Source organism: Enoplosus armatus, chromosome 1 (assembly GCF_043641665.1).
Source record: "Enoplosus armatus isolate fEnoArm2 chromosome 1, fEnoArm2.hap1, whole genome shotgun sequence".
NCBI classification, from domain to species: domain Eukaryota; kingdom Metazoa; phylum Chordata; class Actinopteri; order Centrarchiformes; family Enoplosidae; genus Enoplosus; species Enoplosus armatus.
Genome location: NC_092180.1, coordinates 8,832,049 through 9,120,406, shown reverse-complemented (window position 1 = coordinate 9,120,406; position 288,358 = coordinate 8,832,049). Strand labels below are relative to the sequence as shown.

General features: G+C 40.3%; 20 protein-coding genes across 26 annotated transcripts; 7 read left to right on the top strand and 13 right to left on the bottom strand.

Moving 5' to 3' along the window:
- Positions 1-9,067: 9,067 nt before the first annotated feature.
- On the bottom strand, positions 9,068-15,471 carry stk16 (serine/threonine kinase 16). 2 transcript variants are annotated; one of them, XM_070902628.1, is made up of 8 exons: positions 15,378-15,471; positions 14,906-15,030; positions 14,330-14,549; positions 14,110-14,243; positions 13,134-13,221; positions 11,901-12,029; positions 11,629-11,750; positions 9,068-11,058 (listed from the first exon to the last, which is right to left on the bottom strand). In XM_070902628.1, the coding sequence occupies exons 2-8, from the start codon at positions 14,989-14,991 to the stop codon at positions 10,920-10,922; spliced, it is 918 nt and encodes a 305-aa protein (XP_070758729.1). In that variant the 5' UTR covers positions 14,992-15,030; positions 15,378-15,471; the 3' UTR covers positions 9,068-10,919. The 2 variants fall into 2 exon arrangements, with proteins under 2 accessions (XP_070758729.1, XP_070758719.1); XM_070902618.1 differs by having other exon boundaries at positions 15,397-15,469.
- On the top strand, positions 9,451-19,620 carry LOC139282766 (PEST proteolytic signal-containing nuclear protein-like). Of its 4 annotated transcripts, XM_070902655.1 has the most exons (6): positions 9,451-9,460; positions 16,702-16,755; positions 17,418-17,644; positions 18,159-18,233; positions 18,327-18,382; positions 18,525-19,620. In XM_070902655.1, the coding sequence occupies exons 1-6, from the start codon at positions 9,451-9,453 to the stop codon at positions 18,634-18,636; spliced, it is 534 nt and encodes a 177-aa protein (XP_070758756.1). In that variant the 3' UTR covers positions 18,637-19,620. The 4 variants fall into 4 exon arrangements, with proteins under 4 accessions (XP_070758756.1, XP_070758740.1, XP_070758749.1 ...); XM_070902639.1 differs by lacking the exon at positions 9,451-9,460 and having other exon boundaries at positions 16,693-16,755; positions 17,421-17,644; XM_070902648.1 differs by lacking the exon at positions 9,451-9,460 and having other exon boundaries at positions 16,707-16,755.
- Positions 19,621-21,687: 2,067 nt separating this feature from the next.
- On the top strand, positions 21,688-24,762 carry LOC139284663 (PEST proteolytic signal-containing nuclear protein-like). 2 transcript variants are annotated; one of them, XM_070905017.1, is made up of 5 exons: positions 21,688-21,736; positions 22,401-22,627; positions 23,101-23,175; positions 23,269-23,324; positions 23,467-24,762. In XM_070905017.1, exons 1-5 carry the CDS (start codon positions 21,688-21,690, stop codon positions 23,576-23,578), a joined length of 519 nt encoding a protein of 172 aa, XP_070761118.1. In that variant the 3' UTR covers positions 23,579-24,762. The 2 variants fall into 2 exon arrangements, with proteins under 2 accessions (XP_070761118.1, XP_070761126.1); XM_070905025.1 differs by having other exon boundaries at positions 21,691-21,736; positions 22,401-22,633.
- A 2-nt stretch (positions 24,763-24,764) lies between these two features.
- LOC139284654 (interleukin-18 receptor accessory protein-like) lies at positions 24,765-36,448 on the bottom strand. The gene is given in 13 exon segments (XM_070905005.1): positions 24,765-25,149; positions 25,151-25,366; positions 25,962-26,077; positions 26,168-26,311; positions 26,395-26,505; positions 26,930-27,067; positions 27,983-28,137; positions 28,304-28,433; positions 29,615-29,686; positions 31,496-31,664; positions 31,754-31,910; positions 35,917-36,127; positions 36,355-36,448. Coding segments are annotated over 13 exon segments (1,839 nt in total). The 3' UTR covers positions 24,765-25,023.
- A 2,754-nt stretch (positions 36,449-39,202) lies between these two features.
- LOC139288250 (interleukin-18 receptor 1-like) lies at positions 39,203-44,376 on the bottom strand. The gene is made up of 10 exons (XM_070909525.1): positions 44,316-44,376; positions 42,304-42,547; positions 41,439-41,622; positions 41,046-41,190; positions 40,886-40,951; positions 40,676-40,799; positions 40,393-40,538; positions 39,930-40,073; positions 39,665-39,817; positions 39,203-39,586 (listed from the first exon to the last, which is right to left on the bottom strand). Exons 1-10 carry the CDS (start codon positions 44,368-44,370, stop codon positions 39,216-39,218), a joined length of 1,632 nt encoding a protein of 543 aa, XP_070765626.1. The 5' UTR covers positions 44,371-44,376; the 3' UTR covers positions 39,203-39,215.
- A 3,163-nt stretch (positions 44,377-47,539) lies between these two features.
- Positions 47,540-52,131, bottom strand: LOC139285316 (interleukin-1 receptor type 1-like). Its single transcript, XM_070905869.1, has 10 exons — positions 52,074-52,131; positions 51,024-51,270; positions 49,769-49,952; positions 49,484-49,628; positions 49,331-49,393; positions 49,104-49,227; positions 48,822-48,967; positions 48,262-48,405; positions 47,995-48,147; positions 47,540-47,901 (listed from the first exon to the last, which is right to left on the bottom strand). Exons 1-10 carry the CDS (start codon positions 52,129-52,131, stop codon positions 47,540-47,542), a joined length of 1,626 nt encoding a protein of 541 aa, XP_070761970.1.
- Positions 52,132-53,650: 1,519 nt separating this feature from the next.
- Positions 53,651-61,603, top strand: LOC139288125 (coiled-coil domain-containing protein 81-like). The gene is made up of 16 exons (XM_070909389.1): positions 53,651-53,726; positions 53,891-53,952; positions 54,042-54,195; positions 54,455-54,639; positions 54,744-54,818; positions 54,919-55,090; positions 55,935-56,049; positions 56,660-56,753; positions 57,325-57,471; positions 58,398-58,496; positions 59,232-59,401; positions 59,498-59,576; positions 60,128-60,238; positions 60,868-60,977; positions 61,111-61,236; positions 61,465-61,603. The coding sequence occupies exons 1-16, from the start codon at positions 53,651-53,653 to the stop codon at positions 61,601-61,603; spliced, it is 1,914 nt and encodes a 637-aa protein (XP_070765490.1).
- A 17,653-nt stretch (positions 61,604-79,256) lies between these two features.
- On the top strand, positions 79,257-81,276 carry LOC139288043 (serine protease 23-like). Its single transcript, XM_070909292.1, has 2 exons — positions 79,257-79,282; positions 80,068-81,276. The coding sequence occupies exons 1-2, from the start codon at positions 79,257-79,259 to the stop codon at positions 81,251-81,253; spliced, it is 1,212 nt and encodes a 403-aa protein (XP_070765393.1). The 3' UTR covers positions 81,254-81,276.
- Positions 81,277-85,122: 3,846 nt separating this feature from the next.
- Positions 85,123-90,971, bottom strand: tmem39a (transmembrane protein 39A). Its single transcript, XM_070906924.1, has 8 exons — positions 90,859-90,971; positions 89,184-89,406; positions 88,449-88,532; positions 88,169-88,323; positions 86,760-87,117; positions 86,467-86,654; positions 86,211-86,331; positions 85,123-85,362 (listed from the first exon to the last, which is right to left on the bottom strand). The coding sequence occupies exons 1-8, from the start codon at positions 90,969-90,971 to the stop codon at positions 85,123-85,125; spliced, it is 1,482 nt and encodes a 493-aa protein (XP_070763025.1).
- Positions 90,972-96,669: 5,698 nt separating this feature from the next.
- LOC139284152 (immunoglobulin-like domain-containing receptor 1) lies at positions 96,670-103,820 on the bottom strand. Its single transcript, XM_070904340.1, has 9 exons — positions 103,719-103,820; positions 102,861-103,031; positions 101,452-101,601; positions 100,617-100,736; positions 100,238-100,384; positions 99,544-99,666; positions 99,246-99,427; positions 97,810-98,442; positions 96,670-97,646 (listed from the first exon to the last, which is right to left on the bottom strand). The coding sequence occupies exons 1-9, from the start codon at positions 103,762-103,764 to the stop codon at positions 97,608-97,610; spliced, it is 1,611 nt and encodes a 536-aa protein (XP_070760441.1). The 5' UTR covers positions 103,765-103,820; the 3' UTR covers positions 96,670-97,607.
- Positions 103,821-109,857: 6,037 nt separating this feature from the next.
- On the bottom strand, positions 109,858-129,235 carry LOC139287595 (immunoglobulin-like domain-containing receptor 2). Its single transcript, XM_070908708.1, has 10 exons — positions 129,118-129,235; positions 125,158-125,544; positions 121,631-121,750; positions 116,858-116,914; positions 114,114-114,260; positions 113,826-113,990; positions 113,253-113,381; positions 112,480-112,825; positions 111,099-111,834; positions 109,858-109,893 (listed from the first exon to the last, which is right to left on the bottom strand). The coding sequence occupies exons 1-10, from the start codon at positions 129,233-129,235 to the stop codon at positions 109,858-109,860; spliced, it is 2,241 nt and encodes a 746-aa protein (XP_070764809.1).
- A 1,250-nt stretch (positions 129,236-130,485) lies between these two features.
- LOC139283270 (cell surface A33 antigen-like) lies at positions 130,486-136,247 on the bottom strand. The gene is made up of 7 exons (XM_070903260.1): positions 136,096-136,247; positions 135,227-135,387; positions 134,826-135,042; positions 134,256-134,420; positions 133,352-133,468; positions 133,087-133,213; positions 130,486-132,014 (listed from the first exon to the last, which is right to left on the bottom strand). The coding sequence occupies exons 1-7, from the start codon at positions 136,133-136,135 to the stop codon at positions 131,597-131,599; spliced, it is 1,245 nt and encodes a 414-aa protein (XP_070759361.1). The 5' UTR covers positions 136,136-136,247; the 3' UTR covers positions 130,486-131,596.
- A 6,417-nt stretch (positions 136,248-142,664) lies between these two features.
- Positions 142,665-149,781, top strand: LOC139287554 (gastrin-releasing peptide receptor-like). Its single transcript, XM_070908632.1, has 4 exons — positions 142,665-142,972; positions 148,236-148,587; positions 148,821-148,934; positions 149,500-149,781. The coding sequence occupies exons 1-4, from the start codon at positions 142,665-142,667 to the stop codon at positions 149,779-149,781; spliced, it is 1,056 nt and encodes a 351-aa protein (XP_070764733.1).
- Positions 149,782-156,359: 6,578 nt separating this feature from the next.
- On the bottom strand, positions 156,360-161,173 carry vegfd (vascular endothelial growth factor D). The gene is made up of 8 exons (XM_070909304.1): positions 161,066-161,173; positions 158,525-158,726; positions 158,318-158,438; positions 157,782-157,851; positions 157,524-157,651; positions 157,308-157,423; positions 156,964-157,129; positions 156,360-156,581 (listed from the first exon to the last, which is right to left on the bottom strand). Exons 1-8 carry the CDS (start codon positions 161,171-161,173, stop codon positions 156,563-156,565), a joined length of 930 nt encoding a protein of 309 aa, XP_070765405.1. The 3' UTR covers positions 156,360-156,562.
- A 1,112-nt stretch (positions 161,174-162,285) lies between these two features.
- Positions 162,286-187,031, bottom strand: pir (pirin). 2 transcript variants are annotated; one of them, XM_070920024.1, is made up of 10 exons: positions 187,015-187,031; positions 177,477-177,555; positions 177,274-177,366; positions 173,756-173,836; positions 170,277-170,483; positions 168,050-168,134; positions 166,417-166,461; positions 164,523-164,605; positions 163,160-163,226; positions 162,286-163,040 (listed from the first exon to the last, which is right to left on the bottom strand). In XM_070920024.1, the coding sequence occupies exons 1-10, from the start codon at positions 187,029-187,031 to the stop codon at positions 162,922-162,924; spliced, it is 876 nt and encodes a 291-aa protein (XP_070776125.1). In that variant the 3' UTR covers positions 162,286-162,921. The 2 variants fall into 2 exon arrangements, with proteins under 2 accessions (XP_070776125.1, XP_070776045.1); XM_070919944.1 differs by lacking the exon at positions 187,015-187,031 and adding an exon at positions 178,746-178,858 and having other exon boundaries at positions 177,477-177,589.
- On the bottom strand, positions 179,470-183,499 carry LOC139284849 (uncharacterized). Its single transcript, XM_070905193.1, has 12 exons — positions 183,422-183,499; positions 182,958-183,019; positions 182,885-182,898; positions 182,309-182,493; positions 182,009-182,224; positions 181,286-181,403; positions 181,016-181,234; positions 180,654-180,775; positions 180,309-180,548; positions 180,006-180,167; positions 179,731-179,820; positions 179,470-179,648 (listed from the first exon to the last, which is right to left on the bottom strand). Exons 1-12 carry the CDS (start codon positions 183,497-183,499, stop codon positions 179,478-179,480), a joined length of 1,677 nt encoding a protein of 558 aa, XP_070761294.1. The 3' UTR covers positions 179,470-179,477.
- Positions 186,588-190,481, top strand: LOC139297212 (uncharacterized). Its single transcript, XM_070919821.1, has 7 exons — positions 186,588-186,669; positions 186,782-186,900; positions 188,043-188,139; positions 188,657-189,020; positions 189,107-189,229; positions 189,399-189,538; positions 189,895-190,481. The coding sequence occupies exons 1-7, from the start codon at positions 186,658-186,660 to the stop codon at positions 190,111-190,113; spliced, it is 1,074 nt and encodes a 357-aa protein (XP_070775922.1). The 5' UTR covers positions 186,588-186,657; the 3' UTR covers positions 190,114-190,481.
- Positions 190,482-191,377: 896 nt separating this feature from the next.
- Positions 191,378-202,610, bottom strand: ace2 (angiotensin I converting enzyme 2). The gene is given in 19 exon segments (XM_070907429.1): positions 191,378-191,480; positions 191,576-191,776; positions 192,691-192,807; positions 192,920-193,017; positions 193,166-193,224; positions 194,347-194,525; positions 194,752-194,874; positions 195,734-195,832; positions 196,037-196,181; positions 197,321-197,547; positions 198,188-198,360; positions 198,489-198,586; positions 199,795-199,900; positions 200,024-200,139; positions 200,461-200,604; positions 201,848-201,941; positions 202,126-202,284; positions 202,402-202,592; positions 202,595-202,610. Coding segments are annotated over 19 exon segments (2,448 nt in total).
- A 4,473-nt stretch (positions 202,611-207,083) lies between these two features.
- nhsb (Nance-Horan syndrome b (congenital cataracts and dental anomalies)) lies at positions 207,084-252,245 on the top strand. Its single transcript, XM_070906323.1, has 13 exons — positions 207,084-207,363; positions 244,035-244,187; positions 244,281-244,417; positions 244,753-244,800; positions 245,096-245,140; positions 245,238-245,282; positions 245,659-245,721; positions 246,019-246,211; positions 246,558-246,689; positions 247,364-247,516; positions 247,896-251,078; positions 251,330-251,453; positions 251,618-252,245. Exons 1-13 carry the CDS (start codon positions 207,084-207,086, stop codon positions 252,243-252,245), a joined length of 5,184 nt encoding a protein of 1,727 aa, XP_070762424.1.
- An 8,370-nt stretch (positions 252,246-260,615) lies between these two features.
- Positions 260,616-279,540, bottom strand: scml2 (Scm polycomb group protein like 2). Its single transcript, XM_070904364.1, has 13 exons — positions 279,458-279,540; positions 279,266-279,331; positions 278,270-278,340; positions 277,568-277,802; positions 276,693-276,781; positions 276,063-276,306; positions 264,780-265,096; positions 264,330-264,459; positions 263,972-264,178; positions 262,962-263,135; positions 261,850-262,065; positions 260,990-261,144; positions 260,616-260,741 (listed from the first exon to the last, which is right to left on the bottom strand). Exons 1-13 carry the CDS (start codon positions 279,477-279,479, stop codon positions 260,616-260,618), a joined length of 2,052 nt encoding a protein of 683 aa, XP_070760465.1. The 5' UTR covers positions 279,480-279,540.
- Between the last annotated feature and the right edge of the window lie 8,818 nt (positions 279,541-288,358).

Genomic DNA, 288,358 nt, shown 5'->3' with positions numbered 1-288,358 from the left:
GCACTAAACTTGAAGTCCAGCTGAAGTTTTGGAAGTTTTCATCACGAAGCTGAAAAACAGCTGTTTTCATGAAAGGTTGATACGTGGTTCTCACAGGACAGCGGTGCTACAGTCATATGATCTTATGATGTGTTGCTGTAGATTAAACTACCCACCAGTATATAAAGTAGTTAAACATCTACAGCAGTAAAATGCAACAAACACATTAATGCAGCAGTAATGTTAATCCAGATACATCATATAATAGTAAAAGGCAATTTCTGTGCAGAATGAGTATTTTTACTTTTTGCTGATAATACTTACATACTTTTGGTTTTGAATGCAGGACTACTACTTGTAGTGGAGTATTTTCACAGTGTGGTGTTGATACATTTACTTAATTAAAGGATCTGAATACTTCTTTCACCACAGGAAACTGGATAGATGAACAGAGGGATGCCGAAGCTTCCAGTAATACTTACTATCTCTAAGAGTTAGATGAGGAAGTGAACGTGTTTATGAGATCTCACAGTTGGACACAGAGCCAGGCACATCACCTTAAATCTGATGTGATGGTAGTTTCAAATATAAAAGCACCCTTTCGATGTCATGGTGCCAGATGTTTCTGACCAATCAAACACTTAACTCTCTATCTTTTAGGCCAACTCACGTATAAGACTTCTGCAAAACTTGATGTCGCTGTGTTTGTCTGAGTGCAACGTATCAGAACAGTATCTGTATCTTCATCCATTTTGTTAGTATCATATGGGCCTTAGACATTCCCTCTCTACAACACAGGTGTGTGTGTACGTGTACAAGTGTGACTGATCCCATTTATCAGGCCAGTTAACCCTTGGCAGCGAGCAGTAATACGGAGCAGGAGACCAGAGGGGGATGCAGGCACTCGCTCTAATTAAATCCCCCCCTCCACCTACCCACCCACCCACACCTACACAGACTGCCTCCCCTCATCCGGCAGGAGAGACACTGACCTTCCAACCCAGCCTCCATCCTGCTGCCTGCATCTCCCGCCTCAGCTCTGCAAACTGCAAAGTGACACATGGGAACAGTTTTTGGTCCTAATGAGAACCCATACGCTGTTTTCATCATAAACTACTGCTTTTGATTAAATTAAATTACTAATTTGTTACATCACACTATGCTTGATGAAAGACAGCTCTTGTCACTGCTCCGTGTTAATACATGAAAAGAAATTATGTTTACACATCAATTTAAGTCATAAGTCCCCATATAAACACATAGTAAGCGCATTAAAATCACTACAATCAGATTAGAAATAATCATCATTGTGATTGTTTTTTCTATAGTTATAATCGTGAATGATAAAATAGTCTGAAATTATGAACACTGAATATGTGTTCATTCAGCCATGCTAGCAGCATTGTTCTATGGATGGCAACGTCGGTTGGTCCATCATCAGCCAGGACCTCCGGTGAGGGAGCTGATGTTCAGCTCCCTCATCAAGAAAGCCCAACAGAGGATGTACTTCCTGAGGCAGCTGAGGAAGTTTAACCTGCCACAAACAATGCTGGTTCACTTCTACACTGCCATCATAGAGTCCATCCTCACCTCCTCCATCACCGTCTGGTTTCTTCCCCTCTGTAGTCAACCTGACGAACTTACATTGACCCCCCCCGAACACAAACACTACTTATACGTTATATTAACGTACATCACCCCTGTCCCCCCTGCGTTACATTAACGCACCCACCCCCTACTGGACACTTTACCTAGACACTTTACTTTATTCTGGTCACTGCACTGTTGTTATTTATCTTATCTTATTTTTATTTTTATTCTTATTCTTATTTTAGCTTTTATATTCTACTTATTTGTTATCAAAACAATAGCACCTTCAGACCACAGCAAATTCCTTGTAATGTATGTTACTTGGCAATAAACAGTTTCTGATTCTGATTCTGATTCTGATGTAAAGAATACAGCGGGGTGATGATCTACTTCTCTGTTTCATTCAGCAAATTAATCCATTTAAATTCTATGAAAAACTGTGTAATACTCTTCACACATTGATCGATTTCATTTTTTTGTTGTTATAACTGTATTTGCTTTCCCAGGGCTGTTGAGCTAATCAACATATGATGATGATGCTTTTCCCCTTTCAACCATGTATGCCTTCACTGAGCTGTTGATCTTTTCTAATCCAGCCTGTTTTCATCATGAGTGGCATATGATCTTAATGCTGACTCAAAATAAATGTGGGCTTCCTTCACCTGTGAAGTAATGACAGTGAATAAAGTGGCATTAATGTGTTTGCACTGGTATGAAGGCACACAGCTGGCTTTTGAGTGGCACGCTGGGTTCAAAAGAGGGTTAAGAGCAGGGTAATCTGTCTGGCTGACAGCATCAAAGCGGCTGGCATCATTAATACAGTTCCAGGCCGAGGCGTAGTCACAACGGCTCCATCCACTGTTTGTGAAGGTTACACATGAACTTGCGTGTCCGCATGTGGGTACAAGCAACCTGTGTTTGTGTGTGCACAGAAATATGCACAAATTAAGAGACACAATCCAGCCTTAACTGTTTAACAATATATATATTTTTAGCTAATGGTGATGTTGCATCTCTGGGCTTAGAGTTTGGTAATATTTGAAGCACAGATATATACTACAGTGAAATACAACCACAGCATTGTGCATTGCAGCTGTTGCTTGCCCTCGAAAACCCTCACTCTCTTACTATGCTATAACTAACACAATTTCAACCGATACGGTGGGTGCACTGCTTTAGCTCTTGCCAGTATGTGATATCTTGTGTCAAGTGCAGGGAAAAACACTTTTGGAGTGCCGGCAGCAGGTATTATGTTTAATCTTTATCAGCTAAAGATCAAACAGCAGCAGGTAGAGCAGCAGAAGGTGTGGAACCAACTACCTATGTACTCACAAAAATAGTTACCGGGTAGAACAATCTATTAAAAACACTGTTTAGGTCTACATGAAACACTTTTTGTTGTGTGAGATCAAGCACACCTTAAAACATCAAGTTGAGTTGGCAATGCAAGCCGCTAGCTTTTTATATTGATTTGACAAAATTAAAAAAGAGACGAAAAAAAAAAGACCTGGATTAATTCAATTTAGATATGTTGCTTTCAAAAAAATCTCTTGGATGTTCTGGATGTGCAACCAACAAAAACGTTACTTGTAACAGAAAACACAATGGATGCAGGTCATTTGCTAGATTTGTATTCTATTTACATAAAACTAAAGAGATACCAGTGTGTGTGTGTGTGCGTGTGTGTGTCTGCATGCATGCATACATACATATAAAGGGTCACGTCAACATCTCATTTATGTAATGGCTCCACGTTTATCGCACCCTGACATGACTGACAGGTGGAAATGACATCACTAACATTTAAATTGTTGTCCTTCTCTCTGCAGAGTAATACATCCTAAGTGATGCATATTCCACCAACAAGCTACTTCTACGCTCATCTGATTCATTTTTACTCCAACTTTCTCAAACACACACACACACACACACACACACACACAGGACATGCTTTAATCCCTCTCTCACTTTCTGTGTTTCATTGTCCCCACAACCTCACAGTGTCACTGCGCTATCCAATTGGCATAATTGAGTCGGGTCAAATGATGAAGAGACCTATAACAATCAATGCAGGTGAAATAAAAAACAGCTCCCAGTTATTACTTTTGTCCTTTTGCAACGTCAATCAATGCCCCTCCCCTACACACACATATCAGTTTAACAGACTGGGACTACCGCGTTTATTTGAGGAAAAGGTTGACATATCAGAAGGAGCAGTGAAGAGACACGAGGAGGTGAAGGCAGAAGAATAGGACGAGGAGGAGGAGGAGGAGGAGGTTCAGCAGTATCCGAGCTGAGATAGATGAGAGGTGACAGGCTGCCACTCTTCTCAACACCTTCTCATCAGCATGACACAGCTGTCACAGCCCTATTTCAGGAAAATTAAACGGCCTTACGGTAAACTGGCCTGCCGGAGGAGGGGGGGCGAGGAGTGTGTGTGTGTGTGAAAATGAATAAGCTTGTAGTATGCAGATGGGCTTTCTGCTTCTCTCCTCCCCCAATCTGTTCCCCTCCTTCAAGCACCTTCCTCTCCTTTTGACATGGTAATGGCTCCAAATTGATGAAGACACTTCACTCATTCAGTGACAACTCTACTGGCAAGCGACATAAACATTTCCTCCACGCCTCCTCATCCATCACTCATGAAGCCCCTCCCTTCTGCCTGCTTGGCATTGGCTGGGCGGGAAGTTGTTTAATCAGCTAATTTGCTCTTCTTTGGCCACCGTTAATGACCGTGCCACCTCTGGATTATCCTGTCATCCCACCCTCTTAATGAACTGCTCATCAAACTATTAACCTCCTTTTTGCCTTTGCCATGCCTAGCAAAGGTTATAGGCCTGTAATTAAAACCAATCTGTTGGGTCACATTGCTCTCTTTAATTGGCAGAATAGTAGCCATTTCAGTAGCATTCCTATAGCAGCCGAGAGACCTCAACGCACTGTAAACTAAGAAAACATCTTCACAACTTTGTCAACACATAGGCAGCATTTTAAAAAAAAGAAAGAAAAAGAAAAGCAAAGCGCAGCAAATAAATAAAACACAAGCAGCATAAAGGATCTGTGCCACAAATACTAAAGCAAATAGAGAATTGCTGCACATTCACTGTTTCCCCAAATGCTGCTTACGTGTGGTCCAAGTGATGAAGATGTTTTCTGTGTCTATATGTCTATGTGTATCTTCCTCATAAACACACTAGAGTACACTACAAACCAGAGTTAAATTCCTGTTTTCATTTCATTGCATAATAGACGGATTATTTTTCTGTTTATAAAATTAATTTCTAATCTGGACTAAAGGCATGAAGAGGCGTGAAAAATTGGTAGATTCCTATCCTTCCTTTACATCTGTAATTTTAACAATACGATTACTAATATTTGTGAGTGTCACAACCCTCCAAATCCAAATTGTCATGTTAACATAGAGGTGAGATGGTGAATTTTTCTTAATTATATGTTATTCCAGAAGCAGAAGAACAGCCTATTATTAAATATTACCTATTAGCATTTAGTTAGAAATATATCAGTTGTGATTCACTGCTGTTATGCTTCTCCCTTACCTAAGGCTACATAATAATAAACTATTACACCAGCATTAAAGTTTTTTGCCTTCTGAGAGCATTTTACCAATGAGACAGTTTGAAGCGCACACAGACGGAAATAATTAACAGAAACAAGAGGATGATGTGAGCAAAAGTCAAGGTAAAATTCACAATTAGTAGGGATGCACCGATCAGATACGCCGTATTGGTATCAGTGCCAACACTGTCATTATTATGCAGATCTGTTACCAGCCATGATGCAACCGATCAACATCAAATACAGTTTCTTTTACAATGTCGTTAGAAGAATTCAGTGTTTCCACTATCTGTTACATCCAGTCAGTCTTGCAACCATATAACCTAAATTCAAGTATCAGAATTGGTACCAGGAGAAAAAAAGTTGGCCTGATGCATCACGAGAAATCATGTATTCTCTGTACCTGCCTTAGCTCACCGAGCCCGCATGATGGCCACATGGATTTTATCCAAATCTCGGCTACGTTGATCATTTTATGCAACAATATGTAATGTTTTGGGATGTCGATTCTTCATTTTAACATAGAAATACTTCCTGTTACCCTAGAACAGGAGATGGCTCACCCTGTGGTTTTCTGGTAAACTATAATATAATTCACTGGGCAATACATTTTAAGTAAAACATTTAAGAGAATATAACTAATACAAAACAACGCAGGCATCTTTATAGTGTGTAGCCAAACCAATAGGGGACTCACAAGGTTTCTTTCCAGCACTGTGAAATACAGTAGATTCACAGGATTAAGAGCAGAAATGAAAGAATCATCTATCTCTATGTGCTGGTTTGTGTGAGTCAGGTAAACTAGACCCATCCGGTCTGTCGGACTTTTGTGCTGAAGATCTTGTCCGAGCTCCCTGTTTAAGCACAACCATGCAGCACTTTCACTGTAGGTAAAAGACTTGTGATGCCTTTAAAAGAATTCATAACATCCAACCTGTACTGACCTTATACGGCAAATAAAAACTATCGACCCTCTCGCCCCAACTCCCACTTTAAAAGACTTATTGTGCAGCTCCATTTCATCTAATCACTTGGCAAAAGAGTCCAGGGTCTAAATAAAGAAAGAATAAATAAAAAACTCCCTGGGCCAACGTGTTGCTCTCACCTTTGCAGATGAAATTACCCGAAAAGCTGTTACAAATCAATATAATCAATGCAATCAGCTAACTGACACAGGCAATCTCCTGCCAGTAAGTAAAATACCCCCGGTGGAGATCTTTCAATCTCTAGTGCCATAATTGCCCCCAAGGGCGACGTTAGGGTGTAGCATTTTGTACACTTAATTAAATTAGTGAGCTCTGTGGACAGGGTGGGTTGCTGATCTCACAGAGAACGGATAGGTCTGGCCCTGAGCCAGTAATTAAGGCAATACCTTTCTTGATTACGCCAATCCCCCTTAATGAACTCATTATGCATTTTAACCCAAACACTCCCATGAATTAATGAGCACAAAGAAAGCCCCTGGATGGAAAGAATGCCTCGATCACGAACACAAGTCATAACTCATCCACTCAACGGGGCAGACGTAATGTCCATATTTCTCCCTCTTTCAGCCGCAGCCAAGGCTAATTTGGACTTGAGTGACAGCAAAAGTTCTGGGTCTGTACATATAAAGCTTTAAAAGAAATAGGATCGCTCGTCTGGCAAGTAACAACAGAAACTTTACAAGGTCCCACTGGAATCATATCTGAATTCATTCTATATAGAAAACTTTTGTACGGTCATTTTGCACGGATAACACTACATGCTCACGACGACATGGGGTCCAAACATATGTGTAAAATGATTTAAAGAGACCTAGGAACACTGCAGGGTGGGAGCAGCTCTGCGCTGACCCATAATGCTTTGCTAATTAAATAATTCACTAATTGATTCATCGCCAAATCAATAAAGCCTGCAGATGGTTTATGGTGTGAGAGCTAAAGTGTGTTTGTGTTTGAGGACTGGGGTTGGGTTACAAATGAAACACACACACACACACAGGATCCAAACGGCCAATGCATCCCCCAAACTGAATGATAAGCAAAAGCGCATGAAATTGGTGCTAAAATGTAGGCGAACACTGAGTTGACCTTGAGCTTGTGTTGTATGACATCATTTCAGCCCCTCGCAGGCAGATGATAGTGAATATAAAAGGTGGGGGCAGAGTGTGACAGTATGTGTGTGTGTGGGAACATGTTAGACCCATAAACACAGTTCCATCCTGAATCCAGACCCAGGGGAGTCTGAGGTTTGCAGGTGGGCCGGAGGCAGAAATCAGTTGGGATATCATTAATTCAAGTGTAATGAATCCTTAGGGTGTTTGTGTATAAAAGGGCATATGCACTGTAAATATGTGGTATGTTATGTATACTTTATGACTGGTCATTCGTGTGTGTGTGTGTGTGTGTGTGTGTGTGTGTGTGTGTGTGTGTGTGTGTGTGTGTGTGTCTGGTAAGGTCGGAATTACCTTTGAAAGTAATCGGGACAGCAGTGAAGTGCGACATCCCACTGGTCTGAGTGGACGCAAGGGTTGTAAATCCTGCCGAACGAGCAGTTTGATATTTGCTTCCAAGCATGTGCGCACAAATATGCACACAAACACACAGAGAGACCCAGAGAGCGGCCACCGGTGCTCTAAATACTGTCATATGAAGGTTGTGCTCATCTGCCATGGGACACGATTCATCTAAGACTGAGTCAGTTTAATTAAAAAACTACAATATTTCTCATTTAATGTCAAACTGCAACACAGATGAAGAACGAACTTGTTGTTTTAAAAGATCTAAATGAACAGTGTTTCACCTAAGCGACTCAGAAACATTTCACACATATGATCGTATTCCAATATAAGTGTTTTACAAAAGGTTTTGGAACCTGGCAGCAGAGATTTGCTCCCAGCGCCACCAGAGCATTAGTGAGGTCGGGTACTGATAACAGATGGACTTCAGGACTCTGTGCAGGCGCAGAAGTGTGGAACTTGGTAGAGAGTATTGACAGGTTCTACTTCATAATGTGGAACAGCAATCACAGCGGATTGGGACAAATGTAGCAGGCAGTGGTGGAATGAAACAAAGTACATTTACTCCAGGACTGTATTCAAATATAAATTTGAGGTACTTGTGCTTCACTGTACTGAAGTGTTTATAATTCTACAAATATTATTACAGGAGTCCTGCTGTACATACCTACAGCGTACGTTTAGATTTTTAATTCAGAGTTGGATTTCACCTGCTGATGGCACCCCTACAATACTAGACGGGCGTATCCTACATGATCGAGCAATCGTTATGTGGTATCTCCGTAGCCTATGGCGTAGCTTCAGATCCTATGTACATAGCCACTGTAGGTAAGGTGTAACCCCAAAATGCAGAAGTTTAAAATAAGCTTTAGTTAATGATTACTTTACAGATTAAGAATTTACATACAAAAGATGTATTTAGATTAAACTACCCAACAGTGTATAAATTAGTTAAATTAACTCCCCCTTGACCAACTACAACTACAAAATGCTACTTACACATCAATGTATCAGTAATAATAATCCAGTAATATAATACATAAGAGTATAACACTCAACATAATACTAAAATACTCAATTACATACTCACTTAAGTGACATTTTGAATGCAGGACTTTTACTTGCAATGGATATTTTTATATTGCAGTATTACTACTTTACTACTACAACACTGATAGCGAGGCAGGAATTTGATTAACTGACTTATAGGAAAGCATCCTATGACACCGACATATTTTACTGCAAATATTTGTCAATGGACAGCTCACAGCTGTATGCTTGATTCTATGCAGCCAAGTCGACTAATTACTAGTGGCCATATTGTGAACATCATGCTGACTAAGTAGTACAGGTAATTGTATTTGAGTATCGATTCACATACGTTTCTTGACCGACTACTTTTTAATGTAGGATGCCGTTTTATTTCACAATTATAATAAAAACTGTATACAGAGTGCTACATATTTAATCTTTATTTATCCTTTACTGTGCAGTGAATAAGAGATTAAACATAATTTCAACAGAATTTTCCATAATCAAATAACACACTCTTACTTATTCATATCTGTGAAAAATCCTTAGTTTACCAGCGACGTGAAAACCAGTATTAGTTCTCCATTAACAACCAAACAAAGATTCATAGTCATTTGACATACCCAAATTTAGCATTAAAAAGATAATATATTTAAACATTATGCCAATTACCATTCCAACAATTAACTGTATTACTATCAAGGAGTTTTTAAGTCTAATATGGTCCAATATCACCACATTACAGAGTCATAAAAGCACTGGTCTTAACTTAAATGCCCAAAAGTATTATTTTATCTATAGTTTAAATGTACCATTTAGGTCTACTACTTTAGACTGTCAGACCCTTTGAGATGTGGGTGAACCCTGAGAGAACAAAAGTGTGAGACCACATTCACACATGACAGGAAATCAAGAATTTAACACAAGCATAGCTGAAATGGAAAATACTGTTTAAAAACACAATACAGATAAAGATGAAGTTAAGGTTGAACTGCAAAGGCAGATATGACAATGACTTACAGTTAATTAAAACATTTCTAAGTCATTCTCTAAACTGATTAAAAGCTCATTTCCTATTGTTTAGGTCTATAACAGTAACACCTGACCCCTTCTCCTTAAAGTTTTTTTCTTCTTTTTGTGTGAGCAGACACTTTGTTGTGTTTTACAAAGAGCCCACTCATACATGATCAACCGTACAGACAGAAACATGGTCAGTCACCATATCAGTAGGTGGAGAAGAGGACTGTGATGGTGGAGCACCTCTGTGTGTCCAAATGCAGCATTGCAGGTGAGGAGCACTCTGCCTCTTAATTTTTCTCCAGTAGAGACAAACAGTGCAAGTGAAGGTGTGGAAAAAAGCTGAAGGCGAAGTTGTATAATGATGATTACAGCACACGTGTAACCACAAAAAAACAAAGTGTACAATAAAAAAAATTAAGGGAATTGGACCATATTTTGTCTTGGTAGGGAATGAAATCTGATATGTATTAAACTCAGGTAGCTTTCATCCTCTGGAAAGTTTGGCAAAGCCTGTATGTTGTCCCTTTTCTTATTAAAAATACAAACTACAATTCTAAAACTAACATGATTATTCTATTTTATTTTTTTAAGGAAAATGCAAGAAATATGCTTATTTGCTACGGCTACACCCAGCAGTCAGTTAGCTTAGCATAAAGTGAGAGGGAAATAGCAAGCCTGGCTCTGTCCAAAGGCAACAAAATCTGCCAACCAGCAACTCTAAGGCTCACTAATTAACACAATCTATTTGTTTAATCTATACGAAAACCGTTTGCCAATTCCCCCTCTTTCCAGTCTTTATGCAAGGCTAAGCTAACAAGCTGCCGGCTCCAGCTTCACATTGAACAGACACAGTGTGTTGTATCAATCTTCTCATGCAACTCTCTGAGAAAGCAAATAAGAATATTTTTCAAAATGTCAAACTATCCCTTTAAGATTACAAGAGGAAGCCACTTCATTATTAGAAACAATATTTCACATTGCAGAGTCAAATTTCATTACCTTTCAGATTCTTCATATTGATTGGTAAGTTTATAAGGATTACAAGAATCATTTCATTCAAATAAAAAGCTTATGCTGTTGCCAAGCTCCCCAAGCTGAGTGAAAGTCGGTACCTAGGCTTTTACACTTAAGTCAATAAATAAAAGAAATAGCTCAGAAAAGACAGAATTCATTTATGTGTGCAAAGCTCTCCAAGACCCCACATCCAGTGCACCGTGCAAGATCAGACCATGTTGGTTTGGGTGTTGGGGCTGCGACTCTGCAGGTCCTGTACCTGGTCAAGAACCCAGTTGATGTTTGGTCTCTCCTGGGGATTTGACACCATTATGGAGCTCAGCAGCATCTGCAGGCCTTCCGAGTAACTGTAACAAACAGACACCAAATTAGATCAACTTAAGTTTCATATTTAGTTATAAACCCTTAATAACTGTCTTTTGAACTTAAGCACAAGCATGCATCATTTACACCACTCACAGGATCATTATTAATGTGAATTCTGTTTATTTTGCACAAAATAGAACAAATGGAAGTGAGGTTTCCAGGACAGAGCGGAGTTCATACACAACAAAAACAACCTAAAATAAAAAATCTTTGTTCAATTAAAGAGGGAATTCAGCTGCATTTGTGAGTATTGCATTTGATAAGTTAGACTTAGCTGCAGACGAACAATGGCTATTAGTGGAAGAAAATCTTGGTCTGCAATGGTATTAAATAATTAGGAGGTTTTTACTTGTTAATGGAGTTAGTTTTGTGGTTGCTATACAGAATATCCTTAAAATCAGTTACACTTAGTTAATTTGGAACTATAACATGCTTTTCTTTTCCTAAACATTTCAACGGATTTTTCCTAACACTATTAAGTATTAGACACTTATACCTCAAAGGGAGACTTTCTCCAAGTTACAAGATTATGTTTCAGTCTGAAGACTGACCTGCAAGACTGTGGGATGGCCACTGGATTCTGGACAGCCAGGGCAACACTGTCCCCCTTCTGAAACACCATGTCATACGGCCCTTCCAACATCATCATGCAGTAAAGCACACAGCCAAGTGACTGGAGTGGAGGAGTATGGGAAGACAAGAAAGAGAAGTAGTCAGTGAAGGATCGACAGTAACATTAGCACCTGGTTTCAGAGACGTAGTGATGTCACTTAAGAAAACAACATACACAAGCCAAAAAGGGATGAAGAATACGAGTCTTTACCCAGATATCAGTGCGCTCATCTATAATGCAGTGACTCTCTACATTGAAGAGTTCAGGAGCCCTGTAAGAAATGGTGCACCGCTGGGCTGCCCAGTCCTGTATGGTCATGGCTTCTCTGGTTCCTCTAACCTGAAATAAACTCAGTTTTATTAAAACCATGACAGGGTAAGGATCATTTAGAGGACCTAATGTTTAGAAGATATGCCTTTAACAACATAGAGAGCTGTAGCTTGCCTAACACTGAAATGTTATGCAAATACTTATTCTAAAGCAACATGTGACAAACTCTTCCTGTTGCAATTATGTCAGTTGTGTCGAGAGACTATAAACAGCAAAATGCCAAATGTCAAATGTTTCAAGGGGCACAGTCTGTGATGGAGGCTCCAACACCACAAATGTGATTATGTAAACTTCCTGCAGTAATATGTAAAAGACCGAAAAACAAAAAAGTGAGCCAGGGAACATTGTTGGAGGCATTAAAGAAACATGAGAAACTTCCTCCAGGAAGCAAAAAAGCCAATCTGACAATGACAAAAACTGTGGAATTTATTGTGCTTTAATATTAACACCCAGTAATGTCAGTTCTTGCTACATGTTGTATTGAATTTTAACATTGGTAAGACATCCAGTAAATTAAAAGCTTTCTGAGTAATGATAGATAATATGTGACTCATTGGCATTAAAAAAGTTAGTCTGCGATCTAGAGGTGGAAACCTGGGCCTTCTTTCTAAAACAATGTCAAGTAATGCAAGTATTCACTCTCATAATATTATCTACACAAGTACTTGATGAGTTGCCACCAAATGTTATGTTGTAGTATTTGGAGGTTAGACATCAAACTATTTGTCTAAGCTTGCTTGGATCGCTTTGTCTTAATTTTAAGATCCCTTTCTTGAAGATAACATAGATACTGTCATACAATTCAATACATATTAGACATATCTTAAACTTCATAATAACTCAGCAACATTTTACATCAATGTTAAAATTACTTTTTAATATCAACATAATAATAATAATAACAATAATGGAAGTGGTGGTGGCTCTGCACTCTGTCCAACCTCACAAACCAAACAGTATCTAGCTTTCCATGCTACATAAAGAAAAGACTGTGGTGACTGACCTCAGGCTTCATTTACACTAATTTGGGGTCGGGTGTTTGGCCAATAGTATCAACGCTTATAAAGAGATCAGTAAAATCTTACAAACTCTTCATATACTCTGCACTCTTACCTCAATCCTGGCACGGTTCATAGAGCCCAGGTCCATCAGAACCGGCCTTTCATCCTCATCCAGAAGCACATTTGTGGGCTTCAGGTCTCTGTGAAATCATAGCAGACAGATAGCATGTGTTCAGATGTCTGCAATTTTGTTAATGCAAAAAAGGAACACACAAAAGCTGCAATTTGGAAAAGTAAGTCAACGATAACATGAATGTTAAAAGATGGCCAACCACATTGTGCAGAATACCTTCATTGTCATATAAACTGTAATACAGTATACTCAGGCAAACTAGGTGTTCTACAATAAGTGCTGACTGGCAAGGTGCCCAAACTTCTCCACATTACACATTCATTTTTTATCCCAAAGCATAAAATGAAACAAATCAAATGTAATTCTGCATTACGGTTTACAAAAATATGCCATTTTCACTTGATCAATAATAAAACACAATATAGCAAAGGGCTGCCAAACGTTTAACATATAACTGTAAATACCAGGACAGTGTAAAGTAAAACCTTAAAACTAAAAAAAGTACAATTTTTACAATTATGATGTTTTTCCCTTTCTGATGGTGTGCATTTTGATTCATTTGACGGAAATTGGGCTTAGTGCCATTATTCAATGTTTGGAGGTCCATTTGAAGCACTAATTGGTACAATAATAGCTCTGTGCATTTTGTAAAGCCGTTCATTAGATTTTAGGCAGTTTTTCATGATTATGTTTCCCGATTAGAGAGACTGAGTGTCAATAAAGAATGCATTAAAATCATCAGGTATTTCCGTTTCGGACACCTTTATGAGATAATACTCATACTATCCTGTAGAGATGCTGGTGTTGCTGCACCGGTGTCCACTGCTTCTTCATTTTGTGACAGCATTAACAAGCAAAAATAGTTTGGGTGAATCCATGTAAACTGAGAATTAATTACCCAAATAGCTGAGTCATGACGCATCATATTTGTTGTATGTGTGTGTGTGTGTATTACCTGTGTGCATAGCCTTTTTCATGAATAGCCTTGAGTCCAGAGCAGATGCCACGCAGGATTTGCAAAATCTGTTTTTCAGGCATTGAGCTCCCCTTGTCTCTTAGTTTCTCCAGGACAGACCACAGACTGCCTTTCTGGTCACACAAACACACCAACATATCAGAATCAGATCATTTTCCTCACGGTTATTCTGGTCATACCAACTGCTGCATCAACTTACTCTAATATAAGGCAGAAGTAACCAGGCTTCAGTCTTGCCTCCACGATCAACAAAGGTGTGTGCAACCAGGCTCAAGATGTTGGGGTGATTAAACACCTGATGCATCTCGATCTCTGTCTGAGCCTCCTGACGGCCTTCACGATCATGGCAAAGGATCCTCTTCAGGGCGTAGAAGCGCCCATCCTTTACCCCCTCTACCAGATCAACATAACTGAACCCACTGAAGAAAGGACACAGAGATATTTGAGTTCGGGAGGAGCTTACAAGTCCAAAAGGATAAGGCAGATGATACTTCCTATTTTTGTTACAGTCAAAAAATCCCATAAAAAGACCAAAATCAACAATGCATTAGTCCGTCTCTCAATACTTTCTGATTTCCCCAGACTGTTTGGACAACAATGGAGGTCAGTGCAATAAGCTATATCAGGCTTTGGCCCCACAGACAACACTTGTCAGCCAAATTAATTATGGGCTTTAGTCTTTGTTGACAAACAAATATAAAACATCACCACACTTGACCTTAAAAGGTGGAGTTAAGTGGAGTTAAAAACATACAATGTCAACATGTTAACTCACCCTTCGTCTAGTTTCTGGACAAAGTAATATTTTTTGTTATCAATGGTGATGGAGCCACGGGAGCATAAGCACAGGGTCTGCCCCATCTTAACTGGTACATTGTTTAACGCCAAGCTTTCAAGGGCCTCGGAGAAATAAGACAAATAAAAGTTAATTGAGAGAGATAGTCAGAGGAATACAGGCAGTGATGTAATGCTACTTACTAGCTAACATTCATTATTGAAAGAAAACTGCGTGACAACGTATTGGTCCGTTGTAGGAAAACATATGTTAGGACGGAAAACAAACAGTCAGAATTACGTTAGCTAACACAGCACATCACCAACTTCCAGGTTACAACAGCCAAAATGCGACATTAACGTCCATTTTTAACGTTAGCCCCTATGCAATTTGAATTGACTACCTGACACAATGGCCAGCTAAACATAACATATCAATGCTATAATTGGTGACGTTACGTCTTTATTCTTACCAGCTAGTTTTCTGTTTACCATGTTAGCTTGCTGTCATTTTTCTGCATTCTTCTTCTTCTTCTTCTTTTTCTTCTTTTTCTTTATCTTCTTCTTCTTCTTCTCTTTGGTTTTTAATGGCGGTTGGCAACCAGCGCATTAGGCGCATTACCGCCACCTTTTGTTTCGGAGAGGAAATCCTGTTTGTCTGATTAACTCAAAAGAAACTCTATGGTTCACTACTGTTTTTATAAACTCCACCACTCAAACCAGTTAGATGCTTGCTATTTATATTGGAATGACCAAGTTTTATTCTCCTGAAAATGGCCTCTTCTTTCCTTGACCTACCCATGTTTCTCAATGTTGAATTCACATTATTATTCAAATTGTACAAAAACTTCACCCTATTTCAGTGTTCCACTGCTCTTGCCACTCTTCTACTGATTTACTCCAAACTATTCCCTTGACCTCTGATTTGCTTGACGGGACTTGTACATCTACAGCATTTCTCTGTAGAGGTTGTTTTGCTAACCTGTCCACCTCCTCATTTCCCATCAGACCTACATGTGCAGCAACCCACATAAACAGAAATGACTGGACTCTCTGACGGTGGTGACAGAGAGGAGGATGCTGTCCAAGCTGCGGGTCATCTTAGACAGCGTCTCACATCCTCTCCATAAAGTACTGGTCAGGCACAAGAGCACCTTCAGTGGGAGACTCATTTCTCCCAAATGTACAACACAGCGAAACAGGAAATCATTCCTGCCTGTGGCCATCACACTGTTCAACTCCTCCCTCTGAGTGTAAGACACTCATAAACAGACTGGAAATCTGGACCTGCCTCTACATATACTACCTCATTATTATTTATTCTTTAAATGTCAGTGCAATACATATATATATATATATATATATATATATATATATATATATATATATATATACACACACACACACACACACACATATACATGTGTATACATAATGTATTTATTTTTTTGTAAATGTGTATATATATTACTTACTTACTACTACTACTTACTTACTTATTTTTTGTATTTTGTACATACTTTTATTTCTAAATTTATGCTACTTTCTACTCTTTAATGGGAGCACCGGTACGGTATAATTTCCCCCGGGAATCCATAAAGTATTTCTGATTCTGAATCTGATTCTGATACTCTCCCTTGTGGGGTCTCATCAAATTCCCACCACTCATCGACTTGATTTATTTGAACAATTCTTCATATTTCTTTTTTTTCTTCTTCTCTTATAAAACATGTACGAAGCTTGTTTGGCACACAGCGCTGAAAGAAGACTAGCGGTATGAGCTGGCAAGTGTGAGAGGAGAAATGATGGCGGATTACGAGCATAACAGAAGGGGTATCGCCGACGATGGAGGTGATATTTGTGCTGTTGTAACGTCTAAAATATGGTCGAGAAAAAAAAGCAATGTTTAGCGTTAGTTAGCTTGATTTGCTGCCGATATAATACAACCGACCCTAACTAATGTTAGACCGAAGAAACGTTCGTAAAACTTCACTAAGCTAACTTAACGTGAATGCTAATACGAATAACAGTTAACGTTAGCATTGTATTTGCTATTTAGCTATGGGGATTGAGCTGGCTGTAACTACTTGGCTAAAGTTACTGCTAACGTTAGCCAGGTAATAAAGCAAGGGCTTGCTTGCAGCAGACGTGTCTCTTGTTAGCTTGCTACCTGGCGTTAACCAAGCTAGCGTGCAAATAGCTAACCTAAGCTAGTTAGCACAGGTTAACACCATATAAATAAATAACAACGTTATTATTATCTGCTGTCAGATCCCTTAAGTTAACTTAACCCCTGGTATTGTAGGTAGTTTCTCCACGCACAGTCCCTAGGTGGACTTCTACAGTAAATTAAATAGTAGAATGGAGCCTAAGTCACCTTTGCTTGGATGATGATGATGTTGATGGCTAGAAACGTACCATAACGTTAGCCACACAGGTAAAGGTGATAGCTTTTATTATTCTCCAGTTCCCAGGAAACTGTTGTTCACCTTGGTGAGTTGTCTTGCCTCAAGCAGGGCCGCAGGAGGAGGAAGGCAGAGTGAAAACTAAGCCTGTCTCTTGTAGCACTGTGGGAGAAGGGACAGCAGTCAAACGCACGTCCCAGCATCTCACATCTGAAGATGAGGAAGAGTCCTCAGCAGACCCACCAGCACCCCGCAAAGTCTCCAAGATAGGCTTTAGCATGAACAGTCAGATGGGGAAGAAGTCCAACCCCATATCCATCAAACTTGGAGCAACAGTGAGTGTGTAGCAAAGCATATTACTTCTACACACATACTTCTTGTAGGTCTTGTGTAAAACAAGTTTGATATTTGATCTAGTATTTGTATTGTAATTGCATTGATGATGGTGGCACACCTGCACGGACAGTTGCACCACATTGTGAAAGTTAGGGTACAGATATGATGCTACTAAAAGTGTAAGTAATTCTCATAACACACTGCTCAGAGAGGCCCATAAAAAGATGCAGGCCAAATTCCTCAACAGTTATAAACACACCCTGTTTGAATGTAACCTCGCTGTTAGTGGTGTTGAAACAATTAGCATTATTCATGAGTCGATATATAGAATTAATCATTTAAGTAATTTCTCAAGTAAAAGTGCCTTACATTTGCAGGTTAAACCGTTAAAATGTGAGGACATTTGCATGCTTTTCTTTTGCATTTTATGAAGAGAGTTCAGTGCATACTTGTGATGCTGCTAGGTTGTGTTTTATTTTGTTTCCCTAAATCTTGTGTCTCCAACCCGTCTAGAAACCCAAAGAGCCCGTCCCATCACTTCCTCCAAAAAAGGCAGGGCTGGTGTCTGTTTTTAACGAAGACGATGATGTAAGTGTACTCACACACAGTAATGTTATGGTTGTATAAATCCATAAACAACAAATATGCAGAGGCTGACTTTAACCTTCTCTTGCCATGTAGAGTGAACCGGAGGAGATGCCTCCAGAAGCAAAGATGAGGATGAAGAACATTGGCAGGTATATACATACACAGCTTCTGCTTTTATCAAAACATTCAGCTTTTGAATCTTGTTTAATTAAATGCTACATTTAGTTATTAATCTTACCTAATCATCTAACATGTTTCTGTTTGAGTTTGACTAATCTGCTATCTTTTCAGGGAGACGCCAACATCTGCGGGACCCAATTCCTTCAACAAGGGCAAGCAGGGCTTCTCTGATCATCAAAAACTTTGGGAGAGGAAGATGAAGGCCCAAGCAGACAAATTGTAAATGACTACTACAGTTTTTGTCACTAATGGATAATTTTGTATCGTTTAAATCATGTCAGAGATATCTATGAAGGCTTAAATGATTCCTCACTGTAGCCTCGGGCTTGACAACTTTGTGGACGATGAAGAATTATTTAAGCCTTCTATGATACTCTGTGACTGAACTCACAATAACGTTTCTAACCACTACCGGCTGATGCTAACTGAGAGGAGAGGCACCAGAGTGTGAAGCTTCTGTGAGGAGAGGTGTAGAGTGGGGAGATGGGATGAGCAAATTAGCCAGAATGTTGTTTAAACTGTGTGAAATTTGCTACAGTTGCTTTCTGCTGACTAATGACAAAGTCTAGCATCTTAGAGCCCTCATGGCCCTTTTGTGACATGCGTGTTCCTGTCTGAAGCTGATTAGGTGTGGTCCTAAGCAAGCTCTCAGTGTTGCTTGTCTAATATTTGTGTAAAAATGTACAAAGAAGTGTGATAACGTTTTATTTTTAAGTCCACAAATGGGAGTGTGTGTTTGAGTGTTATGTTAATGTGCGTGTGTGGGGCATAGACCAGAAGTACAGATGGATTGTTTTGTTTCTCAGCATCAATGTACAACCCTTTTGTTTTCACCAGCTGTGCCACCTCATAGGCGGTCTTGTTTGATTTTTACGTTTTGTGCCAGTATTTCAGTTTTTGATTACTCAACACTGTATTTCTGTCTGCTTCATTGAATCTGGCAAAAAAAAGAAATGTGGCTGTGATCATTTCTATGTTCACAACGGAAGGACTGATAAGGTATTTTTAGTTGACAATTGTATGAAGACTCATCATATAGCCGTGACATGGATAACAGGGTGCTGGTAACAGCCTTAATGAATGATTTCTGTGTGGTTAAAATATAAGTTAGCAATGAGTAAGGCACACAAACAAACTCCTTTCATCGCTACTTTCACATTAGAAAGCCCACGCTTCAAATAAATCCCCGATCTTTTTGGTTCTAATACATGTGGTACCTCAGTGGTTTTCTGGACAATCCCCTTGATCAAAAGTATAAACTATGAATTATCTGTGGGTTATCTTACTGTTGTGCAGATTTTCACCAAATTACCACTTTTAGTACCTGTTTTATCAAACAACTCTCTTGAATACATATTTAAAAGCCAGTCATTACAATAAAACATTTGGTTGGTATGTAGTGTGTCAAATGTTTATTGCTGACACGTCTGCTGTAACAATACACAAACTACACCTCACAACATAAGTTTGTTGTAGTTAAACTGATACACAAACAGTCATATAAAAGCTAATTGATTAAGTTTAATTGTTAATAGCATCCACTTGTTTTGTACATTTAGTTGTTTGTCAATGTACAAGTACAAATCTTTCATAAGTAATTGATTATTTTGCACTGTTTAACTGAAATAGTTTATTCTTAGTACAGATGAAAACTGGACCCTGAGCATGGCACAAAGGGTGACTCACCCCCCCCCCCCCCCCCCCACATTTGAAAACAATACATTATGTTTTGGCATTCCTACCATCATGGAAAATCCCTTCACACATTTGTTCATTTAAGTCTTGCATTTGCATGCAAACAGTTTCAGTGAATAATGTAGTAACACAAGCTGCATGGTGAAATAAATATGCTGTACATCATGTTAGGAAAAACAGACTTAAATCACTGGTCCTGCATGAGTGAAACCAGCTTCTTGCTGTGATCAGGCATGGCCTTCCTCAAAGACCTCTGTAAGTTGCTGGTGGCTCTGGCAGGTTTGCCTGAGGTCCAATCCAGACTGGGTTGCACCTTCAAGGCCCTCTGGACCAGTGTGGGCAGCGGGGGGTCCGGCTGGATGAGGGATGCTGAGGCTCTACTGGTCCATATTAGCAGGAGTTTGAAGGTAGAGTTTTGCAGCAAAGCCTAAAGATAAGGATCAAGTAGCAAATCATTAATTGAATTGTTTTTCAGAGTGAACCTCTAAAATGGTGGTTTAAAATAATTTCCTTCTGTTTTGGAGAAAATCTGATTAAATCAAAATTTGTCTGATTAAATCAAAAGAAACTCTACGTTTCACTACTGTTTTATCTTAAGAGCCTGAATTCCAGCCTTCCTGAGATTTTCTTGCATACGTTGCCTTTCTTGTTCATACATACAATCCATGATTGCATGCAGGACAAACTCCACCACTCAAACCAGTTAGATGCTTGCTATTTATATTGGAATGACCAAGTTATTCTCCTGAAAATGGTCTCTTCTTTCCTTGACCTACCTATGTTTCTCAATGTTGAATTCACATTATTATTCAAATTGTACAAAAACTTCACCCTATTTCAGTGTTCCACTGCTCTTGCCACTCTTCTACTGATTTACTCCAAACTATTCCCTTGACCTCTGATTTGCTTGACGGGACTTGTACATCTATAGCATTTCTCTGTAGAGGTTGTTTTGCTAACCTGTCCACCTCCTCATTTCCCATCAGACCTACATGTGCAGAAACCCACATAAACAGAAATGACATACCTTATTGAATAAGTCTATAACGTACTTGTAACACTTTGAATAAAATTTCTTGACAGCTGGAATTGAAGGCTCCTGAGAACTGAAACAGAATCAGCATAAATTAAGGCGTTTCCTGTTCTGGATCTTGGACCCATCAGTAGTGGTGCTTCCTTACATGAACTGAAAAAGCTGTTAACTTCCCCAACAAGTACATGTCTGTCCCTGGTGTTGTGTGTCTCCATGTCAGCTTGATATTAATAACTTTTATATTACACTATAGACTACACTGTATTCAAGAACAGACTGAATCATTGCTCAACCATCTGCAAAAAAACAGATCTGCCAAAACCTAGTTGTTCTTGAGAAATTGATCATTACTGAAGAGATGAATGGACTTACTACTCTACCTTGTGGGGTCTCATCAAATTCCCACCACACATCGACTTGATTTATTTGAACAATTCTTCATATTTCTTTTTTTTCTTCTTCTCTTATAAAACATGTACGAAGCTTGTTTGGCACACAGCGCTGAAAGAAGACTAGCGGTATGAGCTGGCAAGTGTGAGAGGAGAGATGATGGCGGATTACGAGCGTAACAGAAGGGGTATCGCCGACGATGGAGGTGATATTTGTGCTGTTTTAACGTCTAAAATATGGTCGAGAAAAAAAGCAATGTTTAGCGTTAGTTAGCTTGATTTGCTGCCGATATAATACAACCGACCCTAACTAATATTAGACCGAAGAAACGTTCGTAGAACTTCACTAAGCTAACGTAACGTGAATGCTAATACGAATAACAGTTAACGTTAGCATTGTATTAACGTTACCTATTTAGCTATGGGGATTGAGCTGGCTGTAACTACTTGGCTAAAGTTACTGCTAACGTTAGCCAGGTAATAAAGCAAGGGCTTGCTTGCAGCAGACGTGTCTCTTGTTAGCTTGCTACCTGGCGTTAGCCAAGCTAGTGTGCAAGTAGCTAACCTAAGCTAGTTAGCACAGGTTAACATCATATAAATGAATAACAACGTTATTGTTATCTGCTGTCAGATCCCTTAAGTTAACTTAACCCCTGGTATTGTAGGTAGTTTCTCCACGCACAGTCCCTAGGTGGACTTCTACAGTAAATTAAATAGTAGAATGGAGCCTAAGTCACCTTTGCTTGGATGATGATGTTGATGGCTAGAAATGTACCATAACGTTAGCCACACAGGTAAAGGTGATAGCTTTTATTATTCTCCAGTTCCCAGGAAACTGTTGTTCACCTTGGTGAGTTGTCTTGCCTCAAGCAGGGCCGCAGGAGGAGGAAGGCAGAGTGAAAACTAAGCCTGTCTCTTGTAGCACTGTGGGAGAAGGGACAGCAGTCAAACGCACGTCCCAGCATCTCACATCTGAAGATGAGGAAGAGTCCTCAGCAGACCCACCAGCACCCCGCAAAGTCTCCAAGATAGGCTTTAGCATGAACAGTCAGATGGGGAAGAAGTCCAACCCCATATCCATCAAACTTGGAGCAACAGTGAGTGTGTAGCAAAGCATATTAACTTCTTGCAGACCTTGTGTGAAATAAGTTTTATATTTGATCTAGTATTTGTAACTGCACGGACAGTTGCACCACATTGTGAAAGTTAGGGTACAGATATGATGCTACTAAAAGTGTAAGTAATTCTCATAACACACTGCTCAGAGAGGCCCATAAAAAGATGCAGGCCAAATTCCTCAACAGTTATAAACACACCCTGTTTGAATGTAACCTCGCTGTTAGTGGTGTTGAAACAATTAGCATTATTCATGAGTTGATATATAGAATTAATCATTTAAGTAATTTCTCAAGTAAAAGTGCCTTACATTTGCAGGTTAAACTGTTAAAATGTGAGGACATTTGCATGCTTTTCTTTTGCATTTTATGAAGAGAGTTCAGTGCATACGTGTGATGCTGCTAGGTTGTGTTTTATTTTGTTTCCTTAAATCTTGTGTCCCCAACCTGTCTAGAAACCCAAAGAGCCCGTCCCATCACTTCCTCCAAAAAAGGCAGGGCTGGCGTCTGTTTTTAACGAAGACGATGATGTAAGTGTGCTCACACACAGTAATGTTATGGTTGTATAAATCCATAAACAACAAATATGCAGAGGCTGACTTTAACCTTCTCTTGCCATGTAGAGTGAACCGGAGGAGATGCCTCCAGAAGCAAAGATGAGGATGAAGAACATTGGCAGGTATATACATACACAGCTTCTGCTTTTATCAAAACATTCAGCTTTTGAATCTTGTTTAATTAAGTGCTACATTTAGTTATTTATCTGACCTAATCATCTAACATGTTTCTGTTTGAGTTTGACTAATCTGCTATCTTTTCAGGGAGACGCCAACATCTGCGGGACCCAATTCCTTCAACAAGGGCAAGCAGGGCTTCTCTGATCATAAAAAACTTTGGGAGAGGAAGATGAAGGCCCAAGCAGACAAATTGTAAATGACTACTACAGTTTTTGTCACTAATGGATAATTTTGTATCGTTTAAATCATGTCAGAGATATCTATGAAGGCTTAAATGATTCCTCACTGTAGCCTCGGGCTTGACAACTTTGTGGACAATGAAGAATTATTTAAGCCTTCTATGATACTCTGTGACTGAACTCACGATTACGTTTCTAACCACTACCGGCTGATGCTAACTGAGAGGAGAGGCACCAGAGTGTGAAGCTTCTGTGAGGAGAGGTGTAGAGTGGGGAGATGGGATGAATTAGCCAGAATATTGTTTAAACTGTGTGAAATTTGCTACAGTTGCTTTCTGCTGACTAATGACAAAATCTAGCATCTTAGAGCCCTCATGGCCCTTTTGTGACATGCGTGTTCCTGTCTGAAGCTGATTAGGTGTGGTCCTTAGCAAGCTCTCAGTGTTGCTTGTCTAATATTTGTGTAAAAATGTACAAAGAAGTGTGATAATGTTTTATTTTTAAGTCCACAAATGGGAGTGTGTGTTTGAGTGTTATGCTCATGTGCGTGTGTGGGGCATAGACCAGAAGTACAGATGGATTGTTTTGTTTCATTTAGTTTCTCAACATCAACGTACAACCCTTTTGTTTTCACCAGCTGTGCCACCTCATAGGCAGTCTTGTTTGATTTTTACGTTTTGTGCCAGTATTTCAGTTTTTGATTACTCAACACTGTATTTCTGTCTGCTTCATTGAATCTGGCAAAAAAAAGAAATGTGGCTGTGATCATTTCTATGTTCACAACGGAAGGACTGATAAGGTATTTTTAGTTGACAATTGTATGAAGACTCATCATACAGCCGTGACATGGATAACAGTGTGATGATAACAGCCTTAATGAATGATTTCTGTGTGGTTAAAATATAAGTTAGCAGTGAGTAAGGCACACAAACAAACTCCTTTCATCGCTACTTTCACATTAGAAAGCCCACGCTTCAAATAAATCCCCGATCTTTTTGGTTCTAATACATGTGGTACCTCAGTGATTTTCTGGATGATCCCCTTGATCAAAAGTATAAATTTAGAATTTTACGTGTGTTATCTTACTGTGCAGATTTCCCCCAAATTATATTAAAATCCTCTTTTAGTACCTGTTTTATCAAACAACTCTCTTGAATACATATTTAAAAGCCAGTCATTACAATAAAACATTTGGATGGTATGTAGTGTGTCAAATGTTTATTGCTGACACGTCTGCTGTAACAATACACCTCACAACATAAGTTTGTTGTAGTTAAACTGATACACAAACAGTCATATAAAAGCTAATTGATTAAGTTTAATTGTTAATAGCATCCACTTGTTTTGTACATTTAGTTGTTTATCAATGTACAAGTACAAATCCTTCATAAGTAATTGATTATTTTGCACTGTTAAACTGAAACAGTTTATTCTTGGTACAGATGGAAACTGGACCCTTCTTTTAAGTCTTGCATTTGCATGCAAACAGTTTCAGTGAAGAATGTAGTAATACAACCTGCATGGTGAAATAAATATGCTGTACATCATGTTGGGAAAAACTTAAATCACTGGTCCTGCATGAGTGAAACCAGCTTCTTGCTGTGATCAGGCATGGCCTTCCTCAAAGACCTCCAGAAGTTGCTGGTGGCTCTGGTAGGTTTGCCTGCGGTCCAATCCAGACTGGGTAGCACCTTCAAGGCCCTCTGGACCAGTGTGGGCAGCGGGGGGTCCGGCTGGATGAGGGATGCTGAGGCTGTATTGGTCCATATTAGCAGGAGTTTGAGGGTAGAGTTTTGCAGCAAAGCCTAAAGATAAGGACCAAGTAGCAAATCATTAATTGAATTGTTTTTTAATGTGAACCATTAAAACGGTGGTTTAAAATAATAATTTAAAGCTGATTTGTCATCAAAGACAAATAACACAACTTAGAAGTTTAACTGAATCTGAGGATACCAGCGATTTAGCTTGTGGCTTATACTAAGTTAAATTTTTAGACTGATGTTCCTACCATCCACGCAGCCACTGGTTTCAGTTTATGTCAGGAAATCAGTAAAATGAAACCAGTGGGGCTATCTGAGAGCTGCATTAAAGATTTATTTTGCTGGGAACTGAAACCCAGAAGACAATAGTTTCTTGTAATTCAAATGGGGGTACTGCGTGGTCACACTTTACTAAAAATAAATGGAAAACAGAAGAATAAGTGGTTAATTATTTTTTATATAATATCATTTAATAAGTATTAGTTAATTGTCAAAACTCATAAGTCCTCTAATATTGTCTTAAATGTCTTAAAAAGCATTCAGTTTGCTCAGATCCTGGTCCTGATCCTGGTCGCATTAAAGGAAGTAATTATATCATTAGGAATTATTGTTATATACTGCTGGGAAGTTGTAGGCCTACCTGAACTCCTGATTGCAGTACAAACACAGCATTGCTGTTGGAGAGGTAGTCAGCTGACAGGAGACAGATAAGCATTTGGCTTCTCTTTATTGCAAGGATCACATCGTCTATATATGCTGCAATACAAAATGTAAACCATCGGGATCATTAGCAGTCAACACACACACACACACAGATAGACAGACAAACAAAGTTGATCCTCTCACCTCCTCCAGGAATCACATCCCTCTCCAGCAGACAGAGGCGATACCCCCACCGGTCCTCTAAGACCTGGGGCAGCAGCACTTCCAGTGGTCTCTGGGTGGCTATACCCTCCTCAGAGTTCAGCGGGTCCATGCTGAATAAGCATGCTGCCAATAAAAGTAATTGTTCATTTACTTTACCACATGAAAATGAAATGCAGATACAGATATCGTTCACTGATCATGCCTACCTTCCTCATCAGTGTCAGGTCCTGAGCGGGAGGAAAGCGTCAAAACTGCCTCCTCCTCTGCTGATGGAGGGCTCCACACATACGACAGAAGCACATCAAACTCTTTCTCATCTAATTGGTGGAGGTAGATGTGAAAGACAATTGTGACACCAAAAAACACAATCTGGGTTCTTGAATGTTTTTTGTGGTCTACATATGGCTGTAGTAACACTTTGAACAAGCAGCAAGATTAGTTAGTGATAAGATTGACACCTCGCATTTTGTCCCCACTTCATTAAGTGCAGTGTCATAGTGTGACACCTACATCTTTCAAGTACATGCACTATTTCAAGGTATCATCATAATGTTTCAATTAGTTTATTAATGTAATGTTTTGAAGGCTTAAATACAAAATAAAAACTGAAAAACAATCTTCTTTTGGTGGTAGGATTTTATCTAGAAGTGAAGCCACATCCTGTGAAGAGGAGCAGCTGTTGCGGTATACATGCAGGCTAAAGTTTGCTCTGCTCTGTATTGTGTGTGTCTGCATTCTGACCTCCATCATTTTTTCCATTTTGGAAGTGGGACCTGTAGATAAGCTGTATTTCCAGCCATTTCACATGCAAAACGATTCCCAGCCCAGCTACCAGCAGCAACGACACAATGGGATACCCAACCAGCGACGGCCATTTTACTGAAACCCAGTCCAAAATACACTCATTAGATTGTACCATTATCTTTAAAGCAACAATCATTGACTTGGGGGCAGCAGAAACAAGCTGTAAACACATAATTGACATATTATCACCATATAAAATTGATAAATTTGCAAATTTATTAGCAAACAGTTGCTTAGTAACACATCCAGCAGGCACGGAGCAACATTAGCATTCATTGAGGAGTCGTGCTTGTGTCCACCTAAAGATCTGTTTTAGACCCCCCTTCACCACTTTCTTCTCTAGCTAGTTGCTAACTTTGCCTGTCTGCCGTTGAGGGGTAGGAAGTGTGCAATTGGTTTATCTGAGCTTTTTGCTGAAAAAAGCTGTCTGCTCCAAAATGGTGCTGATGAGAGCAGAAAGACACAAAACCTACTCTTTCAAACTGACCACTGATATCAGTGAGTGGACGTGACCGTGAAAATGGCTGTAGAAATAAGCTGCCTTACGGATGGTGTCACCATAGAGTTCACTGGATTGAATACATAACCTATGAAATCCCTATCAAAATGGGTCAAATGCTGCCCTCTTTCCGACCGCAGGACTACAAATAGGGTTTTTCTGGCAGCCCTCGGGTTCATATCTTTGAACACTGATGTATGCCTGCACGGTGACACATCAAGCTGCCTCTATCACTGGGTCAAAGCAGCTTCCCTCCACCGGCCTTCACCACCTCACCTTCTACTCGGGCTCCTGTGGTGTAAAACATATCTTCTACTTTCAGTTGTGCACATCCAGTTCGAAACCTGCAGGGACTTTCCTTTAGATGTTATTATATACCATAATGTATTATCATTTAATGTTGATATTTACAACTATAATGTAACAATGTTAAGACAAAATACAGTATGAATGAAACAAAGACAAGAAGGTGACATCAGAAACAATAGTACCTTTGATTTTCTCCTTGAGCTTGATGGTGACACTGCTGTTTTTGACAGAATTACTGGTGATGCAGGTATATGTGTTGTTCAAGTGTTGTAGGGTCACCTTTTTTATGATGGCTTTTTGTGTGACCTTGAACTCTTGAAGTGTCACTCTCTCCTGTCTGAATCAGGGCAAAAAAATAAAAAATCATCTCCCTTGCATCTTTATGAAAGCTTATCATGCAAGCCAAACTGAATCATTTACTAAATTCTAGTGAACACTGGCACTGCATGAAGAAACCTTCTGGCAGAAAAGCAAACATTGACTAATGGACTGCGGTGACTCACTGTTGCTCCTCCATGTGTAGTGGAGTCATATTCTTCATGTTGCCACCGTAATGCATGTACCACTGCACCTCTGGAGAAAACTTTATCTCAAAAGGAAAATGCACCTCACATGTCAGAGTATGAGACCGACCTGGAACGAGTACAAAAACATGGCCATTATAATCTAACCCTTAATCTAATCCTAATAAAAGTGATAACATAATCCAGTGCCTGACTTTCATACCGATTTATAGGACGCATAAATGAGTCTGTGACGGCCCTTAGATGGCCGACACCATATAGTTTTAGTAATTTGCTTTTTTTTTCATTTCAGTACAAACAAATAATTGCCAAACACAATTTTTTTGGTTAAGCATGTTTATTTTTATTCTGGTTTACAATAATGCATTATGTTTCTAATTTATGCGCACACATTTTGGTTAACATTTAGTGCTTATCAGAGTGGTTTGGAATTTATTGTATTGTACCTGGTTTCCTCTTTGTTTCTTCACATGCTCCTGCTGGGTCGTCTGCCCAAAGTTTGGTTTGAGGCAGCTTTTTATGCCAAAACAGGAAGTGGAAGAAGCCAACTTCCTGTGCTGGGCAGTGGTGCTCTCAACCACAAAATACTTTCTTAAAGAAATGGCAGCATGTGGATATTTCTTTTGGGCTTTGGTGGTATTAATATTTTCACTTTTTAATTGTATGCAGTTATATTTCCCCCTATGTGTTTGTATAGGCTAGCCTATGGGTATATATACCCCTCTTTTTCTGTCATGCGTTAGCTCAGGTTTGTTCAGTTCAGGTTTCTGTTGCATTATTGTTTTGTTGACCTCAATGTAATTAAAGGGCCCAGATTTAGTAGTATTTTGCTACCTCTTTGCTTATGTGTTTTAAGCATTTGTAACTTTGTCTTTCCTATTGAATGAATGTTTGATTTGGCCAAATAAAGCCTTGACTTTCCAAAATCATCCTTGCTTGGTCCCTGACAGAGTGATTCAAACAAAGATGAGACCATTAAGTAACAGCAACGTGTTGAGTGGGTTAGGGTTAGGTAAAGTAAAGTAAAAAAAAAAAAAAGACATGTTAGACAGTTTCAAATCAGTTCTGAGTTAACATATTATAACTAAAAGACCTAACTTTGAGAACACGCTGGGATGTTTGCTGTATACAACATTTTTAGGTTGATTATAGTGGCAACAGTGTTATCCTTTGAGTGATAATTACTTTTTTTTCGTTCACACATCTGATGTGGCTCTGAAAAACCATCTGAATGGGTGATTAACTGTGTTAGCTGAAGCATTATATCATTGCACATTTCAATACACTTACCAAGCTCCACTTCCTCTGTCGTGTTGCCATCAGGATACGTAATCCTGGGAGAGTTACTTTGTGTGAAGTGAGCTGTTTTGGCATGGAAAATAAATAGTTCTGTATTTTAATCTCTCTAGTTAACTGTGTGTCTGAAAAACAAACATACTGCATAAATTAGATCTGAGCTCTACTTATGTGGGGGAAAAAAATATATATATATATTATACAGATACATAGAATACATAAAACAAAATAGCAGAAAACCTTATTCTGGAAGAACAATTACAAGGAGGTTATGCTCTCACTTTTCTCCATTACATTGTTACAGCTTTTCCAATGGTTTACCTGATTCACCATTATACAGAAAATTGGTGTTTTCTTTTTTAAAAGTGGTTACCAGTGGTGGCTATGTTGTGGCTGTGTACAAGGCCACTAAAGAACTGCTCTTATGATACCCTTTGATGTGTTTTGTCATCTATTGGTGCCCCAGGAAAACAGGATATTCCAAGTTTTAAATAACAGTAGTCTTTCTGTTTATGAAATATCTAACTTCAGGGTATTATCTCCGTGATTATCTCAAACATGCATTTCTGCACAGTAGAGTAATGATTGCAGTAACCACACGGACAGCTAATCACCTGCTGTGGAGGAAGCCTGGTGGTTAAACTGAGTGTTCAAAGGTAAACAGAAGGTGGTGAAGAAAATGTCTCATTGTGCGGAATGACAAGATGGTGTAAAGGCCTACTATAATCCCAGATTAGCCTCTCTGAGGTACATGATGTATTGAGTTTCTCTGCAGGCTTATTTCTTTGTTTTTTAGTACTTTGAATAGCTTTTTGAAGTTCTCACAGATTGGTCTTAAAGGTGTTTGTAATGACAATAAACAAATGGTAGATTGTGTTACAGGGTATTGGTTTCCATAAGAAAGTGGAATGTAGTCATCCCTCATTGTATCTACATATCACACACAAGCACATACACATATATATATATATATACATGTATATATATATATATATATGTAACTGTGTGTATTTCCTACAACCATTGCTTAGATCTATGAAAACAGTTTTGCCTTTAATTCCAAAGAAATGATGCCTAAAATGTTTAAATACTAATTAAAGAACAAACATATATTCTTCTGAAATGGCCCAGATCCAACAAATATAATTGATATACATATATCTTTTCAAATACACAATTTTGTGTAAGAATGGGTGTTGTTGACAGAGATTGCTAAATGCTAACACCTCTTTGACATATAAGTGTCTCTGAGTATGTTACAAGATCTTAAAACGTGCAGGTTAAATGAATAATCTAAATTATTGTGTTGTAGTTTTATTTTCTTTCATTTTATTAAGTTGAGTGACTTGGGTCCTCTCATCTCTTGAATTATACAATGGCCAAGGAAAATACTAATTACTGGGCCATGACTGATGATGTTTAACGAGAACAAATACAGACAAGAATTGAGCAGATTGACTAAAGAGGCTCATCTTATTTGTTAGCATACTAACATTTGCCAATTAGCAATTGCTAATACATTGCTATACAATTTCCACAGCAATCCATCCAATAGTTGTCAAAAACACAAACGTTAACCTCATAGTGGTACTAGAGGTACTGGCCACTGATGTCATTAAAATAAGTCACCTGGCAACCATTAATACATAAACATTTTTTTGTGCCAATCAATGTTGTCGACGTAGAGATATTTTAGTGAATAAGTGAAAAATTTGACCTGCTGGTGGTGTTACAGGAAAGGTCAGGGGATCATGGGCAACATGGATATTTATACAAAATTTCACAGTTGTTGAGATATTTCAGTCTGGACCACAGACCGACCGACAAGCCATCACACGCCACTGGCATTGCTAAAAAGTGTGTGTGTGCACTTACGTATGGCTGTGAAGTTAACAGTTCTCCTGTAGATCCATTTGACTTCTTGCTCAATTATTTGTCTCTCACAGAAATATACACCAGTATCAAGTTCACTGACTTTGCAGAGGTGTAACACCCCACTCTTCTCACAGGAGTCTCTGCTCTGCTCAGACACAGCTTTGTCATCCTGTAAGAAAGCACACTTGTCTTAGTTTTAGCTGTGATTTATATGTTTCCATTGTGAAATGGATAATCCTGTTCATGTGAGTACTTCACCTTGTACCAGGTGACATCTGTGTTGTCACTACAGTTGAGACCTGGGCAGGGGACCTCCCCACCTGCACCCACGACCCGCATTACACTGCTTTCCAGAGGCTGGAAGCACTGACTGTTTTTCTCCACCACCTGTAGATGGAAGAACACCTTGCTGCCACTGGACAGCAGAGACCTGAACACTTAATAGAAGTCCGGTCACATGCAGTCTACACACAACAAAATCATTTCAATTTTCTTTGTATGTTAAATAAAAGTATTTTGGGGATGGTTGGGAGTATTTGTGCCAATAACCATTTATTTATTACTTACTAAAATGTATGGCTGCAAGCTTAAGAACTTATTGTAAGTGAAAATATGGTGGCATATTTCCAATGCCACCCAACTGCTGCAGCTGCCCATGTCCTGGAGTTCATTTACATTCAAATACAGGCCAAACACTTCACTACAGGGACCAGTATATGCCATGTGGACGGTGGAAGTTGGACGGAAATGGTGCTAATCGGAAATTGGATATATTTCAAATTGTGCATTGTTTACACACTGTACATGTTTATAATCAGTCTTCTACTTCCCTGCCTTTGTTGCTGCATTGCTGAATCTTTTGGTGCATTTCAGCGCAATAGTGTGAAACCACTGGTAGGACTTGCTCACAAACAGAACAAACAAAACGGGGACACACTCATAAAGTCATGGCTCCACAGCGCTACCAGTGGCAAAAAACTCCACAATGTAAACAGACTTGCAACTCGACTTTGACCATACAAGTTATTGACTTCACTTAGACTGTAGCCTTTTATGTAGCTAATCAACTGTTTGTTTTCCTGACAACAGATATACTTTGAATCTTTCCGATAGCAGCAAATCAAGTCACAGGAGGGAAAAGTGGGTTTTGGCATCATAGCCAAAACACCTTTTATGCTCCTTTTGAGCTCCTCAACAAAGAGTCACACGACACGTCTAACCCGTGTCCAGAGGACCGGCCCATGTCAGTTTCCACAGCAGATGTGAAAAGAATCCTGCTGAGAGTGAATGTGAGTAAAGCAGCTGGGCCCGACAACGTCCCTGGCCGTGTACAAAGACAATGTGCCAACCAGCTAGTCGATGTCATTACATTACACATTTTTAACATATCACTGTCACAGGAGAGTGCTCCCACCTGCCTCAAGATAGCACCATTGTCCCTGTACCTTAAAAGACCAAGCGACTACCACCGCGTGGCACTCACCACCATTCTGATGAAGTGCTTTGAGAAACCGGTTCTCCAGCACCATGGACCCTCAAAAGTTTGCATTCAGAGGCAACACATCCACATCTTGAAAAAAGCAGCACCTACATCTGAATGTTGTTTGTTTATTTCAGCTCAGCATTCAACACAATCCCCCCCATGAAACTGACTGGCAAACCTCGCGCTCTGGCCTTGACTACCACACTTGGATACTGGACTTCCCGGATATTGGACATCACCACCATTGTTGGCTGGATTTCAAACAACGATGAGACTTCATATCGGGAGGAAATTAACAATCTTGCAGCGTGGGGCACGGAGAACCACCTACTGCTCAACGTCAGCAGAAACCAAGGAGCTGATTGTTGACTTTAGGAAAAAGGAGGCAAAGATACACACTCCTGTCTACATCAGTGGAGCTGAGGTGGAGCTGAGGTGGAGCAGGTGAACAGTTTTAGGTTCCTGAGAATCAGCATCACAGAGAACCTGTCATGGACATCACACATCTCAACCCTTGTAAAGAAACAACTGTTTATCTTAACGAAACTCAAGAAGGTAAACTTCCTGTGCCAAGTTCTTGTTAACTTTTACAGAGGATCGATAGAGAGCATCCTGACTGGAAACATTACAAACTGGCATGGGATGTGCACGACCCAGGACAGGAGGGCTCTGCAGCAGATCATCATTGGTGTCTGCTAACGACCGACGCCTCGCCAACAGCCTCAACAACTTCTACTGTCGCTTTGAAAGACAATGGGACAGTCCTGACACCATCCGCCACACCATCACCCACCAGCTCCAGCCCAACAGCCCCAACCCCCTCATCACACCTGGGGCTGAACTCTCACACCTCCTACCACCACAGCTGCCCCCCACAGTGCCCCCCCCTCCTCCAGCATCGACACCTCTGTCTGTCCTTGAAAGAGATGTGAACAGGCTCTTCAAGAGACAAAACCCCCGGAAAGCTGCTGGACCAGACTCCATCTCCCCATCCTGCCTGAAGCACTGCGCCAATCAGCTGTCTCCAGTGTTCACGGACATCTTCAACACCTCACTGGAGACATGCCACGTGCCAGCCTGCTTCAAGGCCTCCACCATCATCCCTGTCCCCAAAAAAACAGGGCCCACAGGATTAAATGACGACAGACCCGTCGCCCTGACCTCTGTGGTTATGAAATCATTTGAACGCCTGGTCTTGTCCCACCTCAAATCCATCACCGACCCTCTGCTGGACCCCCTGCAGTGCGCCTACAGAGCCAACAGGTCTGTAGACGACGCCGTCAACTTGGCCCTACACTTCATCCTCCAGCACCTGGACTCCGCAGGATCCTATGCTAGGATCCTGTTTGTGGACTTCAGCTCTGCCTTCAACACGATCGTCCTGGCTCTTCTTCCGGACAAGCTCTCCCTGCTTAACGTACCTGACCCCACCTGCAGGTGGATCACAGATTTCCTGTCTGACAGGAAGCAGCACGTGAAGCTGGGGAAACACGTCTCAGACTCGCGGACGATCAGCACCGGCTCCCCTCAAGGCTGTGTTCTTTCTCCTCTACTCTTCTCCCTCTACACCAACAGCTGCACCTCCAGTCACCAGTCTGTCAAGCTCCTGAAGTTCACGGACGACACCACCCTCATCGGACTCATCTCTGGAGAGGATGAGTCTTATTACAGGTGGGAGATTGACCACCTGGTGACCTGGTGCAACAGCAACAACCTGGAGCTTAACGCTTAAGGACTCTCCAGTGGACACTGTGGAGTCCTTTTGTTTCGTGGGCTCCATCATCAGCCAGGACTTCCGGTGGGAGCTGAACATCAGCTCCCTCATCAAGAAAGCCCAACAGAGGATGTATGTCCTGAGGCAGCTGAGGAAGTTTAACCTGCCACAAACAATGCTGGTTCACTTCTACACTGCCATCATAGAGTCCATCCTCATCTCCTCCATCACTGTCTGGTACGCTGCTGCCTCCACCAAGGACAGACGCAGACTGCAGCTTATCATCCGCTCTGCAGAGAGGGTGATTGGCTGCAACCTCCCATCTCTTCAGGACCTGTACTCCTCCAGGACCCTGAGGAGAGCAGGGAAGATCGCTGCCGACCCCTCCCACCCCGGACACCATCTGTTCGACCCCCTCCCCTCTGGCAGGAGGCTGCGGTCCATCAGGACCAAAACCTCCCGCCACAAAAACAGTTTCTTCCCCTCTGCAGTCAACCTGACAAACTTACATTGACCCCCCCCCCCCCCCCCCGGACACAAACACAAGTTATATTAACGTACATCACCCCTGTCCCCCCTGCGTTACATTAACGCACCCACCCCCTACTGGACACTTTACTTTATTTTGGTCACTGCACTGTTTGTTATTTATCTTATCTTATCTTATTTTTATTTTTATTCTTATTTTACCTTTTATATTCTACATATTTGTTGTCAAAACAATAGCACCTTCAGACCACAGCAAATTCCTTGTAATGTATGTTACTTGGCAATAAACAGTTTCTGAGTCTGATTCTGATTCTGATTCTGAGCCCAAAGGATACTAAAAGATAGTACCCACCACAGCCACAGCCTGTTCACCCTGCTGCCATCTGGCAAGCGACACAGAAGTATCCGCTGCCGTACCACCAGACCACAGAGCAGCTTCTTTTCTTAGACTGAGACTCCTCAACTCATCTTCCGCATTCCACCATAAATAAATGGCATTGCACATACTTTACATACTTTCTGGGTGTATACGTGTATAAGTATATAAGTAGCTGTATGTATTGTCTTATTCTATTTTATTTTATTCATTGAAATTTAAATATTTGTATATACTGTGTGTTCTTTGTATGAGGACATGAATCTTAGGTGAATTAGCTAAAACTGCTTTTTAAAGTTTAATCAGAAGCATTAAACAGAGCAGAGGTAACGATGGGGATAAGAAACATGAATATTTACCTTGTGAGGCATGTGTACTTTCCAGAATGCTTTGCTTCAGCTAGGAACTTCCTCCCACAGTCAAAGGATGGGCGTTCATTTCCTTCTCTGGCATCTCCAGTCCTGGGCCACAACACCTCCATGTGCGGGTTCACACATTTTATGCACGGCATCATGAAGATTTCCCCCTCCACAGCTCTGTAGTGATAGTGTGTAGTATTCTGCTGAAAACCTAGAGACAGTCGGTACAGAGTTGTATTTCTGTTATATTTTACTTGTAAAAATTGTCTAAAAATGTCTAGGAAACCAGTAATAATCACATGCATGTCTCACACACACAGATTAAAAGAAAAGTTCAGCCCTATGCACCAGCCTTTGTAATGGGAGTGACTGACTGACACAATAAAATAAAAAGCACAGTTTTTCAGCTGTAATGTTAAAATACAATAAATAAAATACCTGTTTTTTTCTTTTGACGCTTTCCTGGACAGCATCCCTCCAACAAAATAGGAAAGAACCACAAGAAAAAATTCACAATGTATCCACTCTGCATCCTGTATCTCTAAATCTGTCACGATGCTGATGAAATCTGTCTTCCTTACATTTTAGCGTTTTTTCTAATGTTTACGCAGATGTGGAGTTCTTGGTATTTTGTCTTCATCGTTAATGTTCCACTCTCGGTGATGACATGAGGTTCAACATGTAGATGTTGTAGTAGGTGGTATTGTACAGTTTCCTGTTTGGTTGTGTTTGAACATGAATTTCACCAGAACCTGCTATAATATTAAGTTCCCGGTAGTTGCTAGCCACTTCCTATGTGAACTGCACAAGAACACCTTTTAGTAGTGTGTAATATTTTACTGCATTGTAAAAGAAAACACAAAGTGTGACGAAACCTCTTTTGAGATTTTAAGCTTAAAAACATACATAATACTATACTAGCAGACTGCACTGACAATGGGAGACACAAAAGTAGATGATATGGTACCTTAGAGCAACAGACGTAATATGTTTTATGTAATACAGATTTGCATACAAGACATGCTTTTTAATATAATAAAATTCAGATTCACAATAGTAAAAGGAGACTCAAACACAGTTTTCTGAGAGTAAATTTAGTTACCGAAAGCAGGGTGCATGTGGTGGTTAAGACACCAATTTTCTGGGGCACACCTGTACTGGCCTGGTTTCTAATCCCACCGTTCATTCTGGTCTACCTCCCCTCCACCTATATCTGCTGTTTCGCATTGTGCAATGAAGTGAACTTCTATTAAACCCTATTTACTAGTTACTACTAAGTTTGGACCATCTTTACCATTTTCCACATGATTTAATTGGAATTAACCTGTTTGTTAAACCACTCCCCCAAACAGTGATTGTCCAATCATAGCAAAGCAACTGTAACTTGGCAGCACAGATTACCTCATAGCTGGCTACAGCCATGCTTATGTGAACAACTTAGCTGCGCAGTAACTTTATCTACTGTCTGCTGGACAGGTAGACAGTTGGTTTACCAGAGGCCCTTTTGCTGGAAACTGCAGACTCAACCATATGTGTGTTATTGTGCTGAAAAGTAGCACAGTCAGTAACTAGAATTACTGCCCCATGGTTGTTTGCCTCCGCCAACCAGTTTAGTTGCAGTTTACAACTAAACTGCAACTAAACTGTAAAGATGCATTGGCTAAACAGGTACACATATACTTGATTACATGTAAAGATGAATTCTTATAGAGTATAGCTACACAAACTGTGGTGCTTTTGTTTTCTCCAGGCACTTTTAGATGCAAAGCCCCTCTATGAGCTGTCGGTGAAACTCACTCACTCACAGGATCATGATTAGCCCATACGTTGTTTTCGGCCATGTGATTGCGATGTAGCTCGAAATTCAGAATGAGGCAGGAAGTGAAAGGCAGAATGGACGAGATGGAGGAAAGCCCATACTGTATTATTTTGATGTCACAATGACTTTGACCTTTGAGTCAAAAGTGTCACCTATTCATGGTCTTAATTTCCCCTTCTGTTCCTAAGTTATGGGGTTGAATAATGACCAAAAGTGAGTGTAACTCACTAAACATCTGTGTCTGGTCATAATTACTGCATTAATTCTGTAGTTTGTGAAGTTCATTTTGAGGTTACAGTGACCTTGACCTTTGACCTTTGACCACCAAATTCTAATCAGTTCATTCTTGTGTCCAAGTGGAAGTTTGTGCCAAATTTGAACAAATTCCCTCAAGGCGCTCCTGAGATATCGCGTTCACGAGAATGGGACAAATGGACGAACAAGTCGAAAACATGTTAAAGCTTTGTAGAGCTGTAGTCTAGTTCTCAGTGGACTTTAACATAAAAATATTGATTAACGCAGGTATAAAATACAATTTATTTTGAAGTACATTTCTAACATATTTTGCCATAGGGCATCAGGTATTAGGTAAATTTTTCCCACAGAAGACATACACACATACAAGACAGAAAATCTAGTTACACCCTTTAAATGTAAAACAGGGACTGGAATTCACGATCCACTGTTAAAACAACAATTCAACTGTAATGAGTATACACAAGTTGGATAATTTTGTATATGTCAGTAGTAACAGTATAAAGGTGGATGTAATAACAGGAAGCATTTTTACATCACATTCCTACTTACATTACACGTCTTTGCAGCTGATTCTTATCTCAGCTGTCATGCTAGTGTGGTGGAAAGTACATTTACTCAAGTATTGTACTTAACTACTACTTACTTGACTATTTCCATTTTCTGCTACTTAATACTTGTAGTCGACGACAGTTCAGAGGGAAATATTTAACTTTTTACACATTTATCTGACTTCAGATTCAGATTCATAATACAAAATATAATCAACAAATAAATGATGACATATTGTTTATTGATTAAGATAACACATTTATAAAGTAGTTAAGATCAGCTCCACCTTTACCAGCTGCAACATTAAAGTGATGAACACATTAATGCATCAATAATCCAATAATATAATTACAACATTACGTTATTCTAAAATGGGCCATTCTGCATAATACTTCCAACAATACTTTTACTACAAAAAGTTGAAATTATGAATGCAGGAGTTTTACTTCTATTCAGGAATACAAGATGTTATATAGACAAATTAAGACACTAAAGTTAAATGTTAAATTAAGTTCATTATCAATTCTGTATCATAAATAGAATAAATGCTGTTGATGACCAATAAATGTCTTTGCCAAAAATTAATTTTTTTCAATGTACTGTATTTGTAGTATACATATATGAAGTCATGCGCTGAAAACAGGTATGATACAGGCTATTCATTCTGACTTGGCTAAACATTTTCCCATGAAGTAACACCCTTGACGGTCTGAGGTAAAAGCTTTATTTTCGGTGCATGCTGCGGGGCAGGCAGGTAATAACGTAGCTGCTTCCAGAAGGAGGAGGAGGGCGGCATTGAGCGTAAGCCCCTCCAGGTGACACACTCTCCAGCCTTGGCAAGAAGCTGTAGAGCCTCTGGCAATGAACCTGATTTTGACTCCTCTGTTGTCTCCGTTTTGATGAAAACCAAGCGAGTCTGCCGCTCCACAAGGGCTGCGTGGATGGCACTCAGCAGGCCAGACCCTGGACCAGGATCTGGGGAGGTGGGAACCAAAACCACCGTCCGGCTCCGCTCTATGCAGTCTAACACTGCCTCTGCCACAGCTGCGAGAGAGTTCAGATTATACATTCATTTATTCTGAGTTTTAGGAAGATTTTTAGGTAGATATCTTAAATACGTACTGTTTCCTGGTAAGACGTCGCGGTCATAAAGACAGAGACTGTAACCAAACCGATCCTCCAAAACACTATTCAGCCAGTTTCTGTCATAAGCATTCAGTCCTGCATCTGTGTCGCTCTTGTAACACATCAAAAAGGCATCATAGCTTTTTCCATCTAAGCACATAACAACAAATGACAGCTTTGTCACTACTGTCACATTGTTCACTGTCCAAAAAAAGCACAAATATGTGAAAAAAAAGAGTGAAACAAAAAATATGACTACTACCTGATGTGCTTCTGTGGCAGCCAAGAGTGTCTCTTAGGAAAAGAATGATGTCAATTTTGAACTTCACATAAATAACTACTGACACAACCATCACCGCCATCATGCAGACAATACCGACAGCCAGGGAGACATAAGAAGGGCGAGCTGCAGGGAGATTACGGAATATTAGCGAATAAATGTATTATATAGCAATTCAAACACTCATTAATGGCAGCATACTGAAAGACAACAGTCACTTGAGTGCGTGAATGAAAGCTGGCTCAAATATAATACTGAAATGATAAGTTAATCGACTAATTGATAGACAAAAATAATTATTTCCAGGATTTCTGACCTTTTTTATTGATTACTCCAAAATTAATGAACAGAACACAGACAAAGTACAACTAGGCAAGATGATTGACCAAGTTGGAAATTTAAGGCAAGGTATTGAACATGAGATCTATCCATCCATCTTACGTACGTTTTCGGACCAAGATGATAGTGACAAAGCTTGAGTATTGGTGGTCAGTGTCTAGTTTACAGGTGTAATTTTCTGATAGATCCTTTTCTGACACTTGTTTGAAGACTAGAGATGCTGTCATCTTTATCTCTTCAGTATTCTTTTCCCTGGAAAGGAAAGGAAATGGCGAAGGATTAAGAAAGTTTATGTTTTATGTGTGTGTTGAGTGTTTATGTGGCCATGTGTCACATCTGTACTTCCAAATTTTGTTGTAAGAGCTGGTACATCTGCATGAAGTGTTTACTTTGTATAATTGTAGAAAACTGGTAAGTTGTTGTTCGTTCCCACAAACGAGTTTCCACTTAACCAGAAGACCTCATCAAAGTCGGAATACAAAACAGCTTTACAATCAATCACCACTGTTGAGCCTAGAAAAAGCAGAGTTTACACAAGATTTAAAAGTAGTCATTTAGAGATTGTAGTAAATGATTACATGAGTATCCAAAGTACTCACCCAAATCTACGTGACATTTCTCAAAATTGCGTGGTGAAATGATCACTGATGATTTCTCAGATTCTGCTGTGCAAAAAAAGGAGAAAACACTTTACATCTTCTTTTTTTTAAACATATGAACTTCTATGAGGATAAACATATCCAAAAAGTGTTTTTTTACCCTTTGGTCGGACATCAAGCTCCACTGTAAAGGTCATGTTATATATTTGACCATGATACAGGTAAGACCTGGTACAGGTGTAGACACCGTGGTCGTTCTCCTCCGCGCTCGAGAAGTGACTGTCTCTTGGCAATGATTCACCCTCCTACAAGATGGAAAATTAAGTTGAATTTTAAAGCATGAGGTGAAAACCTGCCTTAAATGTGGGAAAACAATCTAAATTCCCCCAAAACTAAAGGCACTATGTATAAAAAAATATATAGAGATTTGTAAACCAAATGGGTTAAAACATGCAGTCAGAAGTCCCCACCAGAAGGATCACCTGACCACACCTTCCTAGCTTCTTATCATATAACCAAATCTCATTCACACAAACCTGCTGTGTTTAAATACCTTGTTCCATATAATGCCGCTGCTGGTAATATCAGGGGTATTTACAGCAGGCATATTTACATCAGGGCAATGCAATGTGCAGGACTCCTGCGTGTAACATGTCACAGGATACTTGGTCCTCTCTTCATACTCTCTCTGTGTTGTGTATACCGTCAGCCTGAACCAGGACTGGCTGCTGGCATTCCTGTCATGTCATTAAAGAAAAAGTTCATATGAAGGTTACAGCCACTGACTATGAGTATGAAAGTAAAGAAGCATCCGTGTGAAAGTAAAGAAGGATCCGTGTCCAAAATACAAATTTAGTATCATTTTAGTATCATTTGACAACATCTGTAGATGTCCAGAAGTTAAATTTATAAAAATAAAAATTATTTCCAGAATTCATGACACAGTTACTCAAGATAATTGCCAATGAACAGTTTCACATTCTCCAACTTAAGGCAAAAGACGCATTTGAAGAAACCACTGATATGCAACATGGGATCGGGCTATTGCCTGACATTACCAGCTAGCCATCCAGTACTGTAATCTCACAAAGCATCACTGCTCGGCTGATAAAAACAAAACTTTATGTATTCACTGTACGTCCATGTACTTGAATGTGTCCCTCTGCATGTCGACAGACAAAGAGTGTCACAAATAGCCAAAGAGTGGATGTCTACTGCAGACATCTCCAAAGCACCAAATAGCAATACTATCTGGATTACTTGTCTGGATGACAAATGCATACAAAACTCATGCAACTCATGCCACACAAGTACATTCTTCTGCAGTGTCAAACTGAAATATGGAAGCCTACATGTAATTTTAAGATATTAGGATATAAAACAAAGTCAGGATCATTGCAGGACTGACTGAACTTTACCCCAGAGAGCACGAGTAATTCCCCTGATGGTTTACAGAAGTACTGAGAATCACAAGGTTCCTCTCATGAACCAGCACACCATTCTGCCTCAGCTCAGCTGATGACATGTTGGTCAGATCCATCTCCTTGGTGGTGTAACTGGTCCAGATCCGTTTGGCATCACCATGACCTCTAAGGGGGCACTGCAGCGCCACCATCTCACCTGCATTGACATATATCTGTCTGGTTCTCAGGGAACACACACCTGCGGATAGGTGTCACACATTTTAGTTCATTTAAGTGTGTGAAACTGTAACATGAACTGGCTTGTGGGTAGCTGGAACCGAATGTCAAAAACATCATTATTGCATTGTATCACACAGAAATGTAGCTGAACCAGTGGAGAGCCAGCGTCCCGCCCTCTGTTCAAGTGCACACAACCTGATTGGTCTATCGTGCTGTCAATCAATATATCAATAGCCATGGTCCTTATGAGCAAAATGAGTCAGATACTTGTTGTAACACCCTCTTTGCATGTTGTTGTGGAGATCCATCAAAGTTTGGTTGTGTCACATTCTCTGTAATGAGGGAAGAGGCTTCAAAGAGTTCCCCAAATAGTCGCCAATGTTATTTTAATGTGAAGTATTCAAGTGTTGACCTTTGACCCATTTGAAGTCAGAAAGGTTAATGACTTGATTGACATGATTTGAGTAAAACCTGAGTAAAAGTTACTTTGAGTGAATCTTTATATTTGCACTAGTAGGCAAGTTTTGCCTGCATTATTTGTTGGTTATGAGGCCGATTATAATCCCATTGTTCCTGTCAATTCCACTAAAACTCTCAGATTACATTGATGAGCTGGATGTATTATATAGCATATATTTATACAGCATATATTTATACATATAATTATACAGCATATATTTCAAGCTAATAAGAAACATTCAGAGGCACAGGAAGTACTGGACTGGAAGTAGGACAACAAAAGTTTTTTTTGCCTGGGACTGAAAGTGTTTTAATCTGTAATCCAAATGTATTTTAATAAACAATTTACTGCTGTCAACCGATCAGAGAATTCCTTCAATTAGGAGAAGAAGTTACATTTCGATAACGCTCGCTGAGATTGGTGGTAGTGTAGCTCTTACAGGGTCATTTGTGAAACAGCATGGGTTTGGCAGATGCAACTGTTATGAAAGCACAGTGGGGGTTCTTAACCACATCCTAATTCGTTGGAGTCTACAAGTCTTGTGATTTCACGGAAAATGGGTCAAGTCAGCACTGGTCAGCGCATTACAGAGATGTGCTAATCTATTTCAAATGTTAGTATATGTAATACAATGTAACGTATATGTAACAGTCTGTGCTGTTATTATAATTTGAATTAAGACAAATTAACATTCAGTGGTTTTACCCTGTGTACTCTGTTTAAGCACAATTAAATATTTCCACTTTATGCTATTTTATACGTGTACTCCACTACATTTCAGAGGCAAATATTGTACTTTTTACTCCACTACATTTATTTGTTAACTTTAGTTACTATGCAGATCTATATTGGCTGAGATAAGACTTCATTGATCCCCCAGGGGGACATTCACAAGCTGCCCAGCAGTTAACTGGATAAAGTAATTAAAATCAGCTGCAACATTAAAGTGACATTAATGCATCAATAATTATATTATTATGCTGATACCTATGTGTTACTTTGAATGCAGAACCTTTATTCGCTGCAGATTATTACTATTACATATTATTGTAAGTAAAAGATCGGAGTCCTTCTTCCACCACTGGGAACACATAATGCTGTGTTACATGCAATCTATAGTTGATTATGTATTTCATTCTAATGTTTTCGGATGTCCATGTCACCTGTTGGATCTGTGTTTCTTTTGGTTCCCTTCGGTTTCCTTCTTTTTCTTCTTCCTCTATTTTTCTGGCTTTGTGCACAGGGAAGTGCATTCTGTGTTTATCTTTTTATGAAATCAGATCTATGAATTCTCACCCTTAAAACGCCACTAAGAGCATTTGCTTACCTGTCAATGATACAAGGAGGACAGACAGAGGGACGAGAAGTACTTTCACCATCATGACAACCTGCAGCCCCGCACAGCAAACATTCAGGAGTGTCGTCAAAAACTTACTCTGGCCGAATAATTCTCAGATGCAGTTCCGCTGAATTACAGTGGAACATTTCCCCAATCTTGTCAGATTGTGTGATGACGAAGAGTGAAACTTACGGTAGAGCGTTGTGTTGTCACTGCGATGTTAACACCCCCTGAATCTCCCACTGAGAAAATATTTCTATAATAATAATTATTATTATTACGTATTTCTGGACTGATGATTTTTAAATATCTTCCGTGATATCGATCTTTTCCCTCCATGATAAATGATTAAAAAAGAAACTTGAACTCCTTCAGCCTCCTTTGTTGTAGTTTCGTGTCATCCGCAGTGACAGAGGCTCTGGAAACTGACAGGGAAACCCGCATTGTTGCGTGCCCTGCGCGGGTGTATAAGAGCAGTTTCAGCTAACCAAAGGAAACAATGACAGTTACTAATTTGTCCCTTGACATAGGGAGTCCACCTGGCAGGACTGGGGACCTTCTCAGAAGTTGGACATATGGAACAAGTTCACAATGACTAAACGACTAATCTTCCTTCTGGCTAAGAATCAAGTCCAGTCTCTGAGTTTAAAGCAGGTCAGGCCACTGAGCTGCACGTGTGACCAACAAGGGACACTTATGAAGAATGCATAAAAGACAAAGAGAGCAGGGTGAATGAATAAAAGAAGAGGAGAAGCTAGACAAAAATAGCTGCACCGATAAAAAAAAGAAATGAGGATGAATCTTATGGCAAAGTGAATCAGAAAGAAGTTAGTTTTAGAATTCCTTCGCACACATCAGTGGTGGAAGAAGTACTGATACCTTTTACTTAAGTAAAAGTAGCAATACCACAATGAAAAATACTCCATTACGCGTATAAGTCCTGCATTCAGAATATGGCTCAAGCAAAAGTACAGAAGTAATATCAGCAAAATATACAAGTTAAAAGATACCACTGACGAGGGCTTGCAAGTAGGCATTGAAGGTGTGACAAGCCAAAACTGCTGCTTTAATGTAGTCTAGTTATACAGTATTGCACTTCAAACAGGGGACTTATGAGAGACAGATTTATTTATAAATAGTAGTTTATAACATTGCAGCATTACATAACCTGGAACATCAGCCATAACCACACAAACACACACACCACCAGCAGCATTAAAGCGGCTAAAATTAATGTTTTTATAACAACTATGCATCAAATGATGACATGAAAACAGTGTGACAATGTGAAAGGGTTCGCTTGTAGTGAGAATTATCACCTGAATCAGCAGCTCCCCTCGGCCTTACGGAGCTTTATACCGAATTTCAGCTCATTGTGTCACTGTCCAGCAACTTTACTGTTTTGGTTCTCTCTCACTGCTCTCATAGTGTTGTTTTTGGCTGCAGCAGGCAGCTGTTTACAGTGAAAAAGCTCTAAAAACCCACTGTACACTACCTGCTCAGCACCAAACTGTAGACAGACACTCATACAAACCAAACATATTTCCTGCTGCTGCTTTTTATTAAAAGAGGCCAACAGGTTAAACTCAGGGTGGCTTGTATTGTGAAGAAGTCACAGGAAATGCAATGCATTTATCTCTGAGGTTACCGCTGAGTACAATTGTCCATCTGCATCTTCAGCAGATTCATTTATAACAGTGAGCTGTTTGATTTGCTCCTCAGCGAGGAAACAAAGTCTTTTTAACATGCTCTGCTGTTGTGTGGAAAACTACTTGCCTCGTGTACAGATACACCAGTTGATCTTCTGTTGTATTCATGACCAAGTAGCTGTTCAAGGAGTGAACACAAAAGTTTGATCACAACAAAAATGGCAGCAAGGCCCACCCGCAGGTACGCTGCCCACAGTTATTCTTTTCCTGCCTGTTTGTCACCACGGCAGGACAATACAGTCTACCCTCACAATTCTGCCGTGACGGCAACATTAGGCTTAGCTTGACTACATCAAGTGAGGAGGGGGGCTGAATGTGCTCAAACCTCACTAACCTTCATTTACAATAGTTTGGACTGTTTTGAGCCAGATTGAAGTTGTGACAGTTTAGTATCCATGACAACAAGTATGCTGTGATAGAGGAGATTCTGGTGTATCATTGAGCAGACTTTGAAAGCAAAAGGTTAATCTCATGGCAACGCAGTTTATTCTGTTTCAAAGGGGATCCATTCTTTGAAGCTGCACTTATGGATTTTCTTCCACTAGGTGGCAGAAAAAATATATTTATAAAAAAGCTGACAAATAAACTGACCTCATCAGGTCACCTGCTTGTCAGGGTGTTCATTAATGAGCAAACAATGGCCTGCTTATTCAGCAAACATGGAGCAACAATGTGTTTCCAGCCACCGGATGAATAGAAGTCCAATATTCACTGGCCTTTTGGCTCAATTGTGGTTTTCACTAAGTCTTGAGAAACATTTCTGAGTTCTTAGCTGATAAATGTTTTACTTTCTTCACCGGTCAGTTGAGAATTGTTTGCTATTTGGTGCTGAGTGGTGCTTAACAGAGCTAACCCTTTCAAATTACACATATTAATTCCATGTTGTTAATATCAAAAGCATTTATTGAGGCAGGTTTAAAAGTACTAGCACAACAGAAAAGACAGAAGTGCATTTTTTACATTTCATTAATATTCAGTTTAGTCCACAGGCGTAAATAATAAAATGAATGATGCCCATGTAACCTGAACCCTAACATGACCTGTGTTTTTTTCATAATTGTCACAATGTCTGCTGTGACAAACATCTATATGCTCAATGAGATGTGTTCAACCACGCAAGAGCTGCTCATGTGTGGGGAGAGAGATATGGAAGATATGCAGTGCTGGGACTCACCAGGAGAGGGCACCACTACACCAAAGCATTGCCTTTTATGATATATGGAGATGTATAGGGGAAATAAATGATGCATGTAAATAGTGAATCCCTTGATGATAGCTTCAGAATACATATATATATATATATATAAATATATATATATATATATATATAGCAAAATACAAATGATTAAAACAATGAATTAATGATGTTAACAGATTTAAGTTAAAAATAATTCTCAGTTACAAATTGTAACCATCTTGCAGTGTGACTGGCTTGAAAATATACTTAAGTCATATGCCAAAAACATTGATATGATATATTAATTCTGACTTTTGGTAAATATTTTAACTGTTATCATCCTGGGTAGTTGTCTGAGATAAAAGCTTTATTTTCGGTGCATGCTGTGGGGCAGGTAGGTAATAACGTAGCTGCCTCCAGAAGGAGGAGGAGGGCGGCATTGAGCGTAAGCCCCTCCAGGTGACACAGTCTCCAGCCTCGGCAAGAAGCTGTAGAGCCTCTGGCAATGAACCTGATTTTGACTCCTCTGTTGCCTCAGTTTTGATGAAAATCAAGCGAGTCTGCCGCTCCACAAGGGCTGCATGGATGGCACTCAGCAGGCCAGACCCTGGACCAGGATGTGAAGAGGCGGGAACCAAAACCACCGCCTGGCTCTGCTCTATGCGGTCTAACACTGCCTCTGCCACAGCTGCAACCAACCAGAGTTCAGATTATACATTCATTCATTGTGATAATTCTATATTCTAACTATACATTATTGATATTTATGAGTACACCATACCTTTCCCTAGTAAGAGGTCACCATCATAAAGACAGAGACTGTAACCAAATCTCTCTTCCAAAACACTCTCCAGCCATTTTCTGTCATCTTCATTCAGTCCTGCATCTGTGTTGCTTTTGTAGCACATCAAAAAGGCATCATAGCTTTTTCCATCTAAGAAAACAACAACGACGGCTTTGTCACTGCTGTCACATACTGATGCAGGCAGACACGACATGGCTGCCTTTGTCTTGAAATTACAACAACAGCTAAAACCATAATTCAAACCTGAGGTGCTGCGAAAGCAACCAAGAGTGTTGCGCAGGAAAAGTGCGATGTCCATTTTCAACTTCACATAAACAACTACAGTCACAACAATCACCACCATGATGCCCACAATGCCGAGAGACAGGGAGAGGGAGATGGGAGAAGCTGTAGGGACATAACTCTAAAAATGATCATTTATTCAAAGTAGCAGATGCCAGATGAAACTTCCCTGTAATTTGAATGTGTGGATTAGAGATGTGCTCAATAAGGATCATAAACTGAACTGCTTCGAGCTATATCAGAATCAGAATCAGGTTTATTGCCATGTAGGTTTTCACATACAATGAATTTGCTTTGGTATTTTTGGTGCAGAGCAATAAACACAGTAAGAGAAAATAAAAAAAGCAAGTACTACAAAAGTCAAGAAATATAAAAAGAAAATAGACAAATTGACAATAAAAATATGATAGTGATATATGATGATATATGACAGTAAATTGACACAACACTGCTGGAAACAACCATGTACAACAGCAACAATAGTAAAGCCAACATTCTATCTATTCATCCCTCTTGTATACCTTTTTGGGCCAAGGTGATGGTGACAAAACTCGAGGGTTCAGATGCGGATTCCAGTTTACAGCTATAATGTTTTGATAGATCCTCAGCTGACACTTTTTTGAAGACAAGAGATGCTGTCATCTTTATTCCTCCAGTATTCCTTTCCCTGGAAAGGAACGGAAGGAGGAAGATAAAGAAGGACAACTGTTAGCTATAACGTGTGTGCGCTCATGTGGCTACATAACATTGGCACTTCCAAACCTATTTGTGAGAGCTGGTACAGCTGGTACATCTGTGTTTACCATGTGTAATTGTAGAAAACCGGTAAGCCTTTGTTCGTTCCCACAAACGAGTTTCCACTTAACCAGAAGACCTCATCAAAGTCTGAGTTCATAACAGCTTTACAATCAATCACCACTGTTGAGCCTAGAAAAAAAAGAATTTATACAAATTTTACAATTAGGTAATTCTAAAGCTGTAGCCAAGTGTGTGTATGTGTGTGCATCTACACAATAACACAGAAACTCACCTAAATCTACAGGAAATACATCATTTGCGCGTGGTGTAAGTATCACTGATGCCACAGGTTTTTCTGTGCAACAAAAAGAACAAACAAGTAACACTTAAAAAAACATATTAAAGTCTATGAAGATGAATGTATCCAAAAAGTGTTTTTTTTTACCCTTTGGTTGGACATCAAGCTCCACTGTAAAGGTCATGTTATATATTTGACCATGATACAGGTAAGACCTGGTACAGGTGTAGACACCGTGGTCGTTCTCCTCCACGCTCGAGAAGTGACTGTCTCTTGGCAATGATTCACCCTCCTACAAGATGGAAAATTAAGTTGAATTTTAAAGCATGAGGTTAAAACCTGCCTTAAATGTAAAAAAAATCATGCATGATGCATCTTCTTATTTTACAATCAAATCTCGTTCACACTCACAAACCTGCTGTGTTTAAATACCTTGTGCCACATAATGCCGCTGCTGGTAATATCAGGGGTATTTACAGCAGGTGTATTTACATCAGGGCAATGCAATGTGCAGGACTCCTGCGTGTAACATGTCACAGGATACTTGGTCCTCTCTTCATACTCTCTCTGTGTTGTGTATACCGTCAGCCTGAACCAGGACTGGCTGCCAGCATTCCTGTCATGTCATTAAAGAAAAGGTTGATGTGAAGATTTAACATTTAGATTTCATACATTTTACTCTGAATGTGAAAGTAGAGATGGCTTTAGGGATCAGTCTCCAAAATACAATCTTTCCTCTTAGCCAGTGTGTTATTTTTACATCCAGACAGTTTGGGTATCACTTGGCTGCTGCCACCACATTACAACAGACCTTTAATTGCATTTGATTTACGGTTGACAAGGTTTTGTGCTGCAAAGAACCAAAACTATCTGGATGGAGAGATAAAGCTCTGGATAAGAGACATTTTTAACCACACCAGTTTTGTACAGACATTCAGGATTCCCAGAGGATGAATCATTATGACTTTGGTGATCCTCTGACTTTTCATCATGTGGTTTTTGAAGGAAATGTCTGAACAAGTTTTGGATGATGGATTGCTTTATTTATTATTTATCTATCTATCATCAGATCAGATGTTTTGGTTTATGACTAAATACCTGCAAAAGTAATGACACTCCCATCAGCCTCAGCTGTACTCTGTGCTTATTGCTAATCAGCAAATGTTAGCAGGCTAACATGTTAAATTAAGATGGTGAACTTGGTAAACATCACCTCCTAAACATCAGCATGTTAACATTGTCATTGTTATCATGTTAGCATTTAGCTCAAAGCTCAGCTAAGTACAGCATCATCACAGAGCTGCTAGCATGGCTGTAGACTTTTAGTCTCGTTTATCCTTCAATCCGAAGCTCACCAAGATGACGAGCAATGTTAGATACAACAACTATCATCAAAACACAAGGTAAAATGTTCTTTCAGAGTATGACCTCTAATACTGTCTAATAAAGCAAATATATCTTAATTAAGATATAACTAATAGAAATAACTCATGTGAAACCTCATCCATCAGTAATCTTTGTAGCTTATAGACAAACTAATTCCTTAGGAGTGAAATGTGTTTACATGCCTGAATTATTTATGCCACTTTTAGAAACGAAAGCCTCTGCAGCTAAAGTGTGTTTTCTGGGGATATTTGCTCCCTTGTAATAGAGGAATGCTGTTTATATGGGAATGTTAGTAATTTACCCCAGAGAGCATGAGTAATTCCCCTGATGATTAACAGAAGCACTGAGAATCACAAGGCTCCTCTCATGAATCAGCACGTCCATCTGCCTCTGCTCAGCTGATGACATGTTGGTCAGATTCATCTCCTTGGTGGTGTCACTGGTCCAGATCAGTTTGGCATCACCATGACCTCTAAGGGGGCACTGCAGCGCCACCATCTCACCTGCCTTGACATAATAAATCTTTCTGGCTCTCCGGGAACACACACCTGCGGACAGGTGTCACACATTTTAGTTAATCTTACTGTGTAAAGCTATAACATGAACTGGTTTGTGGACATTGAGAATGAAATGTCAAAACCATCATTATTGTATGCTCTGAAGGTCGCTGTAATGTGGCTGGTTAGTCTTTTCATCAAAGCATTTGTGACTTATGTGCTTACAAGAGAAGAGTTAGACCTGAAGATTGACACCACTCTTGTGTAGCTGTTAAATTCCGTGTTCATAAAGTCTCAAATCTCATAACCACGTGGATATATCAGAATGTAGGCTTGTTTATATTGTGTGTATACTTTAGTAACATTGGCAACAGATTTTGAATTCAACGTGTTATTTCTTCTTGATATTGTCATATTATATATTATTATATTATAGTTTGCTGTTGACCTCTTAACCCCTTTTCGGCTTGAGCACAGAGTCACAAGAGCAATCAGCCACTGTAGACTTAATTTGATGAAGAAGGAATAAATGACAATCTTCCTGAAGATGTGTTAATGTCAGATATTTTATTATTGAGCCTTGTCTCTGTCACATTGACATTATTATCACTTATCTTTAGGTGTTATTATTACATTTGTATTATTATAAACGTATATACTCTGATCATGTGAGAGTAACAACTTAAATGTACACACACACACTTACACAACAGTAACATTAACGATTTTTCATTAAAATATGTATTTCACAATTGGAATTACAGGAGGGACCACACGCCACTGATTTACACATTATTCACCCTGTCTAATTGCCATCTATGACATATTCTGTAATGAAGTGGTCATTCTCTTACCTGTCAATAATGTAAGGAGGAGAAGCAGAAGAGCCAGGAGTATCTTCATCTTCATCATCATAACACCACCACCACACATCAAGCATCCAGAAGGGGCTTCAGTGTCGTCTCAGAAGAGACGCGCTTTATATAATCAGCAAGTACAATTCAGTGGAAAACCAAAGGCTACAGACGAATCAGATTTACTGGTGGCTTCATAACTGAAACTGAAAGAAGAGACTAGATAAACATTTCCTGTTTTTATTTACATTAGACCTAGTTTACACGAGCTGTGTTTATTAAGCACTTGTAAAAACCCCTATACCCTAAGTGAACTTAGCACGCATGCATGATATCCGCTGTCCTATTATCCACATGTGGCAGAGAAAGTGCTGTTTAAGTGTTATCAGTCTGGAAGTTGCTCGGCGTCTTCCCGGATCCATTTTCCTCGTCTGTCTCCTTCGGGATCCCTTCTCCGTAGCTCTTGATTCTCCCTGTTTTCACCCGTTTTCTTTTTTTAAGGAGCCTCCTGTCAAACTTGTGATAGGTTATGTGACAGCAGGCTATAAATAAAATTGACCTGAGTGTAAGATTGTAGAAACACTGAAGTCACGAGTCCAAGTCTCCCAAAAGCTCTTTTTTTTTTTAACTATTTCAATTTTTGATGTTATTAATACCGTTGACTATTAAATCATATTTTTGGTCAATTATATTTCCCAACATTGAGGTTGAGATTATTATTACCCATGCAGCAGGGTTTTGTTGTAGCTGGTTGAGGATGAGCTCATTGCCTTTATAGGACTGCAGTTGACGATTATTTAAATTACAGATTATCGATCTCCTGATTGTTTTCTCGATCAATCCAGTGGTTTGTAAAAATTCAGAAAATAGTGAGAAACGCCGTCACAATTACCCAGAGTGACGCCTTCATCATGCTTGTTCTGTCCAACCAACAGTCCAAACAGACAGTCCGGGCAAATTGATTAATGACTAATCATTTAAGCTACTTGAATTTACTGTTGGGTAGTTTTATTTATGACAAAACATCATATGTTTGGAGATGGAGATTGGAGATGGAGATGGAGATTTTTGCTCACAAAACATATGATGTCACAAAACATATGTTTTGTGAGCAAAAATCTCCATTTGCAAAGTAACTAGTAACTAAAGCTGTCAAATAATTAGAGTGAAGTAAACAGTGCAATATTTCCCCGTCAAATGTAGCCTAGTGGAGTAGAAGTATGAAGCGGAATGAAAAGAAAAGACTTAAGTGAAGCACAAGTACCTCAAATTTGGACTTAAGTGCAGTACTTGAGTAAATGTACTCAGTTACATTCCACCACTGCAGCTACAAGATGAAACCTGAACTCGTAAAACCTCCTTTGTTGTCGTTTCTTGTCATCCGCAGTGACCGAGAGGCATTGCGACTCACCGCTGCGCACTGGAAACCCTGCGGGGGGGCATCGCCAAGGGCAACCGCGGCTCTCAGGTGCTCGTCTTGATCTCTGGCCGTTGCAGCCGAGAAGGGAAAGACCCTTCTCAGAGACACGGTTTTATAAGCTTCATCCTGTGAGGATTTATCTGACTGTTTGACGGAGATGACTGATATACTGCGGCTGGTGTCAGAAGCGGACAGACGGACTTTACCGACTCTCTCCCGGCTCTCTCAAAACGGTCCTACAAAAACTCTTTTTTTTAAACCAGTGGCAGTGTGGTGAACTGTTCACTCAGCTGCTGGTGGTTTATATTCTGTGTATATACTGATCATAAAGTGGGCATGTGTGTCATTCAGGACGTCTCCATGTCGCCATATAACCAAACTTCATGTGTTTTTTCAGATATTAACAGTATCTGGGCTGATGTGTCCTCCTACATTGAACGTCAGATGACCTTACAGAAGGTTAGCCTATCTATCTATCTATCTATCTATCTATCTATCTATCTATCTGTCTATCTGTCTATCTGAAATTGATTGATCCATTGTGATAGGGGGTCCATCTGGCGGGACTGGGGACCTTCACCTTCTCTCAGCAGAAGTTGGACATTGGAAACAAGTTCACAATGATCCAAAGACCCATCTTCCTCCTGGCTGGGAAACTAGTCCAGTCTCTGGGTTTAAAGCAGGTCAGGCCGCTGGCTGCAGGTGAGCACATTTCTAAAGGAAAGCCATAATAAGAAAAGCAATATGAATGTATGTTGTGATATAGTATAATATCATAATACATATACATTTTTTTTATGTTATAGATAAATACTTACTACAGTTAAAACTGAGTAAAAGCAAAAAAGAGATACAAGATTTACATTTGAATCTTAGCGGGAAGCGGGATGGATAAAAAAAACATTGTTTTTGACACATTAACGAAAGAATAAGGATCTATGTGTGTGTGTGTCCCTTGCAGCAACACACCTACCAGTGGTGCAACTGAACTTCGCAGCCGTGTCACAAGAGACTCCGTTCAGTCGAGACGTAGTGGAGGGCTGTGTTAGAGAAACTCTTGTGCTCCTCTTCAGAGCTCTGGCCTCTGAACAGAACGTATCTCTCACCTTACAGGGAGTTGGAGTTTTGTCCTTTAAGAACAACAAGGTGGCTCGCCTGCTCATACTGTTATTTCTTATGCTGTAATCCACATTGTTGTGGATTATGACCACTGGTTTTCTTTTAAATCTAATCTCATCTGTTATTCGAAGGTGCGGATGAAGTTCAACAGAGATTTTATTAATGCCATGGATGGAAGTGGCAGGCTGCTGTTAGCCTTTAACAACGTGAGTATAAAGAAGTGCATGCGTGTTTGCATGTTATATTATATCATGAATGTACAGGATATGTTATTCGTGTATATCATTGGTACTTTTGCCCTTCCAGAGACCTGGGAGTAGTGTCTCTTTACTGTCTGGTGGCCTGTCCAGGCTTCAGAGGGCACAGACTGCCAACCCCATCACCCTGCCAACTGTCTGCTCTCGTCAGCCAGACGACAAAGCTGGTGACAAAGATCTATGGTGCTTGTCACCAGCTCCAGACCAGAGGAATGCAGGAGGTGAAAGGACTTTTTGCACAAGGCTTGATAGCATTTTAATGAGTCTAAATTAAGTATTGAATCAAATCCAAATCCTTTCAAATTTCTTATCAACTTGCTGTAATGGAGAATGACATTTGTTCCTCACAGTGAGGCTGAGCTGGAGGTGCAGTGGCAGGAGAAAATGAAATAAACATGATGTGGTGGAAATTATGTTAATTCTCATGTATCATATTTGTATTAATAGCTTTACCAGTTTGGAGGAGTAGTTCGCTGACTCTTGTTTCACAAGTTACATCTCGTTTGTACAAAAAAAATGACGTGTAACAATGACAATTTGTGGTTTCTTGGTGGGAGTAGTGAAGTCCTTGAGTCTTGGCTGGTTGCCTGGCAACCTCACGGTAACGAAAAAACTCGAGGAGGTTTTTGTACATACAGGCTAGCTGTTTTCCCCTGCTTCCAGTCTTTATGCTAAGCTGCTCTTCAGCTTCACATCTATCGTACAGACATGAGATAGAGTCATATCAAACTCATCCAACCGGAAAGTGATTAAGTGTTTTAGTGTCAAACTATTCCTTTAAGCCGTGTCGTTGCACGTGAAGAAGAACTGGTTGCACCTGCAGGCTGAGGTGGAGCACTCGTTGTCACGATACACAAAATGACACAAGCTTTTATTTTCAGTTTGGCGGACGATGGGCAATGCTTAAGAATGAACAGCTCTAATAAACAGCTAATAATAAAAGACTGGAGATGCAATTAGTTAGAGCTTAATGAGTCTAGGCATTTTACCAACTGGAACTGGCTATTGAAACCCATCTCTATTAAAAACAGAATTAATGGGGTAAAGTGTTGTGTGTCTCTACAGAAGTTCCCCAACAGAGAGAATCTAAATCCCATCAGACACTGCAGCCGGCCAAGATGAAAGCTGTCAGCCTGTCTGAAGAACTGAATCCAGAACCCCCTATGGAGGCCACAGACAAGTACTGCACACACAAAGACACAAAAGCACACAGACAGACAAGGGCACACACTGTATGGAGAGGCGCACAGAGCTGTTGTTTGCAGGTAGACGAGTCAGTGAGAGCTGAGAGCTCAGTGGTGGTCTTATATTGTTACTGCCCCGGGGCAACTTCCAGCTCCATCAATGATGCACAACTACCTGTGGGACAGATTCCACTTCTGTCATCATGTCCCTGCACTGTCAGCATCCACACACACACACACACACACACACACACACACACAGACACAGTGTCTGTAATCTGGGTTAATTGTCATGGTTTCAAAGGTTTCAAACGATTCCACTGTTATTTTATATCTTGTTGCAAGTCCACTAAGACCCTCTGTGCACCAGCAAGTGTTAGCTGCTAGTCAGTGTCATTACAGATGATAGTACTCCTAAGTAGGGCCACTCATTCTGTTATAATATCCCCAGAAACAGTTGGAGTCCCATTCACACCTAAAACACATCAATCGTGCAAAAATAATCCACTTTACCGTAATAAGATAACACCAAACTGCACATGTGCAGGGGAGTCATCCTCTTTGATGTACAGTATGCAGCAATACAGAATCTGTTTCCACTCCCAGGCCCACCACCTCCGTCTCACCACCAGAGGCCGCTCCCAAACTGGAGGAACCTGGTGTGGATGCCAGCTGCTCTGGCCACACTCGTGCTGGACAGGTGAGTGTGTAGGTGCGTTCATGTACCTGTGTACTGGAGGTGTGTAAGTGTAGATCGAATCTGGTTTTTATAGTGGCCTCTAAAATTCAAGGTGAGGGTTCAATGTGGCTTCACTTTCTTGGTGGAGTGACTGGGAAGTAACACTGACATTAGATGTTATTTCTAGGGAATTAGGTTTTATTGATATTACTCAATGAGTACAATATTGGCCTGGGAGAACCCCGCCGTTCACCCAGTGTTTTCCAGCCCTCTGAGACCATGCACAGGATAAGTAGTTTAGAAAATGGAGGGATGGAGAATGAAATTACATTAAAAATAACTTGGGAGAGCTTGACAATACAATACCAGATGTAAATGTATTGTAAATGTACCAGATGTATTTCTTTTAACTTTCTTGTGCTCCCCACAAGGGAGCTGTGGGGATGTTCCTAAACCTGAATATAATATAAACCACTAATAATTTCTACAAATGATTTATAATCGAAAGCCTGTGAAGAAAATCACTATATCTTTACATTACTATTTAATTACAGTGTATAATTGTCAGCTTCCTGTGACCTTGTCCTCATAGGAGCTGTGCTACCTGTGTATGCAGCGGGCCCAAAGAAATGTCCCCGTCTACCTGAGAGAGCAGCAGCAGGCAGAGGAGAAAGCTCAGGAGAAGCTCTTACTGCTTAAAGAACAACAGAGAGACAAGCAGTACATGGACCAAGAACAGGTGTGTGCGTGTGCAGGTGTTTGTGTGCATGCCTGTGTGTACTTGTGAGTTGTTATGGCAACAAGACTAAATGTGTGTTCAGACAAAAAGCGAATAACATTTTTCTCTTTCATTCATGCAAATTTGAATGCTGGACCCCGTTGACTCGGCACAAATATCCAATGTAACGACTGCACAGACGTTAGCTGTAAGCTTGCTTGAAACAGGCGCATCAACTGTGTCGCTGTTAATAGCAATCCATCTAATAGTGATCCCAACGGCCGTACCAACAGTGCCATCCCCAGAGCCACGCTGCTAGTGTGGCTAAAAACTATGACTGTGCTGGCCAAGTGGGAATAAATAAATATACCCTTTTTTATATTCTATAAATTATATCTTTTTAAATACCAATTACATATTGTCCACGGCAGGTTACTGAAGCTGATTTGTGTAAGTCCCCTGGGGATTTATTTGTGGTTTCTAGTCAAAACTAAAAAAAAAACCCAACAGAAAACAACACAACACAGACTGTTTGAAACTGTTTGATCCAAATGGCCAAAGGCAGAAGTAAGAAACAACTCAAACCATTATGTCAAGAAAAAGTAAAAGCTGCAATAAAAATGTGTAAAAAAGGAAAAAGAAAAACACATCTCAACAATTGAGGAGTGGTTCCAGACTAGTCGGGGCCAGAGAGCTGAGAAAACAGCTTCATCCTCTTTACAGCACTGGGCAAGAAGTGTGGGACATGTGGGATATTAAAATTCAATATGAAACAACATTAAGTGCCTTGCATATTGTTGTTGCCAACATTATATCATAGTTCAATTAAATGGCCTCTAAAACCGATCACAATGTCCCTCAGAATTGATTAAAGGGCCAGATAAACTTTCAATGTCTTTTTCAGTCAATACGATGATAAAAGGTGTTTCTGTGTGTTCATCTGGCAGGCAAAGCTGAATGAGCAACGTGAGCATGCGAAGCAGGTTGCCACATTCAACCTGCGACGGTCAGAGAAGAAAGAGAAGACGTACTGTCCTCTCTTCCCTGTGAGTATAACCTGGACATTAAAGTTGTAATCCTTATGATTTCTGGTAGGCAACACTCCTTGAGCAGCTAGATTGTAAGAAATACAACAGAAGAGTGACTGTCATATCCGTTTACAGTGCAGCCAAACAAACTTGTGTTGTTTTAATAAAGAAGTCACTCTCAAAGTCTACCTTCCTGAGGGGTTGGAGGTGTGCAGCCTGACAGCTCACTGTGCTTTCTCCTTCCTGTTACAATACTTCCTGCAATGTTTAAAACTGATCCGTTGTGACATAATACAGAAAATGTCCACGTCTTGTTTTGTAGACACATTTCTGATGAACGATCATGGTTAGCGCTAACGTCTATGGCAAATACGTTGTGTTTCCTGTGACTGCTTCCCAATAAAAAGCCACCCCATGTTTTGACAGTGGAACGCTTTTAATTTGAAGCAGCAAACAGTAAGACGTTCGGTTTGCATGAGAAGTAAAATAATGTAGTTCTGATACAACTGTGGCAGAGAGAACAGTAAACAGTAAGGCTGATATTAATATTAAGAGTTAAATTTACGCTGTGAATTTCCTGTGAATCCTTTGTGCAGAGAGGTAATTACTGAATATAAATACATTGAATGGATAAATCCATCCATGAATAGTATCAAAATCTTTAAGATTATTGCTTTAAATCACACTTTCCAACTCTTATCTTTTTGTGGGGTTGTTAAAATTCAATGTCTTGTCTGGGCTGCTTGTGTTTAGCCTTCATTCATCTTCCCGACTCGGCCCCTCACTCCTGTCAGGAGGATTCAGCAGCATCGTTACATGAACGAGCTTCAGAGCCAGATAGAGAGCCAGCGGCAACGCGAGGCTCGAGACCAGCACAACCGTCTTCTCATGGAGCATCTAGACCAGGTTCAGCTGGTCCAGGAGTGAGTCTGTGGCAGTGGTACTGCTCAGGCATTTCAAATAATCATCTCTTGTTATAACTTGTGTGTCATCTGGTGTGTATGTGTGTGTGTTTTTAGGATAGCTTTGCAGAAGGCTCAGCAGCTCCAGCAGAAACACGAGAGAACTAAACATTACAAGAGGGCTCTGGACACTCAGGCAAGAAAACACTTCACAAAGAAGTGAAAAGATTTTCAGACTTTTGCAAAGGATGTTGTTGAAAATATTTGTCTGCTGATTTATGAAAAATCCCAGCTTCAGTTATGGATGATTATGGATGTCATAATGTGCTGTTGTGTTGTTGAGGTTGAGGAAGGTTGTAGGTCAAAGGAAGACACCAGAGTAGAGCTGCTGCCCATCCTGTCAGTCAAGGGCACGAGTACAGACGCTGCCCAGACAAACCACTTACAGTAATGCATAGAAACTGCTTTAAAAACGCGTAAAAAGGGGGTCTGGTTACTTAGTGTATTGCACCATAAGAACATGTCAAAGTCACATCATGTCATTAAACCTCCTGTTAAGATAAATCTGTTATACCAACTCACAGTACTTATTAAAAGAAATAAATTCTCTGAACAACAACATTAAAAAATAACCTGGTGGGCCAGAAAGGACCTGTCTCCAGGCCACATCTGGCCCAGGTGGTGTATTATGCCATGGCCTGCTCCATGGTAACCTTATGACTGCAATAAGTCTGTTCTGTCCTTTAGGTGGGAGATAAGAAGTGCACAGACCCTCCAGAGTGCCAGCCTGACAACTCCGGGTTCAACCGCTGTGAAACGGCAGCCAGCAACGCAGAGAGCCGAGAGAGGGCACAGAAGGTCACCTCCGTTTCTTATCGCTGCCGTAAACATTGATTTTCAGCCTCATGCAGACGGCAGAAAGAACCACAGTCGTTGTTGTTGCAAAAATAGGCAAAGATCATACATGACAGAAAACAAACAACTACGACAGAAGTATTATGAGCAAAATGTACTAAAAGTATCAAAAGTAAAAGTTTTCAATTTAGCAGAATAACCCCTTATATATAATAATATAACCCTGCGTTTTATATATAAAAAAACGCAGGGTTATATTATATATATATATACAGTATATATTGGATTGACATCATTGATGCATTAACATGTAAGTAGCAGTTTCATGTTGCAGCTGGCTGAGGTGTAGTTAATTCTTACATACATTAGGGAAGCTTAAACTTGTTGATCCTATATTTTGTACGTAAAATCTCAATCTGCAAAGGAACTTCAGCTGTCACATAAATGTAGAGGAGTAAAAAGTACAATATGTCCTTCTGAAATGTTTTTAAGTTGCAGTGTAAAGTAGCATAAAACACTCGAAATGGTACAGAAATATGGTACTTCAGTAAAGGTACCTTTTGGCCAACAGGCCTTTTAAATTGGTATACTACATATTGAAGTTGATGTGATGTTATTCTGTATACCGACAGCTCTTCCAAGTAAATTTCAGTGCTGCCACGCAGAGGAAGAAGGAAGAACTGCACAACCGCCAAAAACAGCTGGAGAAAGAGAGAGAAATGCTCAAACACAACAAAACTGAGTGAGTAAAGGAAGGAGGAAATGAAAGACATTTATAACAATGAGGATGTGGAGAAAAAAAGCAGCATCCTTTGTCCCAAACATATTTTTGTCTATGGAAACTTTTGTCTCTCTCTGGTACGTTTCCTGTCCAGGTTAATATTGGGCCGCATCAATCGCTTTGAGAAGAGACGGGACATCATCAAGTCGATCGAGGATGAGTGGAGTCGGAGTGTGAAGCTCAAACACCAACGAGAGGAAGAGGAGAGGCGCTTCCTGAGGTGCATCCCCCCACGCATTTACATCTATTCATATATTCATAAATTGGTTAACCATTCACACACTCACTCTTACTCTAACTGGCATTAAAGTTGCTGCATCTTTGGGGCAAGTGTTTCTAATTTTAGTTCTGATATCTAAGACACCAAGGGTCCATTCTGACAAGTTATCTCGATTTCCAGGTCATTCATTCATCCATCCAATGCTTTACTCTGTCTCTCTGTGGTCAGGTCTGCTGGTCAGCTCCTGGTGGATAAGCTTGCACAGTACAGGCGCTGCTGCCAGTGTAAGAGGAGGACCACCAACTGTGGAGAGACCAACATCTGGAAAGACTCGCATTATCTCTCTGGCTCCCAGTTCATGATCTGATGAACAGTGTCAGACAGACAGCAGCACTCGAACATCAGAACCTCACAGCCTAAACAAGACCTCAGCCCTTGTAACTCATCATGTGATGGTCACTAATGAATAAAATAATAAGTTAAGCATAATTTGAATGTTATGGTGTGCACGATCCTGTTTTAATGTGAGATTTGTTTTTTCTGTTTTCCTAAATTAGTCTTTGTCTTTTATTTTCCCTAGAATATGGTTGTTTTTGATATTTATATGTCCCATGATTGCATATTACAATACTCACTGCTAACATGCTCAGTCAATAAAATGGGTGTGTTCTTCTTCTCTACATATACATGGGGAGTCTGCCGTCAGTCCAATCAGCCGACAGGTAGCTTGACAAAAGGTTTGTGTTAGAGGTGAAAATTATAAATGTCTTTGCTGATTAAAATCGTTTTGTTCAGTTCAGAAAAAGGTTCTGTAGTCGCTGACTTTATGGCTATTTTTTTCCCCCTAAGTTAAGCGATTGAGTCACTGTTCAAATGTGCCTCACACATCAATAAGATGTTCATAACGCAGCAGCGTTCAGCACTGATTCTGACTGTGTTACATTCAGTAGTACGTTCAGTCTGTTGCTGGTTTGAACCCAGTTAACAGCTCAGCAGCCACTTATTTGCAGCAGAGTTATCACATTATGATTGTTTCGGTGGCTTTTGCGGTCTGTAAATAAGCTTTTAATCAGGAACTAACATGAGAATTGGTTGTGTGCTCTTAGCAGGGATTCAGACCAAAAATAGCTCTGCATTAAAACAATGTAGTGGGGGCGTGCTATTTAAGGTACCAGTGAGATAATGAAATACAATCCAGGAAGTCCAAAGTCCTATCAGAAGAAAAAACAATTTCTACAAAAGTTGATTCTGTTTCAACTTTTTTTTTTGACATCCCCTTTGCTCCAAATGAAGGTAAAGAGCCTGTCCGCGGTGCCTGCCCTCGTCCTTGGGCATTACATACTTTGAAGGCTGGCTGTCCCATATCTGACCCTGACAACTGATGACACAAGTTGTCTGTGCCACAATACATACAGAGAAGTGCATTACTTACAGAGAGATGAAAAGCAAGAGGGCCCCAACAGGGCCCCAAGTTTGTGAGGACAGTGAGGCTAGAAGGAGGTAAACACAAAACCACAAATCTTCATAAATCATTATAGGCTGAAAACAAATTGGAGCAAACAGAGAAGTGAGGAAAATAAAACAAGATGAAGATGAAAGAAGGTATGTGGCTTTGGTATGGGAGGATGGGTTCATGCAATGGGGAGATGATAAATGTGTTGCAGGATCATGACAATATTCTTCTGGCTGTGGTCCCAGTTCTCTGTGAAGCCAGAACTCCCTTAATGAGCTCATGGAGGCATTTTGAAAGTCTTTGTACTGAAACAGATGCACAAATAACTGCCCCACACACTCTGGCTGATGAGTTTACTAACGGACAGATAGATTGTGGGTATGGACAAAGAGATGTGTGTGTGTTGTTGTGTATATACTGTGTGGTGTTACAGAAACATAGCTCACACATACTATATCTCAGTAAAGACGAGATCCAGAAGAGGATCCACCCTGAAACATTTCTAAAAACACACACACACACACACACACACACTGAACTCTTAAACACTATTTGTTAACTGACTCAGATCTTCCATTATACTAATTGATGTATGAATGACCTGATGAGATATGCATGACATTCATACAAGAGTCAGAGATACAGCCAAACTTCAGATTTGAACCAAATTCAGTGAGTGAGACATTCCTCATAAATTGACACCACTGTCTAAATATTCACTAGTCTCTGTGCTCCTCTGCCTCCAGTGTTTGGATGTGTTTGTGGGATGACCCACCCATCTCCTGCAAAGTCTTGTGGTGTGTTATATTAGTGGTTTAATAAGCCCTTGTTGACTTCCCCCTAAGTGTTCTTCCAAAACTCAAGTGGACTTGCAAGAGATTGAACCTTGAGGAGCTGAGGGGGAGAACATGTCACATGTTAGCATGCTGACGCTAGGGTTTGTGCTCAAGGGCAAGTGTGTTTCATTTTTAAGTTCAAGCCTCTAAACAAGCCCAAAACTATTAGCTGAAATGTAACAACAGCTCTTTATGCTCTTTTTCTAATCCTATTTAGCACGGATTACTTCTCTGAGTGGATTCTTGGACTTGAATGTTGAATTAAATACTGAGGATTTAGGACATGGAATCAAGGTTTGGTGACTGAACTACAACATTAGTAGGATATGGACTCATCGTTGTCTTTGATTAAGCTCACTGAGGTGATGTCGTCTAAGATGAGTCACTGGAGCTCATTGTGGGGTTATTAGAGGGGTGGGGGGCACTGCCTCATGGGGCATCTATGCTCCCCAGTGAGAAGCAGGAGACCAATGACAACATGCTTCATGCTGCTTGTCATGCACAGGGTGACCAATGGATGGGGTTATGTGAGGCTGAGCATAGGTTTCCTCATATATTGGGTTAAAATGTTAACTTATTTACTCTGGAGGAAATCTGTGAAATGTGTGAAATGAAAGAAACAGTGAACACCCCCCTTCCCTTCGTCTCTTTCTCTCTGCCCTCAGCCTTTCTTTTGTGTGTGTGTGTGTGTGTGTGTGTGTGTGTGTGTGTGTTTCCGTGTTTCCAGATTCCCAGGGCTAGTGGATCTAATGGATATCCATCCTAGTTTTTGCTGGCAGGCAGATTGGGGTTGGCCTTTTGACAGTTAGTGTCCGAGCCTCAGTTCAGATCCAGATGTTCCCACCCTGCCCACACGCCATCCCACTATGACCAGAGTACAATCTCCATAAACCAAACACATCGTGAGACCGGGTGGGCTGTGTCATTGAACGACAACCAGCACATGATCAGTTGTTTACACTGGGAGAAATTAATGGGGAACGACACTGTGTGTGTGTATGTCCACTGTAAGAAAACCTGTTATGTGTGGAGTATGAATTCAAATGAAACGAGCAGTAGAACAAAAAAGTCCTTGTATATTCATGTAGTTCAGATGCTATTACCCTTAATACTGTGTCATGCTATGAGTCAAGATGGAGGAAAAAATGTCAAGTGAGAAAATTAAAATACTTTAAAGCCGAATTAGTCAATATATCTTTTTATTAACAGCGGATCAAATGACTACACGTAACGTGAATGGTGCTGCTCATAGTGACAGACCCACTGAGAATTACTCTGCAGTTCCCTCAACGCTATATTTTAACATCTTTCAGCTCATTGCTTTGGTTTTATGAGCCACAACTTTACTGTTTTGGTTCAGTCTCACTGCTCTCATCAACCTTGATTCCAGCTGTAGCAGGCAAAAAAGCTGTGATGAACCCCACTGTACGTTACCTGCCCGGCCCCAAACAGCAAAGTTAGCGACTAGCTGGCCAAAACCAAAAACACAAGAGCAACAGTGTAAGAAACTGATCTTCTCACTGACAAAAAAATCATCAAAATATATCAGAAAGAATTGATGGTGATTAGGGAAGAAAATAGTATTTATCTTCAAAAGTGAGATCTGTTATTGATTAGAGTCATTTTCATGTCTGAGAACCAAAAGCTGTTTCCTGTGATGAAACCAGTGCAGGCCAGAGCCCAGAAACAACCACGCCTGCTCCCTCAACCCCTTAACAGCACGTCTTACATATGAACATGTGAGTGTACACACACACACACACACACACACACACACACACACACAGTACACACACAACCAGAGGGCATCTCATGTCAAAAAATGTCATTTCCTGAGGAAAATATACTTCTTCTGTTCTATTGAAGCCTCCTCCTTTCCGGTTCCTCTTCCGATCATAAGGTACATCCTGATGGTTCACATATGAATCACCTCAGCACATATACACGCAGATACACACAGAGAAAGGATTTGTACTGTTGCCTAAGGGCAGCAGATTTGGACAAAACTTCATGCAATGTTGACTTTTGAGCTCCCCCTCCCTCCCCTTCTAATCTCCATCTTTTCCTCTTTTATCCACATTTAGCTTTTTCTCTGACCAGCTATAAGATCAGCCTTTCCTTTCCCTCTGCTTCTTCTCCTTCTCATCTCTTGTTTTATTTTTTGACTTTGATTAATTTCCTTCTAGATGACTTCCTTTCTTCCTCCAGCACTTCTCTACATATTTATCCCATCTTACTTTCATCTTACCCTTGTGTTTGCCCGTCCCCAGTGTATTATCTGAGGTTCCTGTCAACCTTAATACAACACACATGTCTTCAGTTATATGCATGAAGATGCAGCTGCTGCAAGGAGCCCATCATGGCAGCGACACAGCATGGATGTGCCAAAGTGTGTGCATGTGTTGTGGTTTGTGGTACAGTGCCGTTAAATTGTATGGTACAGTACAAAGTGTCATTAGAAAGTGCTTAAACTGTGACAGTGAGCTGCAATTTACACTTAGCATAATGACTTCCATATTAAATGGAAGATACATTTGTTCCAAAGCTTCTTAAACAGAGTTTGAGCTGCCTGGGTAGCATGTTGTTTTACATTTTTATTTGCCAAAACGAGCAGATGGACTTTATTTCAAATTGAAGTAAAATTAGTCTCATTTTTGTGTGTCTTCGTGTGTACACACTTGTGCATATGTGCATCTATTGTGTACATGTTACGTTAGTGTGTTGCTCAGACCTCTCTTATGCCTGTTTATGGTCAAACTATGCTAGCAGGGTCTCTCAGAGCACAGCCAGTGGACGTGGGAAGAGAGAAGAGAAAGTGTGATGGAGAGAAAGACAGAAAATATAACTTTCCGATGAAGTATAGTTGCAATACTTAATCACAGTTCCTCCACAGATTGGTCATCTTTCCACCAAAAAATATGAGCTAAAAAGCCAGTCATAAAATACAAAGCTCCCACTGCGACTAATTTATTTCCCACTCATTTGTATTTTATGTCCAGGCATAAGTTCAGTTCAGTACTTTCTTATGAGGGAATTTTCAAAACACAAAACAGACAGCAGTGGTGCATACTTTATATATTCAATCAATTAGCTAGCTCAGACCCGGTGACTGCATGCAGCAACACAAATTTACCTCCTCACAGTGGAGCTGCAGGGTTCACACGCCCTCCAACAATGAACGACACGCAGGATATTTCTGTAGGCTTACCAGAGGCTAACATTTGCTTGCCAGCTAAAAACACACAGCATGTAAATTACACAACTTTGGAGTCACCGCTTCCCCAAACCTGCAGACCCCTGGCCAAGCTAACATGACCAGTCTCTTCACTGAACGCACAAAGAGAAAATGAATACCAAACCACCGTCAAACTCCCAGTAAGTTGGCAAACAAATACTCAGACAGTCATCGAAAACATCGACATAACAAGCCTTTATGGAAAACAGTCAAATAGTGACAATAAGCCTCAACAAGCAGAGCATAGAAAGCTCTGCTTGAGAAGCACACACAAACATACACACATGCGCTGCACTAAATTGCATGCAGGCCAGTCCCTGTGTCATCACTTTGTAATCAACTACAGTTCATTCTCTCAGATCCCTCTGCACTTGTTCTGTGTCCTTTAATAACTGAGACGGAGGGTGTCTCCTGATATTATAAAGGAACAGGTCCCAGTGAGCTGCAGTTTCAGGTCGAGTCTGACAGCACAAGGTGGAAATATTTGTTTTTTACGCAACAGTTTGGCAGATAACGCAGGGAGGATCCTCTAGAGATTTCAGTACGATCCAGCTGCAGATCATGGTAAAGGTATTGCAGCAGCATGACTGATTACACTGCTGCTCTGCCTGAACGCTACATTCGATGTGTGTGTGTGTGTGTGTGTGTGTGTGTGCATGTGTGTGCGTGCGTGCGTGCGTGGGTGTCTGTGTTTGAATAGGATTCAGTACAATACCTCCATTCCAGCCCCTTAATTACCTGCTGCTAATAAGTGGAGTCTTGATAGATGTGAACAGCTGGGAATGGAGGGAAAATAAAGAAAGATGGAAATAACGTTGATAACCTGCCAAAATCAAGAAGCAAGGCCACTCTGTGTGTGTGTGTGTGTGTGTGTGTGTGTGTGTGTGTGTGTTTGTGTGTATACCTATACATGCAAGGACCTACTCTTGACAGATGGCTGAAGACGATTAAAGTTGTGAGGACATTTTGGTCATACTTTACAGCATGAAAATTATAATTTAGGGTTTAGTTTAAAAGAGAGAATTTGAAAGTTGTGGGGTGAAGTCACTGTTTGACCGTCAAATTTCAGTTCAGCATACTGAGGCCTAAACATTCATCACATAGCAAGAAGCACAACTCCAAATGAAAGCTATTGTTGCTCAATGTCTGCTGAATGTGTAATTGCCAACATGTTTGCAATATCAACTTCATAAGGAGATAACAATGTTGAATTTACAGCTTGTTCTGCTTACCCCTCAAGTGGCCAATAAATCAGGTTTTGCTGTTTTAAGCTAAGAGTTAGACAGTTGGCAGTTATGTAATTCCACAAGGAATAAGTTTTAATATACTATGTCCTCACAACTATAGCAAAGTCAGGATGTATGTGTGTGGGTATCAGTGTGTGTTTGTGGGCTGCAGCTCAGGTCCAAGATCAGCACGCAACATAACATAATTACTCACTGACCTGAAGTCGGGCCAATCTGGCTGCAGGCCATTTCCTGCCGCAGTCCCTGATCCAGACTGCTTGTATTCAATATTACAACAAAACCTAAGAGAACAGCAATCAGACACATTTCAGGCACGGATCCTGGGAGGAAATGTTGGATTACATCTGTATCCTCCTGAGAGACAAAACTGTAAAATGTGCATCCATCTTGGTCAAAAACTCAGTCTTAACATTCAGCTTTTTTAAGTGAATGTTTTTGCCAGATGAAAAACTCCCCTTGTTCCTGTAACTTCCACTGTAGTTACACTTCTACAATTCTCAAGAAGAGTCAAGAACTAGAAATGAAGAAGGATAAGAAAGGTCAACTGAGCAAAATTACATCCTCTCAAATGAGGTAATACAGTTGATTTGATGGCACAAGTGAAATTATTTGACAGTATGTTTTTCCTACTTTATCAAAGAAAAAATATTTTTAAAGAGGCAAGATTATATACCTTGTTAAGACACACTTTGATATGTGTAAATATTTCACACACAATAGACTGTGGAAACTACATAGAGCCCAGACAGGAAAAAATAGAATAGCCTGAACATAAAACTGTGCATAACGCTGGAACAATATTCCCACTGTCATAAAAACATGGAAAACCCCTTTGTCCAAGTGACGCAGAGGTCTCCCTCCTGCTGTGAACACACCCCTTCCCACACGGAAGCTCTCATTAACCCGAAATGCTCCACACTTCCTGCTGGTCTGTGATTGTGCCCTGGTTAAGGGGTTACTATGGCAACATTTGTTTTGTGGGAGAGGTCAAACGATGACTACAGAGAAATGTTTGTCTGGTCTGAACACAGAAGCCGACTGCACAGTAACAAGTCGTGTGGTTGTTTGTAGCTCAGCCTGTTACTTCATGCAAGCATCATGCAGCTTTACTGCCACAGGAGCAATATAAAGATTGGCAAATACAGTGGATTTTTTTCTTGTATCGGTTAAATTTAAATTTCAAAACTACTTTTTAAGACAAAGCAGACTCCTGCATATGAAGGAGGGTAACAGTGTTAAAATAATCTGCAGACACGCTAGCTACTCTGTGAGGCTGCAGTTAGCTAGAGGAAGAGTTAAGAGGCCACCAAAATCATTAGGATTCATCCTCTGAGGACCATGAATGTCTGTAACGAGATTCATCTAAATCCATCCAACAGTTGTGGTGACAAAGTGATGGAAAATCTTTATTAGATTTGACATGCAATCAAAATGTCAGTGTAACATAATTAAGCCTAAAGATTCTCCGACTTCTATCTTTCTGAGCAACCTAAGGACTTCTTCCGTTGTCTTAAAAACTGAGATTAAACGTTAATTCTTGAATCTTGAAAATAATCTCACCGCCAGGTCCGTCTGCTGAAGAAGATAATGTGATGTGATTGAAAACTCATGAACAGCCACTAAATAGACCCTATGGTGGGTTTGTTTTCTCAACTGCTGTTTCCAAGGTCAAAAATGTACTTTCAATCTCAACAAAACTATAAAAAAATGTATTTTACAGCAGCAATGACAGAAAAATGTGAACTTTAGCACCGATCTGATGACGCAGTGATTTTATTCCGTCACGTGATACATGAGAGCACAACAGGAAACCTTCTGCTATTGTATTGTTCTGTTATTGTACTGATGTTTTGGTTTCTCTGAGTCATACAGATAGTTTCAATGGACCAAGATGTAGCATCCCTGCAGCCTAGCAGATGTTCATGTACACAAGGCAGCCTGATGTTTGTCTCAAATTTGGTCTCTCTACATCTTTTAAACTGTGAGATTTTCTCCATGACGTTTCCTTCCTGCCAAACACCAGCTGAGTTAATGGTGTTAATAACTGTGAAAGTGGCCATTATCATGTTCTGATTCATGAAACAAACATCTCGACCCTTCCAGGGACACATACCTTCTGGAAGCACTACAGCACTTCTGCTTCTTCTCATACCAGAATACAACACTTCATCAAAATAACATTGTCTTTGGAAGGATTGTCAACAGCAACTGCCTGCTGCCTACTGGATGCTTGAAATGTTTGAAATGTGAGAGTTTAGGCTCATCCTACTATTGTACTGTACTGACGTTGCTGTGTGTGACTGAGTGTTACCAGCTGGATGTTGGTTTCCCCAAAACCAATTCAGGAAAAAGACGCCATTCCGGTGAAAAAATATGAAAAATAATCACCTGAATGTCTTGATTATTTCTGTGAAATGAATTTACCACTACTTGACTGACAAAACTGCTAAGACATTTCGGTGTGAAGCCTTTCAGTAGCCATTCGGTCCACCACTTTGGTCCTGGACAAAATATCTTTTTCTATTTTTAATTATTACATGGATTGCCATGAAATTTGGTACAGACATTCACATACCCTCAGGATGAACTGCAATGACTTCAGCCCCTCATTTTTTTGTCTTTGATTTATGACCAAATATTTGCAAAACTAATGACATTCCCATCAGCTTCAAATGTACTTTGTGTTCAGCGCTAATCAGAAAATATTAGCATGCTAAACAGCTAAACCAAAGAGTTGAACGTGGTAAACATTACCAGCTAAACGACAGCATGTTAGGAGTGTCACGTGTATGTTAGCATTTAGCTCAAGCTACGCTGTGCCATGGGCTACACAGAATGCTAGCATGGTTATGGACTCATGTCGGAAGTTCATGCAGTTAAAACAGCGTGCGGGGCTGCGTTGGTGGGGGCGTGTTGCTGAAGGTACCGGTGACACAATGAAATACCGGAAGTCCAGTTGGAGAAATAGATTCATGAGTTTGAAGACTTATGAGATGCCCGAACACTGCACAACAGTTTGTAATACTCGCAGGATCACAGGATGACATTGTGTTGTGGCAAAACCCTGATTTTTTTTTTATTTTCAGCGCCCCCTGCGTTGGCGTCATTTTTCAGAATTAAAGTCAGTCTGAACAGACCTGTTCCTGGAAGTGACTCAAATCTCGACCCATATCATTAACATCCTACACACACACACACACACACACACACACACACACACACAGAACTCCCCTGTGGTACAGTAGAGATAATTGGGTCTGGACCAGAGAAATGGAGATCATTTCATCATCAAAAGTGCATAGGGGGACAATTGTGGTCTGCTGGGAGCTTATTATGGTCAGAGAATGATCTTACTGGTATGCTGATAGACTCCATGTTCAAGCTTGTGTTGTGTGGTCAGACCACCTCTGCCTGGCTGGAAGAGTTTAACCTCTGACCTCTGAGCTGTGATATCATCAGAAATACAGCGAGGTGGACTGAGAGAGAGAAAAAGAAAGAGAAAATGTTCTGTATTATCAGAAGTGGGAGCATAGCAGGAAACCTACAGCTCAATAACAGTCATTGTGCTGATGATGTTTCGGGTTATCTGAGTCACAGATAATGAGACTAACATGCACTGTCCCTGTAGCTCTGGAAGAAACATTAGAGAGATTGTCTCCTGTGCTTCAGATGCTCATCTTTCTCCTGACATTGTACCACATGTACACACACACATACACACACACACATCTTGAATTGCTGTGGGGCAAGATATTATCTCAAGATGTGCTTTGACTTTTGTGAGAAATCAGTCTCAGACTCAAGGATGAATATCTTTTGCTCTGAGAATGAGACAATCCCTGGAAGACAGCCCTGAAAAATCCTTTGTGAAGACTCGCAGGGTTTAAAGATGAATTGGATTTCGTAGGAATTCCTGATATCTGGGGTCTCTCTGTAGCTGACAGTCACTTTCCTCAGTGTGTGGTTGCTCTCTCAGGGATGGGTGGATGCTCACAGTGACTCAACTTGGATCAGGATGGGAGCAACCACAAGCAAATGGGGTACTTGTCTGAGTCACAGCGTCCTTTGGCGGGCTGCACTGTTGGATTATAAAAGCATTGCTGGTATTCTATGAAAATTCATGACAACAAAATGAGAATAAATAAGACATGCTTTTGACTGGATTTTCTGTTGTTGTGAAGCAGCTGGTATGACATTCAGTGCTGTTGTGACAGCTGTCTTTATCTTTGTGATAAACAGAGTCTACCTATGGTCGATCTGTGATTCTATTAATTAAATTTAGTGGGGCTTTATCGGCATGGGAAACAGACGTTTGCATTGCCAAAGCAAGTGTGAAATAAAAACACGTACATAAACATTATAGGATAGACAGTTAGTAGTCTAAAAGAATATTTCAACATGTTGGGAAAACTCCAATTTACTTTCTTCTCTGGAGTGAGATGAGAAGTTTGATACTAAACTCATGTCCCTGTGTTAAATATGTAGCTGGAGTCAGGACAAGGTTAGCCCAGCTTAGCATAAAGACTGGAGGCAAGGAGGATACAGCTAGCAAAGTATCTTGTTTGTCTAACCAGAACACAAACAGAGATGTTTAAACAACAATTTGTGGTTTTAGGGGGAGTTACATGCTGTAAATGTTTCTTGAAGAATGTTTTTTTCATTTATCAGAACTTCTGGTAGGTGGATTTTTGTTAGCTTTGGACAGAGGCAAGTTAGCTTTTTGCCCCCATTTCCAGTCATTGTACTAAGCTAAGCTAACAGGCTGCTGGCTGTAGACTTATATTCAACGGACATAGAGTAAAATACACACACACAAACACACACACCTGGTGATTGTATGGTATTAAAATGTTCTGAAGTGATCAAAATAAAACCCATGAAGGCCTGAACATTATCAGTGTGTCAACGCATTAGACTCTAAGGTATTCTATAATATGCTTTGTGATTTCATGATGTTACATACTGAACATTTATCAGTAAACCAAATTATATGAACCTGCTAAATGGAGACGTTAGTACATTTGTCGGTTAAGATGCGGCAGAGTGTTTTTTTTTAATGTAATAGCGTTCAATTTGTACTGAAGTTTTTTAATGCATAAATATGACCCTTCAACATCCCTATTTTAATTTACAGGATTAGCAAGTTAATGAGAATTGTTGTTACTTCACCACAAAAACCAGCTGCCTCTCTGATACAGAGTCAACACTACCACTCAGACAGGCTTATTCATCATTTAGTTGGAATCAAGTTTTCGAATTATATCGAACACCCTTGCGGTATGAAGCAACCAAAACATATTTCACACTTGAAAATTATGATGTAGGACAAAGAAAAACACAATTAAAGCCAGGTTTTGCACCAGTCACATAATATGGGGAGGTTATTGTATAACCTAACACCACATGCAGTGTCTCAACGGACTTTAACAGCAATAGTTCACGACCCAGCCAAAGATGTCAAAGAAGACGAGGAGAAATGCCAGAAGAAAACCTCAATAAAGAAGGAAAATTGAAGAAATCTCAAGAGAGGCAATTCAATAATAAATTGCACCCATGACCAGCATTCTTGTTACTGAAGGCTAAATACCACAGAACTTTGTATAACGAAAGACTCAATGTTTTGATTAAATTACCCTTTCATCTGATTACATGCACTGGCCTTATGGGTGAAAAATGACTTCAGAGGAGAGTTCAAATAATCGTTACCTTCTAAATCGAACCAAAGTACATTTGTAAGGACATCAAATTACATGAAATTATAAACCAAAAAACTAGCAACAGAAAACCACAACTCCTGCTGGATGTCTTGATAAATGTTTTGTCATATCTTTCACAAGGACGTGAGTCATTTTCCAATGAGCCAGAGTATCACATGCCTTGCCAAACCTAGCTTTTTACTGATAGTCATGGTGCAAAACTGCTTTCCTGCGGGCAAAAACTGTTTAAAATAGCTAAGTCATCAAAAGCATTTGTATGTGAGAGGACACTGAGGGAGAGAAAGAAATGCTATGACTGGACTTTAGAGCATGTGCTTTTCCCACTACAATTCCCCATTTCTTTTGCTTCCTCTACTTGCAGACCATAAAGTGTGATGTGTGCGTCACTTGATGTAAAAATGTGAACAGAAAATCCCGCCAGGCTCATCACTTCCCTCTCTGGGTGAAGGTTTTTAAGTATCTAGCGCCTCTGACCACATAAAGCATCACTGGTTGAGTGTGACCTTTTCCACCTGTAACCACACCCAACAGTGATGTCACAGTGTACTGACCACACCCTGGTGTACACTTCTACATCACTGCAGCAATGTTAAACCACTGGAGGTCAGCAAAATACATTTCCAGTTGGTTTGAAGTTGCTCTTTCAGGAGGAAATTAACAGCCACTACATATCTGGTTTTAGAGACTGTTTATCGCAGTTACTGTTCAGCCCTAAATATCTTGTTAAGCTCTGAATATAGCACAGTTATCAGCAGGCCCATGTGTTGTGTATGACATCATCTCTTTGCTGGCGTTGATCAGGTTTGCTAACGCAGCCATGTTTTAGAGGCACAAACTGTTCTGCTTTTTGTACTTGGCCCGGCAGCTGCTACTACACTTTGGTAGTATAATTTAGTGTGAAGTTACTATTTAAAGGTTCCTTGTGTCGTTTGTGACTACTAGTGGCTCTATGGAGGGGACAACTGGATTGTTTGTACCTTGTGCTCGGTTCGCACGTGCATGAGCACAATTAGTCAGTACATATAATCAGGTATGCACAGAGAAACATAGCAATGCACCAGCAAAAGGCATGGGAAGAGGGAGATGCTAGTCAGTGTAAACATGAAAGTTAAGATATATGTTGTTGGGCCTGAAGGATACATGATGTGTTTTGGGAGAAACACTGAATGTAAACATAACTGTGTTTAAAAGTAAAAGAAGTCCTTTAAAAGTACCTTTAAAATCACTATCCACAAAAAAGACCATCCTAAAACACTGACATGACGTCATATTAACATTAGAGCCCAAACAATTGATGTTGAGTTTATATAGTTTGCATTCAATTTCAGAGTTTACACCATCAAGAGATATTTTGGCCACTGCTGTACAGTTTTTTCTGCCTTTGCATAATTGTAATATGCTTCATGATGTTACATACTGAACATTCCTCATTAAATTATATAAACCTGGAGGCTTTAGTGTATTTGTCAGTTAATTGGAGTGTTTTTTAGAAGTTGTTTAGTGAGTTGAACCAATGAACAGAATAACAGTCATGATTTTTTGCTTTTAATGCATAAACTATGGCCCTACAACATCATATCTCAATGTATACGATTAGCATGCTAACAATAATTGTTGATTCTTCACCGCAAAAATCAGCTGCCTCTCTGGCAGTTATGCACAGAGAAACATAGCAATGTTATGATTGCTGAGGCAACAGTCTGCAACCAAGTATGAAACTGCTCTATTGCTGTTACTATGCAATCATTACTATTATTGTGGGACTTCTAAAGGGCATTCTGGGTAACAGGAATTCACAAAATTACATATAAGTATACATGCAGTGTGGAGGACAGTAAATACTCAAAACCGTAAACTAGAAGACTTCATCGCAAAATAACTCCTGGAACGCACTGAGCATCCAGAGTGGAAATTTCCTTTAACTGCAGCAGAGCGAGACGGTGTTTACCATCTTTTACATGAGGCATTAAAAGTTATATATCAAGTGTGCTTGCCAAGAGTCGTATTATCTTCCTTTTGGCTTTGCCTTGGGCTTTAAACTTGGCTTTAAGTTCCTCCGCAAGATTTCACAGTAAATAACTTCTCAAAAGAGCTCTGTGGTTATCTCATTTTGCCAAACAGCTGTTTCATGGCCACAAGGGACGAGCAAGAGAAGAGGTCCAGGGTGGGAGTAATGATTCAAACAAGAGACCGAGAGGCACAGTGACGGGAAAATACAAAGAGGGAACAGAGCAGACAGACAGACAGAGATTGAGAGACAGAACGAGAGATATAAAGAGAGAGGATTCAAACATGTGAGGCCATCCACACTTGCTTGATTGTGTCTGTGGCCAGAAGTGAGAGGAGGAGAGTGGGAGGAATAAAACAATTAACATGAACAGTACTCCGGGGAATGTGGGTTTCCCTGACAACAGCGGGCATAGCCAAACAAACGGGCCCTTTCATAACATTCAAAACAAACAGAAATGTCTCCCTTATTAGCACCCAGGCATTTGTAAAAAGCAGCATCCCTCCCTGTTGTCCGAAAGGAGTAAAAAAGTCATATTTTATATTGGTCACTTTTATATTAATTTTAGCTTCTCCACATTTCAAGTGTGTCCAAATGTGGACTTGCACAGATAAAAACTCAAACAGCAAAAACTGATCTGTTGATGGTGAGAAGACATGTACAGTGTGATTAAAACCTCAGGTAACTTTGGGTTCATGTGAAAGTGTGAGAAACCAGAGACTGGCGAGGCTGCCGAGCTGAGCAGAGTTAACGGGACGAGAGGTGGATGAGACGCTCCTGCCCCAGATACTGCTCCAGAGAGAGAGAGAGGTATGTGCATGCGTGTGTGTTAATTGTAAATTTGTGTTGTTGGCTGGGTGGGGTTTTGTGTTATGCAGAGTGTTTGATGAGCCAGCAGGTCCACCCTGTGTCCTGGCAAAGGTGTTGATCTATAATCAGTTGCAGGAGACCTTGAACAGAGTTGAATCTTTTTAAAGCGATAGTTCAACATCTTATTTGCTATTCTTGCCGAGAGTTAGATGAGAAGGCATGCCCTTATGGTTAATATAAAGCAAAAGCCAGAAGCTAGCTTAGCTTAGCATAAAGACTGGGAACTGGGAAACAGCTAGCCAGGCTCTGTCCAAAACAAAACAAAATCACCTTTAAGGCTCACTAATAAACACATTACAATTTGTTTGTTTAAGCCATACAAAAACTTTTACAGGGGATTATGTGCCACACTATTTCTTGGCGCAGTAACTTCCTGAAGTCTCCACTGGTTGCCTGGTAACCTCACAGCAATGACAAGAGTTAATATATTAATAACATGTTAATTAGTGAGCTTTAGACGTGCTGGATTTTGTTACCTTTGGACAGAGAAAGGCTAGCTGTTTCTCCCTGTCTCTATTCTTTATGCTAAGCTAAGATAACCGGCAGCTGGCTCCAGCTACAGATTCACCGTACAGACGTAAGAGTGGTATCGATCTCCTCATTTTGTATTTCCAAAAATTACTCGAACTATTGCTTTAATTTTGCAGTAAAAAATACATTTTTTTTTTTATCACAAAGTCCACATCTGAACAAATTGCTGCAAGACAGGGAGAGATGGGTGGAGGTTGGCTAACTGTTCAACCATGCATGAGCCCCCACTCACCACCCCCCACCCCCTCTTGTTCTTTCTTTCTGGTGGCAGTTGAGCCTTATGAAATCATTACATAGCATAATATCTACCAACAGCTTGCACATTTTCAGCATGGGCGGGTCGAGTGGAAACCAAACTTCCAACACTGGCACCAGAACCGCACTCTGCCCACTGAACTAATTCCTCACAAGAGACGGTCGCCATAGCAGTGAGGTCGCTTTTGAATATAAATGTCTGCATGCTGCATGGTGTGAAATGAGGGAGGTTTGTGTTGTGAAAAGAACATCTTTCTCCCAAGTGAACATTCTTTGTGATTAATGCCAAGAGTCATGAGGGCGATCAACCCAGTGAGTTCACAGTGTGAAAGTTTGTTTAGGCAAAACATTGATGTGTGACATTATGTGTGCTACATGATTATTCAGTGAGTAGTTTGATGGAATTTGTGCGAGACACAGAGAGAGTGACACAAACAGAGAGAGTGGGGGGGGGGGGGGGGGTCTGCCAGATCTAAAGAATGAATGCAGGTCAGCGTTTGTGTGACGAGTAGGTCACAGTATGTGCAATGTGTGCGACGTCTCAAAAACATACACACACCTACACACTCCTCAAGTTCCTTTTCCATCATCCTCTCACATTTCCTCTCTCGACGACCTCGGTTTTGGACAGGCAGCACATGTCTCCGTCCAGCTGTTTTCGCCTGTCCTGTTGATAACAAAACGTCAAGTGACTGTAAACTCTGAGCAGCCCCTCAGAGTTTATATTATAAGGCTCTAGCAATGAAATTATGATGAGGCTACTGTATGACTGTAATGAATACCAAGCATGATTTAATACCTATACAAATATTATTGGTACCAACTCCTAATAAATAAGCCTTTATAAAGGGTTTGTAAGTTAACATAATAGTAATGTAATTACAATAATAATTGCAATAATTACAATAATTTTAATACATCATTTACTTATTCTGTACACATCAGTTATAATCCATTAAGAAGAAGAACATTTGGGTTGCCAGGTTGTGGAGAAATCCCTGTAGAAGGTGTTAATCCGCCAGCAGGACACTTAAACTTGTAAACCGTTTATAATAGGTGACTTATCAGGAAAAAGGGTACCATACTATTATAGAGATTTCTGTGAAGATTATAGTGCTAAAACAATTTGTCAATTTATTAATCAGTCAGTCAGAAATTGAATTAATTGAGGAAAAAATTAGCTGGTTCCCTCTTTTTATCTGTATTTGCAGGGTTTTTTGTTGTTGCACATATTGTGAATATATTGAATTCCTTTGGGATGTTTAATTATTGTTCAGACAAAGTAATCAAACTAAATCTGCCATCTTTGTCTCTGGGAACTCGCATGGTCATTGTTTTCTGAAATTCTATACACAAAACGATTTATTGATTAAAATAGATTAATCGACAAAGGAAACAATCAGTTCAATTTGAGTGAAGTGCAATACCCAAAGTGCACTGAAAATGATCACAATGTGCAAATGCTTTTTTTTTAATTTTATTGTTAAACTTGAACCGAGGAGAGAGGAGACGCCTGTAAACAGCATGATGATCAGCAGTGAGTTGGTAACCAGCAGCAGGGATGGGATGTGTCACATGACCGTGTTGGGGTCGGATATACTCACTCTGTATATCCTCGTCGCGGCAGATGTGACACCGTGAGCTCAGACAGAATGATCCATCTCCTCCGCTGTCGACCCGGCTGCTGCTTTCGGACGACTCCAAACTGTCACGGATTAAATCAAGTCGGCAGTTCGTGAGAAAAGAGCCGAGAAGTCTCTTCTTGCAGCGGGATTGTTTCACCAGTCAAACTCCCATCTGCCTGGTTTCTGGTTTGAGGGGGTTTTCCCTCAGTGTTCAACCACCGGCTCACCTGCAGAAACCAAACCATGCGCTCCCAGGCTGCGCTCCCCCGGTAAGTCACCTCAGTGTTCAGGGCAAAACGCGTACAGGACGAAGTTATAAAATTAAGTTTAGTTTGTTAACACTTTGGTGATGCAAATGAACACGATGGATGAGCAATACTTAAATTATTAAATTAAATGATTCCCCCTAAAACAAAGAATCGAAATATGAGCTTTCACTGACTTACTGCATGTATTATGAGCTGCAACTTGCAGCTATGCCATCCTAAAGATTTTATAAACATGAGACTATTATGACTCCTCCTGACAATACTGTATATTGTGGTCCTGTATGTCAGGAGAGGAGCAGAGAGAGGAGGTGTGTTTAAGATATAAAACTATGGCTTGTATCACCCCTAACCCATTTACACAAAAATAGACTATATTCAGTGCAAGAAAATGTTATTCAGCCACTCTTGCGGGCTCAAGGCCAATCCCTCAGGCCACTTCAGGAATTTTCCATCAGAGCCTAGTAAGGCCTGATCTTTGCCCTGTCTGTCATATTTGCAGCATTAAAGTTCACAGCTGCCAAATTCCAGCGCAGATAAAAAAAAAAAAATCTTCTCCCTCAGCTCCCATGCTTGTAATTATAAATCCACGATGCTGGTCTGAGGAATGAGACTATTTTTCATGCAGACAGTGAGAGGGGCCCAGACATCCGGTCACGTTTAACAGAGCCACTTGAGGTCTGCAGAAATGTCGGGTCTGACAGCGAATGACTCAAGCACTCCAATGAATCACACTTCGTCTTCTTAGTGCAGGAGTTCACCTGATCTGTTCTCCTATCCATCCACAGGTTTATCTCCCCCCTATTTCTCCTCTTCCTTCCCCTTGTTTTCTCCTCCTCATCCTCCCGCCCCCAGTGGATTCTCCAGCGTGTCCCTGTGGTCCTCCCACAGCATACGGAGGCTCGACCAGCCCCTCACTTCCTGTCTCCGGCCCGCTTGGATGTCAGCTCCCCCTGTGACCCAGAATGCCACAAGAGAGCCCCTCGCCTGAGCTACTGGGACCTGCGGCGTCTTCTGGCCTATGAGACGCTCAACTCTGATGGTCAACTTACCGAGACTGCCATTGGGATCTATGGCTACAGCCCCACTTCAAACACCAGTCCGGCCTACTCCTCAGGGTCGCCTGGGAAGGCTGAGCGGTCACATGTCAGGAGAAAGCGGCAGATCTTCGGCCATGATGGGCGTTTTAGCATTGCTGGGCAGGACTTCCTGCTTAAATATCCATTCTCAGTGGCTGTCAAACTGTCCACTGGGTGTTCTGGTACATTGGTGGGGGACCGTCATGTGCTCACAGCTGCTCATTGTGTCCATGATGGTAAAAACTATGTGAAAGGAGCCCAGAAGCTCAGGGTTGGGTTTCTGAAACCCAAGCAACGAGCCACAGAGCCGTCTTCCTTTTACCTTCCCTCCAACTTCACCAACCACGTTGAAGGTGGCCCTGCTCCGTACGCCCCACCAGCCAACGACAAAATGAAGTTCCAGTGGATCAGAGCCAAGCGCACCCATGTTCCCAAAGGATGGATTAAAGGGAATGCTAATGACATTGGGATGGACTATGACTACGCTTTGCTTGAACTCAAGAAACCCCACAAACGCCGCCACATGAAGTTAGGAGTCAGCCCCCCGGCTCAGAGGCTGCCCGGTCGACGAGTCCACTTCTCAGGATTTGATAATGACCGTGCAGGCCAGCTGGTGTATCGGTTCTGTCGGGCCGGCGAGGAGACGTCAGACCTGCTGTACCAGCACTGTGATGCTCAGCCGGGTGCCAGCGGGTCAGGAGTCTACGCCCGGATGTGGGATGGGCGGCGCCGGCGCTGGGAGCGGAAGGTGATAGGTGTGTTTTCCGGGCATCAGTGGGTGGAGCGACAAGGGGCGTCTCAGGAATTTAATGTAGCGGTGAGAATCACGCCTCTCAAGTATGCTCAGATATGCTACTGGATAAAAGGAAACTTTGTGGACTGCCGAGAGGGGTGAGGAGAATGCGTAGAGAAAGGACGACAAAGGGGTGTAGCTACAAAACCATAGTCCAACTACGTCCTCATACAGCAATACTGGGGCCACAAGAACCCCGCCCCCCCAATACTTAGCACTGACATCAATATAAATATCAAAATGTTGTTTCTTTTTGTCATCCTCAGACGTGAATTCAAAACTGACAGACACAAATCCAGTAATGACACTAAATTATGTAAACGGGGCGTGTTCATTTCCTTTATGCTTACTTTTGCATCTTCACTCACATTTCTAAAATATGAAGAAGTTAGTTACATTGGTGTTAACTGGTGAAACATTTAGGTCATGTGGTTTTGCAGAACAGATGCAGGTATATCTACTTCATGTAACATTTATCTGGATAACAAAGTCATCTGGAAGACCCATAGGTCTGGAACATGGACGGATGTAAAAAATATGTTTTGGAACAACAGGCTCTCAGATTACAAAATGCAGGACTGGGAAACATGTTTCACTACGCATTATAGCCTTTTTAATTGTGCTAATACTAAAGATTGCACTGTTAAAACTCTTGAAGACGTTTTTTCTACTGAAAATGATTTTTGTGGATGAATGTACAAGTCAGCTACCAAAGGTGCCAACAGTTTCTCTCCAAACTATCATGCATCTCCTCTCAGTGGACACACTAATTATCTACAAGCGTACTCAGTCAGCTGAATTAACAGTGTTTTGGAAGATCCTTCAACTTGTCACACAGAATGATATTAAAATGATTGCAGATGACTCTTGCTAAGGCTGCAGATTACTTATGTGAAGCACATTTGGTTGAATGTTGTACTTTAATGCTTAGCTCCCTCTGGTGGCAAAGATAAAACATTGCAGGTGTCCGCAATTAACATGCCGATTTAGCCTAGGCCTTCATAAGCACTTTTTACTTTCTCTTCGTTAAATGTTTGTGAAATTACATTATTTGTGTTTCAGAAACTGATGTCTGTGGCAAATTTAATGAAATATATTCTTTGAAATAAGCAACTGTGTCCCATATTTCTTCTCAATCTGCTCATACAACATGACACAACACAATCTTTGTTTAAACACCATTTGTTTTATTTCAGATGTCAAAAAGCATTTTCAGAAATGCCGTGGCGAAACTGAACACTGTAAAAAGCCGAAATATATGAGGACCAGCTCCTATGACTTCTCCAGCACAGACACATTCAACCATAAGTTCAACCAGGACTCTGAAACTGCATCCTGGGATATGGCACATAGAAAACAAACTCTGCAACTCAATGTGACAACTTTTACAAGTACGGGAATAGACATTGTCACCATCAATTTTCACTTAAAAACTTGTCTTCAAATTTCATGGAGGCTAGAGGAAGATCACTTCGGGGCAATGTGGTCGAGAGGTGATAGAATCCAAAATCATTCTAAATTTCGTTTCCTCATTTCTCTTCTTTAGCTGTGATTTTAGGGATTTCACTAAACCAAAGAAAGCAGACAGTGTGTTTTACTTGAGCAAAGACTTAACATTCAAGTAAGAATGGACAGAGAGGCACGATTTAAAGCAAACTTTAAAATGTCTCCTTTCCCTGTTATTGACATAAGGGCAAGTTAAAAAGGTGACATGGCAGAAGACCTATTAAAAACTGAAATTTCTTTTCTGGTGCTCCATTGAAGGAGAGTGCTACCAACTGCAAAAACATGCCAATTCAAGTCAGCAGTAACATTCAGTGAAAGATTTGCTACATTCAAGTGGAAAATGGCCACAAACAAAACATAAGCACCAAGGGCCGAGTTTGCAGACAAAGCAGAATAATGGGCACATGTATGGCATTTGTGTATAATCAAAGATTCCTCACACAAAAGCACCGGCTATCCAGATGTGCACACAGATGTTTATCCAAAGTACTTTCCTCCACCTCATTTACACTCAACCTGAAACTTCGCTGAAGCAGTCGATGTGAAATTCACGACAGCACAGGAAATATTGATTCTCAGGTTTTCCACTCATACTTTAACCCCTGATGAAAAGGCTTTTCAAGTTGTATTGATTTCCATCTGAATACTGGACAGTTGATCAGGCCGACACTAATCCTTAATACTGCCCGAAGTTACACACCGACTGCAGATTAGAGCTGGTGAATGAGGAGGCCCCACAAAGAGGAACCTACTTGAGAGTAAGAGGATGTTTACCAAGTGTGACTAAACAGTAAGGTAACAACATGCGAGGCAACCTATTTCTAACACCATTCTGGTAACTGAGAATACATGAACTGGTAATGCGGCAACACATAGTCTTTCCCCTCCAGCTGTCTTCACCCTTTGATTTTCCTCGCGTGTGGAAATGTCACTATTAAAACATCCTCTGCTGTCAAATCCATATGAGAGCGTGATGACAATGAAATGTTTGCAGTTGGAGAAGGGGTTAGGTTCCGGGACGTACCAACAGAAAACTTTATTATTAGCCACATTTGTTCTCTTATCTACATCCAGTCCACAAAGACACAGACCTTGTGTGATATGGTCCTCAATACCATTATGGTTTAAGCATTCAGGCACCAAAATCGAATAAAATAAACTGTGTTTGGGTGACCTTTAAGAACACATCATAGCAAGAAGATTTCAGCACGTCAAAGTGTGGACAGACGGACATCAGTTAGAGTTTGACTTTAATAAATCACCAAGTTACAGCAGCAGCCCTTCAAACTTTACTTTACTGAGGCAGGACTGTATGACAAGACAAAAACACACACAGTCAAACTGTTTTTTGACATTTGTGAGTGTTCTTTGAGTTTAAGGATACCAATAGTATCACGATCCCTTCTCACTTGTCTACACACTGGTGAAAGTTTGTAAAGACTGGTGCTGTAACTGCCCTCCAGATAGCCGATGATGTGAAACAAGCAGATACTGATAGTAAAAACACAGCAACAAAGTGAATGAGGAAGAATACAGCATTCTTTGCAGAGGCAGTGGATTACAGTACATAAGCCTGTTTTTTTTCCTAAAGACTGATCTCAAGCCAGTTTGTAGGAAAGTTTTATTTCACTTGGTGGGAAAACTACACACTGAGGATCTGCTTAAAGCAAAAGTTTGATATTTTGGGAAATAATTCGCTTTAGGGAGTTAAAAAGAGACAACCCATTCTATCAGACTTTGTTCCCTTTGGCCACGCTAGCCATTTCTGGCCTTTGTGCTAACATTAAGCTAACCATCTGTGCGCTGGGGCCTCATATTCGATGGACAGATATGAGTGGTGTCCATCTTCTCATTTAACTCTCCACCAGAAAGCAAATGAGCACATATCCCAAAATGTCAGACTTCTGCTTTAAAATCACCACTGAAAAGATGTTGAGAGCAGTGACAGTGTTTGTGTCGTGCTGCATCAGTTTCACTGGTTCTAGATTTAAGCTTTAAGAGCCTCAGGATTGAAACAGTCCCAATCAGGATTCAGGATCTCAGGCACACCTCCTTCCACTGCTCTGATCGCTCGTCTGGTTGAACAACCTGTCAAAAGCCAAGTCCGCTCTGTGATTGGCCGCTTGCACTTAAAATATCTTTGGTGAAAGTCACCTCCTGGCATTCCCTGACTTCCCTGTCGCCTAGCAACAACATAAAACAACATGCTAATGTCGTCAGCGTGGTAATGCCCGGCGTAACTCGAAATAGTATACAAAATAAAAATATTCTTTTAAATAGGTGTATATATATAAACATTGCATTAAAAATAGAACCGTATCAAAACACGAATGAGTTCACAGTCTGTCCTTTAACCTCCCGGCGTGATCGCTAATCAACCCTCCAGTCTTCCGCTTTACCAGACCTCCACCCATCATCTCCCCTCCGCGTCCAGAGTTCGTGGGTGAGGTCTCACTGAAGAGCCTTTACTGCGACTTGAGCCCCAAACTGTTGGAGGACACCGGGTAGGAGTAAGCTTTGCCGAGCACAATGCGGTCTCGGAGCAGTTTAAAAAGGACATAGTAGTTGCAGCAGAGAATAAGGCCCAGAGACAACGTGTGGTTCCAGCGCTCAGAGCGCAGCAGAGAGTATAACTGGTACAAAACCACACTGGACTCGATCCAGATCAGCAGGTTCAGGATCCGCAATGGCTTGTGGAACAAGAACTGGAAGACCAACAGAGATGGAGAAAAGATCAGAAAAAGAAAGTGATAGAAGTATATAGAAGGTCAAAGATAAAATATTTGATATGCAGGAGTGGACACAATAAAATGAACACCTGAACCATATAAAGCAACGCAAGCCTATACAGATTTATATTCAGTCTGTGTGAACACGGTGGATTATACCTCTGGATGAGCAGACAGACAATCAGGGCTGTGGCTCTGCTCTCCTTCAAAATAACTCTTGAATCAAAGACATTGATCTAACTGACACAGACCTATTGAGAGCTGAAACAACCGATCAATTATTTTATTGTATGTATCTTTTTAAGCAGAAACCCCAGTCAATCCCCAATGATACGATTTTTCAGCTTTTCTCTGTTTGATATCCTTGTAAACTGAATATCTTCTCATAAAATGGTGCGACTGTTGGCCGTTATATTATATATTTAAAAAAAAAACACAAATCAGCAGATTTATCGATGTATCTTCAGCCTAGTGTTTAACCTGCGGTGGTGCTTGTTAGTCTCAGCTTGTGCCGTAAGTTTTTCCTCATACAGCCCCTAAAGAATATAACAGGTTAATTCAATATGTGACTGTGTGATAAAAGTATCATTTCTGCTGACGTTAGCAAGAGCGGTCTTTTTTTCCATGTGAGGCAACACAGTTTTTGTTTTTTTCCCCACTGTAACACACTGCGAGGTGCCAACTCCATGGCTGTGTAGTTTGTGCTACTGGATTGCATTATATACTAATGGTGTCCTTAATATTTTGTCCACTCTTCAAGCATCGAAGTTAATAATATACAGGTTACATCCACTGTCACTATGATAGAAAGTACAGATACTCACATAAAACCTTGCATGGGAAACATCAGAGGGCAGAGCGACATTATAGGGTCCGACTGCCTTATACAGACATCGACTGTGTCGTACCAACACCCCCTGAGGCCAAATGGTACTTTCTGACCACCTGCAAAACAAATCAACACCACAGTTATATACAAACCATTTACAGAGTCCTTTCTTGTGTTTCTGTGTGTGTGTGTGTGTGTGTGTGTGTGTGTGTGTGTGTGTTTACAGATGTGTGCACACAAGGACCACTCACACATGCTGAGGTGCGTTGCTGTATGAGCCGTGCTCCAGTTTCTGCCAGCGGCCAAGGTGAGCCGCCGAGCGATGGAGCAGGTCGCAGTAGCTGGGGGGCAGCAGCTGACTCATCAGCATCACAAACGCATTGATCCAAACCATGATCAGATGCTCACATGACCAGCGCATGTCATAGTACTGGGTGCTCTGTGGAAATGAAGGTAGCTAAACATTAGCAAGAACACAGGCAAGACTGTAGACGTGAAATGAAGGGAAGGTGGAGCATGAAAACCACAAGCGACAGATACCAACCTTGACGAAGCAGAGAGGCAGGAAGGCTACGTAGTAAGCACTGAACAGCGAGTTGAACAGCACTTCCTTGATTCGTCGGTTGAAGTCGCTCTTCAGCTCCTCCACCTCTGCTCGAATCAACTCCGGTGTGTGCGAGTGTGTGTGTGGCGGGCAGGTGTGAATAGGCATGTGCGGGGGGCCGGAAAACTGCTCTCTGAGGTTCTCTCGTAACAGGAAGAGGAAGTCACGAGGTCGAAAGAACGGGGTCTCTGTTAGTTCGGTCTGCTGGTGGTCGGCTGGGTAATCGCAGTCGGCTGGTGCTGTTTGGCTTTTCCCCCCCTCCTGATGGAAACAGCAAAGCGGGACGTACACACCAAATCTGGCATGGAAGGAGGGCGGTGAGTGAACGAGGACAAAACAACAGAGCAGCGAGTTTTAGTTTCAAATGATGGCAGGATGAAAAATGGTGAGACACATTAAGTGGGGGGGGGCACAATGTCCATTTCCATTACCACACACACACAAAACAAACATGCCCACTATAACAGCATTATTGTATTACTATGAATAACCAGATGAACAGCTACGTGAATCAATTGTTTTGAAAAGGTTAATATCTAGAAACATATGTCATTAGTTTAAGAAATATTAAGAGAATATATTTGTGTTTTTGTTCATGCTGATAGGTTTAGGTTTTTCTTCCACCACTGTTAGCAATGTCATGGTTTGTGTAGGAAAGCAATGTTTTGCATTTGATTTACTCGTTTTTGACTCATGCACACAATCAAAACACAAAGAAATCAGACTGAAATAAATTTTTTAGTAACTATGACAGCGTTAATTATGACAATTGTGGTAATCAGAGTATTGTGATTCCATGACGGCAAGAAACTTTCACACATAGGGTGGCTAATTAGATTTCAACCAGCTACCACTTTGACTCCACCCAATGTGCATATGTGTGTGTGTGTGTGTGTGTGTGTGTGTGTGTGTGTGTGTGTGCGCTCAAGTGAATTAAAGCATCATTTTGCTTCTAAGTGCCCATCGGATTGTCAAACGACCCCTACCCCGGCATTTTTACAAACGTCGGAATCAGGGGTTACATCCGATAATTTCTGTAACTTTTTAAAACAGACCATTCACATCCACTGCATAAAGTGAAGTGTGCAGAAGTGCAAAAGCAAGCAGGGTTTGAACTTATCTCTCAAGCTCTATTCTTTCCCCCCCACCATTCTTCACACAACTACTAAGGTTTTTGTGTGAACAACACTATGAATGCCTCTGTGGAGAGAAAGTGTTCACTGTTATCCCCATTAGTATGATTCACTGGGCCCGGGCCCCTCTCTATGACGGCGCCATTCAGAACAGGTACATACACTTCCCATCCTGGCCTTTAAACGGAGGTGGGAGGGGGGGTATCAAAGACTCACGGGTATCCCAGGAAGAGCAAGTTGAGCACAGAATGGTTCTTGCAGAGGTTGACCAGCGTCCAGCAGAGCACCCAGCCACACATGGTCAGCAGGCTGAGCCGGGCTGCGATCAGAGCCACATAGCGGAGCAGTGATCCGCCGCTGCTCTGAGATACCTGGACGAGACAAACCACAGAAAAATGCAAAGTTACCAGATATACTGAGGCACTGACGCTGCCCCACAGGGGCTTTGTGTACCAAAATGTTTTAACTGATTGTATATTCAGCTCTGTGTGTTTACCTCTGAAACTATAGTCCAAACAAGCCGCCTGGCCAACATGACTGTGATGAAGATAGCCAGGTGGTAGTCCATTAGATGAAAGTTCTGTAGAAGGAAGGCAGAGGAAGAAAAAAAAAAAACTATCATTAGTTTTCCATGAAGACATTTTTGAGTTGTGCATATTAAGTCAGTCCTGAACCTGTCCAACAAATGGGTCTATTTCCACGTTTTCACAACCCGTCACTTTGCCAAAATACATTTCAGGATAAGATTCATCATTTTTGGTGTTTTTACTATTTTCACCTTTTTCACTCAAAAAAAAATACTTTTAATATGGAGGTTGGTTCTTTTTATTCCACCCTCACATCCAAAAGGTATGTTTAATGCTGCAAGAAGATACTGTTTGTTGTAGTTTATAGTAAACAAGGTCAAGGAAAATGTATGTGAAGAAAAAAAAAATAAGCCACTGATTACACAGCAGTAAAAAATAAAGAGAAAAGAAAAGAATAAATATTTGAGCTAGTCTTTTTTTTATACTGCAGATGGAATTTTTATAATCTGATTTCACTCCGATTTTAAAATTCAAAACAACAATAAATTACAAGTGATGAGCTCTGTTTTTGGATATCAAGTATTCAAGTTGAGGGTTAAATTGGGTATCAAGTTTGGGTTTTTCATTTTTAAAGTTAAGAAAGAAGAAGCAGTGATTTCAAGTTGCCAGAAGGAACAAAGCTGATGGTGTGTGTGTGTTCTTACCAGCGAGGTAGAGGCAGCAGGGTGGCTGTATGGGTACCACCAGACCGTCCTGTAGATGTTTATGTACTGGACAAACAAGGCCACCAGCAAATAAAGAAAGAGCAGGAACTCAAACAGCAGACTGCTGTCCAACGGCAGCTCGGGGATCCTCGAGTGACGGACCGGCTCCGGAGTAATAAGGGCCGAGAGGGGAGGGGCAGACAGACCCACCGAGTTACTGCTTCTGAAAGAAGACGCACACAAACTTAATACAAACACTCAGACAGATAAATCTGTGATGCAGAGTGTTCAATCTTATCTTACATTACACCTACTGCAAGTTGTGAGGAATAAACAGCAAGATAAACTCAGTAAAGTAATAATCAAATATCAGCCGAAACAGTAACTAAGTGAAAGATCTTTATTAGGGTTAAGCCTTTATTATCTTGTCATTTTTAAAACAAGATTACAGCTAATAATAAGTCATTTAAACAGTACATCGACAGAAAATTAATTAGCAACTTTGTTGATAAACAATTAATCATTTAGGTCCTAAATTACTTTTGATAGATTCGGAACATGTGAGGATTTGCTGATTTTCTTTGTTTCACATGATAGAAAACTGAATATCTTTGTGTTACAGATAAGCAATGTGAAGGTATCACCTTGGGCTTTAGGAACTTTATGGCTATGGCTGCTTGTTTTTTTAACAAAGTGCTGACATTTTAGAAACTTGAATCTATTAATCAAGAAAATAATCTGCAGCTTAAATCGATCATGAAAACAAATGTAAAATCCTTTTAATTTCAGTAGCGTGGAATCGATTAATATGTGAATGTAGAATATGTACAGTTGATGATTGGCACATGGAAGCACCAAGCTCAGCACAGCAGGGAGTGACAATACTAACTTTCCCCCTCAGGGGAAGGTAGACCCAGAGCCCACAGGTGGACGCTGGGGTGGAAGTGGAAAAATGAACAGAGGCAGCAGCACCAGCATAGTTTTCGGGGTGAGCATTGTGGCAGCAGGCATGCAGCAAAAGAGTGGCCACTAACGGGTCAAGTGAATTGCCGTGATTAAAAGGGTGCGTTTGGATATTTGCAGTGAGGACTGTAAACCATTTGAGTGTTGCAGCAGACTCAAGATGGCTGCCTGAAGTAGCTTGCACGTTTTGCTTCATTAGTCGTTTAGTGATTGAAATGGGTCCATCACAGTCGAAGGTGACATCTTCGTCTTGTTCCGAGGGATCCAACAGTCCAAAACTCAAAGACATTCAGTTTACAAAGATATAAAACTGAGAAAACAGCAAATCTTCACGTATGAGAGGCTGGAAGCAGAGTACGTTGAATCAACGTTGTACAATTTCCCCCCGTGGATCAATAAAGTATTTCTGATTCTGATTCAATTAAATTGATTATGGAAGTATTGCTGATTAAATGTTCTTTTGTTTGATTAATCAACTAAAGGTAGAATCACCAAACTAAGATAAGTTATGACTAATTTAAGAGAGGATGTTTCCAGCTGGCATGAAAAATATATAGGCAAATAAATGACAAATGACAATATGATATTCCACCTAAGTGGACAACAAAGAGCATTAAAGGCTTACGGTCTACAGTGTAAAATAAGGTTTGGTCTACAAACGAGAAATTCTGGGTTATCAGGTAAAAACTTTTAAATTCATTAGAGAGCACACCTGTTTCTGAGGCCTGTACCATTGCCGAGGTTGCCTCCAACCAGAGTCTGCAGGGACGGCAGAGCAGAGCGACTTAGCTGCTGTCTGCTGGGACCCCTGCGACCTCCTGGCATGGTCGCCAGTTACCGTGGCAACCACGGATGCCGCCCACCAACCAACCGCCGCTGGAGCTCCTCTCCTTCTCCTCAATGAGCCACCATGTACAGCCAGGCCACTGCAGAGGAAACCAAAAGGCAAGACTGAGTCAGAACGAGAAAAGTAAACAGGTTATATAAAAAAAAATACAATTCAGGTCCAAACGAAAACAAAACCAACAAACCTGAGGCCTGATCAATATTTACAAGCACTACAGCACCCTGGAGTCAAATTAAGTACAATCTCCCAAGGTATTTGCTTTACTCCACACAAGTTATTCAGGGATTGCTATTAGAGCACAGGGCAGAAGCTTCCGTTTTTCAGGTTGGTTCTCAGTTTGGTCACTAGCTATCTGAGAGGAGAAATTTGTAAGGCTGAAGTTTCTAGTACAGCTCAGTGCATATTTTTTTTCTTCAGGGTATCTTTAAAAACTGATGTGTTTTGACCACACAACATTTTGTTTGGAGGGAGTGTAATTCACTTTAATGGTAATTTTTGCAAGACTTGTAATGTTCCTGCCTCACACAACAGCCTCAACATAGACATCTGCCTGAAATACCAAACATATTCTACCGTCAGCCGAACAGATCTTTACCCCTGTTGAATGATTTGGATTAAAAGCAGCAAACAGAGTTGGTGGTGGGTCCTTGAAAAAGCCACAACACCTGTGAAATAACCTTACAAGGTCAATTTTTTTGAGGGGGAGGGGGGGGATTCAGCATGAGAGTCTGCTGCACTCTCAAACATACAAAAACCTTCATGTTCATTCATTCATGGAGGTTTAAAGACACTAAGAAAGGAGGAACTCAGCCACAAACCATTTGTCTTGTTTAGCACTGCTTTGATCAGTCCTTATCAAACCTACTTCGGATGAAGCACATGACATGTTATCATGACATAAACCATGTCAGTGGGTATATTTCAACCCTCACAAACCTGCCAGGTTTTTCCCCAGGAAATTATTCAGCAGAGGTGGTGAGCCACCCATATCCTGACACATCTTGTTTTATGATCAATTTAGTTAGTGGATGACAGCCTAAAATCAACAGACGTGCTCATTAAATGTATGGCATTTGATGTGTGAAATAGCCTCTGCTTTTGTCTGAATGCTAATGTTTTATTTCGTAAAAGTGGATTAATTTGTGACATAAGCAGAGGTTATCTTTATTTTATTGTAATATACAATCATTATAAATACTTATAAATACTTGCTGGTTTTCTTACAGCCATCTATGACAGTAAATTGATTTTCTTTGGGTTTTCGACTGGTGGTCGGACAAAACAAGTTTTGTGAAAAAGGCTTTAGTGTGGTGTCAACTTTATGGTGGTTTTGAGGGTGTAGTTGGTGTTAGACACACCTCTCAGTATAATGCAACACAGCTCCACCACTAACTACAGCCTCTACAATAATCATACAGTCAATACCTCTTTGAAACAGTTTCAACGTCAAGTAAACATTACAACGTCCATGAGGGGAGGATTTATTGCAAGACTGTCGTATTAGGCTGCATTAGTTTTAGCTGGGCGTACCTGATGAACTGACAACTGGGTGTATATAAACTGACTTGAAGTAATTGGCTGTCCCCCCCGGAGGTTTCACTTCATTGAAACAGTTCCACAATGCTACCAGATCAGAGAACCATCCCAAAGCCTTCCTGGTGGCAGCACTCCTGGCTAATGTCAAACCATTGCTTAACAAAGCAAACAGAGCCGCCACCAACCTACACCCACCCAGAGCATCAGATCTGTTTATGTGCAGTCTGCCTGCTTAAGCGCCCTGCTGGGAAACAATCTTGGAGGCGTTTGCAGAGGCAATGACAAATTGGAAGTGTATGTCTACATGAAATGACTGAAGAGGAGTACGTCGTCAGTCAGTCATTAAATAGCTAACATTTCTTTGAGGTATTTACATTCAGTGCTTGAGCTGTCAGCAGACACTTTATACAGAACATTTTCTGAAATGTTCATTGAGACTGTTACATGCCGAATACTGATACTATCTGATGACCTCCAAGACTACAAGTTCAAATGAATGAATAGGATAGCTTGTCATAGCAGGAAAAGTCCAGGTGTAACTAAAACCATTAACAATGACTCTTCTCCATTTAAGGTATGCCAGTGAGCCAGTGTGAACAATAGTGGCACACCTAAATGGAATGCAGCCATACATTGTTATGGGTTACACCTGGGCTTCTCCTGCCGCCACATGTCAAATCAGCTGTTGTAACAAACAAATAGCTCTCATTCTGCGTCACTCTCAAAACATTTTGACACATATGACCTATTTCATACTCTTAGTAGACATGTAAAAACAAATAGTGCAGACAGGTTATAAAATAATTCATTACAAAGACGATTATCTGCTTTGTGATTTTCTTATTTCTCAGCACTTCTGCGTCAGTGTTGGTTTTTAGTCCAAACATATCTGCTTTTTTTATTTAAAATGTTATCAAAGCACTGTGTAGTCCTACAACACAGCTGCGTGGTTGTTTTGAATAATTAGATTGGGCTGTTTTAGCTTATGTTATAAACAGAAACATCTAGAACCTTGTTAATGGGTGACAGTTGGCCTGAAGAGACCCATATTGCAGACCACTTTGTTTTAGTGCATAAAAAAATTATTGTTTAATTATTTGACAAAACTTTGGAGGGCATTTTTGGGTTTAACGGACAGGAATCGTGGACAGATTTAAAAAATGTCTAAAAATAGTTTAAAATGTCTGATATCATTTCCACATCCCACAATGTGACTCATTCAAATGACTTGTTTTGTCTGACCAGAAGTCCAAAACTCGAAATATAGTCAGTATATTTACCATCATATGTGACAAATAAAAGTAGTAAATCCTCACATGAGAGAAACTGGAACCAGCTAATGCTTGCAATTTGCACAAGATTATAATGAACAGTTGCTGATGTAGTCTGTGGACTAATCGATTAACCCAAAGAGAGCAGATGGCTGCATCCTTGTGAAGAAATTCGCTTTTGATAAGTGGTAGCTGCTCTCCAAACGTTTAACTCGTCAGCTACAAAGTAGAGTTGAATCGATGGACAGAAAAGTAATTGTCAACTATTTCAATAATCAATTAACAATTCTCAAGCAAAAATGACAAACATTTCTAGTTTCAGCTTCTCAAATGTTGATGAATGATTTGGGCTGGTTCTTTGTCTTATGTAAAAGTAAATTGGATATTTTTGGATTTTGGACTGCTGGTCGGACAAAGCAAGCAATTTGAAGATGTCACCTGGACTCAGGTATATTGTGATGGACATTTTTCACTCTTTTCTGACACTTTATAGAAAAAAAAAACTACTAATAAATTCATCGAGACAATAAGTGTCAGATTAATTTAGAAATGAAAATAAAGTCCCATCTGAGCTAGTGTAGCTATAACTGCACTCAATAGTCAACCACACAAAATCTTATCTTATCATAAAGGCTCAGTGGGTTAAAAAAAAAAAAAGAAAGTAGTCCCGCCCCACTTCATTAGCCAGTGATAAGCTCCTCTAAACCAGAGCCAGATAACATCCAACCTCTGTGAGTATCAACACTTCCTTTATGACTTTATGAAACATGATGGAGAGGATACTACAGCACGCTCTGCAGCCAGCGTGTAGTTCCAATATATCTCAAACAATATTAAAGCTGAATCTGCAACAGGAAACAGCCGTTAACACACACACACACACACACACACACACACATATATATACATATACATATATATATATATATATATATACGCCGCAAGGGACCAATATTACAGTTGGAAGTCAAAAGAAGTGAAAACAGGAACTGTGAGATAGAGAAATTAACTACAGTGGAAGGATTGCACGATGGTATTTTGTAAGTTTGTGGAAGTGCAACACGTTTATACCTTTCACCTCACAAGTCCTTTAAAAGTGTTTAAAAAGCGACCAAATTGCGGGAGAGAGGTGTTTGAAAATGAAGTTGCGTTGAGCTGGTGTGTTTGTTGGACTGTACTGACTTTTCTTTGGGGTACTTTGTTATTAGGTGTTTTTTTTTTCTTCTTTTTTTTGTTGTTGCAGAGACTTGCTAAGACATGCACTGAAGCAGCCTGTCTGAATCATGACATCAGGCAGCGTTGTCATTTTGTCCACGGCGGAAACTTGGGAGCACACTTTAACAAAGACGTTAAAAAAAATAGAAAGACGTAAGCTAGTAGCTAGCTGGTAGCGTGCAGGACCAAAGCTAGGTAGTTTTTTTAAAAAGCTCTGTAAAGCCACAGTTACTCACACAACATCGACAACATACGGAGGGGTGAACTGAACGAGGATGCATCAGTCAGTCGTGTGGCTTCCAGCCTGACGAGTCCAGGCAGCACCAAGCATTTCTCCGCCTTCCAGCTTCAATATCCCCGGCTGCACTGGTGTGGCGACGAGCTACGGCGGCACCGGCGATGCTGGAGGGTCGCTTTCTCTCCGGCTGAAAACATAAAACGGCTTTAAAAGTTAGCCCTGGGCTTCAGGAGCAACAGTGTAAATGCGTTGCACAGAGACCGACGTGGCAAACCCGCACCTCCTCTCACTGCGACGTCATCAGAGCGCGACTTAAACAAGACTGCGCTGCACAGTCGCAGTTTGACAAAACAAACGGCTGGTCTGGAGTCAGTGCTGCTGTCATCCTCCCAAACTTATATTGATGATTGTATTGAAGATTGAATTAATGATTAATGACTTTTATTATTATATTATTATTATTATGTTTTTTAACAAGCAGATTTGAAATTAACCACATGACCAATGTAACTTGCCAAAGTGCCGCAGGCTTTTTAATACTATAAAAAAAACTCTACATTGTACTCCTATTAGGATCAACACATTATGCACTTAGTTGCCAGTTTATTAGGTATATCTAGGTAAAATTAATGCAGTCTAATGCAACAGTTTTGCAATAAATCCTACCTTTGTGAGGGTTATAAAGTTCAGTTTTAGTTTTAAACTGTTTTAGAGATGTGTTGATTCCACTTTATGGTCATTTTTCATTCTGTAGTGCTGTTGAATTATGCTGGTTCATACTAAGAGGTGTACTTAATATTTAGTCTAACCTTACTGATATAAAAAGTTGAAGAAAACATTAGAAACACAGCCCCACAAACTACAGCCTCCAAAATCACCATAAAGTGGAATCAAAACATCTCTAAAAAAAATGAAGGTATGATTTATTGTTATACTATAAAATATCAGAAAATATAGTGATATGATTGTAAAATATGACTTGAGCGGCTCTGTTAGACAGTTCACTTCTGTTGTGAGGGCAGATCCTACTACTGTCATTAATCTCTCTTTAGCTCTCCTCGAGCATCTCCTTGGACTTTGTGTGTGTTTTGTATTTGTGTTTTTTCTTTTGTAACATGTATTTGCAAGATTGTCATGATTGGCTCTCCACAGTTCACCTGATTGCTCCAAATTCTTCTTTAAAAGAGTTCACAATAGTTACATAAACAAGTGTAGATTGTCCAAATTTTCACTTTCATTTAATGCATATTCAAATGAACTGGTCTGTCTTTGCTCTGCATGTGCAACGTTGATGTTCTCTATATTGTAAACTTTGTAATGCAGCTACCAACTCAGAATAATTGTGTTTGGAAAACTTCAAAACTATTTTTGAAGTTCTCAAAGTTCAAAAGGGAATCAGAACAATAAACATTTGTTATACCCAAAAGGTAAAAAGTTTATTATCAATAAACACAAACTGACTGTACAGTGTAAAAACAAAAAAAAAGGAAAACATCACTGGATGTCAACAACTTTAACTCCACGTTTACGTGAGTTTTGTATATTTCTGAAATACATAGTGATACAAGCAAAAGGGGGGAAAAGAAACCAGTTAGGTTTTCAGAGCTGTACACTGAAGCAGTAGAACAAATTGTGCATATTGTGCTGGCAACCCTAATTTAAAAGGAATAAGACTACTTTTTGGGCCTGTAACATTGTTGACATTAGTTATTTTCCTACACAAACGCCATGTAAATGACTTATTTACACACATTGTTTACAGTTATTATAGGCAAGTGTTAACACTTCATTCATCTGTATGTGCAAAAGGTTTAAAAACCACTTTATCCTGATCTGAACAGAGGCTAATCTTAATATACACCTTTTCCTTCAAAACATTAGTAAAACAAATATAGTCACTTCAACACATCCAGGAGATTTAAAAAATAACTATTTACAAAAATTATAAAAAGCAAAAAACTAAATTCAGCATTCACAAGAGTGTATTCATATTTATGTGGGCTTACATAGCTCAAGGCTAACGTAACAACAGATTTATGGCTTTATCAAATATAAGCATTAAATGTGTCAATGAGTCCTCAGAATATTTTCATGAGACTGATGAACCAGCAGAGGGGGATATTATCCTAAATAATCTGTTCATGTAGTCACAGAGTTGCTTGGTTTTCTTAAATCAGTATCTAAAAAAAAAGAAAAGAAAAACATCTATAGGCTACCAAATAAGTTCCCTTATTGACATCAAACATTTGCTTTACACTTCTGCATTTAAAAGTTTACAAGACAACAAGGCTCCCAATTCTAGGTGTGCATGTTCTCTGAAACAGAGGTCACAGGGCGTTTCACAGCTGAAGGGTTCAGATGACGACGCTGGTGCCACTGCGAGAACTCTTGTCCTGAGAGAGACACACTGACTTTAGATTCACTTCACTTGCAATCAGCATAACTCAGACTGTTTTCATAATGTGTGTGTGAGTGCGTGTGCGTTTGTCTTGTTGTAAGTGCGTTTGTGTAGTTGCAAGAGTGTGTGTCTATCAACTAAAGAAGCGTGTGTCTTACAGAGTATCGTCCATTCCGTGCTCTTGGTTTCTGCCCTGGTTCGTACTCGGCGTAGTTGGGAGGTTTGTCAGCCCAGCCTCCACCTCCTCTCCTCCCTCCTCCTCCTCCTCTCCTGCTGCTGCCTTCATCATCTGAGCTCCAGGATCCTCTTCCTGTGTGCCGCGATGCTGGGGGAGAGTAGTTTCCCCTGGACCTGCTGTCAAACAGGTCATCTCTAGAACGGGAGCGGGGGCGGTCCATGCCCTGCCGCGCACCACTGCGACCCCGTCCGTCCAGCGATTCCTCGCTGTAGCTCCTGGGAACACCTCTGGACCGGGTGGGTGAGGGGTAACGCCTGCCCGCTGGTGCACGCTCGTCACGGCGGCCAAAGCCGCTGCGGCTGCTCTCGCTGGAGCTCGGGGGGCGAGTCTTGGGTGCAGGTGGAGGGATTCTGCCTGGCAGCTGCTCCCTTATTGGTGGAAGTGTGATGACGCGGCGCTCTGTTGGGCCATCATCAAGGGCAGAGATCATGCTGGGAGGGCCGGGGGAGAATGGGACAGAGGTGGTCATGTGCTGGGGAGGAGGTGGGATGAACTGCATGTTCTGAGGAGGAGGTGAGATTGGCTGCATGTGGTGGGGTGGAGGTGGCTGGGACTGATGGGAAAAAGACACCAGAAGAAATAGAGAAATAAATACAAATGAAAACCAACACTTGTACATTTCAGTGAAATTCACAGAGACACAAGAGCTGTGCCTCAATTCGACACTATAGGTAGTGTACGCGGTTATAAAACAAGACATGCTGCACTTTTATTTTACTATTTTGTACCAACAGGAAATGACACAAGCGTCACCCTGTCAGATGTCAATCAAACCGCAACACTACTGCTAATTTCAGCTTTGGAAAATAACAGAAAAAAATAATTGTTTCTCCAAAGATTTTACACTTTAGTTGTTAAGTGGTTTACTGTATAGTGGAGGCGTGCCACCTCACCTGCAACAATGACCACTCTTTGCTAATATTATATAAGTTAAATAACATATTAAGCTCTAGGGAAAAAAATAACAAGCACTATTTCACAAAGGAAATGGCATACATATAATAATTGTGGCTGCTATTTTGGCTGTCATCTGCCATTTCTGTAACTTTCCAAAACTGACAAGCCGACATTCACACAGACTTCCCGCCGTGATTGGCCAACTGTGTGGAGGTGAGAGAAGAGCCACCAGAGTTTGAACTTCTCTCTGTAGCTCTGTGCTTTCATTCTTGACACAACTATTTCTGTCACTTTTCATGTGAACAACCGAGTGTAACACTATGAATGTCCTCCAGGAGAGATTGTCTGAAAATGTGCTCCGCTATCTGGTCGTGGAGGGGTTAACATATAAACAACTGGGAATGACAATGACAAAATAATCTGATGCTCATCTGTTTACATAAATAGAGAATTGCATACCTGTAGCAGAGGACTGGCCATGTCCATCCCCCTCACCTGGCCCTCCAGGTAATCAAGCATCTGATTGGTGTTGGCAGGGGTGTAGTTTCCATGGACACTGGGAGGGGGCATGCTGTAAGCTGAAGACTGAGGAGGAGGGAGGGGCATAGGTTTCATAGGGATGCTCTTCCCTGAAACAGATCCTGGAGAGACAAACACATTCACAAAATATAGTTAGGTGTTTGGAAACATTCGCTCATGAACAGACTTGCTGTGTGACATGGTGTGTGTGTGTGTGTGTGTGTGTGTGTGTGTGTACCTGAGTAGAGCAGCGGGTTCATCTGGGAGGAGGCGTGGCTAAGTGGTCCATATATCGGTTGCCCTCCTACCCAGGGAGCCATGGCCCTCTGAGCTTCCTTCATCATACGATGCTGCATCACAGCTGAAAGATGAGGATAGCACTTTCTTTCATATTTATCAATACAGAAAGGTCCTCTGTAAATATACAACCTGTATATTTTATCTCTGCACTGTGGCTGACATGACTTTAGAGAGAGAGAATTCAAAGTGATTTTCTACCTACAAGATAACACTGATTTTGGTTTATACCAGAACGGTATGAATGTGGGTTATGGTTGAGAAAGGTAACCTATAAATAACAAGTAACCCATTTACTTGTTATTTTTTGTCTTAAGGTAGGTTGTGTTAAGGTCATCTTCAGCTACACTTTAAAATGCAATTTTACACAGAGAGAGGACTTCTATCCTCCCATAACTTACATTGATATCATGCTAGGAAGGGCCAGTATGGACAGGGTGAATGACTACAGAGACATAATAACTCTCTCAGTGTACAAATGGGCATGTGAGTACTGTTTTGAGACAGACTTGACAGCCAAGTTGTATTTCTGACAACACAAGTTGTGAACTGTGAGCCCATTCCCTTGTTTTGGATGCCGGAACATCCTTAAAGCACCAACACGGAGACTTTTCTAACTGGTGCCTGCTCTCTACCTTTTTCAGGACAGCAGCATTGCTGTGGGCAGCAGGGACAGCGAACATAGCAGCAGCATTTCTGAGGGCAGCACTGGCAGCAGCAGATACAGAAGAGGAGGATCAGAAGGAGACCTCCGATGATGATGAACAACACTGTTAACCAGTCTGAGAGATGAGAGGAAGAGACAAGCTTAATGTGGTGTGCCCAAAGACGTCTTGTTAAAAGGTATTTCTGTCCCTGATTTTGTTATAGCTCCCAATAGCAACCTATAATGTCACACATTTAGGTTTAAAAACGTCAAAAGTAGAAGTTGTGGAAATTTAGGGAACTATTTGGGGCAACAATAAAATCAGAGAGTGTACGTTTGATCATATATCTTTTCTTTTTGGTTCTTACGGTAAACAATAAGTTTGACTTCTTTGTCAGAGTCTCCAGAGGTGTCTCCAGCAGCTTCGACCGAACAGAAGTACACCCCGTTGTCCCACCACATCACCTCATTGAGCACCAGGTCTGCCTCTGTACAAACATGCGGACACACACACACACACACACACCTCAAATTAAACAGTGGTCAAGTTACCTTTGCAGCAAATTTCAAACACTTGAGATAGAGCTACACGTTATAACACTGGGACGGTACAGGGTCTGGTCATATTTGTACTGTAACCTCTTTGTCCTCCAAGTACAACTGATTGGCTTCTTCCCACTTACCATTAACAGGCATGTCAGTCTGTCACACTGTTGTCAAGTCTTGCTCCAACATTTTTAATTTGCACTATTGATCAATTTGTTCTGAAGTAGAGTTGCAACTAACAAATACTGGCATTATAAATTCTCAATTAATAATTGATTGGTCTAAAAATGTTTGAAAATAGTAAAAAAAAAATCACTTCAAAATTCACTGTTTCCCAGAGCCCTAAGTGACAACATACTGACACTTACGTAACCACAACCAGTGGAATTGTTACTGATACATTTTCTGTCGATCAACTAATCAATTAATCGTTACTAATCATTTCAACTCTATTATGAAGTATGACTAGGCAAAATAATACAGGCAGCAGCAGGAGAGGAGGAGGAGGAGGGAGGAGAGGAGGTGGAAAATAATTTCTAATTAAGCTGATAAGAGTCTTTGAGCTCTATAGTTCTGAAAACCCGACCCGGTTTCATCTTGTTCTCGTCACATCTGGGTTGAGTCTGACGCCAGCACATAGTGTTTGCATAAACTCACTATTTTGGATGGTAATCCTGCGTTCTCGGTATTCTGTTCCCAGCGTCGGCTCGCTGCTTCCTCTCTTCTGGATCACTGTGCGCACTGTCCGCTGACGATCTGGACAGTCATTAGATGGGTCCTGCCCTAACTGTAGTGCAGACTGGTACGCTGCAAAACCAGAGGTAAAGTTTTCATTACAGCAATACATCTCCTGTGTTTGGAAACTCCTCTTCTATACCTGTATGCTTGGTATGTATAATGATCAAAGCACCTTTATTGTGAAGCATCACAAAATGCTCTAGCTGTACAGGATAAGTATTGACTGTCCTATAGTGATTATTTTGTACTGTGTCAACAGCAGGGACAATGATGGAAAAAAGTCCAGGACTTTATCGTTGTAAACCTGTATGCAACCTTGTTGTAAGCCTGATATGTTGTCTTTTTGGTTCTAGGGAGGGCAATGACGGTCTCATGGTCGATTGGTGACTTAAATATCTTTACAACTACTGGACGGATTGAGACATTCATAGTCCCCAGAGGATGAATCCTGCTGACCTTGATGATTCCCTGACTTTTGCTCTAGTGCCATGAGTATGACATGTTGTTTTGAGTGAAATGTCTCAACAACTATTAGATGGACATTAAATTAAATTGCCATTAAATCTGGTGTAGACATTCATGTCCCCCACAGGATGAATTGTAGCAACTTTGATCCCCTGACTCTTGATGACCTTTCACAATCATCAAGCCAAAATGTTATTTGTCCAAAGTCATAATGGTTTATGACTGAATACTAGCAAAACTAGAGACGCTCCCATCAGCCTCAGATGTAGTTTGTGTTTTGTGGTAATTAGCTAATGGCCTTAGCATGCTAAGTTGTGTTAGCAGTTAGTTCAAAGCATGGCCTCACATAGTCACTAGCATGGCTGTAGACCTATATTAAAATGTTGTCAATAAACCAAACCAAGATTCAGTGCAAACGCCTTCATCAAACAATAAAAATCATTTAGAGCTTAGTTCCAGCAAGTTCCCACATCACAATTCAAGGATTGAGGGGCTTTAGTTGTCACATACACAAGCATAAATATATGTGCAATTGTACATATGGCACAGTTGTAGCTATACTATAAATAGTGTAAATGTGCAAAGGATTCACAGAGTGCAATGTGTTGGACTAAAGGCCGAAGATATACAGGTCAGAGTTCACCACCAAAGAAGGTTTTTCTCCGTGTTGGACTTGTGGCTACAGAGCTGGAATCTTAATTTATCATCAAGTGTTTATAATTGGCAAGAGGATAGTTGGACAGCTACAGCTAATACACCATCTTAATTCGTAGAAACTGAAATAAATATACCATTTAGATTAGGCTCACTACACCACTTTTCTCTCCACTATGCTCTCATTTGCTGTGTGTGCTGTTTCCTACCTGTGGAGTAGTACTCCAGCACAGGGTCCTTGCAGAAGGACTTGAACCTCCAGGTGACGAGAACATCTTGGAGGTTTGCAGAGGTGGCGTAGTCACAACGAAGGATCACTGAGGCAAACAGAGCTGTGCTGCGCTCCTGCTGAGGGACATTCACCTGAATACAGACAGACACTGTGGAGAGACATCAAACAGATGGTTACATACAGTAGTTTGTGTTTGTTTTATTTATGCACGTGTTTGTAAGGAATAAAGCTATCTCATGTACCAAAAAACATGCAGGCAAATTAGAGAAACAGCAGCCTTTGTATTGCCACAAGTCATGGAAGAGTGGAATGAGTGACACAATGTGTGTGAGGGTTTGTGGCAGAACCAGAAAAACAGGTGACACAGACAAAGGCACAGGAAATGGCTTACTGTGAAACTACCGACCAAACATTCAAAAGCTGGAATGAAACCTGTTGAGTTAACCGGCCTCTAAATGTCGACTGGCCACAGTGACTCTTTAAAATAAGGTGAAAGACTACAAAAGAACTTTAAACTATAGGACTATTAAAAAAATGGACCACCTTATATCAACCTGAAAGTAGGTATCAGTAAAGTCCTCCCAAGTAAGAGAAGATATTAATAATAAAATGAAAAAAAATCCTCTGTTAGCTTCATCCTAGCAGATTTGAACTAAACATATAGGCCGACTAAACAAGATACGCATCTTTGTGTCACATAAACAACATCATGTGACCGATACCTCCAGTTCGCTTAGTTTCAGTCGAAATTTTGAGAAACTTTCGATTCATAAACATTTTCAGTCAACTTCTTTTAAAACCACATGAGGTCCATGTGTAAGGAAATGAAAATTACCTTTTAGAAGCGACAGCAGGAGGATCAGGGCAGAGAGTCTCCGCATGATGACAAAACGCTGTAAAACAACTCAGAATATAAAGAGGGAAACGAAACTCCTCGAATGATAAAAAAAAAGAAGAGAAAAATAAAAAAACAATGTACTCTAACATGAACCTAAACACAACTGGTCATTGTTTCGTCCTGTGTGTTCGCCTGGTTTGTATCTTTGCTGGTCAATGCCGGAGACAGCAGTCATGTGTGGCCACACCCCGAAACAGGTGAATTCATCCTAAACTGTGACGTAGCCAGGTGCGCAGAAATCCCCTGAAATGAGGAAGGTCAGCCAGAGCTATCTGAGAGCTAACTGCACATTACAAAACAAAAAACATCATCGTATCATCATAACACCGGGATTTATACCGTAAACATGTGTGCATTAAGATTATTTATCTAATCATTATATCTTTTTCATTCCACATGGACATGTCTACTAAAACAAACACAATGATTTCATCAGTTAGTAAGATAATATTGACATCATATATAATATTGTCGGATTATTTGGATGAAAAACTTTTATTTTTGCCCATGGTGTTTTAAAACGTGTTGCCAAATCCAATGCCATTAGTCATAATTATAATAATCATAATAAAGCATTACATGATGTATATATAATGTAGAAAAACCCACTTGATAGTGCTGATGTGAGGCTTTCACACAGTATCTCAAAAACCATAAAAATTGTTTTGTGGAATACAAAGGCTTTCAATGAAAAAGACACAAAAACGAGTTGGGATAAAATCACTTTACCTGTAAATGCATTTTTCTGCTGTATTTGTTGTGTATAGATAGTGAAACAATATTTTTACAGCCTTGACCTGTTCTTTAATAATATTTCAAATAATTATAACTGTAAATATTTATAGGTGCCTGTGTCTGTCTTGGATTTTGGGTTCCTGGCAGCTTCATGTTTTGTTAAACTGTCAGTCAGACTTTTAGCTCAGTTTGTTCTGAAACAAAAAAACAAAATGCAGTGCATGTGGAGTAAGTTACAAATTTGTTTAACAGAGACAAAAATGAATGCATAGAAAGTCTGCAAAAATGAACCAAAATGAACCTGAACTCCAGAAGGTTTCTTAGCTTTATTACACTTATGTTGAGTAAAAGTTTTTTAAAATGACAGTAGGACTATCATGTTAGATGACACACAGTTCATGGACGCTCTGTGTGCGTGTCCACTTGGTTACCAGTTGTCCTTTTTAGGTCGCCTGGACTGTGTTTTGTGTTTGTGTCAGCAGCCTGAAGGCAATAAGAAATATCACATCAGCACTATCAAGTGGGTTTTTCTACATTATATATACATCATGTAATGCTTTATTATGATTATTATAATTAGGACTAATGGCATTGGATTTGGCAACATGTTTTAAAACACCATAGGCAAAAATAGAAGTTTGTCATCCAAATAATCCGACAATATTATATATGATGTCAATATTATCTCAGCTTCACATTTACACATTCACATACTTAAAATGTGTTGTTATACAAATATATCATTATTAGGAAATTATATTGTAAGTGTGGAATTGTAGTTGCCATCTAATTCTCCTGAAATGTAATTTGCCCCATGTATTCAGATAATAATTAACATTTGATTTTGTTTTAGGTTGCGTGAGCCTGGTTTTCGTCATTCCTTCATTAGGTGTAACTCTACACTAAAACCACTAGATGTCATCCTAATCTTGTATTTATCTGAGCTGTCGCTTCATTATTGTGTGATTTCTGTTCTCTGTTGACTCTTGAATTCCCTACAGTTAAACCATGAAGCATTTCATTTCCTGGAGGAAAGACGCTTTTTAAACATGTCCTCCCTCATAAACGTCTGGGTCCATCTGCATTTGGATGGGACTACTTTTGTGTGTTGAAGTGCTTTCCGAGTCCTTCAAATCGTCTTGGATTGTTTTCCCTCTAAGCACACCCACTCTGCACCTGCAGCCCTTAAGAGCTTTTATTTTTCCAGGAAACTCCTGCCAAGAGCCACTCTGTGTTTCCTACTTGTTCTCCCTTATGTCCTGTTCTTCTGCTGAGGCCATGAAGCTCAAACTTCACGCCATGTTCACTCAGAGATGATTGCGACATCGTTATACATTTGATTTTATGTAGTACAAATGTAATCACTTTCACTGAAAACTTGTCAGCATTACATTTGCCTAAGCACTATGTTAATTTAAATCCACATACATACTGCAGCTACTGTATCTGCCTGGAGCCACATCGGGTCTATGAAAGAACCTTTCGAAATGAAAACAACTGTCACGAAAACACACATCAGTTATAGAAAAGTTTTTTTTTTTAACATACTTAAGTCTATTTGTTATTGAATTACATACAATAAAACTACATGTTTCAATATTGTAAAGGTTTATTTAGCTCTTTACCAGCTGCAACATTAAAGTGATGCTTACACATGAAGGCATCAATTTATTATTATTATAATAGTGTATATATTCTTAAATAAGTCATTTTGCATATTGAGCTATTTTACATTTTGTACATTTTGTACTTTAGGGATATTGTAATACTATTATATATATATATATATATATATATATATATATATATATATAGTATTACTTCTTCCACCACTGTATTTAAGCCTCTGTAAAGTTTTCAATTCATGAGCTTTAATAAGTAACATCATCAGGTGTTTATTTATTGAGAGTCTGACACTTTAACAACAAACGTCAGAGTTTGATTCAAATTTTGCTAAATGCTGATTGATTGATGCACGCTGGCGTCACATTTTTCCAGATGAGCCTCATTCATGTCAAACCAGCGAGGGGAGCAAATGCACAAAACACAGACCTTTCGCTCTATGGTGTGTGGTGATGTCATATTTCACAGCTCTGTAAAGCCCAGGAAGGAGTTGCTCAACAACATTCCCGACATACTCTCGAGCTGTGAGTGGTCACTGTCTTAACCGATCCCTCCCATCAAACACAAACACACAGTACATGAGCTCAGATGCACACGCTCTTTAACTTAGGTAACAGAAGCGACACCACAAAGTAAAAATACTTAATTAAAAAGCCAATTGAAGGTCCTGAATTCAAGTTCTCAACTTCTTCAAAGTCATTTGTAATAGAAATGTAAAGGATTAAGTGTTCCTTTATATGACCTAAATAAACACCCCATTGGATTGGTTGTTTTAGCTCATGAAAAGTTGATGGATGGTGACAAACTACTAAACTTTCAACTTTTCATTTCCCCAGGAGTACAGTACTACATTACTGGATTATTGTCAGTAATGCTTTAATATGTAAGCAGCACTTTACTGTAGTTAGTCAAGGTGGAGATCATTTTAACTACTTTATATTGGATAGTTGCATTTAAAACGATGTATTGTGTATTGTATGTAAAATATTTATCCACAAAGTAACTAGTATCTAACTCTCAAATTAATGTACTAATATACTCAATTAATGTACAACTATATCAGAACTGTACTTAAGTATAATAATTGAATAAATGTACTTAGTTGAATTCCACCTTGAACATAAGAAGTTGAAAAAGAAAGAACAATAAGCTTCTTTCTGCTGAGTTTATTGTCTGAGATGATGGAGAGGTCTTAATGTGTTACGCCAAACCGGATCTAGCCAGCTCAATATATAGAAACTTTACAGACGCAAAGTGTTGTAACAAATTATTTATGTGGAAAACAAAACAACACAGATATCTGTGGTTGAGCCGGCAGAACTGATATGTGAGTTTTGACACAGCTGTGTAGTAAAGACAGGCAGTCTGTGATTACAACAATGAACAAAGACATGAGTCATACTCAATTACACATTGTCTCCTTTGCAGAAAAGTAAAGAGTCATCTCTCTCTCTCTCTCTCTCACACACACACACACACACACACAGTTGTCAGTACCAGACAGCAGAAAACACAATAGAAGAAAACTAAACACTGACATTAGACTTTTCTCAAGACGAGTCCACCCAAAGTGGACGCGGGAATAATGAAATACTGCATGGTGTAATATTAGAACAAAAGTAATAGTAATACGACTGACAGATGTCCAAAAAACAGTAGGGTAATGTGTGTTTTGTGTATGTGCGTGAGGGCATGTGTGTGTGTGACTGCTGATAACATGTGAGGGTGTTGGTTTAGGTGTTGACTCAGCAGTGATAAGAAAAGGTTGAATTACAATAAATCAAATCAAAGACACTTCATCTTATGTACACAGCCACACTGGAAAACCTTAGATAAACATAATAATTTACAAATTAGGACCATATCACACCACACACACAATAATAAAGTTTACATACGAAAATGTCTTCATACTTCGTACTACATACAGTACAAAAATCTTTTAAAGGCAAGTGGCACTTTAATACCTTAAATGTTTACAAAAAAATGTCATCAGGTTTTAGTCCCTTGGAGAAAATAGTTACTTTGTGCAAACTAACATGTTTTAATAGAAGACAAAAAGCTCCACTAACATACAGGGTGGAGACAAACTAATGTTACTGCTTCATGAATAAAGACTGTAACCAAATCACTGCTGCCAATGCCGCAACAAATGTGGGTCATATTGTCACAGAGGCCAGTCGGCAGTATTAGTCCACCACATTCATTTAGCACTTTGTCAAAGTAGTTTTTTGTGTTTGAAATTTAAAAATAATTCCCATTGACCTATTAAAACACATTTCTGACTGGCACTGCTGCAGTTTTGGCACACATTATGTTGCTTTAAACACCTTCAAAATATATACTAATAAAAATCATACTGATTGACAGACCCCTTTTCTAGCTGATTAATGTTGCTTCATGGCATTTAACCTTATATTAGCCAGCTCATTTGCATGTATGACTAAGTTTAACTTGAAGCAACATTAATAGATTTTGTGGCCACAGCAGAAGAAGCTATAAACACACTGGGATATTATCACCCTATAAAGTTGTTATGGTGAAAGTTTTAGCAAACATCCAGCAGATACAGAGCAACATTATTCATTTGAAGTTGTGTTTGTGTCCACCTGATAAATCTATATTATTATTATATATTCACTCTCATCTCAGCTCTGTTTTGGTCTCCCAACAACTCCTGAGGAAAATAAAACAAATATCTGGTTCTTTAGCAGCTAGATGCTCCACTATGTTCACCAGGTAGTCGCTAACTGTGTAGGTAGTGTACAGTCAGGTTTTTAGAGCTGCTGCTGGAAACAGGGTTGATGAGAGTGGTGAGAGTGAAAACAAAACATTAAAGTTGCAGGCTGCAAAACCAAAACAATGAGGCTAAAGACACTTCCAACGGTCTGTGTAGTCGAAGGGGAAATACAAAGTCGGTGATAATTTGTCACTACAAGAGACACATTTCACATCACTCATCATTTGATCCACTGTCAATGTAGAAATATCGCTCAATGCAGCTTTAAGAGTAACTGTCCCTATCCATGAGGTGTTTACATTATTTTGTCCACCCCCTTGGCAGATACACATCATATCAACATTTAGTAATGTTGGTTACTACTTCCAGCTTTAGTTAATATTAAAATCTCCTTGCAAAAGCCGTCTGAATTAGGTGCTTTATTCCCTGAATGTTACTGACTGACACAGAGTGCGTATTGTCAAACAACTGAAGCTACAAAACGTCCTTTACAATAATGGTGTTGTCATATACCTTCTATTCTCCAACTGTGCTTATTTAATGCAGACATCTCACTCAGTGGAAATGAATGCAGTCATTGTACTGGAAGCTAAAAGCAAGTCTCTCCGCTTCAGAGCCTTTTCTAAAGGGACGAAGGGACACGACCAGTGTCCTGCTGGGAGGGACAGTCCAGGTCATACACTCAGCCCACATTAGCTCAATGTTAGTCCAGCTGAGATATATATGAGGCAACCGGGGACAGAAAACTGAACAGTGATGACTTCATCATTCAGCGACGTCACAGGCAGAAACCCCAGTAACAGTCTCGATAGTAAAAGTGTGCGTGTTGTCCATTTCTTCATTCAGCTTTCCTTCACGGTCAGTTGTACTTTGCGTATTTTTGCAATCGACACTCAAAGTCATTTCTATCATCTTTCATCTGCTGACATGCAGCAGTTCCCGTGGAGTCTGCTCCAAGTGCTCATGCCTTTCAGTAGGTCAGACGATGAGGGAGTCCCGGCTGAGTAGAGTGCTCTGGTGATGATAAAAAAAAATTTAAGAGATCAAAACAACAGCAGAGAGTTTACACCAAAATATGTACACTCATCTTTTTCAGTGGAATGAGAGAGCAAAGAGATAGTAAACATTAGCCAAACAGGGTTATTATGGTGAGGTAGAACCTGGGACAAACTGCATTTCAACTTCTTTTCAAATTGTTTGAAGATTTGATTAAAGTCTGGTGAATTAATTTGTCTTGTCTTTGATGTTGAATACCTTTTTGACCCAGGTTTGTCAGGGAGGAGACAACCAGTTATGATTGTTAAGGAGAGTAGTTGGATACAGAACAGAGTATTCTACCTAGTTTTCATTGTGGTAGCATCTGAACCTGACCTGTCAAAGGTACAACAACAACACTTACTGTAAGCCTACAAACCTTTTTTATAGTGTAAGTCCGAGTTTGTCAACCTTAGAGCTGGGACCCCATGTGGGGAAGATGACATATTGATGAGTTTAACATACAGGTTTGAAATATCTCATCTTTTCTGGATAATTTGGAGCTCCCTAAAAGTGTGCCATAATCACTTCATGTGATAACTTAACTCTCTAAGTGCAGGTGTCATTAAACATTTGGGGCCTAAAAATGAGGTCATGGTCCAGAAAAGTTTGAGAAACTGTACTGCAATGCAACCAGCAACAACACATGTCTGCTGTTCTAGCTCACACGATGCTTTTCTGTTTTTTGTTTGAGAAAAAAATATCTTAAATAATCACACATTAAATTCCTTTGCACCCTTTTAGTTCCAGGAACTTTGGAACTAGATGAACTGAACTGAAAAAGTCCCTCTTGCCATCCCTGTTTGTGTTTTGCTTGTGCACCTTTCTGCTACCTGGACCTATCATACAGGGACTAAATTGAATCCCTGGTTCCTCCGGTCGAAACACAGGTTTAGTTCTTAAGTTCCTTAAAAGGTTCTTGGGCCCCTGAGAAAGTTCTTTCCTGTGTAGACTCCCTTGTAGACTCCCTTAAAAGTAGGGAAATACAACATTGAGTGTTAAATACTTTGTAGTTAGCCTAGTGTTAACATTCTTATAACAATGTTTTTATTTTCATCAATTATAGACCAGCTAGTTTTCAATAACTAGAATAAATTCTACATAAACTCCGCTCACAGTTGATCTGTAAATTGACATTACCAGCATACAATTCCACCTATAATCTCACCTATAATCTAACTCACCACTTTCCGGGTCTTGTCTCTGGGTTCCTCTCTGCGACCGGGCAGGGAATGAGCAGGAGCTTGAGAGGAGCGAGTGTTTGCAGGGAGCGGCCGCGGAGATGGCCTGTCAGTTCTGCTTCGCTCTGTCTCTGAGTAAGCAGGCAGTGAATCTGCCTCAGGCCTGTTACTAGGCGAGCGGCTGCAGTGCCGACTGGATTCTCCGCTGCTCTTTTTCGAGCTGCCCTTTGAGGGTGTGTCTGAATCGTCCTCACCCCGCGCCCCACTCTTACCCTGGCCGACCCCTCGCAACTTAGCCTTACGCTCCAGCAGGCTGTTCAGGAACGTGCCATCGTAGTCCTTCTCTTGAGAAGAAGTTGAAGGCGGACTGACCCTGGGAGGAGGTGGGACAGGACGCTCGCTGTCCCAAGTGCCCCTCCTCTTTTTGGGTGAAGAAAGTGGACTCATAGTATGTCCGTTTTTCTTGTTTCGTCTGGGATGATCTTCACGGTCGCTGCTGTCTCCGAGCTCATTTTCATCATTGTGATAATGCTGAGGTGGAGCATCCCGGTAGGAAGGATATCGACTGTACTCCAGAAGCTCCATCTCGTAGTCCCCCCTATCTTCTTCCCTTTTCTCTACCCCTCTGCTTCCTCTCTCCTTGTAGGTAGCAGCAAACTCCTCCAGCTCATCCAGTGAGCCGGTCCGTCCTGCAGTACGGTACGTCTTTCTCTGCAGATGTTCTGAACGGGGGTTCCACCTGCAAAACACAACATGAGGCCAAGAGAGGACCAACAGAGGGAGGGAGGTGACATGGGAAAAGGACGCAAGAGAAGGTCAACTGTGAAGACTGTGCATATTGTGTATGCAGATATCCAGAATGTGTGTTTGCATTTATGACAAAGTAAATGGTTACAGTTGGCTTTCTCCAGTAAGCTGATTAAAACAGAAACTTAAACATCATGCACTGTACTGTACGGGAAACCCATTTTCTGTAATCAGGTAGGAGATTAGAGAAACTTGATTTCCCCAGCTAGATTTCTCCAGAGAATGCCTATTTCTTGGCCATGTATACAGATCACTGAATTTCTCATCGTCTTTTTATGCTTCTCAAACCAACTCCATCCAAAGTCCAGTTAAAACTGAAACTAATAAAAAGTAGACTCTGGAAGTCTAAAATAGTTGGTTTCACCACTGAACATTTGACTGTTTGTAAAATTCAGACACATTTGCAATGCAAGAGAAAACTGTCAGGAGGTAGTGTCTTCTATAACAGTTCAAGTAAGTCAGCCATGCTTTCTAAACCAAGATCGGGAATAGGAGAGGAATCTGATTACTGACCTGCTGCATGTATTCACAGTAACTCACTTTAGAGCATGTAAAACACACAAACAAGTGGCTGTACCTGTTGTGGTTTTCTTCCTCGCTGTGATTCTGTTGCCGCTGATTTCGCCCGAGCCTGCGAGACTGTGAGGAGGACGGAGGGTCGTCGCTGTACCGCCGTGGAGGAAGTGACTCGTCCTGGCAGCGGCGGGGCTCTGAGTCGGGTTCATCGCGATATCGTTGGGGTGAAGGGGGGTTGTCACGGTAACGCTGCGGCTCTGGGCTGCGGTTGTCACGGTAGCGCTGGGGTTCAGGCTGAGGGTCGTGGTCAGGAATGGCGGGGAGAGCTTTCTTCTGGACGTTTCGGTATGTTTGGCGAAAGCCATTGTCTCCCTCATGGAGGGAGCTCAGCTCGGACAGGCTGCAGGCTACACGGGTCAAAATGAAGGAATGGATAAATGAACGACTGAACAGAGAAATAAACTATCAAACAGAATTTAAAAAAAAAAATCCTTTTTAAGGAAGCACTGAATTTAAGAGAAAGAAATACAGTGAAGACACTGCAGGAGAAGAAAGTCAGATTCAAGGTCTGCAAGAGATTACACTAAGTGCTGGAGTGAGCATTGTTAAAGCATATGCTTTCAGGTAAGTAGGCATGCACACCTGCTACTGTGCACATCTGAACTACAGGAAATTCAGTACGCAGAATGCTTGTGCAGAGAGGCATGCCAAGACAAGCTCAAGAGAATAAAGACAGAAAGACACTGCTCAACAGTATAGATAGTGCAGCATGCATTAACATGCTATAGAAGATCCTGACAGAGTAAACCCACAAGATGGGTTCATGAAGCTTACACTGGTGGCTGATGGACCTGGCAGGGTTGAAGTGAGCCAGTTGTTTCTCTACATACTGTAGCACCCTGAGAGAGTCCTGATCCTGAGGTGTAGGCACGCGGTAGGGAACTCCTACAGCATGTATCGGCACTGCAGATACACACTTAACCCATCAGCACAAAGAACTTCTGTTTGTCTTTGTGCATGTGTGTGTGTTCATTGTGGATTGAAGTCCACACTGGTGGTTTTGCTTGTCTGCTTGTTTTTTATTACACTAATTTATTCAATTACTATTGTTTCTGGCCAACATTGCAGAATAAAAAACATGCAGTCAGATGAGAACACACACACATCAATTTACAACATTCACATATAGCAACATAAAACAGTAAGTAACATTTTTGAATGCAACACTTGAATGCCTGATACGAAGGCAACATTTTCAGAGATTATTCAAAGCCCAGCAAATGCAATATTAAAAGACAGCTTTCTGGGAATGAATTTAATGGATTAAAACACAAAAAAAACACTGATGTGGTCTTCCAGTAATTCTAAAACCACAGATTCACTCGCAAATAAAGACTAAGACCTCACCTGCGGTTAGAAGGCTGCCATCCGAAGCGGGGACAGAAGACATTTTGTCCACCAGAGAGGGGGGAGCGATGGGGACCATCGTCGGGACACCAGTGACAAAGTATGGAGGGTAGGCAGGCTGAGGGGTGGAGGTGCCCGTCTTTATACCCTTACCTGCCTCATATACTACAAAAGCATCACACAATCCCATTCAGACTCTCCAGAAAAACATACTTCTTTCAAACAGTGTCAGTATTGTGAGCACTAACTTTCACACCTCTGTGCGTGCGTGTGTGTGTTTATACTCACGGTGTCTTGGGCAGCAGCATGTGTCGGGGCAGCACCAGCAGCTGACGTAGCAGCAGCAGGAGTGAGGACAACACTGACACCAACAAACCCCAACCAACAGCAGGAATAAGATGCTGCCCAGCGCCACCGCCGCCACAAACACCCACTCTGGAAGTACACACAACGGAATCCTGCATATAAATACTGTAAGTACCAACACATATTAACATAGGAACAGTTTGATTTGATCAGACCACTGTCGGACTCACAATAGAGAGTAAAAAAAATCTGAATTGAATTGATGCAGCAGAAACAGAGAGATTGTCTTTTTTATCCCACACATTCTTCTTCCTTGTCAAAACCTGGCGCCTACATTACCCACATTATAACACAACCGCTGACAGTCTGGTGAGCCTTGGCTGTGTTATGCTAGTAGCAGGTAATGTAGCCTCAAGCTGCTAGCCTCAGGCAGAGATGAGGAGCGGGCTACAGAGGTCTGGTAAGCTCACTTCTTTCTAACTCCACACTCCCAGATTTTTGTTCATTTTCAAACTTGTAGTCTTCAGCCACAACTGACGCTGACTCAAGTGACATCACTTGAGGCAATTTATCAGATTTCACGCAGCTCCCTTTGGAGCCACAACAGGCTTTATACAACCTTCTATACATATGCAGTAGTACTACCCAGGACCTGCAAATTGTGTACAATCTGTGGAGTTTCCCTTTAAAATCTGTGTCTGTATTTCAGCAGTGCTTTTCCTGCTTTCCCTCTCTACAGTATGTCTCCCTGTTTACGTTGACTGTAAATCAACTGTGTGTACGTTACATTTAGACTACAAGTCTTTGTCCGATTGCATACTGTATACTATTTTAACCTTAATTTAAGATTCGTACTAAAATTGTTGGATTTTTGAGTACCCTGTCGATGAACCCAACAGTCCCAAAATACATTGTTGAATGGAAATGAAGGAGCAATTCATAGCTAGGAAAATGGGCATACAGGTAGTAGTGGTAGTAAATGATTAGTTAACTAGGGAACTTAACAGAAGTTACTTAAATACAATTTAGACAACCAATGAGCTGTCGAAGGGCTGTGAACTTGTAGAATATACAGTAATTGCTGTTTAGTGAGTGAAAAAGTGAGAACCTTTAATGTGTTTAATGTCAACAGTAACATTATTCATTCTTAATGAACCTTTATATAATCCCACAAGTTTCACTATGTAACATGGGAGCTACAGATGTCCTAACATGTGGTTTGTACATTAAGTTTATAACAAGATAAAAATCTCTGATAGGCTAATAGTGTGACCAGTTTAGTAACTGTAATAACCAGAGAAGATAACCAAGATAATACCCAAGATTGTATCCATATATATATCCAACATATTTTTTTTCTGAATGCATGTACACTGCTTGAAGGCTCGATGAAATGGTATAATTTCTTCCTTAACATAATGCAGTGAAGGGAGAGAAGGCTGGGGTGTTGTCTTCTATTATTGGGAGTTTTTATTTACTTTTTCCTGTTTTCCAGGAACTAAACATTTGTCTTGGACGTAACACATCAGAACAAATGAAATCTTAACAAGAATATGAGTCACAACAAAAATTAAGATGATTTTCCACATAATTGTGGAGTATTAGAGTGCTGCAGCAAGTACAACAGATAAACTACATGTATCTGTCTATGAGGACAAAGCAAAGGAAAGGGAAGGACAGGCAGAAAAGGAAATCTTTAACAATGTAAAACCAAGGACAATGCTCCCTCTCCAAACACAAGCACACACATGCAGGAAACCTGATTTTGCTACAGGAAGGAAAGGGACAGTTTACGCTGCCCTGTAAGACACTGAAGATTTGGCTGTGACAACAAATTAGCTTGTAATGTGGTCTCATTTGCAACCCCTACACACACACACACACACACACACACACACACACACACACACACATACACAAACACACACACTTACACAGTATAATTAGATATTTCATAGCACTGTGGGAGTCGATGTGGACAACAACACGTACCAATGCAACGTTAACACCAGAGATAAGTTTGCAGTAACCAATCTGACTGAGTGAATCATACCATGTCATTCTGGGAGCTACTTCAGCACAATTCATCCATTCATTTATCACTTCCCACAAACTCTGTGATAATTCAAACATGTATTACAGGAATTTGATGTGACACAAACAAATCTCCCTCCCTCTTGACCACTGCATTTTTACTGGGTAGTGTCCAAATGCTGTGGGATGACATGCTAACCACAGCCATAAATAACTATAATGACCATAATAGCTGTTTTCCAGCACAGCTGGTCTTAGAGGGAGTGACGGCCAGCTCATTATCTGAAGGGTGTGGATCAGTCCAATGGGTTAAAACAGCTCTGAACTCAACTCTGTCAAAGCTTCATTATAGCTGAATCACAAACACCAGTTGTGTGATTTGCTGATGTGAGAGGAGAACAGGTTAGCATAGGAGCTCTTAGCATAGGAACCATTAAACATGGTGGGAAAAGTCAACATTTTGTTCGCCTCTCTTTATCAGATCAAGTCTCATGTGCCAAATGTCAGAGCCCAGTCTTCTTCTAAATGTCCTCTTCGAAATTTCTTATATTGTATGCAATAATTGCATCCCAGGGAATCACCACTACCACCACCACCATCCACATGGTTCCTACGCCCATGGTTAGAGCAGTAAGTAGGGTTAGTATGAATAAAAGGAACCAGGTGAGGGGGAAAATACATTATGCCCCTACCTGGCATAATCTTCAAATCAAAGTCTGGCAGGAGATCTTCAGGCACACCTGAGAAACCTGGAGAGAGACAGAACAGAGGTGAGGACAGGAGAAGAGAGGAGAGGAGGTGGCGTTGATATAAATTGTAATGACTGATTCAAAGGAAGTTATGGCTGCAGCAGCATGCATGAGGAGAGAACAAATACAGAGAAAGAATGAGAAAAAGATAGATAAATAGATAAAGAGAGTTGGCAGGTCAACAGCAGCATGCACCAGAGGACATTCTGGTCTTGTTCCAGAGAGTCTCCATATCAGAGCAACTGATGAGCAGATTTGTCATCTGATTTCTGATATTAAAAGCTGTAAGGTGTCTGCTAAAATGACAGACTGGAACATGAATCTTTCTCATAAAGATAACGTGACAAACAGACCGGAGCTGTGAGTAATGTTACATGCAGAGCTGCAAAAAAAAGTGGGAACATTCTTCATGTCCAGAGCCAGCAAACAGACTGCAGAGAAACATTTTGTTCCTGAAACTATTTCTTTGTTGTTTCTCTGTTATCTGGCCAGTGAAGAGAGTAGTGACTCCTGGAGGAGACCATAAGTCCAATACTTGTCTTAATTATAATCTCTCTCCAATTTAACAAATCATCCCGCTTATCAATTTAGGAAAAGTTGCTAGAGACAGTTGAAGTTGCACGCCACCTACGTGTTTTTGTAACTAAATGTGTCCTTTCATCATGCTGAAAAATGCTCTTGGGTTTTCTGTCTCTATTCTGAGATAAATGACGGATATCTACTACATGAATGGATACTTAAATTTGAACACCGTATCATTTTTTTCAAAGATTAAACACGACAAGTTGTGCGTGGCTAGCTATGTGTTTCTTGGCTGGGAACAATGACTTCCTGGATTTTCCGGGAATGTCAGAAGAAAAATTGCTGCCCTTTTTTTTTTTAATGGCATGTACTCTAAAGCATCTTTACTGCAATCAGTTACAACATTAAACTTCATCAGCACTGTTTATTGGTGGGCAGTGCAGTTTTACTGGTGAGACACATTACTTTGTTTCTGAATATTTTGAATACACAATTTATATTCATTTGGAACTACAATTAACATAATAACCTATTTTTTAGTGTACATTGTGTTATGGTTGATGTATGGCTTTTATATTGTTATATACACAGTAAATGTATTTTTTTTAAAGTCTAAATGGTTTAGATCTGGTCATTTTGGTGGAGGGCGAGATGAATTACTTCTACACATAAATATGTGTTTCAGGAAAAGACAGGAGAAACAGAAATAACCCAAGCACTTAAAAACCATCACCACCTGTCAATTGTTGTTACTGGTATCTTGCTGGTGTTGTGTCTTTCTCCTTTCATTTTTTCTTTAAACACAGCTTTAAGGGACTCCACACAAGGTCAGCAGATGTCTGAATGAAACATTAACATGATAGATGTGCATGAGTGTGTTTTGTTTGGGTGCATATAAGTTGAAGCTTTGTGAAAAGTGAAACAGCCCGTAGGTGAGTGTGATGTGAGCATATACTGGTGTTTTACTGTTGATGGTGTGATTATCGCAGGGAGGAGGAGAGGAGTGCCGAGCATGAGAAAGAAGGACTGGAGAAACAGAGTGCAGGCTGGACTATCTTGGCCTGACTCTGGCTGTCAGTGCACATACCTCACTTAGTATCTGTCTGGAAGTATGATCTTTGCTGGATTTGAAAACAGAAAGAAACCTATTGAGTTTATTGAGAAGCAGCTGAATCACCACATGAATTCAAACAACTAGGTGATGTTTGCATTTGTACATTTAAGGCACCTCTAATTTTGTATTTATCTGTTGTTTTGTTTTGTGTTTCCCTCCTGCTCGAGCAGTTGAAAGCTCACTTGTGGAGTTCCCACTCACTCATGAATTTGCCTGCGGGCCGGTGATTCACCTAGATTTCCTCTCAAATATTTTGGGTTTGCTTGTTTTTCCCTATATGGTTATCGAGGCGGGTGGTGTTTGTGGACTGCCATGTATACTCCTCCTATAGAGATGCATGAATTATCAAGGGAAGGTGAGCCTACATGCTGGTGGAGCTCAAAAACACACACATGCAGATCCAACCATATATATATTCTTAAGTTTCTGTAATTGTTCAAAACAACACTTAAATCTGTCCAGGTAACGCGTGACTTCACAAATGCTTTATCATTTTTCATATGGCATTTAGAGCGTTTGCATTGGAACTGGACCCAGTGGTTAACTTACTTTAGTGTCTAATATTATCTATCATTTCATTAAACCTCATCAGGAAAATATCTTTCTGCTTGCTCTCAATTACAGGGACGTCAGGAGTCATGACGAGCTACAGAGCTGTTTTAATACATTCATGGCTGTGGGCCACTGTCAAGCTCAAATTAATATAAAAAAATGTACGGTATTTGGATACAGGCTCAACTGGTTCCCACATGCAGGCAAAACCAAACAAAATCCAACTTAACCTACATAGATGAAGATTTCAGAGCATAAAATTACAGGACGGATGCATTAAGAGCTCTATTGATCGATCTACCTATTCATGGATCACACTGTTTGTGTGTTTGGTTCATTACTTAACTAATTAATTAATTCATGAATGAATAGATCACACAATATCCATTCCTTCATTCAGTCATCATGGGGCACAACATTTGTTTGATCATCTGTTCTTTGTTCATTCATTGTTTTAAATTAGAGCCAGACTGTTAAACTGGCCGATGTTAGCTTTGCGCAGATATACTGGTAGCTGTGTATATGCCAGCCGATAAAAAACAAGAAATTGCAGTACAGAAATGCCAAATGAGGTTTGAGGTAATTTGTCACATTTAGATGGTTTGTCCACAAGAAAGTACTGATACGTTTATTTTAAAACTGTAAAATGTCCCACTTAGTATGTATCTTGGTCACAATAGAAAAAAACAACAAAAAACCCCAAAACAAATATGAAGGATCCGTATCAAGATAAAATAAAATTTGGTTTCAGTATCAACCTCATATAGTAAGTCCTGTATCGGTTGGACTATAGATTAGACTCATTGATGGATGTTGGTTAAACATGTTTTTTGAATATTGGTCCACTAAAGTTGACACCATGCCATGCATGAAAGGGTCTTGTGTTGGGGGCACAAAATATTCATCGGCACTTGGCTAGTGACCTGCCTCATGCACATTTAAATGTTTTGCCAAAGTTTTGTGTCATTGGCAGGGAGCTTCTGAGCTATGAAAACTCAAAAGGGAGAACAGAGGGAAGTTCTTCCTTCTTTATATATCGGACACTGAGTTCTCAGAGGTCCACATCAGTCGAGTGTCTCACATGGTGTCACCCTCCATCTTTTGTATCACTGTGCTCTGCTGTCCCTCCTCCACATCATTAAATCTTCCCTGTCTTCTCTGCTGTGAAGCCGTTTGCTCAAAAGACAAAAGACCCCCCGAGCCATTCGCAGTGGCCCCAACTGTTGTTATGGAAACACAACAAGTATCTCACCATATTAGCCATATCAGCTACACCAAAGCCAGGAAATGCAACATGTTGGCGCTGTGGTAGATTTAGGGTCTTTCATGCCAGGTTATAGACTGCAAGGGCAACTCATGTAGCATTATCCTCGCATGGTCTGTAGCATATTATCATACCAAGGCCATACCTAACATTTGACAGGATTCAAAAAGCACCTTTTGCAGACTGTACAAACCTTATTGTCCAGTACTGAGTAGTGTGTATTTGTGTGTGTGTGTGTGCATGTGTATCCTTTGTTCATACACATAAGTCTCCAAGTGCCAGCCAAAACAAAAGTTCAGCCTCAGAGTGAATTAGAGCACTAAGAGCCACATAGCCTCTCAGCCGTTGCTATGGTAACATTTGTAACTGAAGTACACTGACAGTGTAAAGATACAACGCACTGTAGATACTTTTACTACATGGGACACACAGAATCAACACACACACACACACACACACACACACACACACACACACACACACACACACACACACACACACACACAGGCTTCAGTGGCACATTAGTGCAAATGTCAAAGACTCAAACAAGCCATAACTATTCTGCAGTAACTACGTGTCCAAATCCTTGCTGTATACAGTAGCATACAGTATGAGTGAATGCTGTTGCTATGGTTACAGATTAGGCAAGACTGGCCAAGAAGTGCCACTGCTTGTTATAAATCAGCTCATTAATGAGCCTGTTTTGTGCTGCCGGTGATGAATAGGTCAGCTTATTTGTGAGTGTGAATCTATGATTCAAGATACAAGTTTGTTTTTTGTTTTTTGTATCTTGAATCTTATAAATGATGTGTGTTTTTGTGTCTATGATTAATATACAGCAAAGGATTGGTCAGACGTGGGTTCAGTCCTGCACTCAGTAGTAAAATAGGACATGAGAGATAACAGCGTGTGGTGGGATGTGGGATGTCTATGAAAGAGATGCAGCGGTTTGTAGTCTGGTAGTCTAATACTGTACAAAAGAAGGTGATGGGACACCACCCATAGACTCGATAACACATTGTCGATAACATTACATTGTCTACCATGTAAATTTGCAGGCCTAGTTCAACAATGATGAAAATCTCCTAGAGCCGGGCGAAGCTCGCACCAAAACTGGAAACACGTTGTTGAATTTGAAAGTGGTTTGAGCTTTAATGGATGTCAGCGAGACATCAGCTCAGCGAGGAGATATTCAGTGAAATTTTTTTTTCATTTCAAAACTCCTTTACAATAGGCATGTGTTGGGTAAGTAATGGCAGCTTACCAAGAACCAGCAGCTCCACAGAGGCTTCGTTCTGTCCCTCTAAATCATCCGATATAACCACTTTACAGATGTAAACTCCACTGTCTCCCCACTGGACCTCTCCCATGCGCAGGTCTGCCTCTGCATGAGAAAAAAGGAAGAGGTTAAAAATGTTATTTAATCAACATTTTATATAACAAAACTACTTTGAGGATGAATTAAATTCTATCTTATCTCATTTTCAGGTTGTAACTACAGATTGTGAACATTAATTATCCTGACCCTCAAAACTGTTTGTCTCTCCAACCTACAGATTTTAACTGGATAACTGTGTGACTTAATTTTCATCTGTGCCCCTAAATCTTTTCATGTAGTGTTGAGACCATAAGAGAAAACAGGGGAAATTAAGGTAGTAACGATGGAAAATGTGAATATTGGGTTTGGCATGGGCATTAACATGCTGCTATAACAGCCTAAACTTTTCCTGAATGATTTTCTGCAAGATTTTGGAACCTGGCTGCAGAGATTTGCTCCCCATTAGAGCATTAGCGAGGTCGACAACGGACGATAAGACGTGGCTCACAGGTGTCTCAGGTGTTAAATGGGGTTGAGGTCGGTAGATCTGCGTAGGCCGGTCAAGTTCTTCCACATCAAACTCAGAAAACCAGACTAGCACAAGCAATGAAAAACTGCCCCAGACAGAAACTATGTGGACAATTGTGTCCACACACTTTTGGCCAAATAGTGTATTTGTTATAGCTCAGGATAATGCATAAACTTACATTCCATCATTTTTCATGTTTTTTTAATTATGGAAGCAAACAAAGTCAAATACAGTTTAGCCCTAGAAAATACTGGGCCGCTGACTCCATTGTGAGGGGGTCAGACATGTAAATACAGCAGACAGGAAACAGGCTGTATAATTCACTTCCTTTTCCTGTTAGCCAAGGAAGGGGGAGGAGAGAGAGGCTGACCAGGCCGCACCACTAAGACCAGACTCTCCTTCAACAAAGTGACATATCCACTCATGCAGCATACACGTTTTTAATCTAATACTGTCACACACTCCAAAGACATTTTAAAGTGCAAGTGAGGGCGTTGGTCTGTCTGTGTTAGCCATGTGATTAACACAACACCCCCTGCCTAGTGCATGCTGGGAAAGACTCCAGCCTTCCTGTGACCCTGAATAGGATTACATGGGTTTGAATGACTGGGCGTCTCTAAAGGCAACATAGTTGAAGCTTTCACTTTTTTTGTCCATTTACAATGTTGCTGCACTGACCTGCCCCAGGACAAGAGGCGGAGTGGGACAGAAAAAGGAGAAAATAAAAAGTGAAAGAAAAGCCTCACACCGAGAGAGAGTTGTGTGTGTGGATGGGGGGACGTGGAGAGATCTAGAGAGGAAAAATAAAAGTGGGACATTGAAGTACATCAGAGGGAATGAGTGAGAGGTCAGGATGAATGAGAGGACAGCGTGAAAACCATTTCTTTTGTCTGTGTTCCTGGCTGGTGAAGAGAAGGTCGATTCTTCAGCCAGAGTTAGAGCTCCATAAATCTGAGGCCTGCTAACAAGGCTACCTCTCTGTCTTCAACAAGCACACACACAACTACAAAAACACACGCACACACATGCATGTATGCATACATAGTGTCCCTTAAATGATCCTCAAATGACATGAAGACAGTAAGGAAATGTTGAACTGAGGACTGAGGGGTGGCATTGCATTAATTCCTGTGGTTAATCTGTGGTAAACAGGTGCAATATTTTGATATATAACTGCCTTTATTAGTAAAAGAGATTCGATTTTAGTTACTTTGGGCTTTTAGTCTGACTCTTTTACATGTAGCAACATGTCATCAATGCTTAAAACAGGGAACACCCATTTTTGAATACTGAAATTGATATTTGAGAGTTTAAAAAATCTGATGAAGATATAATGATGTATTGGTCATAATGTTATTATAATGTTATTTCTAACAAAAATCTTTGATAAGGATTCCTTAAATTTGGTTACCATAGAATTGTGACCAAGATATTTCACACATATTGGTCACTGGCGGTGACACTGTTTCTAAATAACAACAAACACATTTTCAGGTGCTTTTGAACAGCAATTTTATGCTAATTATCAGTGGACGAATATGCCGTTACCAATACATCTGTGGAGGTACAGTATCAGAAAAGTTTGTGTATAAAACATATGTAAAAAGTCCAGTTTTTTTTTAAGGTTTATTAAGTTTAAGTAACTTCCATTTTGTAATTCCAGGTGATTATTGAGATAAATTTGGCAATGAGGAGCTATCACACTATTTCTTTTTTCATTTTGGGCAGTTTCAACTCATTTACATGCCAGGTTTCACTGTCCAGTTGATTATTGATTTCTTACTGGATGGATGTGAGTTTTGTTCTTTTTCTTCTCTCAGAATCAACCTCGTCTTCTTTAACATTAAACTCTTCTCATGCCAAACTGTAGAATTGGCAAATAACTGTTGATGGTGAGTATGTAACCTGATTGTGCTGAAAGCTCTAAAGACTTTCAGTCTCTCACCCTCCTATACACGTGTGCAGAATCTCTCTGACTTCACTTTGGGCATTTCATCAGGAATCTGTTCGCCAGTGCTCTAATTTACAGCTTTTTTACAGCCAGGCTTGACAGCAGCAGAAATAAGAACATTAGTTTGGATCAAAAGAACCAGAGGAGATGCTTCTTCTTTTTTTTTCTTTTCTTTTTGCTGCATAGGGGGGTTACATTATGTTATTTCTTTAATGTCTTATGTCTTTCTTTTGTTTTCTCTTTTGTGTATTTTACTTTTTTACATTGCGATGTGTTGCGGTCGCCCCAGAATGCAGCTAACGTTAACATTAGCAGCACAGTAAGACAATCTGTATAGAAGGTAAACGATGATGATGTCTACAAATTATTGTAACATATATTTTTCTTAGATACTAGTTCAGACAGCACCCCTCCACCTCTGGTTCTTCCCCAGAGACCCCCCTCTAGTACAGAAACTCCTTTCACTTTAGCCATGAAGGGGAAGATGAGTAAGGAGAAAGTGGATGATTTGTGGTGAAAGGGTTACATCCCTTTGCTATGGTTGAGTCTCCTCTGTTTAGTTATGCAAAATACATTATTGATATCTGATTATTCACAGCAATATCCATCGACTTTAGGCTTCTTTGATATTTTTCTGCATCATAGCACATCAGAAACAGCTGAAAAATACTGGAATCAGAACCAAGATTCGATGAGAACCGGAGAATCGGAATTGGAATCGATACAATTGAAACGATACCCAACCCTCCTGGCTGGCTGCTTTATCTACAGTATTTGGCTTCACAACTTGCCAACTGCAAGCAGGTGAACTGAAAGCTTATATTTTATAACTGAAAGCTGGTGAGCTAAAACTCTATAAAGAAAGCCTATAAAGAAATGTGTTGGCCTGGCTATGCAGCTGCTGTGCGATTTGAAAAGAAAAGACTCAAGATCATTTCCAGCACGGACATCAGAGAAACAGAACCAGAGGTGCAAGTACGACAGAAGCCTTACTGTTGATGATGGAGATGTCTCTGTTCTTGTAGAACTCTGACAGTGTGATTGAGGAGCCAGAGATGGAGGCCACAGTTCGGACCGTCCGGCTGCTGTCAGCACAGTCGAGGTAGCTTGCCGTCATCCCCGTCTCGTACCCTCCGCCGGCTCCTCCAGTTCCACCCGTGAGCCCACCTCCTCCCAGGCCTCCACTCAGGCTGTCGGGGAAGCTGAACGAATCCCGCGTGCGGTCACGGCAGTACGACTTGTAGACCCACTGCACCACGGGGGTCTGGGTGGACACGCTGTTGTACTGACACGGCAGAACCACGGACTGGAAAAGCACAGCATACCTCTTCTCATCTCTCACAAACACATGGACCCCCGAGCAACGGGGAGGGAGGACATCTGTAGGAGGATAAGGAGATAATGAATAAGAATCAGTTAAGTGTGAAAGAGGGAAGTCTTGATAATCATTACATTCACTGTGTTTGTACAACTAAATTAGGCAATGCTGCAGTACCAAAGGTTTTAATCAGTGATTTCACTTCATTTTAAGGGATTAATGAGTGAATGTTTGGTATGGGATGGAGACCACAACAATTCTGTTTTGGCCAGCTGATGTGGCTCGTTCATCAACACAGTCAGTGGCACAGCTCATGGAGGCAATTAAGTCTTAGCACCCAAAATCGCACTCGTTCTTATAACTCCAATCTGAACACACAGACATGATGAGGATATTTTTAGATTCAATGTGGCATACACTTTCCAAGGATCTCTGATGTCCATCGCAAATAATGGTCTATGAATCTGGTTAGAAGTCATAGAAGAAAAGATGCTCCTTACAACTCCAGAACTTGCCTGAGAATAATCACGTTTTACATTGCAAACAGGAACTGCTAATAGCTTATTCGCCGTACTTTTAATGGTGCCAAGTTGTTTGTTTGTTGTCAATTTTGTCAGAGGGGGGGCCCACAGCGTCAGACTTTGAAAACCTCCGGCTTGACAAACTTGCAGCCACAACAGTTTTCGGTAATAACTAGGAATGTGTAATGAGGGGGATTTAAGGATTACTACAGACAGCAACACATGATTCAGATGGTGAGTCGAGGTTTAAGGAGACACCGGTTCCTGTTTGCTCACTTTAAAAATATCTGACAAATCCCCATTGCACGATGGAAAGCAGAAATATGTCACAATGAACACTAACCAGAAAAATACTTGTATATTTTTGTTTTCCTTTTAGCTGGAATGACACGAATAATCGTACAGTTTGGCAAGATAAGTGTACAAAAACAAGGCTGTTTGAATATCTTCTGCTCTGTGAAATCTGACCGTGAGCTGAGTTGACCTGAAGTTGTTGTGGAGCTTCTGAAGCCGCAGGGCGCTGGGTCACATGATGACCAGGAGCTCGAGCTCGGCAGTTCAACAGCAACACACACTAGAGAGGTGACCATGTGAGAAAAACACACCCACTCACACACACCCAGAAACATCTGTGTATGCCGCTGTGTGTGTGTGTATGTACTTCTCAGGCTAAGCAGTGGGAGGTGTGACTGAACTGGACCAGTGAACAGGGATGAGGTGAGGGATGAGAGGGGGGGGCACTTCACTCAATCCAAACCAGACCTGTTGAAGATTTTTGTTTTCTTTCTGTTGCTAAGAGTGAATCTAACCAAACGCCCTCACCTGGTGTCCGAGAACTGATTTAATCAAAGACTATTTGTTCTTTGTTGTTTACAGACTCTCACAATGACTTACACGCCAACACTTTTTCTATAAAAAAAACATCACAGAACCAAACATTTTCAGCACTAGTTAGAAACCAACAGTTTAGGTTTTAGGTTAACTAGTGCTGAAACGATTAGTCAGTTGATGGATTTGTTTATTGACAGAAAATTAATAATTGATCGATCATTTATTAACTCATTTATTAAGCAAAAACACCAAACATTAGCTGGTTCTACCTTCTCATATGTGAGGATAAAACAAACAATTTGAAGGTATTACCTGTGGCTCTGGGAAATTTGAGGGGCTTTTTTCACTATTTTCTTTTTGACATTTTAAAGACTGAATGATTCATTGATTATCATTATTATTATCAATTAAATTGTATATCATATTTCACTAATGAAAATGGTCATTAGTTGCAGCCCTGTTACTAACAGAATCACTGGTAAAACCAAAACTCTAACACCAAAAACTGAACATTTCTCATAAAAGCCCACACATACTGTAACCCCACAGGTAACCCCGTTCCCTCATATACAAAGTAATGTCTTTTATTCTGTATTCTCTATGTATGTATTTAAAGGCACCTGTGCACCATTTGAAGCCAACTTGGTTTTACAGTAAAAGTTTGGCAGGAGTGGTACGGATTTTGTAAAATAAGAATTGCTTCAATTCAGACCAAAAGGAATCAAACTGAGGAAAACATAAATTCCTCAGGGAGAAGATTACTCTGACTTCTAGGAACTGGAACAAAAAAAGCCAGGAGGTTGGTCTTCCTGGGATCACAGGCTGTTGGGCGATACAGCCTTTATTAGTTTTCAGAGGAAACCACCTCCAGAGGAGAAAATGAAAGGAGGAGGAGGAGGAGGAGGAGGAGGGGAAGGTTACTGTTGTATTATTGGACAGCAGAGCCTTGCTGAGAATGTGAGATCTGAGTGTAATATAAATATTTTGCTGAGTTGTTTGTCTGCTTTCATGTGGGAAGAATCATTTCCTAAAACATTGTACAGATAGAATACTAGTATAGTATTACTACACTGAGCTACTGTAGTACTGTAGTATGCTACTGCTCCTGTAACTTCAGCTGTATTTGTATCTTATATCATATATAGATTATTTTCACATTATGCTTGATTATTAGTATTAGATAAATGCAACTTTATATTTATATATTTCAATATATTCACTATATCTACTATGTCACTTTGATTTGAAGTTAATCAACAGGATTTATCTACCCATTATTTTGCCGATGAACTGTTTGGTCGATAAAATGTCAATAAATTGCAGAAAAAGCCCATCCCAAGTTCCCAGAGCCCAAGGTCCAAGATATTCAGTTTACTATCATACGAGATATCATACACAATATTCATATTTGAGACGCTGGAGCTGGTAAACCTTTGCAATTTTTGCTTAAAAATTTAATTAATCGATTATTGCAGATTAATCGTTTGCTGATGGACTAATTTCTTACTTGACAACTCGTTTCAGCTATAATCTAGAATATCAAGAAGCTACACTATTGGTTTTGCACATACATTTCATTAATGCACACTGGTCTGGGGTAACATACTATATATACAGTGGCTTTTCTAATTTGATTGATTTGTTATTTGTTTGTATTCATATATGTAATTTATGTTTTACCTATCTGTATTCTGATCCTTCCTCGTCTGATTTCTCTGCTGCTGTAATGACATTTCCCTCCTGGGGAGAATCAGGTTTGAGCTAACCTCATCTTATCCATGATCAGTCCTCATTTTCCAAATAATTATTTTAAGGTATTTTGTCTCTATAAACTGAATGAAGTGGTTAACTGTCACTTCACTGAGGGACCTAGTTAAATCTGTCAAAAGTTAGACCTCCTAATCCAACTCCCAAAGCTTCTGGACGGATCATTCACAGATGACTGAGTAACAGTCGACCGCAGCACTGCTAGCATGGCCAGAGAGCACCAAGCTATCCTCTAATACTTTTCTGTGTAAAATACTGCAGCTTTGGCAGAATAGAAATTACGTTATTCTGCTGAGGAAGAATCAATGATGCTCGGCTTATAAAATATAATTATTAATATGGGAAAAAAGTTTATTTCGTCTGTATTCTGCAATCATTAACAATCCCGTGCAGGTTAGCTTAGTTGTAGTGACGTTAGCTTACTGATACTCCAAACTTCAATCTGAGTTAAACAACCTGTTGCACCACTTTGCCCAGAGTGGATTCCATCTTTTCTTTCTGTTCATCTTCGCTTACCTGTAAGACAGACGATAAAAATCCACCACTTCGGCAACAAAAACATTTTCCAAATCCCGCAGGTGAAGTTCATCAAAGTTTCCTGATGAACGCCGTCTTGTTTTCTCTTTCGTCTCATCCCTGGACGATGTTTCAGGCTCCGGCAGACAGTTAACTGGCTGGAGGCGAAATAACGGGACCGCGGCGCCCCACTGTCAAGCTTATCAAAATAAAACTCGAAACTTCCGGTAAAGATTTCATAAAGTAAAAGCATAAAAATAAAAATGTCACCTCACTGGCCAACATTTTAGAATGAATTTGTGTTACCTGTAAAATTATTTTCTTTAATATATGCCTGATTCCTTTAGTTTAACATTTTGTTTAATAATATACTTTGACATTTAGTTATTTTATTCAGAGTTACACATTTGCTGCACTTGCCAGTAGGTGGAAGAGTAAGCTGTCAGTGACACATTATTGCAAGCCACATAGAGGAAGACTAGGTGCAGTTGGTCAGTCTGTTATGGAAGTAGGCTATGTGCCCGGTGCTGCTGTACTGATGGCTTGTATATATAAAAAAGTAACTGACAGTAAGAATTTTTTAAAAGTTTGAACGTTGTGCAGGAGAGGTTAGAAGCCAAAAATGGCTTATAAAGATACCTCCCCTTTAAAATATCATACTTGTCATACTTGAAAAAGAAAAAAAGATAAAAAATAAAGATTGAGTAATTCATTAAAATTTTAAGATTAAACAGTAATACACATTTGATAATTTAATTGAAGTTGAGATGCACTACAATGAAATCCATAAACTGTCATAAATCTTTGCTGGAGTCCTTTTCAGATGTGTTATTTCAGTAATGATAATGTAGATATTGATTGCAATGATGAAAGTAGGTTGTTCCTGAAACATTGTATTTCAATAAATATTGATTTATATTGCCAGTCATATTTTCTTAAGGGCAAAAACATCAGGAAGCTTAAGCTATGTTATTTTATTTTGAAGTCCACATGAGCCCATATCCGGTACTGGTTAGTTGTGTAACTTTATGCAGCAGTGTGGGAGGCGCCGAGACGCGCTTTCCAGACAATGGATGGTGGCGGTGATGGAGGGAAGCGAGAGGGTGAAGTCTGAAACAGGGTGAGGACGATAAAAATAAATAAATAAATAAAAGTTTCAGACTTGAATGAATCCCTCAAATAGTAATAATCATTATCAATTCTACTGGTGCTGCTACTACAACTACTACTTAGAATAATGATAATATATTTTTTACTCCACATGTAGTACAAATAGGATATCATCATGTGAGAACTGAGTTGTTTGAGAGGTGTAATGTTGCCATCTAGTGTTCAGGATGTATACAGTGCAAGAAGCTGCTTTGTTAATTTTATTCCATCAGCTTTATTTTTTACAGCATATTTCATGACTGGAATGCATCTCAAAATGTTTCACGATAACAGAACATTTTTGATGAATCCCAATGTAAAGCATCACCATTGCTGCGATAAAATAAAAGCATATGTACATTGTCATATTTCGCTACATTTCAACAGAAATCTTTCTATAAAATAATTCAACATGATGAAAAAACATTTGAAGGTGGCATGACAAGAGGAGGTTATATTCTAAGTTAGGCATATTCAAATTATGATTTTCATGTGAGAGATCTGTGATGACATCCCACCAATCAGAGGAAGTTCTAGTTCTAGTTTCTATAACAAAGGAGGTGAAAAAACAGAACAAAAAAGAAACAGGAAGCACTCAATAGACAGGACATTAAAACTGGTTCAATGTCTATGTTTCTGTACAAGGATATAGAATATGTAACTCAAATAACAAAAATAATCCTATTAAGCGTAAAGAATGACTATGAAAACTGAAGCCCTTTATTTTAGTGTGGAGGTAGCTTCCTGAATAAACAAACTATCACCAGTTACACCTGACACACACACAGACGTAAGGCCTTTCTTAAGTAACAATGTCAACATATCATGTTTAAAGCTAAAATACAAACTTCTTGATTACACAGCTGTTTAAAAACTTTTTTTTCCTGGTAGTTTTTCTCTGACAGATTTGTGAAATATTTGTCCAGTTTTCTAAAATTTTGTATGACGTGAGTTTAGGTACACAACAAAAGGTACCCACCTTTTATACCTGAGAGTTTGTAACTGTTGACACTTAAAAACTGATTGACTTTGTAGGGGCCATTTTGGGTTCCCTGCCTTTCCTCAACTAATCCTCCCACAAACAACTGACTCTCAAAATTGTTCTGCCTCTCAAACAGAAGATGACAGATTTGACAGATTATGCTTTCTCTTAATTCCAGTATAGTTGTGGTGTTTGAGCCAATTATGTCACAACGAGATCCATGGAGGCGAAAATGTTGTTTGAGCCAATTAGGTCACACCTTGAGTGTGAGGTAAGGCTGCCATTGGAGTAAAGTCAATGGAGATAAAACAGAGAATGGAGGGCGGTGGTTGATACGGGTTGGCGGCCTTAGTCGTCGTAGTCCCTTCTTGGTGGTTTAAGGGCTGGCGCAGGTGATCTGTCACGATCACGATCATCATAGGGCTCATCATAGCGGTCGTCATCATCACGGCGACGGTCTCTGCGGTCATCGTAGCGGCGTTCGTCGTCATAGTGGCGCTCGTTGTCATAGCGCTCATGGCGGTCACTGTACCTGTCACGGCGGTCGTCGTAGTCGCTGCGGCGATCGTCGTAGTCGCTGCGGCGATCGTCGTAATCCCTGCGGTGGTCGTAGTCGTGCTCACTCTGTTCCTCGTAGCGGTCACTGCGATCAGCAGTGTTCTTCACACTGGAGTCATCATAACTCCTTATGTCCCCTTGCTCATTGGTGCTGCGACTCTCACCATTTGTAGTTGGCTCTTTGTCACGGTACTCTTCCTCACGAACTCTGGAAAGTGAACACATAACAGTCAGATGTTTGGGTGAGAAAGGTTTTTATTTCATTGTATTTGTTTAACAGCATGCACCTGGAACAAAGCTTTAGTTGCCTTGAAACCACAACAATTCCTGAAATTGTAACGTAGTCTTAAAAGATTTGGCCACAGAAATCTGTCTTTGTCTGAAGCTAAAATTGTTGGACTGAGCTGTGGTTTTGTCACACTCTGCACTCCATCAATATATGTAAAGTGTTCATCATCACAAATGCTCATGCTGCTTGTGTGAATAATCCAAGTTTTTGTGTTTTTGGCTTGGCTTGATAAAAACATACATTATACAGGCTGTTTCAAGCAATCAGAGATAGACAAAGGGTACTAAGTTGTCAAAGGGAGCAAATATGGCCATGCAAAAGGAGCAAAGTTCTTGGTGATTCATTTACTTACATGAGGATGTGAAACTGTCACATGTCGACAGCTCTTTTTACTTTTTGCTTCTTCATTAAGAATAGGCCATTTGGATTATTCTGTGTGCCTTCCTGAGGACTTGAGATGTGCTCAAACTCTCCCTTCTTTCATAAGCAGCCCCAAAGCTTTTCTTTGAACAGTTCTGTATAACTGAAAAGTTTGTGTCTGATCTCTTGTGAACAGTATTTGACCTCGTGGCTATGAGTAGGTCTCTTTGACGTAATTTTACTGCGACAATCATTCTTTTCTTTTTAATATTCACGAGAAACACTTTTCCCTTGTGAATAAAATGTGCTGTATAAATAAAATGTTTTGGCTTCTAACAGTCTTGGTGGACAGAAGACTCTCTGCCTATAAACCTATTAAACCTCTATTAATATCACAGCATCTTGTTCATCTTTTGTAAACTACAGTTGTTTTTTAGTTTTAGTAGCTTTTTTATAACAGTCTTTATTGTTCTTATTTATTATGTCTTGATTTTCTACCCTGTGTTTCTATTGCACTATCCTGTATGCTGCTGGAACAATGTAAACCGCTGAGGGATCAATAAAGGATTATCTTATCGTATCTGTCAGTGTGAGTGTGTTTGCATGTGTCTTAAAGAGAGAAAAACTCTACCCCATGGCGTATTCCTCCTCTTTCTTCTTCTTCCGGCAGCAGCAGCAATAGATGATGACGATGAGTAGGATCAAAAAGGCGACAACTCCACCAATGATTCCTGCAGTGGAGCCGATGTTCATGGAAGCTGCAGGAAGGAGGACGAGTTGGGATAAGAAGAAGAGAAGGATGCATAGTATAATGCAATTTTGTAAAGATGTATTTATTGGGAATACTAAGTTCCCAGATTGTTAATGGAAAGCTGCTATAAGAAGGTTTCTCTCACGTGGCATGACTGCGACGGTGATGTTGCAGGTGGCAGAGCGGATCTTGTTGCTGGAGGTGCAGATGTAGTATCCTGATGCATCTTTGGAGATATTGTATAGAGACAGAATGCCTCCCTCTGAAAGAAAAAGAGACAGTCACATAAACACGTCACTGCTATCATGATTTCATTGTTTTCTTATTTTATAGACCTCAAGTTCGACAGTGTTACTGCTCACAAAAAACCCCCCAAGGGTACTCAATCAATAACCAAAGCTGTTTATCATAGTTCCTAGAAGGTGTAATGATACAGAATTGTGAATGAAATCATACTTTTGCACAGACAAAAAAAGAGACATTATTGTTATCAGTGCTGATCTGTGTCAACCTATGTCAATTATTCACCCTGAAACCTGTATGATCAAATGTCACTGTCTGTATGGACTCTATAGAACACCATTAAAAGCATGCCTATTAAAGTAGAGCCTGATCAATGCATCAGCATAGATGATACTATTGTGTGATTTTAGCTTACAGATTGGTATTGGCCTAGATGACGGCCAGTGAGTAACAAGAAATTGCCATATACAGAACATGTTTGAGGTACTTTAGAAATGGTGTTGCCACTACATTTTCTGTCCACAAGAGAGAACTGAGAAGACTTTTTTTCGACCATAAAACGTCTTGCTCAGAACATAATGTATTTAATAACCAAATTTAAGGGATCCTAATTATGTTTTTAAAAAAATAAATGTATGTGATTTAATAAAAAATTCTGTAGTAGTAGTAGGAGTATTAGTATTGGCCCCTAAATCACCAAACTTGCTCCCAACTCTAAAAACATCATCAGTGTTTGAAGTAAAAGTCTTCTGGATCATTTTTCCAGGATCGATAGTCCTGTCAGAAACCGTGTCACTCATACTCACTGTCAATGGTTCTGGGGGCGTTAAGGCGAGGTATGTTCCTGACATCTCGACTTTCCCACTTATAAGTGGGTTTCGGGGAGCCTTCCTCAGACACACACGTCAGGTTGATGTTTTGGCCGTATTCTGCCTTACCCTGGATCTTACATATGGGCGTAGATGGAGCCACTAGATAATATAAATAAAAATAAGGTGTGAGTTGTCCTTAAAAATGACAGTAAAGCATTTCTAATGCAATTCAGTCAATCTTCGGAGTCAATCTAGATAATAAAAAGGAAATACGAATACAGCGCAAACTCATACAACAAATGTTCTAGTAAGGATGTTAATATGTTTAGAATGAGTGCTATGTAACATAAATATGCCAACTGGTAAAAACAAAGGTAACAAAGTCGGTAAAAGACGGGAAGCATCCCTTTCATGATCTACTTCCACATGTCATGCACATTGCACTTTGTTGGTGTAAGCAGGCCTGATGCAACAGATTGCATATAAGAGGACATTTAAATGCTAAACACGATACTGACTGAGCTTTAACATCTCAAATAAAAGCAGAAACAAATGTAATGTTACCTAGAACCACCAAACGTGTAGTGTCGGTCGGCTTGCCCTCATCGTCACCTGGGACCAGGACATTACACTCAAACACCTTGTTGTCTGCTAGTGTGATGGAGGACAGTTTCAGGTCGGCCTTTCCGTTGGCAATGTCTACGTCCAGGGACACCCGGCCTTCATACTTCGCTTTGATGTCAGTTAGGGCATCTCGAGAATAATGAGTGAGGACTGTGTTCTGTTAGACAACGACAGCATTAAACATTTAAAGGAGGAAGAAAGCAAAGTTCTCTTGTCTTCTTGTTCATTTTCATAATACTAATGAATTTGGATTGTGATCGACAGATAACAGAGAAGCATGCACATAGGCACATAAAGTACATAAAGTACATAAACACATAAACACATCGTAGTAGTCTGACCGCTGGAGCGTTGACTTCTTGAGCCTCAGCAGACCATGTGATGATTCCTTTGCCCTTGACTTTGGTTTGAAATCTGCAGGGCAGGGTGATGTTGTCTCCCCTGGCATGCTCATACACGTCCTCCGGGATGTTCACTGTGATGGCACCAACACCTGACAGCACTGTCATAGATTTAAAAATAGACAATATTAATTATTACCATTTAGCTGCAATTGCCTATCATTTATAAAATCAGTGAACTGTGGTTGAGTTGATTAAGTTATTATGTTAATCTGACAGCCTGTGTGTAAAATGTGCCTTTGAAAGATTCAGAGGTGGAACCTGAGATCTGTACAAATAACTTATTACCCCCCCCCCCACACACACACACACACACACACACACACACACTGATTCAAATCTGTTTTGCTTAGAACTGAAATAATTAGTCAATAGACAGGAAAGAAATCTGTAAATTCAGTGTAATTAAAAAAAATAACTGATACATTAATCGATAATAAAAATAATCTTTAGTTGTAAGGCTAGTTGTGTTATTGTAAATCTTTGATTGATTATCGAAACAAGTCTCATATCTTTTTTAGAAACCAAAACCATTCTACAAGGTTGCGAAGAGAACAATACGCCTACAGGTCGAGTCAAATTCATATTAATATTTGATTATGTTGATTTCAAGAGCTTCCACGATTTCTAACTGCTAGTGTCTTTGCTTAAATATTTTTTTAGAAAAAAGATAACTTAACAACAGACCAATGAGGCCGGTGACCTGCATGGGCCTGCTGGGTTTCACTGACCAAACAGGTGTGGCAGCTGCTTGTTAACAATGCGCAAAGGAAAGACGCAAATGTTATTTAGACTACAGGTATACTCACCCAGACACAGCAGAGTCAAGGTTGAAATCCTCCCCTCCATTGCCAAAACTTTTATCTTCACAAATTAACCGTCACTTTTTCTTCTGTGTGAGCTTGTATGTCCTAAAATGAAACAGGGATCCGGAGCCGCCCGGTACGTATTTGCATCGAAACCCGACGGCTTCCCTGGAGTGATGAGCCTGATGGGCGCGTCTGCCGCCCTCAGGATGATTGACAGCGCTCTCCGCCAATCACAGCAGCTACTTGTTCAGGTAACATTCTTGATCCGCCCACCTGGCGTGTTTAGGCTTGTCATTTAATCCAGTATACCCGACATTTCAGGGATACGCCTTCCCTGAATGAGTTTTCTCAGGGTTGTTTTGACGACAGAAACACATTTTCCCCCGAATCTAACCAAAGATGTCACAATCAAACATTTCTGCCTTGAGCTCTAGTTCATGGCGTCAATAGCCCATGCTATTAACAGAAAGGCATAGGGCCTATAGTATAATATTCTTTCTATTTAGCCTATCATCTTTGAACAGCCAGTTTAATGTTGCAAGAGAGAGACAATTAAAAGGATTGACAGAACCAAAGAACTTCAGAGTGTATGGGTGGTGCAGCGACAAACATGATGTGTGCTGTTGGAACAAGAAAAGCGTTTTATCCTGTCAGACTGGTTGGACAAGGAGTTATCACCTAGAGGCACACACACACACACACAACAGAAATAGAAAGAGGGAAGAGCTAATGTTTCAGGAACTCAAGCACACCGTCCTCTAACGTCTGATTACTACAGCTTAAAATATGCGACTAAGCACAACCATAACTTAGAGCCTCTTGGTTGGTGTTTGGCTCAGCCTTGAAGGCTACTGCGGTGTGGTGTTGTAGTGGAGCACCACTCAGTGGATGTGACTGTAAATATATCCGACAGTGTCCTGCATCCTGCTGCACACAAATGCAACAAGCCGTTATTAATGAACACATGATAATTTACAAAGAATAAATAGGAAAAAAACATGGTCCTCGTTCATGGGGAAAAAAATCCAAATGATCAGGTGTTTAAAGCAACAGTTTTACATTCTGGGAAATACTATATATATAACTGTCTCCTGGCCGCCTGTCATTTTGCAAAAGTGGCCTCCTGGCAAAGCAAGTTGAGTATCCCTGCCTTAGACGATCAATGTTTCTATCAATGTGAGTCCCCTTCCATGTTAATTACTCAAATAACTCAAAAAAATTGTTCCTCTCAAGTTTCCTTACATTTACAGAAAAGAGATTTTGAACACTGAACAGCTCAACACATGTACGTCTGTATCTATTTGTCCAGCTCTTTGTTGAACACATTAGGTTACAATAGATTTATTTGTCTTAGATTAATCTGACTTGGGTTAATTGCTGCTCTGTGCTCAGGATTAATAGATTATTTAGTGTCCTTGGAATTTTGATGTTTGTCAATAAGTCCAGGTTACATACACCAGGACCATCACCCCTTTCTGTAGCTGTTTTGCATGAATAGTTTGTGTTTTTGTCTCCCCAATAGTCTAGCTGTAACCACGGGCAACCACTTTCAAAAGAAAATGCCCTAATTTGTGCAGCGCTACAGCAGGTAAAGCATTTCAAAAGAATTAAAGAATTACATTATGTTCCTGTCAACCTGTTGACAACAAGTAATAAGACCAACTATATGAAAATATACAAAACACTTCAACAGTTGGTTGCTGTGGAAAGCTGTTTTTCCTCCATGCTGGGGGAGACAACAGTTACTGTATGCAATTCTATGAAAAGCCTTTAGAAGATGTTTGTGAAAGTTAGACATTTTGACAAGTCACAGAAGGAAAAACACAAGTGAACATAATAAAATGAATGACGGCTTAATTCCGTTTAGCTGTTTCAGTTTCAGGGTCCTGGTATTGCTGGCTCACTCACCTTACTCTGGAATAGAATGGAGCCATTACTTAGCTAAGGTGAGGTAAATGGGAAACAGTGGTCTCCTGTGTTAAAGTCAGATGTTTTGTTGACCCATCCATCCACCCCGACCTCCTCACCACGCAGGGAGGACAGTCTGCTTTTCCTACTATGTTCATTCATCGGAATTAACATTAACATTAAACCAGTATTAGTATTTCAGAGAATATGCAAACATAACACAGAAGAAAATTTAGACTCACTGTGCTCAAATTGACTCGAGATGATTGGCTGTGAACCAGGGTCCCGTATCTACAAATATCCCAGCCGTAACTCTTTGCCAGATCACCATCTCAGCTCGACTGTCACCTCATCCTCTTATCCTGTCTGCTTTGCTTTCTCACCCTTGCTTGCCTTTTTGTTTTTTTGTTTTTTTTGCCAATGTACTTATGCCCCTTTGGACATGGTTGCCTGTAAAAAATTCATGTGAATTTTGAAATCAAATCCTTGTTTATATAACTGAAACAATGGGAAAAGCTTAATTAAGTCCTATCATCATCATTATTGTAATCATAATCCAAACAAAACTAAAAATATAAGTTGGGGTCATTAATTGGTAAATAAAATGAGCTCCTGTCATGGAAGTCGGTGATGCTGAGCAGACAAATACAACCAGTGGACTGTTTCAAAGAGCAGGTAGAGTGGCTCTAAGGAATTTAAAAATGCTGACACAGTAGAGAAGTTTATTTCTGTATTTAACAGTGAGGTGTGAGAGATTTCTTAAATTGTTTACATGATTATCTGCCCAAGGATGTGGTAAAAGTTCATGGTTTGACTTTCTGAAACTGTTTCTGTGCAGAAGAAACCACAATCAGCCTATGGCACATTACACGATTTCCACTCAGTCACTCGATATGAGAATTAGAAATGGTGTTCCTGTTTGCAGATAGCGGAGGTAAATTATCATTTCTGACACACAAATCATCATGATATTGCATATGTGCAACTTTCAAATAAGCTTGTCTCACACTGACACTTATGGCATCAAGCTCCTTTCCCCTGTGTGTCATCACTGGCTGGTGACTGAGAAGCAAAGATGAAACACTGTCCCTTAATCATAAGTCAAGTCAAGGTTGGAGGCTGTAAAGGTTTTATCCCATCACCCACCTTTTTATTTGTCAGTTAGAAGGTTTCCTGTTAAATTCTTGTAAATCCTTCAGCATTTTGTGCAACTCTGTGCAAGTTCCCAAGAGCTTCAATGTGGCATTTTGTGACATACAATACCACAATACAGGAAGGGAACTGCCGCTGTGTAAAAAGTGTCTGACCACAGTGAGAGTGTAACAACATTTTTAGCTTGATGTTTACCTGACATTTTGTGCTTCAAAAGTAACCCTTTCCTTGTGTAAATGGTTAGTTTTCTTTATTGTATTTTCACAAAGCCAGAAGCCTTTTCATGAAGGGTGAAACATAATCAAAAGATCATTATTTGCTTGAATACATTTGTGCTTTTTCCACCGATGCACAGGTGTATATGTACTGTGTATATGTACTGTGTATATATATATATATATATATATATATATATGTGTGTGTGTGTCTGTGTGTGAATGAGAATATACAGTTTGTATTTTATCCAGGCCACCCTCTCACCTCCAGCTTTCTTTTTCAGTCTCTCATCTCCTCCTTTTCCTCTGCTTAACACTATAACCAATTTCATCTCTTGTGTTCCAGGCAGTCTTATCTCACCTCCACATAATGACTCCCGACCCCATGATACCTTTCATTTGCTATCTCATACAATTAAAGCACGCAAAATTGCCCGGCAGCTCTCGACAAACCACGGAGGTAAACAGGGATTAGAGATGTTCTTTCTGCGTGGCACATTACACCCTGCAGGATTACTGGTCATCATTGTTTCTGTGTTTGTATCTGTAATGTCTGTGTTAAATCTGTAAGGGGTCTTTCATGGATCATTTTTCTGTTTGAGTGCCTGACAGCCCTTTTTCATCTCTGATACCTGTGAAGTTCCATTATCCTGAGGCAGCTGAGGGTCCATAGAGATGTCACTTTCTACAGGAACCCCTTGAGTAATTGCAGGATGTGGAGCCACCAGGAGATCAGGTAAATTCAACCAGTCTGTCTGTGAAAACACCACATGTCATAGCCCCCACAGGAGCAAAGCCTGACTCACTCTATGGTTAATGCATTGACCCTGTTGGACTGCATGCATGCAGTTTTTAAAAAATAAAAACCTGCAGTCGCCAAAGTAAATGGTAATCTAATGATCTAAATGATGACGCTAGCTGTGTGGCACTTTGGATGGGAATGCCAGTTGGCCGGTTCACCACTTTGGTCCAGACTAAAATATTAGAACGACTGTTGCATGGATTGTCGTGAAATGCGGTTATGACTTTAACGGTGCCCAGAGGATGAATCCTGATGACTTTGGTGATCCCCTGACTTCTCTTCTTGCGCCACCAACAGGTCAAAGTGAAATATCTCAACATACTGGATGGATTGGCAGACAATTTTTGGTTCCTAGAGGATGAATCCTAATGACTTTGATGATTGTTCGCTTTCGTCTAGTGCCACCATGGGGTTAAAGTGGTTTTGTTTTGGTTTTGTGGTTTTGAGTGAAATCTCTATCTAACCGTTGGATGGATTGTACAGACATTCATAATGACAATTCATAATAACTGTGTTGATCCCTAAACTTGTTGTATAGCACCATCTTCTGGTCAAAAATTAGAATTTGTGCAATATTTTGGCTGCTAACATGCTAAAGTAAAATGGTGAATTGGATGAGAGGCGAAAGTTATTTTCATTTGATAACATATTTATCCCTATCAGGGTCATTTCCAATGGCAGCTTACAATAACACAGACAACACACGTAAGGGCAAAAAGAAAAAAGGCTTTATGGACTTCCGCTAGTTGTCAAAATAAAAAAAAATCACACAAAACACTGAATATAAAGTATTAAAGAAGCAAAACAGATCAATAGCAGAGTATATAAATGACTTAATGATAACTTCCAAAAGCAGGTGAAGCATAATGGTGCCCTGATTCACTCGATATGTGCTTTGATAGACTCAAAGCACATGGCTCATTGATTTCTTTGGTAGAAAATAGAAAGTCAAGTCTTTCTCTTTCACTCCAGTGAGCTTTAGACAGATCTTGTAGTTTTTTTTTTATCTTCATTAGTGAAAGTCAAGATTCACCTGAGAGCAATTAATCAATTCAGGACACATTTACAAAAAAAAGGCAGAGACAAGTCAAACAAGTAGTTTTGAGAACTCGGACCTGAGAAATGAACCGAAGTGACTGAGAAAAACACTTTCTAACACTTTCTCATGTTTCTGTGTTCTAGAGATATGCTGTAAATCCTACATGTCAAGACTCAATAGACTCAATAGCAGAGTGCTAGAACGGCTAAAAATAACTGCGCTGCAATTGAGTTTCAGAGGAGGGTGTACTCCCACTCTTCCGTGTGTTTACATCCCACGTTAATTGACTGTCAGATGATGTTTGAATGTCAACTCTCTTAGCCTGTACAGCACTCTCTATGACATTATCTCTGTCTCATCTCATATAGTGGGAACACCTCTGGTTTTCGATACATTGAACTCCACGATTTGTCATTACGCTACCATGATCCAGTTCTTGACCTTGACAAAAAGGCAGTTTAGGGGGCATCCTGGTGGGGACACAGACCATGTAATTGTAATATTGTTGCATGTCACCCCCCCATCATTCTACCCTTATTTCCTTTCAGCTCGCTACTGTTAATATCTAATTAAGGCACATATACAAAGAAAATGCACTTTTGTCTAAAATTCTAACTAGGTTCAGCACAGTGCCTTTTTAAAAGATGCAGCAGCTGTCAGTAAACATGAGTAGGTGAGATAAAACACGGGGGAACCTGCATGTAGCATAATAATAATAATAATAAAAAAAACCTTAAAATTGTGTTGTAATATTATACTTTATGGTGTAATCTCTGCTGTGAATCCACTTTGCTTACTCTACTGTAATTCTACAGCCTATTTGCATGATCCTCCCTCAAAGCTGCTTGTAACTAAATATTTCACTGTAATAATTTGGCTCCTGCTGCAAAAGACAGACACTATTTTCAATCTAAGAATAGATTAATGTCCCACTCTTCTTCAGCAATGTCAAACTTAAAGGACTGGTGATATGATGCTAAATTTAAATGTGTCGATAGACAGACAGACAGACAGATGGATAGATAGATAGATAGATTTGACAATAATAAAAGTAAATGCAAGACTACAATCCCTCTACAATATACAAAATATAACACACAATTGTCGAGGATAAAAGCTGAAAGCATGTCTCCATTTTGATCCAACATCACATTTTCCCTCTTAAAGTCAACACCACAGTCACACAGGCTATTGATTGTTCTTTATTAGTGCATGTTGTGTACCGGTGAGCTCTCTTAGCGGACCCCCACGCTCAAACACTGAGGAGGACACAACTCTAGAGTTGGACACATAATTGTAGTTTTGCCTTTTCTCTGTCCCTATTTCCCAGAGTTGTAAATATTTAAAAAGTAGTACATCTCTTGAGTGGTCACGGTGGGGGAGATGGCGCATCCGTAGGTCTACCCGAACGCGTCGCTCGACGTCACATGCTCTCCAAAGCTCGGCACGGACGATGTGGTTCACCGGCGTGGCCATCGCTTCAGTTTACGGTGCAATCAGCGTGTTGGGGCTCATCGGCAACATCACCCTCATCAAGACGTTTTGCTCTGCCAAATCCATCCGCAATGTGCCGAACCTCTTCATGTCGAGTCTCGCGCTGGGGGACGTTTTGCTGCTGGTGACCTGCGCTCCGGTGGACGCCAGCCGCTACCTGTCAGAGGAGTGGCTGTTCGGGAGAGTGGGCTGTAAAGTCATCCCGTTCATTCAGCTCACTTCGGTTGGGGTGTCTGTGTTCACTCTCACAGCGCTCTCCGCTGACAGGTAGGCTACGCTTTTGGTTGTTATAATCATCTCATTGGCGCTTGTAATCACTACAACTTTTTAAAAATAAAATGGCACATGTACGGCAGCCAAATTATACAATTGTCGTCTTGTTTTCGTCGTTAAAAGCAGGCACGCGCCATATGTGCAAATCCGATGTGTTATCATTACAATGGCGCGTTTAAGCGTTTAACTGTGTATTGATCAGGGCAGTATTACGCAAGACAGACCTGTCTGTTGACACTTGTAAAACAATAAAGGCAATCAATTGTGACAGATCAATCAATCTAATTCATTTTCTTTTTGTTGTCAAATGACATGAAGATTACTTTTTCATGTTTAGGTGACAGAAGAAATCACTGTCACGGGAGGAACTGCGCGATATCAACGTGATTTGAAGCCTCGGCTGTCGGTGGAAAACTTCGATGTTGTAGTTGTCGGTGATGTTTGTGCGCGCTTAAAGATATGTTTCAGGATGATTTAATATAAATATCACAGTAAGCTGAGAGAAAACATCTGGACCGCCTCTCGAAACAGACAAGAGCTTCATGCGGGAAAATATGATTTCAGTCACTCGTGCGTGTGCGTGTGCGCGTGCGTGCGTGAATATCCACGCGTGCTCATGTTTCAGTTCTCCCTCTTATCATCTTCCATCTTTGGAACCTCGTGAGCGCAAGAAACGAGATGGAAATAATTTTTTGGAAAACCGCATTGTGGTGAGTTTTATTTCACTTTGTCCTCAAGCTTTGTGTAACTAATAATAATGCCTAATAATAATAATAATAATAGTAATGTTCAAATGAATCCTTCATGGAGTCTCAATTTGAATTGTGATAATGGTGCACCATCTTTCTCCAGCCGCAAGATTATCATTCATGGTAAAACCAGCCGTCTTGAATGCCATAAAATGAATGATGGCCACTTATCATAATAATAATAATAATAATAATAATACGTTGTATTTGTATCGCACCTTTCAAAACATAATTACAAAGTGCTTCCCAACAGCCAAATTAAATGACAATAAAATAAAAGCATTATAAAAAGAACATAAAAGTAAGAATAAACTCAAATATCATGTTTTAATCAATTTCCTTTTACAGCTTCAGCTATTTTTTCAATGAAGCTATCTTAATAAAGGCTGCCTCTTTAACTTTATGGCAGCAGAATATTATTACTAAAACCAGAGAACTCAGGCCATGTAGAAGTTCCAGATTTGCATGATATAAACAATAAACATGGTGACACTCGAAGTTACCATTTTGTTAATTCTGAGATCACAGCAGAAAAAGCGTGGCCTATTAGCTTGTCTTGCTTAATGACCCCGGACCCTGTAGCTTACTCATACTGCCACTACCGTTCATGTGTGTATTGCATCTTGCAGACATGTAGCATTCATTTCTGAGGATGTGCACAACCAACGCTCCAAACAGAGGCAGGATACGCAAGTGTCAGGGACCAAGCAGTAAGGCAAAAAGGAAACAGGAGTTGGAAAAACTGGGTTTTTATTTACCCAAAAACATTATAAACTAGGCCTCTAAAAGAGGTCAACGCAACATAACTACACTCCATAAAACAACTCAACAAGATGAACAAACACCACAATGACCCACAAGGGAACATATATAGTGGCTCAGCCAAACCAAGTAAAACACAAGGGGTAAACAAAATGGACATCAACTACAACTAAATATAAAGCAAAACTAACTAAACCCAAATTATTATTTTTAATCTTGGGTTTTTCTACGGATTAAACAAAACATAAAAATTGTTAATGAGCTTTAGTGGTGCTGGTAGGTGGATTTTGTTACCTCTGGGAAGAGCCAGGCTAGCTGTTCCCCCTGTTTCAAGTCTTTGTGCTAAGCTAAGTTAGCCAACTGCTGGCTGTAGCTTCATATTTATTTACAGGAGTGGTATCAATCTAATGTCAATGTAAGCGTATTTCCCAAAATGTCGAGCTATTCCTTTAAACAGTTACTCCAACGATTTTACACATTGAATTCAGTTTCTGTCTCTAATCTGTCTCTTGTGACCCTTCCAACGACCCTTATGTGCAACTCTAAATCGCTGGAGGATCCCATAGAATTGCTGCCACTGTGAGTCATCTAACATTGTCTATGCAAAACGTTATGGGGCGTATGGGGTTAATTTTGTGGGTTATTAAAGTGTGATTGCAAGCCATCCAACAAAATCTGCAAACCAAAATAGAGCTACAACATTAAATGCCAAGAAGTGTGATTTGCATCTAAAATCACAGCTTCAGCATGACTGTATTGCCTTATTATTCTTACCATACTGTTATATAAAAAAGACCCCAGTGCTGTAAAGTGCTGAGGTCACAGAAAGGGCCAATTTTACCTCGCTTTACCCTTACCTGACAACCTTTAATCTCTGTCCCTCATTCACAGTTACAGGTTGGAAGAAAAACGAATTAAAAACAAAGTTGAAATTTTGAACTATCTATAAACCACTTGCCTGTAAGCTTCTAGCTCTGTAAGATTTAGTTGTTACAGCCACTGATCCAAAGAGAGAAATCCTGCTATTGTCCTAAGTTTGCCGGAGTATTTCTATTTCTCTTTGAAAGTAGTTAGAACTTGCTTCACATGTATTTGGAGTTGGGGTGAAGGAAATGAGCTACAGGGCTCAGCGTTTTAAGTTTATTCGGTTGGACAAGCTTCTCTGTGCATCTTTGGTAATCAATCATTTTAATTGCATGCTGCAGCAACAGGAAGGTGCTCAACATGTGGGTGGGAATTGATGCATCAGAGGTGATATGGTGAGTGTTGACTGGCCTCCACTAACGTTTCACATTTCATTAAACCCCTGTGTCTGTCAGCACTACACATGCTCCAAACCTTCACCACTCGTTGAATTCAGTGTCACTCTTGTGGCGTGGGGATCCCTCAGACAAGAATTGAGGATGGCTTGGCTTGCCTCTTCGTCTAACACGGCTGAACTATTGTAAAAAGAGGCTTTTGGTATGACTGATGATTTAATCAATGGTTTTCACTGAAAATACTGTCCCTATGGACTCATGAACGCAACCAAATTTATTTAACTCAAATTCCACAAAATTTGATGGCATTATAGGATTTCTTCTGTAGCTACTTCTATAGGTGGCAATAGGACGATATTAGTTATATTAACAGCAGTGGCTAGGACACATATGGTAGCCCCTGCTAGTGCAATTTTCGTCAAAATTCGTACTCATTGTCATAACACTGTCAAATTTGAACACACAGACACACATATATTTAGATTCTGTGTGACTTACACTTTTCGACGATGTCATTATCTTTGATGTCCATCGCAAATAAATGTCAATATAACTGCAAGGAGTCGTAGAAAAAAGACGCTCCTTAGAACTCCAGAACTTGACTGAGAATCATCTTGTTTCTCGTCATCTTCAAGATCAAAGTACTCCACTGATGGTTATCTATACATCCGTGGCTACATTTCAAACAGGAACTGCTAATGGCTAATTCGGCATACTTTTAACAGTGCCAATTTGCCAAAATGTAAACAAAGTTTAGCAAGTTTTAGCCCACAGCATAACTTATTGAATCAAGGTAGAATTATACTTCCTGTTTACCTCTCCCAAAGCACCATGGGAATAGGTGGTTCCAAAACTTGAGCATGACAGAAAATAAGTGTGAGGCTGTGGAAATCCCTGCTCTATCCTGTTAAATATTAATGACTACACAAGCAACAATCAAAGTTAAAGCTCATAATAAAACAATAGGTGCCTTATGTATTATTTATTGGAGACAGAAATCTCTTGTGAAATATCCAAAACTGTTCCAACAGAAAATTGTTCATGAAAGTGTTCATGTACGACCCCATTGTTTATAGTAAGAAGGTGATTGAGAAAATATGTTTTCAGGGCCTTTAAACATCAAACTATTCCTCATTGGAGGGTGGGCAAAAACTACAACACAAGTGGAGTGGAAGTAGCCTGTTTATCTGTTATGGATAACACACATTGTCATTCTGCACATACAGTGCTGGGTGGCACAATTAATGTTCAGCCACAGGAATCTCAACAGTGTGTGGTGTTCAGTTCCACGCTCACATTGTTAACAGATTGGTTGAATGTTTTTCAAGGTAAGGATTTCAATGAGCACAGCTCCTACACATTATCCTTCAATCAAATGGTGTTTGTGGTTTTCTAGAATTATAAACTACGACCTTGGACACTCTCAAGTAAAGGACTCGGGGTAGATAGAAACAACATTTAATCAAATAGACAAGTGGAGGTGAAGTGGGCAAAGAAAAAAAGACCTGCCTGCCTTCTGTATGACCTGGCTATCCCTATTCAAACCTGTTCAAAGATCTTAATAATCATTACTCCCTTCAAATATTCATAACACCACCAGGTTGATATTATCTTCTAGATGAGGCTTGTTTTCATTGCCCCTCATTTTCTGTATTACTTCCTGAAGTTTAACAGGGCTAATGCTTTTACCCATAATGTTTAATAGATCAGCTATAAGACAATATTGAGAAGAACTTTTGGGTTGCCAGATTGTGAAAACTATGTGCAGCATTATACTTGCTTTGTCCTTTTGGCTGTAATTGATTTTTTTTTTCTTTTAATTGATGCAGGGTGACCAATGGACCATTTTACCACATGTCTTCTGGGAAAAGAGCTGCAGAGCACCTGGACAAAATTCATTTATTAACAACTTATAAACATTTACAACTGCACACAAAATGGATTGTTGTAAAAACTGACTTATTTTTGCTGGTGGCTTATAATTGGTTTATATATCTTTGACAGTCTGAATGTTTTTAAGGTAGAGATGATGAATAAGCCATTTTGGGCTTTTACTTTCCATTGTTATTTTCTTATGTCATTTATTTTGAAGTGAGAAACCCACGTCCCTTGATAATATAATAATAAATGTAAGAAAAATAAAAGATAATAAAATAAGAAACCTACGAGTGTGTATTATTTACTGCATTATTACCAAATATAAAAACACAAAAACATTTTATTAAAATTTTGAGTTTTATTGGAACAGCACACTGAAGTTGAATAAGTAAACTTCCGAACTTGAGAATGTAATAACAACTCCTAACATAAACATTTCACCTCTACTGTACTGTTCTCTTTTTGTTAGAGCAGCTACAATCAATAATTTTTTATATTAACAATAGGCCACGTAGTGATAAACTCACAGAGAATAATCATTAACTACCTCCAAGTGGCCAAAAAATCAATTATTGCAGGTTTAAGTGTTGAACGCTCTCTGTCTATCAGGTACAGGGCCATTGTGAAGCCCCTGGACATCCAAACATCAAGCACCACTACCAGCATTGTCCTGCGGGCAGCGCTCATCTGGCTCTTCTCCCTGGTCCTGGCTATTCCAGAAGCCGTCTTCTCTGACCTCCACACCTTCAATGTCACCTCCACTAATGAGAGCTTCGTCACCTGCGCCCCTTACCCCCATGCTGGGGAACTGCACCCTAAGATCCACTCCATGGCCTCCTTCCTCATTTTCTATGTCATTCCCCTGCTGGTCATATCTGTGTACTACACCTTCATTGCCCGGAGCCTGATGAGGAGCGCCTCAAACCTGCCTGTGGAGGGCAACGTGCATGCAAGACAACAGGCCAGTGTTAACATTCATTATCATGATGAGTACTTTTACTTTTGATACTTTAAACACATTTTGATGATGTTTTTACTTGAGTAGAATTTTGAATGCAGGACTTAACAGATTATTTACATTGTTGTATCGCCTCTTTTACAGTAAAAGATCTGAATACTTCTTCAATCCCTAAACCTTCATGTTTTGGATGTGTTTAATGCCTGTTCATGTCTATTGCTCTTTGGTTCCAACAGGTTGAATCAAGGAAGCGTTTGGCCAAGACAGTGCTGGTGTTTGTTGGTCTCTTCGCAGTATGCTGGCTTCCCAGTCACATTATCTACTTATATCGCTCCTATCACTACTCCCAGGTAGACAAAAAATAGTTTGTTTCTACTTGTTTGTAAACACTAAGTGTAACTCACATAAAATATGTGTATTCAGGTTCATACCGGAAGTGGGCTGTTAGAAATCGTCTATACGGCTTAATTCACTGTATTTAATTGTTTTCTACTGCCATTTGTATTCATCATAAGTTTAGCAGCCTAAAAAATATACAAAATAATATTTGTTAATGTTGTATCTTAACCATGTACCTAAATTAATTATACATTCATAAGCTAGACAAGATGGAAATGGATAGTCGAGCAAGAATTTCACTGGGCCATGTATTGCATGTTTTTTTCATGGACAATGGAAAGACGTCTAGATGAATTTAAAGTTGGTCCAGAGGAATTAAAACAATTAGAACGCTACTGACATTGTCTGATTGTTTGTACCTGCACCGCACGCTCATATCTGAATGATGTGCTCCTATTTGTTTACATCTCTAATATACACACACCTCTACTTGTCTGTCTCTCCATCTTATAAACCATCTTTTTTCAACTCTCTCCCCCCCCCCCCCCCCCCCCCCCACACACACACACACACCAGGTGGACACTTCCCTGGCTCACTTTGTGTGCAGCGTCGTAGCTCGCATCCTGGCCTTCACCAACTCCTGCCTCAACCCTTTTGCCCTTTACCTGCTGAGCAAGGCCTTCCAGAAGCAGTTCAACCAGCAGCTGTGTTGCTGCTGTCGTATGGTCCTCAAGCGCTCCACCCAGAGCCCGACACATTATAACACACGTGTGACCTCCATCCGCAGCACACATCACTCCATGGCAAGTCTGAGCATGATGAATGGCAGACGGGTCTGTCAGGAGGATTGTGTGTGAGGGAAGTGTGTTTGTTTATGTGGCGGGGACGGAATAAGGGGTGAATGGAGAGAGAGACAGACAACGCCACCTGGGGAATTGCACCCTAGGAAATACTATCAAAAAAAAACTTGAATATTTGGAAAGTTAGAGTAATACACACAGGTTCGTTACTGACCAGGCAGAGACGTGTTTGTCAAAATAAACCAAATGTTTTATTGATATAATCAATGAATAGTCAAATAGGCACGGACTGGAGCTGCTTGGGAAAAAAAGATTATTAATAAACAAAGAAAAATTAATGACGCCAATAAGGGGGATAACATGAATACTTTTATTATAAATGTAGCTAAAAAGGCCTAAATACAAAACCTAAAACCGTAAGTACTCTCTAAAACTGCCAGTCCAACATAAACTAAGCAAACAGGGGCCAATATATCCTAACCCATTGACTAATTAGTGTTGGTCAAACTCTATAAACACTGAGCCCTGTGTCCTAGAAAATACATGTAAAGTCTGAGATAAACCTGAATACATCCAACCTTACGAGGATGACAGAGAATTTGGCAGAATTTGGAGGAGAAGAGACATGAAAGGATAACATTTTGCATTTCTGTGAACAATAATCATCTCTAATGAAACCACATGAACAGTATTTACTGGAGTGAAAAGTGATGTTTTTAGTAGAAACCAGTGTTAGTCTTTAAAATCGTCAGAATAAGGCGGGTCACCACTTTAGTACCAAGACAATGGCACTTCTAGGAGTCAAGGAGCACCTTTAACGAAGTACAAATGACTAAATCACAAACATTGACCCTTTTTTATGATAAATAAGATGAAAAATGTAAAAGGTCCATCAGTGTGCTCTGATATGTGGTATTATTTCATATTGGCGGAGATTCTACTGAATTTTGATGTGTAATGTTCTGCCTGCACCCTGTTTCTGTATATGTGTTATATTTCTAAATGTCAGTTTCTGTGATAACTGTGAAATCTGCGGCGTACCTTCAGAGATGTGTTTGTTTATTGAGCTGTGTCTCAGTTGTTCACAGTGTGAAACATGAACAGTGAATGTAAATGCGTGTATTAGATATCACATTTGTAATTTGGTATTGGATTGTGCAGTGTGTGTTTGTATTTTTTAGTAGTTGTGTGTGTGTGTGTGTGTTTATGTAGTTTACATGCAGTTCTCATGGAAATTCATTTGACAGACTGTTGGTAGCTTAAACATATTGCACCATGTATTTCTCTTTTCAACAGAAGAAAAATAATATAAAATCAATAAAGATGGCAGTCAAATTAGTGTGCAGTATATCACTTTCTTCATTATATTTCATAGTGAAAGTGTGTTTAGAGTCTTAGTCCTGTTGACTGTGTACACACCACATCCTTTCTGCACCACTGTGCTCACTGGACGTGATTGTTCTGCACTGTCACATGCTAGATTTACAGTCACCATATCACAGTGCAATGTCCTAATTTGGTGCTTCACAGAGGGAGAGGATCATGCCCAGGTGGTGATGAGTGGGTGCATAATTCAGTCTGGATAGTGTTTGTTTAATTGTGGTGTAAGCTCCTTGCCAAATTTCTGTCCTGCATGATCTCAACCATCTACTTAACATGTCATCTTTATGGTCAGGCTCATTCTGGGGAAAGTCTGGAATGTAAATAAGGATTAGTTGTTATCTTTTTATATCAAGGAATGAAGGACACACAAATTAAGACTCATGAAAGCACATTGACACATGTTTGAAATTCCTTTCAAAAACTCTATAGGAATTTAAAGGGAATTCAGCAGGAATTCAGCATAAATCCTGCAGGAAGATTAATCCTGTACAATTCCTCTTGAGATTATTATTAGAGATTGTTATTGTGGACATGTACAACAGTTACAGCTGTTTCTGCATGATGCCAGAAGGAATTCGGCATGGCCACCTCTCATACAGTACTTGCACCTGATGGATTATTACATCAAGTATAATGGTTTTTGTAATCAATCAAGTTTATTAATTATTTAAAGAATCTCAATAGTACATCATAATAACAAGAAAACAAAAAACATCATTCAGTGTAGCTCTTGAGCCTTTCACTGATCAAATGCAGAGAAAAACTTGTATAACATGTCTTGTATAACTTGTATAACATGCATAACATGTAACATGGTGTGACTACATAATGTTCTTTTTCTCTCAGTTTTGAAGAACTAAAGTGATGAGCCTATATATAGAAAGGTGGGATTCGCTCTTATTGAATGGTGTAAAGTTGGTTCTCCATTAGACATTTCAGTCTCATCCTTCTATTACATTCGAGTTTTCCTCATAGGTATCTCTCTCTAACAGATAACCCAGAACTGTCTCAACAGGAGGAAAGAAATTAAAAGCAAAAACACCTCCAACCCTCCTGAACCACTCACACAGTCACTTTAAATGTCAGTGTTGTGTGCAGATGTTATACCTCTTCACTGAACACTGTATTGATCCATATGTGGCCTGCACCCTTGTTACATGTGCCAGCCTAGAGAGCATCTATTCATCCATCCATTATCTATACCCGCTTATACTTGAGGGGGCAGCTGACATTGGGCGAGAGGTGCGGGTTCATCCACCTCATGTCGCCTGTCAATCACAGGGCTGACATGTAGAGACAGACAACCATTCACACTCACACTCATGCCTCAAAATGGCCGCATAGCCCTGGAAACAACCAAATGCCAAGTGTCAGAACCATCAAAGGATATCGGAGGTCTGAAATGTTTTCATGTTTATGAAATATATGAATATAAAAATATCAATGTCGCTTTATGTAAAATTCATCACTTTTAGATGGTATATAATTGGTGACATGGGGGCCTCTGCACAGCATCTCCATCCATCCTCTGTTTAGTTTGAAGCTCTGTCTTTGGGCCAACACATAAGATTAAAAAATGTACATCCTAATGGTCTCATTTTCATTTTCATTTGAGACTCTAATGTGGAAGTAAATATCTTAGTTGTTATCATGTTTTCAGAAAATGTCAGATAATGCCTACTTTGGATCTCGTTTTTATTTTGATGTACCCTATTTTTCTGTTTTTTTCCACTATTACGCAGTATAAGGACATGTTTTACTAGTACTGGTTGTAATAGTAGCAAAGATGAGATGGTTGCATTAAGGACAAAGAGTAGTAGGTGTTGAATAGCACAAAGTAAATAAGAAAAAATGGTTGTGGTATTTTCATTTTATATGTGACATTGTTATTTCCGCAGTTTTATATAATTTTGTAATTTTCCAACCTTAAGAGGTTTGTTGCTGTTGGTTAGAATGATGATGGGAAATGCTGGATTTTATGGTCAGTATCATCTATCTTTTTCTGCGTTTCTTTAATGTGTTTTCTGACTTCCTTAAAGAAAATGTTTCACAATGAAGGGTACATCATTTTCTTTTCACCCATTGTGCTGCACTGGCAGAAGATTTTCATCTATTTGATGTCCTTTAATATGCAATTGGGTGTTCCTGACAGGAAAACACGAGAGATTTGACTATTTGGAGCTATTTGGGTACCATGGAGACTTTAAAGAGAACCTGATGATGTACAGTGTCTTTGTGAAAATGTGTGAAAATCTCTCAGAGGTCTTTGAGATGGACTGAAGCAACAGAGTGCCATAGACATTTCCTCTGGGCTGCTGACACGGGCATCAGAAACAAACTTTGTTTTTACACTGCAGCTCCGTTTACACCATATGGCCAAAAGTATGAGGACACACACTTGTATACTTGTGGTCTGGGGCTGTCCCGTAGTTCCAATGGAGGGAAATCTTACACAAAGTCAACCCCATCCAACACCTTTGGGATGAATTGGAGTACCGATTGGTAGTCAGGCCTTACATCCAACATTGGTGCTCAACCATATCACAGTGTCATAAATGTGGTTTTATGAGGGGACTATTCTTGGCTGGGTGCTGTGACTACTTGAAAACCTCATGGCGATTCAAATAAGTCAAAATAAGCCCCACACATAAACAGTAAAACCACAATGAGACAATTTCACACTTCGGTTTTGGTGTTGATAAAAAAAAAAACAAGATATATCCGATATAATGTATGGAGCAGTTTTTTTATTTCATTTTTGAGTGGAAGTGGAACACACATTCCTGCAAATGGTTTCACACTATTTCACTGATCTACAGGTGGTGGTAACACGCCAAGATCTGTGCCAATTAAGGCAGGGAAGAAGAAAAAATCAACTCTGAAAATGTTTTGTGAGGAAGGAAATCATTTCATTATGATTGTTTGACCTCAAGGATACACACAATGTATTTTAGTGAGTAACATAACGTTTGTTTGTTTACAAGAAAACTCCACAGGGCTCCTTTAATAGATTGTTGCTTGCATTAAAAGTGGATATAAAATTTATATCAAGGTCTCGTATTTTGAGATTCATCTCATATTTGTCTCATATTTTCAAAATATGACTTGTTTTTTCCCTTCATCAAAAATAAGCCTAAACCAAACAAACATTTAATGTCATTTAATAAGGATTTTAATATTTGGTATTTGGGAAACTATAAACACAAGGATGGATATTATGCTCTTTTTCGTAATGATGTTTATACTCCAATTAACAGTGAGAACACACACAGTACACAAGCAGTGCAGCAAGGGGGAGACAAAACTCCTTGTAACTTCAGGCCTGTTTAGTATTTTAATCTGAAATATGCAGTGTCCAAATACTAGTTTAAATTGTAGGAAATATATACAAAATCATGTTTAAATGTTATTTTATTACCCCTCCTTCAGTATCAGTTGAGGAGTTAAAAGCTTAATCCCTATATGGCTCCCAAAGGCAGAGTAGCAGGAGCACTGATACTGCTTAATGTTGCTATTAGAGAAAGCACCCACAGGAGAGCTTGTCTCAACACCTCTACCTTTATGTATCCACTGCAGACCTGAGACATGATGGCATTAAGCCATTACGGGGACAAAAGAAGGGATGACATACTGTACACTTTAATGTCTGCATTTTTATTGATCAGCAGGGGAATAACAGACTGGAAATCAATACATTCACCAAGCAACAGCAGTGAATGAAACACATTTACAAATGACGCACCTGTTTTATGAGAAGCCGTATTTACAGTCCACTCGGTCTTCAGAAGAGCTGCGTTGTTACGGCTGTAGGTCTTCAAACATTATCAGAGACGATGGAGTTTCACCTGGAAGCTCAAATACAAAACATATAGAGGCGTAGATTTCTATCTTGTCTGTCACCACCTGGCCAACAACAGATTCTCAGATACTGAATATAGCAATGCAGCAGATCTCTTGTCAGCAAAACAGCTGTTTGCACAGTGTCTATGGAAAGTACAGTATGTACGTATGTTTTACGTCTTTTTGAATTGCATCAAAATAGATTAAATGTGGCATTTTTTTTTAGTGAAAACAGATCTCTACAAACTGATCTAAATAAATGACAAATATAAAATATTTGTTTACGACAGTTTACACCCGCTCCAAGTGAGAGTTTAGTAGATGCACCTTTGACAGCAGTTACAGCCTCGAGTCTGTCTGGAAAGGTTTGTCTGTCTCTGTCAGCTTTGCACATGTGTGGACGCTGCCATTTCCCCCATTCTCCTTTGCAGAACTGCTCAAGTGCTGTCAGGTTGCATGAGGATCGCGAGTGAACAGCCTTTTATCAAGTCCAGCCACATATTCTCAGTTGGATTGAGACATGAACTCGTAGACATGGACGTTGTTGTTTTTAAAGAATTCCTGTCTAGCTTTGTCTTTATGCTTGGACTTGTTGTCTTGCTGGAAAACAAATCCTCTTCCAAGTTACAGTTTTTTGCAGACTGCATCAGGTTTTCTTCTGTATTTTGGTGCATTTATTTTACTCTCTGCTCTCACAAGCCCAGATTCAGGTGCATTTATACTACAATCAATTGCAACCTCTTGACTACTCACAGATTATCGCCATTTAACTAATTATGTGACTTCTAAAACAGATTTGCTGCACCAGTGATGATTTAGTGTCCTTTTAAAGGGGGTGAATACGTAGGCAAACAAGTGTTTTGTGTTTTGTAATGAATTTAGATCACTTTGTAGAAATCTGTTTTCTTTTTGACATAAAAGGATCTTTTTCTGTTGGGTCAGAGTCACAATTAACAGATGAAATTGCCTTTGATTCAATGTTGTAGATCAATAAAACATGAAAAGTTCCAAGAAGGGTGAATCATTTTTATACAGTGTATGAAGATGAAATCCCAGGAACAACTATCAGGCTACAGTACCTTTATTGTTTTCTGTAGAAACAAGACTAAGCTTACTGGATATTCTTCATTTTAAAACTTTTTTTTAAATTTTTCATGACCCTTTTCATAGCCCTTGTTGCCCATGAAACGTGCAACAAGTTATAAAACATTTGTTTTTTGCACCCTTCAATGTACAGGTGAGTTCTGTATACAATTATTTTGAATAACAAGGGGAAATTAGTATGTGAAGATTAAAATAATAGTAGTATATTGGTGAAATGTGAAAAACAATAATCCATAAATTAAAAAGCAAGTTCAAATTATAAAAATAGTCTTTTAATATAAACTACATATTCAGTGCACAAAGAACAAATGTACAAATCGTAAACTTTATACATTGATTGAAACATAAAGTAAGCATGTTAAAGAAATCAATTAACATGGTCATGTGAGTTAATATCATCTTAATTAGTGATCGGCATAAATAGGACTATAAATAAATTATGTGCCTTTTTTCTCTGCCTCCAAACATCCTCGGAGAGCAGGTTGTCGTCATTTATTTCTCCAGTGGACTTCTACTTGGGCCATCTGCATCTGTGAATAAGAGATGGATCATTTGGTATGAAAGTATAAAATATGCATGAATTCAAACAGAACTCAGAAAGTCTATCGCTCTGCATGCCTTCATGAACCTGAACTCAGCAGGAGTTTTAGAAACTGATCACCTTGTTTATTCACTTCATCCTCCTAGCTGCTGGCTTTCATTCACCTTATACTGGATCCTTTTATTTTTCATCCTCTCCCTTTTCCTATTTCCCAGCACCTGTTTAAACATTTCCAAATAGCATTTCGATTTTACTTGATGGTTATATGATAATGGCAAGGGCATGTCTAAGTATGTCCTCAACAATAGACTACAGACTACAGCATTTAAAGAGAGTGTCCACGGTAAACAAACAGGTTCTCTCTGGCCAACCTGCAGGAGGCTTGATCGAAACGTTGATGCTTGTGGGCGCAGACGGAAGAGTTGAGTTGACAGCGATAGGTCGGTCTTGGCTGGAGAGTCGGCACAGGTCTGGGAAGACAGTCACAGCGCTCTGCGTCTATCTCACAGTCGGGCATCCATGAACTGAGTGGAAAGTCTAAACAGGAGGTAATGATGGTGCATTCACAAAGTCACAAAGACAGTATAAGTACAAGAAATGACTTTTCATATTGTTAGGTGAATCTCAGTTTGATCATACTTTGATATTTTTTTAAAGCTGGTTTACACGTCCTAAAGGCCTTTCTATGTACTTGCACACACACATACACACACACCTGGTGTACTGGAAGGGTATGGTATGCATCTGTCAGTTGAACAGTCCCAAATCAATCCACTGGCACAAAGTCTCCTGGAGTCCTCTGCCTCAGACAGCTGGTCCATTGGAGAGCAGCTGCCAATTAACCAGATGGATCAGAACCGAAAAAAGCCAAAGAAAAACCATTTTATCAAATTCAGTAAAGAAATAAGATTGATTTAAGTTTTGGACTCACCCACTGCTCCCATGAGGTTGAGCATTACGTCGTATTATGGCGGGCTCCATGCACCTGCACTCTGTATGATTGGCTACTTTTATTAGCACAGGCTCTGGTACAAACTTGAATGGAATAACACTAAGGACCTGAAATGCACAGAATCACACACACAGACATTAGTGTAATAGTGTTTGTTGTAATACTCAAAGCCTCAGAAAAAAGGTTAAACAAAAAGGTCAAAATAGTCACTTATCATCTGAGATTGTGGTCACTCACAGTTTTATTCACATACACAGTAGTTGTGTTTCTGCAGGTGACGCCCTCTTGATTGCAGCAGCCACTGCACCTGTCAGTATGAAAACAAATTCACATCTGGGTAAAGTGATTTGCATGGAAAAAAACTGTTTCACTGAAAGGCACAACTGATGGGAGTGTTAAAGGAATAGACATTTTGGGGAACATGCTTATTAAAAGTAATAAGCAATAAAAAGGTGCTAGTAGGTAGATTTGTTACCTTTGGACAGAGCCAAGCTAGCAGTTTCCCCCTTTTTCCAGTCATCATGGCAAGAATGTGAATAACTCCCAAAATGTTGAACTATTCCTTTAACTATGCGCTTAAAAGGACATATTAAACAGATTTACACATAGTTTTGAAGTGATATTAAATAGATTTGCTGTATCATATTAAACACAGCATGTTGATGAATGACTGCTGAGATGTTTTGTCAGCTTGAGCGTTAGGTAGGACGCAAGGATGGTGCCGTATGAGTTTGGTGATCAGTGTCCCGGATCCACTTTCATGTTAAACGAACCTGTGGACGGACACACAAGGTGGCTTGAAGAACATTGAGGGGTCGGTGCCGAGCTCCTTGGCCACGTCCACACACGTTTCCCTCGGCATGCACTGAGTCCGCTGCCACTCTTCATCTATGGCTAAATGGGACACACACAATGTTCATAACCACGTCAACACACTTACACAGACTTGTACGTGACATGCATTGTATGTTCTATCCAACCTTTGAGTATCTCCAGGCTGTAAGATTCAGCAGCGTAGCGTGTAGAGCGGTGTGAGCCTCCTGAAGGTGGAGAAGAGAGGGTCTCTGGCTGCTGCAGTCTCAGACGACACTTCCACAACTTCCAGTCAGGAAAGTCTGCGAGCCTCAGCAGCTCATCCAGGCTGGAGGCTGACCGCACCTTCCTTTCCCACTGCTTCATTACCTGCAGGGATCACAGTCAATCATCATTTAATGTTTCACATTAACAAAAAAACTCTTCATTGTTGGTCTCAGTTTCACTTGATGTCACTGTGTCTATTGGAAGCAACTTGTACAAGTACAATTACAGCTTCTTTGATGACAAGTTGGTGGCATTAGTGAATATTACTGAAGGCATATTGAAAAACATGCACATCTCTGTCAGAGGACAATACTCATGGATCAAAAGACCAAACCTCTGTGGAAATGTGAACATTTCTAGCCATGTTAGCAGCATGGCTTTGAGGATGGCAATGTCGGTCTGATGTTCAGTCCACCACTCTGGTATAGACTGAAATGCTCGACAACTGTTGGATGGATTTTTATGAAATTTAGTACAGGTATCTGGTCCCCAGAGAATCCTACAGACTTTGGTGATCCTGAGTTTTTATTTAGCGGCAACATTACGTTGACATTTCTGCTTTTGAGAGAATTGCTTTGATAACTATTGCATAGAGTGCCGCAAAATTTGCTACAGACATTTAAGGTCCCTCAAACATAAATTCGAATGACCTTGGTGATCCATAAACTTTTCTTCTCGCACCACCATCAGGTCAAAATATAGTGCACTATTTAGTAAATAAGGAGTGATTTCACCCTGCATAGCTTGCTGCCATCAGTGCGTGTGCAAACCTCTGCTGTGCCTAAGAACAGCCTCACAGAGGCGCTAAAGTGGCTGTAGACTCTTGAAATATAATAAAAAACTGAATTGAGTAAACCTATATGCATTTATACCTATATTGTGTGCAAACATGTGCCTTACACTGAGGCTGAGTTGATTTGACATTTGCTCCATAGTGAAGTGACTTGGAGCACTTGGCCTGATGTCACACCCATTAGTCAGAGTGTGATTATCAACAGCTGCAGCAGCAGATTTGTGTGTCTGCTCCAGCCTGCGTTTATACCTCTCTGTCTCTGAACACTGCTCATTCTGTAGTCTCATGACCCTGCTACCAAAGAGTGTGCCTTTATATACAGTAGAAGGATGATATGCAGCTGGATTTAAACCCAGGACATCTGAAATATAGCACTTTTAACAGCAGCATGCACTTTGAGAGAAGGCAGCAGTACCATCCATTAAAGAGCATGTGTTCTGTATGTACACATGCACATACATACTGACACACAGTTTAAAATATCAGACTATCCTTGGCACCTCTCCATAGAGGGGAGAATAGGGGTGGGAGAAAACCATAAAACCACCTGTCATGCTACAGCAGGCCAACAAACTTCCCGCCATGACATAAACCGGAACAAAATGGAAGCAGAATAGATTCGATCTGTATGGTTTGGATAACATATATTATGAAATGCGTCCAATACTTAAGTTTATCTTTTTTACCCCCAAAACCTCTTGCACTAAATCCAAAAATGACATCCTGTGTGAAAGATGTTTTATTTTAGCTTTAACTTTTAGTTTTAACTGAAATTTTAATAGACTTCAAAGAGCCAAGGGTGGGATCTATCTGAGCGGGAGAGGAGTTGAAATTTAGGACTTCCCAGGCTGTTTGAGGCGGGAAAGCCAAAGCCTGATATTGGATCGTAGATCTGTAACCGGGGCGGAGGAACATCAGAGAAGACAGTCATGGAATATTGCACTTGTCTGCACAATGTTTGCTTTATTTCCTCTGGACAACAGCAATGATCTGAGCCCTCTGATGTGTTCAGTGTGTTGCAGAACGAAGGGTGGGGCAGGCTGGCTGGCTGACTGCTTCCACTTAAATCACAGAAACAACAACAGAAAATAGGGAGGTTTCCCTTCCGCAATTTCTACCAGGGGATAGACCCACTAATGAGAAACAGAGAGGGAGAGCGCCTGAGAGAGGGATGACAGGAATGGAAAAGACAGGGGGGGGGGCACACAATATGATGGAGGTGAATGACAGCTGGATAAAGAAAATCGTATAGTATAAGTATAAGAGAGAGGTGGTTAAATAATCCCTCTAACACAATGTTGACGTACATTTCCTCTTTTAGCCACATGCAAGCGTTCTCATGATTACTGTCAATTTTGGTTTCAGTGTACCGAACAAGGTGAGCACATGTGAGTGTACTACACCGGCAGCAACTGTTCAAGAGTGAGGTTTCTGAGATAAGACCCAGCAAAAAACGAGGGAAATCAAGGCCTGAACACATCAAGAATATAAGAGTAAAGCAGTGTTTAAATTTCTGCTCTCTGGACAAGTTTGTGCCAAGGGGAGTGTCATTAAGCATCAGCTACAAAAAGCAGTGAATTGCCAGAGGCTTCTTCCGTTGCTGCTTTGCTACATATTACATGCACTTAAAGCTTCACGCCACACTTACCCGACTTCCTCCCTCTCTGTGCATGCTGTGGCCCACGTTTATCCAGCTCAGCTCCACCACCAGAGTCACCAAGCAGGAGATTTGGCACAGAGTCCGTTTCATCTTCATCATCATCCCTTGGCTCCCTTTACTTTCTCCGAGAAGCACTCAGCAGTTATGAACTAGTCCTCCTTTTTACTGCTGGCAGAACGCAGGCTGCCCTCAGACCACACACACTCAAGTCCTCTCAGTGCAGGTATGTGCAACAGAAACTCTTGATCTCCCAGCTGCACAGTAGAGGAGTGTGTGTGTGTGTGTGTGTGTGTCTAAGCCAGACGTAACCTGTCACAGCAGCCCAGACACCCACGAGCCAAATGGAGGAGGCTAAAGAGGCTTTAAAACATGCACCTCTTACTGCAGATGCTTTGATGCGGCTTCCAGTTAAATAACGAGGCCACTAGAAGTCGGAAGCTGAAAGTTACCTCAGAAAAAACAAAAGTCAAGATTCCCTTGAAGACGTCTTATCAACACACTTTCTTTTGTCCAAATGTGTTGAGAAACGTCAGGACCTCTAGCTAGATGTGTTCTTTTCTTCTTTATATTCCCACCTACTGAACAGCCTGCTGACTTCTGGCTTCCCTTAACTGCTAATTTCAGTGGTTACAATATCTGTGTGTTAACCTTCCCCTCTGTCATCCTCAGTTCTCCAGATCCTACTGTGGTTAGTCCGTGTAAAAAGGCCCTGAGGTGCAAGAGTAGCCACACAATTCCTTCCTCTAATACGTGGGCTAATTACGAAAACGCTCTGAGAAGCTGTCTGTCGTGGTGTCTGCCCTTACGTCTCTCCCACTGCTGCTGGTCCTGCTGCCTCAAAGAGCGCCTTTTTATTTGCTTGTGTGTCCCGTCTTCCTCTTTTAATGTCTGTTTGTCAAGTGATCAAGTCCCCTGCCTGTTAAATCCCCTATCAGTGTCTTTTCCTCCGGAGTTGCCAAACCGCACACAGCCGAAGAGCAGTAACATGTGTTTTAAATGTGATCCAGACCTCCGTAACGTGTGAGAGGAAATAAGATGCCAGCACCACCCCTGTCTCACCGACACCCCACCCACTCGCCCATCCAGGCCCATTTGACTCAGGATGTAATCTGCCAGGAACATAATGGAGGAAATATGAGAACAATATTCATGATTTGTATGCAAATGAGGAACAGTTATCTGCTTATAATAACCATGTAACATACAAAAGCATTTTTTCCCCAATATTTTAATGTGGTCTTTTTGGTTATGAGGGTCATGTGATATCTAGCAGCTGGAAAACTGGCTCCTTTTGTTTTACAGCAGCTGGATACAATGGTTAATGTCTCTTAAGCTAATTCTGTGGTAAAACATCAAAACATTTGTAAAACCTTCATACTTACACTTAATTAAATTAGGTTAGACTTTTGATTTTTGATCTTCATAACAACAATGTGAAAGAAACTGGTACAAAGTTTAAAAATGTCGTAACATCTCTGCTACAGTGTTATTTCAAACAGAAGGAAAATGTAATAAAGCTTAAATTTAACAAGGGGAGTGGAGAACCGTTACAAGCACATTTTCCATAAAAATCTATATTTTACAAGGAAGAGGGGGTAAACTACTATACTGCTAACAATGGGGCATGTCATCCACTCCCACATGAAGCATTTGGACATGTACCAAGTTAAAATAGATGCTGGAAAGTTCTAAATGTCTTGTAAACACATGCAGAACATGTTCTGAAAAAAAAAATGCCATTTTTACACAATCATCACAAATAAAAATATCTCTTTATATATATATGCTTCTATATCAGCAAACAAGTTAGGCAAATATATTCACCAGGGACAAGAGCGTAGTGTTCAGAAAGAGTTTCTGATCTTGGACCTCCAGTTTATGGCCCTTTCAAAGCCATTTCTGCCAGTCTGGTAGTCCCTGACAGCCTGCCTGATCTCTTCCTCTGTGGTCATTACAAACGGACCTGAAGGGTAGACATAACATAGGAAAGTATTAGATTACAGGTACTGATTAAGTTCTGTTTGTGACTTCTGAAAAATCATTTCTTTTGTACAGTCACCAACATGGAGGGAAGTTACCTACCGCGTTGTACCACAGGCTCTTTGATTGGTTCTCCAGCGATCAGCACCAAATGGGAAACTTCAGAGCCCTGAGGAGGTAATAAGAGGCAGTGCTATCATCTGAGTCTGTGTGTGAACTGATGTGAGAACATCATCTGCGAAATAAGGTGGAGGAGACTTAAGTCCCTTTCACACATGCAGTCTATCCATGAACTGTTCAGGAACATTTCCTGCATGGGGTCACGTGTGAATGGGATCGATCTGTACCACCAATTTCCCACCTCAAGACCTACTAACATCTCAGGGCAAAGTGCTGTGAATGAAAGCAGTAACATTGCAGGGACAAGCACGTAAAGGGTTACATCCGTCTGACGAAGGACGCTTTCATGTGGAGCGAGCGAACCAATCACATGGTTGGTTCCGCTGCTGACGTATTTGAATCCGCGACTTATTTACAGTTGTCTTGCCAATGCTTTCGCGGGTAATAACTAAAACACTACTTGTCTCGCAAACTTGTTGAAAATACATTACTATAACATTTGGCACTGGACAAAAACTGCTCTGTTAACTGAGTTAACAGTTTGAGTCAAGCATAGAGGCTGTATTATGTGTAACTCTGGTTGTGACCTGTATTTTTCTTGCGGTTGGTTTGTAAAACAAACAGCCAGCGGCGGTGCTGTTACAGCGGATTGTGAGCCGTAGTTTCCCCCGGTGAAGCGACTTGTCTCTGGGCTAGGCAGAGCGGACAGGCTGGGTGTCTGCAGGGCAGGCTGCTGAATGGCCTGGCAGACCGGCCAGTGCCACCGGCGGCAGGCACCTTAACCGGTCCGGACCCAGCCTGCCGGAGGACGAGGTGAAGAAGTGCTCGTTGTGTGTGGAGGGACAGCCCAGCAATCTGCTGTATCAGCACCACCGCTGGCTGTTAGTTTTACAAACCAACAGCACGACAAACACAACCACAACCGATGCTCCACATAATACAGTGGGTTGGAAGTGGGGCCCTTGCTGCCACTATTCTGGCATTGCTATGGCATGTGTGAAAGGGCGCAAGATGGAAATGTTCCTGAATGTAGTTGCATGTATGAATAGTGAAAATGACTAGCGGTGCCTGAAAGGTTATCGCAGTAATTTAGCGGGAACTACGTGTGAAAGAGGCTTTAGATGGGCCACGTGCTTCAAAGGTTGTGCTGAGATGGAGGAAACGATGACGGAAGCTCATTGTGGCCTTGTGTCCCCCAGAGGATGAAGAGGATTATGAAAGTAAATCATCAAACAAACACTTCAGTGAAATATCAGCGTGAAATATCTCCTGGTTCCAAAGGGGGGCACTGTGAAAAAAAGTTTGGAAACCACAGGACTCGATACAGAGAGCTTAAGTCTCTCACCTTGTTTTCAACTTTGATACAGTTTCCATCTCCAAACACCACAGTGTGATGGGGCTCCACCTTCTGCTGCTCCTCATCTGGGCCTTGAAAACAGAAAACATGTTCAGTTTTGTCTTTAAGCAAAGCTGGAACTCTTCATTTTAAATTCTTCAATTGACTTGAGCCTCAAACTAATATTGACATCTCTGTACCACTTACATTTAAACAGGATTGAAATACAATTTTTTAATGATACACTTATGTCTTTTTATCTTTTCTTCATCTTGACATTAATTTCCATTAAGAAAGTGTATCACTTAATTTCCCAGACTCCCATTATTTTCAGAAATACAATAAAAACTCAAGCATATTGCGCCTCATAGGACCACATAATAATACAGCATAATTACTGCACATTATTACTGTCAGTTTTAATGTCAGTGGAACGAAAGAGAAAATGAAATGTCAAGCTGGGACAGTTCTTCACAAGACAAAAACACACACACAATAAACATGTTATTTAAGATGATTGATTGTGGTTTGCGGTCTTTGAGTTTTTTTTGATGTATTGATTAAAAACAAATGGGAATCTATGACTTAGACTTAGAGTAAGTCTTCCACCAAAAACTAGCTTACTTGCTGCTTATGAGCTGACATGTGCGTCATTTGTGATAATTTGTTTCACAAATAATTTCAGGATACCACAGGTCTATCTACCATGTACCAGTACAAAACCACTGTGAGTTTAACAGAAATATAGGCACCTGCATGTTTCAGACATTTTGACCTAGTTTAGCACTTTGTTTGCACATTGCAACACTTGCAACACTGACACTAAACGCTGAGAAAGTCAGACACTTCCACTTGTGGTCGACGCATTCATCAAAGCCAGCTGGTCCTGATTTGGCCAGACTACATGTAGAGTTGGCGACTTAACATTCAAATAACTTCTTTAATCTCAGCAGCCATTTTCATCCTCTCGTGTCATCAAAACATCTGCCAGCAATTACAACCAGTCTGAGAGATTCTGCAGTGTAACGACGGAGAGTAATCAAATCATAATGAAATTGTATTAAAGAATAATAAAAGGGGAATTCTGACTGAAAAAAACGGGTTTCAACAAACCAAGAAAGCCTCTGAAAATGAGTCCACTGTCTGAAAGAGTTTGTTCTCATGCGAGGGGAATTCCCTGATCACACAGTGTCGTCCAGTGAGCAGGAAATGCAGTATTTCACAGTGTAATGCCAAACAGCATCACGGATACAATAGGACGTAGTTATAACATGTGAGTAAAGTGAATGATATGAAGCCAAACTCTAAGATGGTCAGATTTTATACATAGTAGCACAATCATTTATTCCCGTGATGCTGGATACATTTGAACTGGAGTGGTCTAAAGTCTGGAGAGATCATAGTTTAGTAACAGCATGAATCCATCAGGCTTTAAAGTTGAACACGTCAGCATCACATTTTGGCTGAACGTAGAAGGAAAGTTGCGATTGGACTGAGATCACACACAGATTTGTGACGTAGATATGGCAGCAGGAATAGCAGGGAGGGAAGAGTGCACATATCCAATCAAAGACTGTTAGTATCAACCTGGTTATCAGTGATTTCTTCTACCATGAAGTATGCTATGGTTATTTTAAACCATTTCTTAATTGAATTTACAGAACAATTGCTGTATTGTGATATACACCGTTACCGTGATATAAAATTACACATACCATGACAGAAGATTTTGGCCATATCAGCCACCTTACTTCTTATAGTAATCTGAAGTGTTGGACAATATAAGACAGGTAATGTACTGTATGTATTCATAAGGGAAATAAACTTGCTTGCTGCAAAGGTCAAATTAAAAGGGTGGACAGTAGGCCTTTCTTATAGTCGAACATTAACCAACAAAACTCACCAACATGAATGGATCCTGATAGTGTGTAGATGAATGTAGTCCATCCTGTCAAACACACAAGTATTATTTAGAAGGTGAACAATTTCAAAACAGTTATCTGCCCTTAAACATGCAATAAAACGTGTTAGCAAACACATTATTTACTACAGAGAAACATTACCACGGCTTTATTTTTGGTCTCTACAAACTCTAAGAAATCAAAAAAAGCATTTTTCCCAAAATGTCAAACTATTCCTTAAGTGAAAAATCTGAAATTGAAATTACCCCTAACACTTCAACACATCATCAGAGGAGTGAATACAATATTGTAGCTTTCACTACAGTGACAGAAATATACAGGGCAGCTGAATACAGAAGTAACAGTGAAGTTGAATGTTGTAAAGCTCTCTTTCTCGCCGTGTCGCTCTCTGTTAATGTAAAATGCTGAGCTGTCGTGTCCTCCAACAGTTTTACAAGCTTTATGCGCCCTGAAGTGTTTCTGTTAGAACTGTATACTGTAACTGATAACATTTTATCCACATTTCTCTTACTCCTCCACAGTGTGATCCTTGTGTTTACAGACCTACATCCTAGTGAATGGAGCCTGTAAAATGCAAAATGTTTGAGAACCTCTAAATCTTATGAACAGCGGGTGCTGTGGTCGCAAGTGGCAATTACAGGATAATGATAAATACTAAAACATAATCACACGTTAGCATAAGTAGAGTGGAGTTATGAAGTAGCAGTTGCAGTAATATCCATCTTAAAAAGGTACCCTGTGGAGGTTTTGACCACTAGTATCACTATGGAGCAATGTTTTTCTGAGTGGGTCTCAGTTTTGTTTGCACACGAGGGCACACATTCACGCACACGAAATAATAATAATAATAATAATAATAATATAATATGGCAAGAAACTCAGCAATGCACCACCAAAGGCAGGGTGGAAGAAGACTGATAGGAAACAAACATGCACATTCAAACTTTTGAGAAAACTCGGCTTAACAAATGTTTTATTGAAATGAAAGCAAATGCAGGAAAGGAAAATACATTCAACAGATTGTCAGTCCTCCAGGATACACAGTGAATGTAAACCAAAACTTTGTTTGCAAGAAAACGTCACAGTGCACTTTTGCTAATATTAGCTAACTTCAGCCGGCAAAAGCTACTGATCATACCAGACAAAGTGAGGCTGTAGCAGCAAACCCTCAGAGTGTGTTGAATTGAGCAAGGGTTTGTTTTATTAATTATATATTAATTTAACTTTTCATTTTTAAAAGGTGAAGAGAGGTCATCAACTGTTTTTTCTGCTGCTTTTCATCAAAAAAAACAAACTGATTCTATAAAATGCAAGCAGAAGAGGTTAAACTGCTTTTCATTTCCCTGTTATGTTACCAGGTATCACTCATTGTTCTGTTTCCTGACACAAGAGCACAATATTCAAAAATGTTCGTGGTAAACAGGACACAGGAAACAGTAGTATGCTTCAAGTAAAAGGAAGTACAGAGAAAAATGAGGAGGGATGACTGAAGATCAGTCATAGCCCAAAGCAACCATGAGATGCTTTTGTGTGAGCATCCTTACAGAGCACCTTTATTATTAACCAACTATTTACAGACACACTATAGTGTATTTAGAATTGTTATTCTCCTACCTGAGGGGACTGGCTGCACATGCTGGGCCCCTGCCTGCAGTAGGAAGTCTAGGTACAAGGTTGGTGTCCTTGTGAAGACCTTAGACTAAACAAAAGGGAAAAAAAGACACGCACGCACGCACGCACGCACGCACGCACGCACGCACGCACGCACGCACGCACGCACGCACACACACACACACACACACACACACACACACACACACACACACACACACACACACAGCCACAAGCTTTAATATTTTGCATAAAACAGAAAACACATTAATGCAAACTTTGAAATAGTGGCGCCAGTGACTGTCAGGGTTATTTGTTTACAACTTCAGAACAATCTGCACTTCTGTTCCCTGCAAATGGGTTGTGAATAAGTTAAAGCTGCATTGCTTTGCTTTTTATCTGGCTTGACAACCCACTTATAATCAGTGGTTTTTCAGAGATACAAAGTCAGAATCTATTGTAGTTCCACGGCTTACACTTTTTGCACTAAACAGCTATGTGTATATACATTTTTATTAAACTTTTTTTTTACCAGGCAGAGCTTACTCCACATCAGTAGTTGATGCAAATGACCTTAAAGAAATTCTCAGGCTTGAAAATAGGGAACATTGGTGAGAGTGAAAGTGAAGGAAATTAAAGTGACTATATTTTGTGCAGAATTTTAGATTTAACCATCTGTTAAAATACAATAAATACAGGACATTATTTAGGGACTTACCTGCACAAATTTGCTGTGTAGGGCAGGTTACTTGATATGTAATTAGTCATTACATATGACTCATTGAAAAAGCAATTACACTTTACTGCATTACTAATTACTCAACAGCAAAAGTGATAAGTTACATTACTCGTAACATTACTTTGGTTACTCAGCAACACAACTTCAAAGCGTCCACACATGCAGAAATAGAAAACAAGACACTGTGACAGCCCGCCTATGTTTTGGATATATTTACTGACTGGCTGGTGAACATTGTGCAGCATTTAGCAGCTAAAGAGCCAGATATTTCCCTCTGGAGTTGGTGGAGACCAGAAACAGAGCTAAAAAAAAAAGAGTTAATTGGACTTACATTCATCAGGTGACCACAAACATGACTCAGATAAATGATAATGTTGTTCCATAACTGCTGGATGTGTAAATAACAAGTTTGCCATATCAACTTAAAACATGATGATATATCAATGCTGTGTTCATCTTATTTCTGCTTCCCCCAAGTGGCCAACAACAAAATAATTTTCATTTCCATAATTTTATTTAAAAAATGGAGGAAAACTAGTTTCAAAATTTAAATGACATTTCATCGTGAACATTCAGTACTTTGACTGCAATTAAGAGTGTCTTCTTACCGTAGCAAACAACATTTGAAGGAGCAGGGGAATAAAATTGGGGGAATTTAAACCAATCTGCTCCAGTTATTATCAATAAAAATCTAAAATGATGAGCCTCATTCAGTATAAATACAATAAATAAAGAAATTACTTTTAGAGAAGGAGGAGGCTACTTGAGTTCAATGACCCGTGTTAAACCCAGTTTTTAATGCCAGACCACAGCTAGCTGTGTCTCATGCCCTGCAGTAACCTTTTATATATTGTACAACACACACACACACACACACACACACACACACACACACACACACACACACACACACACACACACACACACACAATTCAAACCATAATTTGCATAATTTAACTTAACTCTCAGCCTCACATTGGGCCTACATCTGTCAGCAGCCCTCCCTTCAGTCTGTACTGTACGTTAACTTCCGCTAATGTTGACAAGTGTAATAACACAGTAAAGTAGACAAAGACACACACACACACACACACACACACACGTCAGCAGTCCAACACTACCGAGTCATCCCTCGCAGGCCAGGACAATCTGCTCCTCATTTGCTGTTTCCTCTTTTCAAACAGACTGTCCTTACACTCACACTGGTCTGAGAGTGTGGTTAAGGCATTCCCTCACACACAAACACACACACACACGAATGCATGCACATCTATGTCATTGTTTGTCAGTTTTTCCTGTTTGCCTCGAGCATCCAGCAAATGAGCAATCACCATGAGATCAACAACTACCAGGAAAGTAAACATCATGTTCAGTTTCAAAGTGTTCCTCTGACTGTGGTTTGATTTAATGATGTCGCAGTGACATCACATGTGGGTGAATTACAAAGACACATTCACACACTCACACACCCACACACACACGGACATGCACCTTTGCCCCTAAAGCTTCTCCAGATATCACAGCGACTGTAACTCCTCCCCGGCTGGGTTTGGGGATCTCTGATCCTTTAAGCTCCTGGTACGCTGGTTCCACCATCTTGTCTCGCCTCGGCAGGTTCACCCACAGCTGTAAGCCCACCACCGGCTCCTCGGATACGGGCATCTCAGCATGGACCACCCCCTGTCCTGCAGTCATCCACTGATGGACAAGGAGACATATGCCAAAGACACAATCACAAATGTCAAACATAAGGTGTTCACAAATGTCAATATTTGTGTTAGCATCTCTCTTTGTTGAGGCCATCACATTGTATTTGTATTAAATAATAGAGGTAGGAAGGTTTTTATTAGCCATGCATGGGAATAGCATTGCTGATCAGTTGGCTGGTCCATCACTTTGGTCCAGACAGAAATAACTCAACAATTGTGATGAAATTTTGTACAAACATAAAATGTTCTTAAAGGGATGTATTGTTGTAACTTTGGTGATCCCCTGATCATGTACAGACACGTCATGTCATGTCCTCCTCAGGATGAAGTCTTAAACCTTCAGTGATCCTAACCCAGCCCCAGCTGTAGTTGCTATGCATGCTAACACGCTAAACTAAAATGTTAAAAATCATTCCTGCTAAATATCACCATGTTGACTTTATGAGCATGTTAGCAAGCTGATGTGAGTTCAAATCAGAAGCACAAGTGCAACCTCATAGAAAGTTTTCTGTCAGTGAAACATCTGTTGTGGGTATAGTAATGTATTATAAAGTCATCAACTATTAATAATAATGTTATTTGTTTAGAGAAGTTGGCAAGTAATATAAGACTTCTCTTCTGCCGGCTTCTTTTCATGGCATGTGTAATATGTTTTTACAGATTGTAGTTTATATTTTGTGGAAAGTTTTGTGTTGGAAGTGTACACTAAAGTGGTTGGGAAAAAAAATCTATGATAAAATGATAATGAAATACAAGTACAGTTGCCTGCTGAACAGCACCATTTTCAATGCAAGCAGCTATCACAGAGACTTTATCCTTTTTACTGCACTCGTTGGCTTATTTTGTATCTTCTGGGTTCTGAAAATGTGAAGCTGTTTGACAGCCACTCTACAAAAGTGAGATCACAGCCTAGTAGCACATAAATGCACCGAACGTCAGCAGAGCGTTTAGTTACAACACGACAATAAGGTCTTTTTTTTGACACAAATAAAACTAGATGTACTCACTGTGAAGGAATACCTAGCTGAAGACACTGCAAGTCAGTTTTCATAAGATAGTGAAATAAATGGAATCCACTGGCATGAAGTATTGGGTAAACACATTACACAGATGTAATCACATGTTATCCTTTGAAAGATTTTCAGCAGTATTATACAGAATACAAGATTTGTAGGGCTACTATTATGCAAAAACACTTTGGACTTTAAAGTAAAGCAAGAAAAAAAGTGATTTTCAGTAAAACATAGAAACATACCTCTGAATATAAAAATATAACAAATAAATTCTAAGACGTGGAGCTAGTGATTCGAAACACTGGACGAAATGAAGTTGAGTTTAACAGCCTCTGCTTCTCCTTCAGGCCAGCTGGAAATTTCCACTCTCAAGCTTTGCTTTAATGCTGCTGGCCACTGATCATTCATCTGCGACTGTTCATCGTGCTGTTCTGTGTCTTTTATTGCCGCTTATGTGCTGAGTATTTACTGTCTGGGATCTACTGGATAATAAAACCCGCAGAACACAACAGAGGATAACTAGAAACCCAGAGAGCAGAGGCAACACAGATCTGTGTTTGAAATGAAATTCATCTGTGGTTTAAATTAAATTTTAAATATCTTGTATGATATAATAAATATGCAGTCTAACTTGGAAATAAGCTGCCAGTTTGAGAACATAAAGTCCTGATAAAGACTTAAACATTTGATACAGCTTGTAATATAATTATATCCATCATGGGTAAGTCATTTTTTCTTTCAACCATGCTTCTGGGCACCAAATAATCATTTTAAAATATTGATGTAAATAATGAAGTTTTTTTAAATTTATTTTCTAAAATGGATATGCACCGATGTGGAATTGATTTAAACAATAATGGAGCAAGTTCTTGAACATTTGCTGTCGTCTTCACCACTTCCTTTAATGAAAACCCCCCTTTAGTCTGAGACAGTGAGCTTTCCCTCAACGACCAACATGACGTCCAAGCCTACAGAGGGTGCACATGGTGGGTTAGAGCAAATTCAGCTGAACTGACTGAACTGCTGCAGATTGAAGCTGAGTCAGCAGTCTGTGTGTGTGTGTGTGTGTGTGTGTGTGTGTGTGTGTGTGTGTGTGTGTGTGTGTGTGTGTGTGTGAATGTAGCTTTACTACTTTAAAAACACAGGAAACAACCCACAGGGCATGATATCCAATTAGTGTGAGTGCACAACATTATAATGCATATGTAATGAGTTTGTGGGGATTTGTATGCCAATAGGCTTAAGTCTTGTTCTGCTCTTGTAGTTTCATTTATGTTAATGACAAGTGGACCGAATGCTCCAGATTCAAGTTAATGACTTGCTTAAAATCTACTACGTTTACTATCAGAGGATTAGACTGATACATAACAATGATCACACTGTTAGATAACGTGCATCTAAAATCTGAACAAACAGAACATATAACCACTTCATTTAGCAATTTTATTAGTGGCACAGTTAAAGGAGCAGTTAGACATTTTAGGTATTTATACTCTTATTTGTTTCCTCGCTGAGTTAGAGAGTTAGATGAGAAAATCGATACCACTCTCATGTCTGTACATTAAATATGAAGCTACAGCCAGCAGCCAGTTAGCTTAGCTTAGCACAAAGACTGGAAGCTGGTTCTGTCCAAAATAAAATAATAAACCTACCAGCAACTCTAGAGCTCATTAATAAACACATTACATCTTTTTTTGTTTAATTTGTACAAAGTGTAAAAATGACCCATTGTGGTTTTCTTGGCTGGGCACAGTAACTTCCAGGAGTCTTGTTGTCACAGTGAGGTTGCTAGGCAATCAGTGCCCTACAGTACTCTCATGTCTGTAAAGCAGCCAGTAGCTGGTTAGCTTAGCTTAGCATTAAGGTTGGAAACACTGGGAAACAGCTAGCCTTGTCAGGTAAATAGTTCAGCACGTATCTCCACATAAAACTGCTAATGATCATGACGTGACCTAACCCTAACCCTTTTTACAAATAAAACAAACAAGATATGTATGTATGTATTTGTGAGCTTTAGAGGTGTTGATATGGAGATTTAGTTACCTCAACAGAGTCAGGCTAGCTGTTTCTAGTCTTTGTGCTAGGCTAAGCTAACTGTAGCTTCATATTTACTATACAAAGATGAGAGTTGTATCAATCTTTTCATCTACCTTTTGACAAGAAAGCAAATAAGTGTCATTCCCAAAATATTGAACCATTCCTTTAAAAAAATTCATAAAAATAAATATTATGAGCAGTTAAGCAGTACTTGCAGATCTCCAGGGTTCAGTAGTCCTGAATGGCCACAGAAGTCTTCATGGGCTGTAATCCCCTCTAAAACATATGTTACCTGTTTGAGGAAATACGTATGTAACATATGTAGCATGAACAGGTATTGAAAAAAATCATACAGATGGCTTAATAATCATTAATAATAAATACATTTCAAAAGATAAGTAAAGATTTGGGCCATTTTTTCAATTTCTTGTATCTCTTTAAAGCTTTATTTTGAAAGATTTGTTTTTGCATTAAGTGAAACATTATGTTCCAGGTTTTATTAAATCAGGCCATGAGCTTTCAAACAAGTGCTGTTCGACACTAAAATCACGTGTGCGTTCGTTTCACTGCCCCAGTGGTCAGACTGGACAGGAAGAGAAGTTCTGCTTGTGGGGTCATGGATACAAAGGTGAACATCTGTCTAAGGGAGGAAAGCTCGGGCCCATGCAGTGAGCGGCCTGTGATCTGTCTTCACAGCTGGGATTTCAAAAGTCATGTGAGTGTGAGCAAACACACCTGCTGAAAGGCATGCTGGGAGTGTAGCCTAATCCTGTCCAACCACACCGGGAGATTTGAGTTGCATCTGCCAAGTGAAATACACTTGGAGGAACGTCTGGCAATGTAAGGACAATATCTGGCTTTCTTTAAAGTCCAACCTGCCGCATAACCTACAGCTTTAAACCATAATTAAAAAAAAAAAAAACATGGAACAGGCTAGAGGTGAACGCAGAATTAAGCTCAAAAGGTTTTCAAAAACAAGCTTATTGCTAAGTGGTTCACAGAGACACTAACAGAGTGGGAGCCAGAATAAGAGCAAACTATTATATTTTCTATTCCAGAGGCCCGGGGCCTGAAATGAAAAGTTATTTAATCAGACATCCTCCCACTTTATTCAGACATTCAGCAGAAACCAGTGACTCCCAGGAAAAACCAAAAGCCCGTCTCATTCTAAAGATTTAATAAAACGAAAAAGTAGTACACGCATCACTTCCTGTATAATTGACAGGTGCAACTATTCTGTAACCATAACTTTCCAAACCATGCTCAAACATGACTTCTAAAAGCAGCATTAATTGATTTGGGGCAGATCGTTCACATTACACACAGTCCTTGGATTCATTGTGAGTAAAACATGTTGATTAGTGCAGCTTTAAAGTGAAGGTGACTCTAAGACATCAGTTACAACCATCTTTTAAACATTATGAATATTGACAGGTTGTAGAAATATTGACGTCCACTCTTGAGAGTTGCTGCAACTAATGTATCTGTTCGTTTTTTGATTCACACATTGACCAGTGAGTTTGTGAAATGCAGATGACAAATTCACACCAAAGCCGAAAAGAATTGTCTAATTTGTCTGACAAACAGCCCAAAAACACAAATGCGTTGAAATTATCACATTTAGAAGCTGTAACCAGCAAACATCTGACATTTTTACACAATGAAAAGGTTATTTTAATTATCAACCTTGTCGTCAATGTCAATGTCAATGTCTGCCAATTAAATAACCGATTACATATTTTCAACACTACTCTAAAATGAGACATGAAATAAAGACAGCAAACAAATGACAAAATGCAGGGAAGCAAAGGTGGGAAATAAAGACAGAAGGGAAGCTGTGGGTCCTGAACTAAACTTCAAAAGCAGGCCTTCATCATGTGAGAAGAGAATTTGTGTCAGTTTATAGGGAGAAACTCTGTGAAATACTGTATTAGAAAATTTACAATAGAGCTGAATTTTTAATATCTGCATGCACAAGAGACTACCGCAGTAATGTGATCACATTTTGTGGTCTTTCATGTGTATTTGACCTCTCAGTGTTCAGACAGCCAACATCAGTCAGTATGTCAGTAATGACCTTCAAGGAAGACTCTCTGGTGGAGACGTGGTACGTTAATTTCAAATGTCTAGAAGAATCAAAAAAATGCAAACCCAAGGACGGTTCCACAAAAACACATCTGAAGCCGGGGAAATTCTTCTCTTTCAAAACAGGGGAATTTTTTTGTGAGTTGTCATCATTAAATCTTTAACCGAAAGCATTCTGGACTAAACTTGAGCTCCCAGTAGATATTACATCTCTGATATCTCTGGCTTTCTGTAAGATCTTTGAAATCTATAAATCTTAAATCCTCATTTCAGGAAGACAAAGTGGTACTGTAGCTTACTTTCTGTTGTCGCCATCTAGTGATCAAAGTAGGAATTTCACAGGTTGGTAAAACTGTTGGTCCTGAGCTTCTGTTGTGACGCTGCTTCTTTTACTTCTATTGTGGCTTCTTAACAAATGAAAATAGCCGCCCATAGGCGCCGTAACGTTAGACATGATAAACGTCTTTGGTTGTAAACGCGCTGTCAAAACAACCCCAAACAAACATTCACCAAAATAAACCTTTATAAAGAAACCAAAGGGTGGGGTGAAAAGCATAGTTCAGCAGGCAAGCTATGATTAAACCAAATAAAACTGCCACAACACACAGCGGTTGAATGACTGTAACTTAGGCACACCTGCCTTCTTAAAGAGGTTCCTGAGATGAGGTCAAGTGATGCTGTGCTCATGGTATAGCACCAAACTACCACTAGGTGCCGCCGATCTGATCACAATGAAATAATTGAATGCAAACAGGAAAAGATATCTTTATATTACAGACTTGCTAGAAATGGCAACAACTTCTTTGGTTAAAGGAGTTGCACCAGTTCAATGCTGTTATATTGTTTTGAAATATTAAGGGGGGGGGGGGGGGGGTTTGTATACAAGTGTGGTCCATTTACTTTTTATATCCTTTCATTGTCATGCATTAAGTCTGTCCTATTGCAGTTACATTCTTCTTTGTGGCTGGAAATATCCTGAGCTGAGTTTTGAAAACAGAGGTTGAAAGCACACAGATGTTGCTGCTTTGTGCTGAAATGTGGATATTCAACTGTTTTACCCATTAATGGCTTAAGATGAAAGATTGTATCTCTGTGTACGATCACATGTAGGGATGCAACTAAAGATTATTTTCATTATCGATTAATATGCAGATTATGTTCTTGATTAATCATTGGGTCTATTAAGTGTCATAAAATAGTGGAAAACACCCATCCCAATTTGCTTCAGCTAAGTCAGTTTTTTTTCTTCATATAACCCAAAATCACAAATCACAAATTTACCTCAGGTGTGCATCTGTGCATCATATGACAACTTCTATCCTTAAACCCTCGATTCAGATGGGAAAAACTCCCCCAAAAAACCCTTTAACAGGAAAAAAATGGATGGCAATAATTAAATGACAAATGATTAATCAATTATCAAAATAGTTGTTGATTATTTTCAACTAATCGAATCACTTTTTAATGAATTAACAACAGCGGAAATTGTGGTGAGGTGAATAAAGCATGTTGTCCTGGAGACGAGAGGAAAGTTTGACACAAGGACAAAAGATTTTCCTCCTAAGATTTTTCCGTCCAAGTGGACGGGCTTAAAATTTTGTTCATTTCTTCATTTTATCTGAATATTTGCTGCTACACTCTTACTGTCTCAAACCCTCTGTGAGGGTGGTCTGGAAACCCTGCCGGCTTGCTCACTCGAAACTCATCCAGCATCAGGAAAGGATCCAGGTTTCTCAGCTGGAAATAAAATATGTAGAGTTTTGCATGAATTACAATGACAGTTGTTATGTTGAGCTTTTATTAAAAGAGTTGACAGTTGAGCTACATTAACATGTTGAGGATCTCACCTCCTTTCTACCGATGCTCCTGCGGACACGAGCACCGACTCCCTCTGACTGTTCAACGCTCAGAACTGTCCTCTCCACTCTCCTCACGTTCATCGTAACGGTTTCAGTGGCCACTACAAAAACATACAATATACCTTAATGATCATGAACCATGGATAAAATGGAAAAAAAAAAACATTTATGGATGCAATAAATTGGTTTGTTTTAAGGCAACAAATCCATCTTCTTTCTTGTGCACAAGCTCTTCTTGAAATAAAACGCTAGAAGAAATGTCACGTCAAATCTTTTGACAAGTTTGTGGCTTAATTCAGGGGCAACAAACAGCCATCTTAAACATCTTTATTCAGCTATTTATCACTGTCACGGTCCTCGCCCACTTACCCTTATTCAGCAGAGCCTATAGTTTCCCAGCATGCAGTGGGTGAAAGGCAACTGTGCCCAGTTACATAAAACTATTTCTAAAAGTTTTTCTTTTCTTTTCTTTTGCAATTCAAACTGTTATTGTTGCTGGTGTTTTAATTATTTGGTTGTAAAAATCAGACAAAAAAAGGACCCAAACCGGAATGAGGAGCAGAAACCTATTTGGGGAAAACATGATATGACAAAATACCCGCAAATGTCACGCAATCACAGGGTTTTCCCGGTTTTCAAAATTCTCGCTAAACTGCTGGGTCACAGCTGCCCAGTTGCCGCGACGACTGGAAAAGACCAACCGATCTGACAGCAACGATCAGCGGCAAGTGTATCAGCTGATCAGTCAGCTGAGCGGATCAGCTGGTCGTCAGCTGATCCCAGCGCTGCTGCTGACGGCTTGGTTTCTCACAACTTTCTCCTCTGTTCATTTCAGAGACACTTTCCTTAGACTGCGGTTACATCCTCTCTGTCCCGGGTGCTCCCCGCTCTGTCGTGCAGGAATCCATCATTTAAATACGGATCTTCTGAACTGAATTATCTTTATAACAGCATCTAATGTAAGGAGCACCTTGTGGAAGCAGCTCTGATCTCGGATCTGTTGATGCTCACCTGCTGCTTCCTCATGATGTTGTAGTACTGGCTGCCTGCGATTTAAAATTAAGCTTTTGTTTTTCAACATAAGTGCACGGTGCTTATTTATTAACTTCATATTTTATCAGGTTTTATTTGCGCACGACGGAAGCGTAGCGTGTTATTTAGCACTTCACCTGGAGGAACAGTCACCTGCTGCACCTGACTCAAGCAGCACTTCCATCAACGTTTTAACTTTACTGCCACATTGAAAAATACACTCACCTGCCTGAAGACAACCGATTGTTTGGTTGTTGTGTTTTTTTTTACTGTTTTGATGGCGACATTTGATGGACAGCCAGTTTATTGTTGTGGCTGCAGACCTCTTCGCCTCCTCAGGTAGGATTTCAATCCGGAAGTCAGGCGGGGGGCGTGGCTAAAGATAACAGCGCAGTGTTAAAGGTAATGAGGCAGGAAATAATCGAGCGTCAGTACAAATTCGATTTTTCAGACCCGATCCTGGGGACGACCCAGGGGACCCCTCCCCCAGTCAACTCAAGTCAATTTGACTTATACAGCCCAGAATCACAGACCTGTCTCAGAGCGCTTTACAATGCAAATAACATAGGAAACCCTCAATCCTTAGACTCTTGATTCAACTAAGGAAAAACTCTTTATGTACATTTTTATTGCCATACATTTTTCCTTACATCAGCCATGTTGTAAACACTCATCAGGTGAGGGACACATAAAATGCAGATTTCCAAGGCATGCCATGTATATGCCATGAATATACCTGTATTTGATGTTTAAATTACTGAGTGGGCCCTGGAGGATGAATATGTGTTTATCTGAATTAGAATTGTTGTTATAGTTCCCCAAAGAAGACAGTTTCACAGATTTTATTTAAGTGTAATCCGTTTAATGAAGGCCATACCAAGACCGTACAACAAGGATAATCAAGAATAGATAACTGTTCACTCACATGTGCATTTGACTTCAGGCTAAATGGAAAAGTTAAAGCCACAATAGGCCTTTCATGTGTTGAATATAATCTTCAGTTTTAGATTTCTCCCCACTCAGTTCAGAGGCGTCGGCATTGTCCTGTTGCTGACGGCGCATGACGTCCTTGGCGATTCGCATGCTGGCAGCCTGTCCGCCAGCCAGATTTACTGCATGAGGTCCAACCTGTGCATGGGGAGAAAAAAAAACGTAAGGGACACGTCTGTAAAATAATTGTACAGACCAAAGCACTTTATAGAAGACCTGCCTGAAGAGCGGTGTATTGCCCCATCAGGTAGAGTGGACACTCCTCTGCCCACTGTAAGCTTTCTGAAATGCACGGCCAGCCATCTATCACCTTTAGGGAGGGACAAGCCGGACACAGTTTATGGATCTATTAGTGTTTCAGGTTACATCTTGACAATACAGCACATGGGTTGGCTTGAAAAATGAATATGTAATTTTAAAACGTTCCTTTTGTTCTCCTGTCTACACGTCTATACATACAGAAAAAAACTAAAAACATTGGTAGGTCCAACCCACCTGTATGGGGAACTCCCTCATCACCTCAGAAAGCAACGGGTCCTGTTTGACATCAAGTTTGCAGCCGGTGGCGAGCCAGATCATGTCTCCGGTCCAGTGGGCCCCAGTGCTGAGGGAAAGACTCCAGGCCTGACTCCTGTAGCACCAACTGGTTTCACTCACCTGGACAGTTGCACGAGATTCAGCTGATAAACGTCACCACGTACGTCATATTACATTATGTCACTAGTCAGGAGATTGTCTCACCTCATCTCCTCTCATCACTGAGCCCTCAACATTATACCCTCTGGGATGCACGTGTACCTGACAGTATGTCTTCACGTCCACCTGTCCACTCAGGATGAATGGCTGTAGATGTATGTAGGCCTCTGGAGTGACGGCCCCTCCTTTCCTTGCCTGGCGAATCATAGCCAGCCGTTTATGGAGACTCCGTTCATTATAGAACTGTCGTAGGTAGGCTTGGCCGTCCATCTTGATGCCGTGCTCCACGTGGGAGTAACGGCCCACCAGGCTCTCCACATCGCCCACATCAAACTGTTTTAACTGTAGAAGAAGAAGCAATGAAGACTGATATGTGTGAGTGGAGGCAGACAGGTATGGCTCATTCTTTATTGTTGGTCCACATGCAGTTTCACACTGTCACTAGACCTGGAGGTGCTTCCTCATGACCCATGTCACATGGCTGGCACCTTGCTGCAGGGCAATTGAGACGACATGAGCGCTGGTCAGACCTCCACCAACTACCATGACTCTCTGCCCTGCCTCACACACTACGCACACTTCTAGACACACATAGGCAAACAGTACATGTAAAAGAAAGTGATGCAGTGAGGCTGAGGGATCAAATAGCCACTGAAGTCCGCAGAATCACGGAAACCTCAGGTGAAAGCAAAGTATTAATTCTTAATTCTGGCAGAAAAACACATTACATTTTAAGCATCAAGGCATGTAATGTTTTTGAATTGCAATTATCCTCACAACTCATGTTACATAACCCTATACTGACTCACCTTGAGCGGGAAAAGTCTCTTTCTGTTTTTGCCGAGCAGTCGGCGGGTGGTGCATGAGGTGCACTGTGTGTTGCAAACGCTCCTCTGGGTAGCTCTCTCCAATGTTTCTCACCCATGAAGGGATGTTTGCCATCTGGGCACGGGTCGGACCTGTTGCCATAATGACGTGACGGGCTTGTAGGGTGAGGCCTTCCTGCAGTTGGACTTGAAAAAACTTCACTCTCTTCTTCGCCCCGTCTCCCTTCCTTTCAGTCACTCTCGTGGCTTCACCCTCTGTTTGCCGCTCCTTTATCCGGTCTGTCTCTTCTTCCGTCCCGTCCTCAATCACAGGGGTGATGCGCTCCACTGTTCCCTTCACCAGTACTTTGTCCAAGTTGTATCTCTCCACCTGTATGTTCAGATTTGTCAACTCAACAACTTGGGAAATAGAAATGCTCGGATTTAGCTGCTCATGCAGCTTAAAGGATAATGTTGGCCTTATTCCATATTTTTCCATCTAAATGTCACCAAATCCCATGAAGACCAAATCCAACAATGTGTTAGTCCATCTCTCAATACTTCCCACTGCCCTGTCTGTGGTTTGTTCCTACTGAAGGCATGAATCTTTGAAAATCAGTCTCAAATATATAATATATACAGCATAAGTCTTTTTTGGAGGTAACATAATTCTATGAGTATTGTTTAATACAAGCTTATAATTATACGATTCTATCCATATGTAATTTTAAATATTTAACCTCGAAGTTAGTTAAGAAATAACTCAAAGCACAAAGCAAAACTCAAACAACAGCAAAGGTTATTTAGATACAGTGTTTCATGCTATTAGGAACTTATTTTATTCAGTAATACTGTGAAGACATGAATGTGGTGTTAGAGAGAGCAGTAATGAATACAAATTAAGATGTATGCTTACAAACAAGTCAAGCTAACAGTATTTTTACACACACACACACACACACACACACACACACACACACGTATTGTATGTCCAACCTGATCTCTAAAGAAATCCACACTTAGTTTAGTTCCTGGCAGACTGAAGGATAAACTCTTCTTGAGTGTTGAGGCGATGTTTAGGCGTTTCCTCTCCTTCTTGCCGAGCCTCATGTCATTGAAAAATGCGTTTTCGTCCAGAATATAAAGCTGGTCTGGGAGACTGTGAAGCTCTGCTGAGCGATCAGACTTTAAAACAAACTCCTGCAGTGCTTTCTGTCAATGAAAAACACACACGTGCTTATTTACATCCATATTGTAAAATCGCCTTCCTCGTTTCTACTTCAGGGGAATTTGTACCTTATTGTGAGGATCTGTGTGCACCAGTGTGTGTGAGCGCAGATGAGGGATGTTCAGAGCTGTGAACTGGCTCTCCCACAGACTGGTCCACTCTCCATAGGAGTCTACCACGCGGAGGCTCAGCGGGGGGCAAACGAGCCTCTCTGATATTGTTGACTTTGCCAGTTGCTCCTCCAGTGTCACGCCTGCAGATACTAATCACAAACCACATATGACCTGAATTATGGAAGGAAGGACGCAAGAGTCTGTTTGATAGTGATACATCACAAAGGAGCCTTCATTTATTTTGTGTTTTATTTTGTAAGCAAACTGAGGTAGACTGGTTCCAGACCTCTGAACCATCATTTGTTCAGTGATTCAAATCGAACGAATGAAAGGGAAGTTCAGTCTGATTGTCAGGCAGATATAAAACTCATTCCTGCCAGGAAAATAAGACAAAACTGAGAATTGGAATAGTAAGCCGAATTTTGAGGTGCTAAATCAACATGGAGACCTAATAATTCAAAACTCTTTGATACGAAATCAAAATGATGACTTAAATCAACATTAACCAATAAAAACGTAGTAAGTCATAACTTTTGTGACTAATTCTTAATTTAAATGATGACTCACAAGTCAAGATTATGAGATAATAACTAGAAATTCTGACTTTTGAGTTCTAACTAATGAGTAAATTATTTTTTTCATTATCGATGAATCTGCCAATTGCTTTCTCAATTAATTGTTTAATAGTTTGTCTGATAAAATGTCCCTCACAATCTCCAAGAACCCAACTTGGCATCTTCAAATGGCTTGTTCGACCAACAGTCCAAACCCCCCCCCCCAAAAAACCCAAATATTCAGTTAACTATTACATATGACAAAGATTAGCAGAAAATTCTCACAATTTAGAAACTGGATCTGGGGAACGTTTGACACCTTTGCTTAGAAAATGACTCATAATCATGATTTAGTCAGCAAAGTCAAGTATCCTGTACCAGCTGTTGCTCTCCTCTTCTTACTGCCACTGCAGCGTCTGTTGTTGGATGTTTCTGGGTTTGGCCGAGGCCTCGGAGGGTCCAAGCAGGAGGGGGAGAGCGGGAGGCCATGTCCAGGGTCAGAGTTTGGATCAGGGTCAGAGTTGGACAGCAAGCTAGCCAGGGTCAAGGCATGAGGGCCACCCCCTATTATTAACACATCGAGTATCACCATCTGGAACACACACACAGAGACAATACAGTCATACTGCATACAATTAAAAACAAGGGTGGCGAGGTTAGTAGTACTTTCAAAACCTGATTTGTAACCAGAGTTAGTTCCTTAAACTGCAACATGTCACTCTCACTCAGTGGTGGTTTCCTTTTATGCATCAGCTGACTAGTATTTAGTGCAGAGTTCATTTCAAAATCAAACGTACTCAAGGGAACACCACAATAATCAATAAAAGGCATAACATTTTTTTTTGGTTTTATCCACGTTTAGCAAAGAACATCAGGAGACATTCTAGTTTTAGTTTTATAACATTTTCTGTAAACTCCACTCATGGCCAGAGTTAAAGAGTCTTTTGAACTCTACATGAGTCGATCCTGCAACTCTGGAGAACAAACACAATGTGGCCAAGCTTCATCCGATAAGTTTGTTAACAGTTTGTTAATCTATTTAGTATTTCTGTATTTAGTAAATTTCTGTGTTTTTGCAGCAGTGAGTTTGTGTGAAAAGTGTTTAGTGAAATGCAATACGGAGGTCAACATTACTGAACACCTTCAGCTGCTACATTGCTGAAAACTCACAACACACAAGTCATGCAGAATCTCATATGTTCAGTACGTCACAGTACCTGGTGGAGTTTGTATTGTCAGTTTATGCCAGCTTCTGAGACGGTGGAAACGTGGTCTGTATCTAAACTCTGGCATACTGCAGTGTTTGCTGGCAGACCTGATATTTTGCGACAGTGGCGTGTGCCTCTCGTGTAACTCAATCCACCTCAGCGTCTACAGATTTAGCTGGACTTCACTGGCTCGACAGGGAAAGCTGGAAATAGCTTCAGGGTGTGTGTGTGTGTGTTTGTATATATTTAGTGACACAACTCATCCCAGTGTACAAACCGTAAAGGCATTGCATTAGCAGATATTTTTGCACTAATGTGTACACAGACAACTGTCACACGCTCAGAAAGGAGTTTAAATGACATCCAATTAAAGGAATAGTTCGACATTTGGGAAATGCTTTTTACAGGAGAAGAGCCATAACACTCTCATATTTATCCATTAAATATGAAGCTACAGCCAGGAGACGGTTAGCTTTGCATAAAGACTGAAGCCTCCGCTGGTTCCCTGGCAAACTCACTATGGTAACAAGTTACTGGTTACTGGTCCCAGCCAAAAAATTGTCCAGCTCATTACTCCTTAAAGAAACACAAATTGTCTTTTTTTACACTCCTTTTTTGTGTGTGCATTAAACAAACAAGTTATAACGTGTTCATTTTTGACAGAGCCAGGCTAACTGTTTCCTCCGTTTACAGTCTTTATGCTAAGCTAAGCTAACCAGCTGCTGGCAGTATCCCTCCTGGCTATGTCAATTTCAAGTCTTGCTGTGCATTGTTTCAGGGGTGAGAGGTAGCGTTATCACAGGTACACTGTGGAGTTTTTGACCTCTAGTAGTGCTATGTAGCAGTGCTTTTACTAATGCAGTCCCTGTTTTGTTTGTATCGTGTATGTGTGCAAGCATACAGGCAGCATGATTCACATCCTGCCTTTAGTTTCACACACTATTCTGCTGACCACCAGATAAGTGAGGAGGAAGACTGCTACATGCAATCATGGATGTAAACAAATGCACAATTTCAAATATTAAATCAAATATCAAATATTATCGGCTTATCAAATGTCTTATGAGAAAGGAAATGTACTCAACAAGTTTGTTAGGCCTCAAGGACACACATAAGCGTGTTTTAACGAGAAACAATGAATGTCAACATAACTTTATTTGCACCTTTTAAATCTTATAACAAGGTCCACTTACTTGGTTATGTCTGAAGCTTTGGAAAAGCTTTTTTTGAAAAGTCAAGAATGAAACTTAAAGCTCAAAATCTATATTGTCCGTACTTACTTTGTATTCATTTACTTGGTATTTTATTCCTGTCCAGCACTTTGGTCAACTGTGGTTATTTTAAATGTGCTATATAAATAAACTTTGACCTTGACCTACCTCTTCTAAACTGATTTGTATACATACTGTATATGTACACAAGTATGAAAGATTGAGCACAAGGAGAGACTTAATACACATCAAAGTGAACCGTACGTCAGCTCACATTGATGGCCACTCAACACTGTGCAATACCACACCCAGTATTAAAAAGCAAAGCACAGAGGTATTAGATTACCGTGATCTAATAAAAGTAAAAAACATTAAGGCTATACAAGCTTTGTTGTTTACTATAAATACCATTAGTTGTGTCCTAATACATATTATTAATAATAATAATAATAATAATAATGAGACAAAATGTGAAGCCAAAATTTAACAAATTGACCACCACAGTTTGCGAAGAACCGTTAGTTGTCCCTTTCTTTTCTAGTTGAATTACAGTGTTGAATCACACACATTTGTGCTGTTTACTCTGCTTCTACTACGAAGTTATTTACTGTCAAAGAGGAAGTAATATTCTTCCAGTACTTCCCATGTCAAATGTGACATACAGTAAAACGGACCAGTGTCATTTCCTCTTCTCTCTGTTCAGGATTTGTGTCTTTATGTTAATTTTTTACAGGAACACTGGCGTCATGTTATTGGCAAGGAAGTGAAAATCCAGTAATATAAGAAAATGAGATGTTAAGTGTGTGAGTTGTTATACAGGACAATGCAGAATGGTAGACCTCTGCTGCTGTTAGTGATTCTTCTAAATATATTTTACATTTTGCTGTATCTTTCTTTATATTTTATATTTTCTCTATTCATTATTATGCACTAATATACCAAGGCAAATTCCTTGTACGTGAAAACCTACTTGGCAAAAAACTTGATTCTGATTCTTCGATCATCTACACGAACAGTAAAATAAAATGCTTTTATTGATGGACGCTTGCCTCTCTTGTTTTTCCATAATTTGTCACAAGTTCTGTTTTCTAACAAAATCATAATGTTCAACGTGTCCCCATTTCATTTAAGATTTACTAATTCTTCATTGACTTCCTCCTCTGACATCAGTTCCCCATCCCTGACTGTGTCAGTGACCCCTCATACACACTTCCCTTTCTGTTCATGCAAAGCAGAAGCACAAACACACTGAAGGCTTTAAAAGACGGCCACCATCACTGGCGTCGGCTTCACTCTTATCAGCTTTACCAGCCGAGGACACTGCCAGCACCATGGACCTGAAGGTGGGTGACACTGAACACCGCTACATGAGAGATACACACTAAAAGATATGACTGCGTATGTTGGTTGATACTAAGTTAAGAGTAAGTTTGTTTATTTATTCCTAAATGTCAGGATTCTCTGGTTAAGGGAGGCGTGTTGATCGTCCACAAGATTCATGAAGGAAAGCACGAGTACGAAGTGGAAAATGTGATCAAGTACCAAAAAGCGAGTGGAGGAAAACCATTTGTCAGGTATAAGTCAGAAACTAGCACACTGTTCAGTAGACTCTTTGTTTTGCTGCTGATGTTTTGTCAGTGACTAACACAGACTAATGTAACAAAACAGTTTTTCAGTGCTTGTAGCACCTCTTAGAAAACCCCATTTACTGTTTCATATTATTACAAGAATAAGAATAATATTATTTGAATAACACTTTTCAAGCTCAGACCACAAAGTGCTCTCCATTGCAGGGCAAAAAATCAACAAATAAAAAAATACTGTACTAATCATTTATCATCGGCCATTTATCGCTCACAAATCAGAAAGTTTCGTTGGTTTCAAATGTTTCTCAAATGTGATTTCCTGCTTTTCTGTCTCATATATGATAGTAAATTAAATATTTTGGGGTTTTGAACTGTTGGTCTGACAAAACAAGACATTTGAAGATGCCACCTCGACCTCTGGGAATTTTCTTAGTAATTTTTGACATTGACAAGAAATGACTCTGCAGATTAATAATTTTTTGTTGCAGCAGTGATAAGCCATTTGTAAGGGCAACTGAATTGATCTATCAACAACTTATTAACATTCACAACTGCAGACCTGATGGTTTCTTTTAGAGAGAAGCATATGACACTTTATTAAAGCCCCTGAAAACTTGTGTGTGACGTCGCCTTTTTCCAGCTAACCCTGCTCCCTTAAAAACCAGTGAAAAGAGAAACAATAGAACGTCTCTAATGTGAAATAACCAAAACTATTTGCCAGAAAACAGTGTGTTAATGTAGGAGCCCAGAAGCTGACTGAGACAATACGTTTTCAGGGCCTTTAACGAGTTACTCACGTTCTAAGAGACCATCAGGTCTTTGATTCAGACGTTCTGTAGCTGTGTTCTAAAAGGTAAGTTCTCAAAATGGGGGAAACAAAACAAAACGACTGATGCCAGTGTCACAGACTTTTCTGTGTATGTTGTGTTTTTCCGCATTTGAGATGCTTTGTCTAGTAGTTGCATGCCTTATTTTTCACAGATGTCTGCAAACAAAACCTGTCTTACAGCAATCAGTGGACATGGAAAAGTCTGTTACACTACAGCCAAATGAATTTCACTTTCCTCATTTATGGCTGATTACATTAATATTGTCAACCCTTGATAAAGTATATGGCTTACATGTTATAGGAGAGGAGACAAACTGATGCAGATAAATGGCATGGACCTGCAGGATGTCATGCCTGACGAGTTGGCACGAGCGTTAGCTGAGGGTAATCCAATGCTGGTGAGTTCTTCCGCGGTCTTACACACTGAACATCTTCAAGGTAGAGTTTCTATTTCAGACTCTATTCTTTATTCTATTTCAGTCTCAGTCTGAGAAGGCCGTTGTCGCCCAACTTAATATACATTAGGTATTCCATGTTGAGTCTTTTCACAATAGCTATACCTGTTTTCTTTATCCTGTTAGTAATTGGGATAAAACTTTAAGCGAACTTTGCTGATGTTCTGCTTATTGACAAGACATGCTGATGTTTAAATGATTACAAACAATTAATACATTTTATTTTTATCATCATTATATTTTACATGAAACTGCGTTGTATTGCACTGGAAATAGGTTAACATGACATGACATTGCGCTGTCTAAATGTAGGTATTCACCAGAGGAAGAACACACATTGTAACTTTGGTAGTAGCAGTATTTAGGTGTTTTAAGGTGGAATTTTAACACAGCCAATACCACAACAAGTGTCAGACACAAAGAGCTCAGTCTGAACCCACATCCACCTCTATCCCCCCAGACGGTGCACAAGGCCGACAGGGTGAAGGAGCACACCGAGCAGCCCCCTCCGACTGAGGACACTTTATATCCCGTCTCCAAGGAGTCCACAATACTCAGTTTCAGCATGGAGATGAAGAGGGAGGAAGGTTTGGAGGACGGAGGAGGAAGGGAGGACGGAGGCATAGGGGGGGGTATTTGCCAAGATGCAAACGAGGAGAATGGGGAGGGGAGGGATCTGCTCGTTATTTCCATGATGAAGACCAGCATCTCTGTGGTGAGAGGGAGGGGCTGCGACACTGGGAGCACCTGTCCGGGATGTCATGGGACAGGGTGCACCTTTAATGACGTTGTCGTGGTGACTGAATCCAGCACGGTGACGCTTGGTGAGTTTTAGTCTTCTGTCTTCTTTTGTTTTCTCACAAAGAGGATGTTAATTATAAACAAATGTTCCTTCCTGTGTCACTTTCAGTCCCAAGAGGCGGAAGTTTCAGGCAGCAAAAGCCATCGAATGTTTTACTCAAACATGTGCCCTCTCACCATTATCTCCGAAGTCTCTGTTCGCAAAAGACCATCTATGCGTCACCAAATCCAGGTTTGTCATTCAAAGCAGCATGACACTTACTAATCACCAGACTAATTAAAATGACAGTAATCCCAGATGAGTTTCAGATACTCTCCATTCATTATAACGTGTAATTCACTGTTCATTCAAGTTAATTCCTTGTTTACATGTTAAGTTATGTCTTTTGTGTTGTGTTCAGAGAAGATCACCATCTACTCCTACAAGTCAAACATTGTGGAGAGGATTTTCAGAGGAATACCAGTGGTCCTAAACTTGACCGAGTCCAACTGCTTCCTCAGGTGCTGCAAGGAAGGGGAGAGGGTGCTCCTAAAAGTGGAGGTAATAACAATTGCTGAGTGAGTTCACGTACACATCAACCTGTTCATCATACTGTTCATGAAGTCACACAGAAACAGAAGTTTGAGGTAATGTATATTAGTATTTTGCTCCTGCATCTCCAGCTAAAGCCGGTGAGGCAGGACGAAACATGAAAAGTGACTCATTCAAACAAGGACTAGAGCAAAGTTTGTGCTAAATTACATATTTGTGACTGACAAGTCATAGGATCACCAAAGTCACTAGGATTTATATAGAATTTTTATTTCATTGTGAGTTTAACAAATTGATTATTATGATTGTGACACACCACTGGCCGGATGTTGTTCTCTCTGTGATCCATACGTTTGTTGTTGTAGACATGCGAAAAGCAGAGGCTGAAGCACATCTCCAAGAGCGATGAGAGCACCCTCTCCTTCGTCTTCTACATGAAGGCTGACCGGACGAAACAGCTGAAGTTTGAGTCAGCGCTGCACCACGGCTGGTTCATCCAAATTGCCAACACACACTCGGTGGAAATGGGATCCCTGGATGGAGGGCAGGCAGACCAAGCGTTCCTCTTCATCATTCAGAAGTGATGGAGAGTCACTCTCTTCAGGCGTATAGTTCTCAGACAAGTCAGTTCAACATTTAAGATTCTCTTGTGAATTTTATCTGGGACTTGAAGATGATATTAAAAGAAAAACATGAGAGGAGTTCTTTTGTTTGAGTCACCTGGTCCAGTGACAGAAACCAACGTCACTGTCAAATTCTGCTATTGCAGAAGTGCGTAGATATGTATCATACTATAACTATATGTAATTAAAAAATGTTTGTGTGTATGTGTGTGTGGTCCAGACGTAGATATGTAGCATTACTTGTGGTAATCAGTTTAAGTGTTTAAAGTGGCGTTTCAGGTCGATTGTTGTTGGGTTTTTTTTTACAAGCAATAATGTCTTTTGTTCAAGATGTGACTTTCATTAAAATATATATTCAAAATAAGTATAAAAAAACAAGGTGATGTGATAATAACTTTATTTATTTAACACTTTCTAATGTGCATTATTAAGAGATGTTGTGAAAAGAAAGTACATATGGTATAAACTATAAACACGGGTCCAATGTATTAACACGTTCTGAATGATTCTTATATAATGTTTTATGTACTGTATACATTTTGATAACACATCCCAGACTTTTCCCAAACACATTTTCAATAAACTTCTTCTTATGCACCTGTCTATATATATATACAGTATATATATATATTTATTTTTTTTTTATATCAAATACTATTACAAAAACATCTGACCATCAAAGTCTTTTACAGAATATTAAATATCATAAAGTAATATGGACAAACACTATTCTTGTTCTTTTGATCAACCATCCTGAATTTGAGCTGCATGAGTATCCACATCACAACAGGAAGAGGAAAGGGAGCATATGCTGAATTATACAAATGTAAGGTTCTGCAAATCACAAAACACAATCAGAAATCTATATTGGAAATTAAGCTTGAAACTAATACAATTAAAAAATTCAAGTTAATGTGCGTCAAAAACAGCACAATTTGCGTACATTCACATGGATTAATACTTAGTATACTACAATTAAGTACAATTAAGTATACTCTTTTTTACAAAGGTATTCACTATACAATAACTGTTTGAGGGTCAAAATCCTCAACAAAGTAAAACTTTCACACATGTACACATTTAGCATGCTGTTTGATAAGAGGCCATGAAGCACTGGTGAAAGAGGGAAAGCAAGAATTTTCACTTTCCCATTCTAGGACAGTGACTATGAGTCTACTGTGCATCGAGGACGCCTTCCGTCTGTTCTTTGTTGACAGCGGTGAACTCAGAATCCAGTTTGTTCATTGTCACTGTCCTCAAAGGCTTTGTTACTTTGTCCTTCAGTGTTTGCATCGTAGGGATTCTCCACGCCTGTCTTTGCAGATTTCCTACAACCACACAAGAAACATAATATGTCTTATAGTTATGAAAGTAATCGGTCTAACTTGGCGGGAATGGGTCTCAGTCTCGAGAGCAAACTCACTTTTTCTTTTTGCGTTCTCTGACACCAGAGATGACGAGGTAGACGCCTGCTAGCACCACGATTCCCATGACCACCCCAAATACCACCAGCCACACCTCCACTGGCTGCTCCACCGGAGGGGACAGTGTTGGTAGGATACCCTCGAACTCCAGCGTCCTGTCATCCAGTTGGAAGGCATCGTTGATTCGGCCTCGACATAACCTGGGATCAGTATCGAAACGGGTTTATTATTGCTCACGCTATTAAATGCCTCATGGGAAATGTCACACAGAGATGATTATACCAATTCAAGCAGGAAGCAATTTAACTTGAATCCTTATGTTGGAAATTATATAAAGGTGAGACAAAGAGTCTACAGCCATGTTAGCTGCTCTATGAGGCTACACAGCAGAGCTTTGAGCTAAATGCTAACATCAGCATGCTAACATGCTCACAATGACAATGACATGCTGATGTTTAGCAGGTATAATGTTTACCATATTCACCACCTTAGTTTATCATGTCAGCATGCTAACATTTGCTAATTAGCATTAAACACAACGAACAGCTGAGGCTGATGGGAATGTCATTGGTTTTGCAGGTATTTGGTTATAAAACAAAGTACTGGACGATTGAAATCTTGCCCCAATGTTGGCGCTAGATGAAACGTTGAGGGATAAATAAAGTTATTGCAATTCACCCTGAGGAGGACATGATTGTCTGCAGCAAAATAGTTGTCATGGTGGTGCTAGATTCATGGTCTAGGAACCATGAATCTCTTCACGTGCCACTCCATCCAGTAGATGTTTTACTATTAAATATTATACTTTGACCAGCTGGTGGCGCTAGAGGAAAAGTCAGAAGATCACCAAAGTCATTAGGATTTAACCTCTGGGGAACATGAATGTCTGAACAAAGGTTTGTGTCAGTCCATCCAATAGTTGTTGAGATATTTTAGTCTGGACCAAAGTGGTGGACTGACAGACGCTAACATGACTAAAAATCAGTCAAAATAAATTGAATTAGCTATTACAGCTAGTTAGGAAGTCTGTGCAACATTCAGGGTAAAACAAAACAAGTATATTGCACTCAGTGTTTTGGAATAGACTGTATGTAATTAAAATACATTGCCTCACCGTATGGCAGCCTCCACATCATCCTTCGGGATATATGTAGAGGGACTTGCTGGGTTGGTGACCACAACGTAGAAGGATATTCTGGGAGTCTGTTCATACGTGAGGACATTCTCGGATCTGCAAATGCAAACCGAGAAAATCTCTCAAACAAATGTGGTAACAAAAGATAGTCAGAGGAATACAAAGCGTAACGCATCTTCATATTTTTGGTTTGGCCGTTGAAACTGACGTGAAGAGAAGAGTCTTGTTCTTTTGGCTGTAGTACTGCCTCAAAGCGTACGCAATGTTGGCCTTGAACAGGAACAGCTCGTTGGCGTTCCAGGAATACTGAAACACATTTTAGTTGATTAATGTTTGCCATGACATCAAACAGTCTGAAGTTCACTTCAAAGGTGCAAAATTAGCTTCTCGTGTAGTCAGATATTATAACCTTTACACAATAATAACACTTCTAATAATGAGTAATGATACTCACAGCGTTATCGCCCATGGCAGCCTTCAAACTTACTCTCACTTTAATGGCATACTCTGAATCTGTAAAAAAATCAATTAATTAATTAATTTTTTTAAACACATTCCTCACTTGCTATTTTCCATATTTATCAAACCTGCACCAATCGTGGCACATAAGATATTTGACGGACCCCGAACACAACTCATGCATTTGTTTTTGGATATCGCCTACCGTTTGTCTGTAACTGGTTCACAACATTTTGTTGATGTGCCAAAAAACACTTAAACTTAAACTGCCATAACTCTTGAATGCATCACCCAATAGCAACCAATTTTGTTTAACCTGTACAGACAGGGACAGCGAACAAGTCTAAACAATTTGATGTAATTTCACAGATAGGGGACGCTACAGTACAAGTATAAATTTAATAAAAATTTTGCAATTTTGTAATCATTGATACAATCAAACACAGGTGCCTCCGGGGCATGTGCCTGACATATTGAAACTTGTTACCAGTACATTTTCTTCAGGAGATGCACTTTCTAGTAAATGAATGTGGTTTGATGGTGCACATATTCGTCATGAAAACACCAGTGACTTGAATCATGTTTTTTACTACTTCCTTAAAATGTCCTCAGGGTTTTTTTTCTGTTTTATGCAGTGGCACAACAAATGTTTCAGCAGAAGTAACATTAAGTGTTTTTTTAGTCACAGTTATTACGTAACGGCGAGAGAGTTGTTTGTCCACTCATACAGTTTAAATGCCTCTGGGGCAGCTTTTCAAATCTATCAAAAAGTGTTCAATTAACTGTTCGGTGTGGACTTGAACACTACATAAACACGATATGGAAGTATAAATACACTCAACCCAGATGATGACCCTCATGGTAAATGACAAGACAAAATAGTCTAGCACATAACCCCCCATAAAACCACAGCATGTTGTTTTTACATTACGGTTTTTGTACAGATTAAACAGACAAGATATAATGTGTTTTTAGTGAGCTTTAGAGGTGCTGTTCCAATATTTCCAGTCTTTGTACTAAGCTAAGCTAACCAGCTAAGAGTGGTATCAATTTTCATCATCTAATCGGCAAGAGAGCAAATGAGCACATCACCCAAAATATCAAACTATTACTTTAATAAAATGAATCTCTATTTTAATGGTAATAATCTTCAATGTGAGTATCTTTTGTACTCACATGGATCTATTGCTGACATCCAGCCTACAGGCCTGTTGTGTTTTGTGTTCTCTGCCTTTAGCCAGTCATGAAGTTTTTGGAAATAGTCCAACAGGGGGCGGGCGTTCATCTTTACGTCACCGGTCATTGTATGCAAAGCCCTGGTCCAGGACTGGGACCTTCCAAGCGCTAACATATTCCTAATAGAAAACATTGATGATGACAAATTACTGTTACATTTATATATGTTTACCACAACAGTGTAATATAATGTGCCACACCAAAACAGAAATGAGACATGATCTCTCTTTTGATTTCAAATGGTTAGAAGGACTATACAAATAGAAAATGTAAAGAGGTAACACACTAAACTACTAAATCTGATTCTGTGACAGCCGTCAAAGAGGAACAGTAAGTCGTCCGTACTTCAGCTTTGTTCCTGCTGCTATAGAACCAGTAATGTCACATGAAGACAAGGCGTCTGTGTGACCAGCAGCATCGCAGAGTGCTTTTTGGAACTGGAACTGGTAGATGGTTCTTGTGAAGTACCTGGGTTCACAACCAGCCACAAACACACACACACACACACACACACACACACACACACACACAGGTGAAGTCTTATAGCAGAACTCGGACAATTGTTTCCAACCTGGACCCTATTTTTCTATCTTTAATCATCGTACTTAATCTCTCTCACAGCTTCACTACTCCGTTACTCCATCTCGCTTGCAAAGGGGAGTGATTCTTCATTTTAGCCTTATGCAGCCAACAGGCACAACCAACCAAGTAAATCTCACATACTTCCAAAGCATGTCAGTAAAAAGATGTCAATGAAGTCAAAGTTTTCTTACACAGTTTGGATGCTACTTTGACTGAATGGTTTAGCACTTGTTCACTCTCGATTCTCCAGCTTTGGTGGCTTGTGCAATGAGATTGGCACTGCAAGTGGTCGGGTCATGAATAATTTATAAATCAAATATAAACAGGTGTCATTACACAGTAAGTGAATATGTTTAGATGAATATCCTTTACAAGTTTTACTGTAAGTAGCTCTCTAGTGGAGCGGATGGCAAGATTCTGGGTAGCACTGAACAGTATAATGGAAAAGTAAAAAGCAAAACATTTATTTGAACAGAAATTGTGAAACTGCATCAACATTCACACAGTAACTGAGTGCAGTCGTCAAAAATGCTTGATTTTGAAATGTTAAGGATTTTAGACAGAAAACTAATGTTTCTTGTTCCTTGGCCTAACGTTCCACCATATTTCACTTGAATAGGTTAACACGTTTTTAATATATCCTAACCAACCAAAAAATATACAGGACTGAAAATACACAGTAACCTTCTTGACAAAGCTGATTTTGAGAAGATCCATGTCCGTGTTAAGATGTTATTTCCTTTACCTGATGAAAGAATAGTCTCCAGATACATGGAACAGAGCAGGCGGGTCACAGTAGGTCTCATCTCTTGGCACTGGCTCCACCACCCCAACCAGCTCCCTCCTGTTACAACAGCAGAGAGTCAGCACTGATGCAGGCTGATGCTGTAACCACAGAGCTGCAGTGAAGCTGCCGCTGAGGTCGCGCAACATGAAAAGCCACAATATCTGTCTGCAGTATGTTAATGTCATGACCACATTTGATAACAGCGATATTAGACGTCAGCAGATTTTTATTTACAGATGCTTCACATTGGCCTCTGCTTACTTCATCTCCCACCAGCGCTTCATCCATTCATCCTTGACGATGTTCCCTGCAAACACCTGCCACCTCCATTCCTCCAGCATGTAGGTGAACGGCAGTGTGGCCACGATGGTGAGCGCCTGTTTCAACAGGAAGTTGATCTCCGTTTCTGCAAGGCAAAAAACACAAAATAGTTAATGATATAGAAAGCATCATTTTGGACATTAAGCTCTAAACCCTAACCCTAGAAAGGACATTGAAACTCTCTTTCGGGACATTTCAGTGAGCTTACTGCAGAACCCAGAAGTGTGCAGCACTCTGCATTTGATATTTGCTATTTATGACACCTATGTCAAAACCTGTAAAAACATTACAGTTTGTATAACAGTTAGCAGAGGGCCCAAGGTCCTGTTATGCTTGATTATCTGGTTTCACTGAGGTAAACAGGTGAATACGGGTGTGACATGATCTATCAAGAAGGCCCCAACGGTGCAGAAGCTATTTTTATCTTACATGCCATTCAAGGGCAGCAACCCGAAGACACATTACTCATACCTACTCTGGTTTGTTCAGATCTTTATATACTGTATATTTGCCACTGTCGGGTGAAAACTTCATATTGTATCTCCAGTTTGGTGATTTTGGCCAGGGAAAGACTTTAGAGAAGGTTTAGAGGAAATTCATCAAAGCCTTCTCTGATTCTGAAAAATGTCAACAAAGCTTTGTCATGGGGCAATAAAACAAGGCTGGGTTTCTCAAAAGTTCAACCTGCAATAACTGATTTTTTGGCCACTTGGCGGCAGTGGAAACAAGCTTGACACTGACATATCATCAAAGCTCATATGGCTAACTTGCTAGCAAACATCAAACAGTTTACATATCACACAGTTCAACCACTAATGATCTATTTGGGTGATGGAGTGGCGTGAATGAGAAGGCGATAAAACTTTTGTCTCGTGCAGAGTTCATAAATACGAGTCATTCATGTCTCTGTGTTAGATTATGAATAGTTGTTAGCATTTTTGGCAGTTACCAAAGACCTTCAGGTGCATTACAACCTCTTTCTGGACTGGATTTGCATGTAGCCTGGGAGAAAAAAAGATTTGTAATCTGGCCTAAAGAGATGCATATATGCGGCTAAGTGTAAATGAAAGTGTCTTAAATCTCATCTGGATTTTATCCGGATACGAGACACTTATAATGTAAATGGGGCCAGAGTCATTTCATCCATTGTTATTATAACATTTGTCTTTCTTTAATGTTTTTTTTTGGTATGATGAGTGTCACTGTTATCTACATCTAGAGTACCATTATCATAAACGAAGTCAGCAGGCAGGAGGCCCAGGCTCTGCAGGTGTTTGGGCGTTGCAGCAGAGAGGGACATGATCTCTCCGACAGCCTCATGGAAACCCTCGTTGGCTCCGTCCCTCAGGAGGTAGGACAGGTTACTGTAAGCCATCTGGTACTGGTTGTGACCCATCTCATGGTGCACTGTGAGGAAGTCGTCCATGTTGACCTTGGTGCACATTTTGATTCTGAAGACATCACAGCAGAAGTGTTGTTATCAGCAGTTATAATGTGTGACACAGACACAGCACGATGCCATATCAGATTTACTGTACCAATAAAGCAGTCAGCGCAATAACATGTTTCATGAATCAGATGTAACAAACACTGAAGCCAGAGTTTAATAAAATTAAGTCCTCATGTCTAAGGAGAGAGGTGGAGTGACATGGTTTCATGGAGAATATGTATTTTTTTCAGTCATTTTAATGCATTTAGACAAACTTTGCTGCTATAGACACTCCAACCTCCAAAAACAGTGAGCGCCGGGGAAACTATATGAGTTAATATTTGACAACATAAAGACTTTGGTTATCTTTATCAGTAGGAAAGGATGACTCAAAGATTAATCAATATCATTGTTTCAGCAAGTTCATATTTATGGCTCGTACTGATCTACAGATAGATTACTTTTCTCAACACAGCACAAAAAAACGTCAAAGTCATCTCACGTGGAAATCATTTTTAAAAAGAGCTGCTTGTGTCCCAAGTCCCAAATGTTGCGGTTGTTGGAGAGAAGCTGCCCATTTAAGCTAAAAAGTTCTTTTTTTGCTGTTCTGACACTTGTTTGATGCCTGTGTGAATATGTGTGTGTCTGTGGATTTATCCTACCTGAAGTCCACTGTGTTTCCCATGTCCCAGGCTGTGGGGTGACAGACCACCTTGCGTCCATCCTCAGGCTTCACCAGCATGGAGTTGTTCCAGAAGTTTGGGAGCATCTGGTAAAGGCCCACAGACATGAAGAACTTCTCTGCTTCCTCGAAAAGCCGACGCTCACGCCAACCCTGAAATTCAAGTTTACATTTGGTGACCGGTTTCAGTTCCAATAGAAGATTTAAATGTCTGCAGGCACTATAATACAAGACTTGTTCTCAATATCTCATATATTTTTCAACTAAATTGCACTGTGTACCTGCTCCACCATAGTTTTGCTAACATCAATATCTGGTTTGTCCGGGTAGGGGATTGACAGAGGATACAGGTTGGTCCAGAATCTTCCCCACATGTCACCTGAACAATCAACACAAAATGTCATTATTTTTCACTCAAAGTACTCTAAGATGTTCTTGCTACACTAGACCTTAGTCTGATGTATGTAGTTGCACCAACTAGTTTCGGCTAAACGCTGTATATATATTATATTACGTCTGTTGCATTTATTTTTTACGATGTAACAATGTTTACCTGTACTGTTGCCTTTAAACAACCAAACAAATCACTAAATAACATTTTCCTGATTGTCAAACTTATGAACATAAGCAATTTAAAGCTTCAAAATACATATATAAAGCTTATTTCACAAGCTGTCACTCAGCTTTTTCATCCTCTTCAATCAAACATGATGAAAGTGGTGGTGATAAGACCTGGACAATAGAGGGAGCCATACACATGAGCATTCAAATCTGCTCTGAAGCTGTACTCTTTATTATCTGATCTGAATCACTTCATTATTAATCACACCAATGTCACTTTTGCCTTGAAAGTTTGTCTTTAATTGCTCTTGTATAGTTTCTATTTTTACTTCTATACTTCTTTTAGTTTTATATACCTCTTATTATTATTTTTTTTTTTATTTATCTCTATTTATCCGTACGTATTTCTGTTCTTGTGCTGCTGCAACAACTGATTTCCTCTCTGGGGATCAATAAAGACTTCTTATCTTCTTATCTTCTCATCCTGTCTCTCTTGTGACATTAACATACTGTATATCTGCAGTGATTTCCAGGTGAGTTTGTCTCTCATTATTTAATATATTTAATACATAGGGCAATAATAATAATAATAATAATAATAATAATAATAATAATAATAATAACAGTAGCAACAATAAGACTCTTTAATTATTTACAAGGAATCCCAATAAATGAATAATAATGTCTATTTTGATATTTAGCTAAGGGATTTTCATTCCCCTGTTCTGTTCGTGTTCTCCTTTTCTAACTCCCTCTTTTAGAGTTTTAAGTTATTTGTATTCTATGGATAATCAGAAAAAATTTCATTCTCCAGTGCAACTGTTTCTCTGTTTATGACAATAAAACTTTGAATCTTAAATCTTTATTGATAGTGAAACTCATGATGTTGAGCTGTTTGCTTCTCGACTATGATGCATTTCTGCCCCAAACGCATTCAAAATAAACTATTGGCAAATAATAAATGAAATGTATGGAACAGTGAAATCAGCAGAGTTAACTGATTATCATATGAAATCCTCAACATACCCAGCAGGTGGGCTGGCAGAGGTCCTTGTGAATCAATCTCTTTTGTGTAGACCTCCATGAGCCTGGCTCTCACATAGGCATGCAGCTCCTTGTATAAAGGCAGGATCTGTGAAAAAAAACAATACATCATTATTGCTTGTTAATTACTTTACACATTCAATAACAAACTTTACATTCTCACTAATGTAGATGCTCTGAAACACGAGACATGGACGGATAACAGACGTACCTCTTTGTAAACAGAACGGACGTCTTCCATGAGCTCATCTCTGGTGTACTTGTACTTCAGATCCTCCTCAATGGTCTCATAGTTATATCTCCAGTAAGCTCCATAGTCTTCAAAACCTGTAAGTGTGTGTGTGTGTCACATCAAGAGAAAAAGAAAGCGTGAGACAGACACATTTCACTTTACAAGAACTGTCACTACCAGAGTTATTTATGTAGTTTTTTTGGTGATGTAAGTTGTGGCACTGCTGCTGTTACATGAGTTAGAGGTTATGACAGCGGTGAACCCCCTTGCTACTGGGAGGAACCTGTCATGTGCAATAACTGAACACTATCAGCTCTGTGTGTTCAGACACATCTCCACCCATCCGCAATCTGGAGTATCCTCACAACAACAGACATTACTACGTCAAGTGGCATGTTTTCTTTGAGACATATCACCGTTTAGTTTGGAAGCTTCATTCTTCAGATCCACATAGTCTTCGTACAGAGGCCTCATCCTCTTCCCCACCTCTCTCCTCCAGCCCTCCCACACATGCAGACGCTCAGAGTAGTTTCGGCTGTTGGCCATAACGTGCTCCAGGCCTGTAAACAGAAATGAATGTTGTCTTTTCATCAAAACTGCTAAAACCTGCAGGAGAAAGTTTGCACTAAAACAAATATGATAGCAGTGAGTGAATGTAAATAAGTACTTGTACTATTTTCTGATAACTGATCATGTCATTCCACTACATTTCAGGGAAATATTGTACTTTCCAGCCATAGTTGTAAAACATATGATTAAACAACCCAACAGTATATAGAGTTGTTGAAATTAGCTGCACCTTGACAACATTAAAATGCTGCTGATACACACATCAATGATAATATTCCAATAAAACACGCCATTTTGCATTATTAGAACTTTTGATATTTTAGGTACATTTTGCTATCAATACTTCTGTACTTTTACTTTAAGTAAGATTTTGAATGCAGGACTTTTACTTGTAATGGAGTATTTTCACATTGCGGTATTGGTTTTTGTACTTAAGTAAAAGGTCTCAGCACTTCTTGACTTTATAATAGGTGAGTAAAAGTACCTACCTCTATAATATTCTAAAAAGTCCTAGAAAAGTGTCAAAAAGTATCACAAAAAGTATATTAGATTGTTAACGCTGATGCAACAATGTGTGAACAGCATTTTACTGTCGTAGCTGGTTGAGGTGAAGCTAACTACTAAGTTCTGCCACACAAATCTGTTTTCATTTTTTGGACTTTTCTGTATTATTTGCTGTTTTTTGTGAAATATTGGATAATTTTACTTGATTTGTCCTTGAACATTCATTTAAATTAAACCATCTGAGAAGTTTAAAAGGGAACTTTCTCTTTGGAAGAACTGCTAACAACAAACCAAAAAGACTGGGAACCACTGGTTTAATCTTTAACTATGCATTGCATTATATAAACTCATCACGTAGTGTTTTAATGTAAAATCTTAATCTGAGAAGTAACTTGTAACTTTAGCTGTCAGATAAATGTAGTGGAGTAGAAAGTACAATATTTCACTCTGAAGTGTGGTGGAGTAGATGTATAAAGTAGCATAACACGGAAATACTCAAGTTATGTTGTTGTTAAGTAAATTGTACTTGAGTAAATGTACTTATGGTTACTTTTCTGTAGGTATTTAAACCTGTTTGTCACAACATAATTCCCACCATGGATTACAGTAATTTGGTAAAACTATTCACTATTCAAGTGACTATGTTAATTATAAACTGCTTTATCTAACTTTGGCCGACAGTATCAGGCCGCCACGTCACCATAACTGATCCTTATTAACAGAGTGTACCTGGCTCCAAAGTCTGGCAGTTAAGGGGGTCGTCCATGAGACACACTGTAGCTGTACTGTAGATTGTACTCATCTCGCTCATGATTTTACTAAGCTGCAAGTAGATTTAAAAGAAAACACAGGGACACAATGTTTAGGTTCATGTGAATTTCAGTAGCAGTAGCTGCAAAGCACTGAGGTAGTACTTGTGTCTTTGCAGCTTCTACAAATATGAAAATAACACATTTTAAGACATATCTAAACACAATTCAAAATTTAAATTGGACAAATTGTCCTACGTGTGCAGCTTTATCCGGGGATAGAGCACCAGAGCCTTTGTCTTGTAGGGAGATGAGCTGTAATTTGATTTCTGGATCCTTGATCTGGTTGATGGGGTAGTTCTGGGACTCTTCTGACATCTTGTTGTAGAAACTGCCCCAAATTTGCCCCTGTACTGACTGGGTAGAACGAAAATAGACACATCAAAACTTCCAACCACGTCTATTTTTGTTTCATTTAACTGACGTGAGCATTTGGACAATCTAGAGTAGCTACATGATTTTTAAAAGGCTTACCAGTTTGTCTGAGTTTTCCTTTGAGATGTTGGTGTTGTAGGCCCATGATGCCAGCGAGTACTGGTACATACGCTCACTGGCCTCTGTGTCGAACCTCTGCAGGAACTCCCTCGCCTTGTTCTCCACATCTGACTGAGCAGAAACAGCACAGGACAGTGACAGCAACGCTACAAGAACCCTAGCAGACATCTTGGCTGCTTCAGCTCCATCCACACACACAAACTAACTCTGAGGAGGACGGACAGTGTACTCGGTTATACGGTTTCAATAACCTTCAATGCTGCCTTGGCCTTTGGACAGAAGAGCCATAACTGAGGGTGTATCTGTGTTTTCATTGACAGATTGGATGTTTCAGTTACAGTGGGTTAACGTCACTGGGCTGTCTTCACACAGCTGTGTTATACTTTCATACATTATCAGTCGCAAAATAGACACATAACCTCTTTCAAATGGTGTACAGTTGGTTATATTTGTGTGTAGGACGTGAATACATTCTTTTGATAAGGGTCTCTCAACATGATAACACATAAACACACACATAACACATACTGTTACAAGCAAGAAAGCAGGATGACCAATCTACAAATTACAATAAACGCAATGTGTCTACACAAGTGAATCAAGAGAAAAGTACACATTGCAGAACCTTACAATACATAAAAACCACCAAAAAACATTAAATGAGGAGCAAAATGTAGTAAAAATTGTTTCTGTTGAATGTTCCTTTTGAGTATAAGACACTATCTTTTTAACTCTTTTATCTTATGGCTTTTTTTTTAACTGATGGAAATTGTTGTATTTTTTGATTTTTTTTTTTTTAATTGATTCACTTATTAGTCCTTGTTTTTGAAAGGTTCAATACAAATAAAGTTATTATTATCAATGTTCATGTGCACTTGGGGTCCTTTTTTTTGGTGTCATTTCTTAAACAAACATGACCCTCTGAGGAGAAAAATGCCAAGGAAACAGGAAACAATAGCATTAGACGAGCCTCCAACCTTCTTATCTGGTGGCGGTGGATTTTCCAGCAGCAGATAAAATGCAAGTCATGCACCATTAGGCCCTAAATGGTGATAAGAAATCAGCCACGAGGGCAAGGTTTATTGTTTAGATTTATTACCAACACCGAAAGATTATTTAATACTCTCTCTCTCTCTTTCTCTGCTACAATTGCTAGAATTGTTATTTTATTCACAGCAGCAACATAAAATCAGTCCAAGAAATTTCTCAATACTTCACCATTTTATTTCTTAGGTTGACTCATTAGTGCTGGATGAAGGCTAGTTTTTTGGATTTTATCTATATATTTATTTGTGCTTTTGGAGTGCCACTATCCTAATTGATTGGTTGGTGCAACAGTGCCTTCTTGTGGAGATAGTTGGTATCATCATGATCATTAAAGGATTTGTTCACATTCTTTCAACTCTGTGTTACTGTCAAACAATACATACATGCCCATATGAACATTAAAAGCTTTATTGGTTGCTGTAATCGTAAATGAAACCATACCATCTTAATGTGGTTTCGGTGTAAGTGACAAAATCCACAGTTCTTGTTCTTGTAAAAATGTGAAATCTATTTTTACATCATGGCATTTGTACTTTTACTTAAGTAAAAGATCTGAATACATCTTCCGCCACTGAAGAAAAATATAAACTCTGAAGAATCATAACTTTTAGCTCCGTTATGTTAGAAATCAATGAAACACCATACGTATACAATCCAATGTATGAAATATAGTGGCTTTGTTCAAACATGATTTAATTTGACTAGTTTAACTGTGTCAGTGAAACATCCTAAATGTTTTTTTATTTCTTAAATACATATTATATAATATATTGCCTAATTAGACCAAACAAACTGCACTCTCCCCCTTCTGATGGTTTGCTTGTACCTGTTGGCCTTTTTCACAGCAGACATTTTGACAAATCACAGGTGTTACTAATAACGATGGCTCTGTTCTATTCAAGTGTCCCTGTGAGCCATGACAGTGTGACAGTGAGCCTGCATGCTCAATACCAGGCGCCTGAAGCTGAGGCAGCTGAAAGGAATTCAGCCATCATTCATTTTATTATCTACACCTGTGCTTTTTCAACAGAAATGTCTATGTGAAAAAGGCCTGTTAGGGTGGGACAACCTGCAGTATTATCATTCTTATCAGTACACACAGTTTGGTGTCCTCAGTAATTCCCAGCATAGCTCCACCAACTTACACCTGACTGGAGGTCTAATCAGCCAATGATTGAAAACACCTGTGTGGGTGTGCAGAGCCTTTACTTTGCAGTGTAATAAATAATCATATCTGTCAGATTAATAGAGTGGACTACAAAGTATTAAATATTTCCCTCTGAAATGTATAAGTATAACAAGTTGCTCATGTAATATACAAGAAATTGTACTTGTACTTGAGTAAATGTACTTTCAACTCGCAGTCGGTTGGCTTCTCTGTGTAGACTTGAGACTTATGTGTCACTCGACTCTCACACAGTTGGGACACTGAGGGAAACGTCCCCTGGCAACACATAAATAGTCTCATTAGATCTAAAATGTCTAATTCATAGAAATGTCTCACACTCATAACACGGAGGAAAGAGGAAAAATGTGACGGCATGAAGAATTTCACACCGTCTGTCCAAACAACTAACAATATTGGTCATTCCCATTAACATCAGTTGTTCCTGATGCTCGTTATAAATTATTGTTTTCTGAAATGCAAATATGGAACATTTTACAGTTTGTAGCGGGCTCGTCTTCTTGGCAGCTCAGAGTGAGGCCCATGATAGGTTACTGTCAATCTGTGCTGCCTCAAATTTGCTGCAACAGCAAGTTTATGGTGGACATGTCTATATACAGACTGAGCCTGGAGGCTATAGGCTAATCACTGTGAATGAAACACACAACGGCCAGGCTTAGCATCCTGGAAAACTCACATTCAGCAAAAAAAAATCTGTACACTGGACATCGTTCAGCTACAGTATAGGCTCCTGCTGTAGGGGAACTTTTCTGAGAAGTTTACAGTTTAACAACTTCGAGCCTCGAGAGGATACCTACAGTACAGTGAGGTGTACGTGATATTCTCCTGGTTTATACTGTAATGTGTTGCATTACATTTCATTTTGTCCTGTATTGCTTCCTAATCATCTATGAGTGTGTTTAAAACAGGGCGGGTGTGAGGGAAACTCTTTGATTGATCTATTTGTGATTGACTTTCGATTGTGTGCTTCTTGAGGTGTTAACTGTTTTGAGATGTTTATTGAGGTTGGATGATTAACAGCGCCTCTCATCAGCCTGTTGGTACATCTATGGGTGAGGTGACCATTTTTGAAGCAACATGAAATTCGTAGTTTTGAGTCAGTGTGCAGGCTCAACTCTTTCATCATTTGTTTCTTTGTCTGACAACAAAAGGCAACAAAATAAATTCATTTCAAAACTCCAAATCCAGTGTTTCAGTTGGGGTCTCCGAAAAAAAACCCAAACAGAAGTAAGGCATAATTTTCTGTAGCAGACTTTTTAAACACATTATTAGTTCAAAACCATGTTTAAAAGCAATTATAATAAAGTTAGAAACAAGTGTGTTTTTGAGCCATGTAAGAAGACCTGATGTCTCCAGGACCCCAAACACAACATTTGGGTTAAATGCTGATTGCAAGTTCGTTAGTGAAAACCTTCAGAAATATTGCGGCTTCCAGATCAGGCAGGTGATACAGTGGAGATTTCATTATCAACTACCTGCAATTCTTAAGTTGAAGTTGAACTTGGTTGTCTCCTCCTTTGAGATGTATATCCATAGATCAACTATTGAGTGCAGTACTGAACCTCCATTGGTCCATAGGTTGGTGTATCATGGACGTTTGATATTAAAAATGATCATCTCGGGTCAAATGTCAAAAGTCTGAACACATTCTTATCTTGGTGTAAAAAGCTCCTCTGGCAGGATGTCATGAGAAACTTGTAGCGGTGGGTTGATTTTCCTGGCTGTTCCCTGTTCCACACACATCCACATCTCCGGGTTTTACCTCGGTCTTCCCTCTCATCCTCTCAGCCTGCACACCGTTCAGGCCACAGAGCCAGGCTGCATCAATCCCCGATAAAATAACCACGATGAGACCGGAAAAACAAGAGCAGACCTAAAAAATAAAAGCTTACAGTGTGCAGACTGCGTATGAAACAATATTTCTGTATTTAAAGACTCGCCTTTTCAAGATATCTTTTGTACCGCCTGTGTCTTGTGCATTTCTTGTGAATCCAGCAGACGTCTCCTCCAGCATTGTTTATGATTGTACTTGACGTCGGCTCCTTATTTTGAAAATGTTGAGCGGTGTTTCCTGTTCGTTCGGGCCGGCTTGACGCTGCACGGAGGCAACCCATGATCGCAGACTCAACACGCATCCTCACACCACTGACCTGAGCTTAGCTGTGTCCTGCATGTGTGTGCGTGTGTGTGCGTGTGTGAGCGGGAGTGTGAGTGATCCCCAGAAACCAGCAGCAGGATGTAGGATCTCAAGGAGAATCTGGGAACTTTGGATTGACGCCCGGGGATAACGCGTGGTCGGCCTGAACCTCATCGGGTTTCTTGTGGATTTATATATTTGGATGTTGTCTGTTTCCCCATTTTCCCTTTTTCTTCTAGGCACTGGGAATTTACTCTTGGCTTACAAGTCCTATTATTTCTGGCGTGCAAAATGCCATTCGCCAAAAGGATTGTGGAGCCGCAGCTTCTGTGCAGGCACCAGATCCCCAACGATGAAGGTCTGCTTTTCGAGGACCTGTGTGCCATCAGTAACGTGGTTCTGTCCCGGACCTTGCGACAGCTGTCCGACCTGGCCCGGCACGCCTGCTCCTTATTTCAGGAGCTGGAAAACGACATCATTAGCACCAACCAGCGGGTCTGGGTCCTCCAGAACAAAATAGGCCAGATACAGCAGACTGCCAGTGCCCTAGACCCTAAAAAGGAGGCAGTGCGTAAGTAGACCACCACAAGTGTACATACCCCCCCCCCCCAAAAAAAAGAAATCACCTTATGATTTACACCTGAGCAATGTGTGATTTTATTCATTCATATCTTACATGTGTGCCTTCATGCTTCGAAGGGCGCCCACCTCTAAATTATTTTTTATCCAGCTGCACGCGCTGCCGCGCTCCCCCCCCCCCCCCCCAATTGAAATGTGTCACACGGGTCCATTTGCACATTTGACCATCCAGTAAAATCGAGATGCATTTTCACAGCGCAGGATGTGTTGACTGCTCATTCATTTGGCGGTCCAGACTCGGATGTGTGTGTCCGTCGACGAGGGGAGAGGGTGGGGGGAGTCGGTGTGTGTGTGTGTGTGTGTGTGTGTGTGTGTGCTCACAGGCAGGCAGCGCGGAGCGGAGCGGAGGGGCGTGTGTTGCCGCTGCATTGGCTCAGCATCGCAGTCTCGTTACTGCGGGTAGCGCACACCTGAAGCATGTTCCGGCGGTGGGGGCCGCCTCGTTCATTCAGGACGTGAACATACGAAGTTCACGATCGAGTATGTGTTTAAAGAGATTTCAGTGTGTGTGTGTGTGTGTGTGTGTGTGTGTGTGTGTGTGTGTGTGTGTGTGTGTTTGTGCGTTGGGGTTTTCACAGGCGACTCCCCGTGCGCCAAACCCACCCTTTCCACATGCAGCGGCACCAACACAGCATCAATAATGAATCCAGATGTCCATGTTGCAGGATAAATATGACCTGATCATGACTAGATATTCAGGTGTCGCTATAGTTACTGCTGATGGATCACATAAAAAAAAATAAGCCTGATTGGCATCAATGAGAGACTCAATGTAACAGCGCGTTCTGTACAGCAGCTACATATTATTTATGTCCTCTGCAGTCCCTTCAGTACCAGACTTTTGGATTTTAGACGATCCGTTCAGGGATTTTAGTCCAATTCTGAGCAGTGGGGTTTATCACTGCTGTAGGTTATCATAATCTGGGACAATCAAAGAGCATTTTGGGGCCTAAAGCTACTGTAGGCTCATAAACTCCCTCTTTAGATTTACCCCCCCCCAACCCCCAACCACTCTCACATCCGAGCATATGTGTCAGAGAGGATGTCTTTATTACATGAAACAGTCTCACTGTATTGCTCTGTTTACTCTTGTTTGCTGTGGATGTGGATGAATGAGGCTCTGATGCCGAAGACTATACACGCGCTCTCTTGGAATTAAATTGTGTGAGAAAGATTGTTTGCATTTTGTCCAGCAGAAAGGGACAGACATTTATGTTTCTATATGCTGAAAATCCTTGTGCAGAACAAAACTCCAAAAGTCTCTCGACGCAAACACACAACAGCAAGTCTCTCTATTCGAAACTCCTTAAACCTGCAAGCGACGCTAAACCCAGAAACCTGTCTGTCTGCTACACCTGTTGTGCTCAGAAAACCCTGAAATATTGATTTGTCGAGTGGATTGTGGTTCTATATCCCTGCAGCCAGTCAAGACACACGAGATAAGCATCACTTAGCACATGCTTTTCCAAGAGTTTTGTGAATCTCAAACCCAAGGATGCCATAGTGAGTTCATGCAGTCAATTAAGACTCCTTTCAAGGGAGCTTTACTCTAGACGAGTGGTTCCCAACCTGGGAGTCAGGACCCCTACAAGGGCTCGTGAGATAAATCTAGTAGGTTGCCCAATAGGAAATTGTAAAAAACAAAATTCTGATACACAAAATTATGTTTATTTTTCAGAAATGTCTCTAATCTTTGATTTTGAGAGGTTAACCCTTTAACACTGTGATTTTGGCCTGTTCCAGACAAACGTTGGCACTCTTAAGAGAAACGTGGTGAAATCTTTGGTTTTCAATCAAAAAGGTGGTCTTAGATCATGCCGTTAGACACGTCCACCACTGGCCAATTTAAATATTTGTTGACTGTCATCAAAATTCTGATGTATAGAAGTGCCAGCGCTATATGGCAAAAGCTTAGCAAAGCAGATGGAGTACGCAATGACATCATTGTTTTTCTATTTAGATCGCAACAGTACGATTTTACCAAATATCCATTTCTCAAACCTGATCATATAGTCTGACACACATTGTGACCAAGACTTTATTAGACCCATCTCGTAAGGTGTGATATCCTATGAATACAGTCAATAGGCGCCTTTATAGACATGCTACCATTGTTTGGATGTGCTGTGTGTTGTTTTTACAGTGAATCTTGGCACTGCACATGTATTCTTGTCTGTCAAGTTTCCAGCAAAATCCTTTGGCAAGTCAACATCTGGGATCTTTATTCATCCGTCATCTCTATTTTGGTCATGAGATATTTCATTCACTCAAAAGAACTGAAAAAGAAAACTGAAAAAATACTCTTTGGCTGTCTGTGTGGGACATCAACATGGTTGCAGGGAGAGCTTGAGTCCTCTGTAGACCAATGCTCATACTTGGATGCCCACCAAAGTTTTGCTATTTTTATTCAGCTTTCAAAAGGGCTATTATCTTCTCTCTTGCTCTCAAATGGCAGCAATAACCCTGAGGAGCTGAATATTTCTGTGTGTACACGCAGACTGAGATTGAATGTCAGTGACAACAGAGTTTCCTCACTTCTCTGTACAGTGTATCAAGATTCAAGGCAGTCAATATGGAGCTAACTTGGATTGATCCTGAACATGGCAGTAGGCAGCGTTCAGATGGTGCTGAGACAGTTTGTGTCTGTCACGTTCATGGAAAACAATGTGTTGGATGTTTATCAAAACGTGTTCAAACAGTCTGTTCTAGTAGTCGTCTGTTAGCGCTAGTACTAGTAGCAATAGTAGCTATCCATTGACACATGGCTTTAACTTCCAAAAAGTCAACTATATTATAACTTTCACCTTGTTTGATGAGTTGTTTTAAAAGCTTTCTCGCACTGTGAAAGATTTGAATGCCCTGTAATTCCACTATGTCAGTCTAGAATGACACAAATGCTGATAGTCCTAAACTGTATCGCAGTTCCCACATCACAAAACTAAATGAAATTAAATGTATTGATATCTGGATTGTGCCTGTATTTAAAGGGCTGCAGCTGATTGTTTTTATTGTTGATTGGTTGTCATTAATTGATTTGTTCGTAGGATGTCGGAGGGTAGTGGGGAATGCCAGTTCCATTTATGCCACTTGTTCTTTAAATCCTCACGGTGTATTAGTATCTAACTCTAAACACTCTTTATTATCCAACCTATTTGGATGGTTAACATCTCAATTAACTCTAATTTTACCCTTTGTCTCAGTTGGACGGGGGGTTTGAGAGTCCATCCATCGCTTTCTGTTACAAGCTGCACTGTACTTCAAACATATATTGCAGAGATATCAACAAAAACAAACTAGACAAACCTTTTCATACAAACTGAGAATATGTCTCATATATATATATATATATATATATGGATAAATACAGTGGATCATGTGAATAAATACAATGTAATGGCTGAAGAGAAAGCAGCATAAAAACATACTGTACATGAAGACATACAGTAATGATGCACAAGATGCATCAAAAACATGAGTGGGTATAACAAACAGTAGCAAACAGGAGTGAAATAAACAACAAACTTAAGGAAAACAGGTTGGAATTGGCAACACAATGTGGATTTATTTGTGTATTATTTGTATATAAGAAGTTGTATGAATTTTGTAAAGGGAAAACATCAGTCTAAGAAATATAAGTGCTGATTTTAAAAGGGAACTCTTCAAAAAGCAGTCAATCTTTTGTGCCCTGAGGTGCCTCCTTCCTAGCTGGATACTAGCAACAAAACAAGTAGCTTCTAAATTAAAGTTAGTCTTGGAGGCTGCACTTTTCTACAGCTAGAGAAGAGGACTCGAGTCGCAGCAAAAATGTCACATCATCAAAGCTCCAGCAATCAATATGTTTTACATCAACAATGAATCAAATGACTATGTGTAATGTAAGAGGAAGTTGCAAGCAGCTTGCATGAAACCACAGAGAATTATCAGCCAGCAGCAGCATCAAAAAGCTCTGATAAACCACCTCTGTGTGCAAGTTGTTAGTCAACAAGTAAACGTGTAACTACTTCTCAAAGTGCCAATAAAACCAACAGCAAATGTGTGCGTCCTCCAGACAGTGGTCCAAACTTTCTATCTTACTCCTGGTCTTGGTAGAATAGAAAAAGAATAGAATAGAATAAACTTTATTGTCCAGTCGAGGCAGGAAGATTGTCTAACATATAAACACAAACATGTCAACAAGATGAAAGCATCACGTCAACAGAACAAAGAACCCTCAGTGCATTCAGACCCATAGTGTACAGAATACACTCATATTTAACTTCACTGTAGTTTGTTGACGACATTAATTACATTTGGGATAAAAGACTCCTTGTAGATCTCCAGTCGTTATCTATAGTGTCGCCCTGAGGGGAGTAACTCAAACTCAGGGTGTCGGGGGGGGCGGGTCTTTCCTGTGTACAGCTATGCTGTAGAGGTCATCTAATGACTTTTGTTGGCCGCCTACTATCTTCCCTGCTGTTTGAAAAATCCTGATCAGCTTGTTTCTATTTACTAAAGTCAAGTGCACAAACCAGACAGAGATACTCAAAGCGAGGATGCTCCCTATTACACTGACTTTTTCTAAAACGGCAAGACTGATCCTAAACCCCTTCAGTTCCCTAATTAAAAACAGCCTCTGACTATCAACATTGTGTGTGAAACTCAGTTTGTCATCTATGTGTTTCTAAGTTTCAAAAAGCTGCTAAAGTGTGTTCAGACAGAACAGGTTTTGTGCTACTCACACAAATTTGATCGCTGGTATTTTTACAGCCTGTGTTTATTCGCCAACAGCCAATATACTGAATGTACAGATGTTAGCCAGCGACTTCTTAAGGACAAGACTTCTGAGATGCTGCAGTCATGGGACCCAGCTTCTGTTGGTCAGCTATAAGAAGCTAGCTGCTCATTAAACCACAGGGACTTGTTTAGTATTTCTACGTATGTTACTGTAACTACACAAGACACAGTGGTGATCCTCTGACTGTTACTCTGGCGCCACCATGAGGTGGACATTTCTGTTTTCTAGTGAAATATCGCCACAGCTCTTGCATGGATTGCTGTGAAATTCCATACGTTAAATTATTGTCCCCCAGAGGACGAATTGTACAAACTTTGATCTGTTGACTTTTCATCTAGTTTGTCCAATACGTTTTGGTTTATGACTAAAACGAATGACCTTCCCATCAGCCTCAGCAGCGTTTAAAGCTTGGGATAGGAAGTTTTCTGAAAAAGGCAAAAAGAACGGCAGAATTTGAAAATGCAGCTCTCCCCTCTCTGTTCTACGCCCATCAGACAAGCACGGACACGTCCACACGCTTCATATGCGCACACAACACAAGCTTGATCTTGACTACAGGCAACCGCCAGCGAGCCAGCCCAATAGTTTGTCAGGTCAAACGGTTGCTTTTTACATAGCTATACAGTTACCTTCAATTGCCATGCCAACTTCCTGCTGTATTTTCCGCCATTGTATCAGACTATCTCCTTCTGAACGGCCGTGCACGCACATCTTCATTCGTAGAGGTAGGTTTAACAAACAATAGGAATGTCCTCTCTCTGTGATTGGCCAAAATCTCCCATCATGGGGTAGATATTCTGAAGCCTGAAAACAGAGCCTGAGAAGATGCCTGAGGAGGTGCAGAAGTCTAGTTTCATCTCAGACCACTTGAATTACAATATACTGAAAGCTTATTATGTATTTTTTGCCCAATGATGCCAAAATAAAACTGCCTACCGTAGCTTTAACCTCCTAAGACCTGGCATCCACATGCGTGGACATCACATTTTGGGTTATACCATAATACTTAATTCTGCTTATATGGAAATTCAAAATTGTCCCCGTATGTGGAACTACATCATGTCAACAGATGATGCTTAGTTTTTATACTTATCAGGTCCCAATAAGCCAAGATAGCAAAGAGAAATTAAGATAGAACTTGGGTCTTAGGAGGTTAATGCTAATTATCAAATGTTAGAATGCTAACGTGCTAACTAAGATGGTGAACATGGTAAATTTTATTATACCTGCTAAACATCAGCATGTTAGCATTGTCATTGTTAGCATGTTAGCATGCTGATGTTGTGATTTAGCTCTGCGCCAAAGTACAATTCAGGCATAATTTCACTTACATCTGGTGTAAGCAATGGGGGTAACCAACTTGGAATAATATGCGAATGCTCACAAGTTAGAATAACATAAGGTTTACATAGCATCCATCGGTTTTTAGTACTCAGCATTGTTATTTATTTTTATTATATCACTATATTTTGTCGCGTAAACTAGGCTACAATCAATTACTTACGTAGAAGACTGCTAACGCTCAGTGTAGGGTGACAAGTTTGGGTTCAGGAGCAGAATCTCACACAGCACACACCAACTCTCATGGCACTGCACACACACACACACACACACACACACACACACACACACACATTAGGTGGAAGGGATTTTAATGTGAAAATATTGGTCTGTAGCAAATATATTGTACTGCTCTGGAAACACGAGTTTCTTCCTGGTATGCCATTAAAGCAAATTTGACTTTGAATTTGAATTTGAGAGAGTATGGCCTGTGGCAGCGGGGGACTGCTCTCTCTCGCTAGTCTGCATAGTAACAGGAGAGAGAGGGAGGCCTGCTTTAACCTTTCAACTGAGTCTATCTCTCTCTCTCTCTCTCTGTCTCTTGCTGGTCATTTATACTTGCTATTTTTTGTATTTTTTTATATTTACCAACTTTATATTGTGCAACTGGCCAACAGGCTTAACCTGTTCAGTTTGTGTTTCTGTGTGTGGTTCAGGGATCTGATTTCAACCACACGAGGCAGGTTAGGATACAATCTGTCCAGGCTCATCTCGTCTGTCTCACACCTAACCACACACACATGCGCGCGCACACACACACACACACACACACACATACACACCTCACACCAAGTGCATCAATTCAGATGTTTTAAGAATCTAACGTGTGATGATTTAAGTGCTCTTGTGTCTCTCTCATGGCTTCTTCAATGTCTCTGTCTTTCCCTCCGTCTTTGCATATCTGTGTCCATTCTCCTCCTCCTCCTCTCCATCCATACCTCTTCCCTCACTGCCCTACTTTCCCCATCATCATCAGCATGGAGAGACTTCTGCCTCTTGACAGCATATTTAATGTTTAATGCACTTTGATTTCCACCCAGACACTTACAGGCCTGAGAGGAGAGGAGGAAGAAAGTTTGATAACAGAATGAAAGGGAGAGAGACAGAGAAAGATAAGGAAAGGCCATGGTAGTAAAGGGCTTCTGATGTGAAAGGAGAGGAAAAAGTGAAATTCTGAAAATGGTAAAATAAATAAATAAATAAAAATAAAAAATACATGCCCACCTCACATATTCAAACAACACTGAGAGTCTACAGTCATGCTAGCAGCTCTGTGAGGCTGCGGTGCTAACATGTTGATGTTTAACAGGTAATGTTTACAATATTCACAACATTTGGTCCAAAACAAAATAGAGTGTGATTATTCTGTGCAACTTTCATGACAATATGCTCATTAGATTTTGAGATATCATTTCTGCATTTTGGCCTGAGGGTCAGGCTAAAGAAAATATTTATAGACAATCCGAGCCCTCAGGAACGGAGTCACTGGCAAACAACCTATTCTGTTGTTTAGGTATCAGTGCCACAGATACATGCTGATCTGTGTGTGCACTTGGTGAGCAGCTTTAGCTGAAATGAAGAGGTCCTCTGTCCTCCTGTGTTGTGTCTCTTTTTGTTGGTGCTGCATGTTTGTGTATGACAGAGTAAGAATGAAAGTAAGAGACACGCACAACTACCGCAACTAAATCAAAGCATATGGTCAGCATATGTCCAGCAATGTTGCCACAGAAACATGTGGGCATGACATGTGGGGAGGCCACAAGAGAGGGATGCGATGGCATTGCGTGCGCAGGGATGTAAACTTACACTGTCACACACTTTGGTATTATTATGAGCACAAGACAACAGAGCACCCAGCTGCAGCTCTGGTAGACACACACACACACGGCTTATTTCATTCAGCTCCTCAGAGTCTCTTATGTCATGGAGAGTAAAAACATTTTCTGTTCTCATGGCCCAATTACCTCTATGCTAATTTTGGCTAAAGTGATTCCACTGCCTCATATACAGTAACACACACACACACACACACACACACACACTCACACACAGCCTTCCCATATCAGCAGGTAAACACATAACACCTCACACAAACACTTGCACATGAAAATACACACACATACAAGGGCATCACACACACACACACAACCCGCTGAACTCGAGCCTCTTCTTTCTGTCTCTCATGTTATCATTTGAAATTCTGCTTTAAGTGCCCCTGTCTCTGTTGCTGTTGCAGCCTGCAATAAAACATGCATGCAGAACTTCTTGGTCTGTACATCACAGCACTCGGCCGGCTGGACGGCTGGCATGCTCGCTTTCTGGAGACGATTCCTCGTCTGTGCAAGCTGGCTTCTGGCTGGCTTTTTCATGTTGTTGTAGTTCTGCTTTAGCTGAGCAGCTATGCCAAAAACAAAACTACCCTCAAACTTCAAGGAGAGAAAATTTGTTTGCTCTAGAAGACACAAACTAAAGCAAATAGTTGCTAATAGCTGTAAGGTGTGTGGTAAAACATGCAGACATGTAAACATAGGTTTTAACAAAATATTGTAAAGATTCATTTATCATTATTGATATGTTGATGGATTACCCATATTGTTCAGATATGAAGACTTTAGCCATCTCCTGGCTGTAACTTCATATTTAACAGGAGCGCCTGATATACCACAAAAGGGACTTTCAGGGGAGCAGAAAACATAACAGTTCATGACAAATGTACTTTAAAACAGAATCAGGTGCTGGTTACAATCAACCCGTATAGACAGTGACAACCTTGTTGCGCTACAGTTCTGTTTCCTGGTAAAACTTGACACTGCAGCTCAGTGTGTTTCTCCTTTCTGTGTGTGTATCCAATATGTCTGTCCATGCATAAATGCCTCTCTGATGTGTGTGTGTGCACATTTGTGTGTCAGCCTCCTGTGACATGCTAAACTGAACTGTCCTGAACTGCTGTCATCTCTGTCTGGAGACCCCATCATCATCACCATTCCCCCAAAAACCTTTGACAGATGGCTGGGGACCAGAAAAATGCACATACTCAGCAATCTCTCTGGGTCAGTTGTGTGTGTGTGTGTGTGTGTGTGTGTGTGTGTGTGTCTGCGCACTGAGTGGACATCTCTGTAATCTAGCGAGTGCAGCATGTAGTGTTCACTGCTGTAATTCCACAAGCACCAATGAGTAACTTTTTACCTTGTGTAGTATTACGTAACAATAGACTTCAATGGACTCCGGAGTCACTGCACCCAGAAGCATAGAAGCTGTCAGAAGGTCACATATGTTGTTGGTTCTTGGTTGTAAAATGTTAACTCATTAACAGAGTCACTAATCGTTTGCAACAAGAGATGGTGGAAAGGAAACGTACAGTATCTTGTGTGTAAACAATGTAAATAGGTCCTTTATTGGCTACAAACTTTGTTCCATTTTGGCAAATGAGCTAAAGTGCTTGTGATCATGACGTCTAAATTAGCAATTCGAAGTATAGCCTCACGTGAACTGTAAACAAGGTTTATTATTTGTTAAATTATTCGTTTTAAGTAATTTTTGTTGAGACTGTTGGTTGGACAAAACAAGACATTTAAGGACCTTGGGCTGTCAGATGTTATATCTAGGCATTAAAATGGCTGAAATGCACCCTAACGGACCCTAAAAAGGGTATTAATTTGCTCTTTAACTCTTACTTAGTAATGTTATTTAGTCATGGACATTAAATATTGTAGATAACCTATGATTTATATGTTTTTAGGGGCTTTAAAATTCAGTGACGGCTGACGTGACTGTTACAGACTCAACTGTCTGTGCACACAGTAACAGTTTGTTGCACGTTTAGCTGAAAACCAAAGTCCATACAGCAGAAAGATGAAACTTGTTAATCTGCATAAATAACTTAAATTGAAAGCTTACACATAATAATTAATTAGATTTTTTTTTTCAGTGATCTTCAAAACCTCTTTCTGTATAAAAAGTACATCATGTATGAATTGAGATTCCTAACCGTAGACAGACAGATAGACACACTCTCTCTTTCATTCTCTTTGTCTCTCTGTCTTTCCCTCACTCCCTCACTCACTCAGTGATTTCCTCTCAGCATCACAAGAAAGTCCCACGCAGAGGCTCTCACAGACGGCCGTTTTTGTACTTCGCAGGGGTGCTGTTGGCAAAGAGAAGCCATGTTAAAACAGACAGAGATGAAAAGAGAGATACAGGAGAGACTGAAGAAAAGAGGAATATGTGGGAAAATTGAGTTAATGATGAGTGAGCACAAAGGTGTTCATCGTAACATAAGACACATTTATTTTAAAAAAGATATTACGATTAGAGTTTTTAAACCAAGTCCTCCTTGAATTTAAACCTGATTATCTCTGTTTCTTTATGCCGGATTAGTTAAATTCAGGCATCCTGGATCTTGCACCTATAGATTTTGCAGAAGTGGTTATTTCTCTATTGGCTCAACAGGGCTGTTAATACTACCCTGTAGCTGGAATGACCCGAGCTGTCAGTTGTTGTAGTCTGGTATTATCAGATGACAAAAATGGGATGGGAAGCCAATTATATCAATAATGTTGTGACCATGTGCTTGAGCTGGGTTCAGAATATGGACAGCAGAGATTATGAGTATCAACTGGGGATTTAGGGGCAAAGCGTGTACCATTGAGATGATTTTCAATGGAAGAGCTTCTGGACGGACTTAGTAAACTATCAGCATAAGATAGAAACAGATGGAGTCAGAAAAAGCTTAGGAGAGGTTGTCTGCTGCTTGTTTTAAGGACTGAGCTGCTCTTAAGGAGTTCCTTAGAAACAGATTGTCCCCGTAAGAACCTTAGTGCGCCGTAAAGAAGAGCCAACCTAATTGGACTACCAGCAACCCCTACCTTGAAGAAGTCAACATGCTCAGACGTGTGTGTGTGTGTGTGTGTGTGTGTGTGTGTGTGTGAGTGTGAGAGAGAGAGAGAGAGAGAGAGAGAGAGAGAGAGAGAGAGAGAGAGAGAGAGAGAGAGAGCGCATACTGCGGTACAGTTTTCAACAACATTAGTAGTAAGTATGTGAACACACATTGTAGATTAAACAAAAATTTAAACACGCTCCTTTCCAAATTAGAAACAAATCTGTGCTCATTAAAGAAACTTGCTATTGGTTGAATTCCACGGCTGATACAGTGTACTAAGGCGAGGTAAATTAATCCAATTTCACAGCGGGCTGGTGAGAGGTGAGGACAGCCGAGCCAAGGCTGCACTAATTAGCCATATATCTGTCACTATCAATTGTATCAGTGAGCCTACAAAAGCCAACCACTTTCTTCTGCATCACACACAAACACATGCACATACTGTATGTATACACACACACACACACATGCGCTCCTCACAACTACAACCTATTTTCCTTCACAAACAGGCACTTCTTTTTTCATGAGCCTCTGATATCAGGAAGTCCATACCTGAGCCACACAAAGGGTGCAGTGAGAAGTGACACTATAAGCATAACAGTGTGAGTATGTATTGTGTGCAGGCTATGCATGCGTGTTGTATGTACTGTGTCCTGCTTGATGAACGCGCTAATGTACCTCTGGATGACAGGCCAGAGATGCGTTAGCTAAACGCTGCAGGCAACCACAGCTGTTACAGAGGAGAGGAGAGGAGAGGAGAGGAGAGGAGAGGAGGGGAGAGGAGAGGAGAGGAGGGGAGAGGAGAGAGGAGAGGAGGGGAGAGGAGAGGAGAGGAGAGGAGAGGAGAGGAGAGGAGGGGAGAGGAGAGAGGAGAGGAGAGGAGAGGAGAGGAGAGGAGGGGAGAGGAGAGGAGAGGAGGGGAGAGGAGAGGAGAGGAGAGGAGGGGAGAGGAGAGGAGGGGAGAGGAGAGGAGAGGAGAGGAGGGGAGAGGAGAGGAGGGGAGAGGAGAGGAGAGGAGAGGAGAGGAGAGGAGAGGAGAGGAGGGGAGAGGAGAGGAGAGGAGGGGAGGGGAGAGGAGGGGAGAGGAGAGGAGAGGAGAGGAGGGGAGAGGAGAGGAGGGGAGAGGAGAGAGGAGAGGAGAGGAGAGGAGAGGAGGGGAGAGGAGAGGAGAGGAGAGGAGGGGAGAGGAGAGGAGAGGAGGGGAGAGGAGAGGAGGGGAGAGGAGAGAGGAGAGGAGGGGAGGAGAGGGGTGATATAAGGATATAAGGGGAAAACTGATTGACTGGGTTAAAATGTTGAGCTGTACAGTAACAAGACAAAGAGTCCACAGACATGATAGCAGCTCTGTGAGGTTGAACTTAGGCACAAGGGTGCTTTGAGCAAAACGCTAACATCGGCATGCTAACATGTTTACAATGACAATGGTAACTTGCTGTTGTTTAGCAGGTGTAATGTTTACCATGTTAACCATCTTGTACCAACTCGTACTTACTGTATACCATATTTAAACCTGCACTGTATATCTTTTTGTTCATGTATATATGTTAGCGTATTCATATCTGCCCCTTCGTGTTTATTCTGTGTAAATTACTCTGCACTCTACTGCTTTTTGCACTTCTGGTTAGATGCTAAACTGCATTTCGCCGCCTCAGTACCTGAACTCTGTGTAATGACAATAAAGTTGAGTCTAATCTAATCTTAGTTTAGCATGTTTGCATGCTAACATTGCTAATTATGATTAAGCATAAAGTACAGTACTGACTTAATGGTATTAATTTGTGGGTATTTGATGGCGTTAGATGAAAAGTTAAGGATGATGGACCAACCATCAGACCGATAAAGTGGGGGGAAAATATCCGAAGTGAGGAGAGGAGAGAAGAAGAGTTGTTTATGCAATATTATACAGTACTAATACTCCAGATACAACATGTGTAAAATAATTACAGTATCCTGACAGATCCTGCTCCCATTCTATGATCTAGTAATTATCACCACACAGTCAAATAATTACAGTAGCAAGAAATTACAATTAACCGATTGTGTGACTTACTGGGAACTATTGTGCAGCACTATTGTGTGTGTGTGTGTGTGTGCGTGTGTGTGTGTGTGTGTGTGCCTTACCCAGCAGATTACTCCGCTGAGGCCAAGTCCCTACAGATGACATGTGATAGCAGATTAATAGCCTAACATATTAAAGTCACAATCCCTATTATTTCCCCTCGTATCAGTGCTTAATCAGTTAATATCTAACAGCTGAGGACTTCTTCACCACTCCGAGCTCCTCTGCGTCACCTTCAGCATAATCTAAAATTAATCACAGTAAATTGGCATATGGTCTTTTTTTTCTATTGTACAGTTGTTTTCCAGTTAAGGGCATCATGTAACTAAATGTGCTGTAAAACTTTATTATTTAGGAAAGTTTATTTGTGTTGCACATTTCATAAAGTAAAATTAAAATAAAATTCAATGTCAACTGATTTCACACACGCAAATAAAATGTGTCAAGGCTGTGCAACTGATCAACATTAGGAAAGAAGAAATGATCGATCTGGAGGGCAGTTACAAACCGTGTTGCCAGATTGGGCAGTTTTCCATCCAGCTGAGCTGCTTTTTATTTGAGCGGTTTCGGGGCAGTTTCCTCCAAAAAGTTATAAGCTATATTCCAATGAACTCACACCTCCTCTCTGCTAAATAATACAGAGATTGAGTGGGATGCTGTTTCAAAGTTCATAATTGTGATAAAAACCTTTAAAGTGAAGACTTTATTGTTTAATGTAACATTATCCAAAAGACTCAGTGGAGATCATTTTTCAATAGTAATCAATTCAGTGGGTTCACCTAAATTAATAATAATATTATACAAAACAGCCTACTAATAAAACAGAAGACCTGAACACTTTTCGTCTTGCACTTGTATTCAGCCACGGAACATATAAGAGTGACTCTGAGGGGCCAAATTTCTTCCCAGCACCACAGGACAATGGCCTTTATTGATAAGTATGTTGTCTAGATGCAGGCATACTTTTGACAAAGCTGTGTGTGTAATTTTAACAAAATATCATCATACCCACTTCATAAACAAAAAAATGAGGTTTGGAGGCTCTGATTCAAATGTGGCAACACTGACTAGAAATTTTCACATTCTTATTAACAGCGCGCCATCAGAATAAAATAGAGAGAGCTGCACATACAGTGATGCTGACAGATTCAAATCAAGTGTCCGCAGCCGGGCAAACCAGACCTTTAATCCATGCGTGTTAAAGTGAAGCAGAGCCATATGGTTTGCAGTGGATCAGAAGCAGTGATCCTGAGGATGATACGGCCCCAGCTGAACCTTTGTGCAGCGCATTTACACCATCTGATGTTTATCGTTGCAGCGTGGTCACAGCCCCGATAGCACTGATCTCACACAATCACATCGCTCATTATCACATATGGTAAACGGCTTATGCATGTAAATATAGCGTTGGCATTTTGGTGCCTGTACCACGCACACTGCCGAGGCTCTGAGAGAAATTTAAGAACATTTCAATATCAAGAAAACAAAAATTATGTCTAGATGAGTGATGTTCTCCTTTTTTTATTTATTTACACAGTTTCATAGGTTAGTAAGTCTCTTTTCCTTTCTGCCGTCTCCTGTTTCATAAATCCATGACCAACACTTGGATGTCCCACAGAAACTGGCCCTCCTCTCATCCTCGGGATAAAAGGGGAGATAATGCATTATACATTTTCTCCTCTTTTCAACTGCTCATTATAGTACAGTCAGAGCCTCGGCCTAAAAACAGGTCGTTTCTAATGAGACGAAGCTTGCTACATAACCCCATCGCTTTCATTCAAGTGTAACTCTGAAATGATTTTCTGGGTGTGTTGTTGCCTGCTTGCCCCATCTCATGCAGATGCCACCAATGTTCAGCCACAATGACCAAATGGTTTATTGCAGTTGAGTGCAATCTTTTTGTAATGTAATTTCAGATTAATATTTATGACTACAGTGAACAGCGCGCACATTATTTATACTACATCACAGTTGCGTCTATAGGCTGTCAGGATCTCTTTCTCATTCCATGAAATGCACTGACGAGGTGAATCCAGGTAAAAGCCATTAATCCTCTCTGATTTATTACAGTAAGTCTATACCCATCACAGACGCAGATAAAGAGAAGTTGATGAATAACGGAAGGATTTTTAAACTTTAGGATTATTAAAATTAACATTATGCAAACTGGTATGACTGGTGCTCAGTATCAGGGATGTATTATTTAGTTCAACCAGTGACTATCTTGTGTTTTACAGTCTTTCACAGGACTCAATATTCAAGACATTTCTGTGAAATGCATTCAGCGTGCACAATTTTGAAAATCAACCACAATCAAACCTGTGTGGACCTACAGCACATAAAACAAGGGTTATGTATGTAATTGCAGTTCAGATGATCGTCAGAGATGATGGCTTCACCTGCAAATCAAGTGTCTTTACTGAAGTAGAGAATCCCCCTCATTGTGTATCCTTGCCATCATGGAGGATGTCCCTACAAAACGTTCTCCCCATGATTCACCGTAACAGGGAATTAAAGGCAGACATCTTGATTCAAAGCCCCTCAGTTATACATGTGATTAGCATTGTACCTGAATGTCGGTTTGATGGTTTTGAAAAGTTACTAAACCGTCTGAAATCAACTTTTGCCAGTTGCAGACTGTTAGAACGTCACGTCTTTAAGTTATAACAAAGTTGTAGACAGATGCACTGTATGTCTGTTATGTTATAATAGTCCACTGCATTATACAGCTGCTTGCATGCACATTTCAAAGTTGAAATAGGAAGTGGCTTAACAAATACTGGAACTTTTTCAGTGCACGTGAAAGTTCTCTGAAGGCTTCAGTATTTCTATTGGTTATGACTCTTTGTTATGACTTGTTTTTCTTTACTCTAATGTAATTCTATAGTGGGCCTTCTCTTAAAGTAAAAGAAGCTTCTCAGCCATCCACACTCGGCTAGACTCCATATGGTTCTAGTACAGCGAGTATGTGTTCTTAAAGCCACGGTGATATGTAACCAGGGCCGTGGTTTCAAAGCCTTTGAACAGATTTAGACAGTAAATACCTTGCTTAACTCCACAGTAAACAGATAGATTGGATAGGACTGAGACTGATCTCGTTATGTTGTGTCCTTTTGGAGGAGAAGCAGGATTGAGAGCAGGATTGCGTTTAGAGCTCGTTAATGTAACTGCATGAAAGCCGGCTGTGGGAGGTCGTACATTTTTCCTTTTTCTTTATTTTAGAATCGCAGCGTTCAACATTTTATACTTTGATGTTATAATTGAAACTGGTGGTCATGTTAGTTGTGACTCAGGTCTTAGAAGGCGCAGAGGTGTATGGCGTTATTTTCACGCTACCAGCTGTTGAGGCCTATTCAATGAAGGACACTGCAACATTTCTGTAATATGAACATTTGCTATGAGTAGAGTTACAGTCTGACACCTCTGCCTGTGAGTCTGTAAGTGGATGGTGATTTTAATGTAATGCAAAGACCCTTTCAAAATCTTCCTCTTTAAAGGTAATTAAGTCATTCACAAGCACAAGGAGAGTTTAGTCAACACACCCTTTTATGAATTATATAAAAGGTGGCAGTGCTGCACTAACATCAATAAGACAGCTATACTTCCGACTTCTCTTTGAGTTCTTTCAACAAGTGAAGTTGAATTCCAGTTTAAGCCTGTTAGTTGTCAGTGTTAGGTCGCATCATGCGTCTTGGGTGGGTCGGAGCTATGTGAAAGCTAAATGTAAATGCATCCAAGAAGCCTTTCAAGACAGTTTGCAATCCAATGCCATTCTAGCCAAATGTTAAAAAGGTGTAATTGCTCTCCGAGGCACAGATGCACACGTAAGCTTTACTCCTGTCATAGTGTACGTCAGTAAGCAGTCTGTGGAAAAAGCCACTCACAGTCTGATTCTCTTAATACATCCATGGTCCGTCTCCTCTGTCGGCAGCTTAAGTTTAACTAGAATTACACTGCAATTGTCTCCAAGCAGATGAAGAGTTTTAGACATTCAGTGGTTCACAGCGAATACACATGAGATATATACAGTATATACAGTATATACACATACACAACCAAGATGTGTGCAGTAAAGAGTCTGTCTTTAACATTAGAGATGGCATGCAATATGGGAGCTGCATTTTTACATACCGCTTTCACGTAACTATACTTCGGAGTAAGAAAATATGAATTGACTTGAATATTTTGAGATTGAGTTTATTCTTGACCTTGGCTGTTTTGGGGTTCAATCACACAACTGGGCAGTGTCCATCTGCTGAGGAGCTTTGTGTGATTCGATTGAAAGCACCAGAATAGCTTCTAAATGGAACTTGTAGTGAGATTGCTGTGTCAACAACTGTTTTCATGTTTTCGAGGTCAAGAGTGAACTTTCAGTCTCAACACAAAAAGAGTACTCCATCGATTTTAGCATTGTACTCCTTTAACAAAATCGATGCAGTAGAACCAGAGATAGTCTTTTTTATATGACTTCTTCCTTGTCAAAACCTGGACTTATATTATCCACAATGCAATTTGACTGTCGACAGTTCAGTTGCAGATTCAGGTGTGTTATGCTAAGAGCAGCTCGCCTTGCGCCTCTTTCACCTCCTTCACATGCACAAACACATTTTACTCCACTGAAATCTACTTGAACTCAGAGGGGATTAAATACAAGTGAAATCCCCTGGTGGGGTTTAAAATCTGTGTTTGTATCTCCGACTCCTTCGAAGCTGTCAGAATCGTTCAGTTGATTCGGGAGGTGATTATCCATGCGGCCATCCTCTGCCACCTCTTCCCAGACTCAAACTGCTCACTTTGTTTTCATCTGAACTCTGAGGGGTTGTGTTGTCATTTTTATGAAACAACAAAACCTTTCAAAACTTTATTCAGTAAGATTTGACATGGATGAGACATTGATGGCACGTTTATGACACATGACGTGACAATGGTGGTAGATTAGTATATTTTTCAGAGATTATGTGCTTTTTGTTCAATGCACCAAACACTGTATTATCCACCGTTCCATGTGCTTCCTCAGCTTAAATTGAATTACATTTACCTTCATTGTATGAGGGTGGAAAAAGAAATCTCAGAGACAGATATATCACAACAAATGAAGTGAAAACTATCTGTGTAGCTAGATACCACTAAAGACAAATAAGAAATAAGAAAAGGCAGAAAGAAAGCTAGTGGCATTTCTTGGTGCTGCTCTGCAGGTTAGCTCACGGCTTCTCAAAGTGGCTATATTCAATATTCTTATAATAATAATGTCTTCCGACCAACAATCTAAAACACAAAGATATTCAGTTTACAATCATTACTAGAACAACTAATTAATAATAAAACATTGTTGCAGATCAGTATTTTTTTGTTGATCGACTAATTAATTAATCATCTTATTGTTTCAGCTATACTTTTGACAGTATCTAATGGTCTTCTTCAGCAAATGGAGCTTCTTCAGGTGTCATCATGTGAGCTAAGAACAGAGACAGAAGGAACAATCTCCCTCTGAGCTAGTACCATTCGAAGACGGTTGAAAGCTCCAGAAAAAGCTACTAACCTCCAGTGTATAATATTGTATCACATGATCATTATGGTTATCATCAACATCTTATGCCATTTCTGCGATGTGAGCTTCCCTCCTGTTAGAATTCTTTCAGTAAAGGTTGTGATGGTTTAGATGCCAATTGGCTAATAGCCATCGGTATTTGGTCAGCTGAGGAGGTGGAGCGGAGACAAATGCGATAATCACAGTTGGTTGGCCTCCGGGATGCAGCCGTGGTTGAAGTGTAGAAAGAGTAAGAAGTAGAGTAAGAGTGGTGAAGGGAACAAGAGATAAAAGGGCGACGGGGGGAAGAAGATGACAGAAGGAGATAGAAGAGCAGGAAACTGTAACCATTGTACAGTGTGTGTGTGTGTGTGCGTGTGTGTGTGTGTGTGTGTGTGTGTGTGTGTGTGTGTGACAGTGAGAGACAGAGTATGTTATGTGTGTGAGGGAGCAGTGTGTAATAGAAGAGCAATAAGGCCGGGGTTCTTCGAGGAGACTCACTCTCACTGTCACATCGATCAGACTACAGCATCACACACACTCACGCACCCAACACCCCTGCTCTTTCTGTGCTCTCATTAGAGCCTTTGTGGAAAATATAACAAGGAAGTGAAGCAATGATGCTGTTTTAATCTAATAGATCATTTTTGCCGATAAATATGCCAGTTAGCTTAGCATAAAGACAAGAAATGGGGGATCAGCTAGCTCTGTCCAAAGGTAAAAGATCCACCCACCAGTTCGTCTAAAGTTCACAAATAATACGTTATATCTTGTTTGTTTGATCAGTACAAAACTAGAGGTGTTCAGTACGTGTACAAACAAACCAAACACAGAATCTTCAAACTGATCTGACGATACTGAATTACCATCGTCTCTGACCGAATGTATAGCTTTTAGTAGCGGAGCTCCCCTCACTGTTGACTCAGAGCGTTTAATGTTGCATACAGAAGTTAATTTGGACGGTGATGTACTCGCTAAGCTTAGAAAAAAACAACTGAACAAAATACTACGAATCTTTGATTCAGATTTAAAAAAGCAAATGAATTAGTAATGTACGGATTGAGCAAACAAGATATAGATTGTTGGTGGATTTTGTTACCTTTGGGCAGAGCCAGGCTAGCTGTTTCCCTCTGTTTCCAGTCTCTATGCCAAGCTAAGCTAAGCGGCTGCTGGTTTTAGCCTTATATTGAACGGAGAGACATGAGAGTGGTATCGACATTTGTGTCTAACACTCAGCAAGAGAGGAAATGAGTGTTTTTTTTCCATAATGTCGAACCACTCCTTTAAGACTGGATCATCTGGCCAACCACGTTCCTCTTCCCACTAAAGCTCTTAAAGCCTGAATCGTCTGCAGCTGGCAACTCTTAAAAATAGACCAAGTAGGAAAATTCAGAAATAACACAGTCAAATTTAAAGATTCACACAGGTACAGGGGCTTATGCAAAAATCACAGAGGTGCCGGTGTTACAGTATTTATAATACAATGACAATATGGGCACAGAATATATTATGGTTGCTGTCTTTGTTCTGCATCAGCTCCTGGGAGGAGATTTAAAAAGGGGGCAGGGTAGATGTAAAATAAAGGAGGCAGGAATTTTTAGTTGAAAGGAAATATCTTGTCTTTCAAACATGTGCACAAAATATATAAATAATCACAAACTTAGCATACGCATTAATTTTATAGGCACTTGTGTGTACACACACATACACACACACACACACACACACCCACACACACACACACACACACACACACACATACACACACAGAGGACTACAGGGTGTGCCCAGCATCAGTGAGAGTACTCTCTGTGCCTGCTCTCTTCCTCCTGGTGCCCTTATTGGTTCTTGCCCAATCCGGCCATCCAATCACATCAGGCAGAGCGAGTCTGTGCATAGACTTGCAAATAATCTGCAGTTTTACAATAACACCCCACAACCGCCACCATTATCCCTGTTTCTTTCTACGTTCTCATTCTGTTATCCTCCAAAAAGTGATGAATATCTCGTGATGAATATAAATGACTTGCCAACTTCTTACAGCTACAAATAACTTATATCCCTTTGCCCTTCCCTTTGTATACATCCTACCTTACATACAGCACATCCTATATTATATTATGGACATTATTCTATTTATGTGGCTTTGCAAAATGCATCTGTAAAAACTGTTGTTTTCCTGAGCCTGTCATTTAGTAGAGTAGAGGCTTATAAAGCTGTAGTGAATTATTAAGCAGGGTGAATTATGGGGCTGGAGCGAGAGAGAGAGACAGAAAGAGAGAGAGGAGAGAGAGAGGTCTGGACAAAAATAGGTCAACCTAGCAGTGGCAACCCAGGGAAGTAGAAATGATTCTCTCTCTGAGGAGGAGCTTTGTGTGTGTGTGTGTGTGTGTGTGTGTGTGTGTGTGTGTGTTAGGGGAGACTGCGTATTTGTCAGCAGCTCATGGTGTAATGCTAATTCATATCCTACAACAACGCAATTTAAGAGGAAAGGTTCCTCCTGTAAGCCATGAAAGAGAGCTAAATGTCAATTTGTCAACTTTTGGCTTGTGACCCCTTACAAAAAGGGGGTGTCTGGTTGGGACTGCCTCATTTTTCTGATGTCCATGAGTTGTTGTTGTTGTATGAGTAGTTCAACCAAAGAGAGCCCAAAGAGGTTAAATTATCCAATATTTCAATATTACTTTCCAACAGTCCAGTCATTAATCATCTCACAACCCATCAGATTGATCTTTGGACCCTAAGAAGGGGCCCGACTCCTAGGTTAAGTAAAAGGTCTGAGTACACTGCCAACCCCATGGACACAAGTATACTGTACACGGAAGATGTGATGTGTATATGAGGGTTTATATTGTCAATTAAAAACACAGAGTTTGACTCTTATCAGGTCCAAATGACTGAAAAGGGAAAACAGAGGGACCTTAAAAGTGAAGTGATTTAGCCTCCCATCAGCTTTCCTAAAGTATTTAGAGTAACAGGGCTGTATTTTAGCTCTAAAAAAGTATTTGTATTTGTCAGATTTCTCCAGAAAGCCCCTAGTTTATAGTGTTTGTAGGTCTGAAAGTCTAGTTTGCCCTTTATTACATGCTTTAAACCTAAATTCAAACTTTGGTGCATTTTTCATTGAGAATAGCTTCTATTTTGTAGTCTGGCAAATGGTCAAGAGTTGCTTCGATGGTCAGCTGAGTCAGTGAGGCACTAATTCAGCATTTTAGTCAGAGTTGAAGTAGTAAAGTTGAGCCTGAACCAGACCTTTAAAGATGTCCAGATCTTCTGATTTGCCTGCTCTTCTTATTGTTATCCTTCTTATAGTTTAAAAAGGAAAATCAATAGAGTGAAGGATATGACTGCTGGACAAAATCTACTTGTGTATTGCCAGGGTTCCATAAGTTTCAGTGATATATAAGTGCTAATAAAAGAGCACGAAATTCTCCTGGTTGAATCATCAGTGCAAACACAACACAATACTGTGGTAAAAAGAAAATCTCTGGTTCGAAAATAATTTATGCAAAAGACTGTGTACATAACTTTAGCAGATAATCCAAATATGAGCCATAAAGAGCAGTGCTAAAATTTTATAATTGTGTTACATGTGCTGCTAACGGCCAGAAGAATGTTGAGCTTTAGAAAACTTATTTATAAATTTAGCTGTATTATTATATTATTAATATTTGTTTTTATTTGATGTGTTTCTTGTCGGTATTTTGTCTGTTTTACCTTCTCCATACCAAAATTATTTTTTCCCATTTACTGTTACTCTTGTTCTCACTACTGGTTACAATAAAACATATAATATAAATTTATTTATATATCCCAACATCACAAATCACAAATTTGTCTCAAGGGGATTTACAATCTGTACAGCATATTGTACATCTCTATCCTTAGACCCTCGATTTGGATAAGAACCCCCCCCCCCCCCCCCCCCCAAAAAAGAGGAGAGATCCCTCTCCAAGGACAGTCAGACATGCAATAGATGTCGTGTGTACTGAAAAGACCAGCATGTTAAAATTACAGTATGGACAATTAGGAGGACAAATTTATAGATAGATTGTAAACATGTATATATGTAGGAGATGTATGGGAATTTGTTAAGTGGGTGGTGCCCTGGGGAAATTTGGACTCTTGACCTCGGTATTTCAAAAAATCTGACCTGTACTTCATAAAAATGAATACATTTCTTTAATATAACAAACATTCTTGCATTATTTTCTAAATCCAGTTAGACTGCTCAGTTCAGGTCTCTGCTTTACCGTCTATATATAATCTGCTGGCTCCTATGACTGCTGTTCACATCAAAAAAATCCTGCTTGTGCTATACTGCAGCACAGACACAAGCAGTTCAACAAGAGTTTAGGGGAAAGCAGGAGTGTTTTTTTTGTTTGTTTCAGTGTGTGATTTTACTCTGTAATCAATTTTTTATCATCGGTGGAAATATTGGCTGCAGAGGAAGAATCCCAACATCGTATGAGCCGTCTATCCTGTGGGGAACAGATCCACCAGTTGTTACCAAACAGCTGAGAGTGTTACCACCGAGCAGAGTGCCACCCCACCCTGTGTGAGAGTGTGTGTAGAGGGATGAATTCTGTGTGTTTTCATGTGTGTTTGTATGAGTACGCCTTTGTGTGTCTCTGTGTGTGTACCTATGCGATGAAAATACACACTTCCTTCTCTGTTTTTCTGCGTATGTGTGTGTGTGTGTGAAGGGGTGAAGAGGTTTATGTGTGTGTGTGTGTGTGTGTGTGTCTGTAAAAGTGAGAGAGAGAGAGGAGAAGCATGACCTACATTTGGCAAAGCTCATCGTATGAGCATGAAACTGCCTAACATCACCCCAGAGCTCCTCAGCACAGAGCCACGCGATTGGCTGCTTTCAGCTCCAGCCTGACAACAGCACTGGCATCACCCAGGGGGAGGGGGAGGGGAGAGAGAGAGAGTGTGTGTGTGTGCGTGTGTGTGTGTGGGGGGGGGGGGGGGGGGGGGGCATGGGGAGGAGGCACATACATTAAATCCAAAAGAAGAAAAGATGCAAAGAGAAAAGATACGGAGAGTGTGAGAGTGAGGTAAAGGCTCCAATTAGGGACAGTGATGCTTATGAAGGTGTGTGTGTGTGTGTGTGTGTGTGTGTGTGTGTGTGTGTGTGTGTGTGTGTGTGCACTAGTATTACTCACATTTTTGGGACTAAAATATGTTTTATGTATGTCATGTATGTTTTGTCACCACCCGCTTGGAGACAAATAGCTGGTTCGCACAAGACAAAAAACACTACATTTTAGGCATGGTAGCGGCATGGCTCAAGGGGACGGCAATGTCGGTCGGACAGTCGGTCCACCGCTTTGGTCCAGCCTGAAATATCTCAACTATTTGATGGATTGCCATGAAATTTTGTACAGACATTAATGGTTCCCAGAGGATGAATCTTAATGACTTTGGTGATCCCCTGACTTTTCCACTAGTGCTACCATGAGGTTCACATTTGTGGATTTGAGTGAAATGTCTCAACTGTTGTATGGACTGCCATTAAATTGGGTACACACATTCATGTCCCCCTCAGGATGAATTGTAATCACTTTAGTGAACCCTTCACTTTCAATCTTGTGCCATCATTAGATCAAACTTTTAATTTGTCAACACTTTTGTTTGAGATTGACCTGCAAAGCAAATACCCATCAGCCTCAGCTGTACTTTGTGTTTAGTGCTAATTAGCAAATGTTAGCATGCTAACAGGCTAAACTAAGATGATGAATATAGTAAACTATATACGTGCTACACATTAACATGTTAGCATTGTCAATATGACCATATTAGCATGCTGTAATTAGCATTTAGCTCAAAGTATCGCTGTGCCTGTGTGCAAGTGCAGCCTCACAGAGCCACTAGCATGGCTGTATATGTTTAAGGGTAAGGGTTTAGTTCTGGTTCCTGTTAGACTGCGGGTTGGGGGCAGGCATGTAGTGTTTATTGTTAAAGTTTCCAGGAAATGAATGTAAGTCAATGCAATGTCGTGCGTATAGATGCTGAGTTTGGTGTCTTTGGTCATGTGAGCTGTCACAATAGAGTGGGGATTTGTAGCACGGCACCTCTAGAGCTGACAAAAACACACACACACACACGTACATACACACACACGCACACACACACGCACACACGCACACACACACACACACACACTCCCTCTTCTGCCTCTCTGTCCCAGTCTGTCTCTTTTTTCTCTCTCTCTCTTTCCCTGAGATCCCCAGGCACAAGGCATTATGGGAATCACTCTGGCATGGCTCTCGCTCTTCACAGCTTTAATCTTTAAGTTGTTTCCATAGAAACGACTACGTTCATTCAGTTGATAACTGTTGGATGGCATCTAAAGCTATAGAAAAATGTCCTCATCTAACATAAACCTCCCCCACAACCCAACAACAGAGGAACATCTTAGTCACTGTAGGCTCATTGATCCATTAATTATAAATAATGAATAGTCAGTATTGATGATGCCAGGCATGCAGGACCAAAATAACTGCATCCAGTTGATGTCTTTATTCCTGGAGTGAGAATTATCTACCGTTCTCTACAAATTCCATTACTGTGTCACTACAGGTGTAAGTTCTTAAATTGTGGTTTGGGTGCAGGTGTTATATTTTAAGAAAAGTAGACTAAAGAAGATCAATAATTCAGTTTATGAAATGATAGCTAAGTCATAGCACACCTGCATATTGGAGACAAGGCAGGGGACATTTGGTAGGTGATGTGTTTAGTGTGTTTAGTTATTTCAGGTTGAGGTAGCAGCAGCAGACCCCCTCCAGTCCTCAGGTACAGCACGTTGGTGTTTCCTCAGGCGCCTTAGAAGCATTTCCCCCTCCCTTCCCTACTCCCTTCTCTCCCTGTCTCTCTCTCTATATATCACTGTCTGTCGCTCTCTCAGGCACTCAGATGTGACATGTGTGCACACACACACACACAAAGCTCAGAAACTGTAACATACTAATGTAAAAATACATACTTTTAATTTGAAAGGCTGGATTAACAAATTATAGACTCACACACACAGACGTGCATGTACCTGTACACACACACACACACACACACACACACACACACACACACACACACACATCCATTCACACTATGACCAGCGGTAGGAGTCTTCCTCAACACACCCACAGCAGGAGATCACCCCCTCCCTGCATATGTGCCGGTTTCCATGGAGACACGCAGTTAAAAATAACATGGGCGATGGCTTGTCTCGTGCCATTCCACCAACATGGCTGAAGCATTCACAAACACACACACACACACACACACACACACACACACACACACAGACAGAGTGGCACAGAATAATGCTGGCTGAAGTCTGTTTGACAAGCACACACAGAGAACAATATGAAAACACACACACACACACACACACTCTCTGCCACCATCATTGTTGGCATGATAGCAGCGTTTATTCCCACCCTCCTGCCGCTGGTCGATACAGAGATGATATCAGATGTTTTGTTGGAGGAAGATGACAACAAGACGCCTACTGTAGTGCTGTAAACTAAACTGCTATAGATTACTGTATGTGGAGTTGTGTTATAGTTAGGTGAGAAGTATGTTGTTTGTGGGCTTTAAGGATAACAAAATCATCATTCTGTATTTTTCTTATTGTCAACAAATCCCTGTGGCTCTCAGCTCTCAGGATATACATCTTTTAAAATGGCTCACAAATATGTGAATTCATTTTTTTAAAAGGCTCAGTAATTTCCTAAAACAGCTTGGTGCTGTAGATTTTAGCAAAAAGAATAAATAGTGCATTTGTTGGGGACTATTTTCAGCTGTGGATTAATACACGCTAGTGAGTATTTATGTCAGCAGGATGATGTATGTGGGATTGACTCAAAATAAACTACTGTGCATGTGTTCATAGTAATGAAAGAACACATAATAATGGAGCTCTATGGCACAGAGGAATAAGCTATCAGGCTTTGGCTACAGAGACAGCACTTCTTAGTATAGGATAAATTATGTTGTCATGGTATTCACTGACAAAATAGGAAAAATGTAGAATATCACCAAAGTTATCCTTTTAACTGAAGCTCTGCTGGTCAAAGTTCTCCATCTGTGATCAAGATAAGTCTACTGGTCAGGAGATAATGTGCGGGATTGGAAAACAAACGTATCACTGTATCTCATTTGTCCGATTTTTTTTCTTCCCTTAGAATTATTCAATAGTTTTCTGCCTCCTGACCTCCTCAAATAAAATGGAGGCTACGTTACACAGGTATTACAGCATGAAGGTATTGTGATGTTTTGAGGGAAGAACCTCTGATTCAGAGTATTGTCCCTTTATCCAACTTCAAAAAGCAACAGAAGCTAAAGACAACAGGTCCAACACTGGAAGCTAAAACCCAGAGAAGACAGCATTGATAAAACCAGCTATCGTATAGCATCAGCCCAGACATCACAGAGCAGTCAGAGGATGTCATTTATCTGATTTGTGATCAAGCAGTTGTTAGGGAAACTAGAAACATAGAGAACCAAAGGATTTGTTTGTTCTATTCTAGCCATTAGGGTTACTCACTAAAATCCATGTTAAGTAACTTATGCAAGCAAAGACCCCATGACCCCTCTGGTACATCAGACACAGTATGTGTTTGACATTGTGTGTGTGTGTGTGTAAATTCATGCTAATTTGTGGGCATGTTTCCAAAGTAATACACTGTTTAGACAGAAAATACAGGAATTACTATTGACTAAATAGAATAGAATACAAACATAGTTCCTGTAGTTTACGCTACACCATTATTTCCTCCATATTTCCTTCTATGATTACTGCCTCTTTAGGAACAATACTGCAATATTGATGAGGATTGGGGATACAGGAGCCTCACAAACTTTGAGCGCAGAGAGGAGTCCCTACAACAACATGAGATGATAAAACATTGATCTCCTGCTGCTTCTTTTCTCAGCAACCGTGTGTTCACTAACAGAAACGTATTGAGGGATTTTGACTTGTTCTGTTAATGTTTTTGTGCCTCACATTTGATGTGCAAAATATGTATGTTTTAAACTCCTCGTTTCCAAACAGCCACAAAATATTTCTCTCTTTTTTTTTTTTATCCAAAATGAGGATCTAAGGATAGAGGGCTTTGTATGTTGCTCCTATTGTAAAGTCCTCTGAGACAAATCTGTGAATCTGGGCTATAAAAATAATAAAACTTAAAGGAGTAGTAGTAGTAGTAGTAGAGTCGTAGGAAATGCACTTTTTCACTATTTTGCTCAGAGTTATATGAGAAGATTGATACCAGACATGTCTGTACAGTAAATATGATGCTAAAGTTAGCTTAGCTTAGCATAAAGACTGGAAACAGGGGTAAACAGCTAGCATGGCTCTGTCCAAAGTTTAAAAATCCACTTACCAAGGCCTCTAAAGCTCACTAATTAATGTTATATCTTGTTTAATCCACCCAATATTGTTATACACTTCTGAAGTGTAGGTTCTCAAAAACCGAAGTGTGAAAACAGCACGTGTTACGGGGGGTTTATGTGCCAGGCATTTCCTGGCCAGGTGCAGTACCTGTGGACAGAACCAGGCTTCCCCGTTTCCAGCCTTTGAGCTAAACTAATCTGCTGACAGCATATTTACTGTACAGATATGAGCATGGTATCAATCTTCTCATCTAGCCCCAACTCTAAGACTTTTTCCCAAAATGGCAATTAGCTTACCATAAAGCCTGGAGGCGGGGGGCATATTTCCCAAAATATCAAACTATTCCTTTAACTGAAAATGGAGAATGGATGAGTGGTCTACTACAATGGCAGGGCAGTATTTCCAGCCATTATAAAATATGTGACCTTATTTTCTCCATTAAAGATGTTTACTACAGTAGGCACACTTGATTTGTTTTTCAGTTGGATCATCCCTTCTTTCAGTCTTAACATATAGAAACTATATGATAAACATATGGCAGCACTCACAAATCCACCTAGCACTTCAATGATGTGATTTTCAGTCCTCATATACTGTACACACAGCATTGTGTCTGACTCTGTAGTGTTCATACTGTGCCACTAAGGGGCAGTACAGGAGCACTTTCAGTGGAGTCTGTTAATATTGGGTAAACAACGTGTGCAGAGACAGGAAATAATCCCTTGAACATTTAACCTGCTGTTATGTTGTTGATATTTCCTCTGGCTCGTCGGGCTCACTGTGACGTGGCTGTTGCTATAAATAAGACTTTTGGCTTTATCGTCAGACACTGTGACTCACCTCTGCTAGCCATTACAGACAGGCCTCAAAACCTGTATAGAAATGTGTACACACTCACACACACTTGTTATAACATGAATGTTGTGAAGGTCAGAGGGGCAGAACAGAGGGATTGAGGAGGGAGGCTGAACAATAGTGCAGGTGTGCAGCTGTGGAAAGAGGGATGCGAGAAGGGAATGGGGGTAGTATGATTTATTCATTTTGTGGGGAAAGAGGATAGAGACAATTATAGAGAGAAACAGAAGCGGGGATAAATATAGGAATTTTATGCATATTTATTTATCATCAATGCTCCTTCCGTACCAAACCAAGGGAGATCCAACTGAAATCTCCAAGATAAATGAGCATGATCCCTACATAAAAACACGTCTGTAAAAGTGTGTTTTAAGTGATCTAAAAGACGATAGTGAAAGTGATTTGGCCTAAGCTCCTCAGGCAGGATAAGCCATTAGGGCCCTGTCCAAGAAGCTCAGGTTACGATGCAGTTCATATGCGGTTGAAAGGTCTGTGATCTGGCCCTGATGTTTCATAGATCACTCAATACCACAACTGACAAACAACCCCAGGGATGGCAAGCGATTAAAGGCCTCCCAGCAGTCCTGCTTCGAGAAACCCTGCTGTAAACAACTGAGGCAAGCCACGAGGAACATCCGTGCATTTAATATTCACGACCATGTTCTCCTCTGTTTGTGCTGATGTTGACCACTGCGGTGAAGCGTGTGCAGACACGTGGTGGATTCGCATGTGTGTGCAGATATTTTCGGTGTGTGTGTGTCGGTCCCTGCCACAGCGGGAGGCTGAAAGCTCCTCGAGCAGACCGCCAGCTCCGCCAGCTCTACTCCAAAATCAGTGAACTGCCAGAGCTCCAGATTACAGCAGATTACCGGGCAGGGTGCTCGTACACTCTCTCTGTCTCTGTCTCTGTCTGTGTGTGTGTGTGTGTGTGTGTGTGTGTGTGTGTGTGTGTGTGTGTGTGTGTGTGTGTGTGTGTGTGTGTGTGTCATGCTGTATATTTTGCAACCGCATGGGGTTGTTGACTACTCATAATCACTGTAGACAAAGAGTTTCCTTGATGAGGACACTGAAAGATACTGTGATTAATTTGCTTTCATCTTTTCAAATTATGGCCTGAAATTATTTCTGCCTCATTGTTTTAACGTTAATTGATTACTTGACTGTAAAAATGAATGCTTTTATGCCAACACACAGTCAGGTGTTCTCACACACACGCACATACCCATAGATCATCACTCTTTGGTGGCGGCAATAGAAAGATTGAACACGTGATACATTCCCAGCATGTGGTGGATTAATACATTAATACTTTGTGGCTGAACTCCCCCCTCCCACCACATATTACTGCATCATAAAGAGATTACGGTCAGGGACAGGCCATGTCCAGGCAGGATCCTACCATCTGACACCAGCGGACGGGGGTGACTCATGGAGACAACAGAGACGGGACAGAGAAGTGTTTGAGTTTGTGATGAAGCCTAGGTGCATCATTCCTCCTGAGTGCGACTGATGTAGCTCTCAGCGCGGCCAAAGTGAAACGTCCACATGTCGTGAGGACAAAGAAGAAACATTTCTTTACAGTGATGTGTTGGGTCAGCTGAAGGGAGGAGAGAGCAGGGACAGCAGGTGGGTGGGTGAGGAGGTGGAGGGGGAGGGTCTGTGTCTGCAGATGTTGCTAGTCTGCATGTTGGACTTGCACAGGAATGTTTTAGAAAGGTCTGCGGGAACAACTAAGGTGGCGTTATTGAGAGACAGATGACAAGGAGTCTGCAGGAGAAAGGGAGGAGCGACAGAGAAAAACAAAAAAGAGGAAAAGAAGAAGAGAGAGTAGACAGCTGCTGACCATGGCTTTAGCTTGTCTCGGTCTAGGCTGCGTCCCTGTGCGATCCAAAGGTACTGTCTGCAGCATCAGTTTGCTCCTTCAAACATGTTACCTGTTTGTTATCATGTTTACACTGTTAAATTAGTTTTTATTTATACAGTAATGAGACAATAGTGTCACCATGAAGATGTTATAATATCAGCTCTTAGTCATCTACCAGGAAAAACATTCATCGTTCTGTCTGTATCACGTTGTGCTGAATTGAATCACGACAGTCAATGTATTTTCAATAAGATTCTATTTTAGCTAATTAATCACTGTATGTGTACACTACAGTGTTGTGGGCATGAGTTTGTTTTATTATGACTTCAATTATGTGTGATGAAAAGTGTCCCCGATCCCAAAGTGTCCAAAGATATCAAATATGTCAGGCTGAATTTAAAAAACAGATAGCATAAAATGATGCACAAGTCATCTAGAATATTTTCATTTAATTAAATGGTGCTTCCATTAAAAAAACGTTTTGATAACTGATTAATTGTTGCGTAATCTTTTACTCATTTTGACGGCAAGAATTTACTGGCTACACCGTCTCACGAGAATATTTTCTGGCTTTCTTAGTCTTCTAATAGTAAAGTATTTGGGTTTTGGACTATTGGTCGGCCAAAAAAAGACATTTGGAGACGTCACGTTGTGTTCTGGGAACTTCTATTATTTTGTGCCCTTTTATTGACCAAATGATGAGAAAATATAGATTAACTATCATATAGTTTCAATGAAGAGTTAACAAGGTGATGCAGAACATACATGACACTGTCACACAGTGTCGAATAAGAACATTTTGTACAACCTTAAAGCTAGTTAAGGGGGACATGTGTTAAACAGTTAAAGTGCAAGTGGATGTTACCTTGAAAATGTAAGTTTTGATTATTATGTATTTTGTGAGCAGTGGTATTCCACTATTTATGCCCAGCCAGTGGGGAGTTAATGTAAAACTATTATTCCTGAAAATGAAAGCATTGTTCCTGCAAATGTTGCAACAGTTTGAACACTGTGGCTGAAACAAACTGCTGATATCAATATAAAAAATGAATATTACTACTGTTGATGAGATGAGGTGGTGCGTAGTGTGACTGCTGAGCAGTTGTAGGCCCACTAACAGTGCTAACAGTGCTAACAGTGCACAGTTTTCCCTCTGCAGAACTGGCCAGCTAGTGTTTCTTATATAACAGCTGTCTACTATGACAAGATTCTGCAGCTACTGCCATAGGGAGTGTGCTGCCTGACCCAGATACACCCTAATACATTCTGCACTAATGACTTACATTCACTCACATCTGGACCAGAGAGAGAGAGAGACAGAGACAGAGACAGAGACAGAAAGAGGGATACAGAATCATATAGCTGTACTAGAACCAGAAAGAGCAATATTAAAGCAGTGACGTGGAGAGTTAGTGCTGTCATTGCAAATGTCTTGGACGATTGTGCCCGGTTGTGATGTTTTTTATAGGTTGTTAGCACGGCTCTTTTTTAAAATATAGCGTGTCCTCTGTGCGTAACAAAAGAACCGGAGCTGTTCTCTGGCTTGCTGTAGTCTGCTACTGACCCTCATACCATAATTCTATATGCCGTGTTGTATAAGCACAAAATGATGGCCTCTTCTATATATTATAGTTCTTGTTCTCCGTGTCTTTCTTCTTTCTCTTCTTCTTCCCTAAAAGTTTGTGGATCTTAGAAACCATGAACATCAGTCAAGCCTTCCAGATATGCTTAAAAAAACTCATCCACTTTTAAGGTAATGAAAATTAGACCCATTAGCCAGATGAGGCTGAAGTGACGCCATAAAAAAACCTTTCACATTTCAGTCAATAACTCACAAACTGTACATCACACATTTAAAACTGCTGCATTGACATTGACAGTTGTTAGTTGAGATGGCTCTCTTGACACCACACCACATACAATGTCCTAAAATATGGCCCATCAGGCTTTCCTGATTTTGCAGTGCTTCAGCAGAATAATACTTGTAACTTCCGGTGACTGATTTGATGTGATCTGTCTTGGTCAAAATGTATATGAAGCCCATTTGTTGCAATTAAGATTTGGCTATGTGTTTTTTTTATGCTATGATATGTTACCATTGAAATTTCTTTGTTTGTGTATCTAGAGTCAGGTTGATCAACATAAACACTATAAATCACTATCCTCCAACCAAATTTGATGAATCCATCTATCCCTCGACTTTCAAGTCAAGAGCGAGCAGTCTAAATGTTCTTTTCCATAGAAGCCCTACTTCCTTGCCACTGCTTCTGAAACCATATCCACCAGCCCCTCTTAGTGCAAAAAAGCACTGTCAGCACATTAGGTTGTGTTCTGGCAAAAGTTTACACCTGTAGACTTGGGCTGATGTGAGAGAATCAGCTTCTGTTAGCAGCACTCGGGCTAGTTTTGGGCTCCTGGCCTGGTTCGATAATTTTCTGGACTCTTCTTCCCAGGACCCTGGCGAAGAAGTTCAAGTAAAGAACTACATGGTACCACATGCAGTCTGAAAAGTGTTGATAGCTGTTCCAAACGTCCACACTCAAAGGCGAAAAGCCGACCGTCATAGCGAGAAGCGAGATGTGAAAATAGTTTAAACATGGGGAGAACTGCATGTAATCCTTGAACCACTGTTTTTACAGTGTTTGGACCCTGTGACTTGCTGCATTACTCTCTTATTGCAGTGCATTTCTTTGTTACATAGTGTTTCCTTTCCTCCCTTCTTTTTCACTGTACCCCCTCTACTCTCCCCTCTTGGTGCTGTTGGCATGTAAGTCCTGATGATGACACTGCAAGTTGCTGACACTGCACCTGCAGATTTCAGGATGGGGGGGGAAACAGAGATGGAGGAATACAGTAAGAAGGAGAGGAACGATGGGAGAGACAGAGTGTGCATTAGATGAGTGTGTATGTGTGCTCAGCCATGTCTTGACTTGTCCTGGATGTTAGCGATGGGTAACTCTCAGCATAAGCTTTATCACAATCGAATGCAGATGAGGAACAAGACGTGCAGGACAGTAAGAGCGAGGCAGGAGCGGGACAATGCAGGTAGGGAGGATACAATAATTAACTGATACATCCTGTGTGGACCAGTCTGACGTTAAATACTGATTTTATGCATTTCACTGTTGGCAATGGACTATAAAGTTACATCAAATGAAACGTTGCTGATGTTTTGTTAGGTATGCAGGTATTCTACAACATTTCTAGACTTTATAGGTATATGTTAAAGTCCCTTGCTTATTGTTACTTCACTTGGATGTTTGAACTTCACCGTGCAAAATGATGTATGTGTGTGAAGAGGTTCTCTGTGCACACCTTAAATCTTTTAAGAGTTAGAGTTTAAGGCGTCTACATACAAGCATTGTTTTGTGACATTCCAGCTATTTTGGAGCGTGTATGCAATTTAAACTTTTGAAACACAAATTATTATTCAAAGTGTGTGCTTTTATTTGTCTTAAACATGTCCGGAGGAGATCTTCAAGTAAAAGAATCTTCTTTGTGTGAGTTTTTTTATGGCATACAGAATAACGCAGCAGGGAATATTTAGCTGAGTAAAGCAGTCTTAGCATTACAATTTGATGATAATGATGAGAAGACACCTTCATAGCAAAAGCAAGAGAGCAAGAAAATTAAGAGTATCAAAGAGGAAGAGAAGGAAGGGATGATCAGGGAAACAAGTGGGCTGGCAGGCAGTAAAGCCACAGTAACAAATCCGCTAATTTAACTGTGTCACAACAACTAGGTCAGCACCTTCTGCAGACTGTTTTCAAAGAAACACCTTTGTTCCAGCCGGGTTCCAGTATTCTACTTCTCTGTCCCCCTTTTTTTACTCACCAATGCTAATTACCACTCACATCAGGAATAACAAAGTATCAAGGCATGTTTTTCTTGCAGATTTTGCAGATCTGTCAGTTTAATGAGCCGACTAGCTCTGTGCAACTTACACAAGGATGTCCCAGAATTTCCTTAAAAGTGACGCCATTATTGTAAAATTCTTCTTCAGTTTGACTTTGTTACTGTTCTTGCTACTACAATGCATGCAATTTCATCTGCCAAGTGAGTTTGTACAGCTGCAGAGTCCTTTGGTTGCATTTTATAATCATTATATTCTATCACAAGGTGTAATATGCAAAACAAGAAAATAACTTTATCTGTCTGTGGCAGTCTTTAGGGCAGAACACTGTGTAATTGTTTATTTAGTGTGAATAATCTGGCCTGCTGTGCTTCTTTAACCTTGCAGCTTAAACTGGCCGAATGCTGCTGATGTGAGCTCGCTGATTTAATTGCAGGCAAATACGAGCCTTGATGAGCAATGAAAGGTTGCCTGGTTACTGATGTACAGTGTGGCTTTCAAGGACACAATTGCATTTTGAATTCCGAGTTAAAAGAGGGGAAATAGGATTCATAATAAAAGCTAAAGGGGCTCTGAGAGCAGATAAGAGAGATAATCACAGTCCTTCTCTGTCTCTCGCTCCTCGTCTGTAAATCAACCGTTTTAATCTTTGTAAATGAAAGTTAGAGATTCTCAGTTGTACATCATTCATGATGACAGATTTGTTGTGTTTTTCTGACACTAATAGATTGTGGTAGCAATAAACATGGAGGGCTGTGAGAAATGTACAGTGGTCTGCTTGTGTATGCAGTGGAGTTGCAGTGGTGAGGTGTGTTTAGCTGCCACCTGCTGGCGTGTCACAGCCTCGTCTGCTTTAACGTACAATATAGAAAGGGGATTGTGATATGCCTTTCGTCAAACTTTCTGAATAGTTTGTGTATCAACTTATTATATTATTTTCCTTATTTTCCTTTGTTCTGTGTATTTTCATGTGTTGACTGGCTTTAGTGTGAGGCATCTGCCTGTGGCTGGTAGATTGTAAAGCCTGGCCTGGATCTCAGCTTACTGCAGTTTCTCTTATTGCTGTTTTCTCTTTGATGCTGGTAGAACAGAGCTGAGCCGCTGATGTTGGCATTCAAATGTCCTATTTCAAGCACCATGTCTTAAAGCAACAATAACATTTTTGGTATTCTCTTTCTAGAACTACTATAATACTGATCTAGTTTTTTTTAATAATTAATATTTCATATTAAGGCATGAACAAGGCTGGATTACCAACTGGGCAATGCAGACAACTGCAACACCAGATACCCAGGAGCCGCAAAAACCTCAGTTTAAAAGTATGTCAGTGGTTTGTAACATATAAAGTAATTTGATTAATTGAAGTTTTGTTGAGAATATAATACCACTAAAGCACAATATCAACTAAGGGCCTCAAGGCGGATCCTGCATCATTGCCTCAAACTACCTCAAACTAAATGACATTCTGCCTAGTGTTCAAACACAGAGGTACTGGTCGGTTTCTGGGACTTAGGCAAAACTTTAGCTGACAATTGTCTGCTGTGTGCTTTGTACTAGATGAGTTCTTGAGAGTAACAAACTGGATATACGACGCAAAGAGAGCAGGAAGAATGGGGATTCGGCTCAGGTCCACGGTTAATTTCTTGCCACCAGGCCTGCTAGTTGGTCTTTTGGCCATGGGTCTATAACATTAGAAGATATATTCTATAAAATCACGCAAACAGCTTTTAAAAACAATACAAAAGTTTTTTCAACAGAAGAAAACACTTAACCCTAACCCCACTAATTAGATGATGACATTAACAAAAATCACCCATACGCCAAAGTTATCAACTACTACATATACAGAATCATACACACATATGTACATATATATATATACACACACGTACCACCTATGTTCTGGTCAAAATGCTGCATTAAAATAACAAATAAAATAACATAACACAGAAACAACTTTGTTTATGTGCAGACTAGTTGTGATTTGTTTTATCGCAGAGGCATGAAAGATATTTAACATGTTCTGTCTCTCTCCTCCCTCATCTTAGCGGTGTCAAACCTGGACATAGAGAGCAAGCTGTCGCTTCACTATCAGGCTCCATGGCACCAGCAACACAATGTGTTTCATCCTTGTACCCGACCACCATGTCTGGAGGAGCTGCACAGAAACGCCCAGCTCAGTCTCAGAGCCCTGCACCGAGGTGAGAGAGGCCGATCCAGTCTGCACAGCCGCATCATGTTGTGTACAAATTATATGGATTGTGAGTTTTCATGTGTTTGTTTGGGTTTCACAGACGAACAACAGCACCACCGCTCCACGAGTCGGGAGAGAAACAGGGTGACCATCTCTATCTCAGTGGCTCCCCCTATGCCCACCTTCCCCTCCCCACACTCCATCCGCCGGCAACAGAGGAGTCGCCTGGCCCGAGCGGTAAGGACGACACACTGGGCACAAGAGAAAATCAGGGGGCAGTTATCCAAAAATGGTTTTCTTTAAATGGAAGGAGCTAAGACTATTCTAAAATGATGGGTTTATGTGACTTAAGTTAACTTAACTAAACACAGTCATCACTGAACAACTGGCCAGTTTGCCTTGTACAGGTTGAGTGAGGTATGGGATAGTGAGGAGGACACTAAAGACACGTCCAGTAGAACATCAAAGAAACACATTTTCCATTTTTCATATGCTTATAGACACCTTTGATTCTTATTAAATATGTGTCACAATAAACTGACATAATATCTCATTCTGATGTTGCCATGCAGCAAGAGAGAGCAGAGAGGGAGCGAGAGTTAGACTATCAACCCAGGAAGGTAAAACAGAAAATTGTCTGTGTGTTCTGTGTCTGTTAATGTCTAACATGCCTGCTGTAAGATCTGTGTTAAATCCACCTGTGTGTGCAGCTACTGATGTGTGTCTGCGGTCTCATGTAACATCGTACTACAGTACTACATTAGATTCCAGAATAAAAATGTTTTTTCTCTTTTATATATTTCTCTTTTATAATGTGGTGTTTACCATATATTGGTATACATTATAGGTATGTTCTGTTTAGAACTCTACTTTACTAACTTTACCTTCGTTTCTGTCTTTCTGAATCCTTTGAAGGAGAGGACCGTGAGAGAAACAGAGATCCAGACCATACAGAGAAAAGTAAGAACATTCACTGACACATGGTCAGAAAAATAAAAAAGGTGTGTTTGCACACTCAACAATAATTGTTTGTATTTGTGTTCTCCTGCTGCCACAGGAGAGGCCAGGGAGAGAAGCAGATATTCAGACGATCCAAAGAAAGGTAAGAAAGATGTTAGAGTGGCAAACTATCAACTACACCAGACCTCTACTGTCCATACATTTATACTCTGGTTTTCCTTAATGTAGTTAATGAAAGACAGGGTAAATGAAGGCAAGATTACAGTATCAACACACACACAAAAAAGTTATAAGATATGAGGTGACAAATGGACTGTGTGATATTACCAGTGGAATTTTTTTATGACTGTTAATAAGGGACACTGGAAACAATGAAACAATGCATTGTCTGTCTCATTCATCCTTCACCTTTTGACTTTCCTTGAATATTTTTATTTAAAATGATTTGATCTTTTGGATTATTCATGTCATGTCATATATTCTTTTGTTTTTCTTTCTTTTGTATTTTGTGTTCATAGTTTGAATGCTTTTACTCACTTCACCCTATTGAAGGTTGCATCTTCATTCCATGGAGTAGAAAGGTATCAAGCATTTGTGTTGTTTTTACCTTTTTATCCTCTAATCATATTGGTTGTTCAGCAGACAGTTTTGTGTTTACTTCTTGATATCCTCACTTTGCACTACTTTTGGAATTGTTTTTGCCGTTACATACCTACAGATTTTAGAGAAATGTTAAAATAGTGGCTGCTTCATGCCACACTTTGCCATTGTAAATAATTCATTTTAGTTTGTTCAATTAAGTAACTTGTGTATTAAAACTGTGGGACTGTATCAGAACCTACCATGTATATAATGTTGCCGCCGTCTGTTTCTTCCAGGCTACCTCGACAGGGGAAGGCGAAGGTGGTGAGGTCCTGGGAGGCCACAGAGCCAAGGCCTCAGCCCCCAATGCCCCCTCGACCCAGGATAAACAGACGAACTGGTCCAAGGAAAACCACCCACCATCAGATAAGAAGACGACTGCCGATTCTCACGCCATCTCCTCCTGCATCATCCCCATCAACGTCACAGGTGAGATAAAGAAGAAAAATAGGAAAATTGAGAAAGAGCAAGGTTAGCCCTAGTGAGGATCAAACTAGGAACCTTCTTATTGTGAGGCAACAGTGCTAACAAGTGACGAAACAGCAACTGTTCCCAAATCAGGAATCAAACCCAGACTGCCTGCATGAAAACCAGGAATCCTAACCATATATGAGAATGAGCAGCAAGATGATAAGATTATTAGGAATAAACAACATAGCAAGCATTGTTAACCTCTACTGTATTAAATAGTCTATATACTGTATATATATAGATATACATATATATTACACTTTAGCTTTTTATATGGCTTATGGCTTCTGTGTTGTTATTGCAGGAGTTGGGTTTGACAGGGAAGCAAGTGCTCGTTGCTCTCTAGTCCATTCCCAGTCAGTTCTTCAAAGGAGAAGGAAGCTGAGGAGGAGGAAGACTATCACAGGAATACCCAAAAGAGTACAACACGACATGGGTATGTTATAGAGCACACCTGCTCATTGGTGGAAAATTTAGGGTTATTATACTGTATGGGTCTTAATTTTGTAGGGTTGGCAAATTGCTATTGGTTTTATTAATATTTCACCAATTTAATTGCTAAGATCCGGGGATGAGGTGACCTTGCTAATAGAGCCATGAGTCCATGAGAGCAAGCTAAATGAGCAGCAACAGTCACATGCAGACAAAAATACTAAGCAGTTACCTGGTTCCGCTTTGACCTATTTACCTGTAGTTACACATGCATGCAGTTCTGTAATGCAATGGACAATTGTCATGTACATTTCGGATGCTTTCACCTTTGTTATTGCATCCGAATAATATGGTTTTAGTAAAATGGCTTAGCTGTGAATTTGTTTACAATCTGATCGTTAATCAGGTAGGTCCTAATTATCAGCAATAAAACTATTGTGTAAAATGTTACCGTTGCCTGTAGGACTAAAGGCCAAAACTACAAAAATAAGATTATATCGTAAAAAAAACAAAAAGCAAACAAAAAGAACCACAGAATTTTCCTTAAAGCCTTGTTGTTTTGTGGTTCCCCTTCCAATATGGAGACCATGTTTGGTTCTATTTTTCTCATATCTTCTGAAGAAAAGGTTTGTGCATGATACTTCGGACACTCAACATGCTTTGTCTCTTTGCATTCAGACTCAGATGAATCACCCGTAGCAAGAGAGCGCACAGTGATCATCCATGCCAACCCGCACCAACTCTCTCTCTGTCAAGAAGACCTCTCAATCAGTGGTCGCCTCCATCACACTCGTGACTCTGGCTGCCAGACAGATGATTTCCTTATAGCATGTAAGTTTCTGAGAATGGACGTAGAAATGGAAGTATATTTGGTTCTTTATTGCGGTTCCTTTTAGTCTGTCAGGCTCCCCTATTTGTGCTACAGACTAGAACAAGGAGTTTGCTTAAGTCATTCCTGCTATAAATCAAAATACAAAATGTTTAATTTGCAGTTATTGCTGTGATGATTTGTATGATAATGTTTGGATTTACTCCTTCTCAGATTGCTAAATTTGAACAGGACAACCATCTGAGGCTGCCAATAATATCAAACCAGCATATTTTCATTTTCACACTAGATCCATCAAACTGGAATTCCAATTATTTATTTATGGTAACTTGGTCCATATGGTCGACATCCATGTGAATCTGTTCCCCTTTCTCTCTTCAGGTACAGCTGCTCCATCCAGAAGGCGCATCAGAGCTCAACGTGGCCATCAGGGAATCCCTGCCTCTCTGTCCCATTCAACAGGCAACATTTCTTCCCTGGGTGACCAGTCAGACTCCACATACACCAGTGCTGCAGCCCACGGTGGACGCTTGCGATCTCGCAGCCTACCTCGAGAGGGTGGACGTCTGATGGACAGTGACGAGGATGATGATGACAATTATGATGATGATGACGAAGACGAGGAGTTGTCACCATACGAAGCAGAGGACTTTATTCCACCTGGCCCTAGTCCAAGAATGAAGATGATGATGATGAAGGATGAAGAAGAGAGCACCGATGACCAGGCAGCTCCTGAGCCACTGCAACTTGGAAGCCTAAAAAGGTTGCAGCGATCTGGGGAAAGAGACAGGGGGGGTGGAGGAGGAGGCAGCCCAGAGCATAGTTGGATGGAGAGGGGCCGTTCTCGCTTGCCCCGCAAGGCTGACATGGGCAGCTGTGAGATTTCATCAAGTTCAGATACTTTCAGCAGCCCTATTCACTCTGTGTCTACAACAGGAGTTCTAGGCAGCCATGTGGACCACAAGGAAGACCACCAGTCATCGAGCGGGAACTGGAGTGGTTCCAGCTCCACCTGCCCCTCCCAGACATCTGAAACCATCCCTCCACCCTCTTCTCCACCACTGACCGGCTCATCTCACTGCGACTCAGAGCTGTCACTCAACACTGTGCCCAATGCCATTGATGAGGGATTCTCCTTGGATCCCTCATACCACTCTGACCTCAGACCCCAGGGCCAGGGTCACAGATCAAGCTCGTTCACATCCTCAGCCACAGACCAGCTGGACGATGCAGGGGTCAGTACGGCCAGTGAGGGGGAGTGGACATACCCTCCAGACCAAGACCAGACTGATCCAGACCAAGACCCTGACCAGACCCAAAACCTGAGCCAGAGCCATGGGTTAGCCCAGGAGTACAGCTCCAAACAAGGTCTAGATGACCAAACCTGTTTCAGTGACAAGACCAGCAACACTGAAAAAGAGCCCGGCTCTCATTACACATCTGATACAGAGGGTTTCTACTCCTCGTCTGTGCATTTTGGGGAGTGTAATCAGAGTTACAGAGGATACATGTATAACTATGCAGACCCAGGGCCTGACTGTGGCCAATCCAACACTGTGGCAGCACCACTATCCCATGGAGTTTACCCCCAGCCCTCAGCTGGCTTCAGAGCAGGCACTATGACCCTGGGAAGGACCTTTCGTCCGCTGAGGAAACCAAAAGTCAAACCACCACCACCCAAACGGACCACCTCACTGAAGGAGTCCAGCAGTAGTGTTGATGTTGGAACGGACACACAGGCAGATCAAGATCAACCAAAGACGGTTAGTGAACAAGAGCTTACCTTGTCTTCCACAGATATGAAGCTGGAACTGGAGCTAGAGCTTGGAGGTGCTCCAGAACCATTACAGACATCTTGTCTAGTGGCAGAGCCTTTGGGAACTTGGGGAATGGGACTGGGTGGAACTGTGGACATAGTAGAGCCCATGTCCTTCAGCTCTGCGGATACACACTCATTTAAGGATGAAGGTGCTGTGCAATCTGACTATGCAGATCTGTGGCTTCATAACACTGAGCTGAAGTCCAACAATGGTGAGTACACCTCCATGTCCAACTCAAGCACAGCCACAGGCACTACTGTCATGGAGTGTATCAAGTCACCAGACAGCTCTTCCTCCTCCACAGAAACCCAAACCCAGGCCCATGCCCAGGCTTCAGAGACCAGGGCATCTAGTCCACCTCTCCCACCCGGGGACTTCAAACTTGGGTCACCTGAGAAGCTGGCTGGCCTGGCCTCTCCATCAAGTGGCTATTCCAGCCAATCAGAGACTCCAACGTCAACCTTGCCCTCATCTTCGGCAGCGTTCTTCCCAGGACCTCTGTCTCCCTCAACTGGCAAGAGAAAGCCCAAAGTGCCCGAAAGGAAGTCCTCTCTCTCTTCCCTGCAGCACTTCCCCAGAGATGGAGCTTCCATTTCCTCTGCCTATAAGAGAGACCCAGATTTCCCACCTCCACCTTCTCAACTTGATCTCAATGTTCTTCATGGTGGTTATGTCAGACACACGCTATCCCATCGGACACACCACATGCACACGCTCCACCACAGCAAACACAGAGTTGGAAATGTTTTAGCTACTGGAACAAAGTTGTGTGTCCCTGAGGCATCAAATACCAACCCACCACCAAGTTCAAACTCTGCTCCAACAATTCCCAGCTCCAATCTGTTGGCGATAACTCCATCTGCTCTTCGTTCAGTGCAGCTCCATTCTATTAGCCAATCTACAGATAGTGCTACCACTATAGACCAGGAAACAGCAAGTGGAGCAGAGACTGCTACGAGACCCAAATGTCCTCCTGGTGGCTCTACTCTGGCTCCACCACCTATTAACACTAGGCCTCTCCCTCCTCGCAGACCACCTCCCAGACCCCCAGCGCATGACCACACCTCCTCCCCCGAACATTTGCAACCACCTCCCCCTGGCCGCCACCCTGATGGGCCTCCATCATATGAAAGCCTGCTACTCAGACAGGACCGCTATGGACCTGGAACATTCTGGGCTATGACAGCCTTCAGAACCCGGATGGACCCATCATCAGAACTCTCCGAAGACAGCTCACCCTTGCATCGGCCCGTGCCACGTGCTCCCCACCCTTCACCTGTGGATCTACACACGCATATCCACTCGCACACAGAGTTCAGAGGGCTCACACACTCAGCTCATGCACACCCTGAGTTTAGGGTTTTGGGAGAGCGCTCATTCTCCCAGGATGATGATGATGATGACGAGGAGGAGGAGGAAGAAGAAGAGCAGGTGAAAGAGCCACCGAGGGCTGCATGTTCCAGAGGTAGCATGCGATTGGACCACCCTCCACCCCCAGCGTATGAGTTTGCTGGGGGATCCCACTCAGACTCAGGGCCCTGGGCTAGTCCAGTCAAAGTGCCTGGTACCACAATGGAGACATCGCATCCTTACCTAATCAGCGATGCAAGGAAAGGAGGACAAGAAGAGCATGAAGAAGAGGAGGAAGTGACATCAGGTGCTACCAGAAGTGCCCATCAGCAGCAGCTACAGGAGAGCAAAGATGACTCCACCACTCCTGACACTGAAGATTACTTCAGTAAAGGTAAGCTTTTAAACTAAATTCAACTGGCAGAAGTAGCACTCTTTTATAAAGATTACTGAAATCGACACAGAAACATGCATCTATTTATTTACATAAAAAAGAGCCAACAGCTGTTACAATAGCTGGTTAATCATGTAGCAACCTTTAATCGTAAACAAAGAGCAAGGTTTAAAGGATGTTTTTTTTCAACGATTGTATACTAAATGATCAGACAACCAGATGACATGTGATAGGGGTGTTGTGTGCTGCAGATTCCACACCGAGTGATAATTCGCTCTCCCCTCTGACGGATGACACCAAAGTGGATGATGACATTATTCTCACATCACCCAACAAGACCCGTACAACTGAGGACCTGTTTGCCATGATACACAGGTGCTGTAAATTTTGCAGTCTGTTTGACTCTCTGTCTGCAGTGTCTATGTACTGATGATCCAGCCACTTCGATGTATTTTGTGTTTATGTAATTTTGTCTATCCCTGTATCTATTAATCCACTGCCTAAATGTTAATTAGGACGACACTTATTTCCTCTTTCAGATCCAAGAGAAAGGTCCTGGGCCGTAAAGATTCAGGAGACTTAAACGCGAAGTCTCGTCTCTGCCCTACAGCACCAGTGACCCCTGTCTCGGCCGTCATTATCCCGCCAGCCCCTCCTCTCAACATCCCAGCCCCCCTAGTCACTGCTGCTGGGTCACAACGAGCCCCTGTGCCAATCTACCGCAGCGCCAAGAAGTCCAGCACGTCCAATGAGGAGTTTAAACTCCTGTTGCTGAAGAAAGGCAGTAGGTCTGATTCCAGCTACCGCATGTCAGCTACAGAGATTCTGAAGAGCCCTATCACCCCTAAAACCCCAGGGGAGTCCCTCCAAGAAGGGCCTATTAGACAGGCTGAGGAGCCATTCTCTACACTCCAAGAGCCCCCCATTCCTGGCCTGGATCCAATCCAGATACCAGGCCTTTTTCCTAGGGCCAACTCTGAGAGTTTCACCCCCAAAACCCTGCCTATGTCAGCTGCATCTCGACAGGGACGTTCTCGGATCCCCCCTGTAGCCAACAGCAGTCGCTACAGTACACGCAGCCGCCTCTACACAGCCCCCATGCAAGCCATTTCCGAAGGGGAGACAGAGAACTCAGATGGGAGCCCCCACGATGACAGATCATCTTAAAACCACCTGAAGAGAGATGTCTTCTATTCTTAGCTGTGTCCTACATTTGAAATGGCCCCCTCTACTTTTCTAATCTTGGATAGGTGTGTCATCAAGGCCAATAGTGTAATTCTTCAGATACACAAAATCTGACTGTTGCTAAACAGCACCCAGTTTTGGATCTACTATTATATTTAAGGGTGTCAGGAAGAGTGTTGTGAGATATGAGAGATATGAATCATAAAGGGATGATTATGAAAACTTTGAGGATATACCTAAATACTGTATTATTAAAAGAATAGCTCCCTCATAGTTAAAGGAGCGACACTGAAGACCTATTTTGATTGAACTGTCTTTTTTTTTTATAAAAAAAAAAAAACAGTCCCAAATGTTTGGTTAATTATGATAAGAAAAGAAATTTTGTGGAGTGCGGACAACGTGTGTGTGCATGAACAAGCACATGCAACATCCAATGATATTTCTACTTCTTGTGTTTTGAATGGCGTGGGTGTGTGTATGTCGCTGAGGAACTGCTTTCTTATTAAAATTAAAAATTCTTATGAAATTTAATATTCTTTCAACTTCTGGTGCCCAAAGCATTGGCCAGAGTCCATACTCAATATTCCTGCCAACAAGCAAGGGTGGTTTCATTGTGGAAGTTACTAACAACACAGCACCAACTTATCTATTATATTTCCATCTGCAGACCTGGCATAGAAAGTATATCACACAGAGCCAATCATATATTTCTTCACATTAATTATATCCAAAAAGATAACATGATGCATGTATTTTTGTAAAACTGCGCCTCAGAACATGATGATAAAGTTTCACCATGTTGCATGACCCTACAGTATATGGAAACATCCCCTGGATCCTGGTTTCTGTCGACATTTCTGTGGTTCCTTTGTATTATAAGAATAATTAATCTTTCACTGTGAAAGGTTTTAGTGACATTTGTACCACATTACCAGTGATCTAAATTGAATTGTCTTGGATTTGAGTGTCTAACAAGAAGGAGCAAGGGCTTGAGCCTAGATGGGGCCCATTTGTCAAAGATACCGGCTAATTTTGGACAATCGCACAGTGGCCTTTCTCTACTAGAGGTGGTTGTAAGCAGGGCATTTGTACGTCCCTGCACATATACATGGACATGTGCCATGTTCCACCAGAATTCAATCACATACTGAAACCCAACTGAAATCTAGTATGTTTAGACTGATTAAAGCTTTTCCAGCTGCTGGCCAGTCTTGCTGTGCTGACTTGAAGTGGAAAAGGTGCATTTCAAAGCAGTTAAAGATACCATTGAGTGCAGACGGTGAAAATGCTTTAGAGGGTCCTCAATCGGTTTGACTAGAGGTTAATTTGGAAATGTTTCCAAGAACCAACCTCGCTTTTGCACTTCATGATTCTTCAAGAATATTCCTTGAAAAGAAAATATATCTTATAATGAAATTGCATATGTATATTTGTACTGAATATAAAAAGTCATATCTATATAAAACAACAAGCAGAAATTTTATAGGGAATCAACCTGAGTGTAGCAAAGAAGAACAGGTCTCACTGACAACATTACACATGAATCTTAACAATGTACACTGTTCTCCTCTCCTTGTTGCCTCTCCTTCATTTGCACTGACCCAGTAGCATTAGACAGGTGAAAGCTCAACCCAGTGGCTGGTGTACGCCATTTTGTCTTACCCTCCAAACTTCATATGATAAAATCTGAATGAGAGGAGGCAAGAGGAAAGTACTACATACCACCGATACTTAAAAGTCAGCAATGCATCCCTTGCATTGCTGCAGCCTTTTCTATCCAACACCAGGGTTAGAGTATAATGTAAAATCTTTCTCATCCTTCCAATAAATGTTATGCATGTAGAGTATCCAGAGTCATCAAGTTTGAACTCTCACCTGCCTATCACAGCAAATACAACACATATACTTCTTACATTCAGAGACCGTACTTCAGTAGAAACCATTCACTGTATTCTGTGAATACCTCAGCAAGCATATTACTGTTTTATTGTAAATGCTATAGATAGATAGATAGATAGATAGATAGATAGATAGATAGATAGATGACAAAACCACAACTGTTTGATACTCAGCGAATCTGAATTGCAGAACTGACACTGTGTACGATGGAGAGAGCAAAAAGCTGTGAAATGATTATTAGAATTTTACATTCGTCATACCCATATTGCTGAAGCGCACTTGTTCCTGTTCATTGTTTTATTTGTTGTGTTTTCTATCGCATGCAATAAGTAAAGAAAAAAAAAAGAAGAAGAAAAGAAAAGGACACCACCATATCATTATTTTTATCTGAGGGATGTCTCCATACCACGAGAAAAGATTTTGTATTTTCCGTTCAAATGTCAAGTTCAATAGTGTGTTCTATAGATGTACAAACTGTCTGGCTAATTCTGTTCTGTATAGTCGTGATCACAAACAGGGGTTTATCTTGTACTGTATATGTACTCACTGGACAATCATACGTATAAGAGACTGTAAAGAAAATGATATAGAATCTGTTGGGATGGAGAATCTGAACACTCTTGGTGCTGGGTCCTAGTCTTGCTGGAGCTGTGGAAGTTGGAAGTGAGAGGAATATTTTCCAGGAGAAACTGCAGATTCATTTTGAAGTGCATATCTGGAGAAGCCGCTTTGGATACAAATAAAAAACAAACACAGAAGTGGAAAAAAAATATCCATTCATAGACCCTAAAACTAGTTTGATCTAATCAGACAGTTAGTGTCTTTACTTTTGACTCATAGCAGAATTTTTTGATTCCCACAAAACATTATTATTGATAATTAAAACAAACTGTAGGGTTGATAATGCTATGTGACTCTGTGAAATACCATTTGAAAAAAAAGTATTTGACAATTTGTTTAGTGTGATTTTTCCGTACTGTACCTGGCGGGTACGTTTCTTTTATTTTTAAAAGCAGTGGGTAGATGATTGGCTGCATTTGAGAGACAAACTGTGAGGCTGCCATGCAGACTCTAGTTTAGCATTCATTTAGCCCTCTCAAACCTCAGTCCTTAATAGCTTGGGAATACAACAAAACAAGAATCTACACCCTTTATAGATTCTTTGTCCCAACCTGTTTTCAAATTCACAAATGTCACTATTTTGCCCTGAAGGGAAGTGTGACAACAACCACTGGATAATTTTTCTCAAAATGTGTACAGTATGGAATAACACTAAACAGACTTTAAAATATGTGACAGAGAACAGAAAAAAAAAATACAGACGTTGAAGACACAGTGTATCTATTAAAAGAGGCTCCATGTTTAAAACTAGCTAGGACTTAACAGATTTGAATCACTTTTGTATTTTTGTATAAACCTGTAAATACGTTTTTAAAGAAAAAATGTTTCAAATTCTTTCTTTTGTAAAATAAATCAATAAAATAATAAAAACAAAAAAGTTTTTTTTTTTCAAAGTTTACATGATTATTTCCAAGCCTTTGTATATTTTGGAGCTGTGCAACACCTTCAGTCTTGTATTTATTTATTTTTTTGGGAGGGGGGTTACAACATTGTGAAAATTCCATTATTCTATATCTAATTCATTTTAACAGCTCATCAGGCTGCTTAGTAACTGTGCATAGAAAAAAAGCCAATAAATGTGATTGCGTTCAAACGGAAGGCCTTTTGTGTGTGACACTTCATTTCCTCCCCCATCAGAACCAAATGCACTGAGATAATCCCTCCACTAGATGGCAGTGTTTTAATGTCCAGTTTCAGTCTCAACTACAGTATTTCTCCTTGAGCTGAAGCTGCTGGTCTGATTCTGTCTCCAAAAGATCCAGCATTTAACAAAATCCAACTCAGATTCATTCTGGTTGAATCTCATGATGGGCTGTCTCATGATTATAACTTCTAAACAAGACAGTAGGCTTGAGTCAAGTCAGACTAAATGAGAACCTGAGACTGGACTTTAAACTGAACTCCTCTGAGACTTAACTTGAGGCTGGACTCACCAAAAACTTCTGACTTCAGATCTCAAGTTTTGACATGGTAAAATATTATTTAAAGAAAAAAACAGCATGTGGTAGGCTTTGAATAACAACACATCTTGAATATTTAATTACTAGTATGACTTTGTATCATCAGTCCAGGGACTACAGATGAAAATCAGCCTATTGGTTAACTCTTTACAACGTTCATTAATGTGCGCTGTCCCTGCTTACATGAAAAAAAAGAGAGCTATGCATTGAATGGACTTGGTCTCCATCTCAACTGTGCGAAAAACGTACCACAGCTTTGAGTTAATTTGAACTGTAATCAGAGAACATACAAGTCTCGCAACTTGAAACAACCGAGTTATCTCCTGATGACAACTGAGCAAAACACCATTCACCAAGGAAGACTGCGAAACGCAGCTGAAAGCTCCAGAAAGAAAAAGCCATTAAGTGGAGCTTGAGAGAAGAATATTAGGCATATTACTGTTTCCAATGTCAGTAGTGCACTTAAAAACAGCTCTGCTTCTTCTTCAGGGCTGTCAGCAACAACGCGCAACAATAAGTTACATCCATGGCAACAATAAGTTACATCCATGGCAACAAGCTGTCTCCTAGCAACACAAGTCACCAGCAGACTGACTGGTGAACGCTGGTGAAGCTAACCAGTTAGTGTCCATGTTTAAGGGGTTTGTTGTGTGTACGTCAGACTTACTCTGGCAGGAGCCTAAAACTTGGGGATGAGATGTCTTTGAAACTGCGCACCGGCCTCCGTTTATTTACGTAGACACACTGCTAGCGGTTAGCCTCTCCATTTAGCTAAAAACCAGCCAGGTGCCCCTTCTTAACTAACTCGACTGTTACATCAACTAATGAGAGAAGTTCCTATTGCTACATTACTCACTAGATTGTCATAATTAACGTTACTACAAGAAAATGTTATCAAAATTATTCGATACCAGCAGCGGTGGAAAGTAACATTTACTCAAGTGCTATCAAGTAAAATGTTGGTACTTTATTTGAGTATTTCCATTTTCTGCTACTTTATACTTCTACATTTCAGAGACAAATCCTGTCCTTTTTACTCCACAGCATTTATTTGATAACTTAAGTTACTAGTGACTTTGCAGATTCAGATTAATAATACAAAATATAATCAATAAATGATGATGTATTATTACAGGTTAAGATAAGACTTATACGTTATTCTCAAATGGGCCATTCTGCATGATGAGTGCTTTTACTTGAAGCTTATAGTTTTGTAGTTTTTAATTTCGAATGCATGACTTTTAGTTGAAACTGAGGATTTTTACACTGTGCCATTGCTACTTTTACTAAAGTAAAAGATCTGAGTACTTCTTCCACCACTGGATACCAGTCATATCTATGATCTCTCTAATTCCTAGAAAATGTCTCCAATTTATGTCATGAATGCTATTTTATCCAAAGGTATGTGTCTTTTTTCTGAGTTTACACTTAATTTAACCCACGATTCCATGTTAAAGCAAAAAGGGTAACATTAACATCTCACCTAAAGATACTCATTAACAATGATTTCGACCACAAAGTTATCGTTACATACATTTCTGTGTTTTTCATTTCAGATAGTAAAGCGCTCTCTTAGGGCAGTCATTCAAAAGGAGTGCCTACTTTTGAACGATTACCAATTCATATTAAATTAATTAGCTATCCAGGCTGGTCCCAGAGCCTCATGGCAGGGAGCTGGCCCTGGTTTCCTTAAAGCTACACATACTATTTATTTAACATTGTTTATTGTTTGGGGTAATAGAGGTTTCAACAGGAAGCACTCTGCTGTGATCGCAAGCAGGAAACAACATATTTCATTCCTAAAGAATCTGCAAGAGGATTCATAATTAGCCTGTTTCTCTGCTGGTGCTGCTGGTGAGCTATTTGAACTGGCTGAGCTTTTGAACAATGATTCCTATTGGACTGTCACTTTCCTTAAGTAAGACATCCATGATCCTTTGACCCCCAACCCCCATACCCTCCAGACACACACTCAAGACACAACCCACCAAAACTACATGGACATTATTCTCTGCCAGTGCTTTTTTGCATTTATGTATGAATGTATTTTACCGCTTATACCATAGTTATCTTTATTTTTTCTCTCATTGTCCCCGAATTATGTTTTCACAATAGGAATCAGTTTGAGTGAGTGGGACAGTGCTTACACAAAATTTTTTTTCAGACTTTCCTCTTTGAACTGAGAACTTTGCTTTTTTCTCATGAGTTAGTGGATCATTTTCCCTATTTGGGCCACTAAAAATAAAACCCTCTTTGGTCATAACTCATAAACATGTAACTAATGATAAGAAGACCTTTGTTTCAAGGGATCACAAGTCAAAAAGTTTGGGAACCACTGGACTAAGCTACTTAATAAAAAACCTTATGCTAGTAGCTACCATGGTGGCCTTGTGCTGGGGTCTCAAACACTAAGATGATGTAAACAAATGTTTAATTGTGTGAATGCATATCAAACATATTTAACAAACATCTTTTTTTGAACGTACAGTAAAAAGTCATATATATATATACACATGAAATGCTGCGAAGCAATAGATGACAAGGCATACAAAATATACATAGTTGGTTATTGTGCAGTCCGTCTATGTTGTAGTCATGAACACAAAATGCTAATGATGTAAAATGCCTTCTAAGAAACAACCCCTACTAAAACCTGAGTTTCACATTAAAGCAAGACGGTTTCAAGTATCAACTTGTTACCACTACAGGAGAGCAACAGTGTGAAATGCAGCTACAACACACATGATTTGGTTTGAAAATGGTTCTGAAATGTTCAGAAAATTAGTATTTCTGTCACCGAAAAACAGATAAATACTTTTAAACATGTGAATAATTACTCAGACACAACATCGTCCTGTAGGTAGTTATTTGATGGTGCACACTAAAACTATTTCAGGCAGAAAAAAAACTGATTACACTTACGCTTGATACAGGTTGATACACTTTGTTACAGTACAAAATAATATCAAAAAACAACCTTTTGGCTTGACTTTATACAAAACAGTTCCTACATCATGTACTCTCTGGGGAGCACTTTAGCGTTCTGAACAGCACTCAAACTAGACAGTTAATGGCATTATGACATTATTTTAATGTCAACACTTACAGTATTCCAGTCATTGTATGTGTATATCTCGTGTGCGCGCGCGTTTGATAGTGTGACTGTCATAGTACAATCATGTAACCATGTCACTGCTCAAGCTGATCAGCTTGAATGTCTTCCAGCACACGAAGCAGACACAAATAAAAGAGAAATAACTCTTCAGTAACTGATTTTCTACATGTACAGCCTGCGCTGCAGAAAGTGATGAAAGAACCCACCATTTAAATAAAAGTGGTGGTGACCAGTCTGCCAAACTTCAGTGTGTCAGGACATGTATGTAATGAATGACTTCAGGGAACAAAGACGACTTCTCCAACATTTTGAAATGAACACCTTCAACACTTCTCATTCACGTAACTGGGGCACTCCTGTTGTTTAGTATCTGTTATTAATAATGCTCACGACTTCATACATTCACTGGCTTGCATAAACTAAATTTGACAGTCTGTAACAGATGCAGTCATTCAGAAACTTTATTGCATTGATAGAAATGATGCAGCGAGACGTCCACTGCCAGTACCTGAACTAACTTTCCCAATCTTGAGTGCACCAGCGTCCATCCTGAAATTCTGCCCACGGAAAAATATACTTTTAACAGCCGCTCATCCGAAGAGATAAAGCTGCAAAGTCTACAGCGTGTTTGTGTGCGTGTAAAAGTGGCAATTTAGAGGTAAATTAAAAAGTTGATAAATTATGGCCTCCAGTTGTTCATAATAAGGTAAAATGACACTAACAAGAACACAAATCATGCCTATGCTCAGATATCTGATGCCAATTACACTTATGCAAATTATGAATTCATGTACTGCATGTTTTAAATGTTTTAATGTGAAAGTAACCTGTGGTCTGTAAATTTAAAAAATAATGTCTTCAGATCAGGACCGTAGCCAGGATTTTAGAAATACTGAGGTCACAAATCCCGTGATGCACACCTTGCATATTTTATTAATTCAGTTAACCGTTCAATAATACTTTGTTACTTTTTATTTTTCGGTCTAAACGCTCTTTCAAAACCTTCTTTACATTGCTCAGAATAACATTCTATGGATTTATTCATTTGTTTGTTGGCCAAAAAGTAGTCAAATGTAAAAAGCTTGATCCTAAAAATACTGGAATCAGTTCATAAAATGACCATCGTGTGTAGGTTTTTGTTTGTAAACTCCCAGCAGGTTGCTAAAACTTGACCTCAATTTTTTTGAGGACACTGAGATTTACGCTGCACTTCATCCCTGTAGAATAATACGTGTTGCCAGTGAGTGCCTTCATCCTCTATTGTTTGGTCTGTTTCAGCTTCTCGATGTGATGACAGAGTTTGAGCGCCGGGCCCAGCTTCAGTCCCATGTACTTCATAATGACATCACTGCGCAGCAGCATCAGAGCTTTGCCATCAATCTCCTGTAGAGAGATGAGCACGCTGTCAGCAGGGGGGCACATTACAAGCACTTCCTCTCAGAACAACTTGATCAAAATGACAATGAAGGCATTGAACGGTGGAAAATCCAGTCTGATTTTGCTTCAGCATGGAGACAAAAAGCTCAGGGAGACAACTGCACGTTACAGCACAGTGAGTGAAAACCAGTGTAATCTTGTAGCATGTCGACCATTAAACAGCTAAAAGAAGATCACATAAATGAAACACTCACATGTTTCCTGAACAGGTCGACATGCGGGCCGAGAGTTTGGGGATCAGCCTCTTGGACAAACCGTATGACATCATCAACTGACCAGGAAGAAGCGTCGCTCCCTGAACCCTCCTTGCCCTGTTTCACATGGTCTGGGCCTGTTGTTGAGCTAGCTGCTGTAGAGTGCGGGGTTGAGAGAATGGAAAAACAAATCAAACTAATACCATTATCAAGTAATATACCATCTGCTCATGATTTTTTTCATCAGTGTTACAGTTAGTTGTTAACAAAGCCTTGGGTTAAAAATGCCTAAAATGAATGGGGGGGGAAAAGTCTCACGTTTATTAGGAAAAGCTTTTGACCATTGATTTGCTAAACTCACCACTTCAAATGTCCAATCATACTTACTATAGGTATATTACTAGGACTAACCAGCTTCATACAAATACAAGACAAAAGCTGTGTCTTTATTTCTACGTGGATCGCTGCCTTTTTGTCTCAGGCATCTTTAACTTCAGTCTTTTAGCACAATAACCTGTGTGTAGCAATTTTATCATTTTATTATCTTTTTAAAAGTCAACTCATGGAGCTAACTTTAGCTTAATTATCAAGAAAGCTACAGCTGATAAAATCTGCCAGAGACATCAACAGTAACTGTGGGGGGCGGGGCTTAGCAAACAGTCAATGAATGGGTGATGGACTGTAAAGAGAAACAGACTGTTAGGGCATCATTTAAAATAATACAATCTTAGGATACAAACGTAATGTATGTATGAAAATTTTACATTTAATTTTTCATTGTTCAGTGTCCCCTTAAAGGAACTGTCCCTAACAATTAGACCATTTTGTGCTGGTGATTGTCTGTGTATATGTAACCCTACCCTCCACTCGTCTGTGTGCACACATTGGGCCAAGTTCGGTCGGGTTGGAGCTGACACGCCGTATGGGTGGCGGTGTGTGTGTCTGTCCAGGGTAATATGGCCGCTCCTTCTTTGTTGCTCTGTAGTCTGATGCGGTGTGAAGGGAGCGAGTGCCTGCAGCGGCATCCTTTGTGGCGTCGTCATTGGACAGGCCGTTCTCAGTGTGGGACAGTGGTTCTGTTTCAAGAAAGGGCGAGAGGGAGAGACACCGTTTAGACCGTGTGAACACAAATAGAAAAACAGAAAAATGCTGCACTGTACTGGACTATGCACACAGTCATAAAGTAGCTGATTTATGCAGGAAGACTCAGGAGGAGATTTACTCAGAAGGAAATGTCTGAGCTCATGAATGATGGATGATAAAAGGCTTCAAGTAAAAAGCACTTAGAGCACATACCTCTTTAAGGTTGCACAACTCTCTAAACTTGTAAATATTTACTCTTATCTGCATTTAGATCTAAATCTCCATCAAAATACATACAAAATTAAAAGCAGCTGTTCATGAGAAAGTAGGGGAAAATCCTCAAAATCAAATCAAACTCAAAAAAATCTAGAGATCCTAAAAGATCATTTAAAAATTCCTGAATCCACAAGTTTGGTATTTCTCTGTTGAACTGAGAAAACACCAAAGTTCTGTCTTAAAATTCAAAGTTTTAAAATAATTCATATGTTGCAACCTCAGTGGCTAATTTAGCTTTTTTGTGTTTCTAGTCTGAAATGAAAAATCGATCAACTTAAAAGATAAATAAAGGTAGTACACAAGTTTGATTGGCAGGCGTCTCAACCTATCACAGCCAGCCATGATGGTTGCCGCTTACTCTTGCTACCTCAGCTCCCACCAGACTTCCCCTTGTTTATCCAAATTTCCCCAAAAAAACCCCTCCAAAATTCAACGTTAAAGAAGTGGGTGACGTCACAGACACTATAGTATCTATCATCTAGCGTTTTCTACAGTCTATGTGACAGTAATTTACAATGGATTTATGGATTTTAGTCCATTAATCTAATCTTCCCCCTTTTTAATATTTTTGCTCTTCCCTTCTTCCCATTACTCCAGCCAAACATTTGCCCACCTGACTTGGTCCTGTTGTAGAAGCGTGTGTTGTTGCTGTAGGAGCTGAACGGCTGCGAGCTGAACAGACTGTCACTCTCCAGATGTTGGCACATGTTCTCCAGGAACCGCAGCACAGACGACGTACTGGAGGCGGAGGGCAGCTTCACATAGCGGATACCATGCTCTGACCGCACTGGGGGGTACAACACAAACAACATTAGTCTGTGTGCTGTATGTACACACACACACACACACACACTGTATACATTCACAGCTAAAGAAAAACAGCAGATGGTTAAGGGTTAGGACCCTCCCTTTATAAGCACAAACCCACATTTTTAACCCCTTTCCGCACTGCACTACACCCTCCCACCCAAGCCAAGCCTGCACAAATCCATTAAAACCCCCCCTCCTTGCTCCAACCTCACCCATAGCCTTCCCAATCCGGCCCCCCAAGGGAGACCCAATCCCAGCATCCCAAACCAGGTTAGACGCACATGTCATTTCTGATTACAGACACAGCGCTCACATCAGCTGCTGCCACAGGCACTGTCTTTTATTCCTCTTCACACACACACACACACACACACATTCATGACCCATGAGTGTGTGATTAAACCAATTTCACCTGGGTGATTGCCTATCCAGACTTTAATGGCGTTAGGAATACATTAGAATTTATCTAGCGAGAAGTGACTTTTAAAGGAAAAGTTCAACATTTTGGGAAATACACTCATTCGCTTGCTTGTGAGAGTTAGAAGAGAAGATTGACTCTCATATCTGCACGGCAAATATGAAGCTACTGCCAGCAGTTGGTTAGCTTAGCATAATGACTATAAACAGTAGGAAACAGCTAGCCTGGCTCTCCAAACAGAACAAAGCTGCTCAAATGTGATGATTTGCTACTTTTATATCATTTCATATTGACTAAATTTGGGCTTTTGCACTGTTAGTCGCAATTTGAAGACGTCACCTTGTTTGCTAACAGTTTCTTTTGGGGGAATATCCTGCGGTGTTCACTGCATTTACCTCTGATGACCTCTCCTCCTGTGTGCGACTGGCTCTGTAGGAACGACAGCAGCACGGAAGGCTGGTACGTACAGTCCACGCAGGCCTGAACAGCCTGCTGAAGCACTGCGTTGACTGGAGCCGGACCAAAATGGTCTGGGAGCTGCTGTACTAGTTTTCGGTCAAGATGTGGGCCATAGTCACCGTGCTTGTTCACATAGACACACACTGGAATGACACAAAAAGAGGGTAAACACTGGCGAACCAACCTAAACTTTTTTTGCATTCTTTCTGTTGAATGCACCACAGAGTTGCTGACCACATACACATGAGTACACATTCAGGACTCAGACTCTGTTGTATCTGTTATCCAATTTACCTGTGCAAACTACACTGGAACCGTTGCTATGGTTGTTGTCTGCTGAGATGTGGCTGGAGCTCAGTCTGGTCTCTGGAGGCGGAGCTGGAACTGCTGGTGCCCCCAGGGATTGCACCACCCGAGGCTTCCTCTGGATCAAAAAACAAAAAACCCTCTCTCATTAACTCTCTGTAACCTACAAAGGCTGTTAATGATTTATTAAAGGAGAGTTTTAACTCTTTCACTGCTACACATGAACTGCACTGCAGCACATAGGACAACTTTTTGAAGCAAAGCTGTTTTCCTCATTTATCGTGAATAAACATCCACAAAAACCTCAAACCCTCAAACGGTCCACCTCTGACCTCGTCTCCACTTTTTCAAAATCATGTCTGCCACAATACACGAAACATAAAATGGCACTGTCACTGGACCGCAGCATAACAGATTACAACTCTTGTGACATCTCACCTTGCTCCTAGGCTTGGGCCCTCTCTTCTTGTGTGGTCTGGGCGCCAGTTGAGCCTCAGAGCCTGTTCTGGCAGGACTCTGTGATGCTCCATTTAATGCGGCTGCCGCTGCAGCCTCGGCCGCTGCCTTCAACAAAGCAATAGTCTGGGATTTGGGACGACGACCTCGGACACCCTTGCGCACAGGGAGGGGTGGCAAGGGGTTGGGCAGTCGGTATGAGGTCTGCATGGAGGAGGAGGAGATGGAAGAGGAGCGACGTGTTGTGAGGGAGGCTGAGGTGGAAGAAACAGGAACGAGGAGTGCACCAGGGAGGGTAACTGGAAGGAGAAAAATATTGTTGTTATTCTTCTTCTTTCGTCTATTCTTCTATTTGGACATTAAAAGTGTGATATATATATTTTACAGTAAAGTAATTCTAAATCCGCAGCGCAAAATGTCATCTTACAAGCACACACACACACAAAACATCTTAATTAGATTTGCCCTCTGTCCACACAGACGTGCAGAGAATCAACTGCTGTAGGTCCTTGGCTTGCATTATTAGTTCACAGTTCAACACACAGTGAGGACAGCATTCATAGTGTTTGCCCAGTTTTTCCAAAAATGTAGAAGAAATTTGAGAAGAAAGACAGAGCGGAAAATGAATAAGTGAGTGGTCCTGCAGAGGAGATTTGTTTAGATTTTTCAGAGTCCTCTGAGATTGGCAGGTCCTTTGTGTTAAGGCCCTCCCTCTGCTGAAATCAGAGTCAGAAGCCACGAGCCCCCAGAGACCTGCCCGCTCGACGATTCCTCAAACCTTCTGCTTCCAGCAACACAACTAAAACAGTTATTATGGTGATAGGATTTAAACTCTTTTGCATATACAGCACTAGATATTGGATTCTTGTGGCTGATGTCAATTGGGAGTTTTAAAAATCTGATAACAATATATTAGCTAATATTCGTTTTTTAACATAAACACATTTTGACATGTTTGAATTTGGTTATTAAAGGAGTTGTAATAATAATAAAAAGTATAACATTTTTATCAGTAAACTTTACTGGAAAAATAATAAGTAAGAACTATAATAAATGAAGTAGTGTGTTGCTTTAATTCATCCCTTAGTAGTAGTAAGTAGTAAGTAAGTGATGAAAGCAAAAGCAAAGCTTTTTCCAACTATTTATGTCAAGAGATTGGACTCATTCAAAAACGCCTTTTCAAAACTTTGTTCAGACATTTCTTATTACTTGTCAAGCCAACATATGTTTTGCATGAAAACTTCCCAGGGTGAATGAATTATTTTCATAGGCACTGCATCTGTGATACGCTACAATCAGTTGATGAAATCAGCCTGGATGGTATATTAGTCAGACTCTATACAGTACAGAGTTAAAATCCAGCATCCTGGAACATCCTGGTGGCCTCTGGGTTTTGGGACGCTGAATGTCTAATCATAATGTCCCCGGTTCAAGTCCAACTGGAGACCTTTCCTTTATTCCTGCTCGTGTTCACTATCGAAATAAAAGACAAAATGCCCCAGAAAATACTTTTTAAAAAACTAGCAACCTGCTCGAAGGTACTATATGGATCACAGACACCCTCCAACTTACAGTCTTTGCTCAGAAAATAAATATTATTCCAAAATACCAATTAGCTTAGAGGTTAAGTTAGAAAGAAAGTGAGGGGGGAAACGGCAATAGCCATTGTTAGGAAAAAAGAAAAAACACAAAGCAGCGGCACCACCACCCCTTTCTGTCTTCATTAGGCATGACTGAGCGTGACTCTGTGATAAGATCTCATAATCATCATAGAGGATGTGTGAAAGAAAGAGAGCAGGAATGAGAGAGAGAGAGAGCGAGAGAGAGAAAGAAGGAAAGGGAGGAAAAGAGAAAGATAACCATCTCCTGTTTCAATACAAACATATTGCTTGGTGAGAGCAGGGGCCTGAGAGTGCATGCTGAACCTCTCAAGGGGCCACAGCTTTCATTAGAGCCTCCTTGACTGAGGCGATATAGAGAGACTATGGAAGGTTTACAGTATTCTCTGAGGGGCCAGCCGGGGCACCCTGAAAGCTGCTTAATTGGGAAATGAGTGAAAGTGGGCGTAGAATAGAGCAGTGTTTTGTTTCAGAGGGCGAGGGCTCACTCGCTCACCAGGAGCGGTCACACAAAGCGTGCTCACAGAGGGACGGCGATACCAACCTGCACGCACAGTGGCACGCTGAGCTAGAAGCCATAAGCCCTACAAAGGCAGATCAAAACTTGTTTGCAGGGTACCAGTCAGTATCAGCGGGTTTTAATTCACCATAGGAAATGTGAGTTGGGGGCCTTCTCTGATCTTTACCTGTCATAAAATAAAGAAAATCTAATCCATTCAGGTTATGTGACAGCCAACGAAGCAACATGTACCATTTCCACACGGGTGATTAATGTCATATTCTCCTGTATTTTAGTTTATCATCACATTTATTCAAAAAAGACTCTGCACTACTACAACTTTAAAAGAAAATCTGCCTATTAATGCATTTCATCCCACACGGTCTGACAGTATCATATATATTCTGTATCTGCTTGTTCCAGCTCAATATGATGTTTAAACTGAGTGAAATATTCAAACCCAAGACTCTGGGCTTTTTATGGCTGCACCATTTCATCAAATGGATATATTCAGCATCATTTTATACACTATTTCCAAAAAACACAGACATATTTGGTGTCTGTGGAAAGTTTCTCTACTTGAATTTAAATTAAAAACCGTCTCTTTGAACACTGTTTGGCTGCACAGACTTAATGACTGTGCCACAATTCGGAGGCTGCTTGTAAAAAGGTTAAAAGAACCAAACCAGGTGTGTTTGCAATTTCAGGTCCTTAACCACAAGTCATGTATATTTTACACATTTGCTGATGTTGTTAAATGGACGATTAGTGCTGCAACTAACTAACACCGCCATTATCGATTCATCTGCCTTTTACTTTCTCGATTCATTGTTGGGCCAATAAAATGCTAGAAAACTGCATATCACAATTTCCTATAGCTCAATGTTTCTTCTTTCAGCTGGCTTTTTTCCCCAACTAACAGTCAAAAAAGTATTCAATTAAAAACAGAGGAAAGCAGCAAATCTTCACATTTAAGAAGCTGGAGCCAGCAAGTATCGATAAACAAACAAATGATTAATTGGCACAATTGTTGCAAATTAATTTTCAATTGACTCATCAATGGTGTCAGCTCTATATGCTGTACAGTTCTAGATTTTTATATTTAAATATTTTTCTTCCTGTTCCTGGCAACCATTGGTTTCCATTAATTTCTGGTAGAGCGGATGAATGCAAATTTCTAACACAAGCAGCATGGTTTGCACAATGACTCAATGTGACGTAAAATGTGATTTGTACTAAATTGGCTAAAATATGCAAAACCATTACAGTAAACAAATATAGTATGATATTGTGCAAAACTTAATCTGCATTATTCAGATGAACTACGAACAAAAAATTAATTATTAGCCCTCACAAAAAAGAGCTCAGAAACCTGAGCAAGGCGTCCCTAGCATGCACGCGGTGCAACAGCAGAGACATATGGTACTGATCATGACTATATAATTCAGACTCGACCGTTGACCTGTGTAAGCCACAGCCCGAGGAAACGCGCGCACGTGCGAGTGTACGTGAGTGTTCGTGCACGCATGAGAACGAGGTCGCTGAGAAGTGTGTCTGCTGTCTGGGGGGTGGGGGGAGGGGCTCCACAGAGTTGCATCTCATCTAATTACAACCCTCCAACACCCCCCCACCCACCCACCCTCACATGCCAAGCACCCTCACAGCAAACAGTCCATTCAGCCACACACACACACACACACACACACACACACAGGCTGTTCTTTAGTGTGACTCAAAAGCCGTATGAAACTCATGAACTGCAGATTGTGTGACTGTGTGCAGATAGCAGAGAGGGGAAGTAACTTAAATAGCTTTGGGGTACAAACTATAAACACAACAATGGTTCCCTGCACAAAGTGGAAAAAGAAAGAAAATCACTATTGTCCAACTGTGACTTGTGTGGATGTTCACATTTGAACTGATCGCATAACTTCACCAAATAAAAAAGACGATGTGCTTAAAATCAGTTAACTGCAAATATTTGATATTCACTAATCCTCGCCTGAGCCTTACGCAAACTAAGTCCTGATGCTTTACACACACACACACACACACAAAAAAAAACACATGATCAAAAACACATGGAGCTCCAAATTTAATTATAGCCAACAATACTGTTAAATCAGCAGACTTTGAATCTGTTTCTAGGCCTCTAGTCTCTTACAGTGAATCTGAGTGAATGCAAGTCACTCCAAAAGTCTTAATGCTAAACAAAGAAAACAGTGTGACAGAGCAGCTTTAATAATGTTTTCCAGAGCAGAAGGCTGCTACACTTGTGAGACGACAACTTTCATGTAAACAGCAGATTGAGCTTTTTCTTCCCTTTTTTATGTTTTACTAAGACGATAACATGAGGCCAATATGAGTAAATAATCTAAGCTATTCACACAGACAGAATTATCAAATCTAAACAAGAAAAAATCTCCAAGACACCACTGCTACTTCCTGAATTGAGCTGATCACTGACTGTATTCATTTGAATGTGAATGCATTTGTTGATTTGGTACATTTAAGGGAAGTTTGCATGGAAATATATCTCTCATGTTATAAAAAAGGGAACATAGATACTTCAACAGAGAATACAGTCTGTTCGTGTTATTGCAACATTAATGTGGCTGCACTTCACTTCAACATACTGTATCTGATAGACCCGATCATAAAACATCCTTTAAAACACACTCCTATAACAAATAAAATGAGTAATATAAACTGTGAGAGTGAAGTTTTTTTTTTCTTTCATTTATGGAAAAAAAAAGAACAAAAAGAAACGACTTGGCAAACATATCAAACTCACCAGGAAATCCCCAACAAGAAAGCAGAACTTCACTGCTACAGTTGTGGCTTTCGTAGTAGTAGCAGAAGTAGTGATAGCAGTAGTGGAGGTCAGCGGTAGTGATAATAGTAGTAGTCGTAGTAGTAATGTCCGTAACAATACTGGTCACTCAGTACAGTTGCTTCCTGGTTGTATCTTTGAAAGAACTCTTTCTCTTTCAGCTGGTGTTGATTTGTTTCCCTCTCTTTCTAACTTCCTTTAAAATACTCTCCCTCATCTGTACTTCATTGTCTGTTTTCTGTCTCTCTATCAGCTGCTTTCTCAGTTGTCTCTCGCCTCTCTTTTCTCCCGGCAGTAGTCCACAACAAAGCCCACGCTGCTGCTGCTGCTGCTGCTTCTGCTGCTGGTTGAAGCCACTGCAAAGCTTCCCTCCCAATGAATGAATGGGAGGAGGGGGGTGTTAGATTTGCATAGGGGCTGCGGGAGGGGTAGAGTGAGGGAAGGAAGAGTGGTTAGGTGGGTGTGTTGGGTGGTAGTGAGGGAGGGGGGAGTTGAGCCCTTTATTCATGTTATCTGTAGGCTATATCGACAGTCTACATCAGTCACCTGCTTCTCAGCGAGCTTCTGGGGGAGGGGGAAATGACGAGGGAGAGAGGGGTTAACGGTGGGGCTCCAGGAGCGGATGGGGGATGGGGTGAGGGGTGGAGGGGGTATAAGGTTAAACTGGATCAGAAGAGTCCTGATTGAAACGGGTGAAAAGGGGCAAACTCCTGGAGTTGGTGCACACATAAGCAAGCTTTCCCTCATCATACACACACACACAAGCTCTCACGGCCCAGAAGGAGGTGCCCCCTCAGTGTAACCCTAGCCTATTCAGACATTCCCTGATGAAAGACGGCCAGGTCCAGCGTCAGGAAACAGTCACACAGTCGGATATCACCCCGGCTCCGGAACAATGCGGTCAGAGGAAGCCTGCATGGGAAAAGTCCCTTCAGTCAGAGACATCTCAATCTGCTCCCAAACGGAAAAACGGGAGCACAAATGTCACAGGACGCTCACAGAGAATTTGATCTACGAGTCCACGAGGGGCAAATCGCACGGATGGTTGATGATTTCAAATCAGAAAAAGAGTTGGAACGTTACACTAAAAGGAAGCAATAAATGTAAAAATAATTGTTTCTAGTATTTTTAATACTAATATCTTGGTAGAATTAGTCAAAACACCTTACTAAACCTTGTTTCTGTTTGCATTAATTAAGTATTTAGAAAATCAAATGCATGTCTATGGTAATTCGGTCCAAATATAGCATATGAGACACACAAAAAAGGAATATTATCTTGCCTTAACTAGACAAAAACAACTGCCATGTGTCTGTATCTGCTAAAATATGGACATGCTGTATTCTTCATGCATTATTCAGAAAGCCCTATTCTGTATTCTGACCCAATTTAATACCAACAAGCAAAGACAAAGACAGATCACCCAAAATGTAAAAGAAAAAACAATTTTGCATGGTGATGAACATTTACTGTACAGAAAGGAAAATAATTACACACCAAATCTTGGCATGTTCTGTAGCTTCTTACAAAAATGTGTAGCAGGGTCGCAACAGGACAACTTTGATGAAAGCTAATTAGACATCTTAAATGTAGAAGTAATTGCAGAGTCTCTCACTCCTTCTCTCACATGTACGGCTAATTATCAGCTCATTAACACCTCAACTGAGCTCTACTTATTCACTTACTCGCATACGAACATAGCTGTCTGGTGATTTACATGATCCTTTCTTCCTGTCTTTTTTTCCCTCCACATTTCACTCACACACAATGGGTAGGCTGGTTTCACAGAGATAGACTTTGACTATGGCTTTGATCTATCTAATGGTCAGGCTTCAGATGGACATCTAAATTCATCTGTCGCACAAAGCTGTGTAGCTCTGGACTTCCTGAAGTAGAACTAAGTTGCCATGGATTCTGGGTAAATCAAAACTTTTTTTCTGACTGAGTGACCGCGTCAAACCGCCCAACGCCGTTCATCCCAACAAGAAGATTTTTCTCTTCTGGAGGTATTGAACAGGTACATAGACGTTTTACTGAGAAAATTCAGCAAAAAAACTTCCAGTTGTATAAAATCTCACCTTAAACCACAAATTATGAGCCATGTTTTCCCACTGGCCAGCAGGTGAGCATGGAAATATGAGTGTGATGGGAAAGGGTGGCTAATTTTTTAGGCATAAAATAAGCCACGACTAATCTAGGAGCAAAATAAAGACTGGCCTAATGCTACAGACCAGTATAAAATGGCCACTGTCGAGCTCAGAAGTATCAGTATTTTGTCTGCAGTCTGGTGTGGAGCTATATCTGAAGCAGACATTGACGTCTGTCTGGTGTATCAATACATAAACACTGGATGGAGGCGGCAAACGGGCCTCACCGCCCAGAGGACTAAGAGCATGCTCTGACAGACATGTAACCATTGTCATCCATCAACAAAGTGAAGGAAACTCAAACAAACACACACAAGCACACACACACACACACACACACACACACACACTTGCCATTAATCACAAAGGTTGTTGGTCTGGGTTATTCAAAGACACGTCTCCTGACCAGTGGGCACCAACAACAGGGTAAAGGGGAGGAAAATGCTGGATGGGAGCTAATGTAACGTAACAGCAAACGTAATGATTGATATTTATTACACCTGCTAAGACCCCAATTTCAGAATCAACAGACTCCCTCCAGCGCTATTCGTCAAAGTGATTTTGATGGATGACAAATGTCTAAATATCTGCCAAAGAAACTAAACAGCTAAACCTTGAACACTGAGCTCCAGCGTTAGCGCAAATCACATGGTGACATACTCCCGTAACCGCTGAGCGTAATTACCATATAATTACACCCTGATTGATAATTAATAGTTCAGTGCTGCCTTCACACTTTAATAATATCAACCAAAGCTCTAATTTGCACAGACACATACAGGGAATGTTTAGTCTGAGTGAGGTTCAGGGGTCCATGGAAAATATTAGGAGTGTATAAAAACACACAGAAGGAAATGTTTTTGTTTTCTGAAGGGATCTCAGACAAATTTGCACATTTGATAAATATTAAAGCACTTTTGGAAGGACTTTTAAATATTTTTAAACCACGTCATTTAGGATGATGGCAGCGCGGCACGTCTTCTGTCTGTGCCAGCGTAGCTTGTGTTGGAAATTTTACTCTTAAACATTGTATTTTCCCATCCGTCTTCCGTTGCCTGCTTTTCTATTATTTTGTCTCAATGGGGCTGAAAGATGATTAAAAATAAAAAATAATATACATGTTTCCAAACTTGGTCAAAAAAGGACAGGTTTCTACAAAACTATACTAAGTATTTTGTTTTGTTGTTTTTATGTTTCTTTGAAATAAAGACCAACTACGAGGGTAAGATAGGCTCCTCTTTAAAGACAATAATGAATAATGTGTTGTTAACAATCTCTTGACAAAATGGTAATTTAAATGTGAAAAAACAAACAAAACTTTTTTGAAAATGGTTGTTTTGTTTCAGACTGTTTTTCACTTACAACTATTACAGTTACAACCTCTCTATTAGCTGCTTGTCCAAAAAGAAAAGGAAAGATGCAAATTAATTGCGAACGTCTCTGATTACCTCTGAAGACCTTAAAATAAACATAGCTGAAAAATGAATATGAAGATTTAAACCTATCATTAGATTAATTTCGACATTTTTGGTGGCGCTTTCCCTCTGTGGTCCTTATCTAGACAGACTGCTTTCCCGTCCACATTTAGCTACACTCAAAGAAATATAAAATATATTTTACAATGAATAAACACTAAGAAATTTAAATTCTAAATATACTAAACTATTAAAACCACACTTCCACCACAGTAGGTCACATTTGACATACTTAATATCTTCCAAAAAAACCAAAACATTTTGGATGCAAAACAAGACAAATACGATGTACAAAAGAAGACTGAGGCAGCTCAGTTAAATCAGATGACATGTGCAAACACAACGCTATTCAGAGGACTATAACCTGAAATGTGTTGTTTCTGGGCATACACGACTAAATCTGTACCTCTGTGGGAAAATCAGTGATTGTTGTTTTGCTCTGACTGCCAAGCTGCTTTGTCACATCTTTCAAAAAGGGCAACATGGAGCCAAAAACAGCCCCAACAATCACACATTTAAAACAACAGCCCGTGGTTATGTAAAGCAGTGGATTAATATACGAGAAAAAGATCAGACACTGGAATCTATTCAAGCTCGCTGAATCTTCAGGGAACTCTGCAGACTCAATGTGGAGGTCAGAGCCGAGGGTCACAACCCCACCAACAAAGACGGAGACCTCAACACAGTGAGTTTAAAAACACACAATGAAATTCTGACTTCAACGTTCACAAACTGACTCGGTTATTCCACATTTCTACTACATTTTTAACAAACTTGTTTCAGTGGAAACCAACAGAACAAACTTATCGAAATGTCTAAAAAGCTTCCTGTATGTTGCTCCGTGCAGACTTAGTCTACGACATTACTGCTTGATACTCACTGAAATAATTACTGTATAATTACCTGCAACATGTCACACAATGGTACTATCTTCAAGTATTCATCCTATTCTAAGAATAAAGGAACTAACACTTTACAACCCAATCACACCACCACCACCCATTATGATATTATTTCATGATACTTTTGATAATTACCTCATAATTATTCGGCAATTAATGTACTCAAAAAGAACTAAAAATCTTCCATGCTCTCAGAATGCTTTAAATGTTTTTCATAGTTTTTGCTTCACTGATATATTATCTTATATCAATAATTAGTTAATAATTAGTATTCTGCTCATCATACTACTGTTGTCTGATAAAGAAGGATAACTTATCATGATTTATCACTTACCTACTTTTTCCATAATTCTGGAGGAATTTAATTTTTAATATTCTTCTACCAAACGACACACATTTCTTCTTTTCTGCAGCTGCTACAGTCAGTGGTGGCAAAGTACATTTACTCAAGTACTGTACTAAAGTCCAATTCTGAGGTACTTTACTTGAGTACATCCATATTTCACTTTATACTTTTTAAACATTTTGGAGGGAAGCATTGTACTTTTTACTTCACTATATATATATTTTTTCTTTCTTCATACAAACTAATAATTAAGTGGTAATCAATTAGTTATTTATTCATACAAAACTATAATCAAAAATAAATCAAATATGATGTATTAATTTAGCTTAATCTACCGAGCAGTATATAAAGTATTTTAAATGAGCTAACCCGGGCACATTTACATCGATGTTGTGCATTGTAATAAATAATGTGTACATTAATTCATCAATAGTTATAATCCAACAATATAATATATATAATTCTGAAATGGGTCATTCCGCATGATGAATACTTTTGGTACTTAAAGCATATTTGGATACTAAAACGTATATACTTTTACTTCAGTGACATTCAATCAAACGAGAGCAAAGGAGCAAATTCTGATTAAGTGTTTGAGACACACTGTGATACAGATTGAAGAAGATCTGAACAAGGCCTCTCTGTTTCGATAACGGCTCGAGTCTGCGGCCGGCAGAAATACGACACCCAGTATCAGGGATGATTAGAACAACCAAGATGATTATTTGATTCTTAAACGTTGTTTCACTCTAAAGTCAACTCCACAAATATGCTGAGATGTCCGTTACAGAGTTTTTTTACATACGTTTTTGGCTTAACTCCGTTCACAGCCTGTAATAATGAAGCAGAGGCATCAGAATTTGTGATCTGCTGCTCTCTTGTGGTTAAAAGTGGATACTGTTGTTTAAAGATCTGAGCTACAGCACTTGTCCACCATCAAGTCGAGAACAACAAAATAAGTGTAACTAGTTTACTATTGACCTGAATGTCAAACATGAGCGTCTTCTGACTGTCAGGATGACAACCATAAAGCTATCTGTGGGATTAAACAACCTGATTCAGTCTCCATCCATAAGCACTGGAGCAGTAATGTCTTCTTCTAATCAACAATATATATTCAACATAATCATTTCAGCTAATTAAACCATTAATTAGACACACGTGTGCTATAAATATATAAAAATGAAATCTTCTCAAGGATTTTGGAATTATAGCTTGAAGAAAATAATTTTATGTTTATTTGGATGCAAATGTATTCATCACGGTGATCCAAAATATAATCATGTGCTGTTCTTTATGGTGTAAACCTGTGGTATGAATGCAAGTTCTGTCATCTACTGTTCTTGAGACGCAAAATTGCTAAAAATATCTGAAATTTACAATTTCCAGATTGCACATTCCACACAACATACGACAATAATAAAATAATCAAAGCAGCACTTACAGAAGTTTCCAGGCGGCTGCAAGCTGTGTTTCGTCAGGTTACACCAGCCGACGGGGAAGATGTCTCTGGAGTCGAAGGGGCACCAATAGTCGAAGGCGCCTCGCCAGCCGTCAAACATGACAAAGATCTCCTGACCTCTGACCTCTCCCACTGTGGCGGGACAAATCAGGTAGGGGTTCTTCCTGTCCACCGCCTCCAGCTTCATGCCAGGCTGGAAGTAGTTTTTAGCAGGGCTGGCTGGTTCCTAAACATACACATAAACACATACGTACACATACAACAAGCAAATTAACACTGTTCATTCACAGCATCTCTGATTTAAAGTCAAACAAATAACTATGCAAAAGTTAACCAAGTATATCAGGTCAATTATATGCCAAAACACACATTTCATATATTGACCAAAATGTTGATCAAGGATAAATAAAACACTGTTTTCTCCACTTTTTGCTACTATCAATACTTTATGTATTTACTTGCATGCTGCTGTGTTTGATCCATAATGAGCGGCTCCCCCCTGTGTCTGTCCTGGTAATAATGACTAAACTATAACATTTTGTGTCTTTAAATCAATATTTATTGTTGTATTGATTATGATCCCAGTATTTAGCTTCTTCCAGTTGTCGTTACCTTTTTAAAAGCAGAGGCAGGGGCCATCTCTGCTCCACTCAGCGTCCGCAGGAGGAACATGGGCCACGAAGAGGCATTCATCCTGAAACCTGAACACAACACAACTTCAGATTTATCAAAATGGAGACAGGGATGGGCAATATGAGGGAATATATTGTGTGACGATACAAAGATTTTACCATACTGTTTATTCTGAAGTACCTGTCCCTTTCATTTTTCTGGATACATTAGGCCATTGTGGGCAAATTTGCAAATCAATGAGAAGGACCTCCTTATATCAATACCGGATTTGTATGATTTCTGCAACAGTGTGATAAAGTACTTTGATTTGTTTGGCATTTGTTGAGTACTCTTCTTACAATATGGTCAACTGTTTCTCCAAACTGGGAAATCAGCCGTCAGTGAGCACAACACCAGACCTCTTTGGATCACTGTCCAAATCAGAGATGCAATATGTGGATTTAGCAGTTTTTTTACTATAAAAGATACACGTTGCCAGTTTTAGTGTTATATTTGCTCATTTTCATGGTTTCCTGAAGTGTTGGTGTATGTTTTAATGTAGAATTCATGAACTTTTCTACAAGAGGGGAATGTTCTGTGTCTTAACAGGAAGTTGAGCACATGTTTTTTCTTTACTTTGCTTTACTTTCACTTCTCGTTCTGGACTTTTCCCATGAAGGCACAGAAAGCTTTTATACAAGAATGCTTTGTCGCTTTACAATTGCAGGCAGGTTTCACTGTTGCCGTGTCTGACACCTTGCAATAAAGTGCTGAAAGACAGTCCTGAGAAGTGTGGTATTTAAATATTTCACTTCACAAACAAACTCACATCATGTAGAAATAGACGAACATCTTTCCAGTTGAAAGACACTCACCCAGCGGTGGCTGCAGCATGTCTCCGTCCCTCTCACAGGTTCCTATTGGTTGGATTTCTAACGAGTCGACGAGCCTCCAGAAGTCGTTGGTGTTGTCGCTACCATCCAGACGCAGCCGTAGGCGAGTACCCATCATGCCCATCACCGTTGCAATGCAAACAGAGTTAGAGTTGCGAGGGTCCCGTGCCTCAAGTTTCATACCAGCTTTAAAGTCATTGGAGGGGGGGACTCTGGACTGCAGGGGGACACACGGGGACCTTCAGTCACTGTCAGGACACTTTGCACACCATTTGTTTGGGACTATTTTCAGCCATGGATTTGCAGCATCAGCTTATTTTACTTAATTTAATGATGCTCATGTTCATCGTAATGAAGAAACATGTCACTCAGTGCAACAGTGTGGCTCATTGATATGTTTTTAATAGTTGTAGACAACAATGGAGCTCTATAGCACAGAGGAATAAGATGTATCAGGCTTTGGCTCCTCAGACAACACTTGTTAGTTGGATCCATTAGTTGTTGCTTTTGGTCTTTGTCGACAATAAGGAAATAGAGAATGTGACCAGACTTTTAAACCATATCTTTAACTGAGCAAAACCTATTTACAAAACATCAAAGAACATGTTGAGCCATGGCAGACTGTATTTAACAATATTATAATACAAGGACACATTTAAGGAAACAATATAAGGGAAATTAAACCTGTTTGAAGCATGTAGGCGACGCTGCAGTGGAGGACGTTTCTCTCAGATACTCTTCCCAACTGAACGGTTCTAGCAACAAAAACAGCAGACAAAAACTACTGATTACTGAAAGATTGTTGGTAAAGTGACATCCATAAATTACAAGTATTAAAATGTATAACAGCGAATGAAACCAAAGAAACGGGGGCTGAGTTCACAAAACATTTTTCAGGAGGAATAAAACTGCTGAAGTGCTATTTTCAAACCTGCAATAATTTTGATGATTTTTTTGGCCACTTGGGGGCAGCAGAAACTTGTTGAGAACCCAGCATATGAAGACATATGACCTTTTTTTGACCGTTGATATGGTGAAGTGCAACATTAGCATTCATTTTGAGACATGTTATGGCCACTTGGCAAATGTAAGCCCAACATTCACTCTCTTTTACCACCAACTCCTGAGGGAAATATCTGGCTCTTTAGCCGCTAAATGCTGCACTATGTTCACTGGCTAGTCGTTAACTGTGTCTGTCTGCTGTTTGGTGCTGAGCAGGTAGTGAACAGTTGGGTTTTAGAGCTTTTTTGTTGAAAACAGCTTCCTTGTGCAGCTGAAAACGACGATGAGATGACTATGAGAGCACTGAGAGCTGACTATAAAGCTCCACAAAGCTGAGGGGAGCTTCAGATTCAGGTGATAACTCATAAATATCATAAATATAGCAGACCTAAATACATAGTTTGGATGTAAAATGGATTGAAGCTGGAGAGAAAAATTACCATTTTATGCTTGTTTATGCCTCAGTTCCTAAATCTGCACAGTTTAGAAGAAATATGCCATTAAATGTTTGTAAGAGATGAGGGTGATCTTGGTCAAATTTGGGTGAAGTGCTCATCAGAAACTTGTTTAAAACCTTCTGAAGTGGCTGAATCAAAAAAAGCTATTAACTCAGAAAGTTTTAGATTAGTCGGTTAATGAAAGGATCAACAGTGAAGATGAACAAGCCAGAGATCAGACCATTCGATTTGTCGAGGGCGGAGCCTGCTGTGATGCTGCTTCGTCTCTCCTTCTCCTCTTTTTGATCTGAAATCAAAAGATGATTGAACTGCGCATCAGGATTTGGGAGCCTCTGATACTGACATCTGAGAATCAGTCAAAGTACAACAGTGACAGGACAACCAGAAATAAAACAGCTTTGTGGAGGCCTACCTTTATGTGGCGTTCGGCCCATGATGACCAAAGTTTAACGTGCTGCTGCAGAGGAGGTGAAGTCAGACAGTCTTTTACCTACACAGACACTGGAGAGGAGACAGAAACAGTCCAAAACCTTCATCCAGGCTTCATCCTATTCAAAAAAGACCAGAATGCAAACATACATTTTGGGATCATTTTGAAATTACTCTTCGATACAGATCCACATCCGAATTAAGAGATTATAAATTTACATGCAAAATTCATTCCACTTTTTCCCTCTTAGAACAAGAAAGTGCTCATATCTTTACACTGGCTTCTTGTTTGTCAAAGAACTGATTCATATTTTTTATGTCTTATATAAAACACTTTGAATTGTGTTGTTGAAAGGTGCTACACATATAAATTTGCCTCGCCTTTTTGTAATGTCAAACAGTGGTAATATATATTTCTTTTAGTTTTAAAGGTTAAGCTGTTTTAGAATATCACTGATCCTTTTTTTCAAAAATGAAACTATACATTTGTCACACATTTTTAAAGATTTCTGTCTGCTGTATGAACGAATGGGCTTCGGGCACAGCGCTGCAGACGTGAAGTCGGAAAGTGTTTAAGAGATGGACGAACATATTGTGGTTTTGTTGTTTGTTTGCTCCAGGTTTCATCCTGTAATTGTCACAGGTAATAATTATTAATATTTTTCAGTTTGCATTACCATAATCCTAATATTCTATGATGGTGACATTCAATCTGTTGCTCACAACTTGGATATAAACAGATAATATTCTAAAATTCACTGAAACTTTGCACATCATAAAAAATACAACAGTCATAAAGGATGCATTAGATCCCAATAAAAACATCTAATCCTATTAATTGTGCTTTAATAAATCATTCTGAGCATAAACACTACCAACATGTGCACTCAGTCTGATGTACGTGGATTTAAAATAAAACGTGTCCAACAAATGGTATGTGTTGTTATTTCACGAGTCCATATGAACTCATCTGGCCAAAAGGTTTGAGTTAGCAGCTTTGATCCTCTCATAACATTTACTCCTGAAGCACTGTAATAATTATTAATAAGATAAAGTTGTTACCACACTGTTTATGCTGAAAATCTGGCCCAAACATCCATGTTTACAAAAGCTCAGGTCATAGTCGCACTCCATGCAAAGTCCGTGCATACTGATAGCTCAAAAGGAAGCAAAGAAATAATCCAAAGTACCAGAGCATCAAAAAAGTGGTACTTTCCAAATTAAATCGAGAAATTCAAAGGTTTAAAATCTCTCCAGAAGCCAGACAATGTCTCCTTCCCTTGTGTTTGAAACATTGAAGCATCTGCAATGTATTGTGGCCGTCCCTCCCTCTGAAGACCCCTCAGTCACTGCAGCGAATCCCATTGAGTCACAAGAAGCCATAAAGATTCCAAGCTGCCATAAAAAGCCATTAAGATGTGTGGATGTGGGACGTCTGCTGGCCGACATGAAAAGGATTCCAGCTCTGCTCCTCGCTCAGCTCCAGACTGGCTCAGTGTTTGCTCTGGTCTGTCTGCCTCGCTCAAGAGGGTCAGACAAAAAACCCACCCGTCAGACCAGGAAGCACTTAATTTTTACAGCCTGCATTTCCACTAAGGCAGCCACTTATCTGGGATTAGAGTAACGTTCACGAACCTGAACAGTGAGAAGATCTAAAAAATGACCCGGAGACCTGGTTTCAGGAGAGGCTGTAACTTTTCCTTGACAGGAGGAGCTGTCAGAGTGTGTGAGATAGTATTCTGCCTTATTAAACTTTAGAAATGCATTAATTTAGATGGCATTATGAAGCATTTTACTTTTTTGATATTTGATGCTCACAAAAAGTATAATTATAAACTTCACCTGAAGTTACATGAAAGACGTAGTGTAACAGTGCATCAAATCAGTATTTTCCATTGATATAGGGCTGTAACTAATGATTAACTTCTTCACCAAATCAATAATCCGTCCATTACATTTCCAATTAATCAATTAATCGAGTCTATAAAATGTCAGAAATATGTGATAAATGCCCATGACAAGTTCCCAGAGCCAACGCTGACCCCTTTAAATTGCTCGTCTTCTGACCAACAGTCCAAAAATCCCAAAATACTCAATTTACAATTACATAAAACATAGAAAAGCAGCACATCCTTACATTTGAGAAGCTGGAAACAGCACGCTTTGGCGTTTTTGCTTGATAAATAACTTAAATCAACAAATTGTTTCAGCTCTGATAACATTTCCATAAGTTTCTTTAACATGTTAGTGATATAAAAGTTAAAAAAAAAAACATGAAGACGTTGTTCGGTTTCATTACGCAGAGGTAACACCCACAGGACTTGTGCTTACACAAACTTAGAGGATCATTTTACAATTAAACGAAAGTGTCTTTAAAAAAGTAGAAAAGGGTTTTTCTTAATTTCTCAGAGATCACGATTATTCTGATCTACATTTATGGTAAGAAGTCAAAATACCCCAAATAAAGTTGACTTAGATGCCTCCAATTTGCTTATTATGTCAAAGCCCAAAGATATTCAGTTCACTACTACAAAAAAAAACAAAGAAAAGCAGGTGATTCATCAATTGACAACTATTTTGATCAATTAATCACCAAAATGCCTCACATTTGCTGGTTCTAGCTTCTCCAATCTGAGGTTTTGCAGTTTTTCGTTTTGTTTTAAGTGACTGTAAACTGAACATCTTTGGGTTTTGAATATGTCACTTTTGTCTCTGGGTAATTGTAAAGACATTTTATAGACATAAATGTTAATTGATTAATTGAGAAGACAATTAGCAGATTAATCCATCATGAAAATAGTCATTAGTTGCATCCCTAAGAAAATCCTCACAACTAAGAACCTGGAAGTGGGTAATATCTGACATTCGATTATTAATGATATAAAACAGAGAAAGCAGCAAATTCTCACATTTGAGAAGCTGGAACCAGCAAATTTTTGTTTTGCTTGACAAATAACTTCAGCTCTACTTGATATTACATTTGCTTTTAATCTAAATCCTAAAGACAATTTTTTTTGTTGAAAAATAGGTGGACAAAGTGAGTGTGTGTGTGTGTGTGTGTGTGTGTGTGTGTGTGTGTGTCCCCTGCAGCACATCCTTCCGTGAGATAACTCTCTTTTATAATTTGACAATAATGAGATTAACCGACACATGCAGATTGAAAACGATCCTCTCGGCCTCTCCGGGTGTTTTCTCTGTCAGGAGGACAGTTTGGAGGCAGGAGAGTTACAAAGCTCACATTACTGCTGAGAGGCTGAGGGGTGTGAGCCGCTGCAGGGCGTCACCTCCAGGGCGGTAACTTAGGATATGGTTTCATATCCAAACAACTTTCATTACAGAACATTTTTCATCCACACAGTTTAATGACAGTGATCATTAAAACGGGCTAAACGCTGCTAACGCTGCGTTACAGCAGCGGGCGTGATGCCACTGACTAAGGCTGCAGGATCACGCCAAACGCTTTCTTAGTTGCGGTGTAAAATCCTCTGCAGGAAGCCAGTAAACAGAAAGCGAAGGGAAATCTGCAGAGTTCAATGTCGCTACGCTGTCCGCACCGAGCTGCTGTCCGCCTGCACAGGATACACCGCGCTCTGCCGTCTGCCGCTGCGGGGACGAACCGCAGGAAGGCCGGATCGCGTTTGATCGCAGCCCGCAAAACAAACGCGAGAGAAACCCCCCGACATTGGCAGCACATGAGAGCAGGCTAATAATGAGACATGAGCCGTACCAACCGTGTGAACAGGGTATTTTGATGGGAGATTCCTCACTTTCTATCAGATGCAAGCCGCCATATTCGTTGCAGCTCCGCGCATGTCCACCACGCAGTGCTGTCGTCTAATTCATGTTTTTTTTTCCACTGGAGGTAAAAAAAAAAAAAACAACAGAAAACAAAAAAAACCAACAGAGACAGAGGAGGGGAATTATTAATCAGTCGTTGTATTAAGACGGATATTGTTTCTTGTTGGGTTTTGATAATAAACTGCGTGTCGTGTGGAAACGAAAACATGGACATTCAAAGTGTTGTAGTTTCCTGTTTGTCACGCAGGAGAAGATGATGAAGATGACAGAGATGAGTACAGCTGCAGGTAATGGAAGGTCAGACTCGCGAGTGATGAAGAACAAATACAAAACAGACCATTTCCCAAAGCCATTAAATCAATCGTTGCAATAACACAATGAGCCAGTCTAATTTAATGGCGGTTGTTGCTGGATTGATTGACTCACCCAAATGCTATTTATCCTTTTAAACCACAGTGTAAAAATACTCTGTTACAAAAGCCCTGCATTCAAAACTTTACTGAAGTAAAAGTACACAAGTATTATCTGCAAATTTTAGTAGCCTATCAAAAATAAAAGTACTCATTATGCACGATGGTCCCTCTTAAAGTGATTATATATTACTTTATTAGGTTATTGATATCGATACAGCTGGTGGAGTTAATCTGAAATACTTTATATTCTGTTGCATTTGTTGATTATGTTGATCTGTAACTACGTGTCATATTTCATAAAATGTCTTTAGTATAGATTATACATTATTAATGTGTCATTTATTGTTGCACTATTTTTGCATATTTATAATCTTATATGAGTTTTGTATATTTTTATTGTGGGTTTTTTAAAAACATTTTTCAACATTAGATAAACAAAAAAAAGGGTTTTGAGAACTGTCCCATATCAAATAAACTGATAAGATACATGAGTAAATAAGATCAAACTGATTTCCCTGTTATCAGTAAAATGTATCTTATTATGTGTTGAACTGATCATGTTTGTGTGTAACATCTTAATGTTGTGGAATATAGAGGAGTAAAGAAAGCAGTATTTCCCTCTGAAATGTAAAAGTAAAAGTATAAAGTAGCATAATAGAAATACTCAAGTAAAGTACAAGTACCTCAAATTTGTCTTAAGTACAGTACTTGACATGTGCTCTCTAAGAAAACCAACTGGAAAGTCTATCCATGTTTAAAAACTCCACACACATATATATATGGCTTAAAATGAAGAACCTCATTGTTTTCCAGTAGTGAAACTGTCGCTGACAAAATGTGAAATAATTCCTCTCAGATCTCGATCTCTAAATATTCAAATACTTTTCTCTCAAATAGCAAAATGTGGCATCAAGTGTAGGTGAGAAAGTTTTTCTTTGGCGACGACTCTGACCAAATGTTCCACATTTTATGAGCACGGCTCTGCACTAAGACTGTAGAGTTAAATATAAAATGTCATTTTATATCTGACAATGATACCCCACAGTGACAATGAGTCACTGTCTGTTCTTATAGGCCACTTGTAGTGGGCCATTTACTTAATTACAAACTTGTTCTTGTTCCTTAACTTGAATATTTTATGCTACTTTATACTTTTTCTCTACTGCACTCCAGACCTCCAGACCTTTACAGCCTATAAGATTTGAAAACACAATTGATGATAATCTTATAAATGATGTTGGAGCCCAATATCCAACAGTATATAAAATGCTTATGCTCCATCTCAACCAGCTACATCATTAAAACGCTGCTAATATGTTAATGTACCAATAATACAATCCAGTATATCTTTAATAACATTATGAAAAGGGTCATTCTGCATAATGAGAGCCCTATTTTCAGTTAGAAAAGGACATTTCTTCTGATAATTATGTACTTTTATAGTTCCTATATAGGTATATAGTTTTACAGGGCATTAAACTTATTATAATGGAGTATTAATTTACATTGTGGTGTTATTAATGGTCCTCCAGCACTAGCTGTTGGACAGAAAAAACAATACATTAAACCTTCTTGTCAGAGAATAAAGCTGCTCTAAACTCAATGATTACAATGACAGTTTTTACAACTGTACAATAAAGTTGTTGCTGAAAGGATGATGTGTGGAGGTCAGACACAGAACACGTGGAAGAAGGAAGAAGCCCGTGGCTGAAGCCTTTAATCTACAATATATTTTATAACACCTGCTCATTATGAAACAGACCCAGTGTCTGTGAATCCCGTGAATTCACACTGATTTCGCCAATTAGTGCAGTCATGAAGGGGAGGTGTAGGTGGGAGAGAGTGGAGACAAGCACACAACATGGACTGACCAAAAGGGGGGAAGCAGCAGCACCACCAGGGACTGACAGAGTGAAAGCTGTGTATTATTAGAGGGTGATTAATATCAGACATATTTAAGATTTTACAAATAATGAGCTGGATTCCATTTCCAGTCCAAAGTTTTACCTTATCACAGCTCATATTGGATGTAAAAACCAGTGCTGGAACGCGCACGCGTCCGTGTTTCTATTGGCTGTCCGCAGCGTCGCTCAGAGGAATGACGACGCTGCTGCTATAACCAGCTGATGCTGGGGCTATGAACACGGAGCCTCTGAAGGACTGTTGACGGTACATGGATACCCCGTCATCGGCGTTATGCCTGCGGATTCGGTCTCGCCTCCATCCAGAGATTGAGTGAGTAGGATATTTGATCGTGTCACGACGCACAGGCCCGGGCTTTTCCCCCCGCTCCCGTCGCTCCACATGATGTTTCTTCGTCTTCCCACATCATCGTTTTCATGGGCATGATGCTGTGTGCTTCACAGATTGAGCTTTCTCACCTCACGCAGGCGACACATCGCATCTGCAGGTAAAAAGGGGGCTTTATTGGTTTAATGACGGACAGGCTGCGATGGATTCTTTTCTTATTTTTATTTTTTTGTTGTTGCGTGCGTTAGATTATGTCTTAATTGTGGGGTGATAGGTAAACGCTATTTGTGGATGTTGTTGTGCAACACTGTCGTGAACATTGGTCCGTGAACTACGTTATAATGTATGCACTGGTTGCTGTGTAGGCTGAGAAACGCGTGGACGGCGATGGAATGGTGGTGCGCTCCGCAACGCAGCGACGAGAGAGACGCAGTTTCAATGCAGAGAGAGCATCATTACTATCCTCTCTCTCTCTCTCTCTCTCTCTCTCTCTCTCTCTCTCACCTCATATACACACGCTCATATACTCTCGCGCGCGCGGACGCACGCACCTGCCTATTAAATCCACACTCCCAAACTCACTCATTCCCGTGGCTTTCTTTTGCATGCGGACACCAACAGGCGTTTGTTGCGGGATTAATGTTTCAGTCTGTTCAGGACTTTCACAGTGAGGTTCCCTCCGTATTTGCATTTAGCCGCCTGCCTGATGGCTGCAAGGGGAAGCAGCAGCTTATCAATAAACGACCCTGTGCTGTACCCATTTTTGAGGAACATTTTTCCTTGAGATAATGCACAGGTTGCTCCAGTCGCAGGCTTTTATAGTACATTTGTCTATTGAGACAAGGTAATCACTCCCCAGTGGTGGCACCATATCCTTAGATGACTAGCCATGGATGGCCTTAACATCCACCTAATCACTTCCCCTGGAAAGACTTAGCTGTGTGGAGTGTGCACTGCATAGGAAAACGCCCACACTGGCACATGAGCCAAATCAACATTAAAGTGTTTTTGCACTGCTGAATAAATCAAGTGTTATACAAATGAAGTTGGACTGATACTGTGAGAAGCTTTGATGGTTTCAGTCCAACAGCATTCGCATTACAAAAGAGGCATTTAATAATCGTGGTCAGTTTTTGGATGTGTGACAGGAGGAGATCTAAGCCTTTTGATATAATTGTTCTGAGCCTTTATATTTTTCTTCCTAAAACAAAATACTTTGTTAGTGGGTATAAATGTAGAATATGCTCTTGGAAATTGAGGAGGGAAAGCAAAGTAAGGGCTGAATATTAAGACACAGGAAGAATCTGAACAGTTCAACATTTCAATGTAGCAGCAGCCCAGAGCTGTAGGTAATTATACAGAGGATACAACACAAAGTGCAGCTGAGGCACTAGATTAAAAGTCAGGGAATCACCAAAGGTATTACAAGTCATCCAGAGGAGGACATGAATTTGTGTACCACATTTCATGGCAATCCTTCCAATAGTAATACTAAACTATACTAACCCCCCCCCCTAAAAGTCAGGGGATGACCAAAATTTGCAGGATACATTGTCAAGGAACCATGAATGTTTGTCCCAAAATTGTGCCCAATCATCTCGTAGATGTTGAGATATTTTACTGGATACGTGAAAACTTTGACCAATTGGTGGCGCTAGAGGAAAAGTCAGGGGATCACCAAAGTCCTCAGGATTCATCTTCTTGGCACCATGGATATCTGCACCAAATTTCATAGCAAGCCATCCAACTAGCTAGAGGGAAAGTCGAGGGACCATCAACGTCTGTACAAAATTTCATAACAATTCACCGTATATCAACAGTACAACTGTTGTTGAGATATTTCAGTATACTACAGAGTTAGACTTGTGCAAAGCAGACAGGGCTTAGTAGAGCAGCCAGCCATTACACATTCACTCTGGACTGTCACCTTTGCAGCATCCTTCAGATTGAATGTGTGGCTGAGGGGGATAGATGGGATAGGATGAGTGTGTGGAAGGCATGCTTAAGTCATCCATGATTTAAATGTGTCCTGAAGGAAATGCCTTTCTGTACATCTACATGTCCTAGTTAGCCACCATCTGCGCCAGGAATACCACCAGCATGATACTGCCCGCCCGTGCGAGGAAAGATGGGAAGTTGGACCTTGGAATGACCCCCCTCGACAGCACATTTTTACACCTTCCTTCTCTTTTTTGTCTCTGGTCCTCCAGGTGCGACCGTGTGGAGGTTTGGATAGAAGTACGAGACAGACAACCTCAAGACGTGGAATAAAGGGAGTTCGGAGACAACTGAGACAACGTGAGTCAGATCCATAAATAAAGTAAACTGACATTTAAAAGAACATAAGGCTGGAAGAGAGCTGTAAAGTGAGGAAGAGAGAAGCCGAAGGCGAAGAGGAGTGAAGATGGGGTGTGGTCAGACGC

Excerpts from the sequence above, each read along its gene's own strand:
- LOC139282766 (XM_070902655.1), top strand. Across the intron at positions 17,645-18,158 it reads CCATCAAACTTGGAGCAACA|AAACCCAAAGAGCCCGTCCC; the intron begins GTGAGTGTGTAG and ends CAACCCGTCTAG. Across the intron at positions 18,383-18,524 it reads AGGATGAAGAACATTGGCAG|GGAGACGCCAACATCTGCGG; the intron begins GTATATACATAC and ends CTATCTTTTCAG.
- stk16 (XM_070902618.1), bottom strand. Across the intron at positions 13,222-14,109 it reads GAAAAAGGCTATGCACACAG|AGACCTGAAGCCCACAAATG; the intron begins GTAATACACACA and ends ATGATTTCACAG. Across the intron at positions 12,030-13,133 it reads TGAACCGTGCCAGGATTGAG|GTTAGAGGAACCAGAGAAGC; the intron begins GTAAGAGTGCAG and ends AGTTTATTTCAG.
- LOC139284663 (XM_070905025.1), top strand. The coding sequence starts at position 21,691 with ATGGCGGATTACGAGCGTAACAGAAGGGGTATCGCCGACGATGGAG. Across the intron at positions 22,634-23,100 it reads AACTTGGAGCAACAGTGAGT|AAACCCAAAGAGCCCGTCCC; the intron begins GTGTAGCAAAGC and ends CAACCTGTCTAG. Across the intron at positions 23,176-23,268 it reads TTTTTAACGAAGACGATGAT|AGTGAACCGGAGGAGATGCC; the intron begins GTAAGTGTGCTC and ends CTTGCCATGTAG.
- LOC139288250 (XM_070909525.1), bottom strand. The coding sequence starts at position 44,370 with ATGATGGTGAAAGTACTTCTCGTCCCTCTGTCTGTCCTCCTTGTATCA. Across the intron at positions 41,191-41,438 it reads GCGGCATTATATGGAACAAG|GAGGGTGAATCATTGCCAAG; the intron begins GTATTTAAACAC and ends TCCATCTTGTAG. Across the intron at positions 40,952-41,045 it reads GCTTGATGTCCGACCAAAGG|CAGAATCTGAGAAATCATCA; the intron begins GTAAAAAAACAC and ends TTTTTTGCACAG.
- LOC139285316 (XM_070905869.1), bottom strand. The coding sequence starts at position 52,131 with ATGATGAAGATGAAGATACTCCTGGCTCTTCTGCTTCTCCTCCTTACA. Across the intron at positions 49,629-49,768 it reads GCGGCATTATGTGGCACAAG|GAGGGTGAATCATTGCCAAG; the intron begins GTATTTAAACAC and ends TCCATCTTGTAG. Across the intron at positions 49,228-49,330 it reads TGTATTTCCTGTAGATTTAG|GCTCAACAGTGGTGATTGAT; the intron begins GTGAGTTTCTGT and ends TTTTTTTTCTAG.
- LOC139288125 (XM_070909389.1), top strand. The coding sequence starts at position 53,651 with ATGACTGATATACTGCGGCTGGTGTCAGAAGCGGACAGACGGACTTTA. Across the intron at positions 54,640-54,743 it reads TGTCCTTTAAGAACAACAAG|GTGCGGATGAAGTTCAACAG; the intron begins GTGGCTCGCCTG and ends TGTTATTCGAAG. Across the intron at positions 60,239-60,867 it reads GCCGAGAGAGGGCACAGAAG|CTCTTCCAAGTAAATTTCAG; the intron begins GTCACCTCCGTT and ends GTATACCGACAG.
- LOC139288043 (XM_070909292.1), top strand. The coding sequence starts at position 79,257 with ATGCGCTCCCAGGCTGCGCTCCCCCG. Across the intron at positions 79,283-80,067 it reads TCCCAGGCTGCGCTCCCCCG|GTTTATCTCCCCCCTATTTC; the intron begins GTAAGTCACCTC and ends ATCCATCCACAG.
- tmem39a (XM_070906924.1), bottom strand. The coding sequence starts at position 90,971 with ATGCCAGGAGGTCGCAGGGGTCCCAGCAGACAGCAGCTAAGTCGCTCT. Across the intron at positions 87,118-88,168 it reads TTGCTCTTCCTGGGATACCC|ATTTGGTGTGTACGTCCCGC; the intron begins GTGAGTCTTTGA and ends CTTCCATGCCAG. Across the intron at positions 86,655-86,759 it reads TGCCTCTCTGCTTCGTCAAG|AGCACCCAGTACTATGACAT; the intron begins GTTGGTATCTGT and ends TCATTTCCACAG.
- LOC139284152 (XM_070904340.1), bottom strand. The coding sequence starts at position 103,764 with ATGCGGAGACTCTCTGCCCTGATCCTCCTGCTGTCGCTTCTAAAAG. Across the intron at positions 101,602-102,860 it reads GCTGGAGTACTACTCCACAG|CGTACCAGTCTGCACTACAG; the intron begins GTAGGAAACAGC and ends CTGGTTTTGCAG. Across the intron at positions 97,647-97,809 it reads CACGGAATGGACGATACTCT|GACAAGAGTTCTCGCAGTGG; the intron begins GTAAGACACACG and ends TGTCTCTCTCAG.
- LOC139287595 (XM_070908708.1), bottom strand. The coding sequence starts at position 129,235 with ATGAGACGAAAGAGAAAACAAGACGGCGTTCATCAGGAAACTTTGATG. Across the intron at positions 125,545-129,117 it reads TTTTATCGTCTGTCTTACAG|ATGTCCTCCCTCCCCGTTGC; the intron begins GTAAGCGAAGAT and ends ATCCTCCTACAG. Across the intron at positions 113,991-114,113 it reads ATGCTGCTGCCCAAGACACC|TATATGAGGCAGGTAAGGGT; the intron begins GTGAGTATAAAC and ends ATGCTTTTGTAG.
- LOC139283270 (XM_070903260.1), bottom strand. The coding sequence starts at position 136,135 with ATGGAGGGGAGGATTTCAACCTTGACTCTGCTGTGTCTGG. Across the intron at positions 135,043-135,226 it reads AAGAAGTCAACGCTCCAGCG|AACACAGTCCTCACTCATTA; the intron begins GTCAGACTACTA and ends GTTGTCTAACAG. Across the intron at positions 133,469-134,255 it reads CGCCCCCAGAACCATTGACA|AGGGAGGCATTCTGTCTCTA; the intron begins GTGAGTATGAGT and ends TTTTTCTTTCAG.
- LOC139287554 (XM_070908632.1), top strand. The coding sequence starts at position 142,665 with ATGTGGTTCACCGGCGTGGCCATCGCTTCAGTTTACGGTGCAATCAGC. Across the intron at positions 142,973-148,235 it reads ACAGCGCTCTCCGCTGACAG|GTACAGGGCCATTGTGAAGC; the intron begins GTAGGCTACGCT and ends TCTGTCTATCAG. Across the intron at positions 148,935-149,499 it reads GCTCCTATCACTACTCCCAG|GTGGACACTTCCCTGGCTCA; the intron begins GTAGACAAAAAA and ends CACACACACCAG.
- vegfd (XM_070909304.1), bottom strand. The coding sequence starts at position 161,173 with ATGAAGATGAAACGGACTCTGTGCCAAATCTCCTGCTTGGTGACTCTG. Across the intron at positions 158,727-161,065 it reads ACAGAGAGGGAGGAAGTCGG|GTAATGAAGCAGTGGGAAAG; the intron begins GTAAGTGTGGCG and ends TGATCCCTGCAG. Across the intron at positions 157,130-157,307 it reads ATACCCTTCCAGTACACCAG|ACTTTCCACTCAGTTCATGG; the intron begins GTGTGTGTGTAT and ends CCTCCTGTTTAG.
- LOC139284849 (XM_070905193.1), bottom strand. The coding sequence starts at position 183,499 with ATGGTGATACTCGATGTGTTAATAATAGGGGGTGGCCCTCATGCCTTG. Across the intron at positions 181,404-182,008 it reads TGGATTTCTTTAGAGATCAG|GTGGAGAGATACAACTTGGA; the intron begins GTTGGACATACA and ends CTGAACATACAG. Across the intron at positions 181,235-181,285 it reads AAAGGAGCGGCAAACAGAGG|TGAAGTTTTTTCAAGTCCAA; the intron begins GTGAAGCCACGA and ends CGAAGAAGAGAG.
- LOC139297212 (XM_070919821.1), top strand. Across the intron at positions 189,021-189,106 it reads ATCCAGCACGGTGACGCTTG|TCCCAAGAGGCGGAAGTTTC; the intron begins GTGAGTTTTAGT and ends TGTCACTTTCAG. Across the intron at positions 189,539-189,894 it reads GGGTGCTCCTAAAAGTGGAG|ACATGCGAAAAGCAGAGGCT; the intron begins GTAATAACAATT and ends TTGTTGTTGTAG.
- pir (XM_070920024.1), bottom strand. Across the intron at positions 170,484-173,755 it reads TGAACCCTGGAGATCTGCAA|TGGATGACTGCAGGACAGGG; the intron begins GTACTGCTTAAC and ends CTTGTCCATCAG. Across the intron at positions 163,227-164,522 it reads GTATCAAAGTTGAAAACAAG|GGCTCTGAAGTTTCCCATTT; the intron begins GTGAGAGACTTA and ends TTACCTCCTCAG.
- nhsb (XM_070906323.1), top strand. The coding sequence starts at position 207,084 with ATGCCATTCGCCAAAAGGATTGTGGAGCCGCAGCTTCTGTGCAGGCAC. Across the intron at positions 244,418-244,752 it reads GGAGTCGCCTGGCCCGAGCG|CAAGAGAGAGCAGAGAGGGA; the intron begins GTAAGGACGACA and ends GTTGCCATGCAG. Across the intron at positions 245,283-245,658 it reads TTCAGACGATCCAAAGAAAG|TTTGAATGCTTTTACTCACT; the intron begins GTAAGAAAGATG and ends TTGTGTTCATAG.
- scml2 (XM_070904364.1), bottom strand. The coding sequence starts at position 279,479 with ATGGGCCGAACGCCACATAAAG. Across the intron at positions 263,136-263,971 it reads AGGAGGAGAGGTCATCAGAG|TGCGGTCAGAGCATGGTATC; the intron begins GTAAATGCAGTG and ends TGTACCCCCCAG. Across the intron at positions 261,145-261,849 it reads TGCACACAGACGAGTGGAGG|CAGCTAGCTCAACAACAGGC; the intron begins GTAGGGTTACAT and ends CGCACTCTACAG.